Genomic DNA, 217,819 nt, shown 5'->3' on the forward strand with positions numbered 1-217,819 from the left:
AGGCCTCAGATGTCCTCAAAAAGTTGAAAAACAAGGCGCTTTTTTTAATTTAATCATATATTTTTAATTGTAATAATGTTACGTGCGATTTTATTAATTTTTTTAAATAAATATATAAATGAGATGTTCGGTGAAGTTTATCCCACGTGATTATCAGAGCTCTGATAAATTAAACACGTAAAAACAATGCGTTTTAAAGTTAAATCAGAAACGATGCGTTTTGGACAGGAGAAATGGTGCGTTTTTGACATCTTAAATTGAAGCTCCTTGTTTTTGCAATCTCTAACCCTAATTCTCAAATTCATCTGTATAACTAAAATACTCCAATAAAAAGCTCTAGTTGTTCTTATTCTCGTGCTTCATATGCCCCCAAATTCACATTTGTGTACTAGTTTGAAGCTAATGGTGTTGTATTAGGTTGATTGAAATTAATTCACTTTTTGGTCGTTTAATGCTTCAATTGCGAGCTCGATCAGTAGTTCGATGGCTTCACCCTGATATACCAATGGCTTCCTTATACGAAAGAGGTGATGAATCATTTGAAGGCTGAAAGGGACGCATTAGAAGAGGTAATGAAAGTGAAGATGGTAATGGAGAAAACGATGGTTGAGAAAGTATGTAGCTGTAAAGAAAAGAATGAATAGTTTGAGTTACTGCAGAAAACTATTAATGAGCTCAATTCAAGTAACTCTAATTTAGTGAAGATGGTTTTATCATATGAGAGCAATGAATTTAGAGTTTGATTTTGAGAAGAAAAGGCTACAGGAGAGTATATTCTTTTGCAATTAAGCCAACTCAATTTAAGTAACTCCAATTTGGTGAAGATGGTTTATCATATGAGAGCAATGAATTTAAAGCTTAATTCTGAGAAGAAAATGCTACAAGAGAGTGTCCTGATATGGTTTGAGAAGGCTTTGTATTTTACTACTCATGACTATGGTTATTGGAATTGGTATTGTAATACCTGTGAGTTTAGCTTAATTGTTGGTTTGAGAAAGCAGATGATGCTGCCTGAAATGTTTGTATTGTAATTTGAACTAAAATGTTGAATAAATGACAATATTAATTTATGATTATTGAGCATTTTTACTTAGACCATATAATTTAAAGTTGGATAGATGTCTTGCACATATATGGTACAATATAAATCATAAATAGAGAATACAAGTGTTTAAGAAGAGTATTTTCTGATGAAAATAAAGGCATTGTTTGCCTTCAGAACATTCTGTTTATAGGTATGAAAATAAAGGCAATATTTGCCTACAAAAAAATAGTATAAAGACTACTACAAAGAAAGGCATAAGTCTGCAAACAAGATAACAAACACAATATTTGCCTAAAAAAGGAAATGTCATACTCTACATTTAATCACAATTGCAATAACCAATCAAATTGCTTGACTCTCTTGGGTTACAACAGGTGCAACATCTCTCCCACCATTTTTAGCTCCTCTGCCACGACCTCTGCCCCCTCCTCTTTCACATCTATTATTTGCTGAACTTGCAATTGTTGTCTGGCATAAGAGGGAACTAATTTGCCCTTACTTGCTGCTGCCTTTGCTGATGCAGCCTTAGCTGCTGCCTTTGCACTAGAAATGAATTTCACTTCCTTGATTCAGGCATCTAGAAACCAAACACAATTGTTCCATTAGACTAGGCTTAAAATAATAAGAAAAAAAAATAGATATTATATTACCCTCAAATACATGTTGCCAAAATCTTCAAAGATTCTTACTCCATAACCTTGGTTAACCTGTTCGTACAACCATAGTGAATACAAATTGGGCTTCCCACTGTTCAAATGTAAACCAAATATAAGTGTTCAAATAACTGACTAATACAGTTTCTTTTTTCTTGCTTTAAGACCCATTTTTAGTTGTTAAGCCAGATTGAGGTCCACTTGAAGGTGTGTCAGCAGATTGATTTGGTCCATATTGAGGTCCACTTGAAGGTGTGCTAGCAAATTGACTTGGTCCACTTAAGCTAGGGACATCAGACTTAGTTGTTGGGGAAGTTGCAGTAGAGCCAAGTCCAAAAGTTACTTTTCGTGGCCTGCCATGCTTGATTGGTAGTTTATGAGGCCTCTTGAAAGATGGATCATTTTTCATCTTACAACTCCTTTTGTTATGCCTAACTCCTCCACAAATTGTACAAGTCATTTGAATTCCTTGTATGCACAGCTTGTGGCCATATTTTTTTGCCATTCAGTGGCTGAAGAGCATTTTTGTAGGTTTCAATATAAGTTTCTACAGTATAGTACTTGTCCATAAAGGTTGCACTATCCTGGTACATCCAATGAATGCTAGAACAGGCATGGATACAAGGAATGTCTATTATCTGCCATGCTCTACAAGTACAAGTATGCATATTTATATCAACCACAAATTGATCCTCTCCTATATTCACTTGGAACTTGCCACCAACAGCAGGTTTGCAAGTACATAATCTGCTTTGTACTTAATTTCTTCAAGCTTAGTTCTAATTCTAAGTGTGACGGAGTTAGTTAAACCACTAGCATGCATCAACTTACTGTGCATTCTTTCCATTAATGCACATCTAATCTTTTCTAGCATGTCTATAATGGCCATACTCCTAAATTTTATAATGTAACCATTAAAGGTTTCACTGACATTGCTATCAATCATATCACACTTAGGAAGCTCACAGATAAATGACTTACAAAATTTGGATGGATCCCTCTGTAAAAAGTTGTTATAAGCAGCTTTATTCTCTACTTTAATTTGATCAATGGCTTCCTTATAAGCAGCTTCAAGTACTTCTAACTGCACTCCAAAATATGTTTTTTAATACTTTCCCCTTAAACTCCTTTTTCCAATTATAATAAACATGCCTAGCACAATTCCTATGTTCAGCAAAAGGTATTAGGTTCTTTATAGCATTAATAAGACCATGTACCATAAACCAAATATAAATATTCAGCAAATACAAATATAAACAAAACAATAATTAAAACAGTCAAGAAAAATCACCTTTTGTTGGTCTAATATAAAAGTCCAGCCTAAACCATCTGTAATTTGCAGGTCCTTTAAAATAATGGTTAAAAATCAAGTCCAAAAGGACTTATTTGATTGTTCCCATCTTTAACAACTGTACATAATAATGCCCCTTCTAAATTTTTTTTCAAAAAACACTCATCAAATCCAATGATGGGCCTGCAATACTTCAAAAACTCTTTCCTCAAGGAACTAAAGCCTATAAAGAACCCTTTAAAAGTGCAGTCTTCATCAAGGAAGAAATCAAATCTGCCTTCCTTATCCACGCTTAGCAATTCAGCTTTATAGCCTCTTAACTTAGCATAATGTTCCTGTATAGACCCTCTTAGCACGTGCTTTCCGTTTCGCCCTATAGCACTTTGTTCTTGACACTTGAACATAAAAATTATAAAATAAGTCATCCTCCAAGTGGTTCACACTCCAATTGGCATTTCTTCTGAATCTATGTATATATTCCTTAGTTATCCATTCATAGGTAGCTTGCCTATTTTTCATCTCTCTAGGGCACCTATGCTCACCAACATATGTTTTAATAGCAAATTTATACTCTCTTTTAATCATGCTTCCATACAGTCTCCATGGGTATCCCTTGTCACATCTCATTTAAAGTTGGTACTTGCTGCTTCTCATTACCTGCACATTGTGACCATTAATAATTGTCCATTTATAAACTGCAGCTTTGCACTGATGTGCATCTTCAAATCGCTATCCAAGAACCAGCTGTAAATACTTATGATCAAATCTTGGATCATATACAACACTCTTTCTCCTCTTTCTTGAACCCTCTTCAATGCCATCCTTATCAATACTGTCTGAATTCACATCCCTAATAGAGTCTTCGTATTCACTTACAAAGTCAAATGCTTCATGTCCAGCATTTTTTGCCCCAGTAGTGCCATCAGTAGATCATCTTGTCAACTGCAAACTAGTATTGCTAGGTAATATGTCAACAACCTCATCAACAGGCACATAATTCTTATACTTTACTATACTTTTTCTTGCTTCCACATATTCATCATCATCTGACAGTTCATTATCATTTAGTCCATCATCTGTATCGCTCTCATCAACTAGTAAGTATTCAGGATCCTCTTGTGATTCTACTTGCTGCTACAATTGCTCACTATATTTAACACTGATATCAAACATAGTATTCAACTAATCACACTCAATTTCATCCTCAGTTTCATCTAAATTATCTACACCTTCTAGATTTTCACTAATACAGCTAACACCAACATCTTTTCCATGAATAGATTGACTTATGCCACCAGGCAATGCTATTTGACATTTCTCTCTTTCGACATAGACTTGTAATACACCATTGACATCATCTATATACCATTTCCCTTAACCCATCATTCAAACTCAATCCTGGAATCTTATAAGAAATCTTTGCCCCATAATACCCTAGTTTTTCTGCTTCATCAAGCATGTCCAAAAATCCTATCCTATCTGGGTCTAATTCATGTTTAGACATAATATCTCTACCTATATAAACCACATTTCTATAAACAGATGTAAAACGCCCATCATTGTTTATATACACAGAAAACCTATCAGACATTCTGTTCATAAAGTGCATGAATGTTAATTTCAACAAGACAAACAAAATCATTACATGAATAAGATCTTACAGACCATGACAAACTCAAATAAATTAATACCAAAATTACAGCACCCTAGAAAGACAGACTCAAATAAATTTTGACAAACCTGAAAGTACAGCAATAAAAAAATTGATTCATCCCCTACCCCACATATATCACACTCATATCGTTAATATAAAAGCTTCTTAGAAAATCCATTAACAATATAATAACTTACTTGTCCTTTTTCAGTGGTCGGTACTTCAAGGGACCACAATATCTGATCTTCTTCAATGTCTTTGCTGCTTCAAGGGACCATAATGACTTTGATTCTTCAAAGCACTACAATGTCTTCGCTTCTTCAAACAAATGGATTCAGTAACAAATGATTTCCTCTTTCACTTTCACTTTCACTCTCTTTTACTTTCACTCTCTTCAAAGAAATGGTTTCAGTAATAAATAACGGCTATTTCAATTTTGGGGATTTAGGATTTTCTTACACCATATACGCCACCATTTTTTTTTTTTTCTGATTAGGATGTAAAAAACGCACCGTTTCTCCTGTCTAAAATGCATTGTTTCTGGTTTGGCTTTAAAATGCACCATTTCTACGTGTTTAATTTACCAGAGCTTCGGTAGCTACGTGGAATAAACTTCACCAGAAATCTCATTTATGTATCGATTTGAAAAAATTGATAAGATCGCGTATGATATTATTATAATTAAAAATACATGATTAAATTGAAAAAAAAAACGTGAAAGGTCGAATATTCTTTTACAATTAAGCCAAAAATAAAGAAAGAGAAAGACTAATATGGAACATGACTGGGTTTGGCCATTTGAAAAAAGAAAAAAGGAATAGAGATATTATAATGATGATGCAACTATCATTGAAGAATGGTTATAAGATGTTGAATGTGCGTCGTAAAATAAACTAAATATTGGGTTTTGAAACAAGAAAATTGTTTGTAGACGCGATAATTAAATTCCATTTCTTTGAAGTTCGGGGTGCCAAGCTCCTCTTGCCATTTTCTTTTGTTATCGCCGCTTCCACTGCTATTCTCCATTCTTCTCTTAACAAAACTTTTCCCAAACCTCAACCTCAAAACCCCTGACGAACATTGCCATCACCACTCATGTCTCTAGCATTATTCTAAAACACCACGTTTTGTTCCTTCTGTTCTTCAATTGAACAACTCCTGTCCCTTTTGCGGGATTCATTTTGATTGGATTTGGTAAAATCTAATTCAAGAGAAGGCCGGAGAAGGTAATGTTTTAAGGTTTACCAGTTCCGGTATCTTCAGAGAAGCTACATTCTTAAACACGGCACAAGCCTCCATCGCTACTACAACAATGAGGTTCTATTTAATTCCAGGTTTGTACTGCAGATGTCATTATTATTAGGATCCTAACCACTTGCTTTTTCTCTCGGTTAGATATGCAGTCGTCAGAGGAACAAACAAGGGGATAGGGTTTGAAATTTCTAAGCAGTTGGCTTCTAATAGGATTGTAGTGGTTTTTAACAGCCAAGGATGAGAAAAGAGGCGGCCTTGAAGCTGTTCAAAAGCTTAAAGACTCTGGTATGTCTGAATGTGATGATTTTCTGCTTTTCCATCAGCTTTATGTGGTAGACCCTGACAGCATTGCTTCTTTAGCAGATTTTGTCAAAACCCACTTTGGAAAGCTTGATATTTTGCTAAACTACATTGGTCCTTAGATTCTAAATTCCTCTTTCAAGGCATCTTATGTCTCATTTAAATATTTTCTACATTTAAGATTGACTATGTTCTATATTGGAATTTACATTTTATTTTTGGGGTATATATATATAAATTTGTATATGGTTAAGTACGGATGATTTGATAAAATATTTAAATGTAATATTAAATCTTATACGTAGAAAAAAAAGTCAACAAGTAAAAGAATAGGTTTCATAATGTATATACAAATACTAGGTCTTAACACTTAGTATTTTTATATATATCTTAAAAAAAAATTCTTTTCTTTAATTTTTCTTTTATATTCAGGCCTATTAATTATGTTTTAGTATTTTTAATAATAATTAAGTATAATTAATAAAAGAATGACTATATTATTGCTAACAATGATAAAAATATAGAGATTTTTATCCAGGTTTCATATATATATTACAATAAATGAAAAAAATTATAAATTTAGTGTTTTAACTTTTTCGTTTTTTCTATTGATAGTGCGCATTTTATGCATACTAATTATCATATTTTCTTGGTTATTATTGAGTATTTATGCTTAATTGTGGATCTTAATTGTGATTATTGATTTTCATGATAAACAAAACGTTTTAATGCAACATGAAGCTGAAAGGATGATATTTGATGAGTTTTCATAAAGATTGATGCTTTGGAGAGTTTTGGATAAATGAGAGAAAAGATGATAGAAGATCTCTTCAGTTAGATCGTGCCCACGGCATATTCCAGAAATCCGAATTTATGGAAAGAGGCTTAAAGTGACATTATTTACCTTGTGGCTTTTTAATTTATTTTTGGGAATATATATTTACTAAAAACCCCTCACTACTTAAGGTTATTTTAGGAATGAATGATTCCTTTTTTAGACACATCATCTAATATTTCTTAGAAGGCAAGTTTTCCTATAAAAAGAAAGAGATGAGAAGATAGAGAGAGTTTTTAGGTTTTATAGAGAAGGGGCAGCAAACCAGTTTTTTTCTTCCTCTCATTCATTGTTTTAGCTTTCTTCTTTACTTTATTTTCTCTATAACAATTATGTGTGGCTGAACTCTTTCTTTCCAACTCAAGGTTAATTAAGGTTTGAATTTATATGGATTGTGAGATTTAATTGTTCTTCATTATTTTCTCAAATTTATTAATATTCATGTATCTTCTATGTTTATTAGGAATTCTATTTTTGTTGATTATGTAAAAAGGCTTATTATCCAATTATCAAGATAGTCTATGCCAAATTAGAATATTAAATCCGTAATTGTTTAATTATTCTAATGATTAGTGGAAGAATAACATACCCATGTTATGTGGATGCATGATCTAGTCTAAATGAATTCATTTTATGTATTTGTTGGCTAGGATTGGGTTTCTCTAGATTGCATTGCTATTGGTAAATTAATCTTGGAAGCTTTTCTAGGGTGTTTATTCAATAAAAGAATTAATCAAATGGCTTCCATTAATTAACGAAAAATTAAGGAGAAATTAGGTTGTTAGAGCTTCTCAACAACTATAACCAATTTATTAATGGATTTGGAAATTATATTTGCATCAACGATCAATTCAATGAATTAAAACTGAGATTATACTTTGGATTAGAGTTTTCTCATATTGATTTATCTTCTCAAATTTTATTATTGCTTCTAATTGATTTCTAGTTTAATTTGTTTTAATTCCAAATTTAAAACCCCCCTAATTTTATTTGAATTTTGTTAAAGAAATAAATCTTACTAATCTCTGTGGATTCGACCCTACTTGTCACTATTTACAAGTTGTTTTTATTTGAAGAGTAGAAACTTATTTTTGTTGGATTCGACACCCATCAAATTTTAGCGCCGTTGCCGGGGATTGGTGTCACTTAATTAGACTTATTTCTTTTATGCCTCGTTCTTCTCATGCAAAAAAATTTGAATTTGATCCTGAGATTGAGAAAACCACAAAAGGAATAAGAAAGGAGACTAAAGAACGTCGTAAGAATTCAAAATCTTCTTCACTTTCTACACCTCCAGAATTAGAAACATATTTTGACTTGGTTGATTCTTCAAGTGATTCTGAATTAGAAGAAACCATGGAAAATCAAGGAAGAACTCTAAGGGAATTGGCGGCACCAAATGTAGACCAACAACCGCTTTGCATTCAATATCCCGATTTGGATGTAGCCTTTGAGCTAAAATCAGGTTTGATATATTTATTACCTACTTTTCGCGGTCTTGAGAATGAAGATTCTAATAAACACTTGAAAGAATTTCATATGGTGTGTTCGAGCATGAGACCACAAGGGGTATCCGAAGAACATATCAAAATGCATGCATTTCCATTTTCATTAGCCGATAGAGCTAAGGATTGGCTATTCTATTTACCATCCGGTTATCACCACATGGGCGGATATGGCAAGAGCATTCCTTGACAAGTTCTTTCCCACCTCAAGAGTTGCAAGTATAAGGAGGGACATATGTGGAATCAAGCAAAAAGACATGGTGACTCTCCATGAATATTGGGAATGGTTCAAAAAATTGTGCGCGAGTTGCCCTCAATATGGAATTACCGAACAACTTCTCATCCAATACTTTTATGAGGGATTGTTACCTATGGAGAGAAAAATGATGGATGCCGCTAGTGGAGGCGCTATAGTGAACAAAACTCCTCAAGCCGCTAGGGAATTGATCTCCATCATGGCTGCCAACTCTCAACAATTTGGCTTCAGTTAAGACTCAATACCAAGAAGAATGAATGAGGTAAGTAGCAATTCTATCGAAACTCAATTTTCTAAACTAACCTCTCTTGTTCAACAAATGGCCTTAGGAAATGCACCAAAAGCCAGAGTTTGCGGAATTTGTATCGATCCAAGTCATCCAACCGACATGTGTCCAACACTTCAAGAGGACTCTAATGAGCAAGTCAACATGGTTGGAGGATTTCCACACAGAAAGTATGATCCCTATTCAAACACGTACAATCCAGGATATAGGGATCATCCTAACCTTAATTATGGATCAAGAAATCAAAATTTCCAAAACTCTAATCAAAATATCAAAATTTCCAAAACTCTCATCACAATTTCCAACAAAGATCGGGAAATTTCCAGCAATCACCTCCCGTAAAGCAATGTATATCTCTTGAAGATATTGTTAAAGAGCTTGCTAATAATACAAATATTTTTTAACAGGAAACGAGAGCAATTATTCAAAATTTAGAGGCTCAAGTAGGGCAATTGGCATCTTCATTGAGCAAATTAGAATCTCAAGGTAAATTGCCATCACAAACAATTGTCAATCCAAGGCACAACGCTAGTGCAATGACCTTGAGAAGTGGAAAAGAATTGAAAGAATTTGATGATGCAAAAAGGCATGGGCAAGCCTTAGAAGAGAAGGTTGAAAAAGAAGTGGCGACCTCATCGCAAGAAACCGACCAATCTCAAGTACCAAACAATGAGAAACAAAAAGTAGTGGTGACAAAATCTCCTTTTCCCGAAAGATTTGCCAAATCTTAGAAACAAAAAGAGAAAAAAAATATATTTGAGACATTTCGCAAAATTGAGATAAATATTCCTTTACTCGATGCAATTAAGCAAGTACCTCGTGAACAAATAAGAAAAAGTTAGAAGGTATGGAAAAGATAAGTGTGGATGCGAATGTTTCGGCTATTCTTCAAAGAAAGCTACCTCCCAAGTGCAAGGATCCAGGTATGTTTACTATCCCTTGCAAGATAGGCAATGTTGAAATTAAGAGGGCAGTGTGTGATTTAGGAGCCTCTATAAATGTCATGCCTCTTTCAATTTATGCATCTTTAAAATGTGGTAAATTAAAAGAAATGGGTGTTGTTATACGACTTGCAGATAGATCGGTTGTGTATCCTGAGGGTGTCTTAGAGGATGTTTTAGTGCAAGTGAATGAATTGGTATTTCCTGCAGATTTTTATGTACTTGACATGGAAGAAAATAATTCTCCTAACTCAATATCAATTTTGTTAGGAAGACCATTTCTTAAAACTTCAAAAATAAAAATTGATGTACATGATGGCACATTAGCATGGAATTTGAAAATGAGATCATAAAATTTAATATCTATGATGCCATGAGATATCCTAGTGATGTATCCTTAGTTTTTGTTCTAGATGCGATTGACACTTTAGCGCAGGAAACTTTTGAATTGGAACATGAAGACAAGTTACAAGTTGCACTCACCAACAACCTCAATCCAAAAGAACTTCTACGCCTTGAACAACGACAAATAGAAATGGAATTAAACTTGATGGCTTTCTTCAAGCACATGGGTTTTACTCCACCATATCCACCTCGCTATTAGACATTTTTGCTATGCCTAGCATACTCAGAGAAGTTTCACCATTCCTATCTTTTATTTCCAATTTGATATATTATGCATTATATAAATACATTGGGGACAATGTATGAGATAAGTGCAGGGTGTTTATAGGCTGTTTTTGGGCATTGTACATGCATATTAAATTTTTTTTGGGTATTATTCTATGATTGTGACTTATGAATCCATGATTTAAATTGTTGAGAACTGCTTGATTGAGTTAAAATATAATAAGAGATTTGCATAAATGATTGAGTTTTTATGTGTTGCATTGTGAGAATTATTTTTATAATTGATTTGAATGAAAAAGTGCATAGAACTTAACACACAATCACTTTTTGTGAGCTTTTGAGCCTAAGAGCATTCATCATAATATGCTCCATATTTTTCTTGATTGTGTGATTGTCATGTGTAGATTAATTTTTCTAGAACTTGCTTTGTTATACATATTAAGGTCACATTAATGGATTGAATGCATTAATATGATAAGGGCAATTAGGGATAACCAATTTGAACGTCTAAAAAAACCATCCTGATTTTACCCCTAGCGAACCAATTTTGAGCCTTAAACCTTTTCTTTGTTTATTAATCCCCATTTAACCCATTATAGCCTTTTCTTTTATTTTACCTCTTTTGTAACCTAAGTTGAAGGATTTTGTGAATTTATATGCATGAAACTTTTGGATGTTTATTAGGATTTCAAATTGTAATTATATTGTGCTATTCCTCAAGTTGTGGAAGAAACTAAATAAAATCTTCTTCAAAGATATTAAAAATACATAATAAAAAAAATGAGTAAAAAAATTAAATTAAAAAAAAAAAGCAAAAAAAGAAAAAAAAAGCGAAAAAGAAAAAAGAATAAAAAGGAGTTCATGAGAAATATGTTGTGTGTCAAAATGTAACTTGAATTGAATATTATTGTTCCTAAAGGTTAAGTTTCATGTATGTATCTTTTTGTGAAAATTCTTCAACTTATTCATAGCCAAATTCCCTTATTTCCTACCCATTACCTAAGCCTCATTACAACCTTATTAAGACCCTTTGATTTTTGCATTTGATTCATTGTTTAGTGGTGGAGATTTGATATATAAGCAAGTTTATGGTGAAATTCTTTCTATGCATTGACTTGAGAGTTTATAATTATCCTAAAACATCTTAAGTGCATTGAGAGAAATCCTTAGGAGGGTGTTACAGTTTTATTGCACTTTGATTTTGAATTTATTAAGAAAATTGATACTCATTTTTGTTAACTTGTCAAGACTCATTTATGGATTGTATTTATCTCTTGCTATATTTTGATTTGAAAAAGTAAGACGTGATAATTTATATCATGGATGAATATATCATGAGAGGAGTTGAAGAGAAAATCGAGCATGCTTGATGATTTTAATGAATACTTGAGGACAAGTATTGTTCAAGTGTAGGGTATTTTGATAGTGAGTATTATTGAGTATTTTCTTAGTTATTATTGAGTATTTATGCTTAATTGTGGATCTTAATTGTGATTATTGATTTTCATGATAGACAGAACGTTTTGATGCAACATGAAGCTGAAAGGATGGTTATTGTTGAGTATTTATACTTAATTGTGGATCTTAATTGTGATTATTGATTTTCATGATAGACAGAACGTTTTGATGCAACATGAAGCTGAAAGGATGATATTTGATGAGTTTTCATAGAGATTGATGCTTTGGAGAGTTTTAGATAAAATGGAGAAAAGATGGCAGAAGATCTCTTCAATTAGAGCGTGCCCACAACATATTCCAGAAATCCGAATTTATGGAAAGAGGCTTAAAGTGACATTATTTGCCATGTGGCTTTTTAATTTGTTTTTGAGAATATTTATTTACTACAAACCCCTCACTATTTAAGGTTATTTTAGAAATGAATGATTCTTTCTTTAGACACATCATCTAATATTTCTTAGGGGGCAAGTTTTCCTATAAAAAGAAAGAGATGAGAAGATAGGGAGAGTTTTTAGGTTTTAGAGAGAAGAGGGCAGCAAACCAGTTTTTTTCTTCCTCTCATCCATTGCTTTAGCTTTCTTCTTTACTTTATCTTCTCTATAACAATTATGTATGGCTGAACTCTTTTTTTCCAACTCAAGGTTAATTAAGGTTTGAATTTATATGGATTGTGAGATTTAATTGTTCTTCATTATTTTCTCAAATTTATTAATATTCATGTATCTTCTATGTCTATTAGAAATTCTATTTTTGTTGATTATGTAAAAAGGCCTATTATCCAATTATCAAGATAGTCTATGCCAAATTAGAATATTAAATCCGTAATTATTTAATTATTCTAATGATTAGTGGTAGAATAACATACCCATGTTATGTGGATGCATGATCTAGTCTAAATGAATTCATCTTATGTATTTGTTGGCTAGGATTGGGTTTCTCTAGATTGCATTGCTATTGGTAAATTAATCTTGGAAGCTTTTCTAGGGTGTTTATTCAATAAAAGAATTAATCAAATGGCTTTCATTAATTAACGAAAAATTAAGGAGAAATTAGGTTATTAGAGCTTCTCAACAACTATAACCAATTTATTAATGGATTTGGAAATTATATTTGTATCAATGATCAATTCAATGAATTAAAACTGAGATTATACATTGGGTTGGAATTTTCTCATATTGATTTATCTTCTCAAATTTTATTATTGCTTCGAATTGATTTCTAATTTAATTTGTTTTTATTCCAAATTTAAACCCCCTCCCCTCCCAAATTTTATTTGAATTTTGTTAAAGAAATAAATCTTATCAATCTCTGTGGATTCGACCCTACTTGTCACTATTTACAAGTTATTTTTATTTGAAGAGTAGGAACTTATTTTTATTGGATTTGACACCCATCATCTATTTTAGTGTCTAAATTATTTTTTGTCCAATTAAGTATTTAAACCTGCTAAAAATGTTTAATATAGTGTCTCTAGCCAGTTTTATAAGTTAAAGTGTTTATTCGGCTTATTTTGAATAGTATATTGACTTAAATACCCTTCGTTAAAATAATATCATATTTCTTTTATTTTTTTCTTTTTTCTTATTTTTATCCATTTTAGCACTACTTTTTTAAAATTTTATTTATTTCTCAAAAGATTTAAAAAAATTAAAATCACTTTTTTCATTTATTCAAATAAAAATTACAATTAATTTTTTATTTACTTATTCTCTTATCTTTATGCATTCATCTCAAAAATAAAAAAACAATATATTCTTTCACCCCAAAAGAATAAGAGGAGGAAGAAAAATATATTAAGTGTTCTAAAAGAATATTTATTAAACATAAAAAATTATGAGTAAATTTTAAAAAATAAATAAAAATTAAAAAATTTAATTCAATATTTTTTTTAGTGCTAAAGAAGATTTAATAAAAAATAGAAGAAAATTTAAAATTAAAAAAAAAAAAGAAAAAAAAATAAAATTGTAGGCAATGTTGAATAAGGATATTTAGATCATTTCATGCATAAAATTAGTTCAATTATTACTTGAAAAGACTCGGTAAATTATCATATGGTTTAACATATTTTCACTTTAAAGTTTGTGGTTTGTTTTTTGTCAATTTGATACTATGTGAATATAAGATTTAGTAAATAACAGCCAAATTGCAAACCGTTAACAAGTACAGACGTGACAGTTAGAAAAACAGTGGTTATTGCATGTCACATTAAAATTTCTTAACAGTTTTGTGTAATTTGACGTTATTTATTAACGGTTATATTTATAAGATATTAAAATAAAATAAAAAGCAAACCACAAATTTTAAAATAAAAATATATTAAGTCATAAAATAGTTTAATGGAATTTTTTATTATTATGTTAACATAAAATATGAAAGAGACATCATAATATATATAATTTAGCAGGTTTAGACACTTAATTAAAAAAAATTTAAACACTAAAATAGATAAAATTAAAGAATTAAAATAGTAAATTCATATAATAATTTTTAAAAGAGTGATGAATATATAAATATTTTATATTTTGATATTGAATAATTAAATATAATATTATCTAAAATTAATAAAAATAGAATTTTCCATAAAATATATGACAAAAGAAAATGATTTATTTGAGCTAAATGCAGGGCCACTCTCTTTGAATAAGCCGATTCGTTTTCTTACAGTAAGCTGACAAATTATAATGTCAGTTTGTGGACAAAAAGTTTGTACAGGTCCATTGTTTTAATTTTCTAGGCAGACAAACTTAGAAAGGAGAGAAGGATTTATCAGTTCTGCATAAGCTTTAGGGGCAGTATCGTTATCCATTGTAAACGGATAATGGCACAGGCGTCCGCCAATACCACGACAAAGAGGTTCCTCTTTCTCTTTTTGTTCCTGATTTCTTCTTTTGGTTTTTTTGCAGCTTTTATTATGTCCTAAATTTCTAACTACTTTTCTCTCAGGTATGCAGTTGTCACTGGAGCAAACAGGGGGATAGGGTTTGAAGTTTGTAGGCAGTTGGCTTCAAATGGGATTGTAGTGGTTTTAACAGCCAGAGACGAGAACAGGGGCCTTGAAGCTGTTAAAAAGCTTAAAGATTCTGGTGTCTCTGATGATCTTGTCGTTTTTCATCAACTTGATGTGGCAGACCCTGACAGTATTTCTTCGCTAGCAGATTTCATCAAAATCCAGTTTGGAAGACTTGATATTTTGGTAGACTACATTAATTTTTTCTCGTATAACTTATTTTTCTTTTTTCTTCCATAAGAATTATATATCTACATATTTTGATTACTACCTTTACTCCTTCAAAGTCATCAACTGAAATAGAGAAAATTTAAATCCTTGCGCAGGTGAACAATGCTGGGATTGGTGGAATTGTATATCACCCAGATAATTTTCGAAGAGGTTTTGAGCATTGTGGTGGTTGGGTAAAGTCTTCTATAAACATTTACTTTAAAATTGTCTTGGGAAGTATTTCTATAAACATTTACTTTGAACTGTCTTGTTGTTTAATTTTGAAATGATTCTAAATTAGGAAAAAGTTTGATAGCCTGTAATGAACAAGTTCCCTTCAGGTTAGTACTATTGCCTTTCTGGGTTTAATTAGCAAGGTGGATCAGTAAGTAATACATTGTCATTCAAGGAAGAAAAAAAAAAACAATTAGGCATTTGGGGATTAAGCATCTAATTCAATCTATAGGGACAGGAAAGTTTTGATGAATTGTTTGACTGGGTATAACATAATAGCATTCTGTCTGCTGATGCAGCCAGATGGGAAGCAAGTGAGCTGGACCGAAATGGCCACTCAAAGTTTTGACTTGGCAGGAAAATGCGTGAAAACAAACTACTACGGTGCAAAAGGAATGGTTGAAGCACTTGCTCCCCTTCTGCAGTCATCTGATTCGGCAATGATTGTAAATGTTTCTTCATTGTTAGGATTGTTGCAGGTACTGACCCTCTAAATCTTCAGCCTATTTGAGGATGAAATTGTGAAAATCCATACCTATTTATTTACTGATTTAACTTTGTTGGCCTTATAAAATTGGAATCCATTTAGCATTGTTTGGTGCAATCAGTTTGACCAGAACTTTCTCTTGTGATGTGGTGTAGAATATACCAGGTGAATGGGCAAAAGCCGTGTTGAGTGATATTGAAAACCTTACTGAGGAGAGAGTGGATGAGGTTGTGAACCAATTTCTGAAGGATTTCAAGGATGGTTTCCTAGAAGCCAAAGGCTGGCCAATGCAATTGTCAGGCTATATTGTTGCTAAAGCTGCTCTGAATGCCTATACAAGGATTCTAGCCAAAAAGTACCCAAGTCTCCGCGTTAATGCTCTCTGTCCTGGCTTTTGCCGTACTGACATGACCATCAACATTGGCCTCTTAACTGCACCCGAAGGAGCTGAAAATGTTGTGAGGTTAGCGCTGCTGCCTAAAGATGGGCCTTCTGGCTGTTTCTTTAACATGAAAGAAATACATTGTTTCTGAATAAAGATCATTGTGCAATAATTGTTGTAAGACGAAACTACAAGTAATGAAGTCCTAATTTTTCTTATGTATTTCCCTTCAAGTATAAGACATTGTCTAGTTCTTTATCTAGTCAGAATAAAATGAAGTTTGAGCTCAATTTATGCTGCAAAATAAATTATATGGTCATGAATTTCTGAACTGGGATTGGGAAACGATAAAAGCATCATGCCACCTGTATAGAATTTGAAGGATCAAAACATCGCCTCTGCAAAGCAAAAGATGTCAGGCAGTATCTGGGTGCTTTTCATTATGTTCAAAATTCAACCATATTAAAAGAAAAAAGCAAATTTGGTGACATGATTACAATTGATCATGTGCTTCTTAGTGTAAGAAAAAAAGAGGAAACAGAAAAACAGAAAAGAAAACCCATTACATGTTCAATGCCAATGCCGATACTGAAGGGCAAATTTGAAATGAGTTAGTCTGTTATGCTAAAAGAGTGAAATTTGTTTAATTTGTATCGACTAAGGAACTTGACGTGCATAATCGACAAAGAGATCTTGAATTACGAAGGCAAATCGATCTCTGTTAGTTTTTTTTGGAAGTTTCTTGTTAACCAATAGTAGGCCTCAACCATGTCACTTCTTGCATATTTCGCCATGTACGTGTCTGTTTCGTTTGGTGTATTGCAGCAGTTGCAGGCTATTCATCAAAAGGCATTGGGAGGACAGAAGGTTATTGGGAGACTTCTGTGGAGGATGTCAGGTGGCTCTTGGAGTAATTTGTATTAAGAATCTTACATCCATAACCAAACACTAGGCAATGAAACAAACAGTTTAGCAATGCATCTTAGGATTTTTGTCCTTTCATGCATTGTTTTTCATGTCCCGTTTAGCACAAAAAATTGTGAGAAGTTGGTCCATTTGTCTCCCTGGAGAGGCAGCTTGTTGACTGCTGCGGTAGCCAGTAATCTAAAAACAGGTCTTACTGTTTTAGTTCTCATATCTCAATTATCATCATCTATGGCAGAACCAACAAAAAGGTATGTATAAATCAGTTGCTTCCGGTGATTTTACCGTCTGGATACATTAATGATCTTCTTTTTAATAATATTTTTCTCTCTCTGGACAAATTATTTTGCCAGGTATGCAGTTGTTACAGGGGCAAATAGAGGGCTTGGATGGGGAATAGTAAAACTGCTGGCATCAAAGGGGATAATGGTGATACTTACAGCTAGAGATGAAAAAAGAGGCCTCCAGGCTGTTGAAAAACTGAAAGAATCTCATATCTCTGCTAATGTGGTTTTTCATCAGCTTGATGTGATGGACCCTGCTAGCATTTCATCTCTGGCAGAATTTATCAAAATCCAATATGGAAAACTTGATATTTTGGTATGTCAAAGAATCAGTTTCCCCAACTCCTATAGGCCTTAATGTTCAGCTTCTGGTTTCATTTCTCTTCATTACTTGTCTGATGGTATAGTTGAAACTCTATGCAGGTGAACAATGCAGGAATTGGAGGAACCATTACAGACTCCAGCAAATTGGCAGCTTCAACCATTTCTAATACTAAGGCAGGTCCATTTCATAGAATTTATTTCTCTCCCTCAAAACTATAGATCAAGTTTAGTTCTCGAAAATTCTAAATTCCTTGGATATACATGTAGGAAGATCTGCAAAACGTCTGGAGTAAGGTACTGATTCAAAATTACGATTTAGCAGAAGAATGTCTGAGCACAAACTACTATGGTGCAAAAAGAACAACTGAAGTTCTTATTCCTCTTCTCCAGCTATCTGACTCTCCAAGAATTGTGAACGTTTCTTCTACAATGGGAATGTTAAAGGTACAATACCAAAGAAACTTTTTTTCTGACATGAACCATTTTGACATTCTAATTGAACAAGTTCTGAAAAATCGTCTCTTCAGTATATACCTAATCAATGGGCTAAAGGACTGTTAAGCGACTGCGATAGCTTTTCAGAGGAGACAGTAGATGAGGTATTGATTGCATTTTTAAAAGATTTCAAGGAGGATTCTTTAGGAGCCAAAGGGTGGCCTACTTTTCTGTCGGCCTATACAATCTCAAAAGCAGCCATGAATGCTCATACGAGGATTTTAGCCAAGAAATACCCCAACTTTTGCATCAATTGCGTATGCCCTGGCTCCGTCAAAACTGATATCAACAACAACACTGGCCACTTTTCCATTGAAGAAGCAGCTATATATCCTGTGAAGTTGGCGTTGCTGCCTAAGGATGGACCTTCTGGTCTCTTCTTCCTTCTGGATCAATTGTATAATTTCTGATGAAATCCACTGCAAACTAGCCGATCAAGAAGCATCTAAAGTTGCTTTTGTTTTTCTTCATTTTCCTTTTGCGTGGTCTGTGTTCAATAATCTGACTAGCTTACCTTTAGAATAAAATTTAGTATCTGTAATTGTAATCTAATGACTCTCGTTTTATCCATTAATAAATATTCCAATCTGCAAGAAGGGCAATCTATTCTTGTCAATCTGTAAAACACAAGTGAGAAGGATTCCGACAATGTGTTCGGAGAATCACTCCAATTACTTTGAGCAAGCGATTTCTTTGAGTTTTTATAGTAATTGGTATTGGATAATTTATTCGGTAAAAAGTAGCTTATAGTGGTGTATTAGTAGGGAAAATGGGTTCCTATTTTTATGGTAAAAATGAGTTAAGATGGAATGGAGTATATGAGTTCGGTCACGTTTGTACTTTTAACTTTATTAATTTGAGATAGATTTGTGATATATAGGAACCCATTTGAGATATATTTGTATTTTTATATGATTCAAACATCTAAAAAACAGAAAAATAAAACGATAATTAATGAATATGCTTCACGTTTCAAGTTTCCTATTTAAATAAAGAAACTTGCTTCACGTTAATAATATAAAACTATAATAAATTATTTAAGACAATATTTTACGATTTCTTTTATTAAATCCACCGTTTATTTGGCGTCAAATAAATGCTTAAGATCGCAACATAATCTGTTGTCTATCTCCATTTCACATCTAACTATTAAATGACTATCAATATTTTTTTATTCATGCAAATCGTTTCTTAAAAAAAAAAAATTTATTAGAATTTTTTTTGTTTAAACTGGGTGTAAGTCTCCACCTATACACCAAACTATTAGATGATTGACACATATTTATTAGTTTTAAATAATAAAATATGTATCAATCATCCAATACTAAAGTGTAATACACTCATATATATATATGTTATTCTCCTATTAGTTATTGTGTATATACCAAGTCTAGAAAAAAATCTTTCTTCTTATTAAACTATGCACCACAATTAATAAAAAAATAAAATATATATATATATATATGAGTATTTTATACTTTATATTTCAGAATTGACACATGCATTAATCGATTTAATGCATAAGTTAAAACATACACCGAGTATATATAAATATATAATGATAAAACAAAAAGAGGGACACAGATTTAGACTTTATTCCATTTTCTTTGAATAAACCAACCCCATTCCAAAATTAAAGGTTCAATAATTGAAGTCTAACTAAAATAGGATATTTTGCTTTCACAGGGAAGATAAGAGAGTAATTATTTATATTGGAACATTTTGTTGAAACACATGTTTATTTCTTGTATAAAACTGAGATTGCATTACACAGGAGATAAGAATTCACCAGTTCCGCATTCCTTGTAGCAACTATCCCATTCTTATTCATTTCTAACTCACCATGGCACCAGGCCCCAATGCTACTACAACAAAAAGGTTGCTGTTTTTTTTTTATATATATATTTTTTTCTTTAATCTTCTTTGAATACGTATTAGATTCTAACTGCACTGCATTATTCTACTTCCTCCCTCTCCTAGATATGCAGTTGTCACTGGAGCTAACAAGGGGATAGGATTCGAAATTTGTAGACAGTTGGCTTCTAATGGCATTGTAGTGGTCTTAACAGCCAGAAATGAGAACAGAGGCCTTGAATCTGTTAAAAAGCTTAAAAACGCTGGTATCTCTGATGATCATCTGGTTTTCCATCAGCTTAATGTGTTGGACTCTGAAAGTGTTGGTTCTCTGGCAGATTTCATCAGAACTAAGTTTGGAAAACTTGATATTCTGGTAAATTAATTCTTACAGTCTAATTTCTTATTCAGGTTACTTATGTATGATTCTCCTGAGAATATATATTTGAGTAGAGTTGAAAATCTAGTCTGCATTCGGTGCTTTTATATTTGAGAGATGAAGGTAATTTTTATTTCAAAGAAATATGTTATGTTTTTAATATTTCAGAACTTTTGTTATTTCTATGTAGTTTTAAATGCCTTTAATATAAACTATCATTAAGACATAGTTATATCTTTTAGTAATATACCATGAAGATCATGTTTATATTAAAAATATTTATTTAAAAAGATCATCTTTTAAATCTAATTAAAAAAATTAAAAAACTGTTATTTTAATAGTCTATTGCGATTATAACATGTTTATTCCAATACTAAATTACTTAAGAGATACTCATAGAAAAAGAAAATTATATATCCCTAAAAAGTGTTAAGAAAAAAGAAAAGCTATAAAAGTACTCTTTTTAATATAGAAAAATGCCTAATCTCTCAAGTGTCAAAAGTGCCTCACTACAGTAGTTTTTTGAGCTTTGCCATATATATTTTCTTACCTTCACTCGTTCAATGGAAACCTTGTGCAGGTAAACAATGCTGGCATCGGTGGAGTTGTTTTGAACCCTGATAATTTGCAAAGAACTTTTGAACTTGGTGGCGGTTTGGTAAAGTCTTCTGTAAACCATTTTGTTTCTATGCTTTAAAGTACTGAATGTGATTTTTGAAGCAAAACTATTACTTCAAATTACATTGTTCCTAGTTGCTTTGAACTTGGAGGTTGTTCTACCTCATTTAGTTAACAAGGTTAATCCGTCAGCTTTTATTGTCGTTAATGATCAAGGTAAAACGAGTCAAATTAAAAGCAACATTGGCATGTAGAAATTAAGCATGCATAAGGGAATTTTTGGTCGAAATATAATGTAATACATCGATCTTAATTAATATTCTATCTCCTGGGACATGCAGTCATATGAGAATCAGGCCACTTGGAACGGACTTTCAACTCAAACTTTTGAGATGGCAGAACTATGTCTGGAAACAAACTACTATGGTGGAAGAAGAATGGTTGAAGCACTTGCTCCCCTCTTGCAGTTGTCTGATTCGGCAAGGATTGTAAATGTTTCTTCAATGTTGGGACTGTTGCAGGTACTCGCCCTCTTTAAAATATATATATTAGGGTTTCATATTTCATTTGAAGGAATATGAAACTCTTTTGCATGCTGGGTGCTTAAACTTCAGCTCACTATGGCCTAACGTACAGTAACTTCTCATCCCATGATACCCTCAATCTGAAAGTTAGTTCAAACATAGACTTCATTTTTTAGCGCAACTATTTTTAACGAGAAATTTGGTATTGTTTTACATTATGTCATGTGATGTAGAATATACCGAGTGAGTGGGCAAAAGGTGTGTTGGGTGATGTTGAAAGCCTCAATGAAGATAGAGTGGATGAGGTGGTGAACGAGTTTCTCGAGGATTTCCAGGATGGTTTGCTAGAATCCAATGGGTGGCCTACTAATTTGTCCGCCTATATCGTTGCAAAAGCTGCTGTGAATGCTTACACAAGGGTTGTAGCCAATAAGTACCCAAGTTTCCTTGTTAATGCCGTATGCCCTGGCTCTTGCAAGACCGATTTTGCCCACAATGTTGGCCTCTTATCCGCAGCTGAAGGAGCTGAAAGTCCCGTCAGATTAGCGTTGCTGCCTAAAGATGGGCCTTCCGGTTGTTTCTTCTATAGGAAAGAAATATCACGTTTCTGAACGGGAACAAATTATCAACACGCAACGTCTACAATTATTGAATATTTACGTCTTATCACAGACTATTTTCCGTAAGTTCTTACCTAAATTCATTCGGCTGTCACAATAAAGTGAAAGTTTTTCCTAAATTCTTCAATGCCTTCTTCTACTCCAATGTAACGAAATAGACAAGTAATGTATTTTATTCTAGAGAAGGTAATTTTAAAATCGCTTTGTATTTTATTTTTATTTTATTGTTTTATAATATTAATGAAATAATATTTTATACAATTAATAATATTTATTTATAATTTATTCTCTTATAATAAAATTAAATAATCAGTCTTTTATTATTATTATTATTATTGTAACTGGGTGGCTGATATAATAGCTACAAGCCCTTCTTTTGTATTCTTCGTAATGACCCCTAAGGATTATTACTTTGGCTGAAGAACCGATTGTAATTCTATTTTTGGAAATTCATCCTACCGTTTGGAAAAGACAAAATAAATCTTAATTTCTATTAGCAGCAAAATTATCAATAATTAAATATATAATACTCTTTTAGTTTAATTAAAATTTTAAATATTTAATTGTATTAAAACTGTTAAAGAATCTTTTATCCACTGTAATTTTAAATTACCTCTGAATATTTATAGATAAAAAAATACATGATACTGGGATAATGCAGTGGTTTTGGATCCTCTCAAGGAAATTAACAACACTTAATTAACTAATATAGAGACGATATGTCATTTGATGCACTTGTCCCAATGGTCGTTATTGAACCAGCAGTTATTCACCCATAACGACTAATTGTACATAAACCTCGAGTCAAATTAAACAATTAAAAAAAAAACAAAAAAACAAAAAAAAATTTTATATATATATATATATATATATATAAATTCACCTTAGTTATAAAAAAAATATATTTTATAAATAAAGCACAAAACAAATTAACCAAATTTATCTAATGTAGAGGCAATCAAGAAAGTCGCATAAGTAAAATTATAATCTACAAAAAAATGGACTAATCCAACTAATCTTGCTTGCATAATGAAAAGAGCTAATGATTTATTTTTCCATCAAATCAAATTAGTCAAAAGTTGCAAGCGAATATAGGGGTAAAGCACTGTTTCGGTGTGGGCCGCGAGAGCGGTACCAAATCGAGGCTCCAACATGCCAAAATCTTACATGAATCGGCTTAAATAGGAAAATCGGTAATAGAATATTGAACCAATAAGAGTTAGACACGTGTAAAGCTAGTGAGATATTTTTTGTGTATATGAAACAAAGAAAACATTGTAAGAACACAACTTTTCAATGTAAAAAAAAGAAAACTTTGATATGATATTAGAGCAAAATTGCTTGTGTATTGTTGTTTTGCTATGTTGTTGAGTCTTGCTGTGTTGCATTGGGTCTGTGTTGCTATGTCTTGCTGCTATAGTAGAGCCGACGTCTTGTGAATTTATTTTTTTTGCTGTGTTGCTGGGTTTTGCATCTTGTTGTCTTGTTGTGTCTTCCAGCTTCTTGCTGTATTGATGGGTCTTCACGGCTGCTACTGCTATGTCTGCTTGCTATGTCTTGTTGTGTCTTCTACTACAGTAGCGACGAAATTGGTCCAGCAGAAGACGACGTCTTGTTGCTACAGTAGCGCCAATTGCTGCTACAATTAAAATGTAGGTACTGCTGCATATACACTCTTCTCTTTCTAAACACGAAACCATAAGAACAGAAAACATAAGAAGTCTTTAGTGCCTGCGGTGAGGTCCTCGAATCGAAGATCCGTTCGTCGCAGAGATCGGATCTGACGCGACCCGCTTAGTTCGGGCTTTGTCGATCCAAAAGAAAAAAAAGACTGTGTTGCTATTTGTGTTGCTGTTGTTCTTGTTTTTCTTGGTTGCTCGCTGTCTGTTTGATTAACGACCACTTTTCCTTCTTAATCACATCTCAAATTCCCTATCAATATCTTTGATGGCTACTGAAGATTTTAATTCTACACAAACCTTTAAGATCGATGATAAGAATAGTGAATACTACATCCACCCAAATGAAAACCTATCTCTCATGTTAACCTCCTCTCAATTAACTGGCAACAACTATCATAGCTGGGCAAGATCTATGAAAATGTCTTTGATTTCAAAGAACAAATTTCAATTTGTTAATGGTTTAATTAAGGTTCCTAGGGAAGAAGATCCTTCTTATAATGCTTGGTTGAAATGCAACAATCTTGTGCTTTCTTGGTTACAGAGATCTCTTAATACAGAAATTGGGCAAAGTGTAATGTGGCTGGACTATGCATACGATCTTTGGGTAGACTTATATGATCGTTTTTCACAAGGTGACCTTATAAGGATCTCTGATCTTCAGCAGGAATTCTTCTCTCTACAACAAGGTAACCTTTATGTTACTGCATATCATACCCACTTGAAGATCTTATGGGATGAGATATGTAATTTGAGACCTCTGCATGCTTGTGAGTATTTTGCCAATAAATACAGGAAACAAGATTTTATCCTAAAGTTTCTTAAAGGGTTAAATGAAAATTTCTCTGTCCAAAGGTCCCAGATTCTTATGATAAAACCAATGCCCCCTGTGAATGAAATCTTTGCTATTGTGATTCAACATGAACGATCTTTGAGTGCTGCTATAGTTTCTTGTGATTCAAATATACTTCTTGCTGGTAAATTCAATATGAATGCTGGAAGTAGAACAACTGGTTTTAATCTTGGACATAATCAACACTTGAAGAAAATATGAATGGCTTTAGGCCAAAGATAGGAAACCAACAATTTAACCTTGGTAATAGTCAAAAGAGATTTTTTGGCAATTCTGGAATTTTTCCAAACAATGGAGCCAAGAAGCCTACCTGCACTTTCTGTGGAATGTATGGCATCCTGTTGACAAGTGTTATAGAAAGAATGGGTTCCCACCGGGATACGAGGGAGCAAGCAAGAATTTTCCGAGTTCTACAAACCAGGTTGCATATTTTCCTTCTAACAGTCATATTTTTTCCACTATTGAACAAATGGCATATTAATTGAATTATGACAATGGTAACTCTTTTAACAAATCTGGTGATGATGGTCCTATTACTTTTACAATGGATCAATATAATAGTCTGATGTCTATGATTCAAGAAAAGGCAGTTGACTCTCAGAATGCAGCCACCTCTCAGATTAATGCTCTATCTTCTGCCTTCGATTCTATTGCTAGAAAAGGTATTATTTTATGTTGTTATAAGCAATTCCACAATAGTAAATGGATTATAGATTCAGGAGCTCCTAATCACATTACTAATTCTCTCAGTTTTTTCAAAAGACATTACAAAGTTTCTGATAAATATGTGAAGTTGCCTAATAATGAATTAGTTCAGGTTACACGTATGGGCACTATTGAATTATCACCCTCATTGATTCTTCATAGGATTTTCTACATACCAAATTGTGCCTTTAATCTCATCTCAACTTCGCAGTTAACCAAAAATAACCTTTAATCTCTTATTTTTTCCTCCAAATTTTTTTATATTCAGGACATGAGACTTTGGACGATGACTGGTATAGCTAAGCAAGTGAATGGATTATATCAGCTTTTATAATAAGAAGATACTGAGAAGTTTTCAAATTCATTTTCTATTAGTTGTAATGTCGTTGTTTTTACTTTGTGGCATAACAGACTAGGCCACCTTCTAAACAAGTAATGAAATCTCTTGATCAGTTTCATAATGTTATGATTAATGATAATTGCTTTAAATGTGAAGTTTGTCATTTGGCTAAACAAAAAAAGATCTATTTTCCCTGTTAGCAATTCTTTTTCTACTTTAATTTTTGATCTTATTCATTTAGACATTTGGGGACCATTTCCTGCCAAAAGCATATATGGTCATTCATATTTTTTAACCATAGTTGATGACAAGAGCAGATTCCTATGGATCTATCCTATGAAGCTTAAGTCAGAAGCTAGACATTTGATCATTGATTTTTACCATCTTGTTGAAACTCAGTTCTCAGTCAAAATTAAATGCTTTAGAACTGATAATGGTAAAGAATTTGAAATTACCAATTTTTACAAATCAAAAGGGATTGTTCATCAAACTTCTTGCACCTATACACCTCAACAAAATAGTATTGTTGAGAGAAAACACCAGCATATTCTCTCTGTTGCACGGAGTTTAAGGATTCAAGCCAATCTCCCTCTTTGTTTTTGGATTGATTGTGTTTTGCATGTTGCTTTTTTAATTAACAGGACCCCAACACCAGTTTTAAACCAGTCAACTCCATTTGAGATCTTTTTCAAGGTCAAACCTTCTTATGATCAGCTCAAAGTCTTTAGTTGTTTAGCATTTACTTTTGTTTTACCTCATCCTAAGACAAAAATGCATCATAGAGCAATCAACTGTGTTTTCATTGGTTTTCCTAAAAACACTAAAGGTTACAGAGTATACAATTTAGAGAATAAAAGCATTTTTGTTTCTAGAGATGTAATATTTACAGAAAACAGGTTTCCATTTAAAGAGAATTTTGCTACAATACCGTCCATTTATGTTCTTATCCCTATTTATCAAATGAAAGTTCACTTGAAGATTTCAAAAGGGCAGATTCACAAATAGTTGATCCACTCTCCAATTAATTCAAGTACTGTTTCTCAACCCTCTCCCAAACCTACTACAAATATTCACCTGCCATCAAAATTTCACGATTTTGAAGTTTCTCTGCTCAAACCTAGAACCACACCACATCATATTTCTCAAGTTCTATCTTATGACAAGATCTCACCTCATTACAAGTCCTATATATGTAATACAACAATATTACCTGAACCAAAACATTATAATCAGGCAATTTCACATACTTGTTGGAAACAAGCAATAGCTGAAGAAATAGCTGCTTTAGAAGAAAGTAATACCTAGGAATTAGTTCCTTTACCCAAGGGCAAGCAGACTATTAGTTGTAAATAGGTGTATAAAACAAAGCTTAAAGCTGATGGGACTCTAGAAAGATACAAAGTAAGGCTCGTGGCTAAGGGATATACTCAAAGGTCTAGCATTGACTTTCTTGATACTTTTAGTCCTGTAGCAAAGATCACCACAATCAGAACTCTTATGGCGTAGGCTGGAACCTTTATCACTGATATCAACAACGCCTTTTTGCATGGTGACTTACAAGAGGAGATTTACATGGATTTGCCTCCTGGTTTTCAGCCTAAGCAGACCAATACGGTTTGCAAATTAAAGAAGAGCTTGTATGGATTGAAACAAGCAAGCAGACAATGGAATGCAAAGCTAACTGTTGCATTGCATGCTCAGAAGTTTAAACAGGCTGCTTCAGACTCCTCGCCCTTTACCAAAAGTACTGGATCAAACTTCATTGCTTTAACTATTTATATGGATGACATTGTCTTAGCAAGTTCAGACATGACAGAAATTGTAAAGGTAAAAGGATTTTTTCATGATACTTTCCAAATTAAGGATCTTGGAGAACTCAAGTTTTTTCTTGGATTAGAGGTTGCCAGGTCCAAAACCGGTATTAACCTATATCAGAAAAAATACACTTTAGACCTTTTGCAAGAAACTGGTTTTCTCGGAGCTAAACCAGTACTAACACCGATAGCATCTACTGAGAAATTGTCTAGAATAGGGGGGCAGGTTCTTCAAGACATTACAGCATACAAAAGTCTAGTTGGCAAGCTGTTGTACCTAACCCACACTAGACCCGACATAGCATATGCAGTATAATAATTATCTCAGTTCCTTTAAGCCCTTACAGATGCTCATTTGACCTCAGCTTATAAAGTTCTCCGATATTTGAAAGTGTCACGACCTGTGGGCTCCCACTAGGAATGGGTAGGCGTAAGGCCCGTAGTAAGCCTGACACTCACTGACTTAAACAAATCTCATCTCAAATTTATATTATTAAAACTACAAATTATCTTAATAGCTACATTCTACATAAATATTTCGGTCTGCGAGAAAAATTAGGCGAGACCTGAAACTCATAAAATTTACAACTGATACATCTACTAATTACTACTCATGGAGAATCTAAGATTTACCAATTTACATACCAAATCAAATACATCACCCGATGATGAAGGAGTGGATTCTTGAATAAGAGCCGAGAGGACTTACGAATGAAAATGAGACTGCCCTCAGTGAGTTAAAATCAAATAATCTAGAGACTATTGCTTCTTCTCGGAAAACATAGATTATTCAAATCGGTATATCAAACCATGCACGTAAATACAATCCACATTATAATCATACCATAATAAATAAATAAATAAAAATATATATTTACTTTTACGAGACGAGTGGCTCAGTAGAACCCTAACCCTAAATTCTAATAGCCTTTCGACTCTCTTAATCCAACAGTCTGGCGCCCGGAGAGCAAGCTCGATCAGGTCCTTACCTCCGACTGAACACTTGAATTCCAAATAGGCCAGAGAGCATCGCTCGATCGGGGACCTTAACTCCTAATCAATCAGAGAGCAATGCTCGATCGGGGCAAACAAATCCATAATAACCTTATGTCCATGATCATTACCGGTGACGTCAGTCCGATGTAATTCCCACAGGTGGCATGTTCTACGAAAGCCACATCCCCAAATCGGAAATCATCACATATAATAAATATCATTGTATAATGAAATCATTCAACCATATCAAAATAACAATTAACAATTAAGAGTAAGACATCGTGCAACTCATGTGGAAAACTCGATTATATTTGGTATTATTATAACATTACTAATAATAATATTTATATTATTTTCAATAATTAATAGTCCAGTTGAAATTATTTACGTTCGCGATACTAATAACCATATTATGCATAAACTTTCAAAATAGCATATTAAATCGGACTTAGCAATAGTGCAATGATTAAATGACTTTAACTTACGAATTGGGCGACCTCCTAGCTCTCCGCTCCCGGTGCCTCGGTTGGAGCGAGCCGAACAAACGGACAATCTAGTCACGGAAAACAATTTATCAAAATAAACAATCGATCATTAATCCTAGGTCTAGACTCCTAACCGACCGCCTAAGAATCTCGACTCGGAGAATTCTCACCGAAAATCCGCAAAATCTCCCCAACAACACGAACATTACCCCCCCGTAAAACGCAGGGTCCAGGACTGCCGGAAGAACACTTCAAATATCCAACAATTTAAACAACGGGAGTCGGGTCCCCAAACTTCACTATTTCCGACCTCACACAACACAAAATACGAGGCAGTCAAACTGACAGACAATTATTTTTGACTCACAAATATCATCAAATACTCAATATAATCCAATAAACACAAATTTAAAATCAAAGGATTTCCAAGATCAACGGCCAGAGAAATTACGAGACGCCGGCCGACTCGCTCCCGCCGGTCCGATCGACGATCTGGACACACCATCGGACTCACAACGACGCGCTGATGACGATCCCTGCTTCCGATTTTTCGATCTGACACCCGATCATCCGGAGAAATTTACGGACAATCACGGCCGTCGATTTGCAAACGGAGCCCGATCGCCACCAAACCGGTGCCATTTCGAAGCTTGAGCTGAGGAGAGTCGGGATACGCCCTCCGATTGTCCATCCTCCATCTGGAGCTCGCCGAAAAAACCAGAAAACACGGCTGCCACCACTTCGGAACTCTCCTCCGGCCACTAAAACCGACGCCGCCGAAAAGGAAGTTTCGCCGATCGCCGGCCGGAACGGCCGAAGGCGCTGCGGCGCTGGCCGAGTCGCCACGACTGCAGCCGACGCCCCTCTCTCTCTCTCTTCTTCTCTTCTTCCCCGATTTTCTTTCCTTTCAATATCGACATTAGGCCCCTGAACTTTTCCTTATTACAATTTGGTCCCTCAACTTCCTTAATTACTTACAATTTCATCCTGCAGAGTTCCAATTTAACCCCTAAACTTTCCTTTTTAGCCTTATTCCAAAATAAATTTCCAATTTAGTTCTAACACACAATTAAATTAAATAATCAATTTCCAACTTAAAATTTAATACTACTAATCAATTATAATACCAATTTTCTCAAAATTCTTTTATAAACATCCTTTACAATTCTACCATAATTTTTCAATATATAATTTTACTTATATAAATATGCATTTGGGAAAATTTTGAATAACCAAATAAAAATATAATTTATTCCTCAAATAATTATTTAATTAACTCCTTAAAAATCAAACTAATTGGGTATAGAAAATAACTCATTTATTAAATATATAAAAATTCGGGGTATTACAGAAAGGGACTCCAGGACAAGGCTTATTTTTCCCAGCAACAGGTGATCTCCAGCTTAAAGCCTTCAGTGATTCTGATTGAGCTTCATGCCCTGATTCCAAAAAGTCCATTACTGGATTCTGTGTTTTCCTCGGTTCAGCATTGATCTCATGGAAGTCCAAGAAACAACAAACAGTCTCACGCTCTTCAAAGCATAGAGCTATAACTGCAGTGACATGTGAGATACAATGGCTTCACTTTCTCCTTCAGGATTTGCAGCTCCCCTTTTCTCCAGCAAATCTATATTGTGACAACTTATCTGCCATCAGAATTGCCGAGAATCCCATATATCATGCGAGGACCAAGCATATAGAAATTGATTGCCATCTCATCCGAAAGAAAATTCAACGTGGTGTCATCAATCTTATGCCAGTCCCTTTATCAAAACAATTGGCTGATTCTTTGTAGTGGCTTTAGTGTTCTTCTTCATCGCTGACTCACCATGGCACACGGACAGCCTTCCACTACTACTACAACGAAGAGGTTTTCTTTCCTACTTCCTTGGTAATATTTGAACTCGTATTGGATTCTAACTGCGTTGTCTAGGTCTCTCTAGGTATGCCGTTGTCACAGGAGCAAACAAGGGGATAGGATTTGAAATTTGTAGGCAGTTGGCTTCTAATGGGATTATTGCTGTTTTAACATCCAGAGATGAGAACAGAGGCCTTGAAGCTGTTCAAAAGCTTAAAGACTCTGGTACGGCTGATGGTTTTGTGGTTTTCCATCAACTTGATGTGGTAGACTCTGACAGTATTGCTTCTCTAGCAGACTTCATAAAAACCCAGTTTGGAAAACTTGATATCCTGGTAACGTACTTCTTAGATTTTGCTTTTTCTTATTCAGGGAATCATATGAAGAGTAACTCCTGATGTATCTATTCTTACTATATTCACTCATCGAGAAATTGAAACCTTTTGCAGGTGAACAATGCTGGAGCTAGTGGCGTTGAACTAAAACAAGATAATTTTAAAAAAGGTTTTGAGCATGGAAAGGGCTGGGTAAAGTCTTCTATAAACTATTTTGTTTCTGTGCTGTAAGCTCAAGGTGATGTTAGTTAGAATTAAGACTATCAAATTACATCTTGCTACTTGCTCTTTATTTCAAGGTTGTTTCTCCGAGTTGAGCTTGAAATCAATATGCAATTACCAGGTTTACAATTGAGGTCCATAGTTCCAGTTCTTTAGGTTTAACTGATTGGTGTGTCTAGGTATATGATTTTACCCTAGATTGCATGGAAACATAAACAAAAATAGAAACGAAAAAACGCAATACGAAGACAATACCAGATACAAGATTTTTTAAACAACTAGAAATATAATATATATATATATATATATTATTCTAGATTTTCTATTGTATTATTATTTTTGTCATCATAAAAAATATAAATTAAATACAATTAATATAATTATTCATATTAATAATTATTTAATTATTATAGAACAAAAGAAAAATAATATATGAAAAAAATACATATATATATATATACTAAAAGCTTTTAAATGTAAAACACTTAAAGGATTAAGAATTTTAATATAATAAAAAATTAAGAATCATTTACAAAAAGAAAATAAAATAAGTAGAAAAATTAAAAAATAATTTGAAGTAGTAAATCTATTAAATGGAAAATATTTCTTTAAAAAGTATTTCTTAAAATCTCTAAAATCAATAAAAAATATAAAAAGAATAGAAAATATTTCTTAAAGCGCGTCCGAACGTGACTCATTTTAAAATTTCCGTGCAACCTCGGTTTTACCTATCTTTATTTGGAAATATTAATCAGTGAGTTTCCACTGTCATTCAAGATAAAAACAAGGCAAAAGCATAATAGGCATGCAGAGATCACGCATAAGGTGATTTTGGGTGAACGTTTGGACACGGTATATTATCTTATGATTCTATGTGCCGATGCAGACACATGAAAAGCAGGTCTGCTGGAACGAACTTTCAACTCAAAGTGTTCAGACGGTAGAACAGTGTCTGAAAACAAACTACTATGGTGCAAGAGGAATGGTTGAAGCACTTGTTCCCCTCTTGCAGTTGTCTGATTCGGCAAGGATTGTAAATGTTTCTTCGATGATGGGAGTGCTGCAGGTAAAGAACCCTCTTTCAGAACATATCAATGTGGTGGTCTGATACATTGAAACTATCTGTTATGCTGGCTTAATATTTGCCTAATTTGAACAGGAGTAAATTTTCCTTCTGTCATATCAATCCGAGCATCAGATCATTTAGCATTGTATACTGAATGTTTATTTTAATCAATTGGTGATGTGGTGTAGAACATACCCAGTGAATGAGCAAAAGGTCTGTTGAGTGATGTTGAAAGCCTTAGTGAAGACAGAGTGGATGAGGTTGTGAACCAGTTCCTGAAGGATTTCAAGGATGAGATGTTAGAAACCAAAGGCTGGCCTACTGAATTCTCTGCCTATATTGTTGCGAAAGCTGCTATGAATGCCTACACAAGGATTCTAGCCAAAAAATACCCCAGTTTTCTTGTCAATGCTCTCTGTCCTGGCTCTTGCAAGACCGACATGGTCCACAACATTGGTCTCTTATCTGCAGCTGAAGGAGCTGAATATGCCGTAAGGTTAGCCCTGCTGCCCATAGATGGGCCTTCTGGGTGTTTCTTTAATAAGAAAGAAATGTCATATTTCTGAAATGAAATCGAATTACAATAACTGTACCGAGTTGAAAGTACAAAGTTTATTTATTTAGTCAGAATAAAGTGCTCATTTTCTGCTTATGGGAAGAGTGGCCATATTGATTATTTCCTATGTGGACATAGGAAAACAGTGATGTTTTATGTTTTGTCCGATATGATGTTATAGAACGTTACACAATACTGTTATAATGTAATTGAATATGTTATTCAATTCCATATTTATGTTTGGTTGCATAAAGAAGATCATTAATTTTTGTTATTTTTTCTTTAATTCTTTTTCTTCTCTCTCTCTCTCTCTCTCTCTCTCTCTCTCTCTCTCTCTCTCTCTCTCTACATATAAATCTCTTTGATTTTTTCAGTTAATCGTGTATTAATTTGTATGATAAGACCTAATTTACAAAATTATGGTTTAATAATAAAGATGCAAGCTTGAAACATGCAATTATACTAAAATTTTGAAATAATTTTTAAGATTTTATCCGACACATTTAAAATTAATTTTAAATATATAAAAAAAAATTATTTAGAGTGAGTTTTGATTTAATTGATATTTATTGTCTTTGTTTTTTATTGATAAAATAAAAAAATAAAAAAAATAAGATTATTAATATTTTATAAAAATGAAAATGAGATAAATATAAAATATAAAAAATAATATTAAATTTAAATAAAGATTTTATTTTTTATGTTTAAATTTATTTAAGATGTTCTAATAACCTTAACCATACACTTTTCAGATATCTTATATTGACCCTTTAACTGATAATAGTAAAACCTTAAGTTTGTGATTTGGCCAATTTAAGCCACTGATAAAGAAAATCGGCCAAAGCAAACCCTCAAACGTTTTAGTTTCAGTTTTTAAGTCCTAAATATCATCGTCAATGGAAGAAGCAACCAAAAGGCAACTCTTTCTTTCTTTCTTTCTTTCAAGTTTCAGTACATCTATCTTCTAGTTCTGCTTCTTCTACTTGGTGGAAGTTTAATTTATTTTTTTCTTTTTCAGGTATGCAGTGGTTACCGGAGCAAACAAAGGGATTGGATTTGGGATTTGCGAGCAGTTGGCTTCTAACGGGATTGTGGTAATCTTAACAGCCAGAGATGAGAGGAGAGGCCTTGAAGCTGTTCAGAAACTCAAAGACTCTGGTCTCTCTGATTATGTGGTGTTTCATCAACTTGATGTTGCTAATACTGCCAGTATTGCCGTTCTTGCCGATTTTATCAAAGCTCAATTTGGAAAACTAGATATATTGGTATGCTCAAAACTTAAAAACTATTGATTCCGGTTCTTTATTTTTATTTTTATTTTTCACCTCTTTGTAGATTGTATTATGTTATGTGCAAAAAAGGATTTTGCGCTCTGTACTTAAATATAAATACCATACTGTCTAGTTTCTAGTTATAGGTTAACTAATAACTTTGGTGTATGAACAAGTAGCCATAAATTAGGGACTCCTATTTCTTCAAGATTGAATATCGTGTCACAATTTTATCGCTTGATTGAAGAAAAGGAGAATACAGTTAATTTTATTCTTTGTCTGTGTTGCGATTTGGTAAACTGGTGACAGGTTCACAGGATTTTTAACTAGTTCGTCTTATGGATTCTTAGTGCTGGAGAGTGATTTTGATCCATTTTCTGGTGATAAAGGGATGGCAAAATTCTTCCTTTTTTTTTTAATAAAACAAAGAAGGCCAGAGTCCTAGAAACTATGGCTGTAACCAAGAACAGCTCTTGGCAGCGCCACATCCTTCAGGTCCTGCACCATCAGATCAAGAACCTGAGGGGGGGGATGATCAGAGATTTCATGGTAGCCTAAACCATAGCCAAACCCAAGATTTGCTTACACATCAGCATAACGGTTGCCCTCTCTGTAGGCAATATTATAATATAGTAGTAGTTGTATGTTTTCTTGTTTTTGTTTATCTGGTTTATATTATTCAGCTTTTATAACTTGAATGACTGAAAACGTTGCAACTCTCTGCAGGTGAACAATGCAGGAATTGGAGGAGTTGAAGCTGATGATGATGCTTTAAGAGCTTCGTTTTCTAGTAACGTGAGTTTCTTTATACGAACATATTTGATGAAACTTAATTACAAGGTAAATTAATTAGTTGGACTATTTATTTTCTTGGATATAGGTGATACATCCTAATGACAAGGTAATCCTCCATACTAGCTGTGCCTCCGATAACTTTCAATACATGCAGTCAGTAGACTGTGAACAATTTAAGTATAGTATAGTATGATCTTTTACATCAAAATATTGATACACATGTTTTCGTGATTTTATATTGAGGCCTGAGTTGCTCGACAGGCAGAGCCAACCACAAAAGTTTTTGTCCTTTTAACTTTATACACGACTGTATTGCTCGGAACTAGCATGATGATTAATTTACTTGCTTTGATGCAGGAAGGAGCGCAATTTGGCTGGCTTGAACTTTTAACTGAAACATATGAATTGGCTGAAGCATGCATAACAGTAAACTATTATGGCGCTAAAAGAATGGTTGAGGCACTTTTTCCCCTACTCCAATTATCTGATTCACCAAGGATTGTTAATGTTTCATCTTCGATGGGGAAGTTGAAGGTTGCCTCCTTGTCATAGAACTTGCTCAAGTTTTCTTGGTTGACTTGAAAATGAATACAAATTTTTAACTTTTCTCTCAAATATCAAGGGTAGTTCTATTATACAAACGGTGATTTTGGTCATGATATGTATAAGTGAAATATTGTTTTGATTTGTTTCAGAATGTATCAAATGAATGGGCTACACAGGTGTTGAGTGATGCTGACAAACTTTCAGAAGAGAGAATTGATGAGGTGTTGGGCAAGTATCTAACAGATTTTAAGGAGGGTACGCGTAAAACCAACGGTTGGCCTGCTTTATTGTCTGCCTACATACTCTCAAAAGCTGCCATGAATGCCTACACAAGGATCATCGCCAAGAACTTCCCAACTTTTCGCATCAACTGTGTCTGTCCTGGGTATGTCAAAACAGATATAAACTTTTCTACAGGAAAATTACCTGTTAAAGAGGGAGCAGAAAGTCCAGTGAGATTAGCACTATTGCCTAATAATGGTCCTTCGGGTTGCTTTTTCTTTCGGAAGGAGGAGTCACCTTTTTGATTGGACAGGACGCACCTCTGTGGATAAAGATATAGACATACTAGCCAAGTTATTGGTTTTTCACTTGTCAATATTAGGGAAGATTTGGAAAATAGCACTGCATTCATTTCAGAATTACAATTGGTAATAAAAATGTTCCTTTGATGACTAATTAAGGCATTTAAATTTTTTTAAGTTATTATGTGTTATATATAGATATACAGTCCACTCTTTTATATCTAATATTTAATAATTATTTTAATATATTTGTATACTTTTTTTTTCATATTCATTTTCATTTCTCGATTGAGAAATGTAAAAGTCAAACAATCTCTTTTTTCTGTGCGTCTCTCCAATCAACTAATTTGGCTTTTTCTTTGATTATCTATCATTCTTTACTGTGCTTTTGTTTTGAATTACAAATCTAGGGTTTGTTTCATTTCATCTCGTTTTCTTTTCCTGGGTATTTTCAAAATATAATGTGGGACTGTTTTGTGTTTATTATGTTGGACTCAGCTATACATAGTAGCTAACAGTAAATACAGTAGATGAACAATCTCATACTTTTGCATAATAAAGTACTGGGAAATCCAATCTTTAGCCATTTCAGAATATAAATCAAACAACAAGCTTATCCCTTTGAAAGAGGCAATCAACAGTATACGAATGCCAACTCTTATTTATTTATTTCCCAATTGGGTTGGGAAGTTGCCCACTACAGACAAATTACTATAGGGCAGAAGTTTCTTGCCCCATGTAAAGATAGAGGTACTGCTTTTCTTTTCTTGGGTAGTTTCGCGGCAACTCCTTATTGTCAAATTCTCCTACTTTGCCATTTTTTTTCTTTTTGTTTTTGTTATGGCAGATTGGTTAGCTAAGTGTTCCTTTGAATCTTGGATCAATCAATAGTAATTAACCCAAATTTAGGTACAACTTCGTGTCTAGTTAAGATTTTTGGTGCCAATTCTTGTCTTCGAAACCAAGTAAAGATCTAAGGTCTGGGTTAGGGTTGTTATCGATTACCCAAGTAAGAATCACATTTTTCTCCATATATAAGCTATCATTTTCCTAATAAAATTATTCAGGTAATTGTTATTCTTGCTCTGCGAAAACTAAAAAAGTCTCCAGTGCCAGTATTTCTTTTTTGCTTGATAATCTTATAGTGATTTTATTTTATTTTTTTCAAAGAAAGAAACTTCTGTAGAAAAAGTAATAACTATTTTTATTTTATCTGTCAGAACCTCCAATAAAAGTAAAAATAATAATAATTTAGATATTTTTTTCAAACTTTACAGGTCTTTTAATTATTTAAGATAGCGAAACAATCTCTGCCGCTAAAATTCCACGTGGACGACCATCATTCATAGGTAGTTTTTTTCTTTTTCCGAAAAACAAGGGAGAGTTGGTACAGCTAGGAACATTAGAAAATATACATATTCTTTTCGTGCAGATCCAAAATTTCCTTTTTCATGCTCAAGCTACCCCTCAACAATAGCTTAAATACCCAGAAACTCCCTTACTTGCTTCCGCCATTTTAGATCTGTTTTCAAAATCCGTGTCCAAACTTCTGACTCCACTCTTGCTGCTAAGGTGATTTTTCTTTCTTCTTTCAATATTCCTTTTCGATTTCTTAGTATGGATTTTATTTTCCCTTCTGTTTAGTTAAATGCAATTACACTGCTCTAGTTCTTTCTACTGTGTTTGGCTGCAAGGATTACTTTTGTTGCTGATTTGGTAGCCCCATACGTGGTCCTTGAGTTTAATTTGTTTGCCATTTTATTCTTTTGTTGAAGTTGGAACCTGAATTGCAAATTCTAATTAATGCAGAGGGTTTAGGAGCCTTTTCTTTTCTTTTATTTATTTATTTTTTCTTTCAACTGAATGCCTTACCATATTGTGAATTTCAGAACAGGGAAGTAAATTCAGTCACTAAATCAATGGCTGTGAGAAAACCTGGTTTAATTGCTTTGTTTGATGTTGATGGGACTCTCACAGCTCCAAGAAAGGTGCCAAATTTCTTTTCCGATCCATTTTCTTCTGTTATTTTTCAGTCACATCTTAGATATTACAAGACCTAAGCAAATTATCACACTTGTCGGATAGATTTATTGACCAAAAAGAAAAAAAGAAAGATTCTGATTTTCTGTACCTTATACTTAAAATTTAACTTATTTTGTTCAATGTTTCCAACTCATATTCCAGGTAGCCACCTCGAAGATGATAGAGTTCATGCAGGAACTTCGGAAGGTATGCACCCATAACGCGTAACTATTAATTCATCCAAGGATGGGTTTTATTTTTGTTTTCTTCTACTCACTTTTATCAAGTGACTACCATATAATTGAGGTTAGCTTTTTTTCAACTGAAGGTTGTTACTGTTGGAGTTGTGGGTGGATCTGACCTCTCTAAGATATCAGAGCAACTTGGCAACACAGGTTTGCTAAGTAGCTCTTTAATATATGTTGTTGAACAAAGTAATAAAGGGCTACTAATTTTTATTTGGCTATGCAGTTACTAATGATTATGATTATGTATTCTCCGAGAATGGGCTTGTGGCTCACAAAGACGGGAAACTTATTGGCACCCAGGTATTTTTTTATGATTATGATTAAGCTCAGAATTAGATCTTTTGTCCTCAAATTCATGGAATGCTATGAATTGTGTGAATTTAACCTTTCTTCTAAATTGATGCCTGATTTCCTGATGGTTGATGTACTTTCCTTTTGCCAGAGCTTGAAGACATTTCTTGGAGATGAAAAGCTCAAGGTAAGTAACTTCCTCATTAAACATCTTCAGATCACTTGAAAGATACGGGAGAAACAGATAAATGCAACAATAAATTCATAAAGAATAATATTTTCAGGAGGCGGCTTAGTATTTTGATATGCTCTTATGTGCCGAAATCTTGTAACAGCGGTCGTGGATTTCCCTGCGAAACTGCATACATAGAAAAGAGATTAAAAATTCTAAAAGCTTCTGAATGGCAAAAGGCCAATTTGGAACTAATTGTGAAATAGCAGGCTTGATTAACTAGATTCAGCTGCTATTGTTTTGGCAATGGATATTAACTCTCAATCATTAGATGCACATTGTATTTACTGGCATAAGAACTGTTTTACAACATTATTCTGATAGATCGTGAATACTGTGCAGGAATTTATAAATTTTACACTGCATTATATTGCTGACTTGGATATTCCAATAAAACGGTGAGATTATTGGAAGTCTGAAAGTTGGTTTTTTGTGCATGTCAAGCTAGTAAAGGACAAAAGTTGAATAAGACTTCTTCTTTTCCATCAATTCATGTAGAGGAACATTTATAGAATTTCGGAGTGGAATGATAAATGTATCACCAATTGGGCGGAATTGCAGCCAAGAAGAAAGGGATGATTTTGAAAAGTATGACAAGGTCAGAAAGGACACCAATTTGGCTTTTTTCTATCAGTTTATTTGGAAGCTATTGTTTTCATGGTCTGAATTCTATGTCTGGTTGATCTCTATGCTAAAATACAGTAAGTGATTGATTTCAGGTCCACAACATACGCCCGAAAATGGTGTCTGTGCTACGGGAGAAATTCGCTCACCTTAACCTGACATTTTCAATAGGCGGGCAGATAAGCTTTGATGTAACTATATAGTATATGATCATTTTGAACTGGTTATTTAGAAGACAGGTTGCTAGAGTGCAGACATATTCATTAATGCTTCTGACAGGTTTTTCCTGAAGGATGGGATAAAACATACTGCTTGAGATACCTTGAAGAGTTCAATGAAATTCACTTTTTTGGTGACAAAACTTACAAGGTTATACTCTTATTTCATTGATTACCTCTTTTCATGATATCTTGCTTTATATGGTTGTAGTTAAAAAAAAATGTGCACATCAATTATGATAAGATCTAAGGGATCTGCTATGAAGAAAGATGATTCCGGTCATTGTAACTGATTATTGAGCCAAAATGCAGTAGTAACTTCACTTCTCCTCCTCTCCAGAGTTAAATAAATACTTAATTTCACCCCCAAAATCCAGACTTGCTCCACAGCCGTGGACATCTTTTGGTCATACTGTCATCAACTGTACCATTGTTTAACAATTTCTCTGCTTCTTGTTTTCTAGCATATTATTTTTCTCATTGTTGAATAATCTTTCAATTTGGTTTTTATCAGGGAGGAAATGATCATGAAATTTATGAATCAGAGCGAACAGTGGGTCACACAGGTCAGCATCTTCAACCTATTTAATGGCATATTGATTCCATATGGAATCTCATTTGGCTTTCATAAGTGTCACTTCCAGCTGTTTATATGGTCTATGAAATGATTTCAAATCTGCCACTTTCCCTTTTGCAGTTACCAGTCCTGATGATACAATGGAGCAGTGTAAAGCTCTCTTCCTCGCAAACCACTGAGCCTGTGTCTATTTTTTGTTTTCAGCTGTATTCCATTTGTATTTTACACATTAAGAATAAGGTCCAAGTAGAATTCCTTCTGTAATTTGTATTGTATGAACAGGGAGAACTCGATTGTAATTTTTGAACCCTGCTTATAAGAAATACCCACGTAATTTGACAATTCTCACATTTTTGCTACTTGTCCATGTCATTTCTGGTCCTGGGCTGTGGACTCTGCAAAAATTCCTTTATCCACATTTCTGTTTTTGGGCCACAACCAACCATAAAAAAATGTCTAAATATTAGTAGTTTAAGCTCAAATAGGGATTGTGGTAGAATCAACTCAGAGTCAGATGTGTGATATTCATCGTAATTAATTACTAATTAGGATAAGTTCAAAACTGCAAATGTTTGAATTTTTATCAGTAATTGTATCATATTATATAGGGATTTATATGTAATGTGTGTGTGTGTGTGTGTGTGTATATAGTATACTGAGATATAAAATAATCCTTTCTCAAAAAAAAAAAAAAAAAAATTTATATAAAATAATCCATTTACGAAAACAATTAAAAGGAAAAAACAAAATTTTGGTTAATAAGAACCGCGCGTCGCTTTGTATTTAAAACAAGCACACGGGTTCAGTTGTTACTATTTCAAAACATTTTGGCTGCAGTCGACTCAAACAAGCACTCTCTTTTAACTCCAAAAGAAAATCATGTCTTGCCAGACGGAGGATCAAAACCCTAGGTTCTTCATTGCCGTCCATGTCGGCGCGGGTTATCACGCGCCATCCAGCGAAAAACCACTCAGGTCCGCCATGAAACGCGCTTGTCTCGCTGCTGCTTCTATTCTTCGCAAAGTATATCCTCTTCTCACTCTCACTCTTTTCATTCTTTCAATTTCTGGTGCTTTAGGGTTTTGATTCTTTTCCTCGTTGATTTAGGGTTCTGGTGGATGTCTGGATGCAGTCACAGCTGCCATTCAGGTTTTAGAGGTGCATAATTGTTTTGCTTGCGTTGATTATCTATAGACTGATTTCCTAGATCTCAAATTTAGTTAGGTAATTTTGATATCACTAGTTTTTTTTTTTTCCATCAGATGTAGTTTCTTCTAAATGTGGATTTATATGTACGTATATATATGAGACTAATGAAGTACATGAGATTTTGCTGTTATTGCTTTTTTACAGGATGATCCTTGGACAAATGCAGGCAGAGGATCTAATTTGACAGAAGATGGTGTTGTGGAGGGTGATGCTAGTATTATGGATGGTCACTCGGGAGCATTTGGAGCTGTTGGAGCAGTGCCAGGTATTCTTTAATCTATTAAGTATTTTATGTGAATTATGATCAGATTGAATGACTTAACAACTTTTATTTGTATTCTGTACTTACCATGAAGTTACTGAGTGTATAATTCATTAGTTGCAGAGCAGGTGTCCGAAATGCCATCCAGATTGCTGCCTTATTAGCCAAGGAGCAAATGATGGGTTCTTCATTGTTGGGTCGAATATCTCCTATGTAATGTTTTCAATATCTTGCTTCTCTACAACTGTGTTGCTACTGCCTTTGGATACATATGTGTTAAATTTATTTTTACTTTATTCTAACCATTCAAATTTTTAATTGGTGCAACCCCTTAAACGTGTGTAACTCAATTCATCTTTTCCTTTGAATATTTGTTTGCTTGTCTTTTAGTTTTTTTCCGCATTTTTCCTGTTTTAACCTGTATAATTGACACAATAATTCTAGAATTTGGGTTAATATTTGGACACGTCTGACATACACAAAAATCGCCTTCTTTGATTATGTGTAGGAACTTGATATCTGCAAAATTGAAACTGCATTTTTCTTCTCAAGGAACATACAGTATTGATATTCTTTTTTCATTTTGATTTTCTTCTTTATTTTCTCATGATATATGTTGTGTGTTCCTTAGGTTCTTGGTAGGTGAAGGTGCCCGTGTATGGGCAAAATCCAAAGGCATTGATTTGCCAGAAACTATAGAAGAGGCTAATAAGGTTTAGTTGATCTTCTTTTTCTTATTTATTTGAGAAGAAATTTAGCTTTTGATGGTTTTCCAACTTGTTGAGTATTATCTTGGCTGATCTTGAGCCAGATCATTCTTATAATTTCTTGGGATGGGTCAATTGAACCTTTGCATATTTTGAAATAGTGGCTGGTGACAGAAAGGGCAAAAGCACAGTGGAAAAGGTTCAAAGAGATGCTGATGAATGCCACCACTGAGAATGATATTCCTAATGAGAGACTTAGTTGTAACTCTCAAGAGACTTCAAAAGTATTAGGTAGGCACTGCATTGTTCTTTTGATGTGAAGTGTTTCGCTTACCTACCTTTTCCTTGTGAGAGTTACATATCCCCATTGATCTTTTGGTTTCCCCTGTGATATTTTGACCTTCACCACGTCATTGTTGTCTGCCTAACCATCATCCTTATTGAATAGTCTTAACATTTTGATTAACTGGCAGTATATTTTCCGGCTATTATTTACTTTTCTTGAAGTGTTTGGTGATAAGGCTTTCCTGGCTGGGCTCTGGTGCTTTTACTTGTTTCTTTTGGACCTGCACTTTGATAGGCTTTTGTAAATATTGCAATGTTTTCTTTTTCCATTTATATTTCAGAATTAGAAGCTCAATTAGGCAATCCTTCAGAAGGGAATGGTGGTGGTCAATGTACTCCAAGTACATTCGAGGAGAATTGTATCAGAGACACTGTTGGCGTTATTTGTGTTGATTCTGAAGGACAAATAGCATCTGGCAGCTCCAGTGGTGGTATAGCACTGAAGGTAATGGATAGTTGTTATTTAATTGGTGCCATGCCCATGTCTTGGAAGCCTAGACAAATAATAATTTCTTTGTTAAACAAAATGTAACAGGTCAGTGGCCGTGTGGGGTTGGCCGCAATGTATGGTTCAGGTTGTTGGGCTTCTTCAAAAGGTCTCTTTGGGGCTCCACTCATTGTTGGATGTTGTGTTTCTGGTGCAGGAGAGTCTCTAATAAAAGGATTTTCAGCCAGAGAGTGCTGTGTTTCATCATCAATGTATGATCAGCTTTACTGGATGTCTTTGCCTTAAGTTTCCCTGACATCACCTCTCCCGGCCCAAAAATGGGGGGAACTAAATCTCTTATATGTATACGTATTCGATGATAACAGGGTTACTGTTATTAGTTCAATGGGAGTTGAATTAGTCTTGATTTAATCCTTAATTGAGTTTAAGAAAGAACTACTCTTCCATTACATGCCTGTTGGAAAGACATGGTTACCTGTGTCTTCTTCCTGTTGTACATGAGTGATGTGCGTTGATGCCTTACCCCAGTAGTTTTTATTTGCTAATGTAGCAAAACTTCTTGTCTGTGAAGGCCCAATATGTTAGACTGACAATGTCTTTTATTGCTTAGTTCTCAGGCTGGTCCTGCCTCTGCTAGCATGAAAGTGTTAAGTTCTGTTTTGGATGGCAGTCAAAACATTAATGATAAAAGTGCAGGGATTTTAGTTGTACAAGCCGATGCTCCTGTAAAGGTTAGTTCTTGATTGAAACCTTAGTTTTGAATTCATTCAAAATCATTATTTCTCAGATGTTTCTTTTTATTCCTTTAGGCTCCAGGGAATGCTCCAAAACTAAAAGCAATAGAGATTGCAGCCACTTACACGTCCTTGTCTTTTGGGATAGGGTATTTTGGGAGCTCCATGAAACGACCAAAGGTATCACAATCTGCTTTGGTAAAGTCCATTTGATAACTTGCATTTTTAACTCTATGGTTCCTTTCTGTAGTGGCATTCAATTCTGAGCCATGCCTTAACCCGCAAAAGTTTCCATGAGTCTGACATGTGCTGTCACCATTAGTCAATTAATCATTAACATTTTAAGTTCGACATCATTAATTTGTATGATATTTGAACTCCTACAGAATTACAGATGTCTCGATGTCGTTCTTCTTTCAACCTCGTTTGATTTCTCGAATAAAAGGAAACTGGAGTATAATTTGCTTGCTAATGTTTTAGGTGTCTGTTCTCCGAAGTACAAAGCAGCAAAGCAAGACACGAATAGACCATTTTGAAGCACGAATTGATCTTTCTGGGAAAAGTTCTTTGTGAGTGGAAGTATGGGGTTGTTGGAATCCATTTGAGAGCAGGAGAAAGTGTTATTTAGTAGCTGATTTTAGCATTTGTCAAGCGTATACCTTTAATATGTGTTGGATGATCAATAAATTTGTAATCGATTCCTTATGGACAGAAGGTGTGAATAACTGAAGTTCAGGTTTTGTATTTTGAATAGAAACAGCTATTTAAGTTGTGGCCAAAAAATGACAGCGACAGCGTTGATGGGGATAATAATAGGGACAACATATATTTTCGTCCCTGTACTTAACAACTTTATTTCATATGGTCCTTATTCATCTATTTCATTTTAAATAGTCCTATTTTTTTATTTTCTGGTTCCCTTAATCCTTAATTGAGTTCGCGTGCAGAAATCTTAATCTGCCGTTAAATCATGTACACCTCAGCGGTTTATAAGTAAATGACATGCCATCCAATAATGGACAGACACGTGGAAATGATCATGAACAAGTCCCATAACCATCTTCATGGTCGAACTTATTTATTCCCTCTAATAGCTTCTCCTCGTGCCGGAATTCACTGCTGCAAAATGATTTCACCTGTGCAACAAAAATAACCCATTACTTAGGAGGAGACATAAGCATGATTATGCATCAGAATTTTATACTATTGTCAATTAAACCAATTTTAGCTATGTAAAAGTTACATTTTTTGTGATGGCTGCCGCTAAATTTTAAGCTAAAAATCCCATTTTAGATGAGAAAGCACTGAACACGCAAAGTTGCACATTAATTATATCAAAAGAATGGGAAACATTCCATAAATGGTAGCTTAAAAACCAACCTGTTTATGTAGATATCTTTTCCCTGCCCAAGATTCTTCTTGCAAGCATAACAGAAGCTTAAGAAATTCACGGACAACTTGATCCATCACCCAAAAACCCAACAACACTACAACAGCTCTCAACAATGTAATGCCCAAGATTGCTCCAATCTCAATTGCAGAGAGGGAGGAGAACTCGGAGTAACCATAACCGAATTGGCTGAATCACATACTGATTTCTTAACTGGAGAATGAAACAGCCTAGAAGAGAAAGAACCCAATTGATAATGTCTTGTTTTGATGCCAAAATCAGCAGGAGATCTAGGAGATTGATCTGTTGGTGAAACATGCAAAGGAGGAACTTGGATCTTTAGTGTGACCCAGATAGAACCATTCTGCTTTCCGGTTTTGATAAATTCGAATCAGTTTTATAATCATAATTGAGAGCACCCAACAATGACAAGACCAAATGCCTTTTGAATCAATCTTGGAGAAAAGGGATAGAGCAAGAGAAAAGGAGAAAGTGAGAGGGAGAGAAGGGAAGAAAGAGAGAAAGGGAGAGGGAAAGAGAGAATGACACGGATTGGGACGCGCGCCTAATGGACAGTCGCATATAACGATGATAACATCCATGCGCCCAACTCCCGTCCAACTAAGGACCAACGGATTCAAATAATAGAAGTATAAGGAGTACTTAAAATGAAATAGATGAATGGGAGCTATATGAAAATAAAGTCTAAAACTACGGGGACGAGAGTATGTGTTTTGCCATAACAATATGGCCCGGCCTAATCAGAAATGTGCTTCTCAGTCGATTGTTTTTCTACTTCACTTTAATAGTTGCTGTGGACCAGATTCTACAACTGCATTTGCCACCTTCCCTACGTTCCCTCTCCCCCGTAAAGCAAACAAAGATTCTCCTATTAGAAGTAAATTGTTTCCAACTTTCCTTAAGATGCTGCGTGTGAATTCCCTTTAAACCTCTTTCCTTTTTTTATTACAATACAAGCGCTGGGAGCTTTCTGAAACCACTTTGCCTAAAATTATTAACTATGTAATTTATTTATTAAATAGCTAATAATTTGACAAGTGAAATTAAATTTTAGAATATGTATTTCAAAATAAAATATATAAAATAAATAACACTAACGTATGTCTCCTTAAATTATATATATTCTGAAAGTATATTTTGTATTATTAATTAAAAAACAATAATCTACATTGACATTTGTAGGCAAGGCAGTGACATACCTATCCAAATTAAAGGCGAAAGAGAAAACAGGAAAGCCAGTACCACAAATATTCTCATTATACAATGGAAACGTATAGTAGGGTTAGTATGAACATCTAGCACAAAATTTCAAACTCTGGAGTTGTCAAGTTTCTCCGGACATTCAAATACAATCGCAAGTGATGGGGATAGCAGGAATTACAAATCGAAAGAAATTTGAACAGATCGAACAATGTTGGAGAACTCCAAGATTCCAGGGAGCGGGCTGTTTTTGCAGTGTCTTCTCATTAAACAGAGTCCAATAGAGACAACAGAAAGTATCCACCTCCGCACCTTTTCATCAAAGGTCTTATCAAAATTTTATCGAACGAAAACTTCGATCAATAGAGTGGTTATTGCCTCTTTCAGTATATTTTCTGTACAATTATGGCAATGAAACATGTAATTGCACTATACATTTTCTCATAATAATGATTTTCTTGTTTCCTTTTTCCTTTTTTTTTTTTTTCTTTTAACGGGTTTAGGCAATTTTCATATTGCTAGAGTTCCTTCAGTGACTTGGTTTTCATCTGAAGGGTCAGAAAGCTGAGCTTTGGGTTTGCGAGAAAACCCATAACCAAGAGAACTTCCGCTAGCTTCGCATAGCTGCACAAGTAAAGAGCAAGTTAACTACTTCAATTTACACTTGAATATTGCAGATGAATGAAATTGTGAGCACTAAAAATACGAGAGCAGCAAGTACCTCTGTAAGCTCAGACAAGTGGCGGGACCTAAATTCATTTATAGTTGATGCAATCTCCGACGTGGGCAGTTTAGCCTATACAGAAAAGGCAGATATACAAATCAAGAAAAAAAAAACTTGACAATTAGCATTAGTCTGTCAAACATGTTAATTTAGTGTATACAAAAGCCAGATTTTTATAGCGCCTGGGTGATTAATTAGATCCCCATATGATCGTTTTAGGACTGTTCCATCTTAGAAATTCATGTGAGATTGGTAGTTAAAAATAAAGCTCGTAATGAAGGACATATCCCCATGAGCTTGACACAACTTAGTAATATCATTTTCTTTTACCTGTGCAAGAACAGCAGCTGCCAACTGTAAACTTGGCTCTAATGTTTCAGGGACAACCTGTAAAATATTTTCTTTCAACATCAGACAATTGTCAAGTAACTGGCAGATATACAGAAGGATAAATATAACCTACATAAGTTACTCCAATTGGCTATCATTTTGTACTTGCAAATATTGCATTAATAATGCGAGAATTTTGGTAACGTACAACATAATCTTTCATTAAAGAAACAAAGTTGATAAAAGAGTGATTAGAATATTACCGCTGTAGCCCCTGCCTTTTCCAAATTAAGGCCATGGTCAACATCATGAGCACGGACAAAGGTCTTCACATTTGGAAAATACTTGCTCAGTGCCCAAACAGTTCTATAATTTGCACCAGGAGTATCCAAAGTTATTGCTGCAGCACATGCTCTTTCAGCACCAACTTTATGAAGGACCTAGCCACACAACATAAAATGCGTCAAGCACTAGACCAGCATACAAGTATACTCATAATGTATTTAGCTTTACCTCTCGACTACCAGCATCTCCAAAAAACACCGGAAGGTCAAGGGCACGCCCAACTGCCACTCTATCACTGAAAAGATCCAAGATTTCAAGTAGCTACACACGAATTTAAAACATAAATCCTCTAATTCCTTAATATGCCAGTCTTATAGTCATTACTATGGTACCAAACAGGTGAATAATACTAGTTGCTGCCTTTTTTTGCCTTCTTTTGTCCTTTTTCTCTTTAAAGATGGCTACCTTTCCCTAACATGATGATGTAAATCATTAAGGCAATCAGCCTCACAAAGATGGTTAGTACAATTTCTTCATTTCTTTTAACTATTACTCCATTTCCAGCGAGGTAGTCTGGATGCAGGCTCCAAAAGTAGGGAGTAACAATTGCTTGAACACTGAAAAGACTTCAGGGCTTGCAAGACCAAGTGTGTGAATTCGGCGCAGCCAATTCATGCAAAAATGCTTCTAGTAGGAGAGTCCAAATATTATATTCCAGGACTCCAGTTTGAAGGGAGCATAACTGGGTACAGGCTTACTCAAAACCACCTAAGACTTTTTTAGATTATGATTGAAGTTTTTGTATAAAGATGCAATCATTTGAAAGAAGCAAAATTATACTTCGGAGGAAAACATAAAACACAGTGAAGAAATACAAGCAATAGCACATCAACATGTAGAACTAACATGCATACACATCTGCAAGAATGAAAATCAGAAAATGCAATAGTAGCCTTCTTCAGATCCTTGGCTTACCTCCTCACATCAAGAGCAACGAATGGAATCAGTCGTTCCGAGAGAAGCTGTGCAATAATCTGGCAACAACAGAACAAATGATATAAACACATGTATGCTTTTCAACTATTAGAATTTTATCCATTTATGAATTCAGAAGACTATGCTACTAATTATGTCACGACCTGGCCAACGCGTCCAAATCCACAAATAATAATATGATCCTGTAAATCATCTGTCTGCAAATGCAATCAAGCCAAGAGAAAATTGATTAGTGAATGTGGTGGTAAGATTACAACATCAACCAAAGATTTATAACATTATACTCTCCCATGACCTGGCAAGAATGATAGCTATATATGTTGCAGCAAATTCAGGAAGTAGAAGTTACAGTGGCCATAGGCTCTAATGTAAGGCATCTTACCTCACTCTCAACTGGTAACAGACTTCGTACATCATGCTGCTCAAACCGTGAGGCAATTAACTGACCTCCAGCAGCTAGCCAAGGTGTGAGAGCCATTGAGATCCCCACCACAAGAAACAACAAAGATGACAGTTGAGGAGACATTATGCCCTGAGTATTCCATTAAGCACTAATCATATAGGCAATAAGCTATTTCAAATTCAATACTTGCTTTTGAAAATTATGAGAACTGAAAACCCAGATTTCCATCTTCCAATACCCAGTACAGCATCATGAATTTTCCTGACATTTTACTTTTTCAAACTACATGACCTAGACTTCTTGAGGAAATAAACTATTCTAACACCTCTGACTATGAACAAAAGTATTTTGAATTTTAAGAGAACAGCAAAGACTCAAGAGATATTTAAGCGCCGAAGCATATATGCAAATCAGAACTGGGTTAACAAGTAAATTAAACAGTATAACAACCATGTTGCATTTACTGTCTATGAACACCTAGAACATGCAACATAGTTAAATATTTTAATGGGAAAAAATGTAGTTAGAAGGAAAAAGAACCTGATTAACAGCTTCACCAAAAGCCACGAATGCAAACTCTCCACCGGGGGCAAGAAGAAGACCAACCCTTATTGCAGATATGATTGAAATACCAAAAAGTCTACCAACTAAAGCAACCAACAGAGTCTTGCCACCAATTAAGAGTCCCAGTGTCCCCATAATGACTGGGAAGTTTGAAATAAGAAGCTTTGGATCAATAGACATTCCAACCTGAGAATGCCCAGAAGAATTCTTGTTAACTGCTAATGCTGGAAATCCTTTTTATCAAATAAGCTAAATCATATTTAATCACTTAAATAATATCAGCATTCTCATCAGAAATATAATAGCTAGTCCTTCTAAAGTAAAATTGTTAGAAAATACCATTGCACAGCTCACTCAATAGCTACAGTAATAAAGCAAGGATACATGATAAAATTGCACATAGTGCTCATAAAATAAAAGAGCACACGAACTGGCTTTTTAAAAGAACTAAACCAAGATTTACAAGCAGTAAACATAAAGATATACACACAACACATCCTAACATAAAACTCAAGTAACGAGAATCTACCGTCATGAAGAAGAGACCCAATAGAAGGCCACGATATGGCGCAATATCTGATTCGACCTGTAATGAAAATTCAGTTTCTGCGAGGAGCAAACCAGCCAGAAATGCCCCCAATGCCATGGAAAGTCCAGCCTGTTTTAGAAATAAGATTAAAAAAACCCATGTTTATTTACTGTAGAATAATTACGTTTCAATCATTTAAAAGATTGATTATGATACCCTGGCTGTGAGGAGACTAGTCCCCAGAATAACAAGAAGTGTATTAGCCGAGAATATCTCTGCATTTTGATTTTCTGCAATTTGTTTGTAAATTGGTCGAAGCAGCTGAAGAAACAACATGAAGGCGTGTAAAAGTAAGCACAGGATGCATTTCCGTTACATAATAATGAAGAATGAGGCAGAAAGTATGGAGAAAGTCCTTATAAAGAGACATTGAAGACATAGCCGACATATCTCATTGGTCAGTTGTAAGTTCAATGGACATGATTAGAGAATCAGACCTATGTGACACTTAAAAAAAAAAAAAGCCTAAACATAAAGACGCTAACTGATAATAAATCAACTGAAATGATCTTAAGCATAAGATATACATCTTCAGCCACAGAGTGCTTAGTACTGGGCATCACTTAACTGGGTGATAAATTTAATTAAGCTAAAGGTTCAAATGCACTTCAACCACGTAAAAGTCATGACCCAATTAAGTAACAGACTTACCAAGCGTCCACCAGCAATTATAGCAGTAATGGCAAGTGCTGCTTTAACAGCAGCCAGCCCAAGAGCTTCAGCAATAGCTTGAAATCCAACCTGAGAAAGCAGCAGGTTATAATACTAACATTGGCACCAGCATTAAGAATAATGATATCACAAAACCATAAATAATCTACAATCAAATGAGCCTCAAAGCAACGAAAAATCCCGTGAAATAATCTACCAAAAGCAAAGCATGAATCTTGCATTTTAGTGTTATTTTTCAATGCAAGATGCGATTGAAAAAGAATTAAGGTATTATAGGTTGCATATGAATCCCGCATTCACTTTTTAAAATATCCCGCATAATATAGAGTTCTCAAAGAGAGACAAATATGCAAAGTAAAAATTGTGGGACTTTGACTCTTTGACAACCTGAAAAAAGAAGTGTAAAATAGAAAAAGAAAAAGAAAATGGAAAACAGTTAATTTCATATCCATTCCATTGGGACCACTGTGGTACCTGCTTACCCAAAGTAACTCAGTTTATTCACTATTATGGGTTTAGGTCATCCATATTTTCATTTTATACATAATTATCAAGATGTTCAAGGAAATGACCTCACTTTGAAATATGAAGTAGGTCTACATACAAAGACAAAAGATTCATGTCATATTAAACCATCAGTGAAATGAATCAAACAATAGCATTGAGTGAAGAGATGAGGTTGCCTATGAGAAATCACTAAGTATGACCATATTATACCATCAAAAACACAATACGTTCTTAATATTTATAAGAAAATAAAGTCCTTCATAGTATAGAAAACTACCCCTCCTTTGGATGAATTTGGTGAAATAAGAGGTATGAGGATTAGCAAGACTACAACAGCCAAATCCTGGAAAGAAAAGAGAAGAGAAGAATTAAAATCAAAGAAAAAGGAAAAATTAGAAAAACAAGACAATATGAAATGACTAAGGATTCAAAGAGAAGCTTAAAGTAATGACAATACAAAGGATGAAAAACCTGTGAGTACACTCATGCAACTTGAACTAATGTGATTAACAGAATTACACCGTCTAAACTTTATTTGAAAACAAAGATATGAAGCAAATACACTTGTTATGTACTTGGTACTTGACAGATATTATACTTGAATAATGCATGCGGAGAAATTCTGCTGATATGATTATATGCTCACCATAGTTAGCAGGACTAGATTTTTTTTTCATCCTCAAATACCATGAGGATACACATTCAACTAGGGCACAGAAAAAATCACAAAAGTCAAGGATACAAATGGCGCTCAGTTGAGTAACTTGAATGCATACAAGAACGCTATCCCTGAGCATAACATCATTATTGTGAGCATGTGCCACCAGAACATAATTTCTTTTTCTTTTTTTCCCTAAAATTATAGAGTAACCTGGAATAGTAAGACGGAGAATGTAGCACGCCCATGGCGTGATGTGCTCTCCCCTCGCTCCTGCAACACCTGAAAAATATACCCTCGATATTAGTCTCTTATCCAACAAAAGAATGTTAGAGAGTAGGCTTTTGCGATCTTGAACAATAGGCTTGTAAATTTGGAGATTACATAAACACGTGAATTTAATTATTTACGAAGACTTCCACAAAAACAATCAATGCACTAATATTTTGGATCTGCAAAATATTAGATATCAATTAAATAGGGACAAGTTCCTGGGATACATTACACTTTTATGGATACTCAATCATGTAAACTTCCCAAACATTTTGGTTCCAGAAGCTCTTCTTTGACTCAGAATGTAATTCTTTTATTAATTTGTTCACTCCATCCTTCTCTCCTTAAGCTAGAAACATTAATTTGAAGAAGTTGCAATTCAGGAATTTAAATACAATCTGCATAAATCTGCTACCTGCAGGACAACAGCGGTGGACGACAATGCAAGCCCATTCCCAACGACTATCGCAGCAGGGCCAGGCAACCCAGACACAAAATGAGAACCCAAGCCAACTGCCACCGCTGTCACCAAGACCTGTATGGTGAATGATAAGGATCAAAGTTAATAAATGAATATAGAAATAGCACGTAGAAGCAGGTCTGACCAATGACAACTATGAAAGAAATCGCAGAGTACCTGAGCAGTGCCTAATCCAAAAACATATTTCTTCATGGAACTAAGCCTTTCAACAGAGAGCTACAAAAATTGGAAGATAGCATCATTATTGATTTTTCTTTCTTCTAATCCTTATGAAGACTAAATTCAAGGCACAAAATTTCATAAAGAAACTCCACCTCCAAGCCAATATTAAATAACAAGAAAACAACTCCAAATTCAGCTATTGCCTTTGTCCCATGCACATGACGAATAATAGAGAGACCATAGGGGCCAATCAAAATGCCAGCAGCCAAGTATCCAAGGACAGGACTACCTAAAATTGCACATACAAAGACAATGAGTGAAACAAAATTATATAATTTGAAGTGCATTCTTGGGAAAGGTCACACTGGCATATATGTAATGATTGACGGTTAAAAGGCAACGAACAATATTTCAAGAGCATAAAGTGATCAACTACAATTTGCATCCTTTCACAAAAGAATAATAGAGCACACAGCAGGAAAGTGAAACAAAAGTTAAAAGAATGATCTACTAAGCCCACTGAAATATTAATGAACCAAAAATCAAAGTAAGCTATTCTGCAAAGATATTCCCAAAAGCATTTAAAAGATGGACCAAGCAGAAGTTAAATTGAAGACTGCAGATAAGTCACCTCCAGGAATTTTCTGAAATATGGGAACAAATATAACACTAGCAAGCAGTAACCACAGCACATCAAAGAGAGATGCCTCCTCCTCATTCATCTGTTAACAATGGAACAATCAGATAAGGAATTAATCCAAATCTCGTGCTTATAATTCCAAAAACCCAAAACAAGGTGAAAGGAAAATATGCCTCTTGATGAGGAAGCATTGCAAGTAGCTTCTTTATTCTCTTAGGGAGCTTCTGTATGTGTCGAATCAGAGGCTTGGCATTTGAGGAAACTTCTTCAATGCTGGTGGTGACAACATCTGTTTGTTGAAGCATCTGAGTACTCCTTTCAGCTCGATTAGAGTAAAAGGCAACCCTGCATGCAATTCGCAGTTATTCTGATATGAAATAAAATAAAAAAATGCCACCTCTATACTAGGTGCAAAAATCCAGTAACAGAAGCAGATAAAACATGAACTTATTAAATTAGCACTTTAGAGCCATCTGGATTACCAAAACCAAGCAGCAATTTAGCTTACGAATGTGAAATATTATATAGATTTCTAGGCATCAATATAAAATCACATTTCCAAGGTATTTAAGAATAATCATGCTGATGCACAATTATGGAATGAAGAAGTCTGGTTTGGAAACTCAGAAACTTCATCAAGTTGTCATGTTTAACATATTCTTAAGTATCTTAAACATACAAGATTATGCAAGGCATTTATACAGAAATATGAGAAATGTTAGCCTATTTGATGGTTCATGCAGCACAAACTCACCACGTGATGCACACACAAAATACATGAGATATCCTCAACAGAATACTTCCTAACTGTTAGTGCCAATAAGGACTATAACAAAATTTTAATACATACCCTGCCCCAAACAACACTAGCCCAAGAATCAACTTAGGCATTTGCTGTTTTGCTGACTGTATAAGACCTTGGAAAACTGATGCTGGCGTGAGCTCCGTCCCATCTACAGTGAAAGAGAAAAAAGACGCAGAAAAGAATCGCGAAGATTTCTTCAACAATGCCTTTGGAGAATTAGTAGGTGAAGCTGAACTCTCTCTAGTAATATCCTTTTGCATTTCCTGCTTTTTAGGTTGAACCCCACTCTTTGACTTTTCTGCTTCTACTTCAACTTCCTTAAGAGAGTCCAAATTCAGTTTTCCATTCTCACAATCACTAGAATCATCTGAGTGATATAACTCTTTAGAACTCTGGCTGGCTTTATCCAATAATCCATCTATTGAAGGCTCACCAACTAAAAGATCAGCATCAATAGACGCATCTCTTTCCTTTTCATCATCAGCAGTCCTTCCTTCACTCCATTTCTCCTCTTCACGAACAGCCTCATCGCCAGATACATACCCCTGGGTGGTTTCCTTATCAACAGAAGAGCTAGAGAGAAGCTTCTCTGCTCTCTGTAATGCAATCTCTGCATCATTTACCCGTTGAGTAGCCTCGAGTTCAAAAGCAACTGCTTGCTCTGCTAAGAGCATAACATTTGCAACATCCTCTTCAGCTTTTAAAGCATCCATCTGTGCTTTCTCAGCAACCTCATTCAACCTGTCCACCTCCTTCTGCAATTCTTCTTTTTTACTTTGCAAACGCCTTAGCTCTGCCTCACAGTTTCCGAGATTCATTTGGCACTCTATAATTTCATCCTGAGCATCAGAAAGTGCTTCATCCTCTTTCCTAATATCTTTTACCACATCACTCACTCCAGAACCATGTGGGGAATCAGTCTCTCCTTTTGCACTGTCAATAGATTCTACTGCCACCCTAAGCCTGGCCTCGGCCAACGAAAGGGCCATTGTTGCATTTTGAATGGCTTCTTTGGCAACAGCCTCCTCATTCACAACCCCTTGAATCGTGTCAAGAGTTGAATTAACATTGTCCCAAGCATTTGCTGCCTCGTCCTTTAAGGCTATAGCAGTTTCTGAAATTCTTTGAGCCTTTTCCTCGAACATAGTACTATTAAGCCTTGCAATCTCTAATTCTCTCAATGCCTTCTGTAACAATTCCTTTAACTCATCCAAACTAGATGCCTCCGCCACCACTTCCTTTTGTTCTCCTTCGTTCTCTCCCAAACGAATCAACTCCACACCATCCTCCGACCCCACTCTTGAGCTCTCAGCACTACCCTCAACAAATTCAACAATTCGATCATTTCCATTAACATATGCTAAAGAATCATTACCTTGACAATGCAACTTAGCTCCCTTCAACACATTAAAACCACCACCCAAACTACAATAGAATGAGCTAATATTCGAATGTGCACATGATAAATGACTCTGAAATCCTCTTCCAAATACCAAACTCGAATTCAAGCAAGAACCATTATATGCTAATATTTTGCTTCTCTTCTTTGAGGACCTATCTTTCAAAACAATGCTTGGATCAACAACATTATAACGAAAGCTTCTATATCTCGAGCTAGAGTATAATCTGCCTGGTACCCTATAACACGTTACTTCACTGCCGTGAAAAGCATTAGGTTGCTGGATACTACAGGCTAAATCCATATCTATCAATCAATCAATGCAAATGCAAATGCCAAAAGGAGTATCTATAGAAACACGTCACACACTCTCATCGGCATTTAATCAAATACCTGGTGAAACAAAGAGGAAAAAAATCTTAGAATAAATAGCGATAGAAGCAGGCATGTTTGACTAAATTTGAACAAATTTTGACTGTTGAAAATCAAAAATTATATGCATACATAAATATAATCTAAATTAATTTTACATAAAAGAATGAACTGACCGATCAAGAGGAGCAAAGGTACACAGAGAGAGAGAGAGAGAGAGAGGGAAAAAATTAATGGCGGAGTATGAGAAGGGAGTAGTAGTAGTTAGGGCAGAAAATGACACAGGTGATGATAAATCAACGATCAACGTGCGTTATTTATTTATTTAAATATTATTATTTTTTTCTTTTTTCTGTTATGGAACTGAAATGAAATGATGTAGAGAGCCAAGCCAAGCCAAGTGGAAGGGAAAGCATGTAATAAATGACGACAAAATCCAAAATTTTCTTTCTTCTCAATTTCTCTGTTTGGTAAGTGAGAAAATGGATTTCCGTTAACTGGGCTGGGCTGGGCTGGAGTAAGATGGGATTGTAGATTTTTTGTGTGTGAATTGACTATATCACCCTTCTCAAACTCCAGGAATTGGATTGAAAAATGGATATTCTATTGGAAATTCTTTTTGTTTTTTTGCCAGTCTGAAATATTTGCACGGAAAAGAAATACACCCAATCACAAGACCAAAAGTCGTTATTATCTATTGTTCTTAACTTTATTATGGCAATTGGTCATCCAATGAATTAAGAAGAAAAAAACAACGAGAAGTCCTTATTTTTTATACCTGCCAAAATCATGACTACCAGGAAATGGAAAGAAAATAGTATTGTTGTTTGCGAAAGAAGAACTCATGTGGCAAAAATGGTGCAGGAATTCAATATATTGTATCAATAATAACACACATAAGGAAAATTCAAGAACAAATTTTGTGAAGAAATTAGACAAAAAATGATCATTCAACATGATGGCTGCATCTGCCAACAAAAACCAAACTTTAGACAACTTGATGAAAAAGGTAATGATGCAAGAAACCATTATATTATAGCATGCTGCTAAGCAATAGGTTTAAGAGCGATCTTCTGAGTTATCTTCGGCAGCAGGAGCTGATGCATCCTCTGTTGGCTCAGCCAGTTCAGGAGGTGGTGTGGTAGAGGAGGTAGATCTCTTATGCGAAGCGGCCTGAAGGACATGGGTGTAGCTCCCTTTCTCCATGAAAAGCTGGGCAAAATGATGCTTGCAGTAGAGGACTCCATCAAGAGCAGCATAGGATGAATGTGTAAGTGGACAGCCTCCATGTGCACACCTGAAGCATGACTTGTGAAAACATTCCCCTTCCATTGTCACCTACATCATCAATCAATTGTTATTTTTTGAAAATAACTTTGCTTTAATTGGTTACCCTTACCCAATATGGAATTGAGCAAGGAGATGTTACTTCAGATTTAAGAGTTGAAAACCAACCTTCTCCAGAGGGTACACTGTTTTTCCACAAGCAGAACATTTGTCTTGGGTTCCACAGAACAACGAAGAGACTTTGCTGGGGGGTGCCCTAGACTGCAACAAATGCCAGAATTCTTGTTTTATCAGTAATGGAACATAAATATAAAGGATGCATTTGAATGCCCAAAAGTTTTTCATCCATAAGATTATTTTTTCTTTTTTCCCCTTTTATCAGGCATCCAAATCCATCCGAAGGATATTTAAGTTAAAGGGACCATGAGTGTACCGAGTCATTCTGCTTCTCAGTTTTGCCTGCAAGAACATGGCATAAACACATGTTGTTAACAGAGGAAGAACAGATGGAACCCAAATATTACAGCAAGAAAATTGGCATTATACAGGGAATAAAAGGTCTTGCCTGCTTGAAAGTTCTTGCTGAAATTGCCAGATTCCTTAAAGAGTTGCTCAAAATGCGTCTTGCAGTAGAGGACTCCGTCCATGGAGGAGTAGTTGCTCATCTGCCATTCACAAGGTTATCCATTATTAACCACCCTTAAAAAGGAGCACCAAGATTAGAGAAAGAGGAGGAGGAAAAGAAAAGGCACATACCACAAGAGTTCCTTTGCAATGGCTGCATTTGAAGCAAGATTTATGATAAGGAACTCCTTCAAGAGACAACATATCAACAACATAAACAGTCTTGTCACAGGCCTTGCATTTGTCAAGAGTTCCAGTGAACGCCATCGTTTATTTTGATTATGCTTTAAAAAGATTTTAAGAACCTGGAAAAGATTTCAGAAGAGGCAGGGAAAACAAATATATACTGGGTTCATCCGATGATCAGGAAGTTCCACAACCACAACAACAACAACGACAAGAGAAAAAATGCAGCAGTAATTACTTGTTGTCGGTTGGACAAAGTCTTTGTTGTGTCAAAATAAAAACTGGTTTACATGAGAATATAACAGATTTATTTGCCTTTTCTTGTGATGGTGTAAAATGAATTGTAATGTGGATGGTATAAGATGGACACGTGATTGGAGATCCCAATATTATGAGTTAATATTTGGAATGTTAATGCTCTAAAAGTGGATGTTATCCGATAGGATTGGAGTAAAAGAAGGTCTGGTGCTCTGACTTTTTCTAGACAAATTTTGCCAGAATTGTAGAACGGGACAACTCTGGATCAAGGGAAAATGAAAAACCAACTCTTTTGTAATTATTCACTTCCGGTGGTTGTTAAGTTAGGTGTGTGCCTAACCATATGTTTATTTGTAATGAGGGATGTCATCAAGTAGTTCAGATTAAGCCAAACAAAATCCCATGTATCTTTATATGAATTACCCTTTTTTTTTTTGTTTTTTACTATTTTTGCTTTTGAATAGTTAATGTGTTGAATATTTTCATTTCAAAGGTGGAACTTCCCCACCACTGTAATGCAGAAAGTTCAGATTGTAGGGCACACTGGCAGATTTTTAGACTGAAAAGTTTAATTTAAACCTCACTTAACCAATCGTTTTAAAGATATTTTCATTTATTGCTTCAGTGACTGCTTTTATCATTTAGTACTATAAATTATCATTTAGGCCAATTGGCCTCACCCTTGGATCAGTAGCGTGCCAGAATAAAGGAAAATTGATATGTCCTGGAAAGAAGGCTCTTTCTTTATTAAAGACAGACTAAATTATACTTTGTCAATTATTATCCTTAATTAAATGATAGAAGTTCAATTCGTCTTGTGATGAAAAAGTAAAGTGAACGTAAAATAATAAGAATAAAATGCAACGTTGAAAAGGAAAAAGAGAGAAAAGTAAAATCCTTATGTACCAAAATATGTATTTTAGACTAATTTAATCATTGACCAAAAAAAAAAGTGAAATATTAATAATTACAGGTGAAAAATTTAGCAGCTATCAGAATCTTAAAAGTGTTAAGAAAGCTCAAGTGGGTTACACTCATCATGGAGGCAACACGATTTGCTGAGGCAGTATAATGTCTGAGATGGTCTTCCCATGCCGGTCAATCCTCCGAGAGCAGTTGACGCCACCGTCTAGTAAGTTTCGGACCACAACATTCAAAGAATGGATTCCCCTGACTTCATATATTTCTATATTAACATGTTCATTCATCCATTTGTCTCTCTTCATGATAGCAACCGAGTCGGGAAATGAAGAGGTATTCAGAAGGGTAGAGAGAACTCCCTTTACCCATTGGGGTGTAACAACAATCTTCAGTCTCTCGATATCAGGAGCGAAGTGTGGGATGATGGAAAAATTCAAGTCATTTCCTTTGTCTCCAGTCCTGCTATGTGCTACACTATATAGTGGAATCTTCTTGCCGGATGGAGCCGGAGTGGCTTTAATTACTGGTGAAGAACATTCTACACAACAATCATCCATATTAGCTTCCAAAAATGGTGGTGAAGTAGCTTTTGGCAGAGCAGACCTCTTCATCACATCCCCATGATCAGTCTCTTTCTTGTCTGAATTCATTCCTTTCGTGCAATTTACTCCAGTCCACCAGAAAACATCTTGACGTCCCACCTGGAAATCATCATTATTATTATTTTAGAAACTTCAGTATTGCAAATTAATGGTGATAATGTAATCAGATTAGAAAAGGAGAGATGGGAAGAATACCAACTGTTTTTTGAGAATTATCTCTTTCTTATATCCAGTGCTGCACCAACAAATGAAGAAATTAAACATGTCCAAATAAGGGAAAAGTAGTCTTCTTTTGGCTAATTTTACATAATAATCTTTAACCAGTAAACAAGATCTCATTAAAGCATTCCCGAGAAACATGTTGCTGGTTTTAACAATAAAAAAAGGAACAAGGCGGAAGAGAAATTGACCTGATGCCACCACCACCAGCCGGTCCATTAGTATACAAAGCTGTAAACTCTCTTGTAAATAACACTGCATGCTCCTCCAACTCGAACAATCCATCCATGCGTAACCTTATGTCTTCGAAAGTAGTCCATGATGAATTGCCATCAATAATCCTAGTTGCCTTCAGGCTATCAAGTCCGATAACATATGATACTATATTACAGTTAGCACCTGGACAAACTTCTTCCATCCATGACCTGACCTAATCAAACATGATGCATATTAGTTTATGAAATAGTCTAAAACAAATTACAAGAAATCTTGAAAACCATAATAGTCTCTTCAAAAAGAAAACACCACAATGACCATCTTTGGAAAGCTTGACACCACTTTAATTCACTACAGCCTTCTGAGTACCAACCTTACTAGATATTCAGCAGCTTTAGCACGTGTAACACATTCACACCCGCCATAGGATATCTCTCCCCATCCTTTCCAACCAAAATCCTGGAAACGACAAATGCAACTCAGAAACAGTCAAGAATCGAGGAATGCCTTACATTAACTTCCAGGTGAAAATGGAGGAAGCAAACTAACTTACTACATGGTTTGCAAGTCAAACCAATATCGAAGAAAAGAAAGAGCAGAAGGAAGAGGTTCAAGGGGAAAGACCAGATAACATACTCTAGCACGCCGTAATCCATGTATAAATGGAGATGCATTTTATGATATGGAATTTTAATGTCACGGGTTTTCAGTTCTTAGCTTCTTTCTTTCTTTTCTTTTGATACTTGCAATTTGGTAAAAGAATTTTATATTTTACAACTATAACCTCCATTATGGTTACGCCACAAATCAATATTATTTTAATAGGTTGGCTTGGATGCCAATCAGAGGAACTAAGCATAACTTCTGTTTGGGACTGGATCAGAAATAAAACAAGAAAGAGAAACACGAAATTTGATCAAATTTAGTTTGTATCATGCATAAGATAGATGTAGAAAGATATATAAAATTACCTTTGGGACCAAGCGCAAGAGTCTATCAGGCCTGGAATCTAAAGATGGTTTTGCTCCAGAGCAGAGAACACGGCAACTTGACAAAGGGTGAAATGAAACGTCCTGAAAATCAATTACCTACATTCCAAGACAACTTTTCAATTTCTTATCCTTTCAAAGTCATTGTATATAATATGGTGTTCCACATACATATAGAACTTACCACATCAGGAGTGATATAAGCACCTGGATCTCCAATCTCATAGAGAAGTTGTTGGGCACAAGTATTGAAATTTAATACTCCGCCGCTACCCTTGGTTTTTGCTACACAAACTTGTCCATCAAAACTTACTTCTGCATATGGAAGTGACACATCCAGAAGAGACGAGAAAGACAAGTCTCGATATTTGTCGCCTGTCACAGAGAGAACATAGAACATTATAGCCATAACTGTCGTTCTATCTATATGTCCTTTTAGCAGTTCTGTCGGATCAAATAAAGCAAGCTCACCTGGATGCATGAAGTATCCTCCTGTGAGTTGACAACCACACTCTAGGAGATGACCAGCCAATGATCCCTGAGCTAGCTCTTTCAGGTCATCCCAATTCCAACCCAGTTCATAAACCTATCAAACTCCAAAGCCATTAATCAAATTACTTTTTGGAAGGTAATTAATCAACAGTGCAATTGATGAAACAAGTGCAAATTATGCTTAAAAGGCTGCATAATGTCTTTTCATGTATGTTCTCAAGCAATAAGTTACCGTCTCAAGTAATAAAACAGCAAAGCTATTAGCTCCATGGCTGGAACTTATTTTGAAGAATAGTAATGTGCATTCCATCACATAATAATATGCCTATTTCCAGTAACATTGTGGCACATTTCAGAGCAGGCCTTAGAATATGCAGTCATGTCCAGTTCTTTAATAAATGAATGGCCATTACTATTTTACGCAGTAGACCTGCTATTGCCCAATCTATCCGGTATTGGATTCCATATAACATGAATGGAACAATGCCACAGCCATGCCAACTATAATTAAAGACCATTAAAATAAAAGGTAATGAGCACACTGTAATGGGCAAAAGAAAGAAAGAAATAAAAGGAAAAAAAAAAAAGATAAAATTACCATGGGTGCTAAGAACAAGGCAGCATCAGCAACTCGTGAAGTAATTATAACATTTGGCTGATACCTTTCCAGACACTCAACAATTGGAGCTGCTCCCAGATATGTGCTAATGGCCTTCTGAGATTAGACCCAAATATTGGTAATGTTTAAAAGTAAGAAAAAGCAATAATTTCAAAATTTTTGCAAATTTTCATCACTGAAGGGATCGCATGAACATGCAGATGCAAGGCCTGCTTCAGAAATAGTCATCATTTTGTGAGAGTAACATGTAATGCCAAAAGAAAATTTAAATTTAAATTAAAAAAGAAAAGCACACAAAAGAGTTACAGTTATGAACACCGAATGCAAACAGGAAGTGCAAACAAGAGAACCAGATTCTTACACCTTCCATAATATTTGATTCCCTAGGTGGAGATCCTGAACCTGAATATGAAAAACTTTTGTTTTAAGTTCTAATACTTTATGTCATCTAACAAACATGAACAGCATGAAGAAAGCCAAATGCATATATTACTTGATTCAAATAAGTTTCTAGCCTTTTAGTGAAGTAACAATAGCAAATTTCTGTCCAACAAGCCCCAATAAAAATTCACATGATTCATTTCTAAGGACACCAATGATACCTGATTTATTGAAAGAAACCTCACAAGCCACAGCAACTGAAATACTAAGACCCAGATTGCTGGCAACTTCTAGAACACTATCCTGAGCACCAACCGGATCCACTGAGATAATAAAGGATTGAAAGAGATGTTTAACTAAAAGAAATTGCAAAATATTGAATATTGCATCATAAGTTGATGTTTAGATTCTTACTTGCACCCATGTTGGTTATAATACAAGTTCTTCTTTCCACAGCCAAAGGAAGGAGCAAACTCATCCAATCTGAGACTGCAAAAATTATTTAGAGTTAAAAATCACGATGCAACAGAACAACAGGTCTTGCCATATTCCGTTAGTTGGATGAAATTTGCAAATCACTACTAATTAATAAAAATTCCATGAAACCCTAGGAAGGAAAGGACTAGACATACTGCGAGAATCAAAGCCATCACCACCAGATATCATAATCTGAAAACGATCAGCAAGAGTGCGTTCAGCTAAACATTCAAGCACTAGATAATTAAGCTCTTTAACTCTCTCAAGTAACTTAAGTGCTGCCGATGGCCTGTCACCTCCAAACCCAGCCCCGCATCCTATGTATACTTTCTCTCTTCGTCTTTCAGGATTTTTTCTCTGCAATTGCAAATTTATATTCAAATTCAAATTTTCAGCTACAATCGTCAAGAAAAAGAATTTAGAAAGAAAAAAAAAAACAAAACTGACCAGTTTGATAACACAATTGTGAATGTCATTCCTATCTTGATATTCCATGGAGAATTTGCAGGAGACAGTCTTCTTCCGCAAACAGTGAACCAATCAAACGCTTGTTAAATTAATATAAAGTGATTGTAATCCTGGCTGGAGTCGAAGATGCGTTTAGAAGCTAAACTAATAGAGCAAAGTTGACGGGCTCGTGGACGGGTGGGTCCCAGTGGTCCTTTCACTCTTTATAGTTATCCAGTCCTCTCTTGAAAATGTGATGCCCTGTCCATCTTCTAGATTAGATCGTGCAGTGTGTCAATCCAAAACTGCAAAATAAGCACGTAGATATCACTCTCCTATAACTGAGCTGCTTTACCAAGATATCTGGACCGTTAGTTCTTCCCGCAGCAGCACATCCTTTCCATTTACTTTTTTACACATCCAAGAGCACAGGTGGTTGAGTTTTGGTGATTATCTAACCTGAGAATTGTTGAAATGACTAGCTTATCACTAGTAGCTGCATATTGTGGAAGAGAAGATGGGATTTTAGTTGAATTTGGTTCAAATAAAGAAATTTTAGCTTCTGGTTTGCTTAGAAGTAGTTTAAGAAGGGTAAATGGTTACAAAAGGACGGGAATTGGGAGGGGATTACGTGTGATTGCAAAAGTAAAGAAATGGAAGAAGCACGATTATCCTTGGCCAGATGATATTGATCCTAATATTGACACTGGACATTTGTCTTACCTTTCCCATTTCAAACCCCTTGCTGAGAAACCAAAACCAGTTACCCTTCCTTTTGAGAAGCCATTGATGGATCTGGAGAAGAGAATTATTGAGGTCAGTGGTTAGTTGCTTTTACTTATCCACTAATCTTTGAAATTTTTAGATGAATAACATGTGATGTGAGGCAAAGAAATCATTTATTAGTTGATTAGTTTCAATGTCTTTCTTTCTTTCTTTCTCCAGGTACGTAGAATGGCTGATGAGACTGGCCTAGATTTTAGTGATCAAATTGGGGCTCTAGAAAGCAAGTATCAACAGGTTAAACCTCTTCTCTTATTAGCTGCCTGAAGTTATAAGCAACTAACTCTTCTTCTGAATTCTGATACTTGTCAAATGCACATGATTCTTATCTCTCTTTCTGTTTTAGGCTCTGAAAGATTTGTATACACATTTGACACCCATTCAACGCCTAACTATTGCTAGACATCCCAACCGACCAACAGTCCTTGATCATATATTCAATATCACAGAGAAGGTGGTTTTTAATATTATTTCACTTTTTTGTTTATCTATGAGTAGCACGTATAATGCCCGACTTACTTTTTTTTTTTTTAATGTTTCCTTTTATCCTTTAGTGGGTGGAACTTCATGGAGACCGCGCAGGTTATGATGATCCAGCTATTGTGACCGGTATCGGAACTATAGATGGTAAAAGCTATATGTTCATAGGTCACCAGAAAGGTCGGAACACCAAGGAAAATATTGCTCGTAACTTTGCAATGCCAACTCCTCATGGGTAATGGGAGCCTTTTTAAATTGCAAACAACTCTAAGCCATTTCATAATTTCTTATGACTATAGCAAACAAAATTGATTATTGATCCTGTCAGTTGCACTGGTCAGGTTATGGCATCATAGCTTTAAGATTTGTGATTGGACTGTGACTTTGATTCTGAATTATTGCAAAATGTCTCCGAAATTATTCAACCATAAGCTTTGTGTGGCGTTTCCTATGAGGACTTGCCATTTGTGCTGAAACATTCCCTGTAAACAGCTACCGGAAGGCCTTACGAATGATGAAATATGCTGATCATCATGGCTTTCCCATTATTACCTTTGTTGATACTCCTGGGGCCTTTGCTGATCTGAAATCGGAGGAACTTGGTCAGGTCAGGAATGACCTTAGATTTTGCTCTTTTCCTCATAATTCATGTTGATCATACATCATCATGGATGATTTCACCTGTTTTACTTTGTTCAGGGTGAAGCAATAGCCCATAATCTGAGGACAATGTTTGGCCTGAAAGTGCCCATTATTACAGTTGTAACTGGAGAAGGCGGTTCAGGTGGAGCTCTTGCTATTGCTTGTGCCAATAAACTTTTTATGCTGGAAAATTCTGCTTTCTATGTTGCAAGGTAATCATTACTAGAATCATTTTGGTCAAGTCCTTTAACTCCAAGCAACTGATACAAGTTAATTTGGTGTGGATGTTGAATTCTTCATCCCTCTTCACTGAGTTAAGTTGGTGAAGCAGCAAAAAGAAGTCTCTTATGCTTAAGATCTGCTGGTTCTGTCAATGGCATCCTCCTTGAAGATGCATCAATGAACAATTCATTGTTAAAGCATGTAGTTGATAGCAGTAGTCTGTAATCACTAGGAGCAAATTGTAGTAAGACCTTGACCCTGCTTGAACAAGCAAATATTTATCTGTACTGTTATATATAACCTCATACTTAGGTTTAGCTCCAAGTCGGAATCTTCATGCTCAGAATAGATATCTCCCTTTCCTGTTGTTTAGTTTCTGGCTTGCTAAGTGTTGAAGTTCTTATCATCTCTTACTCTATCCACAATGTCTCGAACTTTTTATCTATGATATTGTTTATTGGACCAGCCCTGAAGCATGTGCTGCAATACTGTGGAAGTCTTCCCAAGCCGCTCCAAAGGTGCTTGAATTGTTTGACGGTTAAGGATTACGAGTTTTTTGTCATTTTTGTTAATTGCAGCACTCTTACAACTTGTGTAGGCAGCTGAGAAACTAAGGATAACAGCTCAAGAGCATTACAGACTCAAAATTGCAGATGGCATCATTGCTGTATGAAATTCAAATCCTTAAACAATGTTTCTCTTTGGGATGCTCAAGATCAGTAACAACATATATTCATATCAACTCATCGACTTTCTTCTGTTCCATGTTCTCATCATTAATGTTATTGCCATCACTTTCAGGAGCCCCTTGGGGGTGCACATGCAGATCCTTCATGGACTTCCCAGCAAATTAAGATTACAATTATCGAAACCATGAAAGTAAGTGATCTCTGCAGATTTACATATATAATGAACTTTTATAAGCAAAATAAACTTTGTTATCAGATGGAATATTTTGTGGGTGCTTGTTTGTATAAATGGCAAACTGAAGGTTTTGCAGGAGAACTTCAAAATTTGGGCAGACCTTGTTGCCACTGTCCTTGTACAGCAGGAAGCTTTTGCATTTTCTATTACTTGTACCCCACTCAATAATATGTCAATATCTGTATGAGAGTGCTCTAAAAATAGATTCTTAGATTTCTTACTTACGAGCGGAGCAAGAAGCTTTTCATTTTGTTTTCTTTAGCTTATTTTGTGATCCTGCAATACTATTTGTTCTTAGTTTTTGCTTTGTTGATTTCCCGGTCATCCCCCACTCATAAAGAAGTGCTATAATGAATACAGGAACTAGGAAATATGGATAAGGAGGAGTTGCTCCATCACCGGATGCTCAAGTTTAGGTATATCGGAGGCTTCCAAGAAGGCGTTCCAGTGGAGCCAGAGAGGAAACGCAACATGAAACCATCCGACGGCAGCAAACCAAAGACAGCTGATATAGAGGTGGAGCTTGAAAATTTAAAAAGGCAGATTTTAGAATCCAAAAGACCAGTTAATACAATTTCAAGTGAAGCAATTGAGAAGCTCAAGCAAGATGTAGACCAAGAGATAACCAATGCATTCATTTCAATGGGATTACAGGAAAAGCTTGAATTAGTCAAGTTGGAGTTATCTAAAGCCCCAAATCGTCCACCAAACCAGCCCCTCAACCGTAACTTGAAGGAGAAGGTAGACAAAATTATGGAAGATTTTAAGCTTAATTTGTCAAGACCAGGAGCTTACCTTGCGCTAAAGCATAAGCTCCAAAAATTAAACGCTGTGCATAGGCTCATGGAGCTTAAAGACAGGAGTGAGAAACTAAAAGCAGAGATTAACCAAAAAGTTCCAGAGGAGGTAAAAGCAAAAATGAAAATTATAAGGGACACTGAAGAAAAGTTGTCCAAGGGGGATGTACTAAATAAGGATTTAGTGGAGGAAGTAGAAAGAGCTAACAAGGAGCTGCTGAAGGTTCTAGAGTCATCTGGCTTGCAGGTTATTGGGGTCACCAAGAGAAATATAGCAACACCACCTCCTGCTCTGCGACAGAAAATAGAGAGCATTAACAAAGATATCTCACAGGAGATTGAAAGAGTAATAGATGTAGCAGGTCTTAACGGCAAAGTTGAGGAGTTGAAATCAGAGATAACAAAAGGATCAAGTTCAGAAAAAGTAGAGAAATTGGAATCTGAGATCAAGGAAAAGATTCTTTCTGCTCTAGATGCCATGGCATTGAAGGAGAAGTTTGAGAATATAAGAGAGGAGTTGGTGTCCGCCTTAGAAACAACCGAAGATAAGGTTGGTACTGAAAACGGTAGATTGTGACATGTAATTTATTCCTTTACAGGGTATATAGAAAGGTCTCTCTCTTTTCTCTTTTTTCTCTTTAAGAAAGCGAGCTATTGTAAGTTATGATTGCATGTTCTTAGACATGATGGTCAGTATTCTAGTATTCTTTTGTAACTGTGATTGTTTATGGCAACTGATTCCAGGGTGTTTAAAATCAGCCTCATGATGGGATATCGTAAAGTTTTTTAAGTGTTATCAAAATGCTTTCTGGCTTTTCAAACCATAGCAGAAACCTGAATGAGATCCTGCAATGTTCTCTTGTATAAATTTTATGCATCTATCAGGATGCTCCTGCTTGTTTCTGCCTTCAATCCATAATGGAAGTCCTGAATAATATCCTTGTTGGAATTGGTTTGGTGGTGCATGTCAGCTCTGCTAACAACAGTAGAAATTTGTTTTCTTTTCTTTCTAAATAGTGCATAATTTTATGGTAGCATCGATGGAAATAAATCCAGTTGCCAACTAAACTAACAATAAAATCAACACTCTGCTTAATTTATTCTAAAAAGAAACACAAATAATGGGAAAATGTGAGACTTAACCAGTGATTTCAGGAAGCTTCCGGGTCTGTCAGTCTTGATTCAATAACTAAGTAATTATCACTACTGCTCCATTAGTTGCTGGTCTGCTGTATTTTATTTTCATTCTTTTTTATTTTCAAACGACAGAAATTATTGATTAGCTTTTGATTTGCTAAATGCTGAGTGGTTACAACTTTTTCTTTATAGTTTTGTCGGTCCCACAATTTTTCTTTTAAAATACCAAACTCCAAGTCAATAATAATCCAGTTTTTCGTATTTTTCTTGTTTTCTTGTTTTTGCGGTTCGCCCCCTAAACAGTTTGATATTCCTAAACAATCTCCCTGGAAAGTTAAATATTATCTGCCACCCCTTATTGCTAATTTATTAATATCACGTAATTTATAAATATTATTAGCTATTTATATATATATATATTAAATTTTAAAATTTAAATTTTTTCTAATACGTATATTAAATTTTTCACAAATTATAACATATGTACTACTTTTGACACATAGAGTTTAAGCTTATATACAATTTTTTAATTTTTTATTAATTTATTGATTAATAAATTACATTGTTAATTAAATACCGACTCTAACCCTAAGAAATAAGATGTATTTTAATACCAGAATAACTAATAAATAATTTACTAATCAAATAATAATATAAAATTTAATCAAAAAATAATAGCACATTAATTATATTCTAATATTATATTAACTAATAAATAATTTTTTTAATCAGATAACGATATTAATTTTATATTAAGAAGTAGTATATTATTTATACTTTAATATTATATTAAATAATAAATACTAATTTTATAATTAGATAATAATTATAATATAGAAAATAATATTTTAAATTATATTTTTAACATTATATTTAATAATAAATTAAATTTTTAATTATATAATAAATCTTTAATTTTAGAAAATAGTAATATCAATTATATTGATATGTTAATATATAACATTAAAATTAACTAATAAATAATTTTTATTTTATTATATTAACAAAATCTTAGAATTTAAAAAAAAAAGATATTTTAAAAATAGTTAGTTTGTTATTATTTTTTAAAATTTTACAGAATAATATTAAATATTAAAAAATTTATTAAATTGTATCTATCGACTTAATTTTATAATCAAAATAATAATAATGATCATGCAACGCACGGATAAATAACTAGTTATTTATTTAATTGAAACACTTTTGAATGTTATATTGCATTTTGTAATAAAAAATTTATTGTGAAATTTGTATTTTCATAAGCTTGTATTTGCTATAAAATTTATAAGATGTATACACTAAAAAATAAATATTTAACCCGTTGCATTAAAAGTAAAAGATTATATGTTACAATTCATTCTAATATAAGTGAATTATTATTTTTCTATAGTGTTATTTTAATAATCACATCCATGCTATATAATTATGATTTTTGAGATTTGTTATTTAGTATGTGGACATTTTGATTTAAACTATCCAAATCTTTTTTATGTGATTGTTAATATTTGAATACTATTGGTTATTAGTTATTAATATATGTTGATTATTATTATGAGGTTTTTAATAAAATATGTTTAATCATATAGGTCTACTTACTTGATGAAAATACAATATGTTTATGAATGCAAAATCATTATTAAGGATTTACTTCATATAAAGTTATTTTAGTATTTAAAATTTTGAATGATATATTTAATATTATTTTATATAAAAATAGATATTATTATTTTCTGTTTTATCATGTTCTAAACATACCCAATTTCATAAGTTTTTTCCTTAATTCAAATAACACTCTCATTTAATAAAATATCCAATAAATGTAAAATTATATCCGATCAATGTATAGAGCATATTTTAAAATTATTATATATATATATATATATATATATATATTCATAAAATATAATAAATTATAATAAATAAATATATTATGTTTAATAAAACTAAAAAAAAATTAATATTTATTTTTTTAGTTGCAAATAAAAAAAATTATATTTAAAATTTCATTTAAAATTTTATATATATTTACTATAAAACTAAACACGTGAAGGGGTATTTATAAAATTAAGAAACTCAAAAGAGATAAAAAAGAAGTAAAAGAAAATTATAAGAATGATATATAAAAATATAGAAAACAAAAGGGATAGAAATGCAAATACGAAGCGATGTATTGATGCCCTAGCTAGGACGGTTTCTTCGTCATTTTACGCCTTTTCTTTCCACAAAACACAAACTCACTCGAACAAAACCTCCTCAACGACATGAATCAGCGCTCAAACTTTCCTCTCTCCTCCTTTCAGTTACAAAATTAATCCATAATTTCTTCCAGTTTGCTTCCTCAACCCCTCGAAATCGAACCATTTTTCAATTTCACTTCAGATCCGCTGCATTTTTTACCTGGATTTTCCACCAATTTTACGATCTCCCATTTCCGTACAAAATCGACTTCGTCTGCTCAATTGTCCTGTTTTTTTCATTTTTATCTACAGTTATACCCTGTCGAGAAACCCTAGATTTTTGTCTGTCTTCTTTTGTATAAAATTTTTCATTATTTCTCAATCTCAGATAGATATTGTAGAATCCATTGTTTGTTGTGACTATTAACTGTTATAGGTTTCGGTAGTTCGCACTCTTTTTGCACAAATTTTTGGATTCGAATTGTGGTTGGCTAAGTAGTAGTTAGGGTTAGGGTTTGTTAGTGATGAACAACAACAACAACAACAATAACAATAGAGGGCGGTATCCGCCAGGAATTGGCGCCGGAAGAGGCGCAGGTATGAACGCGAACCCCAGTTTTCAATCAAGGGTTCCGCAACAGCAGTATGTTCAGAGAAATATGATGCAGAATCACCATCAGCAGTTCCAACATCAGCAACATCATCAACATCATCTTCAGCAGCAACAGCAGCAGCAGCAACAGCAGCAGCAGTGGTTAAGAAGGAGCCAACTACCTCCTGCAGATTCCAGCGTTGACGAGGTGGAAAAGACCGTTCAGTCCGAGGCTGTGGACTCCACGTATGCTTCTTAATATCTAGTACATTTTCTTGCTTCTATAGGGCAGTTGTTCTTCTTAGTGACTGAATTAATATTGATTGGTCTAAATTATTCGGTATTATCTCTTCAGTTCACAAGATTGGAAGGCCAGGCTAAAGATACCACCACCTGATACACGCTACAAAACAGAGGTATGGTACTTTACTATTTACATGCTTGAGATTCTTATGATTATGTCAACCTGTGACATACCTTGGTGGGAGTAATATTATTCTTATTTTGTTTTTGGAATCCTTTCTTATCTATTTCCTGTTGAGATGGAGTTTGTGCTGCAATTTGCTCATGGCTGCGTAAAATCCTAATTGTTTATTGTAGGGAGGTTGATTATGCTTTGAATTTGACACACAACTACAAGTTATTTAAGATTACTTAGGTGTCCTACATTACTCCTTAAGTTAGAAGATAAGATAGTCATAATTAAATGGTAGCCGCAAGTCATGTGAGGCTGAATTGGCAGTCTATAGTTTAAGAGGAGCATCTATTAAATATTAAATGAGTCTTTTTTCCCTGTAGATACAAGGAATTCCATTAATGTGATTGCTTCTTCTCAACCATAAGATTTTTGAGAGTTTTAGTCTGTAAAATCAATATGCAGGTAGTATCATGTGTAATGTTCCCAGTATAAATAGTAATTGTGTCACTGCTTGTGGTTTCACATATTACTTAGAGTTAACTAGAATTTTTTTGGACTTCAATTTCGTCTTCATTTTTGTTTGACATGAATTATGTACTGTTCCTTATCCTTTTGCGTACTGGTTAATGAATTTTTTGGTGCTTGACTTTACCAATGATAAATTATTGTCCGTACCTCAGGTTCTCTTGTTTGAGTTGGAGCATAAATCATGCACAAATAAGAGCTTTGTGCTTCACTAGAATTTTTTTGGACTTCAATTTCGTCTTCATTTTTGTTTGACATGAATTATGTACTGTTCCTTATCCTTTTGCGTACTGGTTAATGAATGTTTTGGTGCTTGACTTTACCAATGATAAATTATTGTCCGTACCTCAGGTTCTCTTGTTTGAGTTGGAGCATAAATCATGCACAAATAAGAGCTTTGTGCTTCATTAAGATTCTGTTGCTCAACATGGAAATAGTCTTAAAGTTGTAGTCTGATGAAAGGAAGTCTGAAAATAAAGTACCAGCTGTTTACTTGGTCGGGGAAAATTGTGTGAAGAAATTTTTGTAATTACATACTCACGAGACATGCTTTTATTTAAAATATTTAATTGCAGGATGTCACAGCCACAAAAGGAAATGAATTTGAGGACTATTTTCTGAAACGAGAACTGCTTATGGGAATTTACGAGAAGGGGTTTGAAAGACCTTCTCCTATTCAGGAAGAGAGCATTCCAATTGCTCTTACTGGTAGCGACATTCTTGCTAGAGCTAAAAATGGCACTGGGAAAACAGCAGCATTTTGCATTCCTGCCTTGGAAAAAATTGACCAAGATAACAATGTTATTCAAGGTTCATCGTCACCATCTATCAACTTTTTTTTTATCTTATATTTTTGTACAATTTTGATTCTGTATTTGTTAAAGAAATTGTTTGTTGTTATTTAACAAATTACTTTTTTGATTGGGATTATGTAGTTCTTGGGGTGGTTGGAGTTGCTAGTTTTACTGTAGTTTTAGAAGATGAATGTATGCGTTGCTTTTGCTATTTGAAAAATCAAGAATTTCTATAGGAGGTAATGATATTTTGGAAGTATTTATTTATAGGTTTACTGGATATGAATTAAATAATTCTGGAATTGATGTGTTTTGTACTAGGGCTGGCCTGATCTTTTGATGAGAGTTTGCACACTACTAATTGTTATTAATCTGTTCATGCAATCTCAGCTTTAAATTAAATGTTTATAAAGAGTGCACCAACTGCATATTTTTTATAATATTCACATATAATTTGTTCTTTAACCAGCATGTTAGTGTCATCTTAATATTGATTTCTTTTCAGTTATTTTTTCTCTCTTGATTCACTGCATAACTTGATTTATGCTTTTGCTTGCAGTTGTTATACTTGTTCCAACAAGGGAGTTGGCTCTTCAAACATCACAAGTTTGTAAGGAGCTTGGGAAGCATTTGAAAATTCAAGTAATGGTTACCACAGGTGGTACAAGTCTAAAAGATGACATAATGCGTTTATATCAACCGGTCCATTTATTAGTTGGGACTCCTGGAAGAATACTAGATCTTGCAAAAAAGGGTGTTTGCGTTTTGAAAGATTGTTCAATGCTTGTTATGGATGAGGTTAGTACTAACCCCACTGAAGTTCTTTAATGTAATTTCTTGGCTTAGCTGTTCCGCTCAGAAATGTTCTTGAAAGAGCTTTCCAACTTTCAGGAGACTATTTTGTATGCTTTCTAATTGAAGTTTGCATACCATTTTTGCATTTTTGTTTTAGATTTTAGCTTAATGAAGCAATATTGTTACTGTACATAATTTGCTTTAGTTTAACTGGAGTGCCACTTTTTCAGGCCGATAAGCTTTTGTCTCCTGAATTTCAACCTTCTGTGGAGCAGCTGATTCGTTTTCTTCCTCCAACTCGTCAGATTTTGATGTTTTCTGCAACATTTCCTGTTACTGTTAAGGACTTCAAGGATAGATTCTTGCAGAAGCCTTATGTTATCAATCTTATGGATGAGCTTACCCTTAAGGGTATTACACAATTTTATGCTTTTGTCGAAGAACGGCAGAAAGTCCATTGTCTAAATACTCTTTTCTCTAAGGTTTGATTGTAACTAAACTACTGATTTATGGTTTCTGTTTTTCTGTGGATATGATACATTTCTGGTTATATGCAGCTTCAAATAAATCAATCGATCATTTTCTGCAATTCGGTGAATCGGGTAGAACTGTTGGCAAAGAAGATCACAGAGCTTGGCTATTCTTGCTTTTATATTCACGCAAAGATGTTACAAGATCATCGCAACAGAGTCTTTCATGATTTCCGCAATGGTGCATGCCGGAATCTTGTTTGCACTGGTATGTGACTGATTTTTTCACACATTATGTATTCTTATTACTATTGGTTTTGTTCATTAATTTAATATGTTGCACGAATCTGTGTCAGTTGCTCTAGTTTTTTTTTTTCTGTTTCTTTGTTAGATGGTACTTGAAAGATGCTTGGTGCATAATATCCTAATGGTACCAATGTCTGCTGCAGATTTATTTACTAGGGGTATAGACATCCAAGCAGTTAATGTGGTTATCAACTTTGATTTCCCCAAGAATTCTGAGACCTATCTTCACAGGGTATGTAGAACATGAGACCTTTCAACCACTAGTTCATTGTTTACAGTATATACATTATATGAACATTCATTTCACATGCAGGTTGGTCGATCAGGAAGGTTTGGACACCTTGGTTTGGCTGTCAATCTGATTACCTATGAAGACCGCTTTAACTTGTATGCTTCTTTCCACGTGCCTTCCCTCTTCCTGTATATAAACTTTCTGTTAATAATATTTCCTGATTTCTCTCTCCTAATGTCAAACTATGTTTAAACAGGTATAGGATTGAGCAAGAACTCGGAACTGAAATTAAGCAAATTCCTCCACATATTGATCAGGCAATATATTGCCGGTAACTTGTGGTAGAATTTTCGCCCCTCAATCAACAACGGTGAGTAGCAACAAGGGGTGGCAATGGTGAGTAATAGCAAGTGGATTGTCATTATTATTGCTCGGTGCTTGAGATGTCTTATAACATCACTATTTGTTTGCATGCCTCTGATTATTGATTTGCATTGAGCCAACATTGTAAGCCCTAGCACATGTAGTCCAGTAGAGTGATTTCGTTACATTGATTTTTGAAAACTTATGTGGCTAAAAGATGGGAGTATTTTGAATTTTTGAATTTAAATTCTGATAAATGACTCTTTCTTATGAAAATCTGGATTAGTTAATATGCCTCAAATTGACAAATCCTAAGTAGTACCTGTAGTAACAGAGGTCTATTTGATCATGATTTTGCTAGTTTTTGGAGCTAGACATTACAAAGGGAATTTGGATTATTGCTTGATCCTATCCCCACTTTATATATTAGTTTAACATGCAAGTAATTTAAGTTATGCTGATGATATCATACTATTCATTTGCTTCATAGGTTCAAGCTGGCTGCCAAAGATGAATGTAGCTCTGCATCCGAGGGTGACTTTTACGAATTAAGTATTGTTGATGGAGACTTCGATTGCTGTATGCATTGAACCCTGGAATGCTTTTGTTTGTTTCTGGATTTTCATAGCCTGAGACCTTAACAGGATTATAGGTTAGAGTTTTAATGGTTTATAAATCCCAGATAGATGCTGGGTCCAGTTTGTGTTGTGTTGGATTTCCATAACAGACTGGTTTGGTATTATCAGCTTTAGTATCACTGTTGAATTTAAGGCTGTACTCTGGAAAGAAATATCCTCTCCTCCCTTGCCCCTTCTCCCATCCAACACATTACTAATGGCAATGACTGAAAAGAAAATAAAAGAAATCTCTATTTCTATTGGACTGGATTATGTTTATTTCTGCTACTACATTTTTTAACTCATCCAGGTAGCGCTACAGTCTTAAGGCTGCTATATTGTCTTTGTGACAGATCTGTCGCAATGAATGATTTATAATATGGTCAAGTAGGATCATCTGGTCAGTCTCCCCACAGCGGAGAATGCTCGGAAAACAAATCAAACTTGCAGCTGCATCTGATGTATGATCCTCGGGTGGCCTTCATGAGGTGTGATTCAATGCAATGCAAAGAATTCTATTTTGACCGCCTTTGGTCTTATTAGGATTTTACTGGGTTGTCTCGAAATTCCTTCACCGTGTTTTGGTTGGGATAACTGCCTAATGCATTGTCAATGCGTCTCGTAAGCCGAGTTTATTAGGAATTTGGACATTAAGGGTAGAAACGAAAATTAAGAAGGGTGTAACGGATTGCGGCGCCGGTGTTCGAGCGGGAGAAGTGTAGAGTTTTCAAGATGGTTTTGTCAAGGCCTGGGTATCTACGGGCATAGTTTCATTGGTCTAATTTAGGTCTCTTTGGAGTGTGGTTTATTGTATTTCACGATGTTGCACTGTCGAAAGTAAATCGACCCCTTGGACTCCTATTAGGGGTCAAAAAGGTCTACTTCTAATTTTTAACTTTTTTAGCAAATAGATCCAAAATTATATTTATGGGCTATCTAACCCATTTATGGACAAAGTGGATCAGGTATGCCAGAGTTTGTCTCTCATATTTTTCTTTATAAAAACTTAAATAACAATAGAAAAATAAATTCCATATTAAGTTATTTCTTACTCATTCTCCGCCACCATCATTTGCGGGTGTACAATTTCATTTCATAACATTGGTTGTTTTGTTAAGGAAGAATGTGCATTTTTACCCTTCATGTTTACAGTAAGGACCGTATCTATCTTTTTAACTATTTTTTGGCACAGTTAACCACAAAATTAATTTTTCAGTTATTCAGGCCCCTCCACCATTTAGCATTTAAATAGTATAAACTCCCATTTATTTATTACTCCCTCCACTCTATTATAACGGTTATTTTTTCAAATCAAGAATTCCAATTATTTGTCATTCTTATATATTTAATACAATACTAATTTTTTATTTTATTTTATACTTATATTGAAATATATATAATAAATTTTGAAATATTTATAGAAAAGTAAATTAATCTGATCTAGCTAATTTTTCTATAATTAATTCTATTAAAATACTTTTTTATTTCGAGTATATTATTAAAAGGTGAAAGTTATAATGATGGAAGAAATATGATATAGCATGGGTCTGATAATTAATTCTATACTCTTCTGATATAATATCTTCTTTTTTCTATTTTTCTTTCTTATTCAGGTCATGTTAACCAAGCAACATCTTCCTTTTTCTTTCTCTTTCTTTTTCTTTCTATAATTCTATTAACAAAACAAAAGTCCTTTATCAGTTCATTAACAATTTGTCCATCAGTTCATAGCGCTATTGTATCGGGAAAACAAAAGGGTCCATTATGGCATTTGTTGTGTCAATTGGTATTTGTTATATTATTCCATGAAAGAAGCATGACAAGAGGTTTTTATATTTTGCGCCTTTTTCTTTTCCTTTTCTTTTAGTAAGAGGAGGCTAAAGTTGAGGAACAATTGAAAAATGAGAGATTGGCTAATTTGATTAGGTGTTTTTGAGAAGGAAATGAGAAATCGTTTCAAAGGGACTCTTTGGAGTTGTTTGAGGCAGCGTGTTAATGGGTGAAGTAAACAATTAAGAATGACTTTGAAGGTGCTTGATGAAAGTCTCCGAAGATTTTATGAAGGGTCTCAAATGATTTGCAGTTTCTGAAAGGCCACAATAACCACAAACAATGGCCATATCAAAACGGTGGTTCATATTTACTCCCATTGGCAAGGCATCCACGAAAAGACGCCAAAAGAATACCTTGATTTTATTTCAGAGTGTCATGCCCCCACAACTACTCCACTCCAAAATATATGAAAAGACGGTTAAAAATATATAAAAATAAAATTAAAAAATTTATTTAAAGTGCCAAAAATAATAATAGTTTTATATTTATTATAGTTATTTAAATTTTTATAACAATAACAAGAACAAATAAGAATAAAGAATGGAAATGATATTAATATAATCTTATAAAAAAATGATACTATGATATTAAAAAAAATATCTAAAAGATACCATAGTGCAATCCTAATCTTTGTGAACAATTTTAGGGGTAATATTGACATTTTATCCAAATTTGGTTTTCAGTTAAATAACATTGATATAAATTGAATCATTAGATTTGATATGTTGCTTTTATAAACTCTAAACATAAAGTATTTCAGAGAATGTCACAGAGAAAAATCTCTTGAATTCAAAGTAGATGTTGGCTTATATAAACCTTACAAAGAGATAAAAATGAATAATAACAACCCACGTTTACTCTCCTAATATCGTGGTAAATAACTAAAAAAAAGGTAAGACTCTACCTAATATCCTTACCAATATGATTTATTAACTGAAACTTAGAAAACTTCAACTATAACTCTAATAATCTCAACAATTTCTCTCCTAAACTGATTGCCATAATGCTTTCAATTTATTCGTCGTACCTCACACACACCCATTAACTCACGTAACATCAAGAACACATCTAAGTGGCTTTGTCATAATGTCTGCAATTTGTTCCTGTGTGACACAATGCTTTAGTTCAATAACTCCATCTCTGGTCAAATCAGGTAAAAAATGAAACCTTACGTCAATGTGTTTGTTGCGTTCATGCATGACTAGATTCTTTGAAAGCTTAATGGTAGAAATATTGTCACATAACACAGTGGTACATTTGCCTTAAGAATGACCAAGCTTTTCCAATACTCTCCTCATCCACACCCCTTGACAAGCACAAGAAGCAGCTGCCACAAACTCTGCTTCAGTAGTTGATACAGTAACTACCAACTGTTTTTTAGATGATCAAGACATAACTCCTTCACCAAGTAAAAACACATAACCAGAAGTACTTTTTCTATTGTCTACATCTCCTGCATAATCACTGTCAGTACATGCCATCAACTCTCCATTACCCTCCTTTTGATAAAATATCTCCAAATCTACGGTGCCTTTCAAATATCTTAACACTCTTTTCGCAGCCTGCAAATGCAATTTAGTTGGACTTTCCATAAATCTGCTAATAAGACATACCACATACATCAGGTCCGGCCTTGTTGTCGTTAGATACATAAGACTTCCACCCAATTGTTTGTACATGGTAGCATTGATCTTGACTCATTCATTCTTCATCAGTCTAACGCCGTGAACAAAGGTATTCTTCACACTGTTGCTCTTCTCTGTTTTAAACCTATCCAGGACTTCTTTTGCATATTTTCTTTAACTGATATACATGCCTTCAGGTTTTTGTAAAACCTCCACTCCGAGAAAATATTTTATTTTTTCCAAATCACTCATATCAAATTCAAGTTTCATAGAATTCTTGAACTTAACATGCATATTCTCATCATTACCAATAAAAATTATATCATCAATATATAAGCTAACAATCAATATCTTACCTCCATCTTCGGTTTTGATGAATAAGGTGTGTTCACAGCTGCACCTCTCAAATCATTTTTTGATAAAATATGCTTCAATCCGGCTATACCATGCACGAGGGGCTTGTTTAAGGCTATACAATGCCTTCTTCAATTTGTACACCTTATACTCTTCGCCTTTCTTCTCATAACCTTGTGGCTGCTCAACAAAGACTGCTTCATTTAGCTCTCCATACAAGAAAGTACTTTTGACGTCAAGCTGATACACACTCCAACTATTTCGTGCTACTAAAGCAATTATCATTCGAATCGTATCCCACCTAGCCACAGGAGCAAACACCTCAGTATAGTCTATGCCATGTTGTTGTGCATATCCTTTTGCTACCAACCAAGCTTTACACTTGTCAACCTCTCCATTTTCGTTGAGTTTAGTTTTGAAAACCCACTTTACTCTAATCTTCTTCATTCATTTAGGCAAATCTGTCAACTCCCATGTCTCGTTTCTTTCAATCGAATCTATCTCCAAATCTATTGCAGCTCTCCATTTGGAACTTTGAACAACTTCTGAAAATTCTCCCCCACTCACATAATCTTCCATCCAGAATGGCACTCTTCTGTTCCTCCCTTCTGGTGAGCTTTCTTTAAATAATGGAGAATTTTCTCCAGGCGACTCATTTGAAGATAAGCTAACTTCTCCTTCTTCTGCCACTACCTCCTCTTCATATTCTTCTTCACTTTGATCATGTTCACTTCCTTATTTATTGCTACTTTCCCACTCAAGGATATCAAGTCTCATGTCTTCATTACTTCTCCCCCAATTCCAACACTCGTTTTCTTCAAAAATCACATCTCTACTTACAACTATCCTTTTTGACATTGGATCATAAAGTCTATATGCTTTAGACTCTTCACTCATCCCTAGCAACACACACTGAAAACTCTTATCATCCAATTTTTTTTATAGTCAAACACATGAACATGCCCAATGCATCTGAAAACCCGAAAATAATCAATATTAGGCTTGACACCACTCCAAGCCTCTTCGGGAGTCATATCTTTCACTGCCAATGTAGGACTTCTATCGAGCACATGAGCTGTCCATTTTATTGCTCCTGGCCAGAAATTCTTTGAAGCTTGCTTCTCCGATACCATACTTCTAACCATGTTCATGATTGTCCTGTTCTTGCGCTCAGCTGCTCCGTTTTGTTGAAGAGTGTACGCTGCAGTGAGTTGCCTGCTAATACCATTAGTTTTGCAAAAATTATTGAACTCGTGAGAGGTGAACTCTCCACCCCTATCTGTGCGTAGACAACGAATAAAAACTCTTATCTCTTTCTCAACAAGATTTTTATAATTCTTTAAGATAGTAAAAGCTTCAGATTTTTCAGCAAGAAAATAAACCCATAACTTACGACTGTAATCATCAATAAAGCTTATGAAATACCTCTTATTACTGTTGAAAACAGGTTTAATGGGTCCATAGATGTCAGCATGCACCGGTTGTAGTCTTTGTGATGCTCTCCATAAACTCCTCTTTGGAATTGCATCCCTGTGTTGCTTTCCCAACATGCAATCAGTGTATATTTTGGATGGTGCCTTTAATTACGGTAGCCTTCTCACCATTTTCTTATATTGTAATGTTCTTAGGCCCTTGAAACTCAGATGCCCATATCTATAGTGCCAAAGATGAGCGTCATCTTCCAAAAATGTTTGGAAGCAGGTGGGAGCTTTGGGCAGAATTTTTGCAATCAAGGTGAACATTCTATTTGCAAACATGGCTATTTGCATAATAAGCCCTTTCTTTGGATGATAAACTCTGCATACTCCATGTTGTATCAAAATAGCTATAGCTCTTTCTTGCAATTGTCCAACACTTAATAGGTTATTTTTCAACTCAGGTATGTAGAAAACTTCAGTGATTACCTGAGTGACGCCAACAATTTCCAACCGAATATTACCCTTTTCCAATACAGCCATCGACGAATTATTTTCAAGCTTCACAGATTGCCTGAATTCCTCATCAAGATCCGAGAACCACTCCTTATTTGCACACATATGATTGCTACACCCTGAATCAAAAAACCAAACATCTTCTCTTCTTGATTGATTAAACTCAACATATGACATTAGCAACATTTCTTCTTTCTCCTCAAGCTCAGCATAATTCACTTTTTTCTCCTATTTGGGATACTCATACTTATAGTGTCCTAATTGATGGCATTTCTAACACTCAACTATAGCTTTGTTGAATGATTGTCTGCCTCTTCCTCTGCCTCTTCCCTAAGAAACCCCACGAGCTTGACCGCCTCCTCTTCCACCATATCTATCATTGTACATCACCTTTATTGCCTGCTCATCTCCTCTATGCCCATTCATCCTCTGTTCATGTACCAGTAAGCTGCTCTGCAATTCATCAATGGTTAAGATGTCTAAGTTATTAGACTCTTCAACCGAACACACAACATAGTCAAACCTTGAGGTCATTGATCTCAAAATCTTTTCAATGATCACCACTTGCTGCATGTTTTCACCATGGATTTTCATCTTGTTTGCTATGATAAGTGTCCGAGAAAAGTACGCATCAACACTCTCACCCTCCTTCATCTGTAAAACCTCAAACTCCTTTAGAAGAGCCTGGAGTTGTGCTCTTTTGACTCTTATGGAACCTTGGTACTTCTGTTTTATAGAGTCCTAGATGTGCTTGGCAGTGTCTCTATTGAGGATGGTCTCCATAATGGTTCAATCAATGGCTTGGAACATATAGTTCTTAACCTTTCAGGTCTTTTAGCTTCTGGTCTGCAAATGATTTTTGCCGTTCTTTAATAAGCTCCACTCCTTCTACTGCAGCAGGAATTCCATTCTCCACCAAACCCCAATACTCCTTTGAACGAAGGAAATTTTCCATAAGCATGAACTAATGATCATAATAGCCATAAACTTAGGAATTGCAGGTTGAATGAAATTATTTTCAGCTGCTGCCATACTTCAATTCTCTCTTTTCTCGCTCTTTCTTTTCTTAAGAAACTGCAGTTTCTTATAAAATATATAAGTAAATGTTTTATATCTTAAAATAGAAAAAGAAATTAAGTATTTGAATACCTAATATGGAGATTGTTAGAAAATCTAATTATGTATAAGAGAACAATAAACTTAATTCAAACGAGCGTAGAATTCTTGAAATGGCAAAATGTTAAAAGTTATTATTCAAACACTAATTGATGGTATGTACACACGGTGCATTTTTGTGTGAAATGAAGATTTTTCTTTATTAGACTTGCTAATTCGTTTATAATTTTTGGAATACAAAAAAATATTAATAGGAAATACGTAATTCCAGGTGGCGAATTCGGCAGCAATGGGTAGTGGGGGCATCGGAGGAGGCAGGTAAGTAGGGGGATTGAATGCGAAGGAGGCGTGGGACTGACTGGGAAATGTAAGCTGTACTAATTTCTTAGTTTTGGTTCTTACATTACAGATCGCCGACATCATGAATGCAAGCCTCTCCCACACGAAATCGTCCCGCTGCTTCCATTTTCTTTGAAAGTCACATCCCCTGCCTTAATCCTTCACATGGGATAATCACATCCCCCTTTTCTTAATATTTCTCTCAAAACAAAACAAATGTGATGATATTTTTAATCAAAGAATGTTTTTGGGATAAAGGTCGATGCTGTTCCCTAATTTAACTACTAGACCTTAAAGCTTAAGCTACGACCCATTAGTTCAAAATAAAAACACACTTTTCTTTAACAACAACAGAACGCATGCAATCCTAGGAAAAGTAGCTGTGGGATAAGAGTTCAGAGTATAGAAATATCAGCTGGGGGCTCCTCAGAATTAAGTTACAGATCGGATAGCTTCAACATATATATAAAACTTTTAACTTCTCTTTGTTTTTGGGTAATGTTAATACTAGTTCAGTTTAATTGATGGACATATTAATACAACCGAAGAATAGTGATCAATACATTCTACAAGTGTTTTTTTCTTTTAAAAAAGAAAGAAAGAAGGAAAAGCAACAGCAGCAAGAATCCAAAAGAGAAATGAATTCTGAAGCAATGTTATGGATTTTTGTAAGTTGGTCCATTCAACAGTGGAAGAACGCAGAGAGAAAACTTGTCAGTCTAAAATCAGCGAGCGATTGTTCAAGCCCACTGCTCATCCTTTGAAGGTTTCTTTCCTCTTTTTTTGACTTCTTGTTGACTGCATTTATTACTGATATCTGAATTGGCTTTTCTGTTCCCAAGCACATCTTCTTTGAGAAGAGAAGAGTTTTCTTTTCTGTTTAACAGATTACGGAGAATGCCATTATTGTGTATTTATTATGTGCATTAATGAAAAGGGTCTCTTACGTGTCACAAAGTGACTGTCATGACATCAAGAACTTCATAATAATGTCATGCAAGAGACAACTGATCAACTGAAGAAACCCACTAACTAAACCCTAGTTTCTCTGAACTAAACAGTTAATAAAAGGAAAAGATATTATGTTTCTTTTTTCTCTTCCAATTTTCTCATTAACCAAACAATGGTGGATGTATGTATATACGTTTTGATCAGGAAAAAAAAAAGAGCGGGTCATATTATGGTGACTCCGTACAGTACAGGTCATTGTCGAGGGCCATAACTCTTCTCTTTCCCAATAAATTTTCTTATTAATCTGTACACACAACAAGAATCCACCATTAATGCTTTCACTTTCAACTTCAATGCACTTTCAGACACACATACTCTCTCTCTCTTGCCAGTCCTGTGTAAAAGAAAACGTCAAAAGAAGAAATCCTTCATTCAATCCAATCTACACTGTTTCTACGTACAGTTTCTTCTTCTTTTTTTTTTTTTCCAGAAGAATACATGCTTTCGTGTTTAAAATTTTAATTATTTAGATCATTTAAATTTAAATTTTTGATTTAATTTAACAAACATTTCAATTCTATTTTTATAATCTTTTATTTTTTGATTTGTACTCTATTTTCTATAAACTATTCTAAACAAAATGGATCCAAAAATCCATCCATAAACTATTCTATTCAAAATACCAAATCGAATCCATTTTGTAATTATATTACGTTTATGTATTTAAAATTTTATTTTAAAACCATACTATTAATACAAATTTTTCAATTTATTTTTTTATAGTTATATTTTTAAAATTTGATATATGATACCACTTATATATCAAACCGGTAGATAAATGAGATATATTTATTAGTTTTAAGTAATAAAATATATCTCAGTAATCAAATATCAAAATATAAAATATTTATACATTATCAATATAAGAAAATTATAAATTATAAATCTTTTTATATAAATTTAATTACTTTTATTGCCAGCATAGTACATAGATAAAGTTTGAACTTTAATGTAGGATAACATATATTCTAAACATATACATATTAATTATAACTATAGGAGAACAAATATTTTTAAGAACCGGTCCAAATTAAGCACATAAGTTATGAAGTAAAAATAGAGTGAGGATCTACTGTGAAACAACTCTCCCTCAAATGTCTCCCTGTAGTTTTTTCATGCATACATACATTATACATACATGCACACACTTACATAAAATGTTGTATTTATTGCATTTGCCAGCTTGAAACTCGCTGATCGTCCTTTTTTTCTTCTCACAATCTCAATAAATCCTCACTTTCGATTTCCCTAGATAAGATCAAACTGGCATTTATAGCTCTCTGTTTCTTTTCTGCTCTTACATGATTCACTTAGCAGCTCTTGTCACTCATTCACCTCGTCACACACTCTACTACTAGCTAGCTTAGTATTATTATTCACCCTTCAAAACAAGCCTGCTGTGAGTTTCTGTAAAATCTTTGCTTTTCTTGATTCTCTTTTTTCATGGTAAAAGTGATATTATAGCTTCTTGTGGTGAATTTTTGCTAGTAGTTGTTTAGTGTTATTAAAGTGGAAAAAGAAAACAGAAAAAAGAGATGGGTAGGACACCCTGTTGCGATAAGAAGGGATTGAAAAAAGGGCCATGGACACCTGAAGAAGATGAAGTTCTTGTGAGTTATATCAAGAAAAATGGCCATGGAAGCTGGCGTTCTCTCCCTAAACTAGCAGGTACTTGGTTATTTGGTTTTGCTGCCTGCTTCTTAGCTTGTCCGGAAGCAACTAAAGAAGTTGTGCATACATTACACTATTTATATGGTTGCTGCTTAGAGAACCAGCAACAAAGCTTCTATAGCAACGTTACTGGCTATAAATAAAAGACCAATTAATTTTTTTTGTTTCAAAACTGACCTTTTATGCTCATTGAGCTGACTCATTGGTGTCTGAACTTTATGCAACAAAGCTTCTATAGCAACGTTACCTGCATGATGATTGCTGTTTGTATGTCTTTCCTTACAGATAGTACCCGTCTCTCGATTTCTGATCTTTAATCACCTAGGATATATACGATCTTTGCTCACCATTGCTATTCTGATCATATTGATCACTTGTCGGTTTCTATGATTCTGCACTTGCACTTACATCGGACCCTTCCTAAGGTTTTATTTAAGTTTCCAGTTCTGCGGATTAGCGAATGTAGACGTGCAAAATTTAGTGTTTGAGTTTGAATTGCTATGATTTCTCAAAGAGATCCTTATATAATGGCTTAGCTATTTCCTTTCTGACAGGCCTTCTTCGCTGTGGAAAAAGTTGCAGGCTTAGATGGACCAACTATCTTAGGCCAGACATAAAAAGGGGTCCATTTACTCTCGAGGAAGAGAAACTTGTCATTCAACTTCACGGTATTCTTGGAAACAGGTAAGACTTTCTTTAAGGAGGGAGCAGAGTACACTAACAGTACAAACTGAAAATTTCTTGATAGTTTAACTAGTTGATTCATGCTCAAGATTTGGAACATACTATGATCTGTATATATGTGTGTGTTGTGGCATTCTGTGCAAAGATTAAAAGTTATACTTTCAGCTCCTTGGTCTAATCTTCTAACTCATGTCAAACCAAATAATTTAATTGCAGCAGAAACTTGAATCATCTGCGGTTGCAATAAATCAACTCTTAAAGATTAATGCAAATTTATCATTGTAAGGAAATTATTGGAAGTCAAATCTCTATCAGTGAACTGTTTATACATGTTATGTGGGGCATTGTGCAGTTTCCTGATTAACTCAAAAGAGTGATATTTTCGCATGTTATTTAGGTGGGCTGCCATTGCCTCTCAACTACCAGGTAGGACTGACAATGAGATAAAGAACTTGTGGAACACTCACCTAAAGAAGCGTCTTCTTTGCATGGGACTTGACCCTCAAACCCATGAGCCCTTTACTTCTTGTGGACCATCCATAACAGCACCTGCATCGCCTGCTACGCGCCATATGGCGCAATGGGAGAGTGCTAGGCTTGAAGCTGAGGCTAGGCTTTCGAGGGAATCCTCACTCTTCAATCCACCTACTCCGAAGAAAACTGATTGTGATTATTTCCTGCGAATATGGAACTCTGAAGTTGGAGAATCCTTTCGAAAGTTCCATCGCGGAGACAAAGCTAGTTGCCAAAGTCCTGCTTCAGCTTCTCAGGCATCCTCGTCTACTAAATATGGGTCAGTTTCAGCTCTCACTACTGTTGATATTAGCCCAAATATAGCAGGTTCCTCTACTCCACCTAGCGATCAAATTGAAGATACGGAATGTAAAAGCTGCAAATCTTACGTAGAAGATATGAATGCTGGGTCTGATTCGTCAAGCTCCATTGAGTTGGAGGATTCATCAGACTCAACATTACAACTTCTGTTGGATTTCCCCATTAACAATGACATGAGCTTCTTGGAAGGAAATAGCTACTTCAGCGATGGATTTGTGAAAATGTAGTTTAAAGCCTAATTTGCTTAAATTTTGGGCTACTCTTTTGAGTAACTACAAGCTGTTAGGTTATTTTAAAATCTAGCAAAACCTTATGAAGTTCAGTCGATGGTTATCGTTGTTAGATTTCTTTCTTTTTTAAGAGGGCGGTGATTTCAACATTTCCTAGTTTTAAGTATTGGAAAGCCCTGCTACTTATAAATAGGAGGTATATATATTCTTTGTAATTTTGTCAGATTCAGTTCCGTAAGATCTACTGGAATAGAGTTCGTCTCTGCTGCATGATGGTAGCTCGTTAATTCACAACGATTTTCTGATTTTCCCTACTCTTGGTATCAGATGGCTGATTTTCTGACTCAAATTGGACCAAATGCTGATCGGTTCGATAATTATTGTAAAATCTAGCTGTTTTTTTTTTTTTTGTTAGCTTCCGGCTAAATGCAATTGCGGCAACTGAATGAAATAAAACTCAACTTTTCGCTCATAGATAAAAACATTGCATTCCTATACATACACAAACTTGGTAATGGATCAATTTTTCAGTGTTCAAAGAGATTAAACTAATGGAAGGAAACAAGCAAGAAAAAAATTATACAGACAAAAACAGAGCCAGAGCCGCATAAAGAATAAATAAAAGCTGTGCCAAGCAAGAGCAGCCAGATTCCGCTTGCTGCATCCTATACCAGGCACAGAACTTGAAACCTTAGAAGCAACCAAGGAGTTTCTTTGGTGTTTGCCCAGTAGCACGGTATTTTGCAGCCATTTCCTCTGCCTTTAGCACTTCTTCACCTCGTTGGGCTTCAACCATTGCTCTCTTTTCTTCAGCCTGTTTATGAACCAAAGCTACTTTGTTTTTCATTTTCTCTGCGTATTCTGCCTTTTTCTTTTCCAATTGTTCCTGCCAATTATTGGTCAGGTCAGGTTTCCTTGTTCTTCATTAATAGTTACATTTGAAGTTTAAAATTACAGTAGCAAACGGGTGAATGAATCATGGATCCACAATTTTTAAGAACCCCAATATTTTCTACACGACTTAAAGAAAAGGGGTTAGTTACCTCGATCTTTCTCAATTTAGCTTCAAGTGCTGCCTTCTTGCTGTTCTCCCATGCAGTAACAGAAGAGAGCTTTTTCTGAGCCCTGTTCACCAGTAGAATAATATACTATTGCTAATGTTTCTGAGACCAAAATCCTAACAGATATATATATATATATATATATATATATATATATATATATATATATATATATATATATATATATATATTGTAATAACAAGTTTTCACGAAAATCATTTGTCCCATGCTGTTTATAGAGAATAAGTTCGATAAGAGAATCCCTTACTTATTCTCAGCTTTAGATTTCTCACTATCTTCCCATGCCTTGATAAAGGAATTTCTCTTTTCCTTTTCAACCTCTGCAAGAGCAATGTCTGTACAATGCAACATAGAAAACTTAACATTTTTGGGTGTTCAATGGAAAATGAACCACTTCATTATATACTACACTGAATCTAAAGAAGCTCGTACTATTTGTGCTTTTGTAAAAAGACCCAAAGATGCTTTACAAAATTAAACTTCCTAGAAACTAAGCCAACAAAATGGAAATAGAAGATATACATTAGGGTATCAATATTAGGATTTAGGGACATAAGCATGCACAGAATTTACCTCGGTCAAGTGATCCCCCTGAAGTCTTCTTTGGACCAGATTCTGGTACCTCTGTTAAGAATAAGAAATAGATGAAGCAAGTAGTAATAAATATTACAGTTCAAAAAAAGTAGTAATAAATATTAACAATAAACCTTATCGTGTACAAAATGTTAATGTAAAAAAAAAAAGTTATTATTTATTTATTTAATTATATAAGAAAAGCAGGAAATGTGCAATATGGTAAAAAAGAAAAGATTGAACATGGAGCTTCAATTATGGAAGCTGAATCTCATGTTCATATCATTTACATAGCAAACATGATAATGGATACATGCTTTTATTTCAATCCTAAAAAGAAAGAAAAAATAAAACACTTATTGCAATGTCATTATCAAAGCTTTACCCAACTTGCGACATAAATGAGAGACGGGGCCAATGCTCCTGCTTTGGATGCCATTGTGCTATTAAGTAGGGTCATCTTCCACTAATAACTAAAGACTTTTGGGTGCCATTGTGCTATTAAGTAGGGTCATCTTCCACTAATATTATAGCTAGCATCAATCCTTGAAAATCCTAACCTGTATTATGTGATAAATATTGATGGTTTATTGGTGCATATCAAGCTTTTAATAAAGTGCATATGGTTCTCATAAAGTATCAAGAAACACAAAGAAATAAAAAAGATAATTAGCACCTTTGGCTATTAATTACACAAACAGGAAAAGTTTATGATGATTCCTTGCAATCTATAATTCACAATAATATAACTCTTGAAACTGAAGATAAAGCCAGCTGTATAGCCAAGAATTTTAAGGAAAGGAAACATTCTCATATTTATTATTATAATTTGATTTTTATTATTATAATTTATTATATATTATATATATATATTTATTATTATATTATATTAATATTATATTTATTTATCCCGTGAAACCATTTTATAGAAGTTCATTTAGGAGGCCCCCCTATTAGTAAGTTTAGATCGAACCTATCCCATTTTTACAGTGCGATGGTTGGCTGTTCACGGACTAGCTGTACCTTTTAAGTGCTGGAAAATGATGATTTAGCTATCATTAATGGTTGACTGTTCAATACCAAAATAATTTTTTTACAATTTAATTAATTTGGTTCGATCTGTATACAAAGGTAAACATAAAGGAAATATTTTTTGTTTTAGAGTATAGAGTACAACTATTTCCTCCTTTTATTTCCTGTCTTCATTTTTTCTCCTGTAATTAGAGACTTCTTCTCAAAATAGACAATGGAAGTAGTTTATCATCAGAATTAAATAGACTTGGACATTGAATGGTTAAATGATCAAGAAAACGTCAAAAATAATGCTATTTTACTGGATGATTAAGATGAGATTGCAACAAGAACATAATCAAGAAAGCAGAATTTGTTCAAAGAAAAGAAACCAAATAAACAAATATGTATCTTCATCAATCCTATCGGTTTTTATAATTGAAAAAAGAAACCACATGATCATAAATCATGGACAAACTGTTCTAAAGAAATACGTAAGCTGAAACCAATTTTCTATAATCATGCATAATGACATGGAATGTAGTTTTTGATATACAAAAAGAAGAAAATGCTCACTTTCAACTACAGCGAGAGCTTTGGAATCATCAGGCTTCTCTTCAGGTGTGGGAACCGTAGCTTTGTCATGCGCTACATCACTTTTAGCCTCCGCCGGTGCCGGAGCGACAGGCGATTCGGCTTCCAGCTTCTTGGCTTCCTGCTCTGCCATAACTTTCTATTACCTGCAGACACGCGCTCACCAAAAACTCTAATAATATCTAAATTTGGCAACGTCTACAAAAATCGGCGACTCCTTTTATAGCTTCAGCCAACGTGTGGCGCACAAGCGTGAGATTTAGTTTTGCCGTGTTTATTAACCGTAGATCTTAATTACTTTTTAAGGGATGGGTTAATCGAAGGGTGAGTGTGGAGTGGTCATTTGGGAGAGGGTGCGCGTAGGATGCGTGGTTGTATAAAATAGAGCAGTGCCGACAGTTAAAGCGAATATAGAGTGCCACGTATTAGAAGTTAATGAGCAGCGCTGTCGGCATCTGGGGAATACGACGACGTGACGAGGAAGAGTACAAAATAGGGACTATTCACAGGGGGCCTTTAAAAGATTACCTTGACTAAATGTCAAGCAGCTGTAGGGTCACTTGGTTTTGTAATGATTTTTCACTAAAAAACAGTCTTCATTAATTGGATTGGATAGGTGGACATCTCTTAGAATAATAAATTATAAATTATAAATTACATTTCTTTTCTGTCACAAAGCTGAAGTTTGGGATTTTCATTCCCAGTCTTATTAAAGAATCTCCAAGTAGATATATTCTTACAGAAATAGAGATTTATATATATATATATATATATATATATATATTCAATATGTATTTCAATAGTTTAATATTAAAACTCTAAATTCAATTATTAACGTTTAATTTCATTATTATCTTTGTTAATAAACAAAATGATTATAATTAAATATTTCAGTATTAAAATTTAATTGATTAGCTCTAATGTCTAAAATGAATATTAAATATATTGTTAATAAAAAAAGAAGCAGTATGATCTTTTTACGTTAATATGTTGGCTAGCCGATAATGATACAGTTGAATAACAAATTGAACTTATATTTGTTAATAGCGCCACCCTAAAAAAAGGGGTAAGCATATGAAAAGCGCAGAATTGGAATAATACACGGTAGAATACAGCTACTAAAAGCATATGTCAATATTTTAAATAAATATTTAAAATAAATGTAGGAAAGAAGAAAGTATAATACAAATTACTATTAACAAAGAAAAATAAAGTAATTCAATATAGAAAATAAATTTCAGAAAAAGTAAGACCAATTCTGGAATAAACAAATTAATATACAGCTGCTTGCTTTTTTCTCTTTGTGTTTTCATTTTCTCTTTAAGAAAAGGAAGGGACATGCTTTCATTATGTTTATCTAATACAACAAACTCAAAGCATATTACATCGCTTGCGCTTGGGGTTGCGGAGCTAACGTTGAGTTGTAGGTGGGCCCTTAAACATGTGACGTTGTTGGCCAAATTGCCTAACCGGCGAAGTCACTAATTCCTGTTTAACCAAATCGGTCTTACAGCACCCAAACGATGATCTCTTAAAATATTTTATTTTTAAATTTAATAAAAATATAAAATAAATAATAAAATTTTATACTTTATATTTAAATAATATTTTATTATTAACTCTTTAAAATAAAAATAAATTAATACATCATTAAAAATCTGCTTAGAATCTTTATTAATATCTTTTTGTTCTCAATAATTAGGCACCCAATAATGGCTTTAATAGCCATTCGTTGCTTATTTAATAAGCAATTCATAGACTGATTTCTTATAATTAATTTTCTGATTATTATTTTTTATTGAAACAGACAACGAGGAGTCCTAATGGGTTGTATTTAAAATAAAAATATATGAAATAAAGTATAATTTTATTATTTTTTTTATCATTGAATTTGAAATTTTAATCATCAGCTTTCTTTTTTCGTGTAACATCCTCATTTATCTTTCGTTTTTTCTTTAATTTAATTAAATCCTTATATCTTTCTATTTGCATGTTGTCAATTCCCTATAGCCGATTTTTCTATCGAGTTTTCACTCTGGTTTGTTTTTCATATTAGACTCGTTTTAAAATAAGCTATTCGGTTGAAATCTCTAAGAAATTATAAAATAGTCTTAAGATCATTTCGGAGAAAGAGACGCCGTCTAATAAGATCGGAACAGTTCGAAAGTGAGGATGACTTTGTACTCCTCGCAGATAGCTTAAACTTTTCCTTTCCTAAAATCAGTAATTCTAAGTTCGGAAAAGTTAGATACAAATAGAAAAAGTTTTTGAAAGTATTCTTACCCGTTTAGATGGTGAAGCCTAGCCTCCACCGGAGTAGACGAGCCTTTGCTTATCTTAATAAAATTGTCTTAACCTAAATTTATCCTATATTTATTTTATTCACCAATCTTTTTTTGATTTTATTAGCATGTGGGTTGAGAAAGCTAATCATATTAACCTTGGTGTCTATATCATTTGCATTTTTATTAACACTAATCTAGTGTTGGATTCATTTTAGTTTTAGCATTTCAGGTGGAAAAAAAACATACAAGACGCGAAGGTTACTTTGGTAAGCTTTCGATTTTATTATATTTGCATGTGGGGTGATCACAACAATTGCTAAGTCCTATTTACATAGAAGGTGATCCTAAGCATAAAATTAGATATACATAGAAAGAGATTAGAGAGATAGGGGAACTTATAAATAATTATTACAAACCATGACCTTTAGAGTTTCGAAACAATTGAATAAAGAGCTATAAATAATAAATAAAATATGCAATTATAAAATAAAAAATAATGATGCACAAGGCTTTTAAGGTCGAACCTATGTGATCATGGCCTAAGTCTGCGTAGGATCAAACTTTCAGAAGTCTAAAAGTGTTAAAAAGACTGTATTTTGTACTAACAATTTAAATCCAAAGGGACTTGGTTGAACCCAGGTGAGTATAGGGTTGAGCTTTAGAAGGTTCAGTCAGTAAACATGTTGATCCATTTATGATACAGTTTGAAACGAGTCGTATAACAGATTGATTCGCGAACCCGCTGCAACACATTTGATTTTTAATGTCGTTTTGGATCGTGTCAACTCAATTTAATCCATTTACAACCTGTAAATTTTAAAAGATAAGAAATAAAATAATATATATAAAAGTGAAAGTAAATAAAAATAAAATGGCTAAAAGATAAAATATAGCAAATAAGACCTAATTAGTATGATGATCCTAACAAAGTTTTCTATCTAATTTACTTTTGTGTCGCCCCCTCTTACAAAAAAAAAACCTATAAAATAATTTGGTACTATATATATATGAATTTTAAAAATGCTCCTTGCGGTAGCTGAAAAAATATAATTCTTTTAGATGTTAAAATATTAAATCTCATGCCATTTATATAACATGTTAAGCGGTTTGTGTCAGGTTTATAACCCATACACGACCCATTTAAATAAACGTGTTATACGTATCGTGTTCGAATCATTTATTAAAAATTTGTGTTCTATTAGGATTGAGATAAATTGACTCGATTACTAAATGGATCACGTCGCGTTCGTGTTGACTATAATAGTGTTAATTGAATAGATCAATCCGACGCAAATACAACTCGCGAACACGTTTTGACATCTCGAATTCAATTAGATTGAATAAAGAGTGTGTAAAGGAAAAAAAATTAAATTAAAAACAATTATCATATGTGTTATTATCAGCTTCTGTTTCTATTATAAAAGTCAGTTAGAAGTTTCAGTGATCACATTTTTGTGTTTTCATTGCGTCTAAGAAAAATAGAAATTAGTATTTGTGCAACTGATGGTGTATGAATTTAACTTTATTAATTTATAAAAATGTACAGTTCGGACAATATCGTTTTGAAGGATGTTTTAGGGGCAATTGAGGAATGGAAGAGCATCTCCATATGGTGCAGTTATTGCACTGGTGTGAACGCACAAAGGTAAATTGACAAAAAAGTATAGTCCCGACGGCGTCATTCTCGAAGATTTACATCTTGCAAGATATGGACAATTAAGTAATTCAATTTGATGCAGTTGACAGTGTTTTATGAGGATAAGGTAATTTTTTTGCAAATCTGAAAGTGATGGTATGTAAGATAATAATAATAATAATGGAAAGCAATTTTTGTAATTATTATCCAGCTCACCTCATTTATTGTGAAAAAATAGTGTTTAATAGGCCCAAATTTGGTATTAAAATGAATAATAGAGTTGAAATTGTGCTAAATTGGATTCTGGCCCAATGTTCAGCGGGCGAAATGAGCTTTTATCTAAAAGAGAAAAAATAAAAAATAAAAAGGACGCAGGGTTTGGTTTTAAATGCGGTTGCAATCGCGTAAGCGACGTCGTTACGACGTAAAAGGAAAACAGATAATATGGCTACGGTGAGGAGGGAAAAAAATTGTTTCAGGACGGAGAAACAGTGAAGTGAAGTGGGAACTGAGAAGGTGAGACTGAACTGAAGAGAACCAAATGGAATCAGGTAGTTGGGGAGAGAAAGTATCAGAGAAGGTGATTTCTTTATACAACTCTCTTCAAAAGAAAGGAAAGCCTCAGGGACGCGAAGTTACTGTTTTGTCCTCTTTTCTCATTTCCTCTCCTTCTCAAGGTCCATCCCTCTTTCTAAAACCCTAATTATCTCTTTGCTCTTTGGTTTTCATACTCACGATTTGGGTTGCTTTTCCTCCCATTTCAGAATTAGAAGTTATTTCGTTAGGAACGGGTACAAAATGCCTTGGACGCTCGCAGTTAAGCCCGCGAGGCGACATTGTTAATGATTCACATGCTGAAATTATTGCTCGAAGAGCCTTAATGAGGTTGAACGAATATCCAGCAAAGGAGCACTTGAAAATCTTTTACTGCATTGATACTTGTCAATTATTGTTTATGCATCTCTTATTGAAATCAATATTAGGTTTTTCTATTCTGAGATTCGACGCCTCACTGATACTTTCAATAAGCATGGAAGAGAACAGTTTCAAAGTGATGATGTCGGAAACTGCCTTTTCGATTTAGAACAAGATTGTTCAAGTCAATTAAAATTCAAGTTGAGAGCTGGTTGGCAACTGCATTTGTACATATCGCAATTGCCATGTAATTCTTTGTTACACTCTTCTGTTCTGTCAAAAGATAAACGAACAAATGTTTATATCTTCCATATATGTCTTGCAACTCCAGTCTTTCTTATATTTGTTTTTCTTAGGTGGAGATGCTTCTGTTAGTTCACCATTATTATATATGAGAAACACCTTTGGGACATTGCCCCAGGGAAAGCTTAATAGCTCCATGGAGGTTTTGGAGGATTCAGAAGGAAACAATGGTACACAAGGATCTTAAATGTATTTCACCTCCTTTTTTCCATTACTTCTCTAGCTCTCTTGTTTTATTTATAAATTTATATAACTACAAGTCCCAATTAATAATCTTTTAAATGCTACTTTATTTTAAGCTGAAGGTTCCGAAATTGGTGGCTCGGTTCAGAGGAAGCCTGGTCGCGGTGATGCAACATTGTCGGTTAGCTGCTCTGACAAGATTGCTCGTTGGAATGTTCTTGGAGTTCAAGGTCCGTTTTTTGCAGTCAATGTTACCCTAATTTGTATTTCATTGTTTTGGGTGATTACTTCATACTAAGTTCAGTAACTTCATTACGTACTGCTTTTAGACAACTGTTCCATCTACTTTGTTTTTCATTTTTTGTTGATGCAACAAAATGCCCTTATTTACGCAACTGGATAGTTATGTCGATGACGTGGAGACAGCTTTGACTTTAGCACATTCTCCATCATCATGTGCAAGGCATGTGCTGATCTTCTACTTGTGTTAAGACTGCAAATATGAATGTTTGATGAAATTTGTTATGGTGCTGCATTTTGGATGCCTTTTTACTCTACTGAATACACAATGTAAATTTAATAGGAACCCTTATTGTATTAGTTAAATAACAGAGTTTCCATTCCTCATTTTTCAGGAGCTCTGCTTTCCTATCTTCTTCAACCTATTTATCTTTCCTCAATTACTGTTGGACAATCCCCTAACAGTTCTGAACATTTTCAACTGGAGAGTTGCTTGCAACTATCTTTATGTGACAGGATCTTACCATTGTCGAATAAATTGATTGCTCCCTTTCAAGTAAACAAGGTCGGTGAAGTACATAATTTAATAATATGGAAAGTGAGCAGAATCTGATGATTTGCCTTTTCATTTTCATGCCGCTCGCAGCCACTTTTTTGTTCAGCTCCTGTACCACCAAGGGAATTTCAGCATGCTGATACTGCTTTAGCCAATTTAACATGCGGGTAAACAAGTATCCCATTCTAGTTGCATAACTGATATCATCATTGCTTGTATGTCACAGCAGACTGTATGCTTATCCATAGGTATTCCATATGTTGGAATAAGTCTGGCTTGCATGAAGTTGTTCTTGGGACCACAGGTAGAAGACAAGGCACCTCTGCTAAAGGGGCACTTTCTCCATCTACTCGGTCATTTCTGTGCAAGTAAGCTGACAAATATGCTCCAAGAAATTTCATGTGTGGCATGTGCAATTTTTTTTTTTTTTTAAATATCATTATCATCATGAAATAGTGTATCTCTTTGGTTTCAGAAAGCAAGTATTGGAGATGTTCTTGATACTAAGGGAGGATATGCAACATGAAGACAGAGACAAGGAGATTTCTTATCGAGAACTCAAGGTTATGTCTTGCTAAAATATTTATCCCTTAATCTTTTTGTTTTTCCCATTTTGATGTTGCTAACATTTGAATGTTACAAGTGGAACCGTAATCATGCTTGGAGCTGTTTCATCTTATTACATTAGTCAGGGACAATCTCAATCTCGTAATTGTTTTAAGAAAACAGGTTGTATATTGTGGCCTCCTGGTTTACATTGCTGCTATTTATCATAAAACATATGATAAATTTTGTTTTCTGAGGCTAAACAATGACTAGAAAAATGAATAAAAGAGATTTAGCTGTTGCTCTTGACTAGAAAAATGAATAAAAGAGATTCAGTTGTTGCTCTTGATTCAGTAAAGTCGACATGCAATATAATGATATAGGTTGACGATAGGCTCTTGGATGGCATCTTTTTTGAGTATAAATGCCAGATATGAAACTTTAACTTTCAAGCTTATCTATATTAAACATGTGCAAAGCAGGGGGGCCTTGTAAACTTGGCACTTGATTTGTGCTTCAAAAATAGTCTTGCTGATTAATTGTGGTGAATTTCTTTGCAGAATAGTGCCGAGGCATATAGTCAGACTTCAAAAACTTTTAAGAGAAGTCCGCCTTTTGACAATTGGCCATTGAAACCAATGGATTTGGAGGCCTTTTCCATCTTGAGGTAGTATTTGATATTCAACCATGGGCGCTATCAACATACCTTGATCATGCTGCTTAACAATTAGACTTGTACTTAGCAGCCTAATTACTTTAAGTTATGGATGCTTTATAGAAATTATGTCTTTATCTATTAATACAACTCTTGTAGTCAGGCAAGAACTTAATGGGAGTAGCTTTTACAGATAACAAATTGCAGTAAACTCATAAAGTTGATGCTTAATTGGAAGTTGGATACTGAAGTGCCTTCAACAAGGCTTATGCAAATACTGCCACTTTTAGGCAGACCAATCATACTATCAAGATCTTAGTGGCTTTTATACAGTTGATTGGAACAGTCATATAAATTAAGCACCACTCGTTTGTGACGCTCAAGTTCTGCCCAATAGAGGGAAAACAGTTAGCTGCCTGACCCTAGTGGGTTGGTATAACAGGCAGCGAGTATTGGGTTGGCCTAGTCTATGGAAGTGGGGGGTCTCATTGAGGGTGTACCTAAATAGGCTTCTGTTATTAATAAGAGGGCCGAAAGGCGGATGAATCGAGGGGTTGGGATTGAATGAAGTAAAATATTCAGTTACTCAAAACTTAAAAAAGAATAGAACAATACGAATTAATCACATTTGGTAATTTGGCACATGTAAATTGTAACGTTAGACTGAAACGCGAACCACACCACTCTTCTACTTAAATATGCATTATCCGCACAGGTATGGTGTGAGGACTCTTTCTTCTCGTTTATTTTGCTTTGTTAAGTTAAATGGAGAGAGATTATTGAAGACGGAAAAGACCTTAGCTACAAGTCTAAACCTTGTAAAAAAATTTAAAAGAAAAGGGTTCACTCTCCTCATTAACTAACGAGTTATTAAGAGTTAATGACTATTAAAAGAAAAGTTCTGAATAGTTAGTAATGCAGAAGACATAAAAGCAGATTTACTTTGTGTTTTTCCGTAGTGCCTTTGTATTTAAATACTTACTTTCTCAATAATCACCATTCCCAATTATAAAAACAAATCCTATATATCTTGCAGAGTGAAACGGAAAAAAGAAATCAAATCCCACTTATTCTTTTTAAGTGAAAAAGAAACTTAAGCTATGCCACTCAATTGAGATATACAATTTGCAAGTAAATAAAACTCTTAACACTCTTTAGACAAGCCAAAAACCAACCAATCAGAAAGTTGAGTTGAACTGTAAAAGAAGATACAGAGAGATAATCATGAAGAAGAAGAATGGAAAATCTCAACACAGACATTCCACAACGACGACACGGCCATGGCCAAGTTCCATAAACAATGTACAAGGAACCAATGCTTTGGTCCTCTGTTTTATCTTCTTCTTCGTCGGTGGCTTCCTTCTCTTCACCTGTCTTGACATGGTACGCAGCCTACATACATGTTTTCTTTTTCTTTTTCTTTTTTTTTTCCTTTCTTTTTATGTTAAAGTAGATACTGATGATAGCTCCTGAGACGGGTGCAATAACTGTATGCTTATTCGTAACATCTTATCTTCTTCACTAATACTCAACCTATTCTAGATATTGATACTTTCTCTTTTCAGTATGTGTTTAGGGTTTCCTCCTTTCAAAAAGCAAGCCCAACACCACAGGAGAAAGCAGAATTCCCTCTCCGATGCACTGCTACACCAAATATAACACAGACCTGTCCAGCAGACTACTATCCGAAAACACACAACTCCACAAATTCTGACCGTCAATCAAATGTTATCTGTCCATCATACTTTAAATGGATCCATGAAGATCTACGGCCATGGAGAGAGACAGGAATCACGCGGGATATGATCGAGCGGGCTCGAAGGACGGCCCATTTTAGACTTGTGATCGTGGACGGACGGGCGTATGTAGAGAAGTATAGGCAGTCAATACAGACCAGAGATATGATTACTTTGTGGGGTATATTGCAGCTTCTAAGGTTGTACCCTGGTAAAGTGCCTGATTTGGAGCTGATGTTCGACTGTGATGATAGACCAGTCGTTCGATCTGAGGACTTTCCAGGCCCAACTGCTGGCCCACCACCGTTGTTTAGATACTGTGCGGATGATACAAGCTTGGACATTGTGTTTCCGGATTGGTCATTTTGGGGCTGGTAATTACTCTACTTCTTTTTCTTTCTTTCTTTTATTAATTAAACTCGAAAGCTTATATTTTAGTTGTTTATCTATTTCATTTATTTGTAATTTGGGTTTTATTTAAAATAATAAAACAAGTTTATGAAAAGCGAGAAACAATCCAAGACATTTAGAGATATAACAAGGTCAACCTTCCCTAGATAAGAGAGTTTGTTTTAATTGAAACTGAGAAGCAGGACCCTTTCTGTAGCATAGGCTTAAATTTCTCAATGAAAAATTTCAAAGTTATTAGATAGCTAATTTGTTAATGAAGGTGTTAGATTGAACCATTTAGGGTATCTGCCTCTGCCTAACTGTTAAATGGCCGCCCTCATTTATGTTCCAGTTTTGACATTTTGTGGCATTACTGTGGTAGGGCTGAGATCAATATAAGGCCATGGAACAATTTGTTGGAGGACCTAAAAGAAGGTAACAACAGAACAAAATGGAAAGACAGAGTACCCTATGCTCATTGGAAAGGGAACCCCTATGTTGACCAAACCAGGCAAGACCTTCTCAAGTGCAATGTCTCCGACAAAAATGAATGGAACACTCGTTTGTATGTTCAGGTAACATGTAAGTTTCAACAAAATAATTTCTAATCGTCCACCAATCTCAGACCAAATACAAATTTATGGTATGATTTTTTTTTTTTTCTTATCTCAGGACTGGCTCCAGGAATATGAACAGGGGTACAAACAATCAAATCTGCAAGATCAATGCACCCACCGGTAAGTATTGTATTCGTTAATCCCCTTTCCTGCATTTTAATTAATTAACTCTGGAAGAGAATGCAGCGATAAGAGGAAAAAGAAATTACAGGTACAAGATCTATATAGAAGGATATGCTTGGTCGGTAAGCGAGAAATACATACTAGCATGTGATGCCATGACCTTGTACGTCAGGCCTCGTTTCTATGACTTCTATGTAAGAGGCATGGTCCCGTTGCAGCATTACTGGCCTATTAAGGACGACTCCAAGTGCACTTCTCTTAAGTTTGCCGTCGACTGGGGCAACAATCACACCCTAAAGGTACGCTTTCCTTTTCTCAGTCACAAACTCAGAGCACAGACAATCTACAGTTTCCACTCTTGTACATGCAGTACTCAGCAAGTTTACCGGAATATATATATATGTATATAGAACTTCAGTACTAGCACGCGTTTTGATGATGCAGGCACAGGCAATAGGGGAGGCAGCTAGTAAATTCATGCATGAGGATGTGAAGATGGATTATGTATACGATTACATGTTTCATGTACTAAATGAATACGCCAAACTCTTGAAATTCAAGCCGACCGTACCGCCAGAGGCAGCGGAGATCTGTTCAGAGACAATGGCATGTCCGATGAATGGTACTCATAGGAAGTTTATGACGGAGTCTATGGTGGTATCGCCGAGTGATAGAACTCCATGCGCCCTGCCTCCTCCATATGATCCGCCGGCTCTTCAAAAAGTCTTGGATAGAAAAGCTAATTCAATTAAGCAAGTCGAGATGTGGGAAAATCAGTATTGGCAGAATATAAATAATAAGCAAAACTAATCAATGACACCATATATAGTAATTACAATTGTTTTTGTAGTTTTGAGACAAAAGCCAGGGCAGATTGACCAGCTAAAATGTGAGGTAAATGAGTTTTCTCTTATTTTCTTATATTTTTGTTTCAGGATGACTATGCAGATTGGATTTATATGTTCCTGTATGCCTTAACAATGAATTGCTGGAAAACTATCTACTTAGTTATTTTACTAATTTCATATAATTATATAAATAATTGAAGTTATATATACATTTACTTAACAGAAGACTATATAAAACTAATAAATTAATTATCTAAAATTTAAATATAAATGTTATAATGGTATTTTAATAAACCCTCCTAATAAAATTAGTATCACAATACAAATTCTTAGACATAAAACCCAAGGTTCAAGTTTATTGCAGCATTTATTTTGTAGCATAAAAGTCCAGGTTCAAACTGATTTTTGATTTTTATAAGAGACAAAATAAAAAGAGAAGGAAATTTATGTTTATGAATATAAAAAAAAAAAAAAAAAAAAAAAAAAAATATATATATATATATATATATATATATATATATATATATATATATATATATATAAATTATGTAAAATTAATGTATTGTAATTAAAATAAAAAAAAAGACTATAAAATAATAATAGGAGAAATGGATATCAAAACGGAGTGTGGTTTGTAATGGGTATGGCAGGGCTGAGTGAGATGAATATTTAAGCCATGGAAAGAGGTGCTGAAGGACATAAGAGAAGGAAACAGGAGAACAAAATGGAAGGAGAGGGTACCCTATGCTTATTGGAAATGGCAATCCTTTTTGTAGATCCAAGAAGACAGGAACTTCTCAAATAAGTGCAATGTTTCTGAGAAAAATAATTGGAATATACTTGCTTACAGGTTCAAGCAATTGGCCTTTCTTTAAAAACCAAATAAAGTTCTTAATTGTCAACAATGGACATTCACGCATCATGAATGGTTTCATATCAGGACTGGTGCCAAGAAAGTAAGCTATAGAGTTTAAACAATGTACCCACAGGTGAGGTGAGTGAGGAAAACAAAGTTATTAATTATGTAGAGATTAGCTTTTGCAAATTTTCTTTGCTTTCTTGAGTGTGTTGGAGAGGTACACTTTTTTATTTTTCTTTCTAGAAATTGATTGCAAAAGATATATCCATTCAAACAACTCGAACTAATTTTATATAACAACAATACTATCAACTCAGTTATTGATTGAAATGGTCAATTACTTGACTTGGTTAAATATCATCACTAATTTATCTAAAATGAATAAATAATGGCTACAATTCCTACAATAAGACCAAATTCATGTTCGAATGGTTAAATTGAGCAATGTGATGTTACTGATGCAAAATGTAAAAGAATCTGAAATTTTATGTTTGGTATTGAAGTATAAAGAGTGCCCAAGCAAATATTTGGGTAAAATAATAATTAGTATAAAAAGATTTTTAATCTCTATTATGTGGGTTTACGTATTTAATAACAATTATATTAATAACTATTTTATTAGTGAGCTTATTTAAAGTAATTTATATATTTTTAGATTTTAATATAAATTGAGTGGATACCGTTTTCTAATTTATATATGTCTAATGAAATCCTATTAAGTTAGTATATCATTCTCTATCAATCAGTACACTAATTTATTATTATTTCGTAAAATTTTGATTATTATAATAGAGACAGATATTTATAGCTAAACTTTATTCATCTTTCTTTTATCACTCGTCGTAGAGTGTGAGAGGGGCATAATAAATAGACAGTTGAGAGAAAAATAAAAGAATATTTTTTTAACAATTTTGCAGGAATTTAAGAAGCCCAAAAACTAGGATTACAAAGAAAAGATAAACAGGCATATGCAGGGGCAGTATCACACTTATTAAAGCTTAAAAGGAAGAAAAGATTAACATACAAGGTAATGGTGTGGGAAGAAACCACTTTTAATTAACATATTCATCTAACAGAAAAACCAGTTTTGTATAGGGCTTTGTGGCTCATGCTGTATGAATTCCTGGTCAGCTTTCCAGCCTAACGTGACCACTAATAATTAAACCCTTTAATTAACTAATACTCTTCTTTTGTTCTACTTAAAAAATAAAATGATGGATGGGAAATTGAGAGATATCAAAACAGCATCAATTCCTGATCTTCACTCTTTGGAAAATTAATCTCTTTCTTCCTTTATCAGAAAATCTTTTCCAATTAATTTCTAAATCAGATATATAAGTTGGACTAATAAAATACGGGTTTTGCTAATTTTATCATAAATTATGTTCTAATATCTCATCAATTATTGGTAATCTGAATCTCTAAAAACAACATATATATAAATGATATTCCTTATAAAGCATTAAATTTGACATAATAGAACGAATTTTCCTAAACAAGTATATTATTTTAGATTCTTTTCCATATCCATCACACCTAATTATGAGTTGGTTAATTAGTTCCATTGTTAATTCTTATCTTTATGCAATTGTATTATCATTATTGATGATCTTAGTTAATTATATAATAAATTGTATTTTTACACTTTTTTTTTTTTTGAAAAAGGATGTTAGAAATAAAACCTCAAATGTTTTTTATTACTGCCCAATTGAGACGTCAAATTTATGTAATATTTAATAATTAATTCAATATTTGATTTCAGTTTTTATATGGATGGAAACTGAAGTTGGAAAAACTCAAAAATTAAATAAAAAAATCCAAGTCTGACTTTTATTCTATGATAGACGTGTTTTCTTAGGATTGGAGAAGGATTTTTATTAGGATTAGTACATGAAATGTAAGTCTTGACTTTGAGTCTTTGCTGGTTGGGTTTGATCACAAAGGAGACGAAAGAGAATTATCAGACAAAGTTTATTTATATATATATAATGAGTACATGCCAGAGTCATGAATCTCCACAAACCCACAACCATCAAATACACACACACTATCTTCTCTCTTTCTTTCTTCCTTCCTTCCTATCTCTGTAATTATTAATAATATTATAGTGGTGTTTCTCCACCACTATCCCATTCATATCCAGTCTTTGATGTAAAGACAGAAGGAGAAGCAACTAATAAAACCCACCTTTCTTCGTCAGTTTCCATGGCAAATAAACAAGTTGAAACTACGTTTCATAACTTGCATGGAGGAGGAGATCACTTTTTATATACTCACTTTTACACTGCTTTCAGAGGTGTCAAGAGATGGGCTTCGGCTACTGTCTTCCTCTTCTTTCTCATGCTCCTTCTTGGTGTCTTCTTTTTCAGGATCGATGTTGTAAGTTACTTTTACACACACACATATATATATATATATCCCTTTTTGTTGGTTATTCTTACTCTAATTCGTACACAGGGTTTATTTTCTTTTTCATTCTTTAAAGAATTGAACCTAAATCTCTTTAAGAGTTTGATTTGCTTGTTAATTTCATCATCTTGTTTTGGCCATAGTTGGAAGAATATACAATCTCAATCCAAAACTCCAACCCAAGCTAGAAGAAGGAGCTTAGCATTATTTTTTATTTCATTCTTTCTATGCTTTTCTATATTTCTTTTTCTTTTTCTTTTTGAAAATGTAATCTTTCTATGCTTAAGAATGTTAACCAAATTAGAATTCTATACATCATATAACTCCACTTGGAAGTTGCATCACGTATTCTTTGCCAATTCTTTTTTCCCCTCTCTCTTTTATTTTTTCTATTTTATTATTTTTGAAGTGTTTGACTATTCTAAGGTATTGCACCCCTCGAATACCTTTTCTTTTCGCCTCTCTTACATATAAAGAAAGAAAATGATGTCCTCTATTTTAAATTTTATAGTTCTTTCAAACTAATATCACTTATTTAATAGAAAAATGTAAAATATCCGAATGATAAAAATAAGTTAATTTTATTCTTAATTAATCCCTTTTTTCCAAGCTATTTGCATAAACATCATCAATTATTTCAGACAAATTTGGAAAATGTGGTACAATGGAAATTTGGCACTAATAATTTGGAGTTGACACAAACCTTTCATAGAGTTTTTTTTCTATTGTGTATATAATTTGGTAGCATGTAACTTTCTAAAAACTGACACGAAAGCAACTCACTGATGTATTTTATGATTTTACAGGGTCTAAATTTTCCATCTCTTATCCATAATTTGCACAATTATCCAATCTGATTGGCCTAAATTTGTTAAGCTATTTAATATATGGAAAGCACAACATTGATTTGACTCTCTCTTATTTGCTTCCAATACCAGTCTATTATCAGAGATAATTTTCTAACCGGCGGCACTAAAAGACCAACTGAGTTCCCACTCAAGTGCTCCAACAAAGACACGCCAATAACATGCAAGGCCAATTATCCTGCGACATTTCAAGCAAATAATTCATCAGGTTCTGCATGTCCAGACTACTTCCGCTGGATCCACGAAGATCTACGGCCATGGAACAGTACCGGGATCTCAAGGGATACCCTGGAAAGTGCTAAAAAATTCGCAACTTTCAGATTAGTAATTGTCAATGGAAAGGCATATGTGGAGAGATATCATTATTCTTTTCAAACAAGAGATATATTTACAATATGGGGTATTTTGCAGCTTTTAAGGTTGTACCCTGGCAGGGTACCAGACGTAGAGCTGATGTTTCAATGTGGTGACATGCCTGAGATCCAAAAAGGTGACTACCGAGGACCCAATGCCACTTTGCCTCCCTCACTGTTTCAGTACTCAGGACAGAGTTCAGCATTTGCCATCATTTTTCCCGATTGGTCCTTTTGGGGTTGGTAATGCCTTTTTTTCTTTTCCCAACTTTTTAATGCTATTCTTTCTTTTTCAAAGACTTATTAAAATGGCAGCTCGTTTAGATAATTAATATAAATAAACAAACCTCCTGGTTTTTTTTTATCCTTGTATATCAGTCACCTGATTTGAATATTTCTATGTTTGCATTAAAGTATTAAATGTATTGCAAATCTTATAACTACACTAATCCACCTAACCATTAAGGCGTAATTGACCAAAGGTAGTTGACAAATATTTCTTCAGAAATATCAAAAAGGAAACAGATCGATTTTTAAGATTTAAATTCGTAATATTATGTTTCATTTTGGACAATTCCCTTGTTCCCAAAACAAGTTATTTAATTGAAAAGTCCAAACTTTCGCTCTAATTTTTTAATTTCTACATCCTATAATCATAGCCATTATCCTTTAACTAAAAAAAAGGGGGGATAATTTGCTTGTGGTAGGGCTGAGGTGAATATAAAACCATGGAAAAGCATGCTGAAAGGAATAACAAAAGGCAGCAAGAGGAAGAAATGGAAAGATAGGGTACCCTATGCATACTGGAAAGGGAACCCATACGTTTCAGCAAATAGAGGAGACCTTATGACCTGCAATGTCTCTGATAAACATGACTGGAATGCTCGTCTCTATGCACAGGCTAGTTCTCTCTTTGCCTTCTCTTTGTCTTTACTCTAAACTCTATAAACATGACTTAATTTTATGTTTAAACTCCATTATATCTATCCATGTCTACACTTCAGGACTGGGGTAAAGAAATACGGCAAAAATACAAGCATTCAAAATTAGAAGACCAATGCACCCACAGGTATATATGTTTTAATTATCGATTTTTATGTTTCAGATTTTTGAAGTATATACTGTTTCCTGCTGACAATATTTTGAATTCTTGGTTCTGAAGATACAAAATTTATATAGAAGGGCGGGCATGGTCAGTGAGTGACAAATATATACTAGCATGTGATTCCATGACCTTGGTGGTAAACCCTGCTTATTATGATTTCTTCATGAGAAGCATGGTACCAATCCAGCACTATTGGCCTATTAGGGCCAAAAATAAGTGCAAAGATATCGAGTTTGCTGTGGAATGGGGCAATAACCACACTGATAAGGTATATATTACAAACTATTTTACAAGGACTAAGCCCTAAATGTTGTCACGATTATTATTTCTTATTCACTATATGGCCAGAGTGACTCTAAATTTAAATTCACTTGTTGGATCCAATTAAAAATAGGCAGAGGCTATTGGGAAGGGAGGAAGCAGGTTCATTCAGGAAAATCTGAAGATGGAATACATATATGGATATATGTTTCATTTGTTAAAAGAGTACGCAAAACTGTTGAAATTCAAACCAGAAATACCAAAAGGAGGAGCTGAGGTATGTGCAGAATCATTGGCATGCTCTGAGAATGGTTTAGTACGAAAGTTTATGAAGGAGTCCATGGTAATGTCGCCTAGCAGTACACTGCCATGCGCTATGCCTCCTCCTTATGATCCTGCTGCCCTTCAACAACTTCTTGAGAGGAGGGAAAACATTACAAGACAAGTTGTGATGTGGGGGAATGAGTATTGGCAAAATTCAAACCACTCTTGACGAGACAAGCATACATTAGGAGTGTCTTCCACCACATGTAGATTTCTTTTTAAAACATCTAAACCAGTTTTGTATGAAATGTAAAATCTTAAAATATCCATATGGGTACTGTTGCTCACCCCCCGTTTGGCAGTTCCTTAAGTTTGGGGCTTAGCCCCAGTTTCTTGATTATTATTAAAAATAAAAAAACCTTAAAATATCCACCAAAAAATGGTACCAAAAGAAATTCACAAAATCCATTACTCTTCATTTGTTATTTGTATTTGGGATTCTAGGTATCAAAGTGTATTAGTGGATTCTTTACTGTGTAGTTGGTTTTTCTCAGACTTAGGAAGAAATCACACTTCAATTAGAGAAGAATTCTTGGTCTGAGTAGGTTACTAAATGTAGTGCACAAGGTATACCTTTTTATATATAGAAAATTCTTGTTTAGGTCAGTGTACGTCGGTATCTATAGCACTAAATCGATAAATTATTGACACATATTCATTAGTTTTAAATAATGAAGCATGTGTAAATATCTAATATTAAAATATAAAACACTCATATATATGTATTGTTTTTCTATTAATTATTGTGTACACACCAAACCTAAGTAAGAATCTTTCATATATATTTTATTACTGTATCATATATAAATTCTTCAATGCTCCCAAGTTCATACTGCAGCAATTAATTGGATTGTATTGTAAAGATTTGATTCCAGCTATGATTACTAGTTTCACCACAATTAATGTATAAATATTTATATTTTAATATTAAATAATTAAAATATATTTTATTATTTAAAATTAATAAATATTTATTAATTAATTGATTTAGTGTATAAATAAACACGTACACTAAATTCATGCAAAAATTACTAATAATATGTCCTCTTTTCTTGCCCAATATGATGGACAGTTTTCTCAATTTACTACTCCCTGTCCTAAAAGACAGTCCAGTTTTATTTAGGTAAATTAAAATATGTAGATTTTTTCAAATTAATATCATTAACTTTTATTATTAATTTTCTAAAATATTCTTATGTACAACTTTAAAGTATATAAAATGTGAATTAATTACATGTGATAATATCTATATATAAATATATGTTATTTTTAATAATTAGTCACTAAATTAATAATTAAAAAATGAACTATAATTTAAAATGAAGCAAAAGAAAAAAAGAGGGACTAGTTCCATATGAGGAGTGAGTACAGAATTTGAGAACCGAGAAAGGAAGACCGATGAACCATATGAGGTCGAGTTTCAATAATGGCTCAGCATCGGCAGCTAATGATCAAGAATGCTGATAAATTCCACCGGCGAAGCAATAATACAGTCAGACTTAGGGTAGCTGCAAGTGCCAAACCTCATCACAAACTTTGAGTTAATATTAATTTACGGTGTCCTCGAAAGATCCCTCCAAATTTAATATTAATATTTAATTTTAACTTATAAGTTTTATAGTGTCATAAAATAATTTAAAAATTAATATAAAATATTTCATTTTTGAAAATAAAATTAATATAAAAAAATATTATTATTTTATTAGACGAGTCTTTTGATATAGTAAAAAAAAGAAAATCTGATAGTTTCAATCAATATCTCTTTTAACAACGACGTAAAAGAACTTATAGATTTATATGACCACTTCATTATATAGCCAATCATAAATATTAACGGTGGCGATTTAATTATTACAATAGGACGATTATTATTATTATAGTCTTTTTTTGAAAACCATGGTCGCTAATTATGTTTTTAAAATTTAGTTTTTGAGAATAGACATTTCCAATTAATTAAATGGCAATACAGATCATCTGTAAATAAATTAATTTTATATTACAAGTGTTGTATAATTGGGAATCTGTGATTCCTCTCATCCATTAGTTTATTATGTTGCATGGTTGTTACTCCCAATATTAATAAAAACATATTATAGGTTTTACTAATTTTGATTGTATTTGTTTATTTGATTACTCCTAATTCTATTACTTTGTTAGTTTTATGTGTTTTGATAATATGATAAATCATATATGTGGATATAATAATATCTATTATTAAAATTAAATTAGTAGCTGAGATTTTATTATTGATTAAATTATATAAGATTTAAGCTTTATATTTTATTATACAATCTTAATCTTTTAATTTCAAATTAAAGAATTTAGATTATTCTCACCATCTCAATAAGGTAGTTGTTTTTTATCTAGTTTAAGTTATAGTTCATTTTTCTTTTTTAATTATTAATTTAGTAATTAATTGTCAAAAATACTTTTCATTAGATTTAAAAAAACCCTCTTATTAATTGATAGACATCATTGAATGCAGTTAATTTTTATTTTGTACTTGAAAATTAAAGTTTTTATAAAAAGCTGAATAAAGAAATAGTGATAAGAATTAATAATATTAATTAAGAAGTTTATATCTTTTCATTTATATATAAATTGAAGGTTTAGTGTATATTTTTATTTATATATTAAATTAATAAATAATATATATATATATTAATTTTTAATATCAAAATATAAAATAAAAAGTTAGATTGATTTTTTCGAGACGAAGAGAGTATAAAATAATTGGACGAGAGAAGAGAACTGTGAAAGATTGGGAAGGCTTGGAAATGTCCAAATCTAAATCAATGTTATTTATTGTTGAATAAAAAAATTGGAGGTTTGTGTTTATTTGGTTGTCTTTTTTTTTTTTTTTTTTTTAAATTTGGTTAGTTGGCAAGAAGAGACTTTTCTCAAACACTCGTTCTTTCTGTCTTTCTCTTTCTTTGTCTCTGTCGCTGAGTTTAATTTTTTTTATTCTCAAGATATGTAATTCCTTCTTCTCCCAAAATCCCATAAACCAAACAGCCAATGCTGAAACAAAAGTTGAAATCTAACCAGTCTCCTCTGAGATATCGATGACAATAGCAGAAGTAGTTGACAAGTTTCGCAACTCGCATGGAGATCAACTACGCAGTCACTTTTCCAGAGCTATAATGAAGAGATGGGCTTCGGTTACTGCCTTCATCTTCTTCATCCTCCTGCTCGCGGGTGCCTTCTTTTTCAGGGTTGATGTTGTAAGTTTCTTCTTCTTCTTCTCTATCTATCCCTTTCACTTAATCCCAGGACCTTTAGTTATGGTCGATATTTTAGAAGAACTATCTCAATCCAAAAGCTTCAGATAGAAGAAATATCCTGGAGGTTTTCTTTTTAATTTTTATTCTTTCGGCAAATTAGCATCGGAGTTTTTTCTTTCTTCAATCTCTGAAGTCATTATGAAATTACGCTTTAAAGCTTCAGACGAATTCAATTTCTATAGGGAAGGAAAAAGAAAAAGAAAAAGAAAAGGAAAACTAAAGATTCTTTAGAAATGCCAAGAATGCTCAACCAACTTGAGTGAGTGGATAGGAAAGTTGCCTCGCGTGTTCATTGAATCAATGCCAAAACTTTATCTTCCCCAAATCATATCCCATTTACTTAAGCTCCATTATTATTTTTGACCGTTTCAAATAAGTGGTTACATTAATTGAATTGTCTGTTCAATTTATAAAAGCAACTTGCAAAGTGAACAGCAACTTGTGTTATATTTTATTCCACAGAATGCAACACGTCACAAGTCACAGTCACGGTCACTTGTCTCCACAGCAAATTAGAGATAACTCTGTTATTTTATTTTCAATCAGTGGACCATATGTCTCAACCCTTTTCTTTTATTTATTATTTTAACTTGCAGTCTGTCATCGGTGAGAATTTTCTAAGCACTGATGGAAGTACCACTCAGAACATATATACTAATGAAAGTTCTGCTCACAATGCCTCCCCTGTCAAGTGCGCCGATCAAAGCACGTGCAAAGTCAATGATACGGTGCGCGCATTTGACGGTCCTGAATATCAATTGTCGGATGCTGCATGCCCAGACTATTTCCGGTGGATCCACGAAGATCTACGGCCATGGGCGAGTACGGGAATCTCGAGGGACACTGTGGAAAGTGCTAAAAGATTTGCAACTTTCAGACTAGTGATTGTCGATGGGAAGGCGTACGTGGAGAGATATTATCATTCTTTTCAAACAAGAGATTTGTTTACGATATGGGGTATTGTGCAGCTTCTGAGGTTGTACCCTGGCAGGGTACCGGACGTAGAGCTTATGTTTCAATGTGGCGACTTGCCTGAGATTCAAAAAGGTGACTATCAAGGACCCGGTGCCACTCTGCCTCCTCCTGCACTCTTCCAATATTCTGGAAATGAGACAGCATTTGCCGTCACCTTCCCTGATTGGTCCTTTTGGGGTTGGTAATGCCTTGTGCTCCTTTTTTTCCTACTTAATTATTATTATTTCTTGGAGAGTTAGAACTTATAGCCTGTATCCAACGATTTCTTTTGAACTTCCAATTTTACATATGAATCCTAAAGCCTCTTCTGATTGAAAATTACAAATTCTTCTCATTTTGACAAGTCATATTTCAATTGAAAATGAAAAATTCGTTTTAATTTCTCACCTGATTCCTTTGAACAGGTAAAGACATACTAAGAAATTTAATAATAATTTTTTCCATATGCTTAGGGTTGAGGTGGACATAAAACCATGGAAAAGCATGCTAGAGGGAATAACAAAAGGCAGCCAGAGGAAGAATTGGACAGATAGGGTACCCTATGCCTACTGGAGAGGAAACTCGCACGTCAGCCGTGATCGAAAAGATCTTCTGAAATGCAAGTCCTCAATCTTCAGTCATGATTGGAATGCTCGCCTCTATTCTCAGGTTACTTCTCTCCTCCTCTATTTTCATTTTACATCGCACTTAAATAATTTTATTTTTTTCTAAATTTAATACATAAGGAGAGTTAGATTATGTAATTATATTTTAATGTTTATATATATTTATTTAATAATGTTTTATAACATTTGAATCAAATGTACATAAAATATTTTAATATAAAATTTTATCACTTAACACTTTTTAATGTAAATTAATTATAAAAATTTATATAAATTTGATTTAAATCTTATAAAATTGTTGTTAAATAAACATAAAAATATCAAAATAAAATGAAATAATTATATTTTTGGTGTCTAAATTTGTCAAAAAATAACAATTGAGGGATTTAATTTTTAAAACTAACAATTAAGTGTGGCAACCTATAAAAAAATAATAAAATAATGTCTTTAGCAGGTCACATTATAAAATACCGATGTAAATTTTTTTATATTAAATGAAATGAAAAATAAAAGACATGTAATATAGATGTGTTGTAAAAATAATAAAATAATAAATTTATCCATCGTATACAAACGTAAATCATTAAAGTTTTATAATGTAATAAATATTAGAATTCATGAATTGAGGATTAAGAACTAAAACTACTAAATTAAAGATTAATAGAGGTTAGATAAAGAGAGTTATATAAAATAAAACTTATTTTAAGACTATATCACTAATTAATTCACTTTAATTTTTCACGTGTTTAATAATTTTTGCTCTTTTATTTATATCTATAAAAATTTAAGAGAAATTTAAAAATTACCTACTAAAAATACTACTTTATTATTTTTTTTATAAGTTGCCACATTCAATTATTAATTTTAAAAATTTAACTACTCAATTATCATTTATAGACAGAGCCCATTGAGCGGCTTATTTTGGTTTTTTTTTTTTTATAATAATAATAGTTTTTATTAATTACTATTTAATAGCAAAAACATGATTTATTCTTGCTTCCTGCCCTGGTCAATGCACTCACCAGTTAACTTCTATATCCTATGCAATACAAATCCATCGGAAAAGAATTCCAAATACCCCATTTATGAAAAAAGTATAAAAACCTGACAGCTTATTAAGGGTTGTTTAGTTTGTGAAGAAATACGAAGAGAACATAAAGATGAATGAATAATTTTCATTATTAGTATTTGATTCGTTAAAAATTATTTTAAAAATTGATTGAAATTACCCATTAATAAGAATCATTATTTTCTCTCCTTCTTAGGTAATGAAAAATTCATTTATATAAAAATAAAGTCAAATCACTTTTAAATAGTTACATAAGTGAAATAATAACTAGTCATTTGTATAAACATTATTGTTATGTATTCTACATATAATAATTATAAATTAATTATTATTATTTTCTTTAACTATAATTAAATATTATTCGATTTACATTTTGTATTAAATTAAATAATATATAAAATATAATCATTCTCGTTCTATTTCTTCCCTTTCTCATTTCTATTTACATTCTGATTATTAATTTTAACCAAATGGGTCCTAATTGAAAAGAAAATCAATGTATCGTTTACATGTAATGAGTCATTTACATCATTATTTTCTTACATAAAGATTTATGTCTACAATGAACTCAAATTAATTTGCAATGTAACTAAAAGAAAAAGAAAAAGAAAAAAAAGAACAGTTAACTCAATTCTCTATCTTCAGGATTGGGGAAAAGAAACACATAACGGATTTAAGCATTCACATTTAGAAGACCAATGCACCCACAGGTATGTATCTATGTATGTATGTATATGTCATCGATTTCTTGAAGTGATTTCCTGAGGATAACATTTTAAATTGTGTTGCGAAGGTACAAAATTTATATAGAAGGAAGGGCATGGTCAGTAAGTGACAAGTACATATTAGCATGTGATTCCATGACCTTGCTCATAAAGCCTGATTACTATGATTTCTTCATGAGAAGCATGATACCAATGCAACACTACTGGCCCATTAGGAAGACAAACAAGTGCAGAGATATCAAGTTTGCAGTCGACTGGGGCAATAATCACGCTGATAAGGTATAAAAATTGCAATATATTATCTCAGTCATAATCATCTTATAAGGTGTAGTATTAGTAACGCTATATTTTGCTTACTGTATTGTCTGATATACAGGCAGAGACTATTGGGAAAGGAGGAAGCGCATTTATTCACGACAATCTGAAAATGGAATACGTGTATGGCTACATGCTTCATTTGTTCAGAGAGTACGCAAAACTGATGAAATTCAAACCAGAAATACCTCAAGGAGGGGTTGAGGTATGTGCAGAATCAATGGCGTGCTCTGAGGGCGGTTTAATAAGAGAATTCATGGAGTCGTCCATGGAAATCTCTCCAAGTAGTACACTTCCATGTGCTATGCCTCCTTATGATCCTGCTTTTCTCCAAGACTTTTCTGAGAGGAAGGAAAATATCACAAGACAAGTTGTGATGTGGGAGAATGAGTATTGGGAAAACAAGAAGAAAAAGACCAAAACATTCTTCTTGAAGAGGAGCGGAGCATATAAATTAGCTACGACTGTCTTCTTCCATACATTTGTTATTTCTCTTACGTTCTTCAAGATTCTAAACTAGTTGGAAAGTGATATGGAAAACTTGAGATTATACACAGTTCAGAAAAGGAAAAAAAGGAAAAAGTTACAGGTTCAAAGTGCACTTCTGTGTCCATCTCTGACTTATACAAAGTGATAAATGGGGAAACAAAAAGACAAAAAAGGAGAAGTCAAAATTGCAATGCATACTGAATTCAGTTCAATCTAGTTGAAGGTGAGTATATATGGAGAAACTTCAGAATGTATATCAAACAAAGGACCTGTTTACAGTATTGTAAGCGCGAAGGTGAATTGGGAGTTCTTTTCCCTGATTGGAGTATTCGGGGCTGGTTCACAGCTAAAAACTCCACTGGATTCTAAATTAGTAATTATTAATTTGTTAGCCTGATTAGAAAATTATCTAGATTAGGTATTTATATGCTAACACAATTAGAAGATTGTCCTGATCATCATTAGCTTAAATTAGAGAACTTAACAGTATAATCATAGAATAGCAAATCATGTAAACAATAGTAATTTGTACTATTTTAGTAGATGTCCTCATTTATATGCATACCCTTATATTCTTGTGTTCTAGGCATACAATATTCAAATAAGCTATGTACATTTTTGTTTCTGATAACTTTAAGGTTCTGAAAATGATTTCAGTACCTTATTTTATATGTGTTGAGTGGTTAAAGAGTTGAAAGAGGAGGAATATAGAAAGAGAAATAATAACCTGCATGCATGAATATAAGAATTACGTTCCAATGATAAAACTCAAACTCAAATAGGAACAATCAATCATTAATAACAGTAGGGAAATGAAGAGTTAGAAGTGAAGAAGAGAATAGTTTGTTATAATTCAGACAGCTCGGCCTTTAACAATATCCAAGCTCATCTCACTTGGATCAGTTGCTTGCAACTCAAGTTGAATCCCGTCCAATTCCCTCTTGAATGTGTCCTTAGAGCTTGCGTAAACCATCTTACTCCTCACCCTGGATGTGTCAGGAGACCTGCATGGAGAATAAGAGAAGGGTATGCATCAAATCCTAATGAAAAATTAAGATATAATGTACCAGCTCTAATTGGTTTAATGACACTGAAATCGTTTCTAAACTGTGAGACTATAAGTTCGAGAGCCTAATTAAAAGAAACCCAAATAAAATAAAATGAAATGAAAAGATGCTGCTGGCAATGGAGGGGTTTTGAAGTGGCATTACTGACCAAGCAATGAAGAAAATCTTGCTCTTCTGGCAATTCTCATTAGTCGTAAAATCAAAATCATAAACAGCATAACGACACTCATTTGGAGGCAAGGAGTTAGCGAAATCGTCGTAAGTTTCGTGGGGGCCTCCTAGCTTTTCTACCGACACCTGTTGAATCTTTTCATCGATCTTGAACACAATGAACCGATGGTTCCTCTTTTTCAGTTCTTGGAACTTCAGCTTGCACTCGTCATTCACTGCCATTCCAGATGCCGAATTCGCCTGTCATACCATTAATCAATCCCCAGATTATACATATATCCTTTTTACAAATTAATTTTTTTTTTAAAACAAAAAATTATTCCTAAATAAATTTTCATGTTAATTTAGATGCTAACAAAAACATTCACTTCAAATTTATAGTTTTGCTAATTTATACTTTGTAGCATTACCAATTTATATTCCTTGTTAATTTAAAAGTTATTTGTAATTTCAGTCTTTCTTTTAGAGAATTTAGTTTGCAAATAATGAAATAGAATTTAAATGATGTGAAATATATGAGTTTAAACTTTTAAATCAATTTCATATAATTAGAAGGTCACCTATATAAATAGCTTTAAGAAATTAATCAACTTCCTAAATGCCTATATAAAAATAACCATGGACTTATAGTTAAGTGTTATAATAATAAGTTATAGCCAACATAAAATTGGTCGCATCCCATGAAATATATATATATATATATAAATAGGAAAATATAATTCTAACTATGAGAAAAAAAGAAGGAAAATTTCAAGTGTCTGGTCTCTATCTTGACCATCTGTAATCTGAGATAGACAAACACATGATTTGTGTCCAAGATTTCATTTATGTACGTAGGCATATTTGAATGGAATTAAAAACAGAGAAACAATTGCAGCAATGGTAATTAATTAATAACATATATAAGAATTCTTAGATTTGATCTGGATTTTCTTTTTTTTCTTGCTTCTTTGCTTCATATTTCGACATGTTCATCGTAACAAAAATGACAAAAGAAATGAAAATTCTGAAGTGAGAAAGCATACCATGTTGGCCTGCAATAAGGGTACAATCCTATCGCAATTACAAAAGTAAAAGGAAAAAAACAAAAGGCAAAGAGAAAAGAGAAATGTGAAAGAAACAGAAGAGAAGAGAGATAGAAGTTGCTATTTTTGATACAAGAAACAGAAGAAATTAGCCCAAACAAGGATAGATGTTTGCGGGGGTAAAAATTATAAAAATAAAAAATAAAAAAGAAGCTAAGGGTGGGTATTGGCTGGTGCTTCTCTGATCAGGCTGATAATGTCCATAATATACTTTCAAGTTGCCACGTGAGTACACATAGCTACCTTCTTTTCTCCTCATTTTTTGTTATAATTTTGATCAGGCTGTTCCAAATATTAGCTTAATTATATATATATATATATATATATGTTCTTCTTTGACCATTCTTTTCCCTATTTAGGATCTCTATAATCCTCAGTCTCCCCCTTGCTTCGATAGTTAGTTACTCGACTCTATTAACAATAATACCCATTTTTTCTTTTAATTTTAACAGATAGCTTCTTGTGATGAAAGTTATGAGCCATCCAAGAAAGTCCTGCCATTAATTCTACATTTATTTATGCTGATGAACAATAAATAGAACAATTTCACTAAATTCTTACAACCATACCACTTTTTAATCGATGATGAATGATTTTAATTTTTTATAATTTGGCATCTATTGTATTCATATATATGTTGAATTGAGTTACGTTATAAAAGAAAAACTAATTTAAAAATAACAAAATTAAATTATTAAGCTACTTGTCTCTTATTTTTAACATCTTCCTTTAGAACCATTTTATTTTAATATATGTTTCAGATGTTACATAATTTATTTTAAAATTTTAAAAATTAGATAGATGATTTTACTGGATGAATTGAGAACCATATGCTATCATCTTAAAGTTTAAATTCAAAATTTTAGTTAAACTAGAAGAGACTCTTAGCATGTATAGATAGACATTAGAGACCAATATGAGTCAGCTTCGTTTGTACCTGCTGCAGACCTCGCGTTTATCCAAATATATAATTAATACCAATTAGTTGTTGATGATGTTAACTAATTAAGATGCATAAAAATGGATTTAATTGACCCACAATTGATTTGAACGGGGTTTCTGATTGCATGATATAAAATACAATGCTAACGTCTTGTGATGAACTGTCGTATTGTGGATTTGGTGTCTTCTTATGCCAATAGGAGTAAAAAAAATGGAAAATTTAATAAATTAAAGTACCCAATCATTCTATATTCTGTGAAATGTTGACCGCCATTTTCTTAATTTTAGGTCCAAGCACGCATATATTTCATTCATTTATTAATATAACAAAATTTTCAAGATATTGTTTTATTATTATTATTAAGCTTTAATTAGCAATTTGTTGACTTGTTCGAATTAATTATTTTTATTTCTTACGGACCATCATTAATTCGTTGTTGTTTTTTATTTAAATTATATACACATTGTAAACACGAATAAAATGTTACATGGGCATGAAGAAATTAGTTGGAAGAAACTGTGACATTTCACTCCCCAATCATAACAAACATTTAATGGACCAACATGCAACAATATTTAGAAAGAAACCCCAAAAAGAGAAAATTATGTCATACTTAACCATCAATCTTTCAAATCATATATTGATTATTTTTACATATTCAAGTGCTTCTTGTACACAAAAGAAATAATAATTGTCACTTTCTATCAGTTTCAATGTGAGTACTTATTCTTAGATGAAAGACTTGAGTTATCTAGCAATTGGGCAATCCATTATAATGATGATATTTTCAATATATTTTTACCAAAGCCTTATCGAGAATATGTAATATGTAATACAAATACAAATATATTATCTTATTGTAAATTTGAACCGACCTTTTGCTTGTTGGACTTACGGTTATGTTGGGTTCGTAAAGTATTATACGCCTTGAGGGGGAAAGGCCGGCGTCCCAAGAATCAATTTCTGCTTGTTTTTGATAGATATGTTTACGGGTTCGGATATTAGATATCGACCCAACTTGCTCGAATCCGTCTAAAAACATTCAAATTTAAACATGTAACTTCTATTTTAGGTCTTCCAAGTCCTAATCAGAAGTTTGAATATTTTCTAAGCATCTTTCGTAATATTATTTCTTGAAATTTTGCCCTCAACTCTTCAATTTGCTTGCTAACCAAGTTTTTTTTTTAATAACTGATTAATGAATTAATTTAATTCATCTTTATTATTATTATTATTATTGTTAAGGTAGACTAATTTTATCAAATTAAATATAATTATATGCGTAATAGCATTTACTATACCAACTCTTTATCATTACTATAGGTGCCAAGTGGAATTGCGGTGATATATGCGTTTGAAACATCCCAACGGACTAGTAAACTATATTGATAAGATTAATTTAATTCGTTGTTTATTTTTATTTTTCAATCCTTTGATAATATGAAAAAATTTAAAAGCTCTGCTCTCTCTCTCTCTCTCTCTCTATCTATCACAGGGATGCAAAGGCAGAGTGTTTACAAGCCAAACTCAATTAAAAACTTAGATTTAAAATTATTGGATTGAACTGAAATAGACATAAATTTTGAAAAAAAAATTAAATTACAAAGCAAGCTTAACTAAATCTTAGATTCAAATAATTGGATTGAATTAAATTAGACATAAACTTAAAAAAAATCAAATTCCATGAAACATGAGTTGGTTCCAATTCAAGCCAGCATCTAACCATTTAGACGGTAAGATTAAGAAAGCAATTAGACATTTGAGAGAGAGGGCTTTTGTTGGATAACACGTTCCCTCTTCTGAAATGAGAAGAAATATGAATGTTTCTAATAAAAATATTAGTAAATATATTTTGACATAAAAATAAAAAACACTTTTAAGAACTTATTTATAATAATTATTAACCATGTTGAATGATCATTGAAATATAATTTTATAGGAAAACTATTTGATTTAGTATTACTAAATTACATTTGACTTTATAAATATTATTTAACGAGTTTAATTATTTGAATATTAGACATTCTTATAATAATAGAATTCAATATTCTCATAATAGATAAACCAACAAGTTCCCTTAAAAATATATTAATATTTATTTATTAATATTAAGTAATATAATCTTCTGAAAGAAAAAATGAAGTAATATGAAATAAAAAGATTAAAAAAATTTCCGATATAAAATTGAGTAAAAGTCGATTAAAAGATAAATTTAAAACAAGAGAAGAGAAGAGAAGTTAAAATTAGTAAATCTATATTTTTATTTTTATTAATTTTTTAGAGTAAAAATATAAATTTAAAAGACGATATATATATATATTAATAAATTGGTGAAAATTTTATTTAATTTTAAAATTGGTCTCGTAATATAGCTAAAATTGAGTTTAATTTAAAGTGATGTCGTCCTTGTCAACGTAGAAAATAATTGGAGTTATATCATTGTTGATTAAAATCTTTTCCAGGCACTAAAAAAAGGAAAGTCAGAAAAAAGAAGAAGAAAACAGACTTATATGGAAATAGTTTGGTCATTCGGTTAGAAGACAAAAGAAGACGTAGCTTTACATTTGTGGTTGCAAACGCGCTGTGAGTGCATCCCGTTGGCTACGCCTAACTCCAATATTTAACGTTGCCTGGGTCCACTTTGCATCGTCGTTCCTGCTTGATGAGCCGTGATTACACCTTGCCAACCAACTTAAATCATTTTAGTATTGGTCATATTTGTATTTTTTAGTTTTAATTACTTAATCAATTTAATATCATAATTCTTGATTTAATCTAATAAATATGTTTTAATATGTGTCTCCATTTAATACATTTACACGTGTGCTGTATATAAATATTTAAATATTCTTAAAAATAATATTGAATTAAAAATTAAAAATATTTTAATATTTTATTAATAAAATTTAATATATACTAGTAATTTATTTTTATGTTGTAACATCGTTGCTATTATTATTTTTAATTATAAAATTAAATTTATAAATATAATTTAATAAAATTTATATCCATTAATATTTTTAATTTAACATTACTTGATAATGTTTTAAAATAATAATAAAATAATTATTTTTAAATATATTTTTATTTTTTAAAATATTATAATTTTATTAGTGTAATAATTTAGTTAATATTATATAAATTAATATTATTAATATAATTAGTATTATTATTTTCTAAAGTTTATAATATATTATATGATTAAAATAATTAATTTATTATTAAATATAATACTAAAGATATTATTAATATAATACTAGTAAATTATAAATTAGTCTTTAACTAATAAATATTAAAATAAAATTAATAATTATTTTATAAAATAAAATTTATATTATTATATAATAATAGCCGGGCACAACGAAAGATAAACATAATATATATATATATATATATCCAACAATTATTCTAATAATTACACATCCGATATATATATATAAAATAGAGACTTGAGACAATTGCAAACATATGACCCGTGTACTGCTCAGAGAGATATGAGACGTGTCAAGCATCAAAGAGCAAAAACAATTGGTGGTCAATGGACACGAGTACACAAAGAGATTATGGAATCTGCGTGCTGGAGCAAGAAACAAAACAGAACAAAGAGAGGGAGAGGGAGAAGAAGAGCAGAAAGAGTAGACTGATTTTTCTCGCTATTTTTATATAATAAACTTTCGTCAAGATGAAAAACAAAAAAGTTTCCACTCGTTTTCGACGACTCTGTCTTTCTCCGAGTCTTTTCCAACTTTTATCTGCCAGGAGGAACCATCCCATATTTTTAATGTTTCATTCTCTCTTTCTTAACTCTTTCCTTTTGCTTTAAAATTTAAAGACTCTGTTTTTAGGAGTATAATTCAATCTCTATCTAATCGGCTCTGTTTCTTTCTCACCTCCTGAAGCTTAACAAACAGGTGAGTTTGGTTCCTCTTTTGGATATTCTCTTTTTTTTTTTTTTTTTTTTGTTTATTTGTTGGGTTTTTGAATGTAATCACTACTGCTTTTCTTTTTCTCATTTTTTTATGTTTTTCCTCTGGTTTTTTGAGGTAATGATTCCTTGATCGTTTTAGAATTCGAGAAATTTGTGCTTTCTTGATAAACTTCTGTTTTTTATGCTCATTTTCTTTCTTTTTAAAAAAATAGAATTTGTTATTGTATTTCTAAAATAAAGAATCCATCTGTTTGTTTGTAGAGAAAAGTTTTTGCGTACTTGTTTTCCCTGTAAAAAGAAAGCTGACCAAGTAGTAGCAGTAGCAGCTTTAACGTAAACTTAAGATGAAATAAGTTACCCCAATAAATGAACCCTCTTTAATTATCTTTGCTAACTGCAAACTTCAATTTCGTCGAAATAAAATTTCTTTTTTTATGTCACAGAAAAAAAAAATCTCCGAATTAAGTGGTCGGATGATTCTTGAAATATTCTGATCCTGCTTTTTGGTTATTAAGAAAATGCAAAGAAAGAAACAAATGGGATGTGCTTCGGAATCTAGGGAAGCAAAGAACTTTACGCCTTTTTTTTCTTTGCTTTTTATCATTATTTAAAAAAATAAATCTGATTCCTGATTTCAGATTATAAGAAGCTAAAGTCTTCTGAAGTCTTTTCTCAGAAAATCTCACTTTCTTTCCTTCCCCTATTTTCTGGGAGGTCCCCTTTTTTCTTTGTGCAGCTTAAATTATAAGTCCTTCTGTTAATTCTCTCTATATATCACCGAATATATTTGTAAATTGAAAATCCATTTGTATGGAAATTTTAGTTTTATAGGGTTGAAGTAATAAAATAGCAATCGAAAAGTTTTTATTGGTCCTGAATGGGAATTATTTGTATTCTGCTTTGGTAAATTGGATTTGAAGTGCCTTCCTGTTCCAGACTTTTTCCAGAGAAATCAAATTGAGGAATCTTGAAAATTAGAATGTTTTCCCTTCATGCCTAACACTGTCCATCTGTCTTAGTAATATCTCATGCTGGTAAATTAATTCTTGCAGACTTGTATTAAAAGGCTTTTTCTACTAAAATATGTCCGACAAGCTTGCTATTGCTGATTTTATCTGTTACCACTTCTAGTTTACTGCTTGTCCTGTTTTGAATGGTTTGATATATAAGGATTTACCTTTGATGATACTTTCCTCATTGTTGAACCGTTAATTTCGTCAATTGCAGGTATTTATTTGTTTCCTGCCAATTTCTGCAAGCAGCTATTTATCATTCTCCTTCATTACTCCTTTATCTCTTTGGTAGAAAGCTTCCATGAATAATCTAAGGTTAGGAGTGGAGGTTGTGGGTGCCCACGACCTTATGCCCAAAGATGGACAGGGTTCAGCCAGTGCTTTTGTGGAGATCCATTTCGATCATCAGAAGTTTCGAACTACTACTAAAGAGAAAGATCTAAATCCTGTTTGGAATGAGAGCTTCTACTTCAACATCTCTGATCCAAACAACCTATCCAACCTCACTCTTGAAGCCTATGTGTATAACCATGGTAAAGAAAACACCACCAAATCTTGCCTTGGTAAGGTTCGCCTCACTGGGACCTCATTCGTCCCATACTCTGATGCTGTTGTTTTGCATTACCCTCTGGAAAAACGAGGCCTTTTTTCTCGTGTCAAAGGAGAACTTGGTTTGAAAGTATTTGTTACTGATAACCCTTCGATAAGATCCTCAAACCCACTTCCCGCAATGAATTCCTCTCTGTTTTCAGATTCACATTCAACCCAAGGCCAGCAACCAGAACAACAGATCCCAAGCTCAGTCCCAAAAGTGTTCTCCAATGACAAGACTGAATCAAGGCACACATTTCATCACCTTCCAAATACCAGCCAGCCACAGTCACAGCCACAGCCACAGCCACAGCCACAGATGCAGCAACATGTCCCCGTTGCAGCAGCCATGCAAACAATGAGTTATGGAGCTCAAGAGATGAGATCTGAACCTCAGGCTCCAAGAGCTGTTCGCATGTTCTCCGATTCTTCATCACAACCTGCTGATTATGCACTCAAAGAGACTAGTCCCTTCCTTGGAGGGGGGCAAATAGTTGGAGGGCGAGTCATACGTAGGGACAGGATTGCTAGCACTTATGATCTTGTTGAACAGATGAAGTACCTTTTTGTACGAGTTGTAAAGGCTCGTGAACTTCCCAGCAAGGATGTTACAGGAAGCCTCGACCCATATGTTGAAGTAAGAGTTGGCAACTATAAAGGAATTACAAAGCACTTTGAGAAGAAGCAGAACCCTGAGTGGAATGAAGTGTTTGCCTTTGCAAGGGACAGGATGCAGTCATCAGTGCTAGAAGTTGTGGTCAAGGATAAGGATCTGGTGAAGGATGACTTTGTTGGAATTGTAAGATTTGACATGAATGAGATTCCAACACGGGTTCCACCTGATAGTCCATTGGCACCAGAGTGGTATCGGCTTGAAGACAAGAAGGGGAATAAGGATAAAGGGGAACTGATGCTTGCTGTTTGGTATGGTACTCAAGCTGATGAGGCATTCCCTGATGCTTGGCACTCTGATGCTGTTACTCCTACTGATAGTTCCTCCGCTATCTCTGCACACATACGCTCAAAGGTTTACCATTCTCCAAGATTATGGTATGTCCGTGTTAATGTGATTGAGGCGCAAGACCTGATTGTTCCTGACAAGAATCGGTTCCCTGATACTTATGTTAAGGTACAGATTGGCAATCAGATCTTAAAGACAAAGATGGTCCAAACACGGACTATGAACCCAATTTGGAATGAGGATTTAATGTTTGTTGCTGCTGAGCCATTTGAAGATCATCTGGTCCTTTCAGTTGAAGATCGGGTTGGCCCCAATAAAGATGAGAGCATCGGCAAGGTTGTTATACCACTGAACTCTGTTGAGAAGCGTGCTGATGATCGAATTATTCGTAGTCGGTGGTTCAACCTCGAAAAGTCCATTTCAGCTGCCATGGATGAGCACCAGGCTAAGAAAGATAAGTTCTCCAGTCGACTCCATCTTCGTGTTGTACTTGATGGAGGGTACCATGTGCTCGATGAGTCAACTCACTACAGTAGTGATCTTAGACCAACTGCAAAGCAGCTGTGGAAGCCATCAATAGGTGTTTTGGAGCTAGGAATTCTGAATGCTGATGGACTCCATCCGATGAAAACAAGGGATGGAAAGGGTACTTCAGATACATATTGTGTAGCAAAGTATGGTCACAAATGGGTTCGCACTCGAACCATAATCAACAGCCTTAGCCCAAAATACAATGAACAGTACACTTGGGAGGTGTATGATCCTGCAACAGTTCTTACCATTGGAGTTTTTGATAACAGTCATATTGGTGGTTCAAATGGTAACAGGGATATAAAAATTGGTAAGGTTCGGATTCGAATCTCTACTCTTGAAACTGGCCGTGTTTATACACACTCATACCCGTTGCTAGTGCTTCATTCTTCTGGTGTCAAGAAGATGGGTGAATTACATATGGCTATAAGGTTTTCATACACATCAATGGCGAACATGATGTTTCTGTACACACGGCCTCTTTTGCCAAAGATGCATTATACAAGGCCATTGACTGTGATGCAGCAGGACTTGCTGCGTCACCAAGCTGTCAACATAGTGGCGGCTAGGCTTAGTCGAGCAGAACCTCCTCTCAGGAAAGAAGTTGTTGAATACATGTCTGATGCGGACTCTCATCTTTGGAGCATGAGGCGCAGCAAGGCAAATTTCTTCAGGCTGATGTCAGTATTCTCTGGATTATTTTCTGTTGGAAAATGGTTTGGTGACGTCTGCATGTGGAAAAATCCCATCACTACTGTGCTAGTACACCTCCTCTTCGTGATGCTTGTGTGCTTTCCAGAACTGATTCTGCCAACTGTGTTTCTATACATGTTTCTAATAGGGCTTTGGAATTATCGTTTCCGACCAAGATACCCTCCACACATGAATACAAGAATTTCTTGTGCAGATGCTGTTCACCCTGACGAGCTCGATGAGGAGTTTGATACATTTCCAACAACACGGAGCCCAGAGATAGTCCGTATGAGATATGATAGGCTAAGGAGTGTGGCTGGCAGGATCCAGACTGTGGTGGGTGATGTTGCTACCCAAGGAGAGAGGGTTCAGTCACTATTAAGTTGGCGGGATCCTCGTGCCACAACTATATTTTTGACATTCTGTTTTGTGGCTGCTGTTGTATTGTATGCGACACCATTTCAAGTGCTTGCTCTTGTGGCTGGATTCTACTCTATGAGGCATCCCAGGTTCAGGCATAGGACACCATCAATACCAATCAATTTCTTCCGTCGTCTCCCAGCCAGGACAGATAGTATGTTATAAATGAGTGATTGAAGTTTTCTGGCAAGGCCACTCTCACCAGTGTATCTGATTTGGGTTTTGTTTGGTGATGCTTGTGGAGCTTTGCGGTGTCTTCTTTATATTCTGTTTGTGTTCTTTAATGGAAATTAACAGAGATGTATACACTGGTAAATCAGAGTTAATAGTACAGATTTGGTATTCTCCTATATCTATAACTTAGACTAGTAGCAGATTTTATTGCTTCACGAGTTTGTTATTTCAAGGTCCTGACACTGACCATTGTATTGTTTTAGCATCACTGTTTACTGTAAGATCAGAATTGGGGTACTGGATGAATTTATTTGAGCAGAGTTCAAGAAATTCAACCAGCACATCCTTAACAGGCACAGTAAAGCTTGCTTGACCTTTTTTTTTTTCTTTTTTCCTTTTGTTAGAAGCACAAAAAAGCCTAATATGATTAAATCATATCATCAAATTGACCTCCGAAACTCCCAACGCCTCGCCTGGAACTTCATTTATCATGCGTGAAACAGATGAACAGTCGCGAAGGTATACAATTTCAGATTGTGATTTTAACCTTAGAAGTAAACAAGTCCTCTTGCTTTGAATTATTGATTTTAAACTTCTAGCGGTATTCCTGTCATTGAAAAGATTAATTACCTATTAATCTGCACCTTCTTCAAGAAGAAAATAAGTTAAACGATTTGCAGAAGGTGAAAAACGTAAGAAATTGATAGAAGAACACACATTAAAAGTTTTAACACAGAAAAGTAAATCTTAATATTTTACACCGTATACGTATCAACCTGATAAAAACAAGCAGTATTTTACACATGCATGCATATATATAAATTTGAGAAAATTCAAGCATCAGACCAAACTATCTCCATTGCTCCAACATCGTCAGGGTCAGATACTCCCAAGGTATTCCAAACTGCTTTTGAGGCGTCCACAATGTTGTAGGACAAGGAGGCTGATAATCATGATCGGAATCACATCCCATGGTAGAGTCGCATTCACCAACTACTTTAGCCTTGACGCTCTTCCCATTTCCATGGATCATAATATAGTTCAAGCACCTACTCTTTCTGTCAAACCATCCTGTAGAGAGTGCTACCACCAGCTCGTCATCTGAATGATACTTGTTATCGCATTCTGATGGCCCTCCGCCATCACCACCGGGAGCAAAACTGTTTATTGTCAGCGTTGCTTTTGTATGGCCAGTCACTGGAGGCGAACACTTGTATGTAGTGTACATCTTACCTTCTACGCAGCAATCAGAGTCATGCTCTTGATTGCATTGTCCCGGAGGAGGCTTCCTACCTCTTATCTTGCCGCTAGGCCCGCACGTTTGAGATTCTGCACCATTCAAAAGGAGAACAAGAAAGCAAGTCAGAAGAATGTTGGAGCAAACTTGCTTCTTCATTTTCTTTCTTTTAAACTTTCTTCTGAGTACGGTTCGGTGTGAAGAAGATCGATTGGCCTAGGACTTTATATAAAGCCAAGCTCCTCATAAAAGCAGCTGTATAATGTCAATGACTACAATTCTGTGTTCTTCTGCGTAAAATGACTACTAGTATCAGAACCCTGTATACATTTTTTTATGTAGAGAAAGGAACATACATGGAGGATGGACACAAAAACATACTTAAAACTTCATAATACTAAATTGACTGTAACGTTTCTTTTAGTATTCCGCGCATGTTTTCGTTAAGACTGCCTTAATCGTTAAGACAAGATCTAGACAGATTTAGGACTGTAAGAGGATCTAATCAAAATCAATTTAACGGCACAAATAAAACACAAAGATATGAATATATTAGACAAAAGATAATCTTATGTTCCATTTAGAGTTTAATTTAAGTTAACTGTCACATTTGTTCTACCCATAATATTAGATATATTAATGGTAAAACGCATATTATTAAATTCCTAATTCTTTTCAGTTTTATTCTATTGAATTCTTAATTATTTTATTTTATTTTTATTGAGCCATATATTTTTATTGTTACTTAGATTAAATTTCTTTTATACATGCATTATGAAATTTTATTTAGTTTTTATTTTTTATTTTTACTTTAATTAAGGATAAAAAAGAGAAATTAAAAATACTTGGAATTCAATGAAACAAAATACAAAGTTTAAGACTCAATATTATAAAAATTAAAAAATCCTGAGACTTAGTAATGCATTTTGCCTAAATGAATTAAGTATAGACATTTACAAACACAGAAAATCACTGCTATTGCATAGAACGGAAATCAATATTCAGACCAGAAAATATCCAATTCACCGGAGTCACTTCTCGGCACTCCCAAGGCCTTCCACACAACTCTAGAGTCATCAACGATGTTGTTAGGGCTTGAAGGCTGGAAATCATAATCCGCATCACAAATCATGTCTTTGTCATGGCCTTTGTTTAACTTATTTGAATGCTGTTGTTATCTTCTTATTTCATGTCAAACAATGATTATAGAGACACCTGCTATGTGTTTATATGTGATTTGGATGCATTAATCTGGTTTTGTCAAATGAATAGTGTAGTGAGACCACGTAAAATCATGTGATGTAATTATCATCATAGCAAATGAATAGCTTCATACCTCCCTAACACAGGTTTCCTCAATTTCTCACCACTGCAATCTTTTCTATATGCACATTCAGGATTTAATATTTCTTTTTATTAAAAGAGAGAGAGAGAGAGAGAAAATCTTTCAGACTTAACTGTAGAAAGCATATAACATAAAGGACTTCGGAAATGAATACTGTCTAATCAGATTGGAGAAGATTTATATTACAAAGTAAAAATTAAAAAGGAGTCTCCTCTACTGTTGCTAATCAGTTAAATTATCCTTGTTGATTGACTTTGTCCATTGAATTCATAAGCTTTAAGTTCTTTCTCCAGTTATTCCTTTCGCATCAAATAACAAGGAGGTGTGACTGCTAAATACTAATCTCTTATTTCTTTGTTTTATATTTAGATGATAGAGACACCTGATATGCCTGTGTTTTGCACGAATTCATCACCCCGGCAAAAGTGATGTGGGTCTCTCTCCAAACACAAGTTCTCTTAATTTGAGATAAAAATACTGGAATCTTTGTTTTCCTTTCTTCTGCTGGATAATTTTATATCTTATAGAAAGTAAAGACTAGTATTTTGTATCAGCATTTATAGTTTTTTTCTGATCAGGAATCTTTCTTTACAGGTAAGGTAGGAATGTTTCCTGCAAGAGCAAAATCAATCAAAGCGGCGAGCAGAATAAGGTTCAATTATACATCTACTCAAGTATTGTCTGAGATTTTTTCTAGAGAATTTGCTTGCTGACATACATTTTCCTGTTTTCTTCTTGTAACGATGTAGTTATGATACGTTTAGTTTACACAGTTGAAGCATTAATGGATTCTAATTTTGATTAAGAAAAACCAAAATGTATACTCTCGTTATGAAGGGAAACTGACACTGTTTTCTGCTAAAATTTTCCTGCCTTCTTTCTTCTTTCCTTTGCAATTCCAACAAGTACATGCAATCCAAAACGACGTTGTAGATTTAGAAATTGGTCGGATCACGATAAATCACGAAAGAAAAAGGTTCATCTAGATGCAAACACGATTTTACAACCTTTTGAGCTTATAAAACTTTTCTACACTGTGTCTTTTTGGACCATAGACATCATTTATAAGAGCCAGATAAACACAATAAATTACATGAGCAACCACACAGAGATGCAATCGATTAGCCATCAGACCAGTAGATATCCAATATATCCCAGTTATTCTTGGACACTCCTAAGGCTTTCCAAACTACTTTTGAGGCAGCAACTATATTGTTATGGCAAGGAGGCTGGTAGTCATGATCTGCATCACACCCAACAGTAGAGTCACACTCGTCCACCACCTTGGCTTTGACACTCTTCCCATTACCATAGATGGTAATATAGTTCAAGCACCTTTTTTTGTTTGCAAACCATCCTGTTGATAGCATTACTATATGTTCATTATCTGAATGGAACAGATTATCACATTCAGATGGGCCACCTCCATCTCCATTATTCTCAAAGATGTTAAGTTTCAGTGTTGCTTTCGTTTGATTAGTTACAGGGGGCGAACATCTGTAAGTGGTATAATATTTACCAGTTATGCAGCAGTCGGAGTCATTCTCTGAGCTGCATACCCCTGAAGGAGGACTTCTTCCCCTGATCTTGCCACTAGGCTTGCAGGTCTGAGCCTTAGCAATAAAACAACTGATGAAAAGGAAGAGAAAGTAAAATAAAATGATACTTGAATAAACTTGCTTCTTCATATTGATTTCTTTTCTGTTGTATAATTAAAATTAGTGCTGGACTTTATATAGATATGATCTACTCCAAATAGTTTTCCTTTCACATTGAGCAATGACAACTTAGCATTCTGTTGCATTGATTTTAAAATCATGCCGTCTGTTAGAATATCATACAAGTGGTGCAGTGAGCTGTAAAACTAGTTATCTATAAATTTCAAATAAATATATATACGATTCACACTGTTCTGTAATTGTTTTGATCAAGTGAGTATACTGTTAGGATTGCATTGAATCAGCAGGCCGTGACCGTTATGTTAATCTTTGTCCATATTTGCTGTGGTAGGCAGAATGTGTCTGGAGTTCCATAATCCCGAGTCCCTTCTTTGTTCTAACTTGACGAGGTATTACAGACTAGAGAAAAAAAAGAAAAAAGCATAGTTAATCATCTGTAATTAGAAGCTAGCAGTTTGGATTAGCACATGCTTATTTGAACTGACTTTGAAAATCTTGTTCTGCATCATCAGAAAATCAAATTGAAGGAGAAAGGGAGAGGATTAAGAACCTTTAGCATGACAACTTGTGTTTCCTTGCTAATCATTCTTCTCTTGACATTCTCTTTACATACTAAAGCCTGAAGATGTCGTCCAAGTGGCAGAATTAGGGGGAAAGTGTAAATGCGGAAATGAAATAGAACTTAGCTAGGTTTGAGCTAAAATTCTTATAAACTGAGCTAAATCTGAGCTCAAGTTTTTAAGAAATATGGAAATGATGAAGAGAAATTGAGAGGAAAAATATATATATATTTTTTTTATATTTTCAGCCTTTAACATTTGATTTAAATAGAGAAGGAGATTACAAAAGTTGTAGTTCCTAATGCCACTAACATAGGAACTTGTACAAAGTCAAATAAGAAATTAAATACTACATGGGGACTTACAAGCTATGGAAAACTGCTGGAACTCATGTGCTTGTTTCCAAGACAAGCTCACATGTTCCAACACTCCTCCTTGAGGTTGGTCTTGGAAGCTCCTAGCTGATTCTTCAAAAAATCAATTCTTGGTCTTGATAATGGTTTGGTAAAGAGATCAGTAAGCTGCTCTTCTGAAGAGCAATGCTGGAGCTTGATCTCCAAATTCTTCTCAGCTTCTCTAATGGAGTGAAACTTCACATTGATGTGCTTGGTTCGTCCATGTTGAACTGGATTTTCAGCTATAGCAATTGCTGACTTGTTGTCACAATAGATTGTAGTTGGTTTGTCTAGCTCAACACACAAATATGACAAGAGCTTCCTAAGCCATATAGCTTGATTTGATGCAGCTGCAATCGACACATACTCGACCGTTGATTGAGCTACAACTTCTTGTTTCTTTGAGTTCCAGCAAATTGCACCTGAGCCTAGCGAGAACACATAGCCTGAGGTGCTCTTCATGTCATCCACACTTCCAGCCCAATCACTATTAGCATAACCTTGTAGCTCAATTTGGTTAAGCCTGTGATACCAAATACCATCCTTCACGGTACCCTTTAAGAACTTGAGAACTTTTTTAGCTACTCCTAGATGCACACTCGTAGGATAGCTCAGGAATCTTGAAAGAAGGCTAGCTGGATACATTAGGTCAGATCTTGTAGTTGAAAGATACAACAAGCTGCCAACAATGCTTCTGTACACAGTTGGGTTTTCTAGCTTTTCTCCATCATTCTTCGAAAGCTTTTCATTCTGAGCTATTTGAGTTGCAACTTCTTTACAAGCTTCTAGCTTAAACTTCTTCAAAACATCAAGAGCATATTTTCTTTGAGATATGAAAATTCCTGAGGAGCATTAATGAATTTCCATCCCAAGAAAATAGTTCATTAAGCCCAAATCGAACATCTCAAAAACACTTTCCATTTGCTTCTTGAGTTCAAATGCCTTCTTCTTGGCTACCAGAACAAGGAGGTCATCAACATATAATGAAACCACTATCTTGAGCTCTCCATCTTCTTGCTTCAAATAAAGAGTAGCTTCATTATCATTTCTCTTGAACCCTTGTTGCATCAAGTGAGCATCAATTTTCTGGTACCAAGCTCTTGGAGCTTGCTTCAGCCCGTACAAAGCCTTTCTTAGCTTGTAAACCTCATCTTCTCTTTCTCTCACTTGGAAACCTTCTGGTTGCTCTATGTAGAGCTCCTCCTTGAGCTCACCATTCAAGAATGTTGATTTCACATCGAGATGGAAAACTTTCCAGCCCATTTGAGCTGCAAAAGATAACAGCAACTTGATAGTGTCATGTCTAGCTACTGGAGCAAAGGTATCTTCATAGTCACTACCCGCAACTTGAGCATAGCCCTTCACAACTAATCTGGCCTTGAGCTTGTTGATTGAGCCATCAGGATTGTACTTGGTTCTGAACACCCATTTGACTCCTATAGCTTGCTTGTTTTGTGGTAGCTCAGTGAGCAGCCAAGTATTGTTCTTTTCTATCATTTGAATTTCAGCTTTCATAGCTTCAATCCATTCTGGATGCTTGGAAGCTTCATCAAAGTTAGCTGGCTCAGCGAAGATAAAATTGCATCTTTTATACACCTCAGCTAACGGTCTTGTTTTGAGCACTTGAGTGTCACTGGTGTTGTGCACATCAAATAGCTCGTCATTGACGTTCTCTTCTTCTTCCACTTCAAAAGTAGGAGCTAATAAGGAAAGGAGCTCATGCTTCTCGACTTCATGTGAATTCCAATTCCAAAAAGAGCTCTCATCAAAGCTCACATCTCTGCTGAGCTCAATTCTTTTATTGTTGAGCTCAAAAATTCTGTAGCCTTTGGACTCTGTTGAATAGCCTACAAATATACCCTTCATAGCTCTCTGATCTAGCTTCGTTCTTTTGACTGAAGGAATGTGAAAATAGCATATTGAGCCAAAAATTCTGAGATGCTCAACTGAAGGCTTGACACCATTCCAAGCTTCATGTGGGGTCTTGTCTTCCACTGCCTTCATTGCAATTCTATTCAACAAATATACTGAAGTAGCTACAGCTTCAGCCCAAAAAGTCTTTGGTAGCTTCTTCTCAAACAACATGCTTCTAGCCATGTTCATCACAGTTCTATTCTTTCTTTCTGAGACTCCATTTTGTTGTGGAGAATATGGAACCGTGAACTGGTATAGGATGCCTTCTTCTTGGCAAAAGGAGCTGAATTCTTTTGAAGTGTACTCTTCACCATTGTCAGTTCTCAACACCTTAAGCTTGCAGCTACTTTGAGTTTCCACTAGCTTCTTGAAATTTTTGAAAATTGAAAAAACTGAGGACTTGGTTTTGAGGAAGTGCACCCAAGTCATCCTTGAAAAATCATCAATAAAGAGCACAAAGTACCTGTTTTCACTCAAAGAAGGTGTTGCCATAGGACCACAAATATCTGAATGCACAATTTCTAGCTTTTCAGTAGCTCTAGTGACTCCGCCTTTTGGAAAAGGAGTTCTTTGTGACTTTCCGAGCCATGACCCTCACACTCTACTTCCGGAGCTACAATTTCAGGCAGACTCAAAACTAGCTCTAAATCATGCATCTCTTTTAAAGTTCTAAAATTGTAGTGGCCTAGCCTCTTATGCCATTTCAAGCTATCATCCTCTTTTACACTAAATGCACATGTCCGAATAACATCTAGCTTCAAATAAAAGCCATTACCAATCATCTTGACTTTAGCTATCTCGACACCACAAGTATCTAAAATATAACAGCATGCATTTTTGAAATAGACACCATAACCTTTTCTAATCATTTGAGGCACACTAAGCAAATTTTGATTGAGCTCAGGTATGTAAAGAACATATGAGATAACTTTGATACCTTTCTTAGTGTTGACAGAAATTGAGCCTCTTCCTCTAGCTTGAACCGTTGAGCCATCTCCCAGCTTCACTCTGGTTGTTATTGACTTGTCAAGGCTAGTAAAACTTGTAGCATCTGGTGTCATGTGGCTAGTACATCCACTGTCTATGAGCCAAGTGTAATTCTGAGTTGTTTTGTTAGCTTGAGAAGCCATGAATAAATGCTCTCTTGGATGTGATTTCTCCTCCTTAGCTGCAAGGACCTGCTCTTGAGCTTGCGTCTGAGCTTGTTGAGCTTTCTTAGCTCTGCAAAACTTCTCGGTGTGGCCAATCTTGTTGCAAAAGTTGCATTTGTACTTTGGTTTTTCACCATCTTTGTACCAACAATCTTTTTCAGCATGGTTTGTTTTCTTGCCAATGGAGCAAGGAGGAAGCTTGCCCTGTTTTGAGCTCGAATTTTCTGGAGCTCGATTTTTGTAGCTAGTACCTCTTCTATTTCTGGTGTTTGGCTTTTTTCCTTTATGAGAAACAAAGAAAGCACTTTCAGCTGTCTCTTCATCTCTCATTGAGCTTCTTTGTTCTTGAGCTACTAATTTGCTAATGAGCTCAACTACTGTTAGCCTCTGCAAATCACATGACTCTTTAATAGCTGAAATTATAGCTTCAAATTTTCTTGGTACGCTGACCATAATCTTCTCCACCACTCTCTGATCAGGTAGAGCTTTACCATATAGCCTAATTTGGTTTACAAGATCCATCATTCTTGATGAATAATCTTTCACTAGCTCGTCATCCTTCATCTTGAGCAGCTCAAATTCTCTCTTGAGCGTCAAGAGCTTCACAGCTTTCACTCGGTCTGTGCCTTCAAATCTCTCTTTGAGGTAATCCCAAACAGCTTTGGGTGTTTCCAGGTCCATGATGCTGGTGAAAACATGATCTGCCAAGCTTGAGTGGATGCAAGTCAAGGCTTTATCTTTCCTGAGGAGCTGTTCTTCATGGTCTCTGAGCTGAGCTACTGTTGGATTTGGCCTGAGAGCGGGAGGATCTTCATCTGTCTCAACCACTTTCCATAGACCTTGAGATTTGAGGTAAGTTTTCATCTTCATCGACCACAAATGATAAAGTGATCCGTTGAAGGTAGGAGCTGCTGGAGCTGATGAGCTACTTGAAGCAATTTTTCTGGTTTTGTTCTTATTCTTTTTCTTTTTCAAAAAATCTCACAAATCTTTCAAACACTCGGTATTTCTCTCCCTCACGTGTTTGACTCTCTAGATTTTCTATTTTTAGCCTCACAGCCCGTAGGACAGGAGCTCTGATACCACTGTAAATGCGGAAATAAAATAGAACTTAGCTAGGTTTGAGCTAAAATTCTTATAAACTGAGCTAAATTTGAGCTCAAGTTCTTAAGAAATATGGAAATGATGAAGAGAAATTGAGAGGAAAAATATTTTTTTTTTCTTATATTTTCAGCCTTTAACATTTGATTTAAATAGAGAAGGAGATTACAAAAGTTGTAGTTCCCAATGCCATTAACATAGGAACTTTTACAAAGTCAAACAAGAAATTAAATACTACGTGGGGACTTACAAGCTATGGAAAACTGCTGAAAACCATGTGCTTGTTTCCAAGACAAGCTCACATGTTCCAACAGAAAGAAGCCTCCTACTGGCTGCTGCAATACGGGGAATGGCGCAGCGGATTGCTGTCAACTAGGCAAACTCTGCACAACCTACAAAGTTAACCACCACTGACTAGCCACAGCAGAGCATACCTCACTCCCAATAGCTTTGAGAAAGGTGGCGATGGTGGCGGTCCATCCGAGTATGACCACCAATACCACTCGTATGACATACCAATTGTAGCATCATTCACAGGTTGGTTCAAGAACAAGGCCAGATGCTTCCATAACATAACCATCAGGGCTAAAAATGAACGAAGCGTGACAGAGTATGGTGGTGGATGAGTGTGATTCGACCAAGGGATGCATGAGGAGCATGATTATCAACCAACTTGTAACAACATAATTGATGCTCCCGAAGCTGTCTGGAAAGCCTTGGGCGTGCCCAAAGAGGATTGGAGTTGTCTGGATATCACCTGGTCTGATGCTAATTAATCTTTTATTATGTATGCGTTTTCTTGTTTATCAAAGACATAAACATGTTGTGGATTAAGGAAGCCTACTCAGTTATATTCTTAGTTTTATACTTGTATATCTGTTGTGTTATTTAAGCATATTATCCAAGAAAGCTTAGCCATAACTAAGCTAATCTCTTGCCCATTTTCTACTTTAAATCAAATCTTAACAATAGCAATTCGAGCTTTATAAATTTTACAGTTAATATGTCATTTACAGAAAACTTTTACTTCCGCTATCAACACTTGTCATAAGAAACAACAACAGCAAATAACAGAACAAGAATATTTGACTGTCAGAAGATTTGTACTACCATATATTGCAGAAGAGGGCACTTCATCCTTGGGATATGTCATGCACTTTTTCTTTTCCTTGTCGTTAAGATCAGACGACCATGGTATATTATTTAAGGTTCAAACCAAACAGGTAGCTTTTTATAAACCAGATTACAGTTACATGGTTTAATCTAATCCTCAATGCCTATCACCTCGAATTGTACTCTCCTACCTAATCATCAGAATATTATTTACCAACTATAAATAGGGATACGAATCAGATATTAATCAAGCTATAACACTATGTATCACCTCCAAGGCTGCAATTCTGTCCGCAGGTGACATAAATACATCCAACACTAAGATCCAACTTCGCTAAGCCAATTTTACTTGCACAGTAACCCGATACGATCATTTCAATAATCAAACAGCAAGGTTCACCGGGATACCACTCTTTTGATTTTTATATTGTACAGTTGAACAGCTTTGTCAGCAAGCCATGCCTTCTTTATCAACATATTTCTAATTGTTTTATGAAAATAGCACAACATGGCCGGCCAATGTAAACAAAAGATGGGAAGATGGCAACACCAGGTTTTGAACGCAATGATAACAGCTTTTGTTATTTTCAAAGCAACATTGTAGCATTGGTCTACTTTGGCCATGGAATTTACTTCAGCCAAACTGCTTTAAATACCCCCAGGAGAAGACCCTTTTCAGCATCAAGCACAAGGAAGAAGATTCAAGGAAGAGAGAGAGAATAAGAATGAGAAATATTATCTTGTCATTGTCTATTTTCATGTTACTTGTTCTCCTTATTGCAAATTCTTTCGAGGTTGAAGCTAAACCTTGCAGGCCTAGTGGAAAAATTAGAGGTAAAAAACCACCTCCACACAAATGCAACAGAAATAATGACTCTGAATGCTGCATTGAAGGCAAGCTTTACACGACCTACAATTGTTCACCGCCAGTCACTAGCCGTACGAAGGGATTCCTCACACTCAATAGCTTTGAGAAGGGACAAGATGGTGGCGGTCCATCGGAATGTGACAAAAAATTTCATTCTGATGACATTCCAACTGTAGCACTATCTACCGGTTGGTTCAACAAAATGAGTAGATGCTTCCACAATATCACCATTAGAGGTAATGGTAGGAGCGCTTTGGCGATGGTGGTGGATGAGTGTGACTCCACAAAAGGTTGTGATGAACCCCATGATTATCAACCTCCATGTGATAATAACATTGTTGATGCCTCAAAGGCTGTCTGGAAAGCGTTGGGTGTGCCTGAACACGATCAGGGTGGCCTAGATATTACATGGTCTGACGCTTAATATACATTTTTTTTTTTCCAGCTTCTGTTGCTCTTGTACGTATAATGTAGTTATTCAATTTACAGTGTGCGATGAATCATGTGGCAACAGATGGAAATACATATGCAGAATGTACCAGCGATAAGATTTTATTCTGTAATATCGTTGACCATGATAGTGAAAATTGAAAGATTCATTTTCGTCTAATTGGCCATTACTGGGATTTCAACCGGCAAACAATAGCTCTGCCATGGTAATAAAATCTTTCTTTCATTGCTAAAGTTGAATCTTGGACTAAGGTTCGAGTTCTCAGTCTACCAATGAATTACCACTAGACAGGGGCAACTACATTGAACTTCTTCCTCCGAGAAACTGAGTTAAATTCACAATCACTAAAATTTCGAACTAATTGTCATTAAGCTGCAAAATGAGTACAATCCATTGTCTGTCAAGGTTAAATGAAGTGAGAAATGTCTTCCCCCAGAATCAGCTGACTTCAATCCTCATCACTGGACTTCAGAAGATGAGATTCAAGTGGGTGCTGAAACAGCTGAATATTTACATGGTCCATGAAACAATCAATAGAAATTATCACCCGCGCATCAAATCAATGTCAACATGCGTGTTGCGCATATCCAGGGACTGCGAACCAGGCCATAGACCAATTGAAGAGGTCGGAGTAAGATTCTGACTTGGTGGAACACTAGACGGAGTTACTGGATTTTCAACTGTCTGATGGTCCGAGTCTCTGGCACCTTCTGGACCTTCCCCTTTCTTGTTCTTTGCCTTTGAACCACCCCATAAGAAACTTCCTACTATCACCTGAAAGAGCCCAATCAATAAGTAAATTATCATAAAAGACAACTGAATCACTGAGAAAATTTAGAACTATTGATCTTGTCATTTTTTTTTTTTTTTTTTTGATAAATTGGAAAAGATGATCATGAATACTAAAGGATGGGAAATGCGAGGATTTACCTGAACAGGGCTCGCAGCAATAAGCATACCCCCTACTCCCCCACCAATAACACGACCATCAGGACTAGCAAGAGAGACACTTAAACCACCAGTTCGATTACGGGAGCCACCATTACTAGTAACCAAGTAAGAGCCTGATAAACATAAAATCTCAAAGCGCCCCTATAGAACAAACAAACATACTTTTGATTTCAGCAGATAAGACATGCACAAAAGACAGGACAGAAGAGTTTATTAGTAAAAACCAATGCAGGCTTAAAACGAGGGAGCTAATTTCGCTCATATGAATAAATAGATAAAGAGGATAGGTTTATCAAAAGAGTATAAATGGGTAAAGCATTTCACGAGTCTTCATGCTTGCGTGTTACGGGTGGAGAGAGACCAATACCCAGTAGATATAACGAAGAAAAAGGATACTACTTCACTGCATAGCATGTGAATTGCGCAAGAGATTAAAGTTAATTACATTTTCAGTGACAAACTTCTGAGTTTATGAACATATCTTTGTTTTTCTTAGTCTATAGACTAATCATATAAAATTTCAGAATATCAAAGGGTGCTTTGATGTTCAAATGACAAATGGCAAAATATTAAAAACATCATATCCCAGAGATAAATGAAAAAAAAAAAAAATCAAACACCTCATATGTGACGCTGCCTCCAGAAGTTGATGGCTGACGAAGAGTCACAGTAGAGACAGCACCATTTGCCGACAAGATGCATATAGCTCTTGGTCCTTGCTGTGAGAAGGACATTATTTTTGTTGCAATGTCCTACAGCAGAAATTAAGCATTTTCAGCACAAAAGGAAAAATTACCAGCAAAACCAAAAGGAAATATAAACTTGTTGGCAATTCAGATCTGAATGCTCTAAGAAGCATAGCAAGGCTATTGTTATCAGGGGCAAACTAAGCACTGATTTCTTTTTACTGGTTTCTTTTCTTTCCTTCTCTTTTTTGAACTGTTCTTTCATCTCTTTTTCATGAAAGTTGACACACTCTCTTGGAGATTACACTTGAGATAATCTGATATATAGCATTGGAAGGAACATGATCTCATAACAACACCAACCAAGTGAAGATACAATCATTCTTCCCTTCACACACTCTTCTAAAATCTTCTCTTCTAAAAAACTATATACGGATATCAGAGGATATAATACATAATTGGGCCCTCGCCTACAAGCCCAAACTTTTAGATTTAATAATTCTTTAACTTAAACCTCTATAAATAAGTGGTCCTAAAGTTCAAGTTTTAAATACTTAAATAAATTGGTAGAAGGAACAGCTTTTTTACCTACATGTTTTCTTTTTTTAACTTGCATTTGTTTATATGACATACAGTATACTCCAAAGAAAATACAGCAAGTAATTGAGAGAACACAGCATACTTCTCCTACTGCAATGGTAATGATATGCGGAGTAAAACCCATCCCAGCCGAACCAGACAGCCATTCACCTAGCAAAACATTTACAGTTTGCATCAATCAACAACCAAGCACAAGCACATGTCCAAGAATCTATCAGTACATGCTCATTTCACAAGGCATTGTTCTGCTCTTAAGCAATGAGTTGAAAATTATCAAGAAGTAAACACCTTCAGTAGATATCCTATGAAATAGATGTATGTAATGGTAATACTTTCACTAACCTGAAGAATTTAACAATTAAGCATAGCACAGATAAAAGTTCACTTATGATAATATATACAAGGTATGTATGTATAAACATAAATGCCTGTTAGCATGGCTTCTCATCACGGTCTCACCAATCCATAGTTCAACGGACTTGAACATATCAGTTTATAACTAAATATTCTTTGCAATAGGCAGAAGGTTTCATTCCTAAATATCCATTTCGCAGTTACAATAAAACTAGTTTATTCTATTTTGAAATATCCCTTCAATCTATGTAGCAGATTCTAGAATCTATTTTGAGGACCTTCGCTTCTGAGTTCTCAAAAGTAGCGAATTTTTTTTTTTTTTTTAATATCCTGGCATGTTCTAATTGCAATGCAATGACACTTTTCACCTCGATAGATTCATATGACAGGTATTGAAAGGATTAACAATTATCAAAACATGTGGTTAAGATTCTAAGCAGATCACTACACAATAGAGAAGATGCAGTCAGATGCTTTGAAAACTCTATTTAAAATTTTGTTTAGAAAATCTTTTAGAGAATGGCAGCCATAGCATTTCCACCAAGTTATAACTAACTCAATTAGAATCAGAAAAAAAAAAAAAAATCACCAATTCATCATGTTGTGTCGAAATACAGCATCAAAAAACAGTTGCCCAAAAAAAAATCTTACCAAGGGAAGCTAATTGTTGCTTCCTCCCAGTCCCAGGTGGCCGTCCTCTACCCCTCTTCTGTGTTGGGGTTATTGTACCGGGATGAGTAGACAACGAGGGAGATAATGCCAATGATACAGTCCCATCTGGTCCATATTTCCGGGGCCTTCCTCTTTTCCTTTTCACAGGCTCACCAGGTGGTGGCATCAAAGATGATGCACCCACATTGACACCATGAGGTGGAATTGCTGTTGAAGTTTCTAATGGTAATGTAGATCCAATGGTATTTGCCCCAACATTAGATTGAAATGATACATTTGTACTAGTTAAAGGATTTATTCCTGATGACACATTTAAACCAGACTGTGTTCCAGAGCCGGACCCAGTCATCCCTCTTTGCATGTAGAATGAAGCAGAGCCAGACATCGCCATAGCATCCCTTCGATCCATGCATTTACAATACTCAAGAGGCTACCTTAAGCTAATTTGAACCCAATTTTCAATTAACCGAAATATTTAGACTTCTTTTTATCTTCTCTACAGTTTAATCCAAGGACAAACTCCACCAAAAAATGCACGAATTTAAGACAATGCAACTCTGTAACCAGTCTTTGACAGTAAAGAATGATCCTTTTTCTACAGGATAAATGTCTTAAAATCTCCAACAATACATGAGAAGGAATAAGTAAACCACTTTTGGGCACTTAAAAATTATTCACATTCTGAAAATGAAAAATGTGTTAAGCTAAACAGAGCTCCAAAAGACACATTCTCTTTTCAAAAATGGAGCACAACAAGTCCCTTAGTACCACATGCAAAGTGACATATGATAGGAGGATCTCGAAATCTAGATATGCAAAAGAAAAAAAGGTAAAGAAAGAAGAGAGCCAATGAAGCAACAACTAGATTCAGAGAAACTTTAAAAAGCTACTAAAAAAATTACTAAGTAAAAATTATTTTAGAAAAAAAAAAAGATGCAACAGAACAAACCAAGTACTAAGGAAGTAAGAGAACAAGAGATTTTAAGAGTTGAAATCTAAAAAAAAATCTAGGAACTTAAAAGAAAAGACAAAAATGCAAGCTGTTTTTACAGCTTACCAAACTATAATTCACAAGAAACAAGAAGAAAGGCTTCATATTGAAGATTAAAAAAAAGAAAAAAGAAAAACTGAAACAGGTCCACAATTCGCCAACCCATTACTCATAAACCTTAAACACCAAGCATCTTCTTCTAAAGCCAAACAGCCAACCCTCCTAACACAAACTCAAAACAAAAAGTTTCAAGTCAATGCCACTGAACAAAAAAAAAAAAAAAAGGCCCAGTTCTTAAAACACAGCAAGAAGTCCAAAATTTCAACTCACTTTCTATCTCTCTTTCAAAGAAAGTAGTTTGAAAGCAAGAAAGGTAAAAGATAACAACTCACGGTAATGAAAGTTGCTAAAAGTCGAACACTTTTCAACAGGAAGACACACTCTCCTCTTGTTTTAGTAGAGAGAAGAAATGGGCAAATTTAAAAACATGGAAATGCGAAGTGAAGAGAGAAATAAAGTTCGAACAGTTTATGTTTAGAATTAAAGCAGAAACTGAAAAAGATACAGATATAATGGTGAAGTACTGATGTAGCAATTACTTACTACCCGAAAAAGAATATTAAAAAAATAAAAATAAGAAAGGACATTGTCACAGGTCCTTATCGGAATGCTTGTATGATATCTAAGGGTAGACCTTTTTCTTTGATTTTTTTTTTTTTTTTTAATCTCTTCTGAAGTCAGGAAAGCAATGCAAGTCTCTTTTTTTACCGTTTTGTTTAATTTGATTTTTCTTTTAGAAAAAGAAAAAAGGAGAATTCTAAGCTTAGTTTCAGTGGCTCTCAATTGAGTGGTGATGGTGATTTGCTTTTTTTACTGAGTTCAGTGATTAGAGAAACAAACAAAAACTTTGAACAGGAAAAAAAATAAAACCGCTTCTTCTTCTTTGGATAATACTGAAATCTTTCTCTTCTTTTTCATTATTAATGGAATACGGCTCCTGCCAGTGTGTATTTCCTTTCCAACACACCACCTACCGCGCGTGTATCTTGGTCTCGCTTTTTTTTTTTTTTAATGAGGGTGTATAATAGAATTTAGCCATTCATTTATCTTTTTTATAAAAATAATAATTTACTAATACTATATATTTAATTAAGAGTCTAAGAAAAATTTAAATTAAAAAATATATAAAATAATAAAATTAAATTAAATATTTTATTATAGAATATATTGATTTATTAATATAAAATTTATTTATTTTATTAAAGTTTAATTTAATTAATAATTATAAAATATAAATTAATTTCAATTTTATTTAAAGTATAAAAATTTTAATTTTGTAAATAAATTCTTGTATAAATTTAAGCAAATATAATATAATATAATTTTTAAATTTTAAATTCTAATTACATTATTTTGCAGAGTGAGATGAGTTTATATGGCATAATTTATGACCACTTAAGAAATAATATTTTTGTGTGTATTTTTTTTATATTTAGTGATAAGTTTTTCTTAAAAGAATTATGGATTTTATAAGAATCATAATCATAAAAAAGAAAAAAAAAATAAAAATTTCAAAAAGTAAGGGTGGAAGTTAAAAAGAAGAAAAGAAAAAGAAAGTAGGGTGGGGTTCATAGGCATTGCCCTTGCTCCAGGTTTATTATTATTATTTATTTTGATTAAGAAAGGACATTGGCTCTCAGATTTCCAATGTTTTATTTTAGAAGAAAAACTATTTATAAAGAGAGAGTTGAGTGGACGCGCCAGTTAAGAAGGTAGAAAAGATGAGGTCACATAAACGAGTAAGGGGGGGGGGGCCCAGGTTGCAAGAGGGTAAACTTTGTTTGCATGTGACTTTTCTCTGTTACCACTAAACTCTGCCTTGGGGGTGTGTGTGGGTGGGGTACCCCTCCCCCAATCCCAAAATATCTCTAACCCTCTCCTGTTACTCTCACCCGTCCTTGCACCTTCTTCTGTCACCGGCCACCACCACCACTTAATTTCCTCTTTTTTCTCAATATTCTTTTTCTTTAGTTTGATAAGGTTTAAACTATACATTATTTCAATCACTGTTGAAGGAATTTGTAACAATTATGTTAACTCATCGTTATATTTTCTATCAGAATTAGTTTACTTTTAATTCATCTTTAATAAGGATGATTGAATAAAATACATTATTCATTATCTAATTATTCTTTTCACCGTACCAATTTTCGGTTTGAAATATATTGGAAAAAAAATTATAAATATAAATAGATTTGTAGATGGTGTTTTTATAATTGAGGAAGTATTTATGTAGCCTTTAATTTTTCATACGGAGGAGGATCAGAAAGGCCGAAAATACCATTTTGCACCCAAAGGGCTAACCAATCATCAGCCACATGGGTTGGGTTTAGGTTTGCGAAACACAGAGTAACATCCCTGTCGAAACAGAGCAAAATCAATACAAGCACCGCCCATTTTCATATTCATTGAGCCATTGGAAAGCAACCAAAGAAGCTCGGCTTGCACAATCAATTTACGGATACCCTTCCTCCAATCCAATCCAGGCACAACAAACTCCTTTGCAGTTGCACAAGAGCTCAAAGCTCAGTCACAATGGCCATTGGCGGGTTTGAAATTGAAATCAAACTAAAATTAGAATCCGACTGGTCAAGTATGAAATCGAAACCGGTTAAAATTCAAAACTAAAACCGGCTCAAATCGAAATCAAAATTGGAAAGAGCTGGTTTAAAAATAGTTCAATATTTATTGAAACCAGAACCGGCGGTTTCAATCTCAAACCACCCATTTAAAAATAATGATAACAATAAATAATAAAAATATTTATTAATTTATATTAACATAAATAGTATTAAAGATATTTAATAAATTCTTTCACTTATTATAAAAATGGAACTCTGCATATAGCTATATGTATCTGAAAGTAACATATTCTTATTGTCTTCTTTTATAAATTCAATAAGATTAGATGCTGGGGATAGAAAAGTAGTGTGAAATAATTGTTATATAGTTTAAAAAATTATGTGAATTTCCTCATTTTTTAGATTCTCACTCTAGACAGTCAACCCTCCATATTTATTATTTATTTTTAGAAGAAAAAGAAGCTTCCTCCAGAGATGACCCGTAACTCTAAAATCTTCAATAAATTTACTTTGTATAATCTCAATGTTCATTAATGTCAATTGGTCGAGGTTGACTTTGGTTTTGGAAAGACAAGAACATCCAATAATAAATTATTAAAATAATGGGAAAAATATCTAAAAAGAAGTGTATATATATATATATATATATAATATTAAAATGAATATATTATTGGCATGACCCAGCATTGGATCACGAACTCTCTTATTAATACGATTGTTGTCCATTGTCTATCTTTCTTGCGACATTTGACAACAAATCCAATGCAAAATCTTGGTCTGCCTTTTATATTATTATTATTAGATATAAAGAGAATTATAATAAGGTATTTTTGTCACTAATTAATAATTTAGTTTACTATATTCCTATGAATTAAAAAGAATATATATTTGTACAGTATTTTCAGTTATTTAATGAAAGAGGAATTCTTAAGCACAAAAGGATTTCAACTAAAAGAGATAAAATAACCGAATATAAATATATAATAAAATTTGAATTCGTGATCCACAGTTTTGTTTTAGAAGGAAAAGAAGTAGAAAAAGAACTGAGGAAGCACATGCTTTGCTTTGATGTTGACTTTACATAAAACGGAAGCCTGGCGTTGCTTCTAACTTTGAACCAAATTACACTGCAAAAAAACTGTCACGACAAGTGAGCTTCTGATGCTCACTTCACCTCTTCATATTCAACGCATGTGATATTAAATTGGATCAGACCCTTCTTTTCTTTTTCTTCTCTTAAAAAGCCAAAAAAAATTAAAAAAAAAAAATCAGATCCAGATAATAAAAGAAAGACTATTTAAAAAGTGTGCTAAAAAAAGGCTGCCTCTGGCTGGCTATCCATTTTATGATTAATAATTCATTATGACAGAAACATCGGTAGCAGCAAGTGAACAAAATTAGGGACACAACACAACTTGTGTTGAAAGACTTATTAAGTTATGACCACTTTGTTTTACGAGTAAAGCAAAATCATGTTGGGCTAATTTATCTCTAAGCTACCAAATTATACAGATCAATCAGCCCATAAACACAAGTTCCCATCTGATGGGATTAATGAAAACTCAAGCTGAACCTTGATGTATTATAATTACTGAAAACTGATAGGATACCAATACCATTAATTCTTCACTAATTAATTACTATATCTTTACAAATGGGCACTGCAAATTTTACATTGACAAGACATACAATTGTGCATATACCCTATTTTAAACTAGTTACTGTGATGATAAATAGTGCCGTTTAGATGGGAATGCTAAGGTACCCAATAATTAAACAGTGTCAAAAATTTGACTAGCACTGCAAAATAATTGCGACAGATGGAACCCACTCTGCAACCCGCAGTGTAATTCCAGCACATGAACAAGAATTTTGAATACTAGATTTTGTTGAAGAAGCAAGCTAAATGCACATGAATGAGCACGAGATCCATTGACAAAATGTACCAGATTTCAATCTAGACTAAGTTGAGGTTCATTACTGTGAATAGGGTAAGAAAAAGTCCTATTATTGTTATTATTAATTGTTTCACCTCCGTCCTCAGAAACATGGGAAAGGAATAAAAGAAAAGAGAGAGAGAGAGAGTTTAAGAATTGAAAAAGCAAAGATAAAAATAGAGATGATGTTGGTTGGTGGAACAACCCTCAACCTATATTTGTTGAGGAGTAACTGTGTTTCTAAGAATAAAACAAGTGCTGCTTTGACTAGGAAACTCTACTTGTTTCTTTGTTTGGAAATCTATTTGTGCCTTTCTTCTTTCCCTTAATTAAGCTGTGAAGTCACCGTTTTAGTCTATCATCAACCATTAAGTCTTTTTTAATGATTAGGAAAGTTATTCTAATTCAATAAATGACTCATTATGACAATTAGCAAACATTATTAGCAAGATTTTCAAAATACCCCTTTTTTTTTTATAGACAATTTATGTCTTTTTTGCTACAATTTTTGTGGTTGGTGAATCACAATATTAAATTTCTTTTCTTTTCTTTTTCTGAAATATGGAAAATAATTTTTTGGTTAATAAATGTGATACGACTACTATATGGGACGGTCTATTGATGGTATTAAAATCTGCCAATTGCAAAGATCATAAATGTATTATAACTAACACCTTCCAACTTTCAATTTTTTGTTCTTGGGCCTCAGTATCTGGAATCGACTGGGTCTAGCACAGCCCACCTGTCTTTTGAGGTAAACTTGGGGGCTCCAATTCTTGCTTTGTCTTGTGTAGCAGAAACTCCATATTACCTGTCGAGATCGACAGAATATGGCTGCTGCCACAGTGCATTCATTCATTTTGCTGCCAAGTTTGTCAAAACTTAATAGCAATTGTACTTGCGACACTCAACATGCTCAATCATCGGAAGACGACAATATCCTTCTTGCTGGGGTTTGTGTGGAGAACATCCCATGATGCTTGTGTATCTCAGTTTTTAACAGATCCTATGCAAGGAACAGATTTGGATAGGTTAACTGAATCACACAAGCTGTCACCATACAGAATTGAACCATTAACTAAGAAGTCTACTGTTCAACTTTCCATCTGTTCTGAAGCACTTTCCAGTTCCATCTGCCATTATCCAGGTGTTTTTGAATCTAACATCAGCACAATTGAATCATGCTTGGTTCTTCACTGAATACTTCCATAAATAACCCTACCAGTATTTTCTCAACCTCTTCTGTTAGCTCAGAATTTGAAAACACATAAAGGTGATCTCCCAGAACAATATGATGGTATTACCTCTACGAACAACTCATCTCTACCCACCTTTCTTATTGATGAGTTCCCTTCCCGTGTAAATCAAAATACACAGAGATAACATACAGATAAAGGAAAACGCGCACGTGGGTGATAAGTACAACAAAGCATATTTGAACTACTTCCTCAAAAAGACTTCCAATTTCTTTTATATATAAACTATGATTGCTTCAACCACAGAACAGATGCCACTCCCTTTATTTATTAAAACTTCTTTTTATTTAGGGTTTTGTTTTCCAAAGAGCTTTCAGTTATAATAAATTCACAATCGATCATATCTCTTGAATCAAGCAATAACAATCTCACCTAAATCGTACTAATTTCTTGGCAGCTGCACCGTGCATTATCAGCATGAGTTACTGTTGGATTTCATAATCCATCTCTGAAAGTTCTTAAAGCACCTACACGATCTTGAAATTGACTCCTGAAAAAGAATGACGAAAGGATACCCTTCTAAAATCAAATGACGTATATGCAACGTTGGCCATCCGAACAGGTCACTATCCCTACCATAAAGTTCTAGCAATAACGATGTTCTTCTGCCAAAGCCTCTCCAAATTCAAAGGTACCACCCGCTATAAGTCGGTGTAAGAGTATGGCCAGCAAAGCACTAAATCAACCAAATATCATCCCTGCATAATCTCTACACCTATCAAAACATACTTCTTTGAGAAATTGATGTTTAAGATATGGTATATGAGAAATGCAGTTTCTCCACATCAATAACCATGAGAACCATCTTCAACAACTTTTTATCATACCTTACATGCTTACAAAAGAATCAAAATTGGCCATATCATGTTTAACTAAGTGCGTTTTCTTTCCTACTTTTACATTGCCTCTTGAATCAGTTTGCCTAAAGCACACATTCCCTCCCTGCAATGAAGTAAATCAAGGTCATTTTTCACTCCATGTCCTACTGATGCGATACACACTCACAAATACACATGCACACATCGCGAACTCAGTATATTTGCTCCTTAAACCCACAAGAATGATCATGTGAAACTGAAAGATAGCTAGATTTGAACTTCCAAGTTTAAGTTACAACTTACATAAAATTGCTGCTAATTCAGCAGCAGTCAAGTTCTATAACCCACTGGCATGTCAACATAAACATAAAAATAAACAAGATTTCAAAATTTGGAACTCATTCATCATTTGTCAACCTCCATTGCCTGAGCAGCTTTAGCTTTTGTCAATGCAGTCAATTTGGTCTTCACCTTTTTCTTCTTTACTGAAAACCCACTTGCACCTTTCTTCTTCATCTTGTTAGTATTGTCAACCTGTACACAAACATCCACATTTAAAATAAAAAAAGAAAAAAGCTTCAACTTAATACAAAATCAAATTCCATATGAATCAAATGCGTGATTAATCAACTAATTACCCTATTCAAAACAAAATATAAGTACATAAACCCTAAAAAGATTAAGACATAGAATTCAAAAATTGCAACAAAGAGAAGCAATTTGAAAATTTAAAGAAACTAACTTTCATCTTGTTCTTCTTTGCTTGGAGTTTCTTCTCGTTCTTTTCTTTCTGTTCCTTCTCCTCTATAATCAACCAAAAATAAAACAGCAAACTTTAACCATAAATTAATAGCTCCAGTACACAAAAATCATATGCCGAAGCTTATAAAGAAAGTGAATTAAATAAGATTCAATTACTTTGAAGCTCGAATTCGTGTTGTCTCTTTCTACGAGCTAAATTGTTCTTCTTAGACATTTTTTTTTTTGATGATTCAATCTCAAGAATTGTCTCTGTTTTGCTAAACCCTAACCCTAGAGAATTTTATTTGATCCCCTAACTAGCAAGTTCTCGTTTTTACAGTTCACCCCTATATATCTTCACTTATACAAAACCTACCCCCAAAAGTTTTTCTATTTTCGTCTCAAGCTCGTCAATAATATGGATGCTTTGGTTTTGCAACCCGACCCGTGAATAACAGTTGAAAATTGGAGCGAAAGACCAAAACGGCGCCGCGTAAAATTACAGCTGTGGAAAAAGCTTAAAGAAAGTTAATTATGATTAAAGGCAAGCTAATAGAAATGATTACCGGCGGGAGCATGAAAATGAAAAGTTTATTTATATATTTAATTTTCTCTAATCACTAATTTGTGTCTCACTTTCAGCCAGCTTTTTGAGGCAGTTTTGGACCCTCTTCTCCTGTTCTCTGAACAAACACCACTTCATGTCCAATCCAATCATCCACTTCATGTCAATCCAAAACCCACCCAGCGGTGCAAATAACACAAGTTATATTAATTATTACCTTGCTCTTTCTTTTTCTTTTTTCTTAAATAATCATGTCTGTCACTAGTCCACATTACATGAAAAAGAAAAAAATTAAGCATATGTATGTGAGCAGAACCAAAAAAAAAAAAAAAAAGAAACAAAGAAAACAAACAAGATCGTTTTAAATAATTCAGAGATTCTACAGCTTTTATATAAAAAGTTTTTTCACGGCATGTCCCTGTCGGTATTAATAATTGTTGTTTTTCTTTTTCCTTTTTGAGTTCCTTTTCGTTAACTAATACGATGTTCAGTTACTTACAGCCAGTAGATGCATTTCTGTGTGTCTGGTACTGTTTATAAGTATTCCATGCTAATTTGTACTAACACACATGTGATGTGATCTCTTCTGTTCTGTTCTGTTTCTGATCTGATCTCTGTTTCAAGAGAATCATATTTCTTTACTTGACCAGATCTCTCATTGTATCAACAACAACAGCCCAGTTCAAGATTGTTCAATTCTCATACTGCGTTTGTTTAAAAAGGATTAAATTTGTTTTTAATTTTAAAATATTTTGATTTTGAGATGGGGAGTCTCTGCTCCAAGTTCATTCCATGCTGCTTGGATTCACAGTTCAAAGCAGCTGCAGTCGTTGAAGTTCCTGATACTGTTGGTGGGTTTGACTTTGGTTCTTATTTTCAACAAAAAATGAATGGATTCATGACTTCGTAACGAGTTGTATATTGTTTTTCCATGTGTTTGTGATTGGATGCAGGGAATGAAGGAAAGAGTGAGATTGATTACTTGCCAGCTTTTCGTGAGTTCACGTTCGAGCAGTTAAAGAATGCAACGTCAGGTTTTGCAGTAGAAAACATAGTGTCTGAACATGGAGAGAAGGCTCCAAATGTTGTTTATAAAGGGAAGCTGGAAAACCAAAGGAGAATTGTTGTTAAACGTTTTAATAGAATGGCTTGGCCTGATGCAAGACAATTTTTGGTAGCCAACTTCTTTTATCACTATTAAGTCTTTAACTTAAACCAATTATAATTCCTTCCCACTAAGTTATCCAATCTTCCTCTCGCATGAAAATTCTTGGAATTCCTTCTTTTAAACTTGGGAGTTCAGAATTTGACGGTAAATGATGATGCTTCTGTTTGCCACTAGACCAACCTTTTCTTTTCTTTTTTTCTTTTTTAATTATGTAATATTCGGCTTCATGGATTTGTAAAGGTTTTTTATATACATGTTTTTTTCCCCCCCTAAGTTATTGATTCAAATCATGGATGGAATCCGATTCTTGAAATGAAATTGTTGTTTGTTGTTTGTCGTGAGCTTATGTACTTCAAATTAGACCATCGCATAAATCAATAAGAATTTGCATTTCTTTTGCTAATTTCCTTTTCAGAGATATTCCGACGTTAGCTTTATTCTATTTACTATATTAAAGTATTTCCTGTATGATAATAGGAGGAAGCAAGATTTGTCGGTCAGCTCCGCAACCATAGATTGGCAAATTTGCTTGGTTGTTGTTGTGAAGGTGATGAGAGGCTACTTGTGGCAGAATACTTGCCCAATGAGACACTTGCAAAACACCTTTTTCATTGTAAGACTTCTGTATTTTGCATTTCAAGGATTTTGGCTAAAGTTCTTAACTCGTTTGAATTTATGATTTTTCTGCCTTGTAACCTCACATTGCAGAACATTCTCTTTGATCATGCAATGCTAATAATTCCGCATGATTTGTGCAGAAATATCAGCATTCTATGATCACAGAGAACATTGTCTAAAATTTCATATATAGATTTTGTCTATCTGTAATGTTATATGCTATATTGTAGTGTTACATCTGATTTCTCGCAGATTTATACTTTAACAATGCCTTGTTACTTCTGTGATTGAATTATCTCTATTCTCTCAAAATGGTGGTTGGTTTGTGTCAATACTATACATTTCCTAGTGGCAAGTGGTTAAATTAACCAACTTAGAAGATGGTTTAAGTTGAGGCATTGGCATCTAATTATGCAAAAAAATGTGTTTTGAATCAGGGGAAACACAACCTATGAAATGGGCAATGAGATTAAGGGTTGCTCTACATCTTGCTGAAGCTCTAGAATACTGTACAAGTAAAGGCCGTGCCCTTTATCACGACCTTAATGCTTATAGAATTCTATTTGATGAGGTAAATGCTTTTCTTGCTCTATTTGTTTAAAATATTCATTTGACTAGATTTTATATGCATTACTTTATGAATTAGAAAACTGCAGGATGGTAATCCAAGACTGTCGAGCTTTGGTCTGATGAAAAACAGCAGGGATGGAAAAAGTTACAGTACTAATTTAGCATTTACACCTCCTGAGTATTTGAGAACTGGTATGAGCTGCCCCATAAAACTGAATATTTTCCATGTCGAATTCTTTTGGATTCTGATTTAATGGATGCTAAGTTGAGGGTGTGTTTATGTGATATGTAGGGAGAGTAACACCAGAAAGTGTGATATATAGTTTTGGCACTCTTTTGGTTGACCTTCTCAGCGGAAAGCATATCCCTCCCAACCATGTAAGCTCTTATAATTTAGAAATAAATTCAATGATGGAATTTATATATGAATCTGTTCGTAAGCTTTCGTGTAAACCTGCTGTTAGTGACCAAATATATATGGCCAGGCCCTTGACTTGATACGGGACAGAAACCTACAGATGTTGACAGATTCTTGCTTGGAAGGACAGTTTTCTAATGATGATGGGACTGAGTTAGTACGCTTGGCTTCTCGATGTTTACAGTATGAACTCCGGGAACGACCAAGTTCAAAATCATTAGTGGCTGCTTTGACTCCTCTTCAGAAGGAAACTGAAGTAAGTTCATCAGATAAATCTCCTGTACTTCTGGGCCGCCTCTTGTTTGTGGTGTCTTTAGCTGGAAGCAGTTTTTTATGTTTCCTTTTTCTCCAATAAGCAGGTTCCTTCCCATGTTTTAATGGGTATACCACATAGTGCTTCGCTCTCTCCTTTATCCCCAATTGGTGAGGCTTGCTCGAGAAAGGACCTGACAGCCATACATGAAATCTTGGATGGCCTTGGCTATAAAGACGATGAAGGAGTAACAAATGAGGTTCTCTGTTAACTTCAATTTTATTGAGTTCCTTAATATTCTTTTCTTCATGTTGATGTTTTTGCCTTCTCTATTTGCTGAAATCTTCCATTTTCCTTGGTTGCACTGCAGCTTTCTTTCCAAATGTGGACTGATGAAATGCAAGAAACTTTAACTTTCAAGAAGAAGGGTGATTCTGCTTTCAAGCAGAAGGACCTCAGAGATGCAATTGAGTGTTATACACAGGTTAGGCCATTGTTATGACATGCTTGCTCATTTACGAACTTAAGGTAGACTTAACCTCCATTGATATAAACAAGCTCATCGCAATAAGAGGTTAAAGTTGTGTATATCTGACCCTCCCTGGAGTTCACAATGCAAGAAGATGATGCTTCGAGACCCCTAAAAGTAAATGGATCAGTTTACACAATTTGACAGTTTCTTCTTGCAGTTCATTGATGCTGGAACCATGGTTTCCCCAACCCTTTTTGCACGACGCAGCCTGTCTTTCCTCATGACTGACATGCCTCAAGAAGCTCTAAATGATGCAATGCAAGCGCAAGTCATTTCCCCTGTATGGCATGTTGCATCTTATCTCCAGGCTGTCGCCCTTGGTGTATTAGGAATGGAGACTGAAGCACAGGTAGCACTGAAGGAAGGTACAAATTTAGAAGCTCAAAAGAACGCAACCTCTGAACAGAAGTGACAAATGTGGAATACGCTTACGGTGATCTGTGAATTTCCTTGATTCCTTCAAGTGATGCTCCATATGAGCACGAACGCATGGCACTGATTGTAGTTTTCACTTCCAAGGATGGCGACGATAGCTTTCAATCGTTTCCATAATTTTAGTCAAAGAGAGCAAATTTTATTTCCACTGATGATTGGTATCTTGGGGTTGGAATTTTTCCAAACAAACAATATAAAGCATAGAAGCTCTGCTGATTCTTGCGAGGCTTGATCAATTGTGTACTTACAGGTTCTAAAAGGATTTCCTGTCACTCCATTAGAAACAGGAGAAAATTTGTATTTGTTGTTTTTATTCTTTTCGGCGAGTGAAAAAGAAAGTTGACGGGAGGCAAAGAACATTTGTTTGCTTGTCCTTTGTGTATAGCGTCTCCCTAATTATCATTTTCTTGGTGATATTGAGCAATGTTATTTGGCACTGGTAGGGAATATTCCTACTATGTTCCCATTTGCTTGGCATATAGCTGTTCAAATGTCTATATCAAATTTTAGAATGAAGCTGGGCATATGCCTAACCAGACGAGCAATTAAAACGGAAAATGGTCAAAGAAATATACAACACCAAAAGGGGGATTTCATCAGCAAATTTCTTTTGGAATCTTGCATATTCCATAACCATTCCAACAGAGAATCACAAAGCTAAAACTCCTAAATTTAAAATCTCATTGCACAGATTAATTGGTGAGGACCAGAGTATTCTGTCTATGCATTCCGTCTATGCATTCTGTCCCTTCAAGTAACAACATTAGAGAGAGAGATACACAGAGATAGGCAGGCCATTGATGATATCCTATGAAGCATCTTGAGCAGCTCGGAACGCTTCCTTTGTTCTCCCATAGAAAACAGGTTTACTGCCTGGAAAAGTGATAAAGTTCCAGCCAAATGCAGATCCTCCAATATAACATGATTGCTCCTCAAGATGTATAGCTTCCTTTTCAGATGGTTTTGCAAATACATGATCAGATTGAAGCTGTTCTGTCGGCTTAACATCTTGGAGCTGCTTCTGGGGTTTTTCTGCAGCTCCATTTTCACTTGACAAATGCTGCCCTCCTGGTTCATTCTTAGGCTTCTTTGTGATGAATGCTTCAGCAGTCAATTCTTTGTATAGTTCCATCAGAAGCTTCAACCCTGTAAAGCACATAATATATGGTTAAAAGCATGGCTACAGACTAAAAGACAAAATATGCGAGTACCAATTACCCATTTGGACTTGCAAAAGAAAAATGATCTTGGAGGTGGCGACGAGTGATCTAATTATGACCTAAATATTCTTGAGAAAAAAGACTTATTATGGAAGCCAAGAAATCATAATTCCAGTACAAGCGGCATAGAATTGCACAGGTCAGATTTGATCACAGGTTTTCACAGATAGATGTTGCCTTAATTCAGGCCCCAATTTCTAATAATTCAACAGAAAGATCAAGCGAGTTATGTCTTGTTTTAAAAATGGCTGTCCTTTTTGCTAATGCTATTTTGTTAAATCTCAACAATCCCTAAGCAGAGAGATTCAATGTGATAAGTTGGAGAAAGAAATTGAAGTCAGCAATTAGTCAAAGTTTCCATGAGATTCATGTAAGTGCTTAAATCCAGAGATAACATTTGGATTCAACAAGGTCCCATCAATAAACTTACTCTGTCGAAGTTCATCAGCGCCTTTGCAATTGCGGAAGTCCACTGTTCGAAGCACCTTCAGGAACACAAACAAATTAAGCCCTTGAGACTTAATATAAGTACAACAGGGTACGTATGATATACAAAGTGCACTAAAAAATAAGAGAGGGATATAAACTAAGACAATTGTACGCAATTAGTCCCAAATTTGATTATGCAAAATAGATAATTAGGTACTTGTGAGATCTTAAAGAAATCTTTAAGTTATCGATGGGAATTTTTTTTTTTATTATTTCTTTCTTTTCTTTAGGGGCTTGAGGACTTGCAGTTTTTTTATTTGTTGGGTACGAAACATCATATATTTACAATATCAGAATGTCCCAGAACCAAATTATAGTCCAAATGTACTATATAGTTGAAATGTATAGTTGATGAAATTAAATCATGTAGAAAAGAAAAAAAGGAAAAGCAAGATAATTTTGAACTGTATCAAGAAATGTTGCCAATCAATTAAAAAGTAAGAAAATGTGGAAATGGAATGTAAAGATTACTACCTCGAGTAAATGGGGACGAATATCTTTGAGAACAGCACGAATCTTGAAGTAGGTACAGTCTTGAAGCTGGACATTACTGTCAAGTGGTCTTTTCTTGCTTTTGAAAGGAGGGAGATAAGCGGCTGCTGCCGCCGACGGTGGTATCGATGGTTTTGGTGCTGCTGTTGCAGGTAGTGGTGTGGCCGCTGTTGCAGTCGGCGTAGTTGGTGGTAGTGGGGGTGCTGCTGCTGCCGCTGCCTCCGACTCGGGCTGTTTTGGTGGTGGTGGTTGTTGCTGTTGTGAAGGGGGAGCTGGAGGTGGAGCTGTGTCAGGAGGGTTCGGGTCCTGAGGTGGACTCGGTTGTTCCATGATTATGCTGTGTGTCTGTAAATCGGGAATTGGCGAGAATTATATTTGATTAATTAAAGAATGTAATAAAGATTCAATTTGAGGCGAAAGGTTAGAGAACCATCCGTTATTATTAATAATAATAACAATACTAACCATTTCTTTCCGAACAATAATAAAACATATTGTATATTTAAACATTAAAAATTTTAATTATTTAATTAGTCTAGTGTTTTAATTTTAATTTAATTAATTACTAAAATTTTTATTATTTAATCTAATTTGATAAGTATTAAATCTTATTTTTTAGAAATATCTAAATATTTATATGTATTATAAATGAATTAAAAAAATTATATATTAAGTTGAAATGTATATAAAACTGGATTAAAAGTTTAAATATTGAAGTGAATAAAATATTAAAGTTTAAGTGTTTGCCAATTTAATTTAATGAGGAATAGAAGGAAGTTGTTTGGTTGTAGGTATTGGCTTAAACTGGGATAGTACAAAAATTTCATAAACAAATTTGTTCGGTTAGCCGCAGTGCGAATTGATTAGCACTTCCAGATTTTTCCAAATCGTTGTGTAAACCCCAAAACTGCAATCAAAGAGAAAAAGGTAAAAAAAAAAAAGAAGAAGAAGAAGAAAGGAGATGGTAGTAGAAAGAAGATGAATCCGAAAACAGACAAGATAGTGAGGAGGACAACGATGGTGGCGACTGCAGTTGCTTCTTATTTTCTCTTAACTGCTGACTATGGCCCCCAACCCAACGCTGTAGACCCTGTATTTTTCTTATTATCTCATTCCTCTCAAATCTAGTTGCAGATTACTTTATTGTCATTTACATGTTTCTTTACATAGATGTCTTCTTAATTTTTGCCCTTGCTATTCTTCCAATTTTTGTCTCATGCCTGATGTAGGGATCGATGATGTCTGTGAATCATGGGCTGTTGATCTTTCAGTTTTTCATTTAGAAGGATGGAACTTTCTTGCTTAAATTAGTGCTTAACAAATCGTTGTTGCCATAAGGCTTTCTTTCTTTTTGAAAAAAAACTTCTTACTACTGGTTTGTGAATTGGTTTTGTGATTTGTGAGTATTTGATCATCTTAACAATGACTATTTAATGGATAATAAGATCCGTATACTTTAATTATCGGAAAACAATATACACCAGGATTTGAAGGGCATAAATATAATAAAGTCAAATGTAACATTTGATGGAAAACTTGCTCTATGCATGTAATATATTAGTTTTCTTCTATTAGTTTCTGCAATTCTCTGTTCTCTGATCTTTCTTGGGTACTGGCAACTTGTAGAAGGCATTTCTTTCATGGGTCAAGTCATAGAGCAAGCATTCATGAAATAATGTAATCCTTATTTTGACCAGACTAACAGTTGAACAAATTCATAATCAAGATAGAATACTGAGAAGTGCGAATCAAATCTTGGAGAGTGTTGACTAGAGATTTGTTTTGTATTGTGCTTGTACTGAGACTTGTTGTAAGCAACTTCAAGGACAATTATGTTCATCATATCTCATATGTACTCTAATGAGCTTACTTATTCTATGGCATGTTGAAACTTTTTTGCCTTGGTTTCTAAAGGTTTTTTCTTGTTTAATCTTCTGGGTTTAGAACATGTTGATATGGTATTTGTGCTTTCTTTAACCTCCTATATTGTTTCCATGTTTCTTCAGTTTTTGCTATTTCTTTTTGGTTTGCCTTTTTTCTTCTCTGCAGCCCTGAATTTTGGATAACTTAGGCATGACATTTTCCATCTGCAAGATTTCTTTTTAAGTGCAACATTAGGAGGAAAAATTGCCAAACTTATTGTTCTGGCTTTCAGTATATGAAAATTAAACCTGTGCTGGTGGTGAGGCAAACTCTTGTTTGAGGTTATCTCCCTACTATATTCCTGTCTTTTGATCATGGACTGTGTACTTGTTACTTCTTTTGGAGGTTTTGTGTTTTTTCTTTGTTTACTTGTTAATTTTGAGTCCTGGCTTGGTTTTCTCCATCTACTCAAGAATGGTACTCTTTGTAATGGCAGGTCAAAAAGGCAATACTATCAGCAGAGAACTCTGTGAAAGAGTTCATCTTTGGATCAAAGAAAGGACCTTAAGGCAGTGTCACCAGCAGTGCAAAAGAGCATTAGTTAGCTTACTGAAATGGAAGTTGGGCACAGTATCGTTGCGATTTAGGCTGGCTATTGTCACATAGCTGTCTTATGATAAGGCCTTTACTAGAGAGTATCTTTGGGGGATATAACATAATATCTGTACACTTTTTGGTCAAATCCAGTAGAAATGAATATGATGCTTTTGGTTGCTTTACTCTGATAGAATTTAGGGACAGATTTCCTACTTCCACCTGTTCAATGAACATCTGGTGTTTTGCTTAATAATTTTACAGGGTAGTTATCATTTTCTTCTCCTACGAGGTCCTACTTGGCTTTTTTTTTTTTTTTTTTTTTTTTTTTTTTTTTTAATATTTTGTTTACAGTTTATTTTATTGCTCTAAAATTTTAGTGTTTATGGATGATCGTTATAGTTCAGCATGTGAAAGCTTTTGCATGAAACTTTAGAGCTTGCTGAGAATGGTGAGTCTGTCGCCTAACAGTTCATTAAAATTTGGATCATGTGACATGCGGGATGCAACTTTAAGTAAAGAGCGGCAGCAGCATTGGTTTGGATTTCTCGGCCGCTCCAGTGATGCTGGCCGTGAACTTTTCTTTTGCTAATCTATGAACTTGTATTTCAGCAAATATATATGATTTTTTTCTGTTCCTTTTCCCCTTTGCTGTAAGATTACCATCCCACTATATTAAGTTTTTCGTAAGGCTGAATTCCTGGAATAACGTTGTGTTCTTAAAATTAAAGAACAATTACTTTGAAGGTACACCAAGAAAAGTTGCAAATTTTGGGAAATATATATATATGTTGGAGGTTTTACCTTATAGAAAAATGTTAGTCTCTCCTCTATTTTATAATATTGGATTGAATTAATTGAATCGAGTTCATAAGCTTAGGTAGATAAAATACCAAGCCATTGACCCTCTCCCAAAAGAAAAAAAACACCAAGCTTTCTCCTGGCAAAAAGAGAAATTATTCTTAAATAAGAGTCTTGTTCTGATAATAATACTTGTGCACGTAATGAAATTGAAAATAGATAAATAAATAACTCAACATAAAGAAAAGGAAAAATAGAACATGTGTAAAAGTCTCCTTCACAAACGATCATTTCTAATTTCTAATCCCTCTTTCTTTCTTAACTGCTATTTTCTCACTCTACTCTTCTCCTCTTGCTTACCATGTCCATGCCCATCTTTTCTTTCTCCAACCTGCAACCCTAACCCTAAAACCAACCACCAATGTCACCCCCCACAACAACACCCTTTAAGTCGCCACTCCCCAAAACCTCACTTTCTTCCAACTTTACCCCCAAAATTCTCCTCACGCTACACCTAACTACCTTTCCCTCCAAACCTAACAGAAAAAAATCCAATCTTTCCTTAAAAACTCTCTGCTCAAAACCCCCACCAAATCCCCATAAAACCTTAACTCTAACCCTAATTTCCCTTCTCCGCGCAATCCCAGACTGGTCTGACCGGATAAAAGAGAGAGGAATGCAACAAAAACGCACTCTATACAACCACAATAAATGGGTCGAACACAGGAGTTCACTTCGCCATTTACGCCACTTACTCTCAAGTCTACAGTCACGTGTAATTTTATCACTAATACCTCCTGTCATTGCCTTTACTTCGGTTGCTGTGATCATTGCTAGCTATAATTCAGCTGTTGAGATGCATTTCTTCCCTGGGTTTTTCCCTGTTCTCAGAGCTTCTTCCTTGCCTTATCAGTTGACTGCTCCGGCATTGGCTTTGTTGCTTGTTTTTAGGACAGAAGCTTCTTATTCCAGATATGAAGAGGGGAGAAAAGCTTGGACTAAGGTTATTTCGGGTGTTAATGATTTTGCTAGACAGGTTATTGCTACTGTTGACAATTCAAAAGATGCTGTGCTTAAAAATGCTCTCTTGCAATATGTTATAGCCTTTCCAGTGGCTCTTAAGGTCAGTTTCCTTTTGCTACATTACTTGGCTAATTTTTGGGTTGCTTTATATGCCTAAAAAGATGCAAGCTTTTAATGATGATTCTGTTATTAAATAGACGCATTTTACTGTTTTATGATTTTCGTGTGTATGTGTTTTGCTTCAAATGAGTTAGATTGCTGAAGTTATTGTTTAATGTTTGATGAATTTAGTTTTAGTGAAGTTGGTGATTTAATTCATTAATGATGGAAAGTTGTTATTTGCAGTGCCATGTGATTTATGGGTCAGATATTAACAGAGACCTTCGAAACTTGCTTGAAGTAGATGATCTAGCTATGTTACTCAATTCTAGGCATCGGCCTCGTTGCATTATTGAGTTCATTTCACAAAGCCTTCAATTGCTCAACTTAGAGGAATCAAAGAGACATCTGCTGGTATATTCTTTATCTAATTTGACTGTTTAAGGATTTTCATTCTAGCTGGTGGGTTTTCTCTACTTTTATTAGCATAGCTACTTTTGTTTTCAGCAGGCTCAGATAATAACAATAAATATGCTGAATCTTTCTTTACATTTATCAGTAAATAATATTTCATCACACCACGGTGCAGGAGTCGAAAATTTCATGTTTGCATGAAGGAATTGGTGTTTGTGAACAACTCATGGGAATTCCCATTCCACTCTCATATACGCGCTTGACATCAAGATTTCTGGTCCTTTGGCATCTAACACTTCCTATAATACTTTGGGATGATTGCCACTGGATTGTTGTTCCTGCAACTTTTATCAGTGCTGCTTCCTTGTTCTGCATAGAAGAAGTATGTTTCTCTCTTCTTATGAATTGTCTATACAATTGTTTTTACATACTTGCATATACCAAAAACGAGACCCTAGCTTGCCATAAACATCATTAAATGATGGAGCCACAATTTCCAAATATAAGGGGCATGGGTGTGGAGGAGGAGGGATAGCATAGATCTGGCTTCTCTTCCTCTTTCTGTCTTAATTTATGCATCTGGAAACACATTTTTATAACGATATTTAACTCAAAATTTTCAATTGAATTTATTTCCATAGGTTGGTGTTCTGATCGAGGAACCATTTCCAATGTTAGCACTTGATGAGCTTTGTAATCTAGTTAACAGCAACATTCAGGAAGCAATTGCAACTGAGAAAGCCATTCAAAATCAACTCATTGCAAAGAGAAAGAGACATGCTTGTGAGCACTCGACAAACGGTTGGCCTAACTCATAAGCTGGGAGGAGTCTAAACTCTTAAACTTAAAACCTAATCTCACAGAACAATCTTCTCTCATCTATAAGCCTCACATTGCATGTTGAAGCATTCAAATATGTATATATACAATCTAATTTAAGCTTCAAATCGTAGTCCAGCTGGAGCATTCAGATATACGCACAGGAAGCATTCTGCCTTTGAGAAGTCTGGTATCCAATGCATTTTCTGTATATAGAGCAATGTCACTGTAAATGTTATTGTTGCATATATTATTTCATCTTGATATCTTTCCTGAACAATTTTACTTTTATTAGAAGAGACTGATAGGAATGCCGAACAGAATTTGGCAATAATCAGGGTGGTGCTGAATACGAACAGAAAAAACTTCAGGAGTGGGCTGATCGTTTATTCGCTCGGATTGGTTTGGGACACGGGAACGAATCAACGATAATCTGTACAAATGAACTTCATTTTATTTCTTGGAGTTGGGAAAGCTGGCATTGAGACTTCGGAAACTCTGAACCCCTTAAGCCCGTACTTAATGATAATATGAAAATTTGTTTTACAGCCGCAAAATGTGCTCCTACGCTAATTGATATTTCTCCATGGTTAGAGCTATGTATACAGGCAATCAAGAAATGATATAATGAGCGTTCCGGTACATTTTGCAGTGAACATATATGCTACTAAAAATTAAGTCAACAGGGTTGTGCAGTGCTTTATATATTAAAAGCAAGTAATAAACGTTTATGATTCTCGATTTGAAAGATTTTTCTTCAAGCCCCCGAAAAAGTTCTACAGATATAATGTAGAAGTAGCATGTACAAGCCACAAATGTAGGGGAGACACAAATTTCAGTTTGAGCCCCCTTCGGGGAATTGTGCTATCGATTTCTCTTCGTGAGTGATGGAATTAGGGATGCATAAAAGGATATCCCATTCTTGTTCAAAAGAAAAGATATCCCATTCCGTCCCTAAAGCTCATAAGAAATGGACTATTCGGTAAGCTCATATTCTGGTGTCCGCTTGGGTTCCAACAACTTGCGCTAAAGATAACCCTCAAGTATAATGCTCTCACCTGCAATACTGGGTTGTAGATTTTTCACTTTCAGTCTTTTCCTAATATTCTTCAGAGCTGCAAAAGAACTCTCGATGCTACTTTCATACCACCATGGCAATACTTCCACCACAACTTTTTGCAAGAGATTCTGCTCAATACCATCATTGAGAAGACCTTCAAGTTCACCAAAACTTCCTCTCAGATCCAACAAAACACTGCATAATCCCCGACGCTTGCAATATTCCAGAATTTCCTTCAAACTTATCCAATCCAGAACTACAGTTTCTATTCCTATTTCAGCTGTTTCAGGTTCGACATTTGTCTCTTTGTCAGCAAATATTATTATGTTAGCAGCTGCTTCTTTGGCCATGGAAGGAACTCGGATTGGAGAAAAAGAAGCTGTTGTTATGACACAGAGGGGTTGATTGGCACCAGGTTCTTGTGACATAGGAACTGAGAACATGTCAACTGTCGGGGTGGAAACTATAACTGCATCATATTCCTGTAACAATCTTGAGTAGTATCCACTGCACTCTGTGGCACCTTCTCCAAGTTGGTTTAAGAGGTGGCCATTGACTGAGAGGGAGTATCTGCAGTTTAGGCAGATGAGTGAAGTTAAAATTGTATCAGCTAAGAACAAGTTAATGTAGATCCTCGAACCTACCCAAGCATTATCATACCAACTAGAAACAATCTCATTAGTATGAATACTAAGGATGAATGATCTTTTACTGCAGCCATATCATAATAGGAATATACTCTTGCAATCTTACCTAAGTGTAACAAAGGGCTTCCCAGTCAACATTTGATGGATGTAGGCCTCGTTAAGCCTCTTGCACAATTCTTCTTCAACACCAGCAGTTACATCAATTCCTGCATCTCTCAATCTATCCAAACCTCTTGAAGCCACAATTGGATTTGGATCGACCATTCCAACCACCACCTTCTTAACTTTGGCTTTAATGAGAGCTTCAGTGCATGGTGGAGTTCTTCCATAGTGATTACATGGCTCCAGACTCACATAAGCTGTTGCATTCTCGGCTAAATCTCCAGCATCTCTAAGAGCAAATACCTAATCCAAATTATCTGACAACAGTTTGTCAAGGAAAGACGCTGATATGGAAAATGGATATTAAATTATACAAAGAAAGATGTAGTTAGATGCTAAAGCTAAAAATCCATTGATATATACCCAAAACAGTCTTGTTAAACTTCTAGAAGTCATTCCACTTCATTTTCAAGCATAGCAAAAAGCTGATCCAATCTAAACATATTTCAATCAAATTGCATGAAGAATTCACTTTGAAAACAGCATTATCAGGAAAATTTTCTCAAATCAGATCAAGCTTGAAATGGAGAGCTTTTAATTCTACCACAAAGCAAGAATGAAAACTGATATAAGAATAGTTATTTAACTTAAATTCTCCTATGGGTTGCTAAAGAGTATGCATAAACAGATAAAAAACTAAAGTAACAAACTTTAGGTTTCTCATATTGTAATTCTCTTTACACTAAAATCATGTTTCTGAGTTAGCTATTTGGTTCAGATAATAAACATAAAAATCACAAATCTTTAACAGCTAAATAGGCATACATAGTAAAATGCATGCAGCAAGTGTCTAGCTTAGCAGCCTCCAGCATCAAAGTAATTCATCAAACAACTTAAAGCAACCTTCTGTAGCAAAGCAACTTTAATTGATCAATCTTCAAAAGAATTCACTTTTGTAGAAAAAGCCACTTCATGCTTAATTCTCCATTTTTCTCATCATTCGTTTTTTTTAGCGTAACCATAAAAGAACGAGCAACCTCTTGACGAATTGAACAGCAGAAACCAAAGTTATCAACAAGAAGGACAGAACAAGAGAAGGAAATAAGTGATTATTACCTCAGCATGAGGTTGACCAGCTTTAGGGTGAAACCCTTCACCAACAATCTTGCCATCTTTGACAATGACACAACCCACCATAGGATTAGGACTTGTGCACCCAATTGCCTTTCTTGCAATCTCCACACACCTCCTTATATAAAAGCTATCATCTTTATCTTCATTTTCCAACATTGCACAACTGACCTTAACCAAGTTACTACTATATCTTCTCGTACCACTTAGTGACCTGGAGACCCTTTTGGCTGAATTGCAAAATCCAGACTTAAATATAACTCTAGAAGGAGAATTGGAGTGGCGGCGTGACGGTGAAAAGGATGAGTGTATATGAGGAGAATGTGAGAAATTGAGTGGTGAAAGAGCGTTATTTGGGAGAGTGAGTTTCTGAATTTGCATCTTTATTGGAGGACCTAAAGACGAGGGCGTGTAAAACTGAGAAATTTAAGCAGGTTTTTGTTGGAGCGATACTGTGAATTTGAGCAGAGAATTGGTAATAATGAAATAAAAATTAAAAAATAAGTAAGAAACAAACAAAATGTCTGAGCCCGGGTTCGAACCGGGGACCTCTAGTGTGTGAGACTAGCGTGATAACCGACTACACCACCCAGACGCTTTTGATGAGCTTCCGGAATTCATTATCCTAGTTCGTTTAATTTCAACCATCAAGCAATTAAAATTTGATGTTTTCTTGAGTCGAAAAAAATTTCATGACTTTAATAGGGTGAACCAGAGACAATAACAAAGTTTGATGGATGCCATGGATGTGGCCGGTGGCAGGAGATGAAGTTAAGGGGCAAAATGTAAAAGAGGAAGTAATCTAAGGAGTTGTAGAGCAGTAACCTAAAGAGCGAGGAGGCAATAAATTAAATAACAAATTCACCCCATCCTGAGTCACACAGAAATAAAGCAGTTGGCATCAAATGAGAAGGCCAAAAGTTTTCTTTTATACGATAATTGCATGTTACCCACTGTAATTCCCTGTGGATTTTTGCAAAAAGTTATCTAAGAGATGAACACCTTTTCCATGATATGTGGCGCCACCATTACAGATTCGAAACACAGAATGATATTCCACTGGTAAAAATTGGAAGACAGTACATCAATTACAAAGAGGAAAAAGGTACAAAACATGCACCTGCGGGCGTGTTTACTGTATGATGAGCAAATACAGCTTATACTAATAAATCAATTCATAAGATGCTACAGCCGCAACAACCACCTACGGGTTTCTGATATCTGAAATTGTCTTCAATTGTCTCTAGCTGTGAAATTATCTCTTCAAATGTAGGTCGGCATTCTGGATTCTTATGCCAGCACTCTCGAAGAAGCCTTGATGAAGTGATACAAAGCAGTGAATAAGTGACCAATAACAAATTTCAGCTATAGCCATAAATAATAAAACAGCCTGACATCAATACATTATTGGAGACATTTCCATCGCCTAAACCTTCTAACAGTGGCACCATTCTATAGCTTAACAATTAACCAGTATACAGCTTAACAATTGAAGTCCATAGTCAAGAAAGGTTTATATAGCTTAACAATTAAAGGGTATCTTGTTGCAGGAGAACTTTATGGAAAGTTCCCTTGCATTCGAAGGTGCTGTTAACCATCCTTTCAACTTGTGTCAATATGCTTTATTGGAGCAATCTAACCATTTATACAATCTTATCCAGTGTCATGTGTTTCCGAAGAGATCTTTGGGTGCTTATAATCAGCAATACAGCGTCTTCTTCTTGCTAATGAACTTCCATGGAAAAGGAGGAAAGAAGCATAACGAAAAACTTACATCTTGATCGGTTCAGGGTACACGAATGAGGATAGGGATGGTCGAGAATCTTCATAAGCCCTCTTGTCTGCAACTTGCTCAGGGAGTTCTGCCCTATTCGACGGTCCTCCTTGGAACATCTATAAACACATGACATCCAAGATTGCAATATAATCAGACTTCTTCAGCTGTCAGAGATATCCAATTTAGATTATCAAGACAAATCTAAGTAATTTAACAATTTGATTTGTAATTGGTCCATGAATAAGTCCAGTAATTCAGCGCCGCACTGTACACCACAAAGTTCTCCATTTCAAACTAACGTTGCATTTTTATCCTTATTACCTCATGTACTATAAGAGCAAACGAGAAAACATCAACACTCTTTCCATATGATTCTCGACGATAAACTTCAGGTGCCATGTAACGATCTGAAAATGTTATAAAAGTGTCTTATATTTACTGAGCCGACATTTACATGAGAGATTTTATATTCAATAAGAAAGAAGATCTTTACATGAACCCGTTCCGCCAGTCATCTTGTAACCCGCATCTTTTTCCTGTGCAATTTTGCTTAAACCAAAGTCCGTAACCTTAAGGTGTCCTGATTCATCTTGCAGCACGTTCCTGGAAGCAGTAACATAAACAAAGAAGGCTAAGAAATATTTTTTTCATATTCCATTTATCACATGATGTTTCTTGCTTAGGGAGGCAAGAACATTATAGTAAATCAGCCAAAAAAATTTATGATTTGATCGACAAGAGCAACATACAATGATTCGGAAAACAATACCTTGGCGTCAGATCCCGATGAATAATAGCATGTGGTTTGTGTTGATGCAGATAATTCATACCTCTGAAAGGTGGCATGATCAGTAATTTACGAGTAAGAAAAAAAATTACATAATGATTGAGTCGAAGCTGTAGCTATTATTAATATGATATACAGGAGGACAAGGAATTCCCTAACGTACTTTTGGTTTCTGCCTTCGCAGAAAACACTGAAGTATGTTAAATCAGAGTTCTTATTTTGCATGCAAACTTCAAATGAATTAATAAAGTACCTTGCAATATCTAAAGAATAGGCAACTGCTGTTTGTGTATCAAGTCTTCCCTTCCTTTTCAGTATGTCGTACAAACTTCCCTGAAAAATTAAATTTGGAGGAACAATGAGAATAAATTATTGTTAACTTGTAAGTTGTGACTTAATACGAGAAAACTTTACATTGCGAAGATACTCCGTAAGAAAGATTAAGCGATCAGAGTGCTTTAGAACACCAAGAAACTGTACTATATTAGGGTGGCGCAATTTTTGCCACAAACCCAATTCCTTCAAAAAAGTATTCCTGAAAAGAAGCACGCATAGCAAGCAGAGCATAAGCGGCATGATAAAGCAGCCAATAGTATTCTATCAGACTTGCAATGCCCTTTAATTTTTCACAATTCTTTTTCCTTTTCTTCACATCTTGATGCGATGGTCTTATAACACATTCACTTAAAGACAAATGCAAGCAGTCAGATGACAGGTTGAACATAATCTCCATCTAAAACAATTAAATTTTCCAAAAGACCTTAATTCTAAGAGTTATATAATTGATGGAACTTTGAATTGTATTACTGTATGTACATTTTTGTCTAAGAGAGAGGGGAAGGCAACCCAGAAAATGAGACTCACTTCACTTTCTGACTTGACGCAATGGAGGAACGAATGGTCTTTGCTGCTACTTCTGTACCACGCCATTTCACTAGATAAACTTCACCGTATGATCCCTGCAACACTTGAAGATCTAAGCCCACGGAATCATCCACCAATATCATACAGACTTGAGTAAATGCAATGCAACACTAGTAGAGAAGGTTAAATATCTGAATGGAGCGTCTACAGCTCAAATACCATTAGAGTATATTTCAGGTGTCTTAAGTTTGCCTAAAGAAATAGAGATAATTGGAATTTACTTCTCCAATGAGTGCTGCACCATCCATGTCCACTTCATTATAATCAATCTCATAGCATGGTGTCTGAGAGTCCAGTCCTACCTGTCCCAACCAGAATGACTCCGTTAACCCAGAAAAGAATGAATTGGAGTAAACAGAAATGGATAGCATTGGATCAACGCACCTCACAAACCGACAAAAAGTTCTGATATGAACTAAGTAAACAGATAGAATTCTTATTTACACTCGGGAATTTAAAACAACAGAAGTAAACTTAGTGAAATTTCCAACTGAGCCATCGGATCTTTTATTTCAGAGATCGAAACACACAGGAATCTATGTTAAGAAAGTGTACCGGATCCGTTCCACCCCGACTTTCCAGTATCTTGCAAATATCCTGATGACCAAAGCTACGAGCATCTGACAGTGGCTGCAAAATTTCGTGCACTTCCATCAATGGCCAGATGGCAAATAAATGGATGGAAGTGAAGAGGTAAATGAACTTACAGTGCGACCCCAACGATCAATAGAGTTGACATCAGCGCCTTTCTCAAGAAGGAGGACCACAATTTCAGTGCAGCCTTCACAGGAAGCTAAATGGAGAGCTGTTCTCTTATCATAATCAGAAAAGTTAGGTTCCACGCCTTTTTCTAATTCCTGCATCACTCCTGTTTTGTCTCCCTTTGCTGAACAATGAAGCAGCCTATATGGTCCTTCTGTGTCATTTATTTGTGGATGCGTCCTCTGTCATTTTATTTTTTTAATGCATAAAAAATATTGGTCAATCAGCTTGTTATACTTCTGACGCATGTTAAAGTAACTAAGCTCATCCAATTCGATACCAGAATCATCATTTCTGAAATCAAGCATCAGCACGCTATCCAAACAGAAACACAAAAAAGAGAGATTAAGTACCTTAGGAGGGGATGGAGTCTTGCAACCTTCCATTAAACAGAGAGAACAATCGGAAGTCTGATCGAAGAAATTAACTAAAAATAAACAAATGGTATCAGATTGATTAATCTCAAAATAAAAGAGGATTCACAAAAAATAATGTGTATTAGTTTTTGTTACAGTTGATGAAACAGTGAAGAGTAAATAATGCAGCTTTTAATGGATGCGGTGACAGTAAAACAAAAATCCAAAATGTCTTCATCCATTCGGCTTTTCCAATGTTCAATATTTTTGTCCTGTCTCTTCCAGAAATTTCCTCTGTCGCTTAGATATCATCGTCTCCAGGAGTGGTTCAAATCCTGATAATAAAACTTATTAAATTTTCTCGCCAACCAAACACCTCTTATTCTTTTTTCTCCATTTTCATTCTTTTTTTTTTTTACTTTCGCTTTAATCGGAGTTTGATTTTGGCGGGATCTCGTTTTGTTCAAGAAACGACACCGTTTGCATAATATCTTTTAATGGGGCGGAGATTACTTTAAACATGGAACGTTGGATGGTTCTTCAGATGATCTAATGGTCGAAGGAGTTTTAACGGGACCCACCCGTAGGAGCTGAACCAAAAAAAAGAAAAAAGAAGTAATGCAAATTTTGAAACCGAAAATACCCTCCAAAACACTAACCACCAAGTCTCCAGTGCGATTCTTGTCTACAAAATCTTTTCAGATCCAAACATGGCGTTGAACAATCAAACCAGAAAAACCCTAGAAACAACGGCTGTTGATACTACTACTACTCCGCGGAGCCCCGAAGAAAAACCCGAGTCCGTAGCCGAAGAAGAAGAAGAAGAAGAAGTGGAAGAGGAAGAATTGGAAAAGTTGGAGACTGAAGCGAAAGAAATGGCTACGAGGATTCTAGAATACAGAGCCACTCTTCCAGATCAGCTCAAAACTACATTTGCTTCAATTCTTTCTGCTCAGCGACCCATTCTACCTGATTTTCATTCTGGGTCGGATCCTGGGCCCGCCGGAGACTCCAATTTAGGTTAGTTCTTTCCTTTCTTTTTTTTTTTTTCTTTCCATTTCTAGGGTTTTGAACTCTATTTTCTGATGAAAGATGAAATTACGGTTTTGTAGTGTTTTAGGTCTCCAAAATTATGAATTTTTTGTCAATTGTGCTGATTCGTGCATCGATTTGATACAAAAGTAGTTCTTTTTCTTTTCTTGCATTTACAAGATGAAATTATTGTATGCTGCAACTTACAATAGAATTATGAATACTCAAGGTATTTGCTATGCGTATGTATTTTACTGATGTATCTAATAATTTTTTAAATGTTACACTCGTTAAGGCTAAATACAAGTTTTGATTTTAAGTTGGAGTGGGCCGATGAAGAGCTTAGTCTTGTTGTATTTATGTTGTTTGTATTTAGTGACTTGGGAATCACCTTACTTTTGGGCACAATATGATTGCTTTCCTGAAAGCTTTGCCTAATGGTTCTTTTGTTTCTTGCTTTTTGCTCCATAGTTGAAAGGAAGGAGATTTTAAATGTTTCCGGGGCAACTTAAAGCTAGAACACTCGTCTAATGAAGTGCTCAAAACAGCTGATATGCACCACTAGTCATTTCTGTTTGCTAGATTTTATACCTGCAATAGAGTGGTTGAGATGTTTGTTTTAGATTGCCATTGCAGTGTTGACCTTGTCTTCTGTTATACAGGTGTAGGATGGCAGGTTAAGTCCAGTAAATCAGCATTACTGATGGAAGACGACCAAAAGCATGCTGAGAAGGTAAATTTACTGAAAAATAAAATCTCCAGCAATGTATCTGCTATGCCTATTGTACTAAAGAGGATGAAAGACTGTTTATTGAAGATCGACAACTTAGATTCTAACCATGGAATCATACATCCAGCTTTTAAAAAGAAGACTAGCTGACCAAGTTTGGTTCACACTCCCTTGACTTTAGTTTTGATATTAGTTTGAAAAGAAACGACAAGGGTCTTCTGATGATTGACTAATGTTTTGTACAACGGATCCGCACAGCCAGCTGTTGAAAGGAAAGACTTCATTGGCTGAATATGTCTCACCATTCGCGGATTGGGATTTTCCGTTGTACTGTAATTATTCAAAGCATCGAGTTTGATGTGTATCATAATGTGTTGATAATTTCCTCAGCACCAATCACTTATTCATATGATTAATAGAAAGATGCTGTCGCACCGGATGTATTTATTTTGTCTCTCTTGTCTTGTGCTTCTGGTGAAATACAATGTAACACATTAGGATGATTGGAGTTGATACTATATGAGCAGAACATGACATCTTTCTTTCTTCTCTCTTTTTTTTTTTTTTGTTTTTATTTTTTGTCATTTTAAATCTTAGGAAATTTATAAACAGCAGAATGTAACATCTACTATCCAGTTTTGTCCGCTGTATTAAGCTAGTCGAAGATGGATTTTCCATGTTTAGCTGCATGAACATTAAGATCAAAGAAGATTGATATAATTTTCTGCTTTTACTGAACTACAGATCCAATAATTCTTGACAGCATCTGCAGCTTTTGAGGACATAAACCCAGATGAACATTATGCAATTTTCTATTCCAAGGAAAAGAGTACATGTAAAATGTTATAGTGAGAACATTCAGAAAATGAGTCAATTGATAGGCCTTACGTAATTGCAAAAATAATTTTGTTATGGAAAAGAAAACAAATATGAACTGGGTCAAAATTGAAAATAAATAGTCTTCTTTGATTCCCTTTCCTCTTGTCTGTAAGACAACATTAAATTCATTTCTCACAGAGGGTATTGACCAGGTACATAACTGAGTATGTGCGCAGAACATTGTCATTGACTAAATGAAACAAGTGACTAGAGTGTTAGTAATTCATAATGCTAAAGATTTACAACTGATTACATCATCCTCATAGTTTAATCCGGGTATGGAAGAACTGACCATCACCCCTTCCATATTTCCAGTTTTGCCAATATCAAACACCACCGTGCTAAGTCCCTTCCCTATAATGAATATCCTCTTCCCAATTGCTACAATTCGACAAGGCGGTCTTGTAAGCAATGATGACAGCCTTCCAACTGCCATCCATTCCCTTTTATCCTTCCGCCAAATCATCAGCCTCGTTCCTGAACTCTGATCCAGCACATAAAGGCAACCATCCACAACAACTGCTGGACCCCTCCAACCTGATGCCATGTCAACATCTGCATGTTGCCACGTGCCATTTAAAGGCTCATAAAGAACAGCATATACATGAGAACTCACTGATGAGGCACCGCAACGGATGTAGATCTTCCCATCCAAGACTATGGAATCCTCAACATCAGGAACAATGTTAGCATCAGAATGTGATTCCCAACAATTCTTGTGAGCATCAAAAGTGTCCCAAGAATGTGGATCGCTCAACTTTGAACCTAACCCACCAATGGCGTAGATTTTCCCATCCATAACTTCACAAGCAAAATAGCACCTGAATGAGACCTTAGATAATTTCATATCAGAAGAACTGTTCTTAAATTTCTTAGAGAAAAGACAAAGAGAACCAATAAAATAATAAAAGACATGCTGGTTCAGCTGCATTCGTCATGAACATGCATTTTAAGTTGGACAGCATCCACTTAAAGGAAAGTGAAATTTGAGGATACCTATCCAGAAGTTTTCGCAACTCAATCATGTATGATGGAATCATCAAAAATTTGACCTTTTCGAACTCTGTCTGTAACTCACTATAGGCTCAGGAAACAAAGAGAAGATGTGTACGAACAAGATATCCAGCAACAAGAAGAAGGAAAATGATTGAATAGAGGAACTCCCGAACATTTGGCGATCTCAGATGTGTCGATATCAATGGTGGCTCATTATTTCGATGAATCATTTCTTCGGACAGAAGAAGATTATGTAAAAACTTACTCGAAATCTCACTTATCAGATTCCATTGTAGAAGACACAATTTTTTCTAAAGAATTCGCCATGATATATTTGATCCATGCATAATATCATGAAAAATGGATACAAATTTTTGACTGCTACTTAGTATCGGTAATAGGTTTAAAAAGGTATCTAAAAATAGTAAATTTAGAAATTTGTACCCTGTCGACGTAAGGAACCATGGCATATATGTTTGGAATAGATTCCATTTTGAGAGAGTCGAAAAAGCACTATCTCGTTGAAAGGTTCTATACATCTGCCCTTTTTCAACACATTTCTTTAGACAAAGACTCCGCTTTTTCCTCTTTTCGGATGGTAAATATATATATAATAATAAAAATCAAATTAGAATAATAAATATATAATATATATAATAAATTATAATAAATATTATAATAAATAAATATTTATTTAAATAAATAAATATTATTTATATTATTTAAATAAATAAAATAAATAAATATTTTAATATAAAATATAAAATAATAACATTATTTTTTAATACTATTATTAGATATTAGAAAAATTAGATTATTCTAAACATGGAATATTATTATTCTAATTTAGAATTCTATTCTAAATTCATAAATTCTAATAGAAACTAATATAAATTAGAATAAGTATATTATACATACTAAGTATAGGAAGTAGATTCATAGTAGTTCATTTATAAGCGAAAGGTTTGATTTACCTAGTGAGTTTAGACTAAACTAGTGAATATAGGTAAAAAAAGAGTTTATTGATATTGAATTTGATAAATATAAATATCAATGTAATGAATTTATCAAGGCCGAACCTCACCACCGAAAATCGCTTGATTGATACATGTATTTAGCAATTCAACATAGATCCAAGATATTTCATCGAATCGCTGATGAAAAGATTCTATTTGTCCCCTCAACCAAATTCTTAAAATCAAATTGGATAACTTGTTGATGCCTATCCCTCTTCCCAGATTTCTCATTTGTTAAATTACTAAAAGGCAATCTTGATGGTTTTTCTTTCTCCTTTTGAGTTGAATGTAGAACCAAATTGCAGAAGTTATGATAACTGATAAAGTAGAACTATTCTTAGAAATAATTATTTCCGCTAAATGGGAAACATAATCAATGGTTGAGATTGCACTGCACAAAAGGGAAAGTCATTGAAGCACCCAAAATTGACTCAAATGAAGTGTATTCATGTCATTGACACTGCAAAAGCAGACAATTGCCCATAAGGGCACAAGTTAATAACACAAGTACCTTGCTGTAGACAAGGAAGTAGCTTCAGTCCAAGAGTTCCTTGAAACGTCATAGCAATAGGCTTCATCAGTAGCATCTTCCAACCAACCACAACCACCTAAAAAGTAAAGCTTCTTCCCTAGAGCTTCAAAACCCATACCTTTTCTCTTCAAACAGTGAGAAGGAAGCCCTTGAATAAGCTTCCAACACCTTCTTGAAGAATCGGGGTCCAACACATAACAACATATCTGGTCAAACTTGTCACGACACAAAGCATATATCCAAGTCTCACTCAAATTGTGCTTCATACGATAAGCACGCCACTCCTCACTGCACACTAAGTCTCTCCATCTCCTGCAAACACACTTCAGCACCGTGTGGTACTTCCGCGGCACTCTTGCCAAGCAGAAAAGAACAATGTCATCAGGAAGCCCCCGAATCAATTGAGCTTGACCCTCTTCTATTTGAGTGATTCTATCAGATTCACCTTCCATCTGATTGACGTGAACACCACAGCCAGATCAAGTCCTAATAGCTTATTACAAAACAAAAATATAAAATAAAAATTCAACCTTTCACCTTAAAATCCATTGTTCTAAATAACTCAGCTACAAGTGTCAATTCAGATAAAGTCTCAAACTTTGTATTCAGCATAGCTAGTTTTAAGCTATAAACTGGTCTACTCACAGAATTTGATTTTTTTTAGTTTCTAAAGACGGTTTGATCGATTTAAAGATTTCATTTCTTTTTCCACAATTTCTTTAAAACAATGAAAACCCACATGAATTCACAGATCCAATAAACAGACCACCAATGTAGTTAGATTACAAGGAATTAAGCTCTCATATCCCCATTTGATTCCAATCCTATTCTGGAGAAAGATTAAGAATTTCGCTAAAGCCAGTTAGAGACCAAATATAAGACGAAACTAATGAAACAAATATAAACGAGCCAAACCCTAATTAGATTTCAGGTAAGCAAAAAATTCAAAAATAATATTCGAGAATTTGATTCGAAAATCGAAAAATTTAAAGGCATAAAAGAATGAAAGGAAATCTAGCAATGTACGGAAATATAATTGAGATAGAAAAGATCTGGAGGAACTGACCTGTGAGAAACTGATTGAAAGCTGTAAAAAGGCTACTGGGTTGCTTGCTGTCGAAAAGGTTGTCTCAAGTAATCAACGTTTATGGCCATGGGCGCAATAATATATGTTTGTAATAGGAGGTGCCTTTTCTTAATTAATTCTTTTCCTGGGTATCATATTGCAAATTGCGATAAAAAGGCTCACAGACACAGAGGGACCAAACAATGTTAGACATATTAAGAGTTTTATTTTTTTTCTTTTTGAGAAGGCACATTAAGAATTATGATTTGTTACTATTTACATAGTTTAATATTTTAAAATGAAGTTCATATGGATAAATTTAAAAATTATTATTTAACAGTGGAAATCACATTTCAAATCCAACAAATGGACATCCTTTTTCCCTAATAATAATAATAGTAGTGGTAGATAGAATAATGTTTTCTTATTATATATAATTACCTTTTTAATAAAAAGATCTTTCTAACGAATGCTTTAATATTGATTAGATTGTGTTAAATTATTTAACATCTTGAACTCGAATTAGCTTTGCCATCGTGTAAGAGTTTCAAATCGATGGGATTTGGTTCCATGGAAATATATAACATAACCAGAGTCATTCTCATTCAAGTAAAATTATCGCTTCCCTTCCCAAATATAAAGCAGCCCAGTTTTGAGAAACGGCCGACTTTAAATTTAGATGACAATAATGTTGTGCACAAGACAATCACATTATCATTAAGTAAACAATTGGGAAATTTTTGAAGATAAAGCCGCGCTTTTGTCAGGTTCAAATAGAGAACAAGAACGGTGCTATGCTTTGAAGTAAAGGTATCCATCCCTTCTGTAGCCAAACTTTTAAATTAGATTTGAAGGCAATCCTTCAAAGTTACAAGCTATGTAGAATTTTGTTCTCGGTAAAATAAATCATTAATACATATTATAATGAAAGTTGCTATAAGGAGTTCTTTCAGAACTATGAAAAATAAGCAATGAAAGGCAAACAAAAAATTCAGTAGCCTTCATTTTGTAACCGAGATTTTACAGCAATGACCAGCTTTACTGGCACCAAGATTCACAGCTTGGAGGCAGCGGCTGGGATTGGGTTAAAACTTTTCCTAAGAAGACCCTCTTGAGTCAATGATACGATATGCTGCCCATTGATAAATGAAGTATTCAGCGAGAAAGCGCAGGAATGATGAATCATAAAAGCTTGGAATTACAAATTAAAAGATATTATTATGAGTCACGTACCTCTCCCTTTCTGCTGAACATTTGGCCGGATACAAATCCACGAGCATGGGAGGCAGCAGGACTTGTAATCTGTAAGACATGCTAAGCGTGAACCTTCTGATAGAAATTCGAAAAAAAAAATACCATCAGCAACTTACCACAAACAATATCCAGTCATCAGCTCTAAATGGCCGGTGGAACCACATCCTGAGATTGGGGGGGAAAGTTCCAAAAGATAAGGTTCAATTATAGCCTCAAGGGAACATGAGCACTTCTCAAGTAACTTAGAATCATTCATTAGCGGAGTGAGTTCAAAGAAGTTGCATATTTGTCATGAACATAAACACTGCAACCTAAAGTCATAATGATAAACAGCATTTTGATGAATGCATTCACAAGAGTAATGTCAACTGGACAAAATCCATTTTAAAGTTAGTAGTGCATGTCGTAGCTATCCAGCCCTGAAGTACTATGATTATATGTATGAAAACTAAAACAGCAATAAACCAACTGGAGATCATCCATCTTGAAACAAGCTAGTTACTTAAGTTTTAGTTTTAAAGATCGTAAATCAAACAAGGTAGAAACAAATTTAGTCTTTATAATCAGTGGATTAGAAATATTCCAAGTGCATCTCTGCAAGTAGTCTGATAAAAATAATCTGTTGCAAAGTGTGGTACATATAGAATTAATGATATTTTTCAATAAGATGCAGGTACTTACGAATGGTCTAGGCTAACATTAGCTGTTTTCAAATCCTTAGTACGGTGGGGATTCATACTAACTTGAAGAAATATGAGATCTGAACTGTATGCCGCTACACATCTGCAGAGCCCATTTGATAATTGTTAAAAATCCAAAAATGATTTAACAATTGCATTGTTTATCACATCATAGCAAGTGATCATTATGCTTTGCTTGGCCATCACTGTTGGCATACAATAGCTTTTATAACTGATGCAGAAACATGCTTAAATGTGCCCTACTAACACACATACACATACACACTCTAGCAATCATGAACCACCATTAGGTATTTTATCAGCCATCAGTAACATGTAGAGGGAAGACGCCAAATAGCACAAGGTTAATTTGTTTAGAAAGCATAAGAAACCAGAAGACAAAAAATATGTAATTTCTGAGAAAGAAGCCAATTGATTAGAAAATATTTATATAGTCATATTGAACAATTTGGAATCAGCCTTTCAACACGTTGAGTTGAGTTTTAAAGAAGTCACATACCTATGCAAAGCCTGGTCATCTGAAAGTTTTCCTCTTGCTCTAAACCAGAACCTCAAGCTGAGATAAAATTTGAAATGATAGACATGAAAAAACGTCACAAGGGACATATTTTCATTCTCATAGAAATATATATGCAGGATGTTACCCAAAATACAAACATGCATTATAAAATAGTACTACCTTGGAGGAGATTTTGTCTGATTGGTGTTAGTGTTCGGCTCACAAAACCTTATCTCTATGGGCCAAGGAACAAAATCTTTTGCAGCTACCTTGTTTCGGTAGGTCCTGAAATAGCCAATGCAACTTCAAATGTAACTGAAATAAAAAGGTAAAACATAACGACATAATAAAATTAAAAGGAAAAATATATAGATCTTTATGTGCAACCAATAATTTACTTCCATATCAAAACTTCATGACATGGAAAAACCTACAATGCAGTTATTGCAATACTAACCCTTGGATACTGTTATGAGCAATATTCTTTGAGATATGGACAGGAAATAATGAGTTCAATGTCAGTGCTTCCCATTTGTTGGATGACTAGGCGGAAACATTTGAATATTTAGACATATGGCTACACCTTTTTTAAGACTACAGTTTATATGCTAGAAAAGGAACTTGAGAACCATGATGGTACAACAAAGAGAAACATAAAACATACTTTTCAATCTAATGGACATGTAAGAAGTTGAGTGCAAGAGCAGTAAGAAAATAACATATATTTTAAGATATAAAACCTTGGAAGACGAGGATCAGTTAAGCGTCTCTCACGAAGCTCCTCCATTGACAGTAGCTGCAATAGATCAGAGTTCAATATCCATTACAGCGAAGGACATGGAGTACATACAAGATGTAAGACATTTCAATTACCATCTCTGGCTCTGGAACATTTGGCATTGTTACTTCTTGATGTTCAAACCCTTGTTCTTCTTTCTGTAAAATTAACACAAAATTAGAGGTACTTCAGAGATGTTGCAAGCAATCCAAAGTAGCTGCCACATTAGCACGTATTAAAGAAAACAATAATTATATTTGATTATCCAAGAAAGCAAAAAGGCAACTTAATCAGCTATGACCTCACATTAATGGTCAAACAGAAGATAGAGCAAGTCCCAGAAATCAAAACGTTTGGTTTTATCAGATGGATTGTTATAATTCAAAAAAGTCGAAGAATTGAAACAGACAATTTTGACAGGATAGGATTGGCCTTTTGGTTACACTAGAAGCATGTAAACAATGTATATTGTATGGCCGATAGATAATCGGGAAGTGCACCTAGATGGACTTGACATCAATTGATATAAAATAAAATTGCTATTTTTCTTGGCTGAAGTGCTAATGCGCTAATTCAGTTATAATTTTTTGTTAATACCAAGATTCTCTCCCGCTTAAGGAAAATTTCTTTAAAGCAAATTCAGGTCAAATGTTGCAAAATATAATAAAAGAAGGTGCTGGGGAATTTTTCCTTGAAATGTTGATACTAGCAAGAAAAGAAAACTGCATCACCTGAAATGAAGCGATCAAGATAAATACAACATTCCCCTTTTGTATTGCGTTAACTCTTCGAGTGGCAAAGCTTTTCCCATCACGCACACGTTCAACTTCATATAATATTGGCACTGCAAGAGTATACATAATGCATACACGTATGCTATAACATCAGTATAAGCTCCATGGAACAGTACACTGAGACGAAATAAAAGGTAGATGCTAATGAAGCAATTACATAATCCAGCACGCTTTCTTCTACGCCTGCAATAGTGGTCACATTTATTTTCAACAGTGCACTCTTTGTATCATGTCATTGTGCATCTTTGTTTTCATGGCATTGAGCTCTATGGTGAACAACAGGAAGAAGAAAAAAAAGCAATAACAATTCTGTAGGAAAACAAGAGCAAAATACCACTTACTATAAAGGATTCTCTTATTTCAAGCTGGGTGCAGAAAGCATTTTGGTAGTAACTAGTATGCAGAGGGATGGAACAAGATGTGAAATTAATTGTGGATTAGATACAGGCATCTCTCGAAGAATCTTTTCTTATAAGGTCCTTTTTCCTTATCCCACCTATATTACTATGTCAACTCATCATAATTACTAAAGATGAGTGCATCCTTCATAAGAGAGAGTTAAAGAAAGGTTTCTTGTATTACTCGGATATGGATTAATCACTCTTTTAGTTGGAGATCTCCTTTTTATAATTTTAAAAAATAATAATAAAAATAATTAAATAATATATAATACAAAAATACTCCATTATTTTATTATTTTATTATATATATTATTATTTTATTATTTTTTATATATTTTACACAATTGATGTGTATAGAGTACATGCAATACACCCAAACAAAACGATGAAGACTGTTTTGTCTCAAATCATAAAGGATAAGAGAGTTCCCTATCACCAAAAAGGTATCAGAGAACTTAAAATAGTGAGCATATTATAATTTGTCATTTGAATCACCAAGTTTGAGAACTATTGTCATTCATATATAAGGCATTTTCTGATGAATTTAACCCATAAGCTGTTCAATGTGTAAAAGGTATTTACTCACTGTTGAAATCTCCAACAAGAAGAAAATAACAATGCAAGCTATGAACAATTTTAAGGCAATCAACAGTTTTTGATGCTGCAGCCAGTGCCTGCATATAATATCACAAATAAAAAATGAAAAAATAGCTATTTCAGTTGCTAGTTAGCATGTCATTTAAAGATGGGGAAAAACAGTGTTTAAGTAATTAGCCAGGAAGAAGGAAAGAACCAAGTTTACATGACTGAATCAAAGTTTATATGACTGAATCAAAATATCTTGCACAGCTCATAAACGTCATTTTCTACTTAAAGTTTCAAGAGAGATTATCAAATTATAAAGAGAAAAGGCTTCTCCCCTAAGCAAAGCAAAATATGAAAAACTAAGGCCAGCATTAGAACAAAAGGATTCTCCAACTATGAAAGCATCATTGCACCATAGTGATGCTGATCGAATACAAAAGAGGGATAAATTTATTAAAATACATATTTCAAGTTCGAAAATGCATTTTTGGACATACAATTGATAAAGATAAAAGGAAATTTTTCAGTTTATGACCATCTCATGATGATACTAGGAAGCACTATTTACCATATTGCTTTTTAAAAGAATATGTGCGATGCATGCCTGCAGGCCTTGGCAGTGCAAGGCGTGGGTGTGTGTGTGTGTGTGTGGAGAGAGAGAGAGAGAAGTATTAAAGACTTGAGGACATTTAAAAATGCAACTACATGCATGCAGATAGACTGGATAAAACTATTCTGCTTGTATCAAGAAGGAGCCTTAACATTACAAAATTGCTTGGCCTTGTTCAGCATGCAACAACAGTAAACTATGAAGTGGGAAAGGGGAAAAAAAAAGCTAATTTAGACCTGCCCAACAAACTGTCCTCCAAAGACCTTTCCAAATTTTGGGGCATCTGGTAAAGTAATCCCCTGGAATATGTTCACCTTCAAACACAATAAGAGCGAATATCAGACCAATAATGTTGCGACACTCAAACAGGCTAAAAAGAAAAAAATTAATAAACATTACTTCAATTGGATGCAGATGCAATATACTCTCGACAAGGGTGCAGGAGTCTGGAGTCTTATCAGCACTCCACATTGATTTCGGTACAAGTAAAGCACAATGCTCGTGAGGCAGGACTAAGCAGGTCAGCTGACCATAACATATAACAAACAAACAAAAATGGTCAATATCAGTCTCACTTTGGTATCAACATAAGGGAAAAGCAAACCAAGAAAAAAAGTTTGAGCTACTTTAGTCAAAGCAATGACATCGGCTTGCTGAACAGAAGCGATAACACCTACAAAAGCAAGACCAATTGATTTCATATTTAGAAACATCAAACAACAGAAAAGAAATGACGTCGTATTAAAAAAAAAAACAACAAGATACCAACCATCACCAAAGTAATCATAGCGTTTCAATTGAAACTCAGGACGAGCATCATCTTCGGCATGGACTGATCCAGATACTTCTGCCTATAAAAATCAAACATTAAATTTCAAGAGAAAAGGCAAAAATAAAAAATAAAATAAAATAAAAGGACAAAACTAACCTCGCCTTCCCAAATGAAATAGACTCCTTCGGCAATCTCTCCTTCGCGAACAACATGCTCTCCTTTTTCTGCATCAGTAGTTGAAGTGAATTTTTTATAAATAAATAATCGATTCAAACAAAATAAAACAAGAATTGGAGAACAATTATTACCGTAGAATTTAACTTTGACAAGTTGAGAAATTTTCTTAAGAGATGAGCTAGGGAGTCTCTGTAGCAAAGGAACTCCACCCAAAAACTCGATCACTGCAAAAATCAAAATCCACAAATTCAATGTCGTCTTGATTACAGTAGCAACCAACTTGCATCTAACCCAAAAAAAAAGGAAAAAAAAAAGAAAAAAAACCTGATTCGCAGTCCATTGCTGAGTGGTGAAAATTGATTAGACAAATGAAAAATAATGTTCAGGTGTGATGTTTTTCTGCTACAGTAACTGTAGAGCGTCAGGATTCAACAATACTCGACGTATGATAATATTAAATTGGATAACGGAAGGGGGATACGGTGATGGAAAGCGCACCGTATTGCAGTGTGGCCAACTGGCGCTGTTGCTTATTATAACGGAGGAACCGTTAGGATCTTAACGCGGAATTTATTGATCCTAATGGCAGACTAGAAGACCATCACAAATTGACAGTTCGCGCGCGTTTTTCAGGCTACATACATTTGACCACGTGCCTTTTTGGACGATTCCCATTTCATAATAATTAACCACATGCACATAATACTATATATTTTTCTTTTTCTTCTTATTGCGGGTACATGTTTGGCAAAGATAATTTGCAAGACTGGACATCCCTCTCCCAAAATAATAAGCAAAGGAAAATAAAAATTAATAATAATAATAATAATTTTCTATTTCTTTCTTTTCAGTATATAAAATGAGAGTCGCTATAAATTCTAACTAAACCACGATTGATACTGATAGTTAAGACTCCAATTGATAAATTGCTTTAGCCCTCTCCAATTGCTGCTGGCCACATCTGTTCAAAATTCAGTCAGGAATTCGGACCATTTAAGTTTTTCAAACCCAAACTCGAGCTCAAGACTTAATTATTTATACACTCTTTTCCAATACACCAAAATCAAACAAATAACATTTCCAACCCCAAAAACAAAAAACACTTGAACTGATCCAAAATCAGAATCGAGGGGACTCAAAATTGATATGTATGTTCAAACCAGATTTTTTCAAGCAGACGTGGAAAATTTCATAACCTGTAAACAGGCCTAAGTCAACCGTAACAGCATAACAGTTATCCACATTAACTTATAAAAATCATCTGGCATAATCAATCAAATTTATCGCATGAAAAAAGAAAAATATAATCTATCAAAATTACTAGTGTTCTGCTAAGATTAACTTAATAATAAAGACATTCACAAGCAAGCACTGCATGCTAGCTTCGTTAAAACTTCAATAGAAAATGCTGGGAAAGAATAATCAAGTCAACGTTTATTAAATCCATAATCCAAATTAAGTCTCTAATGATAAGAATAAACCACTCAATAGCCCAGTTCAAAAATAAAGTCAATTCAAGAACCCAAGTAATGGGCTTTTTGTGGATTATTTATAATGTGATCCTCACTACTACTAGAACTATGAAAGAAAAATAGAAAATTATGTAGCAGCACATATTGTAGCTATGGACTACTTGTACAGATTGCTCAGAAATCCTTTGCATTCTAAGATAAATCAGATTCCGGTAGATACAGAATCATTAGCAATTCAAGGATTTCATCACAGCACAAAGGAAACAATAATATAAATAAACACCCTGTAGTACAAAAAGAAAAGGGCTGGCCCGAGGGCTGCCTGCTCCAGTTCACAGTTACTGGCAATTTGGAAGTTCATAAAATTGTGGGCAGCGAGCTTCACCAAGTACAACTACTATTAGTTCAACAAACTACCGGGACAAGATCCTACCATAAAACCAAGACTTTAGCAGCAATGAAAAAACCAATCAAAGAAAGCTCAATGGTTGATGTAATTGTATAAGCAAATATTTGTTCTGATTACAAACTAAATCACCGGCAAAATTTCAAAACGACAACAGGCACCAACAAATTATCACCCCCAAATGTTGCATCGAAACTTCAAGAAGAATGATATCTGGGCTAAATACTCATTTCTTTTTCTCTCCACCTCCACCAGCTCTGAAGGATTTAAAAAGGATGAAAAGCATGTTATATAACCATAGTGAATTAATTAAAAAAATGAGAAACTCGATAGAAAATGAAAAGTTGTTCCTAGCAGACAGCATTTGAATTAAAATTCAATGACAGAACATGTAAAGCAGTGTCAGAAGTCAATAAGGCCAATTACCTCATCTTCCGAAGGACAGAAGACATCTCCTCACGCTTCTTCTTGGCTCTTTTATGAGTACCTAGCTTTCTCTTCGCCACCTTTAGTGCGCGCTTATCTTTGCCAACCTTTAGAAGCTCTGTGATCCTCTTCTCATAAGGAGCAAAGCCAGCTACCTCCCTGATGAGGCCCCTGACAAAACTAACTCTCTTGCTAGTTTTCTATATGAAAGTCAAGGCAACAACTAGCATCACTAATATAATATATCCATCCCACACACATTTAGAAAAAAGAAAGGTCATTAAAAGCACAAGAAAAGGTTTCGAACTCCCAACAAGAGAACAATCGACAACAGCATCACTGAGCAGAAAACAAATGGATACTATGTGACAGTCTCTTATCTCTGAATACCAAAGTCATATACCAATAAAGAAAAAAGAAAAAGTTAAGTTGACGCCTAAAAGGATAAAAAAACTGCTTGTATGCACCACAGGGAAAACAACTCACCCCTTTTCTGTCAGAAGGACGAGGAGCCAACTCCTTCTTTGTCACTTTATGTCCTTTATTTAGACCCACAAAGAGGCCAGAATTAGGCTGTTTTGATGCCATTACCTTGAAAAGAAATGAAAACAAAATTATAAAAGCCCGAGCCATCAACATTCTACATAAATTTCAAATTTCAAACAGAATCTATATACATCGGAATAACGAGGTCCAATGAGCTATTTAATGATCATAAAACATGAATTCAACAAATAAGCATTTTGAAGCAGAGTTGTGAAAACATTGAAGTTTTAGCAATGCTACATAGAGCAGAAATGTAGCCATTATCAATTCAAAAGTAAACAAGACCATAATATCTCCTATTAGAAACTTTACCATTAAAACTATTTCTTCCCCAGCAATTGAATATATGATCTGATATCAACACAAAAAGACAGCCTATAGCAATTTTCTTTTTGCCTGAACCCAGTCTTTGCATGGATCACAGAATAACATCTATGCAAAAACTAGGTCCAAAAAGATTGTTAAAAAAACTAAAGAGGCATATTTAAAACAATATACATAAATAACTACATAAGTTTAAAAAATCCCCAATGGAGCTGATTTTCAATATACTTTATCTGCTAAATGAGACCCGTCACAAGGTGCACCTTGATTTTATATAGCTCTAAAATAACATGTAATATGAAAATTAGCAATTTATACAATTGAACATGTAAGTTGTAATCTCACAGATACGTATAGTACAAACTATATAAATAAAAACAAGAATCCACTGTATGATGAGTCCCATTTAATAGATCAATTATATTTAAAACAATCACAAGTTTGGCATTATATTTTGTTTACCCACTTGTTTTGAAAGGAAGAAAAAAGTCGTTATTCCTATTACTACCTTAAACGTCTCGCAGTATCAACTTCCCTGAAATTCACTACATCTAGAATCTGGTGGCAGGCCAGCCTGCTGCCAGGGAATTTTTTTCTTTTACAAAATCAGTTCCAAACCGGGGTGGAGCAACCATATAAAAGAGCACTTAGCACTGAAAATAAACACACTCTCTAACAGCAAAAACTACAAACGCCAAAATACTCTTTCGTGGAGAAAGATTACAGAGAATCATTATCAGCCAAACCAAAGTGTAAAGAGACAAATCAAACTACAGGCTGGACAAATCGCCATGCTATTATACATACTAAAAACAACAGGTGTCAAAGAAGAGTTAGCAAAATAATAATCATATGACAGATCTAACCATGCATTTGCAACTTCTATCTCAATGTAACGTACAGAAATTACGAAAATAGTGACTGAGCCACACAGAAGGAGTTCCTTACTTACCGAAAAGCTCCACGAAGATTTTCGCAAAACCTCGGAGCTAAACTGCGAGAAAACAGGCTACCCAAAAGAGACTGCGGCAAAGAGCCCTAGGGTTCTAAGTTGATGGTTGGACAATTTAAAGGAGGGGTAATTACGATTTGGCCGTCTGATTTTTCATATTATACTACCCGGAACCCAACTTTTAAATATTATATTAAATCTCTTTATAGTTTGTATCCAACTCGACTTTTTGGTGGGTTTTTTATTAAATTTCTGCTCAAGGTAAAATGGTAGGACAAGAATACTCTCCAATTAATCAAATAAATTAGTAATTATTATTTTTCCTATGATATTTTTCATATTACACTAATTGATCCCTTACTTTTTAAATATTATATTAAATTTTTTATAATTTATAATAATATATACTATTCTCTTTTTTGTTAATGAAAAAAATATAAAAAGATAAATTTATAGAGATTTAGTATAATAAAAAAATAGAAGGATTAATTTGTATAATATAAAAATTTCAAGAGGCAAGTAGTGATTTACTTTATTTTTTGACTTAAAAATCAAAATAATAGAATAATTAACATAATAAAGGATTAGTATATTATTATAAATTACAATGGGTATTTAATATAAATTTAAAAAGTAAAATCCTAACTATTACAATAGGACAAATTGCAATTAACTCTTATTGTCAATTAGATATGTTCACAGGCTTGAGTATCTGCCCAAGCCAGCCTGAAAATTTTCAAGCTAAAAACACATACTTTTGACGTTAGGCTCACCCAAGCAAGATCCTAGAAAGCCTAGTTATTTTTCGAGCGAGCTTATAAATGGTTTTTCTTTGAAGCCAGTCCATACCGAAAATTATAAGGTAAAATTTTTTATTTTCTTATAACAGTTAGAATTTGATTAGAATTTTAGAGTCGTATAGTTGGACCAAGCTAGGCTCGGGTATATACTTGAAAGATTCAAGCCTAATTAAGCCTAGCTCGAACTCGACATTTAAACATGTCTATTACTAGTATAACTATTAAATTAGTATGAATCAGAAACCATAATAAAAATAAAAATTATTTGTGTGCTTATAAATTTATTTAGGGGTCTATAAACACTTTCGTAGAGTATCATTAACCTTAAAAGAAACTCAAGAAATTTCGCAACCTTTATTTTCATAATTCATTTGCATTGTAAAACAAGAAATATTTATTTTATTGAAAAGAAAAAGACTATTTTTCAATGGCATTTTCTGATAAAGAACTAGTTTGCTATCTTACTATACAATAATAAAAGAAATGTTCAGTATTTTCCTTGACTAGGTTGCCGGAGAGACGAATTTTACTAGGGAGAAGGAAAAGAAAAAGCGTAAAGAAGAAGGCATAAAGCATCAACACGAAAGAAACCAACCAGCAAAAAAATATTGTTGAATCTGAAGATCAATGGTGGAGGCACAAAGACCATGCTATAATATTCTACAGGGTGATAGATTTTGTACAAGTAAAAAGAAGGAACAAAATATATTCAAGAACTCAGTGAATATTGTGTTTAGAAAATGGGTATGAAAGGAAGTATTGAAGCAACGAAAATTATAAGGCCTGCGAATGAAGGGAGATAAGAGAATTAATACTGCAAGTAAGAATGTTGGCGATAATAATCTTCAAAGCGTCTCACACATATCTTGAAAAGAATAAAGGAGTGATGATGCATGAGATACAGAAGCCACCAAACCAACAGAATTAGGAGACAATGTGAATATGATGTGGCTAGAATTGGTGACCATGAGCAAAGAAGGATAACTTGAGTCACCATTAACAACCAAGTGTTCCTTAATTGTTTGACGATATGAAATTGTTCCCTTTCTTCTTATAAGATAACGGTTTAAATCTGAAAATTTTCTTATATACATTTGGTCTATATCCCACCAAACAGCACCACATGAAAAATCTCTGAGCTAAACCTGCGAGAAAGACTATTATGAATATCAGACAATCCAAAAATATCAACATAAAAAAAAAATAATTTTTAGATGTTTGAACAAATATCTCACTACACCTCTAAAAGAAAGAGACTGCAACAAAGAAGAGCCCTGAGATTTTTAAGTTTATGGATGACAATTTAAAGAAAAAAGGTTGGGTCTAGTAATAATTTTAATGAATTTGGATCATTATCAAATGCCCACGTATTAAAAAGTTAACAACAATATTTCACATGTTTAAAAATTTAACTAATACAAACATACCATGTTTAAAACTCATTCTTTGTCTAGAATAATGTTAGGTGTTACTATATGTCAATATAACTATTTGGATTAGTTTGAACCAGAAATCTAAATCAGGCTACATGCCGATTTGGGGTCAAATCTAGAATCGGTCACATTCGGAATTAGGACCGAATAGAGCCGATTCAATATTTATTGGGATCGGAACTGGCAATTCTAGTTCCGAGCCAACGATTTCGATCCCAAACCATCTATTTTAGAAAATGAATGACAATTAAATAGTAAAAATATTTATTATAATATAATATAAAATATTATTTTAATTAAGAATAAAATTAACTTTTTATATATTAATGATAATACATATAATAAAATAAAAATTATAATAACATAAATAATATTAAAGATATTTTATGAATAAAAAATCAATAATAATAATAAATAAAATTTATAAATGAAAGAGATGAAAGAGATGAAAATTTGTTAAACCACACAAGCAAATGGGTTTTAACTTGTGGTGTAGGAAATGATTCAGGAATAAATAGATTTTTAAAAAATAGGTAAGTTGGCGTTTTACTCTTCTAAATCTAAAATCTTAATTTTTTTGTAAGAAAATTAAGTTCAAGTCATTTATTTCTTAATTTATTTTTAAATTCTTGTTTTAGTATGTCTGAACCGGTCAAACTGAAATCATGAACTAAAAACGACTTGAACCACCCATTGAATGATTATGATCTAGTTCCAGTTTTCTATTGAATCATGAACCGCTGGTTCTTGAACTGTGGCCACCCACCCCTACAAAAACCAGAATAGAAATAGAAATTAATGGTATGCTTATAAAAAGATTTGGGGTTCTCTAATTACTTGCTTAGAGTATCCTCAATCCAAAAAGAAAAACCCCAAAAATATTTCTAAAAATTTACTTTCACTAATTCATTTGCATTGTAAAACAAGAAAGATTCATTTTCTTAAAAAGTTGAAGAGTCTTTTTCAATGGCAATTGCTCTCTTACCAGACAATAATAAGGAAATATACAAAAATTTATTGACCAGATTATTGAAGAGACCAAGATTACTAGCAAGAAGGAAAAGAAAAATCATCGAGAAAAAACAGCAACATAAAAGAAACTGTTGAATCTAGTGATCAGTGGTGGAGCCACTAAGTAGAAGGTGATCAAATCTGTACAAATAAAAGAAATTGCCAAAAATATTAGCAACAGAAGTTATAAAAAGTGGCGGCCGCGCCGATGAAAAGAGACAGGAAAATTAATACTGTAGGCAAGAATGTCAGTCACAATAATTTTAAAAGCGTCGAATACAAATTTTGAAATAAAAAAAGGAGTAGTTGATGATGATGTATGAGATAAAGAAGCCATGAAACCCACATAATTAGAAAACGATGTAAATATGAAATTGCTGGAATCAGTGACCGCAAGCGTGGTGGTAGGAAGAAGGATTATGCGAGTAAGAATTAACAACAAACTGTTCCTTATTTGTCTGACGAAATGGAGCAGTTCCCTTTTCTCTTACAAGATAAGCTAGAAAAATGAAAAATGACGATGATTTGGAGTTAGTTAATTAGTTACTCACAAATATTTGCTGTTTTTCTTTTTATCTACTTCGTAGTTGGATTGATCTGTCAAAATGCTAGTAATTGTTAAATATTTTTTTTCCATGAGAAAGACAGTCTAAATTTGATTCATAATGTGACTGCATGTTTGCATGGACCTGTTGCTTCTGTGTTACTAAGATGTTCGGTGGTCTTGTTTCTCGAATGGGATCTACAAGTGAAGGAAATTCATTTCTTGATACTTTACAGGTTAATTGAAGAAGGCTACCAGTCTTCTTTAATTCAACAATCTTTCCAGTCAAGCCTTTTTTCTTTTGGACATGGAAATGATAGTAAGAGAAAAAGTTACTAAAATTCTTAACTATTGAAGGACAAATTGGATCTGGGCTTTGTGCTATTGTTTAGAGTAATAACCCAACAAAAGGCTACGAATGGCTCCCAATATTGGGCCTAATGACCCTAACATAAACTCTTTTTTTGCATGTTTTAAATATGAATGGTAGGGCCAAACACAGACTCTAATGATCAAATAGAGGACAGGGAATCTGAGCATTAGATGTGAGTAGATTCTTCTTTGAGAGAACTTGAGAAGTGAAATGGGTTTGACTAGCAGGTATTTTCGTTCTTCTCTATCTATCTACTCCTCTATCATTTATATCTGCCAATTATTATTCCTTTTTCTTTTTATCAATTATCATATTTCTTTCATCAATTTTGGTTGGTACAATGCTTGCTTATTATCTCATCACTAATTCTCATCTAACAGTCAAAATTCGAAAGTAAGCTCCAAAGAACCCAACTTTTGCAACACTAAATAATACCCACCAAAAACTAACCGAATACACCTCGTATTGTTCTTGTATCTAGATGCTGTATAGTCTTTTGTAGTACTTATAGATAAGGTTTTGCTTTTCCTTTGAATTTGATTATTTGTTTCAACTAATCCTTTGTGTATGCAAAACTTGAGCTCTTGATCTTCACTGTTTAACTTCCTAGGTACCCTAGAGCTGTGTGATAAACCCTTTTGTATGCTAGTGAAAAATGCTTTTCATTTCAACATTTTGGTGTTTTGTCTGTTTGACTGGAAGTTAGGATTTAATTCCCTCAAACTTCGGTTTTTTTTTTTTTTTTTCTGTTAAACTCCAAAGTTTTCCTGTTGTATTTCGTTAGTACTCTTCAGGATTGCGTTACCAGTCCGGAGATTCCATTGCTATATATCTATCCTTTTATTACCAACTGAAAGCTTGGAATGGTTATAGAGTTCTTTTGAATCTCCTCAACCATGTGTTTTCATATTATCTCGAATCCGATCTTTGGTTACTTACTTTAACAATCGATTGTCTATTGAACATGGTTATAATTTTATTTTGAATTTTGAAGGCCTAATATTCTCCCCAATCAATTTCACAATCGTCATTACAGCTTTTCTTGGAATATTCATTCTACCTTCACAAGCCCATCATTCATTGATGTATTCCGTTTTTCTCCATCTGTATATTCCAATTCGAGGTATGTTTCTTAATGTATACATGTGAACATGCGTGAATCATAGGCCTCTATGTCAATCCTCTGCGGCCTTCCAATTCTTGAATGTGTGTACTGTCTAGCATGTGCTCGTTGGGTATGGAAAAAGTGCCTGTATAATGCTGGCCATGAAAGTGAGAACTGGGGCCTAGCCACAGCTGAAGAATTTGAGCCTGTTCCCCACCTTTGCCGCTTGATTCTGGCTGTTTACGAGGATGATCTTCGAAACCCACTTTGGGCACCCCCTGGAGGTTATGGCATCAATCCTGCTTCAGTCATTTTGAGGAAAAATTATGAAGAAACCGGGGGATGTTCTACTCCTTACATGATTTACCTTGATCATGAAAATTCTGATATAGTGTTGGCTATTAGGGGGCTTAATTTGGCAAAGGAAAGTGATTATGCAGTTTTGCTTGATAATAAATTGGGACAGACTAAGTTTGATGGTGGTTATGTACACAATGGACTACTGAAGGCTGCAAAATGGGTTTTTAATACAGAGTGCAAGGTTTTGAGGAATTTGGTTGATATGAATCCAGATTATAAATTGACCTTTGCCGGACATTCTTTAGGGGCAGGAGTGGTAGCATTAATGACAATGTATGCAATTCAGAATCAGGATAAATTGGGGAACATTGAGAGAAAGAGGATCAGATGCTTTGCTGTGGCTCCTGCTAGGTGCATGTCACTGAATTTGGCTGTGAGATATGCTGATGTTATCAATTCAGTTGTGCTACAGGTAGGATCATCACTTTCTGTTATGCTTGTGCAATTGGGTGTCAGAGTCACATACTGGCAGCCATAGTTCAAATTTACGAAAACTTGCTATCATAAACATTTTATCAAAATGGCATATGGCATTATCTAACTGATTGAGTCTATCACTCTATCTTTGCTTAGGATAATATTACATCCTTGGATCTAATATAAGCATTGAATGAACCAGGATGATTTCTTACCTCGGACAACCACTGCTTTGGAAGATGTTTTTAAATCACTTTTCTGGTAAAAGATAGTATGTCTTACTCACCTTTTCATTCTTCGTTACTCTCTCTATCCTTTTTTAGCATTACAAAATCTGACATGTATTATGTTGAGTTCTATACTACTCTAAAATGTTTCCAGTTTTCCAGAATGCTTTAATCATCTTGTAATGTGCCAAAGAAAAGAAACTTAAAGAGGAGGTTTTTTCTTTTTTTTTTTTTTTTGTTTACAAGAATGATTAGCACATCCCAGGTTTCTGTAAATTACTTCTTTCTTATAGCTCTATGTTCATAAGACTATTAAGAGAGAGTATGGCTCCTGTTTTTGTAGGGACTCTTTTTTAAACTGTGTACTGAAATCTTTAGTATTTGGATAATGTGCTAAGCAAGCTGATTTCCTTTTTTTTATATAGTTTGCCTTGTCTGCTATGCCTAATGTGCTTGAAGGACACTTGCACTCTTGAAGAGAGGATGCTCAGAGACCCCAGACGGCTTTATGCACCTGGCCGACTATACCATATTGTTGAGAGAAAGCCCTTCAGGTAAATTTCAAAGGTTTGTTAGATCGCTTGGTCCATTTACATTGTTTAGATTTAAAAGAAAATTGTGGGAAATTCTTATTGCTCCAATTGCATCTCAAACTCTTTTAGGGTTTCTTTGAAATAATAGCAAATCAGTTTATATTTCAGCTTATTATTTCTGATCTTAATGCTTTCTGTCATTCACTCCTTATACTCTAACACGACTGCAGGATAGGTAGATTTCCTCCAGTTGTAAGAACAGCAGTACCTGTGGATGGTAGGTTTGAGCACATAGTTCTTTCATGCAATGCAACATCTGACCATGCCATTGTCTGGATAGAGAGGGAATGTCAAATGGCTTTTGATGTAAGTTCCTGTCTCTACCTTGGAAGTGATAGGACCTAGTGATTCCAGGGTTTGGTTTAAATTGAGACTGCCTTTGTATAAAATGATCCGGTTCTGCAAAGTTGATTGAAATTTTTAAGTCTTGGTGTAGTTTTGTCATCTGTTAGATGAGTCTGATTGAAGGAGCTAGATCAGCTTTGGGCTGAAAATTAATGGATTACAGAATGTCTGTTATACCAGTTTCTGACAGAATGCCTTATAAAAGCGGCTCGGTGCTGTTACTAGTAATTTGGTTGATTGAAGTATTTACTTCTTTTGCAATAGAACTGAAGCTCTGTTTTTTTTCTTATTCAGTTGATGCTGGAAAAAGACCATATTATGGGCATTCCGATAGAGCAGCGGATGGAACGGGAAGAGTCCATCGCACGAGAACACAGTGAAGAGTATGAGGCAGCTCTTCAAAGGGCTATTGCTTTAGACATTCCACAAGCCTACCCATCTTCTCCATATGGAACTTTTCATGAAATGGCAGAAGGGGAGACTTCTGGCAGCTCGAGGGGAGGAATTTCATTATTGTCATTTAGGAAATTAAAAGAACATTGGGATGACTTTATAGACCGGCTCTTTGAGGTGGATGAGTCTGGTCGCATGGTGTTCAAGAAGCAAGTCTCATGAACCCTGAAAACATTTCATTGTGGTAAGTAAGCTTGCAAATATCATTCTTTCATTTATTGACGTGTTCGATGAAGCTTTAATTTTGCGCCTGTTGATGGCTTGTCAAAATTTCAGCCATAAAGCTGAATAAAATCAGATTTAAGGGGACATTAACCAAAGTCTAAAGGGAGAAGGAAAATTGTTTGGATCAAAGAAAGTGATTCCAAGAAAAGAGTACCAATATAAAGGCTATTCAAGTTGAGCACATCCAAGAAACTAGAAACTCTTGCTCTCATTGACGATCTTAAGTTTCTGAATTATACATAAACAAGAATATCAAGAAACTTACATCTAGTAGCCTATCTGCTGTGAGTATGTGATTTCGTCTACAATGGTGTAGCTTAAAATTAAACCAATGGGAGACTGCAGGATTGTTGTCTCGATTCTGGCCATTTCAGGATTGCATTGAATCGAGCTGCATTAAGTACTGCTACTAATGAACAACATCCCACCCCCCAGGTATTGTGTGGGGAACAGCAATGCACAATTTGAATGGGCTCCTTGTTGCTATACCTGGAGCTCAAGAACTGCTTTCCCTCCGGTGAAAATACAACACATCAATCAGTGTGACCCGAAACGAAAATCTTAGAGATCGATCATGCGTGCCATTTTGAAGGTTTTCTCCCTTAGGTGGTGATGCCTGAATCAGAAGCTATCGATCACCAACGTCAAGGCTTCTGAACCAAAATAAGTGATCAAGGTCCCTTGCATGGATCTCTTAACCGAATGATTCATTCAACTCAATTCAAGTACTTAAAGGCTTGTTAGATACAAAACGACAATGCTCCGAAGCCAGCGACAAGTCGTATCGTTCCCAGTTAGTTAGTTAACCAGTCATTGTGTATTTAATGCTACTCGTTTACTTCATTCATTTTGTCTATTTTCCTTTAGCTTTTTTATTGTCCCCTGATCTAATGTTAATATCGTCTATGTAATTGGAAGTGTCCCAATGTCTTTTGCCTATTCTGGGGGCATCATCTTCTACAGTTCTATATATATATATATGAAGTGAAATCAAACAATATTAATATATCCATGCATAGAAAACTTGCTCTATTTTTTCAAAGACACGGGCTACTGAATGGTGTTCTAACTTAATAGTTAGAAGTGAAGGTTAAAATTTAAGTACTACTAAATATAGAAAGACAAGTACAAAATTAATGTAATATCTAATATTTCATTTCTTACATCTTTTAGCTCCAAATTTAAAGATTCTTTTATATTTTAGTACTTTGTAATTAATTTATTAAAATAAATCAATAAAGAAGGTAAATGGTTTCAATTATTTATTTTAGGGTTATTTTACTAAGGTTGTAACTCATTTTGATGACTCATATTTACTAAGGGAGTCAGCATGTGATGTGTCAAGTTAGAGCAAACTTATTTGGACAATCGGCAACCATATCATGAAAAAATAGTCAAAATTCTCTTCGGTACTCATAGATATAATAAAAATAATATAACAGATACTAAAAAGAAACAAATTAAAGATTTGGTACCAAATTGAAATAAGTAATTAAGGATTGGTACGAGCGGAGCATCTTACCCCTTTAGTAAAATTTATTTTACTTTTTAAAGCAAATGAAATTTTTATTTTATTTTTATGCAAAATTTATAAAATAAGTTTACTTTATACAAAATTTTTTATTTTTTAATTTAGATAATATTTTAAGTACAAAAGGTAGATTTAGAATAAATAAAGTGAAATTTTTTTATTTTCATTTGAATATAAACATGTCTAACTTATTTTCAAAATTTTGTTAAAATTTAATTATAATTTTATTTTAAAAAATTATGACAAATAAACATAAAATTCTATTTTCAATTATAAAGATTTAAAATTTTTTTCTAAAAAATTAAGATAGTTTTCTCTAAATTCTTTTAATTTTTGGTTTTTAACATAGGGATCCAAACAAACTGAATTGATGGTTGTTCAATACCATCAATTCTCGGTCCCCAATATCTCTAGTGGAAGCCGATATCCGCTCTGTTCCTTTGTCGATACCAGCAAAAACGACTAATTTATGGACCCACGTTGTCCTCACCTTTACCAAGTAGAAAGCCTACTGATTTTACACTATCAAAATCCTCCGTGTTTGGACACATCATATTTATAAAGGAATTTTTTTATAAATGTCACAAACACATCAAATATTTATAAAAAAATCTACAAAACATTCTAATAATGAAAATATTATAATACAAAATTTTATTTATAAAAATATTCTATCTTATTTTCTTCAAAATAACTAAAAATAACACACACAAATATCAAAAATAAGTAAAAAAATCTAACATTATGAGATTAAATACCAAAAATTATTTGCATATATCAATTAACACAAGAAACCGATTAATAAAATTGATTTTATAAATAATTCGACATCAAAAACGTTATTCTCAGCAAATAAATATATAAAATGGGTAATTTTGAATTTTTAGAAAAAAATCTTTAGATTCAACAATGTGAAATTATTTTTTGTAAAATATTATTGTATTCTGGTCGATTTTGAGATACAAGAGGTGAATACACATATATCTATAATTATTTTACTGATTTAAAAAATAAAAAATATATTTTTAGAATCATATCTAAGAAAAAGGAAAAATCCTGATAAAATAAAATAAAATATATATGTTGGATATAGTTTGAAAAAAAATGTATATGTTCGGTATATTTTGACAGATATAAAATCTAAAATATATTAATTTTTGTTAAATAAATTTTATTTAATTTTATGATATTAGCGATGAATAAATAAATAAATAAATCTAAAAGGTATTTTATTTATTTAAGAATTTGGAGATGCATCAAGAATATCATAAATGAAAAAGAAGATAAATTGCTACAATGTGAAAAAAGTATATATTAGATATATACTAAAGAAAAAAATATATCTTGTATAATTTTTTACATACACCAAATAAAATATATATTAATTTTTAATTATATTTATGTTTAAATATTAATAATATCAAATATCAAATTCTTTCAATATTAAAATTTAAATGAATAATTTAGTCAAAATTCATAGTATTTACAAGTATTTTAAAAAGCGAAAAATAATATGAAATATTTATAAAATAAAAATAATAATAATAAAAGGTATATGTTTAATAAAAAAATAGTATACATTAGGTAAACTTTTTTCAAATAAAAAAAAATGCAAACTCAAAAAAAGATATAGGTTTGCCAAATAATAATATATTTTAGGTATTTGAAATTTTTTAAAATAAAGTAGAATGCAACTTAAAAATTACTCAATAACAAAAGGTATATGTTTACTAAATTATGGTATATGTTAAGTATTTATATTTCACTTTATGCAGAAAATTGATTTTGACTCCTTCATATAACTCTCTTTTTCTCTCTTCGATTCTCTCTCTTCTTTTCTCCTTCCTCCAGCCATTAGCCTCCCAAAGTCCAGCCATAAGATCTTTCCAACGTCGCCAACTCCCTTCCACATTTTGCTTCGCCAGAAACAACTTAGATCCAGCAAATCGGCGATGCAAAGATTCAAGCCTTATTCCTCTCTCATTGTTGTCATCGGTTTAGCCTCCTGGCGGTCTCCTTTGCCAAATCCAACGCCGACTCCATCCTAAAAATTCTTGGGTGAGACACAATAGCACTTGACGTCATTGTTTGACCGGAAAACCCAACAGAAAAGATAAAGAACATGTATTTTAAAAAACAACAGTAGATAATTTTTAAAAAATTAAAAAATAGAAATATTGATGTTATTATTTTTAAAAAATGAATAAATAGTGAAATTTTCTCATTTATAAAATCTCGAATGGTGGATGAATGAAATGTTGTTAACTTTTTTGAAAATTTAAAATTCACTTTTAATTAAATCTCAATAGTTTAATTTTAAATTATTATATTTTTTTGAAATCCTTAAAATTTATACACTTCATTTACAAATCCAAAATTTATGTGCTTTGAATAAAAAAAAAAATTAACTTAGAATTCTACATAATCAAGTTTATGTAAAATTGACTATAGTTAAACTAAATTCTAATAAAATATGTAGAATTTTCAAATAAATTCCACATTAGTAAATTAATATATTTTCTACCACTAAATATCTTTCTAAATTTATCATTTTCGATTTTATCATTTTCATTTTACATAACGTACATATTAGTAAGTCAATATATTTTATAACACTAAATATCACTTTCAATTTTATTATTTCAATTTTATTTTTTTTCTTTTTTCTTCAAATAAAATGAAATTTTAACCAAAAATTAAAATCTAATATGAATATTGTATTTGCCCAAACATGGGAAGATCCTAATTCTTTTTTTTCTTTTCACTTTTTATTCTCTTGGTGCCGATATCATAGTGCATTAAACTATTCGTACGGGGAAACGATGTCGTGTCTTTATCCTCTCTTTGAAGTTGGGTTAAAATAAATTGATCTCTCTTCCCTGGTCCATTATGCAAGAGTTGCTATAAATTGATCACTTGCAAAATCTGTACAGCTAACAAGCTCTCAACCAGTTATAGACATTGCTACCTCACTTATAACGGATGAACCTAGATAAACGCCTACTAACTGAAAATGCACCGAGTGAACGTTATAGTAGTGAACAAGTGAAGCCTGACTTGCAAGTATGCGTCTAGGAATACAAATGGGATCGGAAAACCTAAGAGCTTATTGTCCGCCAGTCATCCCCACAACATTTGACAGCTGTAGATCATCCAATGAGAGTTCGTGTGCCTTCAATAGCTTTAGTTTCTGCGTTTTAAGAAACACAACATCCTTAGGCCAGAAGATTTCACTGGTAATGGAAGAGTAACAATGGAGAGTGAAAACTATAGAGAACAAATTACCGTAATAAACTCTGAAGAATCATCAAGACTCGACGATCCTAGAACAACTTCTCTTTGTAGCTTCTTTGTAAGCTTGTGGCATACGCTTAGCTGAGGATAATCATGAGAGAGAGCGAGAGAGTAAATTGTAAGCTTATCTATAAAAAAACAGCCATTAAAATAGATTTGATATTAAACTCTTCATACCTCAGATCTAGTAGCTCCACCTGCAATAAAAACAAAAATACGTCTCCCCATCTTTTTGAAATCAATAGATGCATGCCTTAATCCTGAATCCCTGTATTAAGCAGTCAAGCAAACATTAGATCAGGGGACGCAAGGATAGCAAGCTGAAAAACCACTATTTAGCTTATGGGAGATCCTTAGCAAACCAAGAATGTAATACGACATCTTCAAACTATTAACCTTCAGCTGCTAATAATAATAAAGGGCAGAAAATTATCAAAGAATCCAGTGCAATTGGTTTCCCAGCTCATGCACCAAAGTGCCTATGCAATAAAGAGGAAGAACGGCATCTTGAATACCTATCGTTAGAGTTCCGAGGTCGCGCCCATGTTGGTGTCCGTCTTGAAGTCACTGAATGATTTGTTGATACGGTTTGGTGTGTCCAATGGGAAGTTTCACTTGGGTCATTTAAACATGGATATTCATCCTTGGATAGTTCTCCTTTGTTAAGTTTTTCAATCAGTTCCTGAAAAACAGAGCTTTTCAGCAAGTTTCGTGAACATAATCTAAATTTATACATCAAAATGACAAAAATAAAACAAGTAGCTTATATTTTAAAATTATGGAAATAGTTTATCTATTCTTTCTCATAAGAAGAAGTTCAACCTATGCACCATTTAAATGGCAAGCGCTCCCTTGCCAACAAGTGGCCACAGTGAATATCCATACCACCAAACATTCAAGAAAAGTGGCAGAAAGGCAAGGAGGATTCAAAAACATGTGAAAAAAAAAAGAAACAGAGAAAATAACCTAATGAAGTGCAGAGATATTCGTCACGGATGATTGAATGTAGCAGCACCAGCGAAACAGTGTTTTGTTTCAAATGTTGCCAAAAATTGGAACTCATTAAGCAATGAATGGTAATCTTTCATATGAAATTCGTTGCTAATAAAGAAGAAAAAATCTAACGTAAGTACAAAATGATACGCAGAAAATTATCCTTAATTTAGTTGTACCTCTATCATAGGGTAAAACCGTGATAATTGCCATGATGTTTCTTCAGCACCAGCTCGGTCTTTTCTGACAGCACGCTTCTGGCAATTGAGCAGAAAGAGATAACACAAGCATAGGATTAGAGATGATCAAACAGAAGCAACATTTCAGCCACGTATACCTACCTTATGAATATCAAACTTCAGAGAGAAAGGTCCAGCAGAACTTTTTTTAGACTCTGGACATCCAAGCAATCTCATATTTTTCACAGCATCAATATCACATTGTGATAATCTCGATAACTGGAAGGCATTGATAACAATATGTCAATACTAATTCAAGTTAGGAAAGGCGCGATTTTAATAAACTAACTTCAAAAGGAACAAGAACTCTAATTTAGCAGGAAAAGGGGAAAATGAGTCCAACCTTCATTAGATCAAGATCCTCTTTACTGTCAAACTTCTCAGGATAAACGGCAGCAAGAATCATCAACAAGCGCAGCTTATTTTCACGAGATGCATCCTGCATAAGCGGTAATTAGAACTTGTAAGTAAATTAGACAACTTATGCTGCTTCTGCCATAATCTCCTAAAAATTATCACCTCCTTTTTAGTTAAAAAATTGATTACATCCTTCATTCCTGCATCTCCAAAGACTAGGTCCTGCTCCAGTTGCCCTATGTCTCGAAGCCCCAACTCCATAATGATTCTGTTAATTTTTACTGCAATCTGCATCCATTAAATGTAATTCGCATTAAAACTTGGCAATACAAAAATTCTGAGTCAGTAGATAATCTATTACTTCTAACGTTCATGATCTCGTCCAGTGTTTATAAGACAAAAAGAAATAACTTTTAGTTGACAAAGCTGAGTTACTCTTTTCACACTGTAAGTAGACCAGCTTACACAAAACACTCACCATTCCGAGCAGTACCTAAAATGTGCTACTTAGACTTGTACATTGAATTGGATAATGCATGTATCCAGGGACTGATCTTGCCCATAGGTGAAGACAAAATTAAGGGAAAACAGAGCTGACAAATTACATATGCTCTTTCACCTTAAACTGTATTGTGCAAACACCTACCAAGCATGCTTACATCTCGGGATAGAAAAAAAGGTGCACAACCACTTGGGAGTCGACTAATACAATTGAGTTTTCTTTTAAATTCTCTCAGGGAAAGTTTAAAATATCCTGCAAGGGACACAAATTCCATTTTCAGATACATATATATCTGGATAATAATAACATATCGGCCAAGCCAAGGCCCTGACCATTTTAAAAAATATCAATCCTAATGCATGTATATGATTCCCACTAACTGCACCATCCATGATATGTTTTTTAAAGGTCATCCACCAAGCATCTCTAGCTGGTGAAGCTCAAATATAACAAACCTAAATTGAATCGTCTTGTCTTCTGGCCTTATAACTCCTCTACTTCCAAATTCACCAAATCAACCCAGTAAAAAACCTCCACGGTCAGATTCCTTAGCACCCAACTTGATAGACCATAAAGATCAAAAGATACAACTCCATTAATGACCAAAGCATATAAAGCTGGTTAGGCAAATAATGATATATTGAGCAAGATCAATCTCTTCTGGGGAAACTATTGCTTCCAGATATTGAGAATCACTTTCAAACAAAGAGGTCACTTTCATACATATGGATGGCCAATGGATAAAAAGATTGCACAGAGAGCTTGTATCATAGAAATGTGTTGCATCAATACTCGTTAATACTCAATATGCATCCTGAAACATTTTAAATTATTCAGCAACTAAACATAGTTCCAACTTGTAAGAGAACTATCCATCTTGCACCATCTTCTACTTTTATCTCTAACATTCTTAATTAAACACAAGCTTCCTGTTCCATTTTGTCACTGGTATGATCCAAACCTAAAATCTGGTTTAACTTATTTTGATATTTCCGCTACTTGAACTTTATGCCCAAGAACATCCACACTTCTTACTAATACATGCTTCATACTAAAGCCATAGCATCACTTTACTTGGAAAAGAAAAAGAAAAAAGAAAAGTACTACCATTCAAAGGAAAAATTTGCGAAAGACGTCCATGCATAGGATGTGGGTTGAGAGCTGGTCATTAAGAAACAAGAACAAAGACCATGAACTACACCAAAACAGTCTTTTAAACAAATGTCTGGTAACTAATGCGCTAGCAAAACCAATCACAGGACAAGAGTCAATGCAGTCAAAGACCATGGTAGCAGATTATTTTGGCATAAAATAGGCCGTCAGCAAAGCCAAATCTGGAAATTACTTACCAATAAGCAACATATACAATTGGAGTACTAAGTGATTATGTTAATTAACTTGAAGAAAGCAATGGCTTGGAATATGCACCAGAAGTATCAAACCAAGAAAATCATGACAAGCACTTCCACTAGACTTGAATTACAAATTGAATGTTTCAAATAGTATATCATGGGGCAGTTGAGAGAGAGAGAGAGAGAGGATTTTCCAATTAAATAAAGTTCTTTTAGTAATAACAAGCACTTGCTGTTAGAAGCAAGACACCAACCTCTACATGAAGAGAGAGCTTGTGCATCTGTTGGCCATATTCTGGCAACGCTTGAACCATCTCTTGCAAGTCCCGGAAAGAAGGTTCACCATTTCTACAAGAAGTGAGACTTCAAAGTGAGAAATATATCATGACAGCACCTCATAATCCAAAAGCCTTATGTCTAGAGAACAGACAACTAAGAAAATTTACATGATGTAATAGCATATCTGCCTAAACACTGAGAATTAAGTACAAATTACTAATATCATAAATTGAAAAATGAACGCATCGTGCATGGCAAACTGAGGACACAAGGATGGAGAAAGAAAGAAATCTGCCAAAAACTATATGCATATTTTCTAACTGCAGGAGTCATCCATCCCTTGGTATCAAACAACTGCCAATGTCCAAAAGCTTTTTGCCCCAATATCACATTGTGGGCCCTAAAGATAATTATTTAGAATGACAGGAGAAAAGAACATTAATTAAGGCTATTATAGCCACCATACCCCACGATGGACCATTACTACTCTTTCCCACTGATAGCTGTTAAACCATGCATTCCCCTTTTCTCTTTTGCAAGCTAACTTTTTTAAAAAATTTCTACGATAGTGCCATCAATGACTGTCTGTGACACCCTAGCTGGACCATGACAATTACCTTCAGTGAAAACCTAATCTAATTCCATACTTTAGATCCACAGCCTTCTCGAAATAATATTCATCTCAACTCTCAGCCTGCATAACCAGTCACCTAAACATGCCCCTAAAAGAATCACCAACCTCCCCGCACCCAAGCTTCATGATCCCCACTGAGAAAAGAGGAGATGACCAACTTACAACCTAAAATCCTAAACAGGTTTGTTGGACCTGTTACAAATGCCCACACAAGTCTGCCTGTTGTTCATAAAGGTGAGCTTTGCCCGACTCCTCAAGCGATTTTAGATAACCATTTGCAAGGGGGGCGTCTTGAAGTATTGTTAACTGAGAGGGACTTTCCCCTGCTGATGCGTCTTGGGAAGATGTCGAAGATATGTCTAAATTATCCATCCTTTGCACTTAAGGAAAAGTGCGATGATAAGGGGGGAAGTGATGTTACAGTCAAGCTCACTCCAAACACATTTCAAGGGCTTGTTTATAGACACTTCACTCATGGTCAGAAGAAAAAGAAAGTGTTGGCAACATCTGAGAAGGAAGTACAGGCAGCAGCTGGTGATTCAAAAAAGTGAGGATAGCAGTAATTTTTTTTAGTTAAGTGGTTACTTCATTAGGAATAGCAGTTATCTTAGTGGAAAGTTTCTGCTTTAGGGTAGATATCTTTTTTTTTTTTGGTTAAATAGGGTAGATATCTTTGTAATGTATTATAATCAAGTTTGTTCGATGAAAGAAAACAAGTTGAATTCCAAAAATCCGGTGTTGTTAGTAAGACCGTTGGGTTCTCTCTTAAAGAGCCCAAATTCAGTTAATTCACAAAATAGGTCACAAGGGCAGAAACGCTCAAAAGAGCAAACCGAACACTAATCCACATTTTGATTTTCAAGTTCACAGACCATAATTCGATCTATAACAAGGGACCATAACAATAAATCACTTACCCTCCACCTTATACCCACCCTAAGCATCTGTCACCAGAAATAGAAAAGGGATAACAGGTTACCTATCATCATTCCTTTTGAATTACCAAAAAAGCCAAAGGAGCACCACTATGAGAAGTGAGGTACTCCCTGTTATTTGAAAACTTCATTGATGCTCTACCCACACATCAATGTCTCCCCAACAAAATGATACTGATAAAGAAGAGCCAGAAATATTGAGAACGCACAATATTCATAGACTTGAGATGAAGACCTTTTGTTGCAACAAAATATCTCATCAATATCAATCAATAGATATCAATAAAGAAGAGCCAAAATTATTGAGAACACACAACTTTTCATAGACTTGCAATGAAGACCTTTTGTTGCAAGAAAATATCTCATCAATATTGTTGTAGAATAATCTAGAATATTATAGAATATGGAGTAATTAATAGAAGATAGAGTGTAATTAATTAGAGATGATTCTAGAGATTAGAATATTCTATAATAGAAACTTCTCCAATTGTATATATATATATATACTTCCATGATCAATAGAAAAATAACAACAATTTCAGATTTATTTTCTACTTTGACATGGTATCAGAGCCTAATCTAATTATTTGATCCTCCTTTGCTTCAGATTGCTCAAGTGAGCAATCATTTGTTAAAAATAATTTTTTGCCCTACTGAGCAGTATTATGAGATTCTTGTGGTGTTTCTTGCTTTGTTGCCTGTGTCTTTGTTATTTGGACATTGCTATTATCCATTTTGTTCTCTGCTGCCTACTGTTGTAATCATGAATGTTACTAAATCAGTTTCTGTCACTACTGATATTATTCCGACAATGACGAAAATTACGGATCAAAAATTAAATTGGTCCAATTTTCTTGGATGTAGCAAAACTGTACGTGTGTATTTACGAAGCATCAACAAGGCTTATCACTTGACAGATAATCCTCCGGATGACAATACCAAGGAAGCTTGGTTAACAGATGATGCCCGCATATTCTTACAGCTGAGGAACTCAATTGACGGTGAAATACTTCCTCTCATTGATCACTGTGAGTATGTTAAGGAATTAATGGATTATCTGGATTTTATGTATTCGGGTAAAGGCAATATCTCTCGTATTTATGATGTGTCGGAGCTTTCATCGTACTGAACAGCAAGATCAATCTCTCACTGCTTATTTTATGAACTTTAAGCGTACTTATGAGGAGCTTAATGTTTTATTGCCCTTTAGTCCTGACGTGACAGTTTTCTCTGTATCGCCTTCTTCAGAACAAGCTGAGGATGATGATTGGTTGATTTATACGACTACCAGCATAGTAGCTACGGACTCTAATCCACCACAAATTCAGCGACCACCTATTCACCATGTCTATCCCAGAAGGCCGGTTTCCAGCGATTCATGTCCTGTACCTATGGCTTCTTCATCATCAGATCCTTCTCCCGACTTGGACCTTCCTATTGCCATTCGGAAAGGTAAGCGTCAGTGCACTTACCCCATTTCTTCCTTTGTATCTTATGATCATTTGTCACCTTCTTCCTATTCTTTTATTGCCTCTATTGATTCCATCACTATTCCCAAAACAGTGCATGAAGCTTTATCTCACTCTGGTTGGCGCCACACCATGATAGAAGAGATGAATGCATTAGATGCAAATAGTACTTGACAATTGGTTGACTTACCTGCAGGCAAAAAGGCGATCGGATGTAAATGGGTATTTACCATCAAAGTTAATCTGGATAGATCAGTGGCTCGCCTCAAAGCCCGCTTAGTAGCAAAAGGCTATGCTCAAACTTATGGAGTGGATTATTCTGATACTTTCTCTCCTATTGCTAAAATGGCATCTGTTCGGATTTTCATCTCTCTGGCCGCTACACATGACTGGCCATTACATCAACTGGACATAAAAAATGCCTTTCTTCATGGTGATCCTAAGGAAGAAGTTTATATGGAGCAACCACCTGGATTTGTTGCTCAGGGGGAGTCTGGGAAGGTATGTCATCTTCAGAAATCATTATATGGGTTGAAACAAAGCCCGCGAGCTTGGTTTGGAAAATTCAGTGAAGCTGTTGAGATATTTGGGATGAGAAAATGCAAATCTGATCACTCAGTTTTCTATAAACACTCGGAATCTGGCATCATTCTGTTAGTGGTATATGTGGATGACATTGTCATCACTGGGAGTGATTCTACAAGCATTTCACCACTTAGGTCCTTCCTTCATTCCCAGTTTCACACGAAGGATATGGGAAATCTGAAATATTTTTTAGGTATTGAGATAATGAGAAGCAAGAAAGGTATCTTTTTGTCCCAGCGAAAATATGTCCTTGATTTACTGCAAGAAGTGGGAAAACTGGGGGCAAAACCGTGCAATGCACCAATGCGTCCTAATATGAAATTCACAGAAGATGGTAAATTATTTGAGCATCCTGAAAGATATAGACGGCTAGTTGGAAAGTTGAATTACCTTATAATAACTCGACCTGATATTGCCTATTCAGTTAGTGTTGTTAGTAAATTTATGGCAGCTCCAACAGTTCATCATTGGGCAGCCTTAGAACAAATATTGTGTTATCTAAAAGGAGCTCCAGGACGAGGAATTCTCTATCAAAATCATGGGCACACTCAAATCGAATGCTTCTCGAATGCAGATTGGGCAGGTTCTAAAATGGACAGAAGGTCCACTACAGGCTATTGTGTTTTTCTTGGAGGGAATCTAGTCTTATGGAAAAGCAAGAAGCAAAATATTGTATCCTGATCAAGCGCGGAGTCAGAATACAGAGCTATGGCAAAAGCATCATGTGAAATTATATGGATATACCAACTTCTGCCGGCAAGACTTTAGTGTGATAATAAAGTTGCACTTCACATTGCTGCTAATCCAGTGTTTCATGAGCGAACAAAACACATCGAGATTGATTGTCACTTTTTTCGTAAAAAACTACAACAGGGTCTAATCACTACTAGTTATGTGAAGACAGGAGAACAGATAAGGGATATATTTACGAAAGCTTTGAATGGAGTTAGAGTGGACTACTTTTGTAACAAGCTGGGCATGATTAATATCTATGCGCCAGCTTGAGGGGGAGTGTTGTAGAATAATCTAGAATATTATAGAATATGGAGTAATTAATAGAAGATAGAGTATAATTTATTAGAGATGATTCTAGAGATTAGAATATTCTAGAATAGAAACTTCTCCAATTATATATATATATATATATATATATACTTCCATGATCAATAGAAAAATAACAACAATTTCACATTTATTTTCTACTTTTACAAATATCAATCAATTCACATGCTTGTGTCTTAAAAGATTTTTTCTTCTCATTTCAAAACTATCACAGAATGTACCATAAAACAGCATTTATCTATAATGTTATATATCAATAGGAAAAGCAAAATGAACTTTACACGAACCTTGAAACATGTTGGATATGAGCAGCTTTATTCTTTGACACAAAGCTGGCCACCTTCTCATGTAACCGTTCACTAGCCTGACAAGGTAGGCATAACTAAATGAGTATTCACAACATGGAGGTTCAGAAGAAATAAACAACATTTATGCCAAACTTACATCCGCTATATGTGCATGGCGAAGCTCAAGCCATACAGGATCATGTTCATCTAAAATAACCTCTTTTATCTCAGGAGGCCCACCTTTTTTACTAGGAATCTGAACAGTCGAATTTCTTGATTTACAATATCCAAAAAAATATCTAGTAAGAGCTAATGTAGATATAAATCTATAACTTACCTCATGCACATATTTATTCCCGTCCAAATTCAGTAAATCATGGCACATGGCATCATATGTCCACTCGTGTATAACAGGAGCAATCTAGAAAATGCAAAATAAATACATCATACCAAGCCACACAATAAGCATATAATAAGTCAATACAGAACATATGGTTACCTGATCTACAGATCTGTCTAGGATAAGCATCTCACATGTTTCTGTCTGAGGAAAGTTCTTAAGTTTTCTTTTATAATGTATTAGACGGTCCCAAACTCTAGCAGCAAGTTTTGTAGGGATGAGATCATGAAAAGGTGTCACTGTGGCTGCATCCAGGAACTTGGCAGCACGATAGCGAATAGAAGGAAATTCCTGAAACAAGATAAATTGCATACCTAAGATTATTATCCAAACAATGTGAACCACAACAGAAAAATAATTATAATACCTTTAAAGAAGCAAAAACTGTAGCAATGCGAGTAGCCATCACATTTAGAGATGCATCACCTTTGCAAAAATCCTCTTCCTCTCCAAAAAGTTCCTCCAAAGCAGTCATATTGTCAGTAACAAAACCCTGTATGAAGAACGTCGCATTTGAAATTACACAGAAAAAAACACTAATAATGAGGATAAACCATGTGATGATGATGAGGCACAGAAGAAGAAGAAGCAAGATCAAGAAAGCACCATCACCAATGGAAAAACCTTAATACATTAAAACCTGTAAGAGAAGAAACTGTTTTTCGATACTATATAAAAAGAGCAGAAGCTTGGTACTATTCACTTGTAATTTGTGGAATGCCCATGCACAATTATAGAATTCAAGAATTAGTTCAATAGAAGGGTAAAAAGAAAAAAATGGATGAGACAGAGACAAATGGCACTTGTTAAGCACCTAACACCTATTTACTATCAAATGACAAAAATGTCTTATCACCTTAACCTAATTTCAGCTTTTCAAATTTATCAGCATTATAAATTTTTTTAAATAATTCCATTCTGTTTTTTTGGATTTTGCTTTTAACGTAATTGTAACTTTTTTCAGAGTTCAGATATTCTATTTCTTTTGCTTTTCTAATTTTGTCTAACTTTAACAGATTACACTTTGCCATTTTTTTCCAATGGTCTGTTACTTTCTATGCATTTCTCTTTGATTTTCTGCAACTCCACAACTTTTCTTTTCTTTTTTCATTTTACCTTTACATATACATACAAAAGCAACCAAGCATTATCACAAGTATATCATCTAAAGAAATGCCTAAGTAATTTCTAATCATGCATTATCTATAATGTTTTATAATAATACAACTTAATTTCATTATTATATTTTAATTTAATTTTAAAAATGTTCAGGAGTTGAAAGTGCATATTGAGATTGCCTCGAGTATAGATTCACTTAAAATGCAGATTTACTTAAAAAGTTATAGGACCTAAAGTATAAAATCATTTCTACTCTTTCATGTATTTAAAGATGAGATTCACTTAAAATATGCTTAAATTCTTACTTCTTATATTTTATGAATTTCTTACAAATGTATAAATTACAAATTATGCAAGACATTTTTAAACAAAAGAATTATAATGTATTAAAATATTTGACTTTATGTTTATTTAAATTCGACAGTTAAAAAATCTTTACCTAGAAAGGTACTATGTTGGATTTTCTTTGTATTAAAAAATTCACATCATCATTATTATTTTAATGAATAAGATTAAAGAAAAAAGTTTAAAAATTCTTGGTCACGATTAATTTATAATCATTATTTTACTTGTAATATTCTTTTTCTATCATTTTATCAATGATAAGTATAAAGTACATTTTTATTTGTGTTCGATAGACTTCACAAGTGGTAATTTCATGAGCTTTTAGTTAGTAAACATTTTACAAGACAATAAAATTGTACCCTGACTGCAAAGTAAGCAGAGGCCAAATTCACACTCGGGGTCCACTATTCAACATACATTGCGCACTCTTTTTCTTTTTCATTTTCCCTTACATCTAGATCTGAATTTTTCCAGAACAACTACAATATTTAGCCATCATAAATTTATAGTAATTAATCTTTTCAACCCAGTTAAAATGAAGCCTACCATACAGATCTGTTCCCATTTTGATGGTTGTGATCAAGCAAGTGGTAAATTACACCAATCTTTCAACTCTTATTTCTTTCATTTGCGACACCTTGATAATTATTCTTTTTATCCCATGTTGCTGTGCAACAAAAGCAATGATGCCTAAGAGTTATGAAATATCAGAGACGGGACATTCTGGAGATAGGATGGTGTGGCTTATGTCTATTCTGAACAGAGAACATGAAACCATGACTTATGATTGATGACAGACTAAGAGTAAACTGTTCTACAAGTAAATTTGTGGAAAATAGAGAAGTTAAAGGCTGAAATCTGATGTTTATGACATGATTTGAGATCTGATACTTTAATGAGCAAAAAAAAGATAAAAGAGCTTCTAAGAATCACACCCAAGAAAAGGTTCCTTCAGAGTCACACCTAAGGAAGAATTGGATAACACAATGCAAAATAGCAACACTGCTGTAAGTTTTATTAAATTAATATCTGCCAGAACTGAACTCTCAACTATTACAAGCCTAGGTATATATAAATTCAACTAATCTTAACACTACTTGGATTAGGAATCTTAACTGGAAAATACTAAACCAATTAAAATTCCTAAATCTGACTGAAAAAAAAAATGGCTCTTAAAATAAATTTTTAACTACTCTTCCAGCAAAGTTGGAAATTACAGAAATACCCTTTGGGTATTGAAATTGTAAATATTCGACCAAAATCCTAAATCTCTTGATTCTATGGATTTTGTTTTTTCGTGATGTTTCATTTGTCCGCATCAATGATTTAGGTAACCAATGACTTAATCAAAAGTTCTTAAATGAAAAGGATACATCCTGATACATGGAAAATGTATAGGGGAACACTAAAGGAGAAAAAGAACAATGTAGTGAATATATGAAGTCGTCAAAAACTATGAAAAGAGAGAATGCACAAAGGCAATTAAAAAAAGAAAGTGCTCAATTACCATTTTACAGAAGTAAAACTGTTTTACTTTTCTAAATTTAACAAAAAAAGAAAAAAGAAAAAAAAAAAAAAAAAAAAGAGGGTGGGGAAGGGGAGAGATGGCAACAAATTTTCAGATCCTCATTGATTGAAGCTATCTGGTGGATAGAGTAAAAAGAGTGGAAGGTAAAACACCATTGATCACAAGAGGCATCCATAATATTGCTCCAAAATCAAACATGACTAGGCAACAAATAAATATGTTCTAATCAATTGATAATAAGTTTATTCCATAAAACAATACCAAATCATTGGCAGTATAATGCATATACGATATTCAACTTAGACTGAGATGGTGTCACATACCTGGCTGTCTATAGCAAAATACTCCAAATTCATCTGTCTCATCCAAATCAGAAAAATGTCACTATCAATCCTAACTTTTCTAGTAATGATAAAGCAAAAAAGATACCAAGTAGACAAATGAATTGTTTCAGAACATTTATTAAATGGAAAACTATACCTCTTTCAACGCAACTATTCCAGGCACTACATGTCTATTTTTCTTAATAAGAGTCAATAGATCTTCTGAAATGGGTGAGCTGAAGAAAACAAATGCCCTTCACCCATATAGAAAAGATAACCAAAAAAAAAGTCAACAGCCAGGTGGGATTCAAAAAAAAAAAAAGGAAAGAAAATCACACAATCTTCATAAAACAAATAACAATGACATACCTCTTGTATAAACGCGACATCCCATCCATGTCTGACAAAAACATGACAACACTGGATACAGATACAATAATAAGAACACAAGTGCAGGTACTATTTATCCAAATTTATTTTTCTTAAAAAGAGAAGAAAGAAAATAAGACATCTAAACATAATCAGAAGCTATGAAGTCAGGAACAAAGAATGAGAAAAGTAAGTGCCGTATTTACTGTAATATGACATAAATAGAAACACAAGAAAAATCTATTTAATAGTCAACCAATGCAAAGCATGTTACTTCTCCTTTGTAGGTTGGATGAAGTATATCGCACTCAAGAACGGCATTGGCTGCCTTTTTCTACATATGTGTTCTACCACTGCAGAAAACAGAAAAGGAAAAACAGAAGATTTGGTAAATTCTGAGGGACAGAAATATCAATCTGAAATTTATATCTCATGCAGTATAACTGTTTCACTGCCTCATTTAAACTATATAAACTACATCTCGGTGAAAAGCATGCTCACCTACATGCAAATAATGCCAAACAATAAAATAAGCCACAGGAGAAGTTTTTCTGTTCTTTTTTTTTTCTTTTTGTAAATTATCTATTCCATACACTAACAGAGAACATTTTCACTTATTCAACAATTATTAATATTAAATAGTTTTTCCATAAACTGATCAATTTTGCTTCTGATGAGACATAGCAGAAGACTAGAACAGGATGATTAATGTCGGAACAAGAGAAAATAACTAAGGTTTACTTTGACTGGATCCTCCTGCAGCAAGAAGGCTATAATATCTTACCCAAATACCTGACCATTCTAAAAAAGCATTAATCAATTTACCCATATCAGAGATAAGAAATGTGTATGATATATATCCAGTCACTAATTGCACAACTCACCTGAAGAATATCTGATAAATTTTGCTATCCTATGCATTTAAATATGTTCAATAATTTATGACATTTAACAGTTTTGAATGATTGCCAGAAGCAGCAAAGTCCAGGTAACCAAGTAAAATAAGAAACAGCACAGCTAAATGCTTCAAGACATTACCATGAGCACATGATAGGATACATTCATTTCTACTGAAGAAAGAAATAACAGTATACATGCATGATTGTGAATCTCTTACAAATTTTTTTGTACTTTGTAATATGAAAATTAATAAATATCTTTAAAAATCAGCAGAGTTTTTTCAAGAATAATTAGCACAAAACAAAATTTCAAATTGTTACTTTGCAACGACTTTGAACAAGCAAAAACATAAGTAAAAAGGTTCCAAACATTTTGCCACAAAACAACATTAAAATACAGAAAGCTTTTTCTTTCCTACAGAAAGCATGTTAAAAGAAAAATTCAGTAAGAATATGGCAGAAGCAGCCCAAAATTTCCAGAGGTCACAATTCTAATTCTTACATGAAACTCCTTCCTGTGTGAGATCAGCTATCTTGAATGCACAAGACATGATCTTTAGTGTAACGTTGTCCGTAATGAGTACCTAAAATATGAAATGCAAGAACTGGCATAACTTAGAACAAACAGTCTAGAAGAACAGGGGAAAAAAAAAAAACCAGTAGGATAAAAGCTAATCATGCAAAACAATCATAATGGAGATTCTTGTGAAAACAAAAATGTGCGAACAACTCAAAGACCAAATGGGACTAAAGCAGAATTATATAATCTAAATATCATCTAAGCCCAGTTTTAGTCACATAAATTATCACCCTCATGACGATGGCATGCATTTCATTCCAAGACAAATTCACATGCAAAAATTAAAAAAATACTAGACTCATGGATGAGCTACCAGATGGATAACATAGACAAAAAAAGTAAAATAAAATGGTATGAAAATGGAGCGCATATCCCACAATTACAACCCCACCTATGATTATAAGGATTCCAATCAAGCCAAACAATCCGAAGGATTGCAAGGCATAAACAGTATATCTCAGAGAGATCGCTCGACTCAAGTCCATACCAAATTTTAAAGAAAGACAAAAGGAGCAAGGAAAACTGACATTATCAATCACTTAAAATATTTGCGAAATGGCCAGACTCCAAGGCTTCAAAGAACAAAAAAGCAAACAGATTCTATCTAAGCAATTTTTTAAGACCCCAAAAAGAGCCAAGATGGTAAAAACACTTCTACAGGACGCGTTACCCATTAGATATAAACATGCCTAATAGATCCATAATCTTGACTAATGTTAAGCAGGTGTGGACACAATGATGCAGTCAAAATACAAATGCCTTTTTATTTCAGTGTTTGGAAAGAAACAAAGTCTTAAAACCTATGAAAAGTTACACCATTTGGATTAGTCTAAAGAATTCGATGCATGCAGGATTATTATCAATATGTGGATTATTTTAAGAAAAAAAAATTCCTGAGAAAAGCATAATTCTCCTAAATTTTCAAGACGAGAAGAGAGTAGCAAAACAACAAAACCAGTTAGTAAAAAATACTACAAAACAAAATACCTTCCAAGTTGATTCCGTGTCCTCCTTTTTGGTGAATCGAAGCATTTCATGTAATAAACCTAAATAATCAGAAATTTCATATTAAACGTGAGCAATCCAAAAACGCATGAAATAGGTAGGCAAGATGGAAAATCCTAGGTTCTAAAAATATCAAAAGAAGAAAAAATACTACAATATTCTACAAATTTGAGATGGTCTAGTGAGCACAAACTCCCTCTTCGTCTATCAGTATGCTTCACATATTTTTTGGAGGAAAATAAGGTTAATAACGTACAGAAGTTATCAGAAAAAAGGTATGTTCTTGAGCGTGATAAAAAAACATGGCTACTAGTCCAAATGAAACAATGCCTGAAATTGAAGTGAACTGTAACTGAAAATTGAACTGAACAGGAAGATGCACTATATACAGAGAGAAAGATATGTGTATAAAATTCTAGAATTGAGATTGAGAGAGAGAGAGAGAGCCCACGTTGACGACTGATTTGTCTAAAATTCTTATACATGCCAACATCATCAGATGAGTCAGAATCTAAGAACGACATGTCAATGGATCAAAAGATTAAAAAAGAAAGAAACAGAAGAAATGCTGCTAAAAGAAGTAGAGATGATTTTTCGTGATGGTGTTTAAATGCTGTGATCATGAAATTGTAGTTGCGGGAACAAAGGGATCATATCAAGCGATTTAACCTTTTTAATAGGGAATAGAACGTAGAATATAGACAGTATACTGACAAAACCCGTATCAAAAAAGAGTTGCAATTCTAAATCTATATCTTATTGGATAATTCAAAGGGATCATATCTAGCGATTTAACTTTTTAATAACTTTTTTTATTCCTCTCGCACTGTTCAAGAATGGACTGTCATTTAAGGGAAGGAAAATTAATTTTAATTGTATGTGACTAATAAAATATTTTAAAAGGAAAAGAAATTGAAAATAAGTCATTCCATTTCATTTTTCTTATAGAAATTAAAATTAATGATCAATTTGAAATATAAAAAGTTTCTACTCATAAAAAGAAATTAGGATTTTAATTAATTCTCATGCATAGTGTGAGACTCTTTAATTTTGAGTGTAAAGGAGAATTATAATGTATATATATATAGTTTTTTATGCCTTTTTTAATAATAAAGAAAGAAAATCTTTTATATAAACTTTAAATTTTTTTATTAGATTTCATATTTATACACTCTTTTTATTTTGCCACTTTGATTTCTTCGTATAGACAAATATAAGTCTTAATTTTTTATTTAGTTACGCTAATAGTTTACTGGTACGTTGCACGTAGTTATTATTTTGATTATAAAATAAAATTGATAGATACAATTTAATAAAAAAAGTTAATATTTATTATAAAATTTAAAAAATAATTACAAACTAACTATATTTAAGAGTTTTAAATTTTTTAAAATTTTAAATTTTATTAATGTAATAATATAAGATTATTTATTAATTAATCTTAATATTATATAAATTAATATACTAATATAATTAATATCATTATTTTATAGAATTAAAAATAT

The 217,819-nt window shown here is 34.1% G+C and overlaps 35 protein-coding genes, 1 non-coding gene and 1 pseudogene across 54 annotated transcripts; 19 read left to right on the forward strand and 18 right to left on the reverse strand.

The window, feature by feature from the left end:
- The first annotated feature begins 14,727 nt into the window (after nt 1-14,727).
- On the forward strand, nt 14,728-19,057 carry LOC8261841. The gene is made up of 11 exons (XM_048370441.1): nt 14,728-14,961; nt 15,052-15,301; nt 15,442-15,519; nt 15,859-16,038; nt 16,202-16,577; nt 17,254-17,295; nt 17,354-17,603; nt 17,706-17,952; nt 18,060-18,134; nt 18,228-18,404; nt 18,488-19,057. Exons 1-11 carry the CDS (start codon nt 14,927-14,929, stop codon nt 18,863-18,865), a joined length of 2,088 nt encoding a protein of 695 aa, XP_048226398.1. The 5' UTR covers nt 14,728-14,926; the 3' UTR covers nt 18,866-19,057.
- Nucleotides 19,058-20,123: 1,066 nt separating this feature from the next.
- Nucleotides 20,124-22,731, forward strand: LOC8261842 ((+)-neomenthol dehydrogenase). The gene is made up of 5 exons (XM_002511777.3): nt 20,124-20,333; nt 20,436-20,685; nt 21,269-21,346; nt 21,648-21,827; nt 22,064-22,731. Exons 1-5 carry the CDS (start codon nt 20,299-20,301, stop codon nt 22,439-22,441), a joined length of 921 nt encoding a protein of 306 aa, XP_002511823.2. The 5' UTR covers nt 20,124-20,298; the 3' UTR covers nt 22,442-22,731.
- An 8,367-nt stretch (nt 22,732-31,098) lies between these two features.
- On the forward strand, nt 31,099-36,672 carry LOC8261843 ((+)-neomenthol dehydrogenase-like). Its single transcript, XM_015729000.3, is given in 10 exon segments — nt 31,099-31,192; nt 31,266-31,515; nt 31,630-31,707; nt 32,624-32,803; nt 32,992-33,299; nt 34,378-34,624; nt 35,357-35,425; nt 35,511-35,531; nt 35,783-35,959; nt 36,121-36,672. Coding segments are annotated over 10 exon segments (1,749 nt in total). The 5' UTR covers nt 31,099-31,151; the 3' UTR covers nt 36,499-36,672.
- A 1,202-nt stretch (nt 36,673-37,874) lies between these two features.
- On the forward strand, nt 37,875-41,049 carry LOC8261844 (phosphomannomutase). The gene is made up of 12 exons (XM_002511779.4): nt 37,875-38,067; nt 38,385-38,483; nt 38,680-38,724; nt 38,846-38,912; nt 38,989-39,065; nt 39,208-39,243; nt 39,631-39,686; nt 39,787-39,886; nt 40,008-40,103; nt 40,192-40,281; nt 40,645-40,696; nt 40,828-41,049. Exons 2-12 carry the CDS (start codon nt 38,415-38,417, stop codon nt 40,884-40,886), a joined length of 747 nt encoding a protein of 248 aa, XP_002511825.2. The 5' UTR covers nt 37,875-38,067; nt 38,385-38,414; the 3' UTR covers nt 40,887-41,049.
- A 314-nt stretch (nt 41,050-41,363) lies between these two features.
- LOC8261845 (putative threonine aspartase) lies at nt 41,364-45,296 on the forward strand. Of its 3 annotated transcripts, none has more exons than XM_015729072.3 (11): nt 41,364-41,730; nt 41,815-41,865; nt 42,061-42,181; nt 42,307-42,391; nt 42,810-42,891; nt 43,047-43,176; nt 43,512-43,675; nt 43,766-43,929; nt 44,289-44,409; nt 44,488-44,592; nt 44,799-45,296. In XM_015729072.3, the coding sequence occupies exons 1-11, from the start codon at nt 41,587-41,589 to the stop codon at nt 44,946-44,948; spliced, it is 1,317 nt and encodes a 438-aa protein (XP_015584558.1). In that variant the 5' UTR covers nt 41,364-41,586; the 3' UTR covers nt 44,949-45,296. The 3 variants fall into 3 exon arrangements, with proteins under 3 accessions (XP_015584558.1, XP_002511826.1, XP_015584559.1); XM_002511780.4 differs by having other exon boundaries at nt 41,374-41,730; nt 44,893-45,296; XM_015729073.3 differs by having other exon boundaries at nt 41,633-41,730; nt 41,815-41,931.
- A 153-nt stretch (nt 45,297-45,449) lies between these two features.
- LOC112536717 lies at nt 45,450-46,803 on the reverse strand (annotated as a pseudogene).
- A 259-nt stretch (nt 46,804-47,062) lies between these two features.
- LOC8261846 (K(+) efflux antiporter 2, chloroplastic) lies at nt 47,063-57,345 on the reverse strand. Its single transcript, XM_015728958.3, has 21 exons — nt 57,060-57,345; nt 55,158-56,904; nt 54,481-54,652; nt 54,299-54,389; nt 53,820-53,956; nt 53,662-53,721; nt 53,440-53,559; nt 52,965-53,033; nt 52,371-52,436; nt 51,566-51,655; nt 51,071-51,175; nt 50,855-50,983; nt 50,302-50,511; nt 49,741-49,890; nt 49,502-49,555; nt 49,338-49,396; nt 48,591-48,657; nt 48,341-48,517; nt 48,078-48,134; nt 47,745-47,819; nt 47,063-47,647 (listed from the first exon to the last, which is right to left on the reverse strand). Exons 2-21 carry the CDS (start codon nt 56,813-56,815, stop codon nt 47,534-47,536), a joined length of 3,660 nt encoding a protein of 1,219 aa, XP_015584444.2. The 5' UTR covers nt 56,816-56,904; nt 57,060-57,345; the 3' UTR covers nt 47,063-47,533.
- A 385-nt stretch (nt 57,346-57,730) lies between these two features.
- LOC8261847 (LIM domain-containing protein PLIM2b) lies at nt 57,731-59,586 on the reverse strand. The gene is made up of 5 exons (XM_002511782.4): nt 58,927-59,586; nt 58,736-58,835; nt 58,604-58,629; nt 58,339-58,431; nt 57,731-58,221 (listed from the first exon to the last, which is right to left on the reverse strand). The coding sequence occupies exons 1-5, from the start codon at nt 59,059-59,061 to the stop codon at nt 57,943-57,945; spliced, it is 633 nt and encodes a 210-aa protein (XP_002511828.1). The 5' UTR covers nt 59,062-59,586; the 3' UTR covers nt 57,731-57,942.
- Nucleotides 59,587-60,118: 532 nt separating this feature from the next.
- On the reverse strand, nt 60,119-64,797 carry LOC8261848. 3 transcript variants are annotated; one of them, XM_048374674.1, is made up of 13 exons: nt 64,602-64,797; nt 64,310-64,511; nt 64,092-64,166; nt 63,899-64,000; nt 63,658-63,698; nt 63,276-63,389; nt 62,657-62,771; nt 62,370-62,560; nt 62,168-62,284; nt 61,570-61,655; nt 61,172-61,405; nt 60,957-60,996; nt 60,119-60,860 (listed from the first exon to the last, which is right to left on the reverse strand). In XM_048374674.1, exons 1-13 carry the CDS (start codon nt 64,647-64,649, stop codon nt 60,276-60,278), a joined length of 1,950 nt encoding a protein of 649 aa, XP_048230631.1. In that variant the 5' UTR covers nt 64,650-64,797; the 3' UTR covers nt 60,119-60,275. The 3 variants fall into 3 exon arrangements, with proteins under 3 accessions (XP_048230631.1, XP_048230627.1, XP_048230633.1); XM_048374670.1 differs by having other exon boundaries at nt 63,276-63,392; XM_048374676.1 differs by having other exon boundaries at nt 60,808-60,860; nt 60,961-60,996; nt 63,276-63,392.
- Nucleotides 64,798-64,870: 73 nt separating this feature from the next.
- Nucleotides 64,871-69,213, forward strand: LOC8261849 (acetyl-coenzyme A carboxylase carboxyl transferase subunit alpha, chloroplastic). The gene is made up of 10 exons (XM_002511784.4): nt 64,871-65,417; nt 65,547-65,621; nt 65,731-65,838; nt 65,939-66,099; nt 66,357-66,471; nt 66,564-66,718; nt 67,195-67,246; nt 67,327-67,395; nt 67,530-67,607; nt 68,013-69,213. Exons 1-10 carry the CDS (start codon nt 65,076-65,078, stop codon nt 69,024-69,026), a joined length of 2,169 nt encoding a protein of 722 aa, XP_002511830.1. The 5' UTR covers nt 64,871-65,075; the 3' UTR covers nt 69,027-69,213.
- A 2,543-nt stretch (nt 69,214-71,756) lies between these two features.
- Nucleotides 71,757-77,140, forward strand: LOC8261850 (DEAD-box ATP-dependent RNA helicase 8). 2 transcript variants are annotated; one of them, XM_002511785.4, is made up of 10 exons: nt 71,757-72,601; nt 72,711-72,771; nt 73,874-74,108; nt 74,652-74,890; nt 75,118-75,369; nt 75,445-75,625; nt 75,807-75,895; nt 75,977-76,050; nt 76,152-76,265; nt 76,749-77,140. In XM_002511785.4, exons 1-9 carry the CDS (start codon nt 72,288-72,290, stop codon nt 76,228-76,230), a joined length of 1,524 nt encoding a protein of 507 aa, XP_002511831.1. In that variant the 5' UTR covers nt 71,757-72,287; the 3' UTR covers nt 76,231-76,265; nt 76,749-77,140. The 2 variants fall into 2 exon arrangements, 1 of the variants encoding a protein (XP_002511831.1); XR_001536481.3 differs by having other exon boundaries at nt 71,758-72,601; nt 76,152-76,291.
- A 9,051-nt stretch (nt 77,141-86,191) lies between these two features.
- On the forward strand, nt 86,192-88,815 carry LOC8261851 (transcription factor MYB17). Its single transcript, XM_002511786.4, has 3 exons — nt 86,192-86,752; nt 87,310-87,439; nt 87,837-88,815. The coding sequence occupies exons 1-3, from the start codon at nt 86,620-86,622 to the stop codon at nt 88,498-88,500; spliced, it is 927 nt and encodes a 308-aa protein (XP_002511832.2). The 5' UTR covers nt 86,192-86,619; the 3' UTR covers nt 88,501-88,815.
- A 134-nt stretch (nt 88,816-88,949) lies between these two features.
- LOC8261852 (remorin) lies at nt 88,950-91,974 on the reverse strand. The gene is made up of 5 exons (XM_002511787.3): nt 91,746-91,974; nt 90,159-90,209; nt 89,833-89,920; nt 89,547-89,628; nt 88,950-89,389 (listed from the first exon to the last, which is right to left on the reverse strand). The coding sequence occupies exons 1-5, from the start codon at nt 91,894-91,896 to the stop codon at nt 89,195-89,197; spliced, it is 567 nt and encodes a 188-aa protein (XP_002511833.1). The 5' UTR covers nt 91,897-91,974; the 3' UTR covers nt 88,950-89,194.
- Nucleotides 91,975-95,839: 3,865 nt separating this feature from the next.
- LOC8261853 (tRNA-specific adenosine deaminase TAD1) lies at nt 95,840-99,279 on the forward strand. Of its 2 annotated transcripts, none has more exons than XM_015728236.3 (10): nt 95,840-96,361; nt 96,449-96,569; nt 96,668-96,846; nt 96,956-97,072; nt 97,208-97,315; nt 97,721-97,890; nt 97,972-98,048; nt 98,130-98,249; nt 98,357-98,444; nt 98,988-99,279. In XM_015728236.3, exons 1-10 carry the CDS (start codon nt 96,226-96,228, stop codon nt 99,096-99,098), a joined length of 1,227 nt encoding a protein of 408 aa, XP_015583722.2. In that variant the 5' UTR covers nt 95,840-96,225; the 3' UTR covers nt 99,099-99,279. The 2 variants fall into 2 exon arrangements, with proteins under 2 accessions (XP_015583722.2, XP_015583719.2); XM_015728233.3 differs by having other exon boundaries at nt 95,841-96,361; nt 97,202-97,315.
- A 143-nt stretch (nt 99,280-99,422) lies between these two features.
- On the forward strand, nt 99,423-102,869 carry LOC107262349 (O-glucosyltransferase rumi homolog). The gene is made up of 6 exons (XM_048379724.1): nt 99,423-100,465; nt 100,648-101,192; nt 101,591-101,783; nt 101,881-101,945; nt 102,037-102,247; nt 102,393-102,869. Exons 1-6 carry the CDS (start codon nt 100,307-100,309, stop codon nt 102,756-102,758), a joined length of 1,539 nt encoding a protein of 512 aa, XP_048235681.1. The 5' UTR covers nt 99,423-100,306; the 3' UTR covers nt 102,759-102,869.
- Nucleotides 102,870-105,644: 2,775 nt separating this feature from the next.
- On the forward strand, nt 105,645-109,260 carry LOC8261854 (O-glucosyltransferase rumi homolog). Its single transcript, XM_048370310.1, has 6 exons — nt 105,645-106,034; nt 107,003-107,526; nt 107,991-108,183; nt 108,288-108,352; nt 108,446-108,656; nt 108,783-109,260. The coding sequence occupies exons 1-6, from the start codon at nt 105,861-105,863 to the stop codon at nt 109,140-109,142; spliced, it is 1,527 nt and encodes a 508-aa protein (XP_048226267.1). The 5' UTR covers nt 105,645-105,860; the 3' UTR covers nt 109,143-109,260.
- A 2,453-nt stretch (nt 109,261-111,713) lies between these two features.
- Nucleotides 111,714-117,020, forward strand: LOC8261855 (O-glucosyltransferase rumi homolog). The gene is made up of 6 exons (XM_002511790.4): nt 111,714-112,197; nt 112,854-113,413; nt 113,685-113,880; nt 115,552-115,616; nt 115,700-115,910; nt 116,008-117,020. Exons 1-6 carry the CDS (start codon nt 112,039-112,041, stop codon nt 116,464-116,466), a joined length of 1,650 nt encoding a protein of 549 aa, XP_002511836.1. The 5' UTR covers nt 111,714-112,038; the 3' UTR covers nt 116,467-117,020.
- Nucleotides 116,943-119,039, reverse strand: LOC8261856 (actin-depolymerizing factor). Its single transcript, XM_048375276.1, has 4 exons — nt 118,699-119,039; nt 117,651-117,913; nt 117,330-117,439; nt 116,943-117,162 (listed from the first exon to the last, which is right to left on the reverse strand). Exons 1-4 carry the CDS (start codon nt 118,699-118,701, stop codon nt 117,119-117,121), a joined length of 420 nt encoding a protein of 139 aa, XP_048231233.1. The 5' UTR covers nt 118,702-119,039; the 3' UTR covers nt 116,943-117,118.
- A 4,120-nt stretch (nt 119,040-123,159) lies between these two features.
- On the forward strand, nt 123,160-128,188 carry LOC8261857 (FT-interacting protein 3). Of its 2 annotated transcripts, none has more exons than XM_002511792.4 (2): nt 123,160-123,612; nt 124,857-128,188. In XM_002511792.4, exon 2 carries the CDS (start codon nt 124,944-124,946, stop codon nt 128,001-128,003), a length of 3,060 nt encoding a protein of 1,019 aa, XP_002511838.2. In that variant the 5' UTR covers nt 123,160-123,612; nt 124,857-124,943; the 3' UTR covers nt 128,004-128,188. The 2 variants fall into 2 exon arrangements, with proteins under 2 accessions (XP_002511838.2, XP_015584312.2); XM_015728826.3 differs by lacking the exon at nt 123,160-123,612 and adding an exon at nt 123,683-124,663.
- A 552-nt stretch (nt 128,189-128,740) lies between these two features.
- Nucleotides 128,741-132,282, reverse strand: LOC8261858. Its single transcript, XM_025159849.2, is given in 3 exon segments — nt 128,741-128,943; nt 128,946-129,341; nt 131,721-132,282. Coding segments are annotated over 3 exon segments (1,056 nt in total). The 3' UTR covers nt 128,741-128,845.
- Nucleotides 132,283-133,246: 964 nt separating this feature from the next.
- LOC112536724 (retrovirus-related Pol polyprotein from transposon TNT 1-94) lies at nt 133,247-137,210 on the reverse strand. The gene is given in 2 exon segments (XM_025159569.2): nt 133,247-135,054; nt 136,080-137,210. Coding segments are annotated over 2 exon segments (2,892 nt in total). The 5' UTR covers nt 137,164-137,210.
- A 1,663-nt stretch (nt 137,211-138,873) lies between these two features.
- LOC8261861 (putative ripening-related protein 1) lies at nt 138,874-139,799 on the forward strand. Its single transcript, XM_002511796.3, has one exon. The coding sequence runs from the start codon at nt 139,233-139,235 to the stop codon at nt 139,797-139,799; it is 567 nt and encodes a 188-aa protein (XP_002511842.3). The 5' UTR covers nt 138,874-139,232.
- A 356-nt stretch (nt 139,800-140,155) lies between these two features.
- LOC8261862 (AT-hook motif nuclear-localized protein 9) lies at nt 140,156-144,706 on the reverse strand. The gene is made up of 5 exons (XM_002511797.4): nt 143,069-144,706; nt 142,146-142,213; nt 141,398-141,529; nt 140,757-140,918; nt 140,156-140,600 (listed from the first exon to the last, which is right to left on the reverse strand). The coding sequence occupies exons 1-5, from the start codon at nt 143,496-143,498 to the stop codon at nt 140,370-140,372; spliced, it is 1,023 nt and encodes a 340-aa protein (XP_002511843.1). The 5' UTR covers nt 143,499-144,706; the 3' UTR covers nt 140,156-140,369.
- A 6,276-nt stretch (nt 144,707-150,982) lies between these two features.
- Nucleotides 150,983-151,856, reverse strand: LOC8261863. The gene is made up of 3 exons (XM_015728550.3): nt 151,652-151,856; nt 151,476-151,537; nt 150,983-151,267 (listed from the first exon to the last, which is right to left on the reverse strand). The coding sequence occupies exons 1-3, from the start codon at nt 151,707-151,709 to the stop codon at nt 151,139-151,141; spliced, it is 249 nt and encodes an 82-aa protein (XP_015584036.1). The 5' UTR covers nt 151,710-151,856; the 3' UTR covers nt 150,983-151,138.
- A 251-nt stretch (nt 151,857-152,107) lies between these two features.
- LOC8261864 (serine/threonine-protein kinase BSK3) lies at nt 152,108-156,510 on the forward strand. Its single transcript, XM_002511799.4, has 10 exons — nt 152,108-152,890; nt 152,993-153,213; nt 153,685-153,820; nt 154,263-154,396; nt 154,482-154,587; nt 154,688-154,773; nt 154,881-155,069; nt 155,173-155,325; nt 155,437-155,550; nt 155,756-156,510. Exons 1-10 carry the CDS (start codon nt 152,803-152,805, stop codon nt 156,008-156,010), a joined length of 1,482 nt encoding a protein of 493 aa, XP_002511845.1. The 5' UTR covers nt 152,108-152,802; the 3' UTR covers nt 156,011-156,510.
- A 93-nt stretch (nt 156,511-156,603) lies between these two features.
- On the reverse strand, nt 156,604-158,674 carry LOC8261865 (neural Wiskott-Aldrich syndrome protein). Its single transcript, XM_002511800.4, has 3 exons — nt 158,217-158,674; nt 157,684-157,738; nt 156,604-157,179 (listed from the first exon to the last, which is right to left on the reverse strand). The coding sequence occupies exons 1-3, from the start codon at nt 158,562-158,564 to the stop codon at nt 156,842-156,844; spliced, it is 741 nt and encodes a 246-aa protein (XP_002511846.1). The 5' UTR covers nt 158,565-158,674; the 3' UTR covers nt 156,604-156,841.
- Nucleotides 158,675-159,000: 326 nt separating this feature from the next.
- On the forward strand, nt 159,001-160,979 carry LOC8261866. The gene is made up of 2 exons (XM_002511801.4): nt 159,001-159,326; nt 160,594-160,979. The coding sequence occupies exons 1-2, from the start codon at nt 159,213-159,215 to the stop codon at nt 160,663-160,665; spliced, it is 186 nt and encodes a 61-aa protein (XP_002511847.1). The 5' UTR covers nt 159,001-159,212; the 3' UTR covers nt 160,666-160,979.
- A 155-nt stretch (nt 160,980-161,134) lies between these two features.
- LOC8261867 (UPF0187 protein At3g61320, chloroplastic) lies at nt 161,135-164,127 on the forward strand. Its single transcript, XM_002511802.4, has 4 exons — nt 161,135-162,615; nt 162,861-163,028; nt 163,204-163,410; nt 163,670-164,127. Exons 1-4 carry the CDS (start codon nt 161,914-161,916, stop codon nt 163,844-163,846), a joined length of 1,254 nt encoding a protein of 417 aa, XP_002511848.1. The 5' UTR covers nt 161,135-161,913; the 3' UTR covers nt 163,847-164,127.
- Nucleotides 164,128-164,565: 438 nt separating this feature from the next.
- LOC107262690 (riboflavin biosynthesis protein PYRD, chloroplastic) lies at nt 164,566-167,259 on the reverse strand. Its single transcript, XM_015729023.2, has 3 exons — nt 166,773-167,259; nt 165,661-165,959; nt 164,566-165,477 (listed from the first exon to the last, which is right to left on the reverse strand). Exons 1-3 carry the CDS (start codon nt 167,166-167,168, stop codon nt 164,874-164,876), a joined length of 1,299 nt encoding a protein of 432 aa, XP_015584509.2. The 5' UTR covers nt 167,169-167,259; the 3' UTR covers nt 164,566-164,873.
- A 49-nt stretch (nt 167,260-167,308) lies between these two features.
- TRNAV-CAC lies at nt 167,309-167,382 on the reverse strand. The gene has a single exon. It is a non-coding gene; the product is annotated as a tRNA-Val (tRNA).
- Nucleotides 167,383-167,670: 288 nt separating this feature from the next.
- Nucleotides 167,671-171,774, reverse strand: LOC107262694 (integrin-linked protein kinase 1-like). The gene is made up of 13 exons (XM_015729104.2): nt 171,550-171,774; nt 171,391-171,464; nt 170,983-171,219; nt 170,831-170,905; nt 170,497-170,577; nt 170,216-170,310; nt 169,766-169,886; nt 169,605-169,684; nt 169,334-169,396; nt 169,058-169,167; nt 168,886-168,971; nt 168,562-168,680; nt 167,671-168,101 (listed from the first exon to the last, which is right to left on the reverse strand). Exons 1-13 carry the CDS (start codon nt 171,629-171,631, stop codon nt 167,963-167,965), a joined length of 1,362 nt encoding a protein of 453 aa, XP_015584590.1. The 5' UTR covers nt 171,632-171,774; the 3' UTR covers nt 167,671-167,962.
- Nucleotides 171,775-172,098: 324 nt separating this feature from the next.
- Nucleotides 172,099-173,704, forward strand: LOC8289183. The gene is made up of 2 exons (XM_002511803.4): nt 172,099-172,413; nt 173,088-173,704. Exons 1-2 carry the CDS (start codon nt 172,104-172,106, stop codon nt 173,303-173,305), a joined length of 528 nt encoding a protein of 175 aa, XP_002511849.1. The 5' UTR covers nt 172,099-172,103; the 3' UTR covers nt 173,306-173,704.
- Nucleotides 173,705-174,100: 396 nt separating this feature from the next.
- On the reverse strand, nt 174,101-178,311 carry LOC8261869 (F-box/kelch-repeat protein SKIP4). Of its 3 annotated transcripts, none has more exons than XM_048370460.1 (3): nt 177,645-178,311; nt 176,558-177,030; nt 174,101-174,855 (listed from the first exon to the last, which is right to left on the reverse strand). In XM_048370460.1, exons 2-3 carry the CDS (start codon nt 177,028-177,030, stop codon nt 174,258-174,260), a joined length of 1,071 nt encoding a protein of 356 aa, XP_048226417.1. In that variant the 5' UTR covers nt 177,645-178,311; the 3' UTR covers nt 174,101-174,257. The 3 variants fall into 3 exon arrangements, with proteins under 3 accessions (XP_048226417.1, XP_048226416.1, XP_025015867.2); XM_048370459.1 differs by having other exon boundaries at nt 176,558-177,064; nt 177,645-178,092; XM_025160099.2 differs by having other exon boundaries at nt 176,558-177,071; nt 177,645-178,091.
- Nucleotides 178,312-178,442: 131 nt separating this feature from the next.
- On the reverse strand, nt 178,443-184,764 carry LOC8261870 (acyl-CoA hydrolase 2). Of its 2 annotated transcripts, XM_002511805.4 has the most exons (17): nt 184,540-184,755; nt 184,347-184,439; nt 184,195-184,262; nt 184,036-184,117; nt 183,893-183,939; nt 183,666-183,791; nt 183,503-183,580; nt 182,658-182,745; nt 181,608-181,720; nt 180,972-181,034; nt 180,839-180,894; nt 180,279-180,383; nt 180,099-180,155; nt 179,580-179,681; nt 179,015-179,063; nt 178,878-178,946; nt 178,443-178,776 (listed from the first exon to the last, which is right to left on the reverse strand). In XM_002511805.4, exons 1-17 carry the CDS (start codon nt 184,553-184,555, stop codon nt 178,699-178,701), a joined length of 1,290 nt encoding a protein of 429 aa, XP_002511851.1. In that variant the 5' UTR covers nt 184,556-184,755; the 3' UTR covers nt 178,443-178,698. The 2 variants fall into 2 exon arrangements, with proteins under 2 accessions (XP_002511851.1, XP_015584564.1); XM_015729078.3 differs by lacking the exon at nt 179,015-179,063 and having other exon boundaries at nt 178,878-178,973; nt 184,540-184,764.
- Nucleotides 184,765-186,157: 1,393 nt separating this feature from the next.
- On the reverse strand, nt 186,158-188,495 carry LOC8261871 (60S ribosomal protein L36-2). 2 transcript variants are annotated; one of them, XM_015728193.3, is made up of 4 exons: nt 188,342-188,495; nt 187,006-187,110; nt 186,520-186,719; nt 186,158-186,350 (listed from the first exon to the last, which is right to left on the reverse strand). In XM_015728193.3, the coding sequence occupies exons 2-4, from the start codon at nt 187,105-187,107 to the stop codon at nt 186,320-186,322; spliced, it is 333 nt and encodes a 110-aa protein (XP_015583679.1). In that variant the 5' UTR covers nt 187,108-187,110; nt 188,342-188,495; the 3' UTR covers nt 186,158-186,319. The 2 variants fall into 2 exon arrangements, with proteins under 2 accessions (XP_015583679.1, XP_015583683.1); XM_015728197.3 differs by having other exon boundaries at nt 188,338-188,479.
- Nucleotides 188,496-192,622: 4,127 nt separating this feature from the next.
- On the forward strand, nt 192,623-197,233 carry LOC8261872. Of its 5 annotated transcripts, none has more exons than XM_015728973.3 (6): nt 192,623-192,729; nt 193,669-194,379; nt 194,587-194,645; nt 195,037-195,165; nt 195,375-195,510; nt 195,844-197,233. In XM_015728973.3, exons 2-6 carry the CDS (start codon nt 193,675-193,677, stop codon nt 196,162-196,164), a joined length of 1,350 nt encoding a protein of 449 aa, XP_015584459.1. In that variant the 5' UTR covers nt 192,623-192,729; nt 193,669-193,674; the 3' UTR covers nt 196,165-197,233. The 5 variants fall into 5 exon arrangements, with proteins under 5 accessions (XP_015584459.1, XP_048230136.1, XP_015584458.1 ...); XM_048374179.1 differs by having other exon boundaries at nt 192,635-192,729; nt 193,497-194,379; XM_015728972.3 differs by having other exon boundaries at nt 192,637-192,729; nt 193,539-194,379.
- A 3,412-nt stretch (nt 197,234-200,645) lies between these two features.
- LOC8261873 (SNARE-interacting protein KEULE) lies at nt 200,646-216,977 on the reverse strand. Of its 4 annotated transcripts, none has more exons than XM_025159686.2 (21): nt 216,766-216,977; nt 216,297-216,355; nt 215,232-215,313; nt 214,105-214,183; nt 213,831-213,881; nt 213,619-213,715; nt 213,462-213,494; nt 210,514-210,639; nt 210,246-210,437; nt 210,084-210,167; nt 209,904-210,002; nt 209,747-209,823; nt 204,750-204,843; nt 202,804-202,929; nt 202,628-202,723; nt 202,387-202,503; nt 202,225-202,299; nt 201,568-201,734; nt 201,230-201,320; nt 201,044-201,133; nt 200,646-200,948 (listed from the first exon to the last, which is right to left on the reverse strand). In XM_025159686.2, the coding sequence occupies exons 1-21, from the start codon at nt 216,836-216,838 to the stop codon at nt 200,865-200,867; spliced, it is 1,992 nt and encodes a 663-aa protein (XP_025015454.1). In that variant the 5' UTR covers nt 216,839-216,977; the 3' UTR covers nt 200,646-200,864. The 4 variants fall into 4 exon arrangements, 2 of the variants coding, with proteins under 2 accessions (XP_025015454.1, XP_002511854.2); XM_002511808.4 differs by having other exon boundaries at nt 202,225-202,302; XR_007215906.1 differs by lacking the exons at nt 200,646-200,948; nt 201,044-201,133; nt 201,230-201,320 and adding an exon at nt 202,019-202,153 and having other exon boundaries at nt 201,562-201,734.
- Nucleotides 216,978-217,819: the final 842 nt, after the last annotated feature.

Source organism: Ricinus communis, chromosome 1, assembly GCF_019578655.1.
Source record: "Ricinus communis isolate WT05 ecotype wild-type chromosome 1, ASM1957865v1, whole genome shotgun sequence".
In the NCBI taxonomy this organism is placed as follows: Eukaryota; Viridiplantae; Streptophyta; class Magnoliopsida; order Malpighiales; family Euphorbiaceae; genus Ricinus; species Ricinus communis.

Excerpts from the sequence above, each read along its gene's own strand:
- LOC8261841 (XM_048370441.1), top strand. The coding sequence starts at position 14,927 with ATGGCACAGGCGTCCGCCAATACCACGACAAAGAG. Across the intron at positions 15,302-15,441 it reads TTGGAAGACTTGATATTTTG|GTGAACAATGCTGGGATTGG; the intron begins GTAGACTACATT and ends ATCCTTGCGCAG. Across the intron at positions 17,953-18,059 it reads ATGGAAAACTTGATATTTTG|GTGAACAATGCAGGAATTGG; the intron begins GTATGTCAAAGA and ends AACTCTATGCAG.
- LOC8261842 (XM_002511777.3), top strand. The coding sequence starts at position 20,299 with ATGGCACCAGGCCCCAATGCTACTACAACAAAAAG. Across the intron at positions 20,334-20,435 it reads AATGCTACTACAACAAAAAG|ATATGCAGTTGTCACTGGAG; the intron begins GTTGCTGTTTTT and ends TCCCTCTCCTAG. Across the intron at positions 21,347-21,647 it reads TTGAACTTGGTGGCGGTTTG|TCATATGAGAATCAGGCCAC; the intron begins GTAAAGTCTTCT and ends TGGGACATGCAG.
- LOC8261844 (XM_002511779.4), top strand. The coding sequence starts at position 38,415 with ATGGCTGTGAGAAAACCTGGTTTAATTGCTTTGTTTGATGTTGATGGG. Across the intron at positions 40,282-40,644 it reads TTGGTGACAAAACTTACAAG|GGAGGAAATGATCATGAAAT; the intron begins GTTATACTCTTA and ends GGTTTTTATCAG. Across the intron at positions 40,697-40,827 it reads GCGAACAGTGGGTCACACAG|TTACCAGTCCTGATGATACA; the intron begins GTCAGCATCTTC and ends TCCCTTTTGCAG.
- LOC8261845 (XM_015729072.3), top strand. The coding sequence starts at position 41,587 with ATGTCTTGCCAGACGGAGGATCAAAACCCTAGGTTCTTCATTGCCGTC. Across the intron at positions 41,866-42,060 it reads CTGCCATTCAGGTTTTAGAG|GATGATCCTTGGACAAATGC; the intron begins GTGCATAATTGT and ends GCTTTTTTACAG. Across the intron at positions 42,392-42,809 it reads TTGGGTCGAATATCTCCTAT|GTTCTTGGTAGGTGAAGGTG; the intron begins GTAATGTTTTCA and ends TGTGTTCCTTAG.
- LOC8261846 (XM_015728958.3), bottom strand. The coding sequence starts at position 56,815 with ATGGATTTAGCCTGTAGTATCCAGCAACCTAATGCTTTTCACGGCAGT. Across the intron at positions 53,034-53,439 it reads CCACCGCTGTTGTCCTGCAG|GTGTTGCAGGAGCGAGGGGA; the intron begins GTAGCAGATTTA and ends TATATTTTTCAG. Across the intron at positions 51,656-52,370 it reads CAAATTCATCCAAAGGAGGG|GTTGGATTTCAAGCTATTGC; the intron begins GTAGTTTTCTAT and ends CTGCTTTCTCAG.
- LOC8261847 (XM_002511782.4), bottom strand. The coding sequence starts at position 59,061 with ATGGCGTTCACTGGAACTCTTGACAAATGCAAGGCCTGTGACAAGACT. Across the intron at positions 58,836-58,926 it reads ATTGCAAAGGAACTCTTGTG|ATGAGCAACTACTCCTCCAT; the intron begins GTATGTGCCTTT and ends TGTGAATGGCAG. Across the intron at positions 58,432-58,603 it reads CTGAGAAGCAGAATGACTCG|TCTAGGGCACCCCCCAGCAA; the intron begins GTACACTCATGG and ends CATTTGTTGCAG.
- LOC8261848 (XM_048374670.1), bottom strand. The coding sequence starts at position 64,649 with ATGGAATATCAAGATAGGAATGACATTCACAATTGTGTTATCAAACTG. Across the intron at positions 62,561-62,656 it reads AGGATACTTCATGCATCCAG|GCGACAAATATCGAGACTTG; the intron begins GTGAGCTTGCTT and ends TCTCTGTGACAG. Across the intron at positions 60,997-61,171 it reads GCTGGTGGTGGTGGCATCAG|CACTGGATATAAGAAAGAGA; the intron begins GTCAATTTCTCT and ends TTGTTGGTGCAG.
- LOC8261849 (XM_002511784.4), top strand. The coding sequence starts at position 65,076 with ATGACTAGCTTATCACTAGTAGCTGCATATTGTGGAAGAGAAGATGGG. Across the intron at positions 66,100-66,356 it reads GCAATGCCAACTCCTCATGG|CTACCGGAAGGCCTTACGAA; the intron begins GTAATGGGAGCC and ends CCCTGTAAACAG. Across the intron at positions 67,396-67,529 it reads TTGCAGATGGCATCATTGCT|GAGCCCCTTGGGGGTGCACA; the intron begins GTATGAAATTCA and ends CATCACTTTCAG.
- LOC8261850 (XM_002511785.4), top strand. The coding sequence starts at position 72,288 with ATGAACAACAACAACAACAACAATAACAATAGAGGGCGGTATCCGCCA. Across the intron at positions 72,602-72,710 it reads TCCGAGGCTGTGGACTCCAC|TTCACAAGATTGGAAGGCCA; the intron begins GTATGCTTCTTA and ends TTATCTCTTCAG. Across the intron at positions 74,109-74,651 it reads AGATAACAATGTTATTCAAG|TTGTTATACTTGTTCCAACA; the intron begins GTTCATCGTCAC and ends TTTTGCTTGCAG.
- LOC8261851 (XM_002511786.4), top strand. The coding sequence starts at position 86,620 with ATGGGTAGGACACCCTGTTGCGATAAGAAGGGATTGAAAAAAGGGCCA. Across the intron at positions 86,753-87,309 it reads TTCTCTCCCTAAACTAGCAG|GCCTTCTTCGCTGTGGAAAA; the intron begins GTACTTGGTTAT and ends CCTTTCTGACAG. Across the intron at positions 87,440-87,836 it reads CACGGTATTCTTGGAAACAG|GTGGGCTGCCATTGCCTCTC; the intron begins GTAAGACTTTCT and ends CATGTTATTTAG.
- LOC8261852 (XM_002511787.3), bottom strand. The coding sequence starts at position 91,896 with ATGGCAGAGCAGGAAGCCAAGAAGCTGGAAGCCGAATCGCCTGTCGCT. Across the intron at positions 90,210-91,745 it reads AGCTCTCGCTGTAGTTGAAA|AGGTACCAGAATCTGGTCCA; the intron begins GTGAGCATTTTC and ends TATTCTTAACAG. Across the intron at positions 89,921-90,158 it reads AGGGGGATCACTTGACCGAG|ACATTGCTCTTGCAGAGGTT; the intron begins GTAAATTCTGTG and ends TGCATTGTACAG.
- LOC8261853 (XM_015728233.3), top strand. The coding sequence starts at position 96,226 with ATGGAATCAGGTAGTTGGGGAGAGAAAGTATCAGAGAAGGTGATTTCT. Across the intron at positions 97,316-97,720 it reads GAATGTTCTTGGAGTTCAAG|GAGCTCTGCTTTCCTATCTT; the intron begins GTCCGTTTTTTG and ends CTCATTTTTCAG. Across the intron at positions 98,250-98,356 it reads ACTCGGTCATTTCTGTGCAA|AAAGCAAGTATTGGAGATGT; the intron begins GTAAGCTGACAA and ends CTTTGGTTTCAG.
- LOC107262349 (XM_048379724.1), top strand. The coding sequence starts at position 100,307 with ATGAAGAAGAAGAATGGAAAATCTCAACACAGACATTCCACAACGACG. Across the intron at positions 101,193-101,590 it reads GATTGGTCATTTTGGGGCTG|GGCTGAGATCAATATAAGGC; the intron begins GTAATTACTCTA and ends TTACTGTGGTAG. Across the intron at positions 102,248-102,392 it reads GCAACAATCACACCCTAAAG|GCACAGGCAATAGGGGAGGC; the intron begins GTACGCTTTCCT and ends TTGATGATGCAG.
- LOC8261854 (XM_048370310.1), top strand. The coding sequence starts at position 105,861 with ATGGCAAATAAACAAGTTGAAACTACGTTTCATAACTTGCATGGAGGA. Across the intron at positions 106,035-107,002 it reads TCTTTTTCAGGATCGATGTT|TCTATTATCAGAGATAATTT; the intron begins GTAAGTTACTTT and ends TTCCAATACCAG. Across the intron at positions 108,184-108,287 it reads ATGCTCGTCTCTATGCACAG|GACTGGGGTAAAGAAATACG; the intron begins GCTAGTTCTCTC and ends TCTACACTTCAG.
- LOC8261855 (XM_002511790.4), top strand. The coding sequence starts at position 112,039 with ATGACAATAGCAGAAGTAGTTGACAAGTTTCGCAACTCGCATGGAGAT. Across the intron at positions 112,198-112,853 it reads TCTTTTTCAGGGTTGATGTT|TCTGTCATCGGTGAGAATTT; the intron begins GTAAGTTTCTTC and ends TTTAACTTGCAG. Across the intron at positions 113,881-115,551 it reads ATGCTCGCCTCTATTCTCAG|GATTGGGGAAAAGAAACACA; the intron begins GTTACTTCTCTC and ends CTCTATCTTCAG.
- LOC8261856 (XM_048375276.1), bottom strand. Across the intron at positions 117,440-117,650 it reads AAGATTTTCTTCATTGCTTG|GTCTCCTGACACATCCAGGG; the intron begins GTCAGTAATGCC and ends TTCTCCATGCAG. Across the intron at positions 117,163-117,329 it reads GTTGCAAGCAACTGATCCAA|GTTATTATTTCTCTTTCTAT; the intron begins GTGAGATGAGCT and ends TCATGCATGCAG.
- LOC8261857 (XM_002511792.4), top strand. The coding sequence starts at position 124,944 with ATGAATAATCTAAGGTTAGGAGTGGAGGTTGTGGGTGCCCACGACCTT.
- LOC8261861 (XM_002511796.3), top strand. The coding sequence starts at position 139,233 with ATGAGAAATATTATCTTGTCATTGTCTATTTTCATGTTACTTGTTCTC.
- LOC8261862 (XM_002511797.4), bottom strand. The coding sequence starts at position 143,498 with ATGGATCGAAGGGATGCTATGGCGATGTCTGGCTCTGCTTCATTCTAC. Across the intron at positions 141,530-142,145 it reads TTACCATTGCAGTAGGAGAA|GACATTGCAACAAAAATAAT; the intron begins GTATGCTGTGTT and ends TTTCTGCTGTAG. Across the intron at positions 140,601-140,756 it reads TTGCTGCGAGCCCTGTTCAG|GTGATAGTAGGAAGTTTCTT; the intron begins GTAAATCCTCGC and ends GGGCTCTTTCAG.
- LOC8261863 (XM_015728550.3), bottom strand. The coding sequence starts at position 151,709 with ATGTCTAAGAAGAACAATTTAGCTCGTAGAAAGAGACAACACGAATTC. Across the intron at positions 151,538-151,651 it reads ACACGAATTCGAGCTTCAAA|AGGAGAAGGAACAGAAAGAA; the intron begins GTAATTGAATCT and ends GGTTGATTATAG. Across the intron at positions 151,268-151,475 it reads CAAAGAAGAACAAGATGAAA|GTTGACAATACTAACAAGAT; the intron begins GTTAGTTTCTTT and ends GTTTGTGTACAG.
- LOC8261864 (XM_002511799.4), top strand. The coding sequence starts at position 152,803 with ATGGGGAGTCTCTGCTCCAAGTTCATTCCATGCTGCTTGGATTCACAG. Across the intron at positions 154,588-154,687 it reads TCCTGAGTATTTGAGAACTG|GGAGAGTAACACCAGAAAGT; the intron begins GTATGAGCTGCC and ends TGTGATATGTAG. Across the intron at positions 155,326-155,436 it reads ATGAAGGAGTAACAAATGAG|CTTTCTTTCCAAATGTGGAC; the intron begins GTTCTCTGTTAA and ends GTTGCACTGCAG.
- LOC8261865 (XM_002511800.4), bottom strand. The coding sequence starts at position 158,564 with ATGGAACAACCGAGTCCACCTCAGGACCCGAACCCTCCTGACACAGCT. Across the intron at positions 157,739-158,216 it reads TTCGTCCCCATTTACTCGAG|GTGCTTCGAACAGTGGACTT; the intron begins GTAGTAATCTTT and ends GTGTTCCTGAAG. Across the intron at positions 157,180-157,683 it reads CGCTGATGAACTTCGACAGA|GGTTGAAGCTTCTGATGGAA; the intron begins GTAAGTTTATTG and ends TGTGCTTTACAG.
- LOC8261866 (XM_002511801.4), top strand. The coding sequence starts at position 159,213 with ATGAATCCGAAAACAGACAAGATAGTGAGGAGGACAACGATGGTGGCG. Across the intron at positions 159,327-160,593 it reads AACCCAACGCTGTAGACCCT|GTCAAAAAGGCAATACTATC; the intron begins GTATTTTTCTTA and ends TTGTAATGGCAG.
- LOC8261867 (XM_002511802.4), top strand. The coding sequence starts at position 161,914 with ATGTCACCCCCCACAACAACACCCTTTAAGTCGCCACTCCCCAAAACC. Across the intron at positions 162,616-162,860 it reads CCTTTCCAGTGGCTCTTAAG|TGCCATGTGATTTATGGGTC; the intron begins GTCAGTTTCCTT and ends TGTTATTTGCAG. Across the intron at positions 163,411-163,669 it reads CCTTGTTCTGCATAGAAGAA|GTTGGTGTTCTGATCGAGGA; the intron begins GTATGTTTCTCT and ends TTATTTCCATAG.
- LOC107262690 (XM_015729023.2), bottom strand. The coding sequence starts at position 167,168 with ATGCAAATTCAGAAACTCACTCTCCCAAATAACGCTCTTTCACCACTC. Across the intron at positions 165,960-166,772 it reads CTGGTCAACCTCATGCTGAG|GTATTTGCTCTTAGAGATGC; the intron begins GTAATAATCACT and ends AATTTGGATTAG. Across the intron at positions 165,478-165,660 it reads AAGCCCTTTGTTACACTTAG|ATACTCCCTCTCAGTCAATG; the intron begins GTAAGATTGCAA and ends CCTAAACTGCAG.
- LOC107262694 (XM_015729104.2), bottom strand. The coding sequence starts at position 171,631 with ATGAAGACATTTTGGATTTTTGTTTTACTGTCACCGCATCCATTAAAA. Across the intron at positions 171,465-171,549 it reads TCTTCACTGTTTCATCAACT|TTAATTTCTTCGATCAGACT; the intron begins GTAACAAAAACT and ends GTTTATTTTTAG. Across the intron at positions 169,397-169,604 it reads TATTCTTTAGATATTGCAAG|AGGTATGAATTATCTGCATC; the intron begins GTACTTTATTAA and ends GCCACCTTTCAG.
- LOC8289183 (XM_002511803.4), top strand. The coding sequence starts at position 172,104 with ATGGCGTTGAACAATCAAACCAGAAAAACCCTAGAAACAACGGCTGTT. Across the intron at positions 172,414-173,087 it reads CGCCGGAGACTCCAATTTAG|GTGTAGGATGGCAGGTTAAG; the intron begins GTTAGTTCTTTC and ends TCTGTTATACAG.
- LOC8261869 (XM_048370460.1), bottom strand. The coding sequence starts at position 177,030 with ATGGAAGGTGAATCTGATAGAATCACTCAAATAGAAGAGGGTCAAGCT. Across the intron at positions 174,856-176,557 it reads ACTTCCTTGTCTACAGCAAG|GTGCTATTTTGCTTGTGAAG; the intron begins GTACTTGTGTTA and ends GGTCTCATTCAG.
- LOC8261870 (XM_002511805.4), bottom strand. Across the intron at positions 183,581-183,665 it reads TGCATCTGCATCCAATTGAA|GTGAACATATTCCAGGGGAT; the intron begins GTAATGTTTATT and ends TTGTGTTTGAAG. Across the intron at positions 179,064-179,579 it reads AATGTTAGCCTAGACCATTC|GATGTGGTTCCACCGGCCAT; the intron begins GTAAGTACCTGC and ends CCCCAATCTCAG.
- LOC8261871 (XM_015728193.3), bottom strand. The coding sequence starts at position 187,107 with ATGGCATCAAAACAGCCTAATTCTGGCCTCTTTGTGGGTCTAAATAAA. Across the intron at positions 186,720-187,005 it reads GTCCTTCTGACAGAAAAGGG|AAAACTAGCAAGAGAGTTAG; the intron begins GTGAGTTGTTTT and ends ACTTTCATATAG. Across the intron at positions 186,351-186,519 it reads TCTGTCCTTCGGAAGATGAG|AGCTGGTGGAGGTGGAGAGA; the intron begins GTAATTGGCCTT and ends TAAATCCTTCAG.
- LOC8261872 (XM_015728973.3), top strand. The coding sequence starts at position 193,675 with ATGTCAATCCTCTGCGGCCTTCCAATTCTTGAATGTGTGTACTGTCTA. Across the intron at positions 194,380-194,586 it reads TCAATTCAGTTGTGCTACAG|GATGATTTCTTACCTCGGAC; the intron begins GTAGGATCATCA and ends TGAATGAACCAG. Across the intron at positions 194,646-195,036 it reads GTTTTTAAATCACTTTTCTG|TTTGCCTTGTCTGCTATGCC; the intron begins GTAAAAGATAGT and ends TTTTTTATATAG.
- LOC8261873 (XM_002511808.4), bottom strand. The coding sequence starts at position 216,838 with ATGTCGTTCTTAGATTCTGACTCATCTGATGATGTTGGCATGTATAAG. Across the intron at positions 210,640-213,461 it reads ATTTTGCTATAGACAGCCAG|GGTTTTGTTACTGACAATAT; the intron begins GTATGTGACACC and ends TTCTTCATACAG. Across the intron at positions 200,949-201,043 it reads ATTCTTCAGAGTTTATTACG|AAACTAAAGCTATTGAAGGC; the intron begins GTAATTTGTTCT and ends CTTAAAACGCAG.